The sequence below is a fragment of the Ornithorhynchus anatinus genome, chromosome 7 (assembly GCF_004115215.2).
Source record: "Ornithorhynchus anatinus isolate Pmale09 chromosome 7, mOrnAna1.pri.v4, whole genome shotgun sequence".
Taxonomy (NCBI): domain Eukaryota; kingdom Metazoa; phylum Chordata; class Mammalia; order Monotremata; family Ornithorhynchidae; genus Ornithorhynchus; species Ornithorhynchus anatinus.
This window is the reverse complement of record NC_041734.1, coordinates 73,059,359-73,323,526: the sequence shown is the minus strand read 5'-3', so window position 1 is coordinate 73,323,526 and position 264,168 is coordinate 73,059,359. Positions and strand designations below refer to the sequence as shown.

At 43.6% G+C, this 264,168-nt stretch overlaps 1 protein-coding gene and 2 non-coding genes across 7 annotated transcripts; 1 reads left to right on the top strand and 2 right to left on the bottom strand.

Moving 5' to 3' along the window:
• The first annotated feature begins 43,279 nt into the window (after window positions 1-43,279).
• On the top strand, window positions 43,280-244,440 carry ADAM23 (ADAM metallopeptidase domain 23). Of its 5 annotated transcripts, XM_029069169.2 has the most exons (26): window positions 43,282-43,812; window positions 45,692-45,915; window positions 90,389-90,465; window positions 145,464-145,527; window positions 163,040-163,122; window positions 163,806-163,869; window positions 166,475-166,547; window positions 173,408-173,487; window positions 175,593-175,658; window positions 179,803-179,874; window positions 183,251-183,414; window positions 188,743-188,827; window positions 189,782-189,872; window positions 192,128-192,176; window positions 197,600-197,699; window positions 201,113-201,184; window positions 201,692-201,778; window positions 204,470-204,550; window positions 210,069-210,119; window positions 212,005-212,068; window positions 214,497-214,602; window positions 216,724-216,843; window positions 218,879-219,047; window positions 219,399-219,510; window positions 233,440-233,530; window positions 243,273-244,440. In XM_029069169.2, the coding sequence occupies exons 1-26, from the start codon at window positions 43,617-43,619 to the stop codon at window positions 243,319-243,321; spliced, it is 2,490 nt and encodes an 829-aa protein (XP_028925002.1). In that variant the 5' UTR covers window positions 43,282-43,616; the 3' UTR covers window positions 243,322-244,440. The 5 variants fall into 5 exon arrangements, with proteins under 5 accessions (XP_028925000.1, XP_028925003.1, XP_028925002.1 ...); XM_029069167.2 differs by lacking the exons at window positions 233,440-233,530; window positions 243,273-244,440 and adding an exon at window positions 241,917-243,266 and having other exon boundaries at window positions 43,280-43,812; XM_029069170.2 differs by lacking the exons at window positions 233,440-233,530; window positions 243,273-244,440 and adding an exon at window positions 229,119-231,549 and having other exon boundaries at window positions 43,281-43,812.
• On the bottom strand, window positions 117,303-117,435 carry LOC114813448. Its single transcript, XR_003761168.1, has one exon. It is a non-coding gene; the product is annotated as a small nucleolar RNA SNORA7 (small nucleolar RNA).
• Window positions 238,110-238,247, bottom strand: LOC114813639. Its single transcript, XR_003761356.1, has one exon. It is a non-coding gene; the product is annotated as a small nucleolar RNA SNORA7 (small nucleolar RNA).
• Window positions 244,441-264,168: the final 19,728 nt, after the last annotated feature.

Here is a 264,168-nt window from a genome sequence, read left to right as displayed (position 1 = left end):
AGATAATCAGGTCCACATGAGGCTCACAGTCTAGGAGGGGAAACTGAATCGTCATTTTTCAGATGAGGAAACTGAGGCACCGAGAAGTGAAGTGACTTGCCCAAGGTCACCTGCAAGTGAACGGCAGAGCTGTGATTAAAACCCGGGTCATCTGACTCCCAGGCCCGTACCCTTTCCACTAGGCCACACTGCTATGAATACTTTCTTCACCAGAGTGACGGAGTAAGCGTAACTGTGGTATTTGTTAAGTGCTTACTATGTGCCAAGCACTGCTCTAAGCACTGGGGTAGATAAAGAGTAATCAGGCTGCACAGTCCCTGAACCATAAAGGACTCACAGACTTAATTCCGCATTTTTCAGGTGAGGTAACTGAGGCACAGAAAAGTGAAGTGACTTGCCGAAGGTCACGCAGCAGACAAGTGATGAAGCTGGAATTAGAACCCCGTTCCTTCTGGCTCCCAGGCCCGTGGTCTATCCAAGTAGCGTTTCCAAGTGCGACTGTTTTCTCAAGAATGAGTCGGAGCCATCCCAGCACGGTCTCTGGCCCTCACTGACAGCCGCCACTTAACCCCCCAAAGGAGGCCGGTTCCTAAGCCGTTTATTCGTAGCAGCGGGAAGACTGCACGTGGGGGTGGTTTCGTGTGCTTGGGAAAATGTTCCGCTTAATAACAGGAGCGTGCTCCAGACCGACTGCTCTCGTTAAAAATGAATGGTGCCCGCTCCGCTTTTAGTACCGCCAGATTACTCGGTTGCATTATTTAACACTTTATATCATGCAGTTGGAGAGTTTTTATGGAAAAGAGGACGAGCACTGGTTCGTGGGCTATTTTTAAGATGTGCCGGGGGGAAGGGTCCTTGCTCACAGGCTGCAGAGCCCTACCGAGCCTCAGTCCAGGATCTCTGACGTAACGGGAGGAAAGAGGTCTCCAGCCAACGCACCTGTTCCCCTCCCACCAAAGCTTCGCGCCTTGTCCCTAACAGAAATCTTGTGGGATGGGCAGCGGTGAGTTTTGGAATCATTCTCTCTCCAGGGACAATTGGAAACTTATTCCCTTTATTCATCCCCCTCCTAGCCCCACAGCACCTATGGTGTAGTGGCGAGACCACGGGCCTGGGAGTCAGAAGGTCACGGGTTCTAATCCTCACTCTTCCACTTGTCTGCCGCGTGACCTTGGGCAAGTCACTTCACTTCTCTGGGCCTCTTTTATCTCATCTGTAAAATGGGGATTGAGACTGTGAGGCCCCAACTGGGACGGGGACTATGTCCAACCTGATTTGCTTGTAGCCACCCCAGCGCTTAATACAGTGCCCCATACAGAGTAAGCATTTAACAAATACCATAATAATTTCTATTGTTACATATCTGTAATTTTGTTTATTGTTATTCTATTTATATCAGAATGTGTCTATTATATTACTGTAAGTTCGTTGTGGGCAGGGAATGTGTCTGTTTATTGTTATATTGTACTCTCCCAAGTGCTTAGTAGAGTGCCGTGCACACAGTAAGCACTGAATAAATACTACTGACTGACTGCAAACTTCTGTAGAATGAAAGAATCATAAGATAATAATAATGACAGTGATAAATACGGTATTGATTAAGCGCTTACTATGCACCAAGATAAGCCCTGGGGTAGATACAAGATAATCAGGTCCCCATGGGGCTCACAGTCTTAAGTAGGAGGGAGAAGAGTTATTGAATTCCCATTTTGCAGATGAGGGAACTGAAGCCCAGAGATGTCAAGTGACTTACCCAGGGTTACACAGCAGGTATGTGGAGTTGGGAATTAGAACCCAACTCCTCTGACTCCAAGCCCTGTGTTCCTTCCACTGGGCCACTCTGCTTCTCTAAGATAAGAAGCAGCTGATTGGAAGGGAAAAGTTCACTATTGGATGTTCAGTAGGCTGGCATTGCTCATCTTTGGACAGGGCTGACTCTCCTTCCCTTCAAATTTTGCTGATGTTAATGAAAAATGGAATCATTTTATGTAGCTCCCACCCCTTTCATCGTCATCCCAAATCAATCAGTCAGTGGATTTATTGAGCCCTTACTTACTGTGTGCAGAGTACTGTACTAAGCGCTTGGCAGTGTACAACAGAGTCGGAAGACACGTTCCCTGCCCACCAGGTGCTTACAGTCCAAAGGAGGAGTTTACCTGAATGACTTTCCTCTTGGGCTTAGTAGTTTGTTTCTAGTCATAGTTTTGATGGCATTTCTTGAAGTAATGTGCATCTCCTTTGTAGGGGTGGCCAGCCCTGATCCTCAAAATGAGCAGACCAGAAGTTGTTTGCGAAGTCAGTGATAATGATGGTATTTGTTAAGTGTTTATTATGTCCCCAGGGCTGTACTTTAAGCACTTGGGTACAAAATTCAAGATAATCTGGTTGGACAAAGTCCCTGTTCCACATGGGGCTCACAGCCCAAGGAGAAGGAAGGACAGATGTTGAATTCCCATTCTGTATATGAGGAAACTGAGGCCCAGAGAAGTTAAGCGACTTGCCCAAAGTCACCCAGCAGGTTAAATGGTGGAGCCGAGTTCAGAAGTCAGGTTATTTGTCTTCCAGGTCGGGGCTCTTTCCACCAGGCAAACTTTATGCTGGCCTGTTGAGACAGGTGCTAATGTCATATAGATATCATTTTTGCAGAATCCCATTTTATCTTCTAGACTAAGCTCATTTTGGGCAGGTAATGTGCCTGTTGTATTCTCCCAAGTGCTTAGTACAGTGCTCCTCACACAGAAAGTGCTCAATAAATAGGACTGAACGAACGAATGCATGAATTTGGATGGATTTGCCCAATCCCAGAGTGTCTCCCCTGCCCCCATCCTCCCCCAGTGTACCCTAGAATGGGTTGCGATGCCCCCGCCCTGGGCCATGCGAACACAGCTGCCGTTGCTGAGCCATGGGACTTGTGGGTGCAGAAGTCAAGGCCCAAGGAGGCTGGACATTTAAAATCAAAAGGCTGCACATAGAAGCATCCCATACCTTAACCTTACTGGACAGAGGGTAGACCGTCTGAAACCAACTGGCCCCTCTACTTCCAGATTTTGAGGGATTGTTTTCACTCAGCAGAGTTCACCCCCATGGGAACAGCCATGGAACCAGGATTCTTAACCTCAATTTGGGGGAAATGAAGCAATTTAAGCCTGGCTTGGTGGATAGAACACAGGCCTGGGAGACAGAAAAACCTGGGTTGTAATCCCAACTCTGCCTCTTGTCCGCTGTGTGACCTTGGGCAAGTCACTTCACTTCTCTGGGCCTCATTACCTCATCTGTATAATGGGGATTAAGAGTGTGAGCCTCTTGCGGGACATGGACTGTGTCCAACCTGATTAGTTTGTATCTTCCCCTGTGCTACTACAGTGCCTGGCACATAGTAAGTGCTAAATAATAATTAGGTATTTGTTAAGCACTTACTATGTGCCAGGCACTGTACTAAGCTCTGGAGGTACCGTACTAAACAAATACCATAAATAAATCCATCGATCTGGTCTCCTGGCCCAAGCCTTCGCCTACTGGTCCCAAGGCTCCACCACTGGTCCAGGGGGCGGCAGGCCGAGAGGCAGTTGGTGATTTGTGGCAGGAGCCCATCGTGGACGGCAAGCAAGGAGGTGGCCTAGACAGTGATGCTCCATGATTGCAGCTCTTGGGGATTCTGACAGGACTCCTGCCCCTCTACACAGGGGGTAAATAGGGCTCTTTGCTATTTCTGTGTTGGGGGGGTGACGGCGCATGGAACCCAGCCCTGACAGAAAAGAATAATCCATCATTCTCATCCCAACTCCATCGCTTGTCTGCTGTGTGACCCCGGGGAAGTCACTTCCCTGAGCCTCAGTTACCTCATCTGTAAAATGGAGATTAAGAGCGTGAACCCTATGTGGGGCAGGGATTGTGTCCAAACCGATAACCTTGTATCTACCCCAGTGCTTAGTGCAGGGACTGAAACATAGTAAGCGGTTAAAAAATACCAGAAAAAAAATTGAGGAGGGAAATCCATCCGCCAGGACTCAACTCAGGCAGTTCCACTCAAGTCGTCTGCCGTAGGTCAATGCTAGTGCTCTGAACTCTTGGCGGAGGCTCCACTCCAAGGAGGCTTTGGGTTGTTTCGGGGTATCCGGGGAAGAAAAGCGTCACTGTTATCAACAAAATCCCGGAAAAGAAGTTTAACCTCAACACCCATGCAAACATCGAGGTGAGGGGAGAATATCTACTGGGTGAGGTGGAGTCTTCAGCGCTGGGGTGTGGCAACCGGGCTAACGCAAAACCCAGTAGAACCCTGACACAGGGACAACTCTGTATTGATAGGGCACAGCTGCTGCTGTGTATGTGTGCTCACACGTGTGCATGTTTGTGTACATATGTGTGTGCTGGAAACGCTTCATTTAATCCAAAAGATATCAAAAGTACTAAAAGCATTTGATACAAGGTCCCCACCTCAGGGATATAGGAAGGGAGTCTTATCGAGTCAAATTAAACCAGAATGATCAGAAGAAGAAAAACCACTGAAAGAGCCAGAACAGGCTGGGACATTGATTTTCCCTACTTTAGTCATAGTCTCACGTCCGTAGACAAGACTGTGGAACTTTATTTTCCCACCGTTTGCCTCCTCAAAGGGAGTCTCAAATTAGAATAGTTTGATCAAGACTGAATCTACTGAACACTTTGCTTTTCTCAATTTCTCGGGGAAAAATCATCTCGGATGTTCTTGAGGAGTGGGGAGACGGAAGGTTCGTTCCTTTCACTACTTCTAGACTGTTGCGGGCCGGGAGTGTGTCTACCCAATCTGTTATAGTGTACTCTTCCAAGCATTTAGTACAGTGCTCCACACACACTCACTAAATACAGTTAACTGATTGTTTGACTACCGCAACGTACTAGTTTCACGATGAATTGGGAGAGCTCTGGGACAGCAGTGCTGGAAGATAGAATGGGAGTAACCTCTGTTATTTTAAAAACAAAATCACCTTCATTTTGTATTCATTCAGTCATATTTAATGAGCGCTCAATCACGAACCTGTAACATTGATTTGGGTCAACAAGGAAATTAGATTTATTACCCAGAGGTCAAATTCTAGCTGTAGTCACAGACGTACATTGACTCAGGAAGACTGCACTCTCATAAATATTTGAGTTATTCCGCCCAAAGTGAGTACTCCAGACTTCTGAGTCCGTACACCTTTTAGAGAGGTACACTACACTTTCTTCTTTTATTGGCTTCCTAAATATCCAGAATAAAAAGCGATCATAATAATGATGATAATAATAGTATCTGTAAATCATTTACTATGTGCCAAGCTCTGTTCTAAGCACTGGGGTAGAATAGGAAACAAGGCAGAGGCAGTCCTTGTCCCACATGGGGCACCCAGTCGAAATCTGAGGAAGAACTGGTAAGGTTTTAAGTGGGTAGAGAAGGTGTCTACCAATTCTGTGGTATTCTACTCTCCCAAGCCCTTAGTACAGAGCTCAGCGCACAGTAAGCGCTCAATAAATCCCATTGATGATGATGATGATGATTTATTCATTCAATCATATTTACAGAATGCTTACAGTGTGCAAAGCACTGTACTATGTGCTTGGGAGAGTACAATTTAACAACATACACATCGTGATGAAGTTTCAGTATTGACTTTCCATTTTACAGAGGAAGAAACTGAAGTCCAGGCAAGTTAAGTGATTTACCCATGGTCACACAACAGGCAAGTAGCCGAGCTGGCATAAGAACTCAGATTCTCAGAAATAATAATAATAATGATAGTAACAATAACTGTAGTATTTGTTAAGTGCTTAAGATGTGACAGGCATTTTTCTAAGCTCTGGGGTAGATACAAGATAAGCGGGTTGGACAGAGTCCGTGTCCCAAGTGGGGCTCACAGTCTTAATCCCTACTGTACAGATGAGATAACTGAGGCACAGAAAAATTAAGTGACATGCCCAAGGTCAGACTTCCAGGCCTGGACTCATTTCATTAGGTTACACCTTGCTACCTCAGAGAAGGCTGAATGGAACTGCACATCCTATCAAATAGAGCACATACCTAGGAGTCAGAAGGAACTGGGTTCTAATGCCGGCTCCTCCCCTTGTCTGCTGTGTGATCTTGGGCAAGTCACTTAACTTTTCCGTATCTCATATACCTCACCTGTAAAATGGAGATTAAGACTGTTAGCCCCATGGGATCAAGGACTGTGTCCAACCTGATTGTCTTGTATCTCCCTGAGTGTTTAGAACAGTGCTTGACAGACAGTAAATGCCTAACAAGTCTCATCATTATCCTTATTAACACGTGATAAGGGACAGATCATCTGTTACAGAACCAAGATGTCCTCAGTTCCAAAGCAGGGGCAGCTCAGGAGTAATAATAATAATAATAATGTTGGCATTTGTTAAGCGCTTACTATGTGCAGAGCACTCATCTAAGCACTGGGGTAGATACAGGGTAATCGGGTTGTCCCACATGAGGCTCACAGTTAATCCCCATTTTACAGATGAGGTAACTGAGGCACAGAAAAGTTAAGTGACTTGCCCACAGTCACACAGCTGAGAAGTGGCGGAGCTGGGATTCGAACCCATGACCTCTGACTCCCAAGTCCAAGATCTTTCCACTGAACTACGCTGCTTCTCCACAACGTAGAGTAGTAGAGAGAATGACACCCTAGGTAATTGTTTATGATGGTTCCGGTCATTTTTACTTTCAGCCTTACATCAAGAGCTGCCCTTGAAAGTTCACGGCCCACTTGGTGCTGGATGCATTTAAATATATTTTCTGGCTCCGGAAGGATGCTGATCGATATGCAAAGACCCAAAGTTGTTAATAATGTATTGAGCTGCATACACAAATGGAATGTAATCACCGCACGATGTTTTCAATGAAAAGGCTTTTTGATCATCATGGGTGGAAGTTGAATTTGTAAGTAGAAACTGCAGAGGGCCCAGGAACATAGGAACAGAAGACTCTTGAAGTCATTTTTTAAAATCAGGAAAATTGTGCCAGGGTGATAAACTGTGACCACACCTTCCCTCCAGCCGAAGATTCAAGAACTTCAGATTGCAAAATGAGCAGAGTGCACTCAGGGGAGGGAGAAGATGAAAGCTTTCTAAAAATTTTACTTATTCCTTTTTAGGATAACAAATGACTGTGAAGTGACTGTTTTTCTATTCATTTATTTCGGCAATTTTGGGCTCTGCGATGTGGCAGAAAGGCGTAGTGGGTTGAAAAATTAACTCATCACTCCTGGGGCCTCTTGGCTTGGCTGTGTACCTGAGACTGGATCGATAACCCTGTATGACACATACTAACCTCTCTACTGACCAATGGGAGTTGCCCATTTGGGGCCGGATTGATATAATATCTAATTTGGCAGGGGGATGGGAAGGATGCTCCTCCCTCAAGGTCGCACCTGGAGAGTTTCCAGTCCTCTACCATTCTTGACTGTAGGAGGGAGAGTCAAGCAGAGGCCTACACATTCCTTTCCTAGCTTGGGCAGTGGCTAGTGAGTGGAAGGCAATAGGCTACTAGATGAAACTCACCCATGCTGGGCGGCAGCGGCATGGAAGAGAGTCGAGGGTGGAGACTCGTGTTTACTGCGTAAACCACTTCTGTATTTTTACCAAGAAAACTCTATGGATCCACTACCAGAACAATTTCAGATGGAGTTGGGACGTTCTGGGAGAGATGCATCCAGGGCGTCGCTATGGTCGGAGATGACTCGACAGCGTAAGACAAGACAGAGGGGCGGGATGCTGAGGACCCTAGTTGAGGAGAACTTTTGCATCTGGTTACCTTACCGCTTGGTGTTCAAATCTGCAAATAAGGTTGAGGAGCAGTGTTGAGGAATGATGCCAAAGAGCCTTAGATTATCCCATGTCTATAATTAATCAATCAAATTTATTGAGTGCCTACCGTGTGCCAGCCACTGGTCTGTGTGTGCTTGAGACAGTACGACACAATGATAAAACAGACACATTCCCTGCCCATACGATGTTAAAGAAGTTAAGGTATTGACCCGAAGTCCCACAGCAGCCAAGTCTACAGAAGGCAGATCTACTGTCTGATGGAGGCGTCTCTTGCTAAGTAGTATAAATCGGGTCAGTCTAAGCTGAGGTTGCTTCCTGACTGGTCTTTTCCTTTTGGCTTCTCTTCCAAGTCTTGTAGTACATTTAAGTAATCTTTGGCCTCCAAGAAAACGTCGTCCCTTAACGTTGCCATTCGGCTGAAAGAGTTCATCTTTGTTTCCCACAGTCACTTACTCCGAGTTTCCTCATCTCTGAACACAAGCACACACACACAAATGCACAAGCGTACTCACACACGTGAGGACCCACATTCTATCACTGTCATCATCAGCAGCAGCAGCAGCAGCAGCAGCAGCAGGATGGCATAGTGGACAGAATGCAGATCTGGGAGGCAGAAGGTCACGGATTCTAATTCCATCTCCGCTGCTCATCTGCTATGTGACCTTGGGCAAGTTGCTTCACTTCTCTGGGCCTCAATTCCCTGTAAAATAGGGATTAAGACTGCGAGTCCCATGTGGGGACAGAGACTGTCTAACCCGATTTGCTTGTATCCACCCAGCGCTTAGTACAGTGCCTGGCATAATAGTAAGTGCTTAACAAATACCATAATTATTATTATTATCATCACCATCACCACTGAAGTATCCCCTACTGTGTGCAGAGCACTTTATTAGGCACTTGGAAGACATAACCCTCTAGACCGCAAGCTTGTTGTGGACAGGGAAAGTGTCGATCTGCTTTGTTATACTGTACTCTTCCCAGAGCTTAGGACAGTAAGGACTCAAAAAATATCGTTGATTGATTCAGAAGATGCATTAAATGATCCTCATCCTCAAGGGGCTTATAGAGAAGCAGCGTGGCTTAGTGGAAAGAACCAGGCTTGAATATCAGAGGTCATGGGTTCTAATCCCAGCACTGCCACTTATCAGCTGTATGACTCTGGGCAATTCACTTAACTTCTCTGTGCCTCAGTTACCTCATCTGTAAAATGGAGATTAAGAATGTAAGCCCCAAGTGGGGCAACCTGATTACTTTGTCTCTACCCCAGCACTTAGAACAGTGCTTGGCACATAGTAAATGCTTAACAAATGCCATCATGATTATTATAGTCTAATGGTACAGAAAAGGAGTATTCTTAGAGGTCAACCTGATATCAAATCACCCAATTGACCTGTAGCTCAATCTGCATTTCACTATGCCATTTTCCAAGGGGATGAGGACCCCAGTCAAACTGTGATTTAACTTCTGTTATAATAATAATAATTATTAATAATAATAATAATGCTATCTGTTAGATGCTTACTATGTGCCAGGCACTGTACTAAGGCTGGGGTTAGATGTAAGCAAATCAGGTTGGACTCAGTTCCTGTCCCATGTAGGGTTCACAGTTTTAATCTCTATTTTACAGATGATGTACCTGAGGCATAGAGAAGTGAAGTGACTTGCCCAAGGCCACACAGCAGACAAGTGGTAGAGCTGGGTTTCGAACCCTTGACCTTCTGCTTCCCAGGCCCGTGCTCTATCCACTACTCCATGGTGCCGTTACCCTTCAGATAAGCAAGTTTAGCCCTAGTCAATCTTTCCCAATCCACTCTTTTCATAATTGGAGGGAAGGAAGGGAGGGAGGAAGGAAGGAAGAAAGGAAGGAAGGATAGACAGAGGAAGGAAGGAAGGATGGACGGACAGAAAGGGAAGGAAGGCCAACAAAAGGAAAGTCTTCTTCCTCTCCTGCCCCAGTAATGTAACAACAGTGCGGAAAGCATAAGGTACTGGGATTCATCAATAGGAGTTTAGCATTTGGAACCATTAAGTAATCATCCCAGTGTATTCAGCACTGATTAGACCCATTATAGAATTCCCAATTCAGTTTTGGATTCCGTGACAAAAGGGACTAAAGACTCTCCAGGGGGCAGGGGGAGGAGTTTAATAGCAAAGGGCTAATGGAACTTGGATTTTCTATCTTGGAGCAGAAAAGATTAGAGCATCTTAATTATTATCTTTGAGAATGGGAAAGGTTTCTGTTCTGAGAATACAGAAGATGGCATTCAACTCTCAATATTTAATGAAAGCAGAACAAAAGGCTTTGGGTAGAGTATGTATGGAAGATATTGATTAATGATTGGGGAATATTTCCTAGCACTGAATGTTGTTAGCCACTGAGACCGATTAACAAGGTGGTGGTGAATTAACAGTGAAATCTCCCTGTAAACTGTAAGCTCCTTGTGGGCAAGGATGGCCTCGACCAGTTCTAATGCATTGTACTTCCCAAGTCCTTAGTACAGCGCTCTGCACACAGTAAGAGCTCAATAAATACCATCAATTGATTCAGTGATTCTCTGTATGTCTCTAGACTCTAGATTGTAAACTCTTCAGGAAGGAAATGTATCTGTTGTACTGTACTCTCCTAAATGATTAGTAAAGTGCTCTGCACACAGTAGGCTCTCAATAAATGCCATTGACTGACTGACTGACTGTAAAAACTGGAGGTAGTCTCATTCTTTTAGGATCCTCACAACAGCATTTCCTGACACCTACGGTGTGCTGAGTACTGCATTAAGCACTGAACACTTAATCAGAAGTAGATGACATGGCCTCTATCCTCAAGGAGCTTGCATTTAAATTCAAGGATTTGCATTTCAGTACTTAAGTGTGGTGGAGTCCAAGGGCAAAATATAGACGAGGTGGAGAGGAAAGTTCTCAATCCCACAGTAAGATACATGCGTAGAGATTTCACTGATCTAGGGGCTCTGTGCAGGGTTGGAATGGCTGCCTGGTTATATGGTAATCACCAACATATATATTAGTGGCCTGAAGAAGTTTTTTTTTTTGTCTTTGAAAAGTTAACCAGTATCTGGGCTAAATGACTGAGTACATAAATCACATAATTGGTGATTTCTTCTTAAGATGATGGTTAGAAGCTTCCATAACTTAAATAATGCCTCCTGAATAATTCTTTAAAGATTTCTTCAGTTCAATATTTCCATTTTAAATTAGGATTCCAGGGGCCCGTCTTTCTGACTTCTTATGAGTTTTGATTTGTTATGGTATCTGCATCACAGAAATATAAACTAACTGCTAAATATAGTTGGCATGTTCTTCGCCCCATCATCAGTGGGGGAAATGTAAAACTAGGCTGAAATAAAAGTGGGGGCTAAATGAAAAGTTTCTGCAGGGTACTTTCATCTTGTAGTAACTGTAGTGCCACAGGCAACTTTGCTTAACAATTTCCCAGGTCACGGTCCCAGAACAATAGAGAATGAAGAGATTCAGGTGTGAGTTAATCCAAGCCCACCTACCTTATTATTATTAATAATTGTTATTATCATCATCATAATAATGGAGGTATTTGTTAAGCACTTACTGGATGCCAAGCACTGTACTAAGAGCTGGGGTAAATACAAGTTAATCAGGTTGGACATAGTCTCTGCCCACATGGGGCTCACAGTCTATGGAAGAGGGAGTAGGATTTCACCCCCTTTTTATAATTGAGGAAACTGAGATAAAGTTAAATGCCTAGTCCAAGGTCTCAAAGAAAGCACTTTTTTATGGCATTTGTTAAAGGCTACTACATGCCAGGCACTGTTCGAAGAACTGGGGTGGATATAAAGTAATCAGGTTGGACACAGTCCATGGCCCACATGGGGCTCACAGTCTTCATCCCCATTTTGCAGATGAGGTAACTGCAGCACAGAGAAGCTGTGACTCGCCCAAGGTCACGTGCAAGACAAATGGCAGAGCCAGGATTAGAGTCCAGATCCTTCTGACGCCCAGGCCCGTGCTCTATCTATTGGTCCATACTGCTTCATCAGTCTCTGACAACCAGGGGGAATATGGCCAAGGAAACTTTTGTCCCTCTTGCTCCCAAGCCCTGGAGCGCCTCTGGGATCCAACAGAGAGAAGCAATTGGGTGGCAGTTCTGATGACTGGGACCCAAACAAGAAGGATGATTGATTGTTACCGCAGAGAGCTACGAATCTACTGAGCTCCCCTACCCATTGAATGGAGTTTATGAATACAATATTTACCTAATGGTATCACCGTCCTCCAGACTCCAAGCTTCTTGTAACCAGGGAACTTGACTGTCAACTCTGCTACATTGAACTCCCCCAAGTGCTTCGTACAGTGTTCTGCACACAGTAAATGCTCAGGTTCTCCTTCCTATTTAGACTGCGAGCCCCTCGCTGGACAAGGACTGTACCCAATCTAATTAACTTGTATCTACTCCGGCACTCAGAACATGGTCTGTCACACGTCTATCAACTCTATCGTACTGTACTTTCCCGAGTGCTTAGTACAATGCTCCGCACTCGATAAGCACTCAGTATATACCACTGATTGATCGATTATTACTACAACATTGGACTTGGATTCAGCTCAGGGATTTAAACTATGCGTCGACTTCCTAACAAATTCCTGGGTTATTAGAAGTTGTCTATTTTTCTTTTAAATTGTCTTTGGTGAACTTTCCGATTCTCGGGAAGGCCAAAGTCGATTCCGGCGCACTTTTTCAAAAACTGTTATTATAGTGTGTGTGACTCTTTGATTCCAGAATCTGTGCATGTCTTCGGTTCAGAAAACAACTGAGCTTATCTTCAGGCTCCTGTACTGCTCTAAGCAGGGTTACCTCTCTAGAGAGGAGCATGGACAGCGTTGCGGAGTTGTTGATAGGTTTCCTTCATTTTTCGTTACGGGCAGGGAACATGTCTGCAAATTCTGTTGTACAGTACTTTCTCAAGCTCTCAATAAATACCACTGATGGATTGATTGATTTCCTCTGGCTTCTGATGATTAATAGCTCACTGGATCCAGAGTAGTCTTCAAAGGTGTACTGATGGCACAGCCTCTCCAAGAGGCCATCCCTGATTAAGCCCTCATTTCCTCTTCTCCCACTCCCTTCTGTGTGACCCTTGCTCTTGGAAATGCACCCTTTATTCACTCCTCCCTCCGCCCCACTAAACTTACATACATATCCATAATTTAAAAAATGTATTTATATTAATATCTGTCTCCCCCTCTAGACGCTAAGCTCAATACCCTTGACTGATTGATTATTACTACAACACTGGAATCAGATTCAGCTCAGGGATTTAAACAATGCATCAACTTCCTAACAGCTTCCTAGGTTCTTAAAAGTTGTCTGCTATCCAGTAGAATACCTGCTGCAGATGATAAGCGCTCAGTAAATAAGAATAAATAATAAATAAGAAGCAGAGTGGCTCAGTAGAAAGAGCACGGGCTTTGGAGTCAGAGGTCATGGGTTTGAATCCCGGCTCTGCCACTTGTCAGCTGTGTGACTGTGGGCAAGTCACTTCACTTCCCTGTGTCTCAGTTACCTCATCTGTAAAATGAGGATTAAGAATGTGAGCCCCACGTGGGACAACCTGATTCCTCTTTGTCTACCCCAGCGCTTTGAACAGTGCTCTGCACATAGTAAGCACTTAACAAATACCAACATTAATATTATTATTAATAAATGTTGATGATGATGGCGGAAAATAGGCCAAAATACAAATTCTTCTCCCTTTTTTTTAAATGATATTTGCTAAGTACTTACTATGTGCCAAGCACTGTTCTAAGCACTGGGATAAATACAAGGTTAGCGGGTTGTCCCACATGGGGCTCACAGACTTAATCCCCATTTTACAGATGAGGTAACTGAGGCACAGAGAAATTAAGTGACTTGCCCAAAGCTGACAAGTGGTAGAGCCGGGATTAGAATCCATGAATACTTCTCTTGAGTGTACAGCATGCATTCTAAGGTCCAGGGTATCTCTTAATGACATCTATTTAGTAGTTCAACTCTTTTTATGGTATTTATTAAACTGCTTACTATTTGCCAAACACTGTTCTAAACACTGAGATACGTTCAAGTAAGATTGGACACAGTCCCTGTCCCTCATGGGGCTTACAGTCTAAGTAGAAAGGGGTACGGGTATTTAATCCCCATTTTATTGTTGAGGAAACTGAGGCACAGAAAAGTAGAGTGACTTGCCCAAGATGACACAGCAGACAAGTCATAGAGCTGGGATTAGAACTCAGGTCCTGACTCCCAGAACCATGCTCTTTCCACTAGGTCACACTGCTTCTCTTGAAGTTGATTGTGTAGTGATAAGTTAGGGTAACAAATGGGAGCTAACTTTGCAACAGATAAAAAAATGATTCTCTTATAGAAAGAGGAAGTTTAGAAAAATAAATGAGAAGAGTAATGACTGCTTACTGTAGGGTTCATCCCAAAGAAATAGGTTTCTCCAGGTTTTTTTTTCTTTTCCCAGGAAGACTGATCCTATCATCTTTATCTCAACAAATCTCCCAAGGACTTCAAGGAGAATTCAACCTCGAAAATGATTCATTCATTCAATAGTATTTATTGAACGCTGACTATGTGCAGAGCACTGTACTAAGCGCTTGGAATGTACAATTCGGCAACAGATAGAGACAATCCCTGATGGGCTTACAGTCTAAATGATGACAGAATTCAGCCAATAAAGGTCTTTTCGGGAATGTTATTCCTCCTTCTTCATCATGTAGTCACTACATTTTGGAGAGAATTAATTATCAATCCATCAGTAGTATTTATTGAATGCTTACTGTGTGCAGAGGACTGGGCTTAGTACTTGGTAGAGGATAATAGAGAATTATGTGATCTGTACATACAGGAGCCCCTCTCAGGCTCAGTGGAAAGAGCCCGGGCTTTGGAGTCAGAGGTCATGGGTTTGAATCCCAGCTCGGCCACTTGTCAGCTGTGTGACCTTGGGCAAGTCACTTAACTTCTCGGTGCCTCGGTTCCCTCATCTGTAAAATGGGGATTAAGACTGTGAGCCCCACGTGGGACAACCTGATTGCCCTGTGTCTACCCCAGCGCTTAGAACAGTGCTTGGCACATAGTAAGCGCTTAACAAATACCAACATTATTATTATTATTACCTGGAGAGTTTCCATTCCTCTACCAGTCTCGACTTTGGGAGAGAGAGCAGGAGCAGTGGTTAGCAAATGGAGGCGAAAAGAAGTTAAATGACTTGCCCAAGATTCCACAGCAGGCAAGTGGCAGAGCTGGAATTAGAACCCAGGTCCTCTGATTCTCAGACTCACATTTTTTCCAGTGGGCCATGATGCTACTTTTTAAATACATTCAGGTGTCAAAATTTCATATTTTTCATGATATAATACTGTGTCTATAAGAATTCGCCATCTCTTTGATCTCCTTATTTTTTTATGGTATTTGTTAAGCAGTTACTATGTGCCAGGCACTGTACTAAGTACAAGTTAGTCAGGTGGGCCACAGTCCTTATCCCACACAGTGCTCAGAGTTGTAATCCCCACCTTACAGATGAGGTAACTGAGACACAGAGAAGTGACTCATCCAAGGTCACAGAGCAGACAAGTGGCAGAGCCAGGATTAGAACCTATGTCCCTTTGACTGTCAGGCCCTTGCTCTATCGACTAAGCCACGCTGCTTCTCTAAATGTAGTTGAAACTATGTTCTCTAAACTGTTGTAACCATTTTTTCTTATAAAATTGTGATCAGTAATTCATGATCAATTTTGGTAAAAATTGATTGACCTACATGAAAGTAAATACATGACATTTTTACGTGCGAAAACAAGGGATAAGGTAGTAATGATATTGGCTGAGCATCTATGGATGGGAATCAATCAGTCAGTAGTATTTACTGAGCATCTACTCTACCCAGGGCACTATATGAACCCCTTGGGAGAGTAAATAGAATTAGTAGACAATACCTAACCAGCCCTAAGCACTGTGCTGAAATAAATCAATGGCATTCACTGAATACTTACTGTGTGTAGGGCACTGTACTGAAATAAATCAATGGCATTCACTGAATACTTACTGTGTGTAGGGCACTGTACTAAGACTTATAGTAATAATAATTGTGGTTGTTAAACACTTACTATATGCCCAAAACTGTACCAAGTGCTGGGTTAGATACAAGATAATTGGGTCAGACACAGTCCCTGTCCCCCAGAGGGCTGTCAGTTTGAATCCCCATTTTACAGATGAGGTAACTGAGGCACAGAGGAGTAAAGTGACTTGTCCAAGGTCACATAGCACACAAAGTGGCCCAAGTCAGGATTAGAACTCAGGTCCTCTGACTCCCTTGCCCATGCTCTTTCCACCAGGCCAAGCTGCTTCTCTAAGAGTGAACAGTGTTTCACACTGAGTGCTTGGCAAAATAGAGCAGAAGTCCAGGACACATTCTCAACCCAAAGGAACTTCCACTGTAGTGGAGAGTGTTTATTTAATGGTAGTATTTGTTAAGCGCTTACTATGTGCCGAGCACTGTTCTAAGCGCTGGAGTAGACATGGGGGATTCGGGTCGTCCCACGTGGGGCTCACAGTCTTAATCCCCATTTTACAGATGAGGGAACTGAGGCACAGAGAAGTGAAGTGACTCGCCCATAGTCACACAGCTGACAGGTGGCAGAGCCGGGATTCGAACCCATGACCTCTGACTCCAAAGCCCGGGCTCTTTCCACTGAGCCACACTTATTCTATTTGAATCTGTCATAATAATGATGATAATAATTATAATGGTACTTAAGCGCTTACTATGGGCCAAACACAGTTCCAAGCACTGGGGTAGATACAAGTTAATCAAGTTGGCTACAGTCCCTGTCCCACATGGGGTTCACACTCTTAATTCCCATTTTACATATGAGGTAGCTGAGGCCCAGAGAAGTGAAGTGACTTGCCTAAGGTCACAGAGCAGATAGATGGTGGAGTCGGAATTAGAACCCAGGTCCCTCTGACTCCCAGGCCCGTGCTCTCAGCTATCATTTCTTCTGGTGCCCATTTCAGAGACGTTCTGGGGTGTCTGTGATTTCCAGCATGATAAATATCAGTGGAAGGGTCCATACCTGCTTTGAGAGCAGGAGACTCCTTGGGGAGGAAATAGGAGGTAGGGAGAGCGGGTGGCTGGCAGCAGAGGCCACATTTCAGTAAATCATATCAAACATCACAGTTGGGATGTTGGGTGTTGAAAACATTCTGAGTGTCTTTTGGGGCAGTGCCAACGAGAGGGTACTTACATGTTTTGTGGAGTCGAATTTCCCTTGTCCCCTGTGCAGAGAAAAGATGTTTTGGGTCTGTTTGGCAGTCAGATTCTCAGGGCCAGTCCGCTGAATGGAAGGGCTGTATATTTATGCCTTCACTGAATGATATCGTCTCCCCGGAAATATTGGCTTTTCATTTCTACCTTCATTTTTACTCCCGTTCCCAGCCCTTTGTTCTATGACTTTACTGTGAGTCTCATCAGTTTTATTGTTTCCTAAGGAAGATTCTATTGTTCCCCTAAGGAGAGTGAGGATAACTTCTACAGCAGAAACAGTTACCACATTCCTGGATTTTTCCTCTTCTGGAAGGCCAACGAAAAAGGAAACAATCCTCTGAGCTAAGGACCTTTCATTTTTTTTAATGGTATTTGTTAAGCGCTTACTATGTGTCAGGCACTGTACTAGGCACTGGAGTAGACACAAAATGATCGGGTTGGACACAGTCCCTGTCCCACATAGGGCTTACAGACTTAATCCCCACTGTACCGAGGAAGGAACTGGAGCACAGAGGAGTGAAGTGGTTTGCCCAAAGTCACACAGCAGACAAGTGGAGGAGCTGGGATTAGAACTCATGTCCTCTGACTCCCAGGCCCATGCTCTTTCCACTAGGCCAAGCTATGACACCTTATATCCCATGACTGCAATGACTTGTTCATGTGAACATCTTTTGGCTCCTAAGGTCAGATGATGAGCCACCGAGCAGCAGAGTTATCAATCGGTCAGTCAGTCAATCGTATTATTGAGCACCCACCGTATGCAGAGCAGCACTGTACTAAGCACTTGAGAGAGAACACTATAGCAATATAACGGACACATTCCTTTCCCATGACAAGCTTACAGTCCAGAGGGGGAGACAGACATTAATATAAATAAATACATTACAGATATGTACGTATGTGCTGTAGAGCTGGATGTGGGGAGTGAATGAAGGGAGCAAGTCAGGGCGATATAGAAGGGAGAGGAAGAAGAGGAAAGGAAGGCTTAGTCAGGGAAGGCCTCTCGGAGTTATCCCTTGGTTCAGAGGTGATGCTGCTGGCTGAGGTGGCATCAACTGGTGTGGGACACGAAGACTCCACTGCACACTCGGTACCCTGCCCATAAAAGAGTCATTGTCATTTAACTCTTTTTTTATGGCATTTGTTAAGTGCTTAGTGTGTGTAGAGCATTGTTCAAAGTGCGGGGTAGATACAACTTGATCAGGTTGGACACAGTTCCTGTCCCACATGGGGCTCTTAGTCGGCGAGCCGTCTAAGTAGGAACGAGTAGAGTTTAATCCCTATTTTCAGTGGAGGAATCTGAGGGACAGAGAAGTTGATGATTTGCCCAAGGTCATACAATTGGCAGAGCCAGGATTAGAACCCAGGTCATCTAAATTCCAGGCCCGGGCTCTTTCCACTAGGTCACGCTGCTTCCCTTGCGATCTTTCTCTTGTTTGATTGGCCAGGAGTTGGCACTGGCGATACTCATACTCCCTGGGTCAAGTTAGTATGCTGAATTCTTCCATAATGGATTTGTCTTACTCATTCTGAATTATTTTTGCCTTAATTCACTCTGGCTCACTAGTAAGTTATCTTCAGTCACTGATATTTAATAATGCCATTTTAATTTTTTTAGATTGAGCATCATCGTCATCATCATCAATGGTATTTTATTGAGCACTCACTCAGTGCAAAGCACTGTAGTAAGCCCTTGAGAGAACAATATTACAGAGTTGGTAGGCATATTCCTTGACTGATGCTCTAGAATCCTCTATTCACTGGCTAATCAGTTTTCATATGTCATGTACTACGTGGAGAAGCTAATACTTGCATAAACTCTACTTTAAACTAATACCCTAAGCTCACAGGAGATTGATCTAGACTCGGGACTCGTGTAGACTTTAATATTTCAGAAATGCAGTCCTGACCTTTCCACCCTATGAGAAAATGAATAAAATTATAATTGCCATCTAAACTGAAGAATGGGCAGGAATTCAAGTATCTAGGATTTACCCCACCAGACCGTAAACTCCTTAGGGGCCGGGATCCATGTCAACCGACTCTCCTAGATGGTACTAGGGAAATGGCAGATCTTGTGGAAAGAGCAGGGCCTGGGAGTCAGAGGACCTGGGTTCTTCTCCTGTCTCTGCCATATGTCTGCTGTGTGACCTTGGGCAAGTCACTTCACTTTTCTGAGCCTCAGTTTCCTCATCTGTAAAATAGGGATTAAATCCTACTCCCTCCTATTTAGACTGTGAGCCCCACGTGGAACAGGGCCTGGATCCAACCTGATTATCGTCTATCCACCCTAGGGCTTAGTAGAGTGGTTGGCATACAGTAAGCACTTAACATCTACCATTAAAAAAGGCCAAAAAAATCACCAAAACAGTTCAGGCAGAGAGTAAGCACTCATTAAGTATCGTTGGTTGACTGATAGAATTGTAAGGGAATTAAGAAATAATAATGATAACAAAAGAGCCTGGGCTTCGGAGTCAGAGGTCATGAGTTCGACACCCGGCTCTGCCACTTGTCAGCTGTGTGACTGTGGGCAAGTCACTTAACTTTTCTGTGCCTCAGTTACCTCTTCTGTAAAATGGGGATTAACTGTGAGCCTCACGTGGGACAACCTGATTACCCTGTTTCTGCCCCAGCGCTTAGAACAGTGCTCTGCACATAGTAAGCGCTTAACAAATACCAACATTATTATTATTAGTCCTTACAGCGCTTAGAGCCCTGTCCCACGTGGGGTAATCTCAATCCCCATTTTACAGATGAAGTAACTGAGGCCCAGAGAAGTGATGTGTCCTGCCCGAGGTCACACAACAGACAAGTGGCGGAGCCTGGATTAGAACCCAAGACCTTCTGACTCCTGCGCCCGTGCTCTGTCCACTACTCCGAGCTGCTTCACAGTAGCAGCAGCAACAACAATAATCTTAATTGTAGTAGCATTTATTGAGAACCCGCTTGGTGTGGTGCACTGTACTAGGCACTTGAGAAATACAGAATAAAGAAGGGATATGCTAAGTGCTACTGTTCTAAGTGCTGGAGTAGATATAGAGATATTCACATTGGGCACAGTCCCCGTCCCACACAGGACTCACAGTCTTAATCCCCATTTTTCAGGGAAGGGAAACTGCGTCACAGAGGAAGAGAAGTGACTTACCCAAGGTCACACAGCAGACAAGTGACGGACCCGGGATTAAAACCAGATCTTTTTGACTCCCGAGCCTGTGCTCTATCCGCGAGGCCATGTGGCTGGATAGAATTCCTTGTGGTGTCAGAAGAAATGTGGTGTTGATCAGAGCATGTATACTCCAGTGCCAGTTTACAAAATCCCATATATTAGGAGAAATGAGTGTATCTTTATATTTCCTACCTTGGAGTTGTTGAGCCATCTTAGTGGTCAAATAATCTGGGCTTCGGAGTCAGAGGTCATGAGTTCGACTCCCGGTTCTGCCACTTGTCAGCTGTGTGACTGTGGGCAAGTCACTTCACTTCTCTGGGCCTCAGTTACCTCATCTGTAAAATGGGGATTAACTGTGAGCCTAACGTGGGACAACCTGATGACCCTGTATCTACCCCAGCGCTTAGAACAGTGCTCTGCACGTAGTAAGCGCTTAACAAATACCAACATTATTATTATTCCAGTGACTGCTGTACTGACTGGGGAGTAGGGAAGCCTCAATTCCAGAAGAAGTAGTAGTAGTAGTAACAGTGATGGTATTTGTTAAGCGCTTACTAGGTGCCAAGCACTGTTCTAAGCACTGGGGCAGATACCAGGTAATCAGGTTGTCCCACGTGGGGCTCACAATCTTAATCCCCATTTTACAGATGAGGGATCTGAGGCCCAGAGAAGAGAAGTGACTTGCCTAAAGTCACACAGCTGACAAGTGGCGGAGCTGGGATTAGAACCCGTGAAATCTGACTCCAAAACCCGGGCTCTTTCCACTAGGCCACGCTGCTTCTCTAGTAGTAATAATAATAGTATTTGTTAAGTGCTTACTATGTGTCCGGCACTGCACTAAGGGCTGGGGTTGAAACGAGCAAATTGGGTTGGACACAGACTCTGTCCCATGTGGGGCTCACAGTCTCAAACCCCATTTCACAGATGAGGTAACTGAGGCCCAGAGAAGTGACGTGACTTGTCCGAGGTCACACAGCAGACAAGTGGTAGAGGAGGGATTGGAACCCACGACCTTCTGATTCTTAGGCCTGTGCTTCATCCACTTCACCATGCTGCTTTGCAGCAACAACAACGACAACAATAGCAACAACGACAACAACAATCATAGTTACAGTGGCATTTATTGAGAACCCACTTGGTATGGTACCACTGTACTAGGTGCTTGAGAAGTACAAAATAAAGAAGTGATATATTCTCTGCCCACAAGGCGCTTTCTCCCTAATGTAAGAAATACGCATAAATATATTTACAACTAGAGAGGTAAAAAAAAAAAAAAGATTGAGCACGCGTATACATACATGAGTGGTAAGGAGAGTGTAACTAGGTTCCACAAAGGCCGGAGTTAGCTAAAGGGATGTCACAGCTCAGAGGGCAGGGAAATGACTGGGGGAAAGCTGGTTGAAGAAAGAGTTTTAGGTAGGATTTGAACGTGGGGAGCACTGTGACCTTTTGGATGGGCGGATGAGGGAGAGGCTATAATTGTATTTACTGAGTGCTGGATTAACTCTCTGTAGAAGACACTAATGCTAGGAAAAGTCCAGGGAAAACATGGAAGAGGCAGACCAACAGCTAGATGGCTAGAGACTATAACAATAAGAGAAAAACCATTAGAAAGTTTGCGGATTATGGCAGAGGACAGGACGTTCTGGAGAAAGTATATCCATGGAGTTGCTATGAATCCGCTCAACTGTATATATCTTCATCACCCTATTTATTTTGTTTAATGAGATGTACATCACCCTGATTCTATTTATTTGCTATTGTTTTAATGAGATGTTCTTCCCCTTGACTCTATTTATTGCCATTGTTCTTGTCTGTCTCCCCCGATTAGACTGTAAGCCCGTCTAAGGGCAGGGACTGTCTGTTACCGATTTGTCCATTCCAAGCGCTTAGTACAGTGCTCTGCACATAGTAAGCGCTCAATAAATACTATTGAATGAATGAATGAATGAATCGGAAATGACTCGACAGCACTTAATAATAATATTAATAGTATCGTATGCAGAGCACTGTACTAAGCTCTTGGGAGAGTATAGAAGAACAGAGTAGGTAATCACCTTCCTTGCCCACGAGGCGGTCTAGATGGGAGGACAGATATTGACATAGATAAATAAAATAAGAATACGTTCGTGTGTTCATTTAAGGGCATGGTATAAATTCACTTTTTTATGCCCAATTGACATCAGCTGGTAAAAGATCCAACTAGCCTAAGCTGCTCTCAATCGGTGGCATCTTTTTAATATACTCTCAAAATCCCCTAATCTTATATAAAAAGCAATGCTGGTTATTTGAATTTTCTATTTTCTGGAATAACCTGCTTAAAACTCTTTCAGGATAATTTCCAAAATTCTGCAGCTCCGAATGCCTCATTACCTGGTTGCTGCTGCTTGAATTCCCTTAGCAATGCCACAATAGCTGATGGAAGGTTGTTTTGAAATTGCATCCCACAGTGACATATGCAAAAAAAACTTGGAATATGAAGTGCCTTAAGGAAGCTTAGCTTATTAGCCATAGTACTGTACTGGGATTTATATTTTCGTCTAGGTTTGGGGGTGTATAAGATGACAGATAGGTTGCTACAATTACTGAATTTAATGACATTTTCTTTTCAGGGTATTGAGTATTAATATCTGTTTTGTAAGACTTTGTCAAGTGTCTTGAGCTTCTTTGGAAGAAAGGGAATTTTTAAACAATAGAAATATCACCTGGCAAAATTAACTGCAGTTAAGAACCTAATTTAATCTAATCGTTTTGTTTTCAGTTGCAGCTTTCTGAAACATTTGCTGACGTCTTTTGATCTCTCGAGGTTTATAAAGAATTCAGTGCTTAGAACAGTGCTTGACACATAGTGAGTGTTCAATAAATATCATGATAAAAATAATAATAATAGGGAGATCAATCAGTGGTATTTATTTACTTGGGAGAGTACCATACAACAGCATTTGAAAATGAGGAAGATGATGGTTTTTAGATGCCAGGCACTGGATTAAGCAGTGGGGTAAATATAAACTAATCAAATCCGTCAAGTCTTTGTCCCATATGAGATTTACAAGCTAAGAGGTTGAAAACAAGTCTTTTTATCTGGTTTTACAGATCAGAAAACCAAGGCCCAGAGAGATTAAATGACTTGTTCAAGGTCACACAGAGGGCCAGAATTAACACCTGGTTTTTCTGCCTCCAGTTCTAGTGCCTCATGAATTATCATTATTATTATTATTCTTTTCTGTTAATCACTTACTATGTGTCAAGTACCGCTTTAAGCACTGGGACAGATACAAGTTAATCAGGCTGGACATAGTCCCTGTCCCACTTGGAGCTCATAGTCTAAGTAGAAGGGAAAAAAGACATTTAATCCCCAATTTCTGGATGAGGAAACTGAAGTACAAAGAAGTTAAGTGACTTGCCCAAAATCACACCACAAGTTACTGGCAGAGCTGGGATTAGAATCCAGGTTCTCTAACTCTTCGGTTTATGCTTTTTCCACTAGGGCATGCTGCTTCTCAATGAAAGAAATGCAAATAAGAGTGCCTCTTAATTGTTTTTCTTCTCTTTTGTTTGTTGCCCTGAAGTGGTCAGTAAATACGGGTACAGTCAGTTCTCTTTAAGGACATAGGGGTTTCATCCCCAGTGAACCCTGATTTAAGGAAAACACAGGATAGGGTACATGTCCCTTAACTGACACCATGTACATATGTACAAACATTTTTTCTGACACTGTTCTACCAGGACAGAAACACACTGTCTGAAGATGGTCACCTAACAGCACTCTACCTAAAACATAATGAAGCACACATTATGAAAGAACTGACTGAATTTGCTTGATCGTTATGTGGCATTATTTATTATTAATGTGAGAAGGTTCTAGTCTTTGTCAAATTTAGATTATTGTTATGGTGTCATGTCTCCGTCCATTCCTTCTCAGTGTCTTTCTCCGACTCCTTCTCTGCTTCCCACCCGCCTAACTGCGGGAGTCCCTCGAGACTCAGTTCTGGGTCCCCTTGTCTTCTCCATCTACACCCACTCCCGTGGAGAACTGATTCACGTCCACAGCTTCAATTACCATCTCTACACAGATGATTCCCGAATATCTCCCTTCCCTCCCCCCGACTTTCCCATTATATAGACACCGTCATCCTTCCTGTCTCACAAGCCCGTAACTTTGGCATTATCCTCAACTCATCTCTCTCTTTCAAGCCACGTATGGAATCCGTCACCTAATCCTCTCTGCTCTACCTTCACAACATTGTTAAAATCCTCCTTTTCCTCTTCATCCAAACTGCTACTAAGCTGATCCAAGCACCTTTCCAACCACACCTTGACTACTGCATCAGCCTCCTCCCTGACCTGACCTCCCTGCCTCCTGTCTCTCCCCATTTCTGTCCTTACTTCACTCTGCTGCCAGGATCATTTTATTTAGATTGTGAGCCCTGTGCGGGGCAGGCTCTGCGTCTGACATGATTATCTTGTATCTTCCCCAGTGCTTAAAACAATGCTTGACACATAGTAAGTGCTTAATAAATGCCACAATTATAATTACAATCATTATTACCTAAAAACTGCTCAGTCTATCTGTCCCCACTCTTCAAGAACCTCTAGTGGTTGCCCATCCACCTCTGCATTAAATAGACACTCCTTACCATCAGCTTTAAGGACTCAATCAGCTCTTTCCCTTCTATATTACCTTGCTTCAATTCAACCTGCACACTTCCCTCTTCGGTCACCAAACTACGCACTCTGACTTCATCTTGTCTTCTTTCATTCATTCAATCATACTTACTGAGCACTTACTGTTTGCAGAACACTACTAAGTGCTTGGAAAGTCCAATTCAACAAATGTACCGTTCAATCTTTCTCACTGCCAGTCGCTTGCCTATGTCCTTCTTGGGCACATGAGAAGCAGCATGATGTATTGGATAGAATACGGACGTGGGAGTCAGAAGATCATGAGTTCTAATCCCAACTCTGCCTCTTGTCTGCTGTGTGACCTTGGGTAAGTTACTTCACTTCTCTGGGGCTCATTTCCCTCATCTGTAAAATGGGGATTAAAGCAGTGAGCCCCATTTGGGGCAGGGACTGAGTATAACCCAATTTGCTTATAACCACCCCAGCACTTAGTACAGTGCCTGGAACAGAGTAAAAGCTCAACACATACCGTTATTATTATTATTACTGGGCCTGGAACTTCCCCAGTTTCATATCCAGTCAACCACCACTTTCCCCATACTGAGAGCCCTACTGAAATAATATCTACTCCTAGAGGCCTTCCCTGACCAAAGTCTCACTTTTCCTATGCACCCTTCCTTCTGCATCATCTATACACCTTAAGCACTCTGGTAGTCACCTCCCACCCCTTACCTTAGCACATATAAAGCTGTAATTTATTTTAATGTCTGTCTCCCGCTCTTGCCTGTAACCCCCTAGTGGGCAGGGATCATGTTTTCCAACTCTCTTGTAATACACTCTTCCCAAGGCTTAGTTCAATATATTGTTCTCTCCCAGGTGCTTACTACAGTGCTCTGCACACAGTAAATGCTCAATACATACGATTGAATGAATGAATGAGTACTCTGCACACAGTAAATATTCAGTAAATAATCATAATGTTGGTATTTGTTAAGCGCTTACTATGTGCAGAGCACTGTTCTAATCGCTGGGGTAGAGACAGGGTAATCAGGTTGTCCCACGTGAGGCTCACAGTTAATCCCCATTTTACAGATGAGGTAACTGAGGCACAGAGAAGTGAAGTGACTAAAGTGATTGAAAAAGACATTATTTTCAGGGAATAACACTACCTCTGTAGTTGACAGTCATCTGCTTTGAAAGGTTTTGTGTCTGGAATAAAGGTTTTCTACTGCGTTCCTCTGCCCCATCTTTATTCTTGAGGTTGGAAACAGAAGGCGGCTGGGGAGAATAGGTGTGGATTTGACCTCTTGTGCTGAGAACGGGCAGTCCAAGGCTTCTGTTGCCTGTGGTTTTTCTGATCCTAGAGGGTTCTGAACAACATGAGGTGCCATTCAGCCACACTCTCTGCACTTAATAATAATGGTATTTGTTAAGCGCTTACTATGTGTCAAACCCCGTTCTAAGTGCAGAACACTGTTCTAAGCACTGGACTGTAAGCTCCTTGAGGTCAGGGAACATGTCTACTAACTCTATTGTAGTAATAACAATAACTGTGGTATTTGTTCAGTGCTTACTGTGTGCCTGGTGCTGTACTAAATGCTGGGGTAGATACATTGAGAAGCAACATGGCCCAAATGGACAGAGAATGGGCCTGGGAGTCAGAAGGACCTGAGTTCTAATTCCGACGGCACCACTTGTCTGCTCTGTGCCCTTGGGCAAGTCACTTTGCTTCTTTGCACCTCAGTTACCTCATCTGTAAAATGGGGATTAAGATTGGGAGCCCCTTGTGGGACAGACAGGGACTGTGTCCAACCTGGTTAGCCTGTATCTACCCCCGCGCTCAGAACAGTGCTTGTCACATAGTAAGCACATAACAAATGCCATTTTTGTTATTATTATTTCTACTCTATTCTCCCGAACACAGCAGATGTCAAATAAAGACTCTCATTTGATCGACTGGGGGAAATGTGATCCAGAGCGTTGTCGATTCTTAAGGAGCTTATCAGTGTTTAATGATGGTTCAATCAATCGAACACGTGGACTTTATTTAAATTGATTTGATTTGGAGTTTGAATAACTGCTTCATTTGAAAAATGGACTAGAATTCTCAGTGGAGCACACTGTTTGACCAGAGATCTCCGGTTGATTCATCTTGACCAGCTTTAAACCATCCTACGCCGCCTGTCTCTTGCCATAGGAAGGGCTTTAAGGCTAAGACGTCATTTGTGCTGTAGTTATGTTAACCTCAAATTCCTAAAAGTTAAGTCTTGCCTCTCCAGTGACTTTCATTATCATTCATGAGGAGTTTCGTTTTCATGACGTGGTTGTTTAAGCTCTTGGGCTGGTACCAGGAAAGCAGAAATGTCCAAGTTTAGGAGGTTTTGCCCTCTCTCCTGGATTAACTATAAAGACGGTATTTGTTAAGCATGATGTGCCAGGCACTGTACTAAGCTCTGGGGTGGATACAAACAAATCGGGTTGGATAGAGTCCCTGTCAAGTCTCGATCTCCAATTTCCAGATGAGGTAATTCTTGGCTCAGAGAAGTGAAGTGATTTGCCCAAGGTCACACAGCAGGCAAGTGGTGGAGTCGGGATTAGAACCCATGAACTTCTGACTCCCAGGCCCGTGATCTATCCACTATGCCGTGCTGCTTCAACAACTATAAGCTCCCCTGGAGACTGTAAACTCATTGTGGGCAGGGTATTTTGTTAATGAATTGTACATCGCCTTGATTCTATTTAGTTGCCATTGTTTTTACGAGATGTTCTTCCCCTTGACTCTATTTATTGCCATCGTTCTCGTCTGTCCGTCTCCCCCGATTAGACCGTGAGCCCGTCAAACAGCAGGGACTGTCTCTATCTGTTGCCGACTTGTTCATTCCAAGTGCTTAGTACAGTGCTCTGCACACAGTAAGTGCTCAATAAATACTATTGAATGAATGAATGAAAGGGTACGGGTCTACCAACTCTGTACTCTCCCAAGCACTTAATACAGTGCTCTGCACACATTAAGGGCTCAATAAATACGATCGATTAATTGACTGATTGATCTTCAGCCACATCACTCTTTCATTTAGTCATAAATTTAATGAAAATGCATCTAATGCTTCTGCCCAGATTCCGACTCTGGAAAAGACAGGCTCATCTTAAACATCACCGTCTCTTTCCCAACAGTCCAGACTACTTCTGAGCTGCTGCAATTACAAATCGGGAGATTCTCAAACAATCTCTCTTACTAATGGAGCAAAGCTCATCGTCGGTGGCATTATACAGTATTCATTCATTCAATCATATTTGCTGAGTGCTTACTGTGTGCAGATCACTGTACTAAGCACTTGGGAGAGTACAGTAGCGTGGCTCAGTGGAAAGAGCACGGGCTTTGGAGTCAGAGGTCATGGGTTCGAATTCCGACTCTGCCACTTGTCAGCTGTGTGACTGTGGGCAAGTCACTTCACTTATCACTTACCTCATCTGTAAAATGGGGATTAAGACTGTGAGCCCCACGTGGGACAACCTGATTCCCCTGTGTCTACCCCAGCGCTTAGAACAGTGCTCTGCACATAGTAAGCGCTTAACAAATGCCAACATTATTATTATTATTATAAACAAACATATTCCCTGCCCACAATGAGCTTACAGTCTTAAGCGCTTACTCTGTGGCAGGTAATATACTAAACGCTGGGGTAGATACAAGCTAATCACGATGAACACAGAGTTGACATTAGAGTTTTGACTGCAGCTGTGGTTTTGTCCCCTTATCTCTCTCCCTCCCATTATGTTTCCTATTCCCTGAGAGTTTCCTGGGGTCTCTTTTTCCTTATGCCTAAGTCACCATGGGAAATAAATTAGATTCTTGGGGAGGTGCATTACCTCTATGAAGGCATGATCCCTCTAGGGGATCAGTGGGAATTTCCCAATGTTCAGCAGAAATCCAGTAATGCGCTCGAGGACCTGGGAGCCAGTGAAAGAGCGATAGAATCTCCATAAGTGGCTAACTTATTACCAGGAGTGACTAAGACACGGGGGACGATCTGACTCATCGATTGTGAGGCAGCCAGGACAAGATAAACCGCATCATTGGTTCAAAAGAAAGCATACGGAACAGTAAAGGCAAAGGACAGATCAGGTAAGAGAGTGAAGGGGTCTGCTTTCGACAGCTCAGGTATTTTATTAAGGGTGCCCGATTCTTTTAGACATAAACAGGGTATCTTCTAAAGCAAAGCAGGGTTAAGAACTTTTAGAACTTTTGTTAAGGGATGTTCAGAGGATGGCAGCAGGCAAGGCAAGTGAGGCAAAGAAAGCAGAAGGGGAGGGAGGAAGATAGGTCCGTAGTTGCTCTGCCCTCTCTTTTTCCAGTGGTACTTGTTAAGCTCTCCGCTCCTCCGCCACCCACCTCCTCACCGTCCCCCATTCTCGCCTATCCCGCCGTCGACCCCCGGGCCACGTCCTCCCGCGGTCCTGGAATGGCCTCCCTCCTCACCTCCACCAAACGAATTCTCTTCCTCGCTTCAAAACCCTACTTAGAGCTCATCTCCTCCAAGAGGCCTTCCCAGACTGAGCTCCCCCTTTTCCCTCTGCTCCCTCTGCTCCCCTTCTACCCCGCCTTCACCTCCCCTCAGCTAAGCCCTCTTTTCCCCCCTTTCCCTCTGCTCCTCTGCCTCTCCCTTCCCCTCCCCTCAGCACTGTGCTCATCCACTCAATTGTATATATTTTCATTACCCTATTTATTTTGTTAATGAGTTGTACATCACCTTGATTCTATTTATTGCTAGTGTTTAATGAGATGTTCATCCCCTTGATTCTATTTATTGCTATTGCTTTTGTCTGTCCGTCTCCCCCGATTAGACTGTAAGCCCGTCAGTGGGCAGGGACTCTCTCTATCTGTTGCCGATTTGCACATTCCAAGTGCTTAGTACAGTGCTCTGCACATAGTAAGCGCTCAATAAATACTATTGAATGAATGAATGAACTATGTGCCAGGGACCATCCTAAGCAGTGGGATAGATGCAAGAAAATCAAGTTGGACATAGTCCATGTCCGACATAGGACTCACAGTCTTAATCCTCATTTTAGAGATGAGGTAACAGAGGCACAGAGAAGCTAAGTGACTTGCCCCAGCTCACACAGCAGCAAGTGGCAGAGGCAGAATTAGAATACAGGTCCTTCTGACTCCCAGGTCCGTGCTCTAGCCATTAGACAGCACTGCTTCTCACCCTGACCCGGGCTAGCAAACTTTCCCTAGGTCCGGTTTCTGGAGTCCATACTTCAGACCCGGAAACTCCCAGCCAGGTTTACTTCAGAATCTCAGCATCCTGGGATTTTTTAATTTTATTTTATTTTTGGTAGGAATCAAAAGCATGGGGACTGAGTGAGTGTAGGGTCTTATATTCAAATGGCTTCTATTTTTTGGACTCCTTCTCAGATGGGAGTTTGCCTATGCACATGGCTAATCGCGACAGTCCATTCAGAGCCACTTTCAGTTAGGAGGGTCTATTTTCGAGCCACTTCAGGAGTGCAAAGAGGATAGAACATTCATTCATGATCTGAGAAGCAGCGTGGCTCAGTGGGAAGAGCACGGGCTTGGGAGTCAGATGTCATGGGTCCTTTTCCCTCTGCTCCCTCTACCCCCCACCTTCACCTCTCCGCAGCTAAGCCCTCTTCTCCCCCCTTCCCTCTGCTCCTCCCCCTCTCCCGTCCCATCCCCTCAGCACTGTACTCGTCCGCTCGACTGTATATATCTTCATCACCCTATTTGTTTTGTTTAATGAGATGTACATCACCCTGATTCTATTTATTTGCCATTGTTTTAATGAGGTGTTCTTCCCCTTGACTCTATTTATTGCCACTGTTCTTGTCTGCCTGTCTCCCCCGATTAGATTGAGTGCCTGTCAAAGGGCAGGGACTCTATCTGTTGCCGATTTGTACATTCCGAGTGCTTAGTACAGTGCTCTGCACATAGTAAGCGCTCAATAAATACTATTGAATGAATAATCCTGGCTCCACCCCTTGTCAGCTGTGTGACTTTGGGCAAGTCACTTAACTTCACTGAGCCTCAGTTACCTCATCTGTAAAATGGGGATGAGGATTGTGAGCTTCACTTGGAACAACCTGATCACCTTGTATCCCCCCTGCACTTAGAACAGTGCTTTGCTCGTAGCAAGTGCTTAACAAATGCCATCATTATTATTATGGGGCAGAGAGTCCTGGCTGGATTCTGGGGAGGCAGGAGCATTTTGACAGGACCGACAAGTCCTTTTGAACTTCTGTCTTTCATTCTCGTTGTGAACAGGGAACATGTCTACCAACTCTGTTGTAGTATACTCTCCCAAGTGCTTAGTTCAGTAGTCTGCACACGCTAAGCACTCAATAAATACCATTGATTTATTGATTGATTCAAAAACTGGATAATTTTGTCCCCTGGTGCATCACTTCCCTTCTGACACTTGGGGAGACTCTGGAAACACTTCACATGGGTAATTTGTCTAGGCTCAGAGAATAGTTTGGGTATCTTTATTCATTGTACTTTCCAAGCGCTTAGTACAATGCTCTGCACACAGTAAGCGCTCATTAAATACAAGTGAATTAGTGAATGAATTATAGGACCAGGCCAAGTTAGACTAAGGTTACGTTCTCAGAGGAAAAGGGAAGTGTCCAGAAAGAGACAGTTTAGCTTTTAAGAGATTTGGGAAATGATTTATGGAAGGGATAAGACACCAGTCTCCATATCAACCAATCAATGGTATTTTTTGAAAACTCACTGTGTGCAGAGTGCTGTACTAAACACCTGAGAGAGTACGATATGACAGGTTTGTATAAACATTCCCTGCCTACAAGGAGCTCACAGTCTCCTGACATCTCATGGAGAAACTACGGATGTAGGCGACTCGAAGGAGCCAGAGGCAACTGTAAAGCAGGGATACTAGTTGAAGTCCCTTTGGCAAGTCAGTCCTGAAATGCCAAAGTCATCAGATGTTTGAAGTGGCAGAAAACGTGCCAGGAACGCAGTTGGGATTCCATCTCGAGGAGAAAATGTCAACCAGACTTTTTTTCTCTGCCAACCCAGATTAGAGAAAAGATCTTGTCTTAGGCCATATGTTGAGGGCCGTGTCCCTTTTCTCTTTTCGCTTCCGAGCAAACCACATCTGCCACTGCTTGGTTGACGAATGTTAGTAAGACTTTTTAAAGATGAAAAGTGCTATGTCGACTGCCGAACAGAGGGCTCGCTTGTTTCTAGAGAAAGCAGCATTTAGAAAATTGGAATGCAGTAATGGGGGGCTGTGAGCATTTGTAACAGGAAAAGAAATGTCAGAGGGCAGTGAGTATTCTCACAACTGACTGGAAAACTCAAAACGGAACATGAAAATCCAACTGGATGGAGTGTTTTGTAATGACACAATGGAGATGGAGAAGACAGCATCACTATCATTGATGTTGTCTCCAAAACTTTCTCTTTGACACACTAATTAGATTCCCAAATTAACCTACCGGATCTCAAGCCACAAACTGCTGCCCTCTGGGCTCAAAAAGAAGAAAGAAAAGGAAATCGGAACAAGAAGGAATTTGCACCCCAGGAAGATAGAATACCACAATTCATGGATCTCCTTTAACTTTGTTCTTTGATCCTCTTTTTCCAGCTATTTTAAATATGGAAGATGAATGCTAGATGAGTTAAGGAAAAGACTCCTTTTTGGAAAGGAATGTCAGGCAGGTGACGATCTGATCAAAAGCCAGAAAAAAGCATGGGAATACTTCAAATGTTGCACAGAGAAGAGCACTTAGAAGTTTTCTATGGGGTTTTCATAATGCCAAATTCATCTCTCTGTAAATGAGCCAGTTTTCATTCATTATCTTGTATTCGGGGCTGTTCCTTCTAGAACGGCTTCAGGAACGCAAGGAAGATAGACTTTTCATTCATAATCCGTGCAGCAAAGAAGCTTTATGGGATCCTGGGTTTTTCCTGCCAGCCATTCTGACTCTGCTTTTCATTTACGAATCCACCTTAGCAAATTGTTTCTTGCCATGTTCCTTCCAGTTTTCATCATGGGGTCCTGTTTCCTTCAGCTCCTTGATTGAGGACAAGGAACACATCTCCCAACTCGGTTGTTTTATACTCTCCTAAATGCTTACTGCAGTGCTCTGCACTCTGTAAGCAGTCACTATATATCTTGATCGATTGTCATTCGCTTCACTGTTACTCCTCCCTAAAGCTTTGACATAATGGAAGACATAAACATCCATTTGAAGATGACACTGCTGGGAATAAGGTGGTATCCAGGGGTACACCTTCACAACATCGCTAGAATCTGCCCTTTCCTCTCCATCCAAACTACTACCAGGTTAATAAAATCACTCATCCTATTCCTCCTTGCTGACCTCCCAGCTGCCGGTCTCTCCTGAATCCAAACCATACTTCACTCCGCAGCCAGGATCATTTTGCTACAAAAACATTCGGGACAAGTCACCATGCTCCTCAAAAAACTCCAGTGGTTGCCCATCCACCTCTGCAATAAACAAAAACTCCTCATAATTCAACAAAACCTCCACCACCTTGTCCCCTCCTACCTCACTTCGCTTCTCTCCTTCTACAACCCAGCCCGCACACTTTGCTCCTCTGCTGTTAACCTTCTCACTGGGCCTTGATCTCGTCTATCTCGCCCCGTGCCGCCTCTAGCCTGGAACACCTTCCCTCCTCAAATCCCACAGATAATTACTTTCCCCCCTTCAAAGCCTTACTGAGGGCACATCTCCTCCAAGAGGCCTTTCCTCTTCTCCCACTCCCTTCTGCGTCGCCCTGACTTGCTCCCTTTGTTCTTCCACACTCCCAGCCCCATAGCACTCATATACCTAGCTGTAATTTATTTGTTTGTATTGATGTCTGTCTTGCCCCTTTTAGACTATAAACTCGTTGTGGGCAGGGAATGTGTCTGTATATTGTTGTAATGTACTCTTCCAAGCATTTAGTACAGTGCTCTTCACATAATAAGTGCTCAATAAATACGATTGACTGAATGAATGCCGAATGACCAGATCATTATTGGCATGCCCGAGACACTCCATTAGCCTGATTCTCTCCAGTTTCCCAGTGATTTTATTAGCAAGCTTGTAAAACTGGCAAAGATGATTTTGGGCCAATCAATCATTCAGTGGCATTTATTGAGCACTTACTGTGTAAATAAATTGTGGTATTTGTTAAGTGCTTACTAGGTGCAAAGCACTCTTCTAAGTCCTGGGGGATAGAAGGTGAGCAGGTTGTCCCACGTGGGGCTCACAGTTTTTTAATCCCCATTTGACAGATGTGGTAACTGAGGCACAGAGAAGTTAAGTGACTTGCCCAAGGTCACACAGCTGACTAGCGGCAGAGCCGGGATTATTCATTCATTCATTCATTAGTATTTATTGAGCGCTTACTATGTGCAGAGCACTGTACTAAGCGCTTGGGATGAACAAGTCGGCAACAGATAGAGACAGTCCCTGCCATTTGACGGGCTTACGGTCTAATCGGGGGAGACGGACAGACAAGAACAATGGCACTAAACAGCGTCAAGGGGAAGAACATCTCGTAAAAACAATGGCAACTAAATAGAATCGAGGCGATGTACAATTCATTAACAAAATAAATAGGGTAACGAAAATATATACAGTTGAGCGGACGGGTACAGTGCTGTGGGGATGGGAAGGGAGAGGTGGAGGAGCAGAGGGAAAAGGGGAAAATGAGGCTTTAGCTGCGGAGAGGTAAAGGGGGGGATGGCAGAGGGAGTAGAGGGGGAAGAGGAGCTCAGTCTGGGAAGGCCTCTTGGAGGAGGTGATTTTTAAGTAAGGTTTTGAAGAGGGAAAGAGAATCAGTTTGGCGGAGGTGAGGAGGGAGGGCGTTCCAGGACCGCGGGAGGACGTGACCCGGGGGTCGACGGCGGGATAGGCGAGACCGAGGGACGGCGAGGAGGTGGGCGGCGGAGGAGCGGAGCGTGCGGGGTGGGCGGTAGAAAGAGAGAAGGGAGGAGAGGTAGGAAGGGGCAAGGTGATGGAGAGCCTTGAAGCCTAGAGTGAGGAGTTTTTGTTTGGAGCGGAGGTCGATAGGCAACCACTGGAGTTGTTTAAGAAGGGGAGTGACATGCCCAGATCGTTTCTGCGGGAAGATGAGCCGGGCAGCGGAGTGAAGAATAGACCGGAGCGGGGCGAGAGAGGAGGAAGGGAGGTCAGAGAGAAGGCCGACACAGTAGTCTAGCCGGGATATAACGAGAGCCCGCAATAGTAAGGTAGCCGTTTGGGTGGAGAGGAAAGGGCGGATCTTGGCGATATGGTAGAGGTGAAACCGGCAGGTCTCGGTAACGGATAGGATGTGTGGGGTGAACGAGAGGGACGAGTCAAGGATGACACCGAGATTGCGGGCCTGCGGGACGGGAAGGATGGTCGTGCCATCCACGGTGACGGAGAAGTCTGGGAGCGGACCGGGCTTGGGAGGGAAGAGAACCCGTGACCTCTGACTCCCAAGCCCGCACTCTTTCCACTGAGCCACGCTGCTTCTCTACAGAACCTGATGACCCTGTATCTACCCCAGCGCTTAGAACAGTGCTCTGCACATAGTAAGCGCTTAACAAATACCATCATCATCATTACAGAACCTGGTACAAACCATTTAGGAGAATAAACAACAATAGAGTTGGTAGACATGATTGCTGCTCACAGGGAGTTTATAGTCTAGATGGGAGGCACAGATAGGGGAAATGGGGAGATTTTTATCTAAAACAATGCACCTTGGCCCAGCTTCATAGTGATCAGAAACATCATCGTCATCAATGGTATTTCTTGATTCTATTTATTGCTATTGTTTTTGTCTGTCCGTCTCCCCCGATTAGACTGTAAGTCCATCAAAGGGCAGGGACTGTCTCTATCTGTTACTGATTTGTACATTCCAAGCGTTTAGTACAGTGCTCTGCACATAGTAAGCGCTCAATAAATGCTATTGAATGAATGAATGAATGAATTGAACAATTACTATGTGCAGAGCACTGCATTAAGCTTGGGAGAGTACAATTCAACAGAGTTGGCGGACATGTTCCTTGCCCGCAACGACCTTACAGTCTAGAGGGGCAGACAGGCATCAATATAAGTAATTCATAATATGCAACTGATAGCAATGGAGCAGACGATGTATGGAAAATGATCATAAGCCCTCCAATCCATGCCCAAGTTTTCATTTTTAAGGTTTTAGAAGTCCAGGCAGATTAATAATTAATAATGACTATTACTAAGGAGAGGTGAATAGTAAATTGCTAATTATCACCAACAATTTCAAATTCACTTCTATTGATTCACTAATTAATTCATGAACCGGTATGAAATCAACTCCAGCATGAAATCTCAGTCTTTTCTTGCAGGAGTGGACTTTGATTTTCTCGAGAAGCGGCCACTTTTATGAAAATGGAATTTGCTTGAGAAATTTATAAACATTCCACACTAACTGGAATGATTTTACAGTATGTGGAGATTTTAATATGTCCACTGGAAAAAGTTCTGCTTCTTAAATATTATGTGATTTGTCGTATCTCTTTTAAAACTGGGACAGGTATAAAATGGACTGTTAAATGGGAAAAAAACCCCCAACAATCTCATGGTTTCAAAATATATTAGTTCCTTTGAAAAAGAATATTGCAATCAGTAAACTATCTTCTAATCTCTCCTCCTCATATCCCCCCATGGGCCACTTCAGCACTTCCTTGCCACATAAGCACTTAAGTACTCACAACCCCCTGTAGCATTTGCCTACATATCTTTATAGTCTATTACTTCCTCCTATCTATAATTTATTTTAGCGTCTGCCTCCCAAACTAGATGGTAAACCCCTTAGTGGGCAGGGATCACGTCTCCTAATTCTGTTTGTACTCTCCCTAATCCATCAGTGGCGTTTACTGAATGCTTACCGTGTGCAGACCGCTGTATTAAATGCAGGGGAACGGGCAGGGAATGTGTCTTTGGCTGTAGTGTAATCTCCCTAGTGCTTAGTACAGTGCTTTGAACACAGAACACGCTCAATAAATACAAATGAATGAATGAATACAATAAATCCCTGTTCTTAAGACATCACAGTCTAGTAAATTCCCAATAGGAATTCAATGAAAGCTACTGATTGAGTGATAGTATTAGGTGGCATTCGTTCATTCAATCGTATTTATTGGGCACGTACCGCGTGCAAAGCACCGTGCTAAGCGATTGGGAGAATACAACAACAGACACATTCTCTGCCCATAACAACCTGGTAGTCTTGATGGGGAGACAGATATTAATATATATTTGTAAATAGACAGAGAGCCAGCTATGAGCAGGGTATTGTACCACGTACTTTATTTCTAGGGTGAGGTAAAGTTGGGAGTGAGGAAGAATAACTCACTTATTAGTTAAAAGTGAAATAACAGTAATAGTCTGGCAGAAATAGTACTACAGCTATTCATTTAATACCCACAGAGTTCTCTGCACTGTACTGAACCCTCAGAAAGTACAACAGAACCACAAGACACATTCCCTGACCAGAAAGAGCTTACACTTAAATAAGAGAGACCCACATACAATTTGCAAAAAGTGGAATCAGAATGTAAGTGAATGTACATTTGAATATACATATCTTATATATGCAAGTGCTGAGCATGAGTATAAATACATATGTCAATGCTAGTAGTGGAAAAGGAAAGTCATTTCAGAAATAGTCAGGCTTTTTTTTTTTCCCTGAAGGGAACAACCGGAAGAGAGTTCTGGCCTCTAAGTATTAGGAGAAATAATAATTAGGGTATTTGTTAAGCGCTTACTATGTGCCAAGCACTGTTCTAATGATAACCAGTAGGTGCTCAATGTATGTCAAATTACAGGAGAGCAAATATATAATCAGTCAATCAATCAATGGTATTTATTGAGCGTTCACTGTGTACAGAGCGCTCAATAATAAGCACTTGGGAGAGTACAATTCAACAGAATTGGTAGAAACGGTTCCTGCCCACCACGATCTTACAGTCTGCATAAGCAAGGACAAGATAATTGGGTCAAGGTGGTCATTCAAAGAGCTACCTTTCAGGTGCCCCCCAAAATAAGCTGTTCAGGGTCCCCCATCGCTTTCCGAGGCCAATTTAAATTTTTATGGTATCCATTAAGCTCTCATTATGTGGCAAATGCTGTTTTAAGCACTAAGGTGGATACGAGCTAATCAGGTTGGACCCAGTCCCTGTCCCACATGGGGTTCACAGTCTTCATCCCCGTTTTACAGCTGAGGGAACTGAGGCTGAGAGAAGTGAAGTGACTTGCCTAAGGTCACACAGCAGACAAGTGGCTGAGCCGTGATTAGAACCCAGTCCTTCCGACTCCCAGGCCGGCACTCTATCCACTAGGCTGTGCTGCTTTCGTGCATATGAGCTGCAGCCCAGAGGGTCCACTGCTCCTAACCCCTTTTCCTAAGGAATCCCTCCTATTCCTGCCTGCCTGCCTGCCTCCCAAGGGACGTCACTTTGGGGGAGTCCAACAACCCTGGGCTGGACTGTCACGCAGTCCCGGCTTCAGTGCCAGCGGCCTGGATCACAGCTCTGTCCACTCTGGAGCCTCCCATGGGTGGGCATGGAAAGGGTCTGTTTATCATTACATAATAATAATAATAATAATAATGGTACTCGTTAAGCACTTACTATGTGCCAAGAAATGTTCTAAATGCTGGAGTAGATACAAGTTAATTAGGTTGGATAATGTCCCTTCTCCATATGAAACTCACATTCTTAATCCCCATTTTACAGATGAGGGAACAGAGGCCAACACACGTGAAGGGAGTTGCCCAAGGTCACAGAGCAGACGTGTGGCAGATCCGGGATTAGAACTCAGGACCTACTCACTCCCAGGCCCAGGGTCTATCCACTAAGCTACACTGCTTTACTCTTCGCTTCTTCATTGCTTGCAATACTAATAATGATGGTGATGACGGTGTTTGTTAAGCGTTTACTCTGTGCCAACCACTGTTCTACGCACAGGGGTAGATAAGAGATAATCAGGTAGGACACAGTCCCTGACCCACATGGGGCTCACAGTCTTAATCCCCATTTTACAGATGAGGGAACTGAGACCCGGAGAGAAGTGAAGTGACTTGTCCAAGGTCACACAGCAGATAAGTGGCGGAGCCGGGATTAGAACCCACATCCTCTGACTCCCAAACCCGTGCTCTCGCCACTAGGCCACGCTGCTTCTTAGCTCGTACTCTCCCAAGTGCTTAGTGCAATGGTCTGCACACAGTAAGCACTCAATAAATACTACTGAATGAATGAGTGAAAGTCGGGTCCTTGGGGAATCCCAGTTTACTGGCAAAAGAGGCTCTGGTCTCTGGGCTGCAGGAGAGAGTCCTTCCTGGAACTCAGGGCTCTCTTTCCAGCCGCGTCTTTACACGAGCTCAGAACTAGAGTCGATTAGGCCTGCGGGGGCTTGAGGAGGGAGGAGGTGGAGCCAGGCAGCGGAGGCCGGTTTGCTGCAGTGTGTGTCCGGCCTGATACACTTCTCCCGGAGCTGACTCTCTCTGAGCAGAGGCACCGGCTCGGTCTCTGGGCTGCCGGGAGCGCGGTGAGCGTGGGGATTGTCGATCATCAGTGGTCCGGGGATTCTGGGAGCCGGAATAGGACTGGACTAAGGTCACCACATTCGTTAGTGATAATGATTATGGCATTTATATAATAATAATAATGGTGTTTGTTAAGCGCTTCCTATGTGTCAAGCATTGTTCTAAGCCCCAGGGTAGATACAAGCTAATCAGGTTGGACACGGTCCCTGTCCCACAGAGCGTTCACAGTCTCAATCCCCATTTTACAGATGAGGGGACTGAGGCCCAGAGAAGTGAAGCAACTTGTCCAAGGTCACCCAGCAGACAAGTGGCGGAGCCAGGATTAGAATCCAGGTCTTTCTGACTTCCAGGCCCATGCTCTATCCACAGAGCCACGCTGCTTCACTTGCTAAGTGCATACTATGTTGTAAACATTGTGCTGAGTACCAGGGGGAATAGAAGATAATGTGAGACGCCGTTCCTGCTTCACATGGGGCTCACAATCTGGCCCAAGTGAGACGGAGACAGAGCCTCCGGGGGGAAGGGCTGACAAGCAGAGGAAGGAGCAGACTGTTGTTGGACCCCACTCTCACCCAGGTCCTTCACCATGACTCGAGGGGCTATGGGAGCAGCCCGGACCCCAGACTCAATCAATCACATTTATTGAGCACATACTGTGCACAGAACACTGGACTAAATATTTGGGAGAGCACGTTATATCAGATTTGGTAGATACGTTCCCTGCCCGCAAAGAGCTTCTAGTCTAGAGGGGGGAGACAGACATGAATATAAATGAATAAAATGATGTACAGGTACCTAAGTGCTGTGGGACTGAGGGAGGGATGAAGAAAGAGAGCAAATCCAAGGGCAAGGGAGACATGGAAGGGAGTGGGAGAGGAGGGAAGGAGGGCTTAGTCAGGGAAGGGCTCTTGGAGGAGATGTGCCTTCAGTAAGGCTTTGATGGTGGGGAGAGTAATTGTCGGGCAGATAGGAAGAGGGAGGGTGTTCCTCTCCAGAGGCAGGATGTGGGAGAGAGGTCAGTGGCGAGATAGACAAGTTCGAGGCACAGTGAAAAGGTTAGCACCAGAGGAGCGAAGCGCGCGGGCTGGTGATGTAGTAGGAGAGCAACGAGGTGAGGTCGGAGGGGACAAGGTGATAGAGTGCTTTAAATAATAATAATAATGATGATGGTATTTGTTAAGCGCTTACTACGTGCCAAGCACTATTCTAAGCGCAGGGGTAGATACAAAGTAATGAGGTTGCCCACGTGGGGCTCTCAGTCTTAATCCCCATTTCATAGATGAGGTAACTGAGGCACAGAGAAGTTAAGTAACTGGCCCAAAGTCACACAACTGATAAGCGGCGGAGCCGGCACTAGAACCCACGACCTCTGATTCCCAAGCCCATGCTCTTTCCACTGAGCTACGCTGCTTCTCCTGGTGAGGAGTTTCTGTTGGATGCAGAGGTGGATGGGCAGCCACTGGAGGTTCGTCAGGAATGGGGAGACATGTCCTGAACGTTTTTGTAGAAAAATGATGAAGGCCGCCGAGAGGAGAATTCCTCTGAAAGGAGGAGCAGTGTGGCCTAGTGGAAAGAGCACAGGCCTGGGAGTCAGAAGGACATGAGTTCCAATCCCCACTCTGTCACCTGGCTGCTGAGTGACCTAGTGCAAGTCACTTCATTTCTTTGGGCCTCAGTTACTTCATCTGCCAAATGGGGATGAAGACTGAGAGTCCCACGTGGGACAACCTGATGACCTGCAGAGTGGCTCAGTGGAAAGAGCCCAGGCTTGGGAGCCAGACGTCATGGGTTCTAATGCCGCCTCTGCCACTTGTCAGCTGGGTGACCTTGGACAAGTCACTTCGCTTCTCTGTGCCTCAGTTACCTCACCTGTCAAATGGGGATGAAGACTGTGAGCCCTACGTGGGACAACGTGATTACCTGTATCTACCCCAGTGCTTAGAACGGTGCTTGGCACATAGTAAGCACTTAACAAATACCAACATTATTATTATTATTGTATCCCCCAAGCACTTAGAACAGTGACTGGCACATAGAAAGTACTTAACAAATACCTCCATCATCATTATTATTATTATTATCATCATCATCAGGCTCCCCTCTGGGACTCCCCTTTCGGGCCTTCCCACCTCCCATATTGATTCTATTCATCTTGATAATAATAATAATAATAATGTTGGTATTTGTTTAGCGCTTATGTGCAGAGCACTGTTCTAAGCGCTGGGGTAGATACAGGGTGATCGGGTTGTCCCGTGTGAGGTTCGGAATCTTAATCCCCATTTTACAGATGAGGTAACTGAGGCACAGAGAAATTAAGTGACTTGCCCACAGTCACACAGCTGACAAGTGGATGTTGTCTGGCTTTTGCTTTCTCCTGTCTTGCTCTGCTGCCTGTCTCCCCCCGGTTTAGACTGTGAGCCCGTCAGTGGGCAGGGATGGTCCCTCTCCGTTGCCGAACTGTACGTCCCAAGGGTTTAGTCCAGTGCTCTGCGCATAGTCAGCGCTCAATAAATACGACTCCGCTCCTCCGCCGCCCACCTCCTCACCGTCCCTCGGTCTCGCCCATCCCGCCGTCGACCCCCGGGCCGCGTCCTCCCCCTGTCCCGGAACGCCCTCCCTCCTCACCTCCGCCAAACTTATTCTCTTCCCCTCTTCAAAACCCTACTTAGAGCTCACCTCCTCCAAGAGGCCTTCCCAGACTGAGCTCCCCCTATTCCCTCTGCTCCCTCTGCACCCCCCCTTCACCTCCCCTCAGCTAAGCCCCCTTTTTTCCCCCCTTCCCCTCCCCTTAGCACTGTGCTCGTCCGCTCAATTGTATATATTTTCATTACCCTATTTATTTTGTTAATGAGTTGTACTTCACCTTGATTCTATTATTTTGTTAATGAGATATATGTCACCTTGATTCTATTCAATTGCTATTGTTTTAATGAGATGTTCTTCCCCTTGATTCTATTTATTGCCATTGTTCTTTTCTGTCCGTCTCCCCCGATTAGACTGTAAGCCCGTCAAAGGGCAGGGACTGTCTCTCTCTGTTGCCGATTTGTCCATTCCAAGCGCTTAGTACAGTGCTCGCCCATGGTAAGCGCTCAATAAATACTATTGAATGAATGAATGTTACCGCATTGTCCATTCCAAGCGCTTAGTACAGTGCTCTGCCCATAGTAAGCGCTCAGTAAAAACTATTGAATGAATGTTACCGATTTGTCCATTCCAAGCGCTTAGTACAGTGCTCTGCCCATAGTAAGCGCTCAATAAAAACTATTGAATGAATGAACGTTATCGATTTGTCCAGTCCAAGCGCTTAGTACAGTGCTCTGCACGTAGTAAGCGCTCAATAAATACTACTGAATGAATGACTGAAGGAATGACTGGAGGAATGAAGGAATGAATGAGTGTCCGGAAGGTCCGAGTCGAAGCTCTTCTGATTCGGGGAGAGGGATGCTGCATCACTCTGCTGCTTGGGGGAGGCAAGAGAGCAGGCGCGGCGGCGGCGGCAGCCTCGGCAGCTTCAGCATCCTCAGCCTCCTCGGCCTCCTCAGCCTCCTCGGCCTCCTCAGCATCCTCAGGAGCCTCGGCAGCCTCGGCATCCTCAGCATCCTCGGCCTCCTCGGCATCCTCGGCAGCCTCAGCATCCTCAGCGTCCTCAGCTCCCGGGCGGCGGTACCCAGGACGGGCGCGTGGGGGCGCTGGCGAGCTCCCCCATGGTCGGCGACAGGTGAAGGGGGCGTGGCCAACGCGAAGCCCCGCCCACTCGCAGCCCCGCCCACCTCCGCCCCCCCGCCCCTCGACTCCGCCCGGGGAGGCCTCCGCGCATGCGCTCTGGCCCCAGCAGGACCGGCGGCGGCCGGGGCGGCGGCAGAGCTCGTGCACAGCGCGGTGCAGCGGGAGCTCGGTGCAGGAGGAGCTCGGTGCAGGAGGAGCTCGGTGCAGGAGGAGCTCGGTGCAGCAGCTCGGTGCAGGAGCTCGGTGCAGCAGCTCGGTGCAGGGTAGGCGGACCCCCCGGAGGTGGCCAAAGGCAGCTGGCGAGAGCGCGGCACCCGGCCGGAGCTCGCCCGCCCTTCACCTCCCTGCAGGCACCTGACCCCCGGGGGGGGGACCATGATGGAGGAGCCGCTGTAGCCCCTCTGCAGCCTCCCCAGCCCTGCCCAGCCCCAGCCGGGGAGCTATGAGCCATGAAGCCCCCTGGCAGCAGCTCCCTGCGGCAGCCCTCTCCGGGCTGCAGCTCCTCCTCCGCTGGGAGCATCACCGCCACCTCCTCCAGGCCGCCTCTGCATCCCCTCGGCTGCCTCCCTTTCTTCCTCCTCCTCCTCGTCCTGTCGATCGCCTGCTCCTGCTGCCCCCAGCCCCAGGGGGCTGCTGCAGCCCGAGGTGGGTAGTCTCCCGGGAGCTCGTTGTGGGCAGGGGATGTGTCTGATGTTGGGTTGCACTCTCCCAAGCGCTTAGTGCAGTGCTTGGCACACCGTGAGCGCCCAGTCAATACGATTATTATTAATAATAATGATAATAATAACGCCTTCCCTTGACGGGCCACCGCGGCATCGCCCTGCGGAGGAAACCGACAGGCTGGCGGGAGGGTGCTTTCAGGTCATCTCCCTGTTGTCCATCCCTCCATCCATCCCTCCATCCCTTCCTCCCTCCCTCCCTCCATCCCTTCCTCCCTCCCTCCCAACCATTCATCCGTCCAATCACCCCTCCATCCATCCCCCTCCTCTCCCTTCCCTGTTCTCCCACTCATTCTAGCAAACTCATTCTCAAAATTCCCCCAAACCAATTCACTTTTTCCTCTGTTCTTAAACCAGTGCGCTTGCCTTCGTTGTTGGGTTTTTGTGGTTTTTTTTTTCTTAAGCCCATCTAAGTAGCCTGGGCAGCCTTTGAAAGATACTTGAATGGTTCTAGGTGTCTTTTTTGAAATCAGTTTGCAACTTGGCAGAGGAGAAGCTGTGATAGATTGAACATGGGAGTGATGGAGCAAATTGGATTTTGGGATTTGGGGCACATTAATCAATGGGGAAATGTGCAGCAATGGTGATGGAAGATACTTTCCATTCAATCAATCAGTCGTATTCATTGAGCGCTAACTATGAGCAGAGCACTGGGCCAAGCACTTAGGACACTACAGTGCAACAGAATTAGCAGGCACATTCCCTGCCCAGAATGAGCTTACGGCCCGGGGCGGGGGGAACAGACGTTAATATGAATAAGTAATTTATAATATATAATTTAAAGATATGTACATAGTGCTGTGGGGTTGGGGGTGGGGCAAATATCAAATGTCTAAAGGTCACAGATTGAAGTGCGTAGATGAGGCAGAAGGGGGAGGGAGCTGGGGAAAAGAGGGGTTAATCAGGGAAGGCCTCTTGGAGGAGATGTGACCTTAGTAATGCTTTGAATTTCTAAATTCCCAACAGATTGTGTATAGAGGCCTGGAGGAGCTGTGGGGGATGATTTGGAGTTTCAGCATATTAATTTTGGCCCCATTCAAGAAGCAGCCCTATCAGTTACTTCTGCATTAGGAGAGGAATCAGGGTTTAGCAGGAAAAAAAAAGGGGAGGGGGAGGGAAAGTTTCCAGCATGTGCATCTCCTCAAAGAAGGACTTTATTCTGTTTTCAGAGTGTAAAGAATGGGAAATTGTCCATTACGTAAGGGAATCTATTAAAATTCAGTGCACATGAACTCAGCACTCAAGCTGACCTAGGCATGAGTAGAAATCTGGACTCTAGGTAGGACTGAGCAGAGTATGCGCATCTGAGAGGTGGAGATTTAAATGTAATGTCAGTCTCCCCCTCTAGACTGTAAGCTCCTTGTGGGTAGGGATCGAGTCTGCCAACTCTAATATATTGTACTTCCCCTAGGACTTAATACAGTGCTCAGCACGGGGCACACTAAAATCCTATTCATTCAATTGAGTGCTTACTGTGTGCAAAGCACTGTACTAAGCGCTTATTGAATGACTGATAGTAAAGATGGAATCACCCAGTGATTTTTCTTCCCTCTTCCATCCCCCCTTCTTCTGATGTCCTTAATTTTTCCCCCTCGTAGGTGGAAAAGATTTCAGACATAAGAATGCACCTAGGAAAGTGTTTGCGAAACCAAAAAATCTATTTCTGGACTAATTTGGGGTTGCTGCTTCTCTCGCTCCCCCCAACCCCAACCCCATGTTCTCTGATTAAGAACAAGTGTTTATTTTATAATAAAAAAGGAATTTAATGCCCTTTATTTAAGAGTTGCCATATCTTTCTCTTTCAGCCCTGCAGTGGAATGAAACTGCAGGACAGATCCCAGAAGCTTTGGCAGAGGAAGAGACAACATTGCAACAGAATAGCAGCAGAAGCAGTAACAACAGTTACAGTAGTATAACGCAAGAAGAAATCACATTGCCTTCTAGACTGATATATTATGTCAACAAGGACTCAGAAAGCCCTTACCATGTCCTGGATACTAAGGCCAGACATCAGCAAAAGCACAACAAGGTAGGGAGGACGTTCATTGGGTGAAAAAGGGAGTAACTGCTTGGAAGAGTTTCCTTCCGAATGCCCAAATCGGATTTCACCCAATGCAGGGGACTTGTGCAGGGAAGTCGGCTGAGCAGTGCTAGGGGAGAGAGTCTTAAACTGGGCTGTGTTGCCACTAGTTCTTTTCCATAAAAACGGGAATTGGAATGTGCTCTGGTCTTTCTAGATTTAATACCTGAAAGTGATACTGGCCCATGAAGAAAAGAAAGCATTTCTTTGGCACTATGTGGGGTCACTACCTATTTGTAAAGTCAAATTGTTTATATAAACAAAACTCAGTCTGCTGCAACTCATCTGCTCCTGCTTCAGAACTCTGCCTACAGGGGAATTTGATAAATAATGATGGTAATAATGATAATGATGCTCTGTATCATTAAGATTGTATGAAGATTGCCTGGTTGTGTTTTTCCCTCGCGTCTTCCTTTAGTGATTGCTTAAAAAGTTGAGGAAAAAGAAAAAGTTTTTTTTTGATGTTTGTGTTCCGCTTTCGCTGATCAATAGGAAAGCAAGTGTGGAAGTTTCATTTTGAAATTCAGTAGCTTATGGACAGTGGACCCATTCATTTACATGTTTCAGAAGGCTGGTTTTAGATAGCATAACCTTGGCAAACTTGAGATCTGTATTGGTTTCTAGGTAATTAATGTGATGGCAAAATTATTTGGTTTTAAAAAAACCAGTGATTTAGAAATGCTTCTTGAATTGTTCTGAGAATTACAAAAGTGCTTAATTAAGCAGTCAGTGAGAAATCCCATTGCTGTCAAAGTACTGATATTATATATATTTATATATATGTGTATATATTTATATATATAGTGCCTGGCACATCGTAAGTCCTTCAAAAATACCTTCATTATTAATTAGTATTATAATATCAATATATAAAGAGGATCTGTAGTCTAATCCCAGCTGTGCTACTTGCTACTACTGTGGGCCAATAGTCAATTATCTTTACTTCTCTGTGCCTGTTTCCTCCTCTTGAAAATAGGGATTAATCAAACACTCGGGAGAATTTGTTGAGTGCTTACTGGATGCAGAGCACTATACTAAGCACTTGGGAGAGTTCAATACAGTAGAATTGGACACAATTCTCAGCTTTAAGGAGCATATAGTCTATTAGAGGAGATAGACATTTAAATAAAGAGTATGCATAAAAGTGCTGTGGGGTTGGGGTGGGGTATCAACGTGCTTTAAGGGTACAGACCCAAGTGCGTAGGCAATGCAGAAATGAGAGAGAGAAGGAGAAACTAGGGTTCAGGAGGTCTCTTGGAGGAGATGTGATTTTAATAAGGCTTTGAAAATGGGCAGGCCAGATATGAAGGCTAGAGGGAGGACATGAGCAAGGGGCTGTCAGCGAGACAGAGGAGATAGAGGTATAGTGAGTGGGCTGGCTTTAGCGGAGGGAAATGTGAGTTTGGTATTGAAGTGAGGGATTATCTGGGTTATGTAGGAAGGGGAGAGCTGATGGAGTGCCTTGAAGCCAATGGTAAGGAGCTGTTGTCCGACACGGAGATGGTCGGGCAACCACTGTAGGTTTCCGAAGGGAGGGGAGGTGTGAATGGAACAGCTTTTTAGAAAAAATGATCTGGCCAACAGAATCAAGTGTGGACTGGAGTGGGGAGAGACTGGAGGCAGGGAGGTCAGCGAGGAGGCTGATGCAGTAGTTAAGGTGGGTTAGAAGCTATTTGGACCGGCTTGGTCACTTGGATGGAAAGGAAGGGGTGGATTCTAGAGATGTTATGAAGAAAGAACCAATAGGATTTGGTGAGAGACTGAGTATGCTTCCTCCTACTTCAATCATGAGCCCCGTATGGGAAGGGAATGTATCCAACCTGATCATCTGGTAACTACCTCAGTGCTTAGAATAGTGCTAGGCACAGAGTAAGGGCATAACAAGCACCGTGATAATAGTATGTTAATATTGCTACCCAGCAGACAAGTGGCGGAGCTGGGCTTAGGACCCAGATCCTTCTGAGAGAAGCAGTGTGGCTCAGTGGAAAGAGCACGGGCTTGGGAGTCACAGGACATGGGTTTGAAACCCCACTGCCACTTGTCAGCTGTGTGACTGTGGGCAAGTCACTTAGCGTGGCTCAGTGGAAAGAGCATGGGCTTTGGAGTCAGGGCTCATGAGTTCGAATCCCAGCTCTGCCACCTGTCGGCTGTGTGACTGTGGGCAAGTCACTTAACTTCTCTGTGCCTCAGTTGCCTCATCTGTAAAATGGGGATTAAGACTGTGAGCCCCACGTGGGACAACCTGATTCCCCTATGTCTACCCCAGCGCTTAGAACAGTGCTCGGCACATAGTAAGCGCTTAACAAATACCAACATTATTATTATTATTATTATTATTATTATTAACTTCTCTGTGCCTCACTTACCTCATCTGTAAAATGGGGATTAAGACTGTGAGCCTCACGTGGGACAACCTGATTACCCTGTATCTACCCCAGCGTTTAGAACAGTGCTCTGCATATAGTAAGCACTTAACAAATATAAACATTACTATTATTATTATGCTCTATCTGCTAGGTATCTGTAGGAGTTCTTGTGAATATGTCTCCAGAGCAGTCTTGAGGTCTTGGATGAATATCTGTCTTGTAGTCTTTTGGTGATATCAGTTGAATATTTATTATGAACTCATTGAGTTCAGAGCACTGTTCTAAGCACCAGAGAATACATTGTAACAGACTTGGTAGACACAGTGCCTGTCCATAACAAGTTCACAGTCTCCTAGCTTGTTGAGTTGAAAGAGTTTCCTGGTGGATTGGAAGCACAGTCCGACACTGGCTTTTAAGTCCCACTTTGTATCCTTAATGAGCTTTAGAAAAATCAATGTGGCATGTTGCCTTAATTTATTATTTAAGAAGAATTTGACACTCATTTAGTTATGAGCTGCATGCGTTGTTCATTCTCCAGTTTGGCGTATCCACACTTTCCACCACGAGATGTTTTGAAGTTTAACTGTAATTTGTGTCATTGGAGTTTTCCTCCCTAATTTCAGCCCTCTTGCTGCCTCAGGGGAGCGAGAAAGGCTGGGAGGGACCTTTTGGGATCAAGGGACCATTGTCTTCAGAGGTGGACTCTATGGATAGACCACGGGCTGGGAGTCAGAAGGTTATGGGTTCTAATTCCGACCCCACCGCCTTGGGCAAGTCATTTCATTTCTCTGAGTGTCAGTTACCTCATCTATAAAATGGGGAGTGAGACTGTGAACCCCCATATGGGACAGGGACTGTGTCCAACCTGATTAGCTTGTATCCACCCCAGTGCTTAGTACGGTGCCATGCACATAGTAAGCGCTTAACAAATACCATCATCATCATTGAACTATTGAGGTAATTTAGAATCATTGGCCAACCCTCTAAAGCTCCTTAGGGTATCTTCATGACTTTAGGTTTGGAGCATTTTCTGCTAAGACATGTCACCCACCTCCCAATAGTAGCAACGGAAACTATTTCAATAAGGGGTTAGCCATGTGTTAATGGAGGAGGCTCCATGCTTTTGCTTAGTTTCGTTAAACCAGTAGAGCTCCTTGGGTTTAAAATCTCCCCAGGGAGTCTTTGAAAAACCAATTTTCCAAGTATTCTATCACAAAGCATTTTCCTTCTAGATTTCCATCAGGAATCATCCATTCTCTCCCTCTCTCCCTTCACCCTTCCCCCATCAATCCACCCCTGCCCAATGTGCTCTGGGCTGGTTCTTAAGAAAGTTCCATTTATTCTCTCAGTTGATCTTTTAAACTGGGAAAGTGAGATGGCACTGTTTTAGGATGGCCCTTTAATCTAAGTGGAGGAAAAACAATGTATGTCACCAGGACCTCCCCACAGAAGTCTTAAGAAAGGGGAAGTGGAGAATTTCATCTGCGGTGTTTTCATAAAAAAAATCAGTTCCTTTTTTGCTGTATCACCTGCACTGTCAGTATCTTTTTCTGATTTAATATCCCTGAAATTCTCCTAACAAATGCCCCCAAAATGCTGAATCACTGTGTTCATGTATATATAGAGAGAGAGGGAGAGAGGAGAGAAAGTTCGTGTGCTTAATGTATAGGTAAGGAAAAGGCTTATAAAAATAGATTGTACTGGAAAGTCTTACCTGCATGTTTGAATATTTCCTAAAAACTGAATACTGTTCATTCATTCATTCGGTTGTATTTATTGAGCACTCACTTTGTTCAAAGCATGGTACTAAGTGCTTGGGAGCCTACAATATTCACTTAGGATTATATGGAAAATTATGAAGAATAAAATGCTTCTGAACTATTTTCTCTGAAAGATAAATGGGAAATGACCAAATTAAAGCAGTACTTGCAACATTACTTTTAATGTTGTTACATTTTAAACATGCTTATAATTTTTGGCTTTAGGTTCTCTAAAATATTGACTGTTTATAGCAAATTTTATTTTTTAAGTTTCCTTAACAGTTGTCTAGGGTCATTGCAGTAACACCAAGTACTGTATTGCCTATGATGACAGAATTGAATTTTGTTACATTATTAAACTGTTTGAACCAGCTCCCTTGAATAAGAATAATGATGGTATTTGTTAAATGCTTACTATGTGCCAAGCACTGTTCTAAGCGCTGGGGTAGATACAAGATAATCAGGTTGTCCCATGAGGGGCTCACAGACTTAATCCCCATTTTACAGAAGAGGGAACTGAGGCATAGTGAAGTGACTTGCCCACAGTCACACAGCTGATGAGTGGCAAAGCTGGGATTAGATATTTTAAAAGAACTAATTATATGTTATTATTACAAAGTATTTGACTAGACATGCATGCAGTACGTTTGCATAGCAGCTTATGGTTTTTCATTGGTTTTCCTTCCAGTAACTGCTTTGAAATAGGGGTAGGTGCACTTTTACAGATGAGAAAACTGAGGCTTGAGGTTAAGTCATCTGTTCAAAGTTAAGCAGTGGCCCTGATCTGCATGGGATCAAAAATATCTGTGAAAGGAATGATCTAGATTGCAAGCTCCTTGTGGATAGGAAAGGTATCTACCAACTCCGTTAAATTGTGGTATTTGTTAAATGCTGACTATATGTCAGGCGCTGTACTAAGCTCTAGTGGGGAATACACACAAATTGGGCTGGACACAGTCCCCGCCCTACATAAGGCTCACAGGTTTAATCCCCATTTTACAGATGAGGTAACTGAGGGACCGAAAATTGACGTGATTTGCCGGAGATCACACAGCAGACACGTGACGAAGCCAGGATTAGAACCCATGACCTTCTGACTCCTGGACCCATGCTCTATCCACTAGACCATGGAACTCTCCCAAGTGCTTAGTATAGTGCTCTGCACACAGTATGTGTTTGATAAATGATTGATTTGACAAAAACAGATAAACCGAAATGTGTGCATGACCCAATTCTTTTTAGGCTAGTTTAGAAAAGGACTAGGCAAAGTCCTGGCAAAAGATCTTAGTTAGTAAATTCTCCTTTTGTTAGCTGGGGAATGAGGCAGAGTCCCCCCAAAATAAAGTTTCACAAAACTCTTTCAACATGATGGTAGGTATTTTTTCTCCTCACAATCCCAGACATTGGGTCAGTGGCAGAGGCAATAATGGAACCAGAGAGCTCAAGAGTCAGGCCTGAGGCTTAGACCATTGAACGGCTCTGACCTCCATATTAATAGAGTCAGAAAGAAGCCTTGTGTTTTGTACATTTTAGAATAGACTACCATCTCTATGAGGCTGATTTCCATTTTACCTCTTCAGACGTGACCTCTCTCCTTGTCTGCGATCTCGTATTTTCAGTTGATTTCCTCCTGCCTTCAGAACATCTCTACCTGGATGTCCCACCCACATCTGAATCTAAACATGTCTAAAACCTAACTTATCCTCCCACCCCTGCCCAACTCATCACTATAGATAGCACTACCATCCTCCCTGTATTACAAGCCTCTAACCCTGGCGATGTCCTCGACTCATCTCTCTCATTCAACCCACATTTTTAATCTTTCAGCAAATCGTATCAATTCTACCTTCACAACAGTGCTAAAATCTACCCCTTCATCTCCATCCAAACCGCTAGTCTGCATATCCAAATATTTATTATATCCCACCTTGGTGACTGCATCAGCCTCCCTGCTGACCTCCCTGCCTCCTGTCTCTCCCTATTCCAGTCCCTTCTTCACTCTGCTGTCCTGATCATTTTTCTAAAAGATCGTTAAGTTTTGCATCTTCCCCCTCCTCAAGAACCTCCAGTCGTTGCCCATCCACCTCTGCCTCAAAAAGAAACTCCTTACCATCAGATTTAAAGCACTCATTCAGCTTGAGTCCTCCTACCTTACCTCACTGATTTCCTACTGTAACCTGACCCTCACACTTTGCTCCTCTAGTTCCAGCTTGTTCACTGTGTCTTGCCACTGACCCATTTTCCATGTCCTCACTGTGACCTGGAACTTCCTCCTGCTCCATATTCATTCATTCAATAGTATTTATTGAGCGCTTACTATGTGCAGAGTGCTGTACTAAGCACTTGGAATGTACAAATCGGCAACAGAGACACTCCCTGGCCATTGACCGGCTTACAGTCTATTTGGGGGAGACAGACAAAAACAATAGCAATAAATACAATCAAGGAGATGTACATCTCATTAAAATAATAGCAATAAATAGAATCAAAGTGATGTACATCTCATTAACAAAATAAACAGGGTAATAAAAAATATATACAATTGAGCGGATGAGCACAGTGCTGAGGGGAGGGGAAGGGACGGGGGAGGAGCGGAGGGAAGGGGGGGAAGGGGGCTTAGCTGAGGGGAGGTGAAGGGGGGGTAGAGGGGCAGCAGAGGGAGCAGAGGGAAAAGGGGATCTGGGAAGGCCTCATGGAGGAGGTGAGCTCTAAGTAGGGCTTTGAAGAGGGGAAGAAAATTAGTTTGGCGGAGGTGAGGAGGGAGGGTGTTCCGGGACAGCGGGAGGACGTGGCCCAGGGATCGACAGCGAGATAGGCGAGAACGGGGGACGGGGAGGAGGTGGGCGGCAGAGGAGTGGAGCGTGCGGGGTGGGCGGTGGAAAGAGAGAAGGGAGGAGAGGTAGGAGGGGGCGAGGTGATGGAGAGCCTTGAAGCCTAGAGTGAGAAGTTTTTGTTTCGTGTGGAGGTCGATAGGCAACCACTGGGGGTTTTTAAGAAGGGGAGTGACATGCCCAGAGCGTGCAGATCACCACTCTCCTCACCTTTAAAACCTTATTAAAATCACATCTCCTCCAAGAAGTCTTCCCCAGTTAAGCTTTCTTTTCCCCTACTCCCTCTCCCCCTTTTTTCCCATGGTATTTGTTAAGCACTTACTGTTTGCCAGGCACTGTTCTGAGCCCTGGGATAGATACAAGCTTATCAGGTTGGACACAGTCCCTGGCCCACATGGGGCTCGCAGTCTTAGCATCCATTTTACAGATGAGGTAACTGAGGAACAGAGAAGTTAAGTGACTTGCCCAAGTTCGCACAGCAGATGAGGGGGCGGAGCTGGAATTAGAATCCAGATCCTTTTGCCTCCCAGGCCCATGCACTGTCCACTAGGTCACGCTGCTTCTTAGATCTGTACCCTTTAAGCACTTTAAGCAAGGAAGCAGCGTGGCTCACTGGAAAGAGCATGGGCTTTGGAGTCAGAGGTCATGGGTTCGAACCCCGGCTCTACCACTTGTCAGCTGTGTGACTTTGGGCAAGTCACTTAACTTCTCGGTGCCTCAGTAACCTCATCCGTAAAATGGGGATTAAGACTGTGAGCCCCACGTGGGACAACCTGATTCCCCTGTGTCTACCCCAGCGCTTAGAACAGTGCTCGGCACATAGTAAGCGCTTAACAAATACCAATTTATTATTATTATTATTATTATTGACATTAACTGCATCCTTAGCCCTACTGCACTTTTGTACATCTTGGTAATTATTTATATTATTGTCTGCTCCCCCTCTAGACATTAAGTTTGCTGTGGGTAGGGAGCATATCTACCAACTCTTTTGTATGATACTCTTCCAAGTACTTAGTACAACGCTCTGCACACGAAAATGTGTGCTCCGAAAATGCCATTCATTGACTGAGTCCTTCCATTCCTTTAAGATAAAGTCAGTTGTAGAGGTTTATGCGAGGAGTATATGAGAAACAATATATTTGATCAGCGTGATGGAAATAGGATGTATATTTTCAAGTCAGCTGGGATATGGCACTTCCTGACCGAAGGTCATTCTTTAAAATTTGGTCCAGTCTTGGTGTGGTCTGGATGTACTGAGTTACTTTGGTGAAAATATGTTGGTGCCTTTGTAAGGTTCTTGAGAGGCACATGACTATAACCAAATTCCACCGTAATCATCGTCCAAGTGATGTAGTCACCACTGACAACCTGCATTGGGAATCTGCTTATTGAGGGTGTCGGGCAACCCACTGGGCTAGCCTCCTAGGAGGAAAGCTGCTGGGAACCTATATCACCAATAATAATAACTCTGGTGTGACGTGCTTACAGTGTACCAAGGGGATACAATAAAGGGACTTGTTAAGCACTTACTGTGTGCCAAGCACTGTTCATTCATTCATTCAAAAGTATTTATTGAGCGCTTACTATATGCAGAGCACTGTACTAAGCACTTGGAGTGTACAAATCTGTAACAGATAGAGACAGTCCCTGCCCTTTGAAGGGCTTACAGTCTAATCGGGGGAGACAGGCAGACAAGAACAATAGCAATAAATAGAATCAAGGGGAAGAACATCTCAGTACAAAAATAGCAAATAAATAGAATCAAGGTGTTGTACATCTCATTAACATGCTGGGGTAGATTTGAGCTAATCTGGTTGGACACAGTCCCCATCCCACATTGGCTGCACTCTGTTAATCCCCATTTCACAGATGTGGTAACTGAGGCCTAGAGAAATGAAGTGATTTGCCCAAGGTCACATGGCAGGTATAAGGCAGAGCCAGGATTAGAATTCAGGTCCTTCTGGCACCCAGGCCCATGCTCTATCCACTAGGCCATGCTGCTTCTCTAATTAGGTTGGACGCATGGGGTTTACAGTCTTAAGTAGGAGGGAGAACAGGCATTTAATATCTGTTTTACAGATGAGGAAATTTAGGTCCAGAGATCATAATAGACTTGACTAAGGTAGCACAGCAGGCAAGCGGCGGAGCTGGGTTTAGAACCCAGGAAGTCTGACTCACAGGACTGTACCCTTTTCACTAGGCCACACTGATTCCCCTTCTAGACTGTGAGCCCGTTGTTGGGTAGGGATTGTCTCTATGTGTTGCTGAATTGTTCTTTCCAAGCACTTAGTACAATGCTGTGCACACAGTAAGCGCTCAGTAAATACGATTGAATGAATAAATGAATGAATGATTCTCCCGGAGGGCCGGACAAGGGTTAGGTCAGAAGGAACACCCGCTCTCCGCTTATGGAAAAGTTTACACAGCTTACTTAACTCCACAGGCAGCGGGCAAATGCCCAAATTCCCGCTGGGTGAATCTGACCCTGGCTATACCTCTCTGGTTGGGAGTGCCAGCAGGGAATGGAGAAAGACAAGAAGACCTTTTACTTTAGGTGGAATTTGAGGCACATTAGTGGGGTAATGTGGTGAAGCTCACATACTTATGATGCCTGGGTTTTAAAGATACAGCGACTTTTTCCATTTGTGTTACCAGACTGCTACATTTCCTGAGCCCCAATCATTGGATTTAAAATTAGTACTTTACATAATCACATCAGTTTTATATAACGATCATCCAAGATTACATTTAGTGTGGCCCTGCTATAAAGTGCCTCACAACTGCAGGGAAGCAGTGTGATTTAGCGGGTAGAATATGGGTATGGGAGTCAGAGGACCTGAGTTCTAATCCCAGCTCCATCATTTGCCTGTTGTGTGATCTTGGACAAGTCATTTCACTTCTCTGGGCCTCAGTTTCTTCAGCTGTGAAATGGGGACCATATACCTACTGTCTCTCTCCCCCTTAGACTGTGAGCTCCGTGTGGAACCGGGATGTGTCCAATCTGGTTATCTTGCACTTATGCTAGCGCTTAGTACGGTTGTTGATACATACTAAGTGCTTACAACGTACTAGAAAAACAAACAAGCAAAAAAGAAAAAAACCCTTTGAGGTACAGGGCCCAGGTTTGCCAGAGTCCCTGGCAAATCCTGGGGATGCCTGAGGTTCAAAGCCACCTGCTCTATGAGGGTAAGACTGTAAGCTCGTGGTGGGCAGTGAATTGTGTTGTCAACTCTGTTATATTGAACTCTCTCAAATGCTTAGGGCAGTGTTCCACACACAGTAAGCACTCAGTAAATATGACTGATTTATGGATTGGTTCCCAGACCCCAGGCAGCCAGGCTTTAAAGAAGAAAGGCAAAAGGGATGCATTTCTAATATATGTATATGTACCACCCTTTTTGAGAAGGAGAGTGGCTTAGTGAATAGAGTATGGGCCTGAGAGTCAGAAGGACCTGGGTTCAAATCCCAGCTCTGCCACTTGCCTGCTCTGTGACCTTGGGCAAGTCACTTAACTTCTGTGGGTGTGAGTCCCACCTGGGGCAGAGACTGTGTCTAACCCAATTAACTCATATCTATCTCAGCACTTAGAATAGTGCTTGGTGCAAAGTAAGTGCTTAATAAGTTCTATTAAAATTATCATTATTATTGAGCTGGTCTTCATATTAGAAATATGCCTAAAGACATATATAAATACTTATGTATTATATATGAATTTATTTATACATATATATGTATTCATATATGTCTTTATGTTCCCGTCCAGGTCTTCCACAATGCGGGTTTTTACTGTGCATTTACCCTTTTGGGATATTTGAAAATATTCTTCCAATGATGCATATCTATGTAGAATGAATGAATGCATTGCACCATTGGAAGAAACACACGTGTATGTGCGGGTGGCTGTGGTCAGGGTACGTCTCTCCTAGCACGAGGCTTCCTGAAAGCAGGATTCATCGGGAACACAACCGACTGAGTTGTGGCAGTGCAGAGTGTATGTAACGCTTTTGCTCTCAATATTCTATAACACTGCACTCCAAAGTAAGTGTCCCTAAATACTTTGACTTGCTAGTGGGCTTATTTTCTACAGCCCTTATTGACATCTTCCAATCCATCCCTTGGCTTCCCAATCTTCCCCAAACCGTTTCTCGAGAAGAGCGACCCCTTTAGCTATGCACGTTAGGCGGATCTTCCTGCTGCCAATATACCCCGACGGTCTGCTGCAGTATTGCATTGTTGGGAATTGTGCTTCGCTAAATGTTTGTTCTGTATCTCCTGTTCGCAAGTGTCCTAGTTCATTGGACCAGAGTTACTTGGGTACCTGGCTATGTCTTAGTTCATCAGACCCAAGTTGCTTGGGTGTCTGGCTGGCACCCATTTCCCGCCCACATTCTGCAGTAGATGATTGTGTTTGTGCCTGGCAGTTGACTGCCTTTCAGGAGTTCATTGTTGGTAGCCTTGTACTGTCATTTGATGTCGTGTATCATACCGGGCACAACATGAAATGGTTTGAAAAGCCCAGTGTTTCTTATGTGAAGGGTCCAGGGCTCACAATCGGTCGATGGCATTTTTTAAAAATTGTACTTGTTAAGTGCTTACTATGTGTCAAGCTCTCTACTGAGCGCTGGGGTAGAGAAGCACCGTGGCTTAGTGGAAACAGCATGGGTTTGGGAGTCAGAGGTCGTGGGTTCTAATCCCAGCTCCGCCACTTATCGTCTGTGTGACTTTGGGCAAGTCACTTAACTTCTCTTTGCCTCAGTTACCTCATTTGTAAAATGGGGATTAAGACCGTGAACCCACATGGGATAACCTGTTTACCTTGCACCTACCCTAGTGCTTAGAACAGTGCTTGGCACATAGTAAGCACTTAACAAATGCCATAATTATTATTATACAAGATAATCAAGTTGAACACAGTCCCTGTCCCACATGGGATTCCCAGCAGGAGGATTGAATTTTGCAGCTGAGGTAACTGAGGCACAGAGAAGTTAAGTGACTTGCCCAAGACCACCCAGCAGGTAAGTGGCAAAGTCAGGATTAGAACTCATGTCCTCTGGCTCCCAGGACAGAGCTCTTTCCACTAGGCTACACTGCTTTTTTGTTAGATGCTTACTGCGTACAGGGCATGCACAAAGGGCTTGGGAAAGTACAGTACAATAGAGTTGGTAGTCACAATCCCTGCTTGCAGTCTAATGGGAGAGACAGACATTAAAAGAAATTACAGCTGGAGTGAGCAACAGAGTATCAGAAGTTGTGCATATATGCTGTGGGTTTGAGGTGAGTTACAAAGGGCTTAAAGGGTGCAGACCCAAGTGTGTAGATGACACAGAAGGGGGGTGGTGTGGATATTGTAGGGAAATGAGAAATTAGGGAAAGCTTCTTGGAGAGGATGTGATTTTAGTGGGGCTCCAAATATGGGGAGAGTGGTGGTCTGATGGCTATAGAGGAAGAGGGAGTTCCAGCCCAGAGGGAGGCCTCGGGGAAAGGGTTGATGGCAAGAGAGCCGTATTGTAGCCTTTTACAGTTTCATATGTCGTGTGGCTGCCATACTGTATCCTAAAAGACATACCACCCTTCTTGAGAAGGAGCGTGGCTTAGTGGGTAGAGTACGAGCCTGGGAGTCAGAGGGCATGGATTCTAATTCCGGCTCCGCTATTTGTCTGCTGTGTGACCTTGGCCAAGTGACTTAACTTATCTAGGCCTCAGTTACCTCATCTGCAAAATGGGGATTAAGAGCGTGAGCCCCATGTGGGACAGGGACTGTGTCCAAACCGATTGTATTGACCCCAGCACTGAGGACAGTGCTTGGCATATAGTAAGTGCTTAACAAGTACCGTTATTATTACTGAGTTGGTCTTCATATTCTTTGTCTTTTTGTGCATCATCCATAAGGATACTTTCTAAAGACAAGATTTAAGAGGCAATATTCAGCTCTGCCTTCCAACTATTCCTTGGTGCAAATGGTATATAACCTTATTCTTCTTCAAGCTGATTGTCAATATATATTACTGTGGTCGCTCAGTAAAATTGGCTTATTACCTGGGTATATCATATGTAATTAGCCCATTTTATGTTGACAAGAATAATAGCGTTACTCTGCTTGTCACAAACTCTTTTATCTAAGGATCTCAAAGCATCTTGCTTTTGAATATTATCTTCCTTTTATATATTTCTGAGGAGTGAGAGGGATACAGTGTAGGGAACGAGTTCCAGGAAAGGTAAAATGTTTGACTGAAGAGTGGATACAAAGCCTCCCAGGCTCTTTTCTAATTGCTAGACACATTACTGGTAACTTTTAGATCAAATTGTGTGAAACCTGTCCTTTTTTAAAAAAAATTTTAGGAGCAGTTATAAAAAATATAACGGTTTCTAAATTAATCCTCTCTGAGGACTCTTATAGCATTGCTGAACAGAACAAGAAGTCACGAAGAATGACAGAATTCTTAGGCTGGAAAGGCCCAGAGAGATCAACCAACATCCCCCTCCTTGTCATTAAATAGAACTGTGCCGATACCGGTCTAGAGGAGCGTGGTTTTTTCTTTTCTTAAATAACTTTCGAGCAGGGTATTACTACCTCATTTGGTAAAAGTGTTCTGGCGTCTAATAGCCTTCATAGACAAGAATTTCTCTAATGTATAACAAATCCCTTCTGCTACCGTTTAAGCTCATTTCCTCTTGTTCCTTTCACAGTGGGAATCGAGAATGGCCACTTTTTACCACCCAGACAATATTATAATCCTATACTCGGAGACAGATTGAAGAACCCCTTCAAGCCCTCCTTTCTGCAGGCTAAATAACCCATTAGCGCCTGTAGTCCATTTTGTCTGAATGATTCTACTAATGTCTATCCACCCCCTGAGGGTAGTTAGGGAAAACCACTTTAAGTGATAAATTAGAAAAACTTAGTCTGGTTTCAGTATTTTCTCAGGCAGCTATCTCTTGCCCAAGGTTTCAGGAGGTCTGGCTACCTCCAACTTTAGGAATGGGAAATTCAATCATTCCTTCATAATAATAATAATAATGGTATTTATTAAGCACTTACTATGTTCTAGGCACTTAACTAAACGCTGGGGTAGATATAAGTAACTCGGTATGAACACAGTCCTTGTCCCATGTGGGGCTCAGACTCAATCCCTATTTTACAGATGAGGTAAATGAGGCACGGGGAAGAGAAATGACTTGTCCAAGGTCACACAGCAAACAAGTGGTGGAGCTGGGATTAGAACCCATGACCTTCTGACTCCCAGGCCCATGCTCTATCCACTACACTATGCTGCTTTACTGGTTCATTCCAAGAGCATTCATTTGGTGGTATTTATTCAGGACTCTTTATGTGCAGAACCTTGGGGCATACCGCGGGGAATCACAAAAGCAAAACCAAGGAGTTTATCGAAAGGTTCAAGATTAAAACAAATGGTCAAGGATGTTAAGGCTGGTGCACTGAATGTTAAATGCACCCTATCCCCTCCACCCCCATAAGGAAGTTGGGCAAGGACCAAAGGCAGTTGTTTGACAGGATCTATTCTACTTCACAGGGAGATAATCAGAACAATTAATCAGTGATTGAGTGTTTTAAAGCCGATGATAAAGAGTTTCTGTTTGATGTGGAAATGGATGGACAACCATTGGCGGTCCTTGAGGAGAGGGGAAACATGTTCCCAGCGTTTTTGTTGAAAAATGATCGGGGCATTAGAGTGAAATAAGGACTCAAGTGGGGAGACACAGGATGCAGGGAGCTTACTCTCCCAAGTAAAAATGATGATGGTGTTTGTTAAGCACTTACTTTGTGCCAAGCACTGCTCTAAGTGCTCAGGTGGATACAAGGTAATCAGGTTGCCCCACGTGGGGCTCACACACTTAATCCCCATTTTACAGATAAGTAACTGAGGCACAGAGAAGTTAAGACTTGCCCAAGGTCACACAGCTGATAAGTGGAGACACGGGGATTAGAACCCATGACCTCCGACTCCCAAGCCCATGTTCTTTCCACTAAGCCCTACTGCTTCTTAGTGTGCTGAGTACAGTGCTCTGCACTTAAGCGCTCAGTAAATACTGATAAATACTAAATTGATGATGATGCTGATCATGAGGGAGGTCAGTGAGGAGGTTAATGCAGTAGTCAAGCTGGGGTAGGATAAATGCTTAAATTAACATGGTAGTAGTTCAGATGTAGGGGAAGGAGTGGATTTTTAGCAATGTTGTGAAGGCTGAACAGGATTTGGCGACATTGAATGTAGCGTTCTAATGAGAGAATTGAATACCAAAGTATGGGCTTGTGAGACAGGGAGGATGGTGGTGCTGTCTACAGTGATGGGAAAGTCAAGATCCCATCTGGGTTTGGGTGGGAAGTTGAGTTCTGTTTTGGACGTGTTAAGTTAGAGGTGTCGGCGAGACATCCAAAGAGATATGTCCTGAAGGCAGGAGGAAATATGAAACTGCAGAGAAGGAGAAAGATAGGGACTGGAGATATAGATTTGAAAATGATCAGCTTTGAGATGGAAGTTGAAATCATGGGAGCAAATGAGTTCTCCAAGGGAGTAAGTGTAGTTGGAGAATAGAAGAGGACCCAGAACTGAACCTCGAGGGACCCTCACAGTTAGGGGGGTGAGCGGTAGAAGAGGAGCCTGTGAAAGAAGCTGAGAATGAGCAGCCAAAGGAAGAGAACCAGGAGAGGACAGTGTCAGTGAAGTTAAGTTTGGATAATGTTTCCCTGGGTAGGGGATGGTCGACAGTGTCGAAGGCAACTGAGAGGTTGAGTCAGTCAGGCAACTATATTTATTGAGCCCTTACTGTGTGCAGAGCATTGTATTAAGGCCTTGGGAGAGAACAATATAACAGACACATTCCCTGCCCACAATGACCTTATAGTCTAGAGAAGAGGATTAGGATGGAGTAGAGGCTGTTGCGTTTGGCAAGAAAAAGATCGATCAGACACATCTCTCTTCCACATAGGGCTCCCAGTCTAAGGGGAAGAGAGAACAAGTATTATCCCCGTTTTTACAGGTGAACCTTTCTTGACACTCGCTGCTGGGCCTGGGAGTCAGAAGGACCTGGGTTCTCATCCCGGTTCCGCCACTTGTCTGCCGTGTGACCTTGGGCAAATTGCTTCTAGTCTCTGTGCCCCAGTGACCTCATCTGTAAACTGGAGATTAAGACTATGAGCCCAATATGGGACAGGGACTGTGTCCAATCGGATTAATTTATATCTACCCCAGTGCTTAGTATAGTGCCTGGCACATAATAAGCACTTAACAAATACCATAATAATAATAATAACATCGGTACATGGTGGATCTACTTTCGACTTTGAATACTGTGTATTCTGCAGTAAGGCCAGGGCTCACAGCTAGGTAGAAGGTTGGGCACTTGGTTGGCTCTGGGCCCCTTCAGTTTGGGTTGCCACACTTTGCCGGTCTCCCCCCTGAAGAACACCCTTGGTATACCCTAAATCAAGTCTTTTTGGGTTGTTTGTAATTAGGACTAATGGAGCTAGAAGGTAGATTTCATTCTTGAACTCTGAGTCAGGTGGAGCTTTCTGGCTATTTACAGCGCAAATGCTTTTAGCCCCAGGTTGGGTGTGTTTTACTGTCTGCCCATTTAAAAAGGCAGCAGCCACGAACATCAGATGCATTGACTCGGTCCTGGACACAATTTTCTTGAACCTTGCTTGGTTGCTATTGCTGGGATTTTTTTGGTTGTATTTAAGCCCAGATTTCTAACTGGATAGAGCACAGGCATGGGAGTCAGAAGCTTCTAATCCTGGCTCCACCGGTTTGCACTTTGTTTGCACTGTGACCTTGGGCAAGTCACTTCACTTCTCTAGGCCTCAGGTACCTCATCTGTAAAATGAGGATTATGACCCTGAGCCCCATGTGGGATATGGACTATGTCCAACCTGATTAGTATTATGTATCTACCCTGGCATTTAGTATAATGCCTTGCACATAGTAAGTGCCTAACAAATAGCACTTAAAAAAAGTAGGAAACAGCATTGGGTAAGGAATAGGACTATTTTTGCTTGTTTACCAATCCAGAAATCTCATGGGCTCTTTTTCTTTCTCTTTGGTCTTCTGCTATTTTCACCCCTCAAAATTACCTTTCCTCCCTCTTGACTGTTAGCTTGTTGTGGGCAGGGAATTTGTCTGTTTATTGTTATGTCGTATGCTCTCTGGCACAAAGTACAGTGCTCTGCACACAGTAGGTGCTCAAATTCCGACTGATTCCGTATTCACTGGCATAACTGGGATTTCTTAATTATCTATCAGACCAACCAGTGATTTTAGGAACTTTTGTTCTCTGTGACCCGAACTGAAATTGAATTCTTAAGCCCCTGGAATAATGTCTAACAAGCGGGATGTGGATTTTTAGAGTCTTGCCTGATTCAAACCTGATTTCTATGCCCTCAAATCATTTCTTAAAATTAGAATTAAACTACTCTCCAGTTGCCTCAAATTTAAATGAATAACATTGTAATTTCTTGTAACATAATTCTAAAACCATCTTTAAATCCATTGCAATTCTGCCATGGTTTGTCTTTTTTTTTTTTTAAAGTAGTATTTGTTTGAGGCTTACTCTGTGCCAAGCAATATTCTTAGCTCTGGGGTTGATTTAAACTAATCAGGTCGGATACAGTTCCTGTTCCAAGTGGGGCTCACAGTCTAAGTGGGAGGGAGAACAGGTGTTGAGTCCCCATTTTACAATTGAGGAAACTGAGGTACAGAGCTATGAAGTGCCTTGTCCTAGGTCACACAGCAGGTGAGTGGTGGAACTGGGAATAGAACCCAGGTCATCTGGCCCCCAGGCCTTTGCTTTATCCACTAGGCTGTGTTGCTTCCGTAAGTCGATTTTAGTGATTTAGTTGATACCTTACGTCAATTTAGCACAAATATGCAATGATTTTCAGTGTCTCATCCATCATCGATTGATTCCACATCTATTTTGTTCATTCTTAAAGGGGCCCTTGATACTTTTTTCTGGGGATTTCCCTACTCCCCACTCTGAAAAAGTGTGATGAGTTTTGCGTATGTCTTGAGTGAGCATCACTGTATTTCTCTCTCCAGTAGAGAGTCCTCTCCTCAGATCTCTTATGAACTACCCCAAATTAAGCAAAATTGCCTCAATTCTGCTATGTCTAAATTGAGTTGGGCTTTGAGGCTGCCAGGGGTCAGTCCATCGAGAGATGAAAGACCACTGCCTGTGACCAATCAATCACTGGTATTTATTTTTATTTTTTAAATACTATTTGATATTTGATAAGTGCTTTCTAAATACCAGGCACTGTTCTAAATGCTGAGGTAGATACAAGCTAAGCATGTCCCACATGGGGCTCACAATCTTAATCCCCATTTTACAGCTGAGGTAATGGAGGCATGGAGAAGGTAAGTGACTTGTCCAAGGTCACCTGTTAGACAGGTGTGGAGTCAGAATTAGAACCCAGTTGCTTCTGACTCCCAGGCCCATGCTCTATCCACTGGGCCATGCTACTTTATTAAGCTCTTACTGTGTGCAGAGCATTGTATTAAGTGCTTGGGAGAGTACAGTACAACAGAGTTGGTAGACACATTCCTGGCCAACAATGAGGTTATGGTCTAGAGGGAGTATGCTCATTTAGTCATCTGAATAATTTGTAAATGGCGAAAAGGAATACTATTACTAAAGAAACCCCTACCATGCAAATTTTGTTGAATGTAAATCATAAAAATAGACTCCCCGGCAATTTTCAAAATTTTAAACCAGTTTTTGTTATTATTATGGTACTTGTTAAGTACTTACTATGTACCAAGCACTGAGGTAGATACAGGTCAATCAGGTTGGATATAATCCCTGTCCCCCATGGGTCTCACACTCTTAATCCCCATTTTACAGATGAGGTAACTGAGGTCCAGAGAAGTGGGTCCAGAGAAGTGAGAAGACCTGCCCAAGGTCACACACAACTCCTTCTGGCTCCCAGGCCCATGCTCTGTCCACGAAGCCACCCTGCTTCCCTAGTTTTTACCCCAATTACAAAAACAAAAACAAAAAAAACCACAACAAATCATTTCCACCTGAACTGTATCTCTACATGTCTGAAACGGCCGTGCTGTCCCTTGAGTAACCTAGGTAAATAAGTCCGCTTTCCCTCTGGTTTTCCCCACATGTGCAATTACGGTAAAGCTCTTGGGATCCCCAGAGGTAATCAGCGAGGCACCTGTTAGTCGGGTTTGGTTGTGGAGACTGTTGGGGAGGGAGATCAGTTTAGCTGCTGGGGCAGGTGTAGTTCTGGTGGGTGAGGTGTCACTCTGAATAAACTCTGCACCATCATTACACATCATGAGAGATCTCATTCAAGCATCCATACTTTCCCCAAGAGATCTTCTCATCCATCCCGGATAGGCTTTGCTGAAAATGAATCATGACACTTGCTTCCAGACATACCCAAATCCAGTTTAAAATAATCAGGCCTTGCAATGGACAGGATGCAAATATCTTAAATGTCACTTCTTCAGGACATATAATAAAATATGCAAAGACATCTTAAATGATGACTAAGAGAAGCATATGGGACATGAGCTGTGTCCAACTTGATTAGCTTGTATCCACCCCAGTGCTTAGTAAAATACTTGGCCCATAGTAAGCACTTAACAAATTCCATTAAAAAAAAGGAGTTCAGATCCATGACTTTCAATTTTTTAAAAATTGAAATACAGCTCTTTCACTCTTTAGGTCTATCCCTAAATTTCTCCAAGTTTATCACAACATTTTTCAGACCCAGTGTTTGTAGGAGAGTAGCTAGAGGGCATTGGTGATTTATATTAATGTCTGCCTCTGCTTGTAGATTGTAAGCTCATTGTGGGCAGGGAATGTGTTTGTTATATTGTTATATCGTACCCTTTCAAGTGCTTAATACAGTGCTTAATGCACAAAATAAGCACTCAGTAAATATGATTCTCATATACTGACTGTTGAAGAACTGTGTTCTGCATTTGATGTAATGCATTTGATGCTTTCAAGGGATGATGTCTGGTATTTGTTTCTTATTTGCCTGAGACTATGCAGTTGCTCACCAATCAACAACAAAACATTTCTCTTTAGTTTTCACTGTGGAAGTTTGATTTAGGCAAAATATTTTTCTCTGTAAAGAAAAGAAACTCTAAGTAGTTCTTAATTTGGAATAGTAGGAATTATTTTCCTTAATTTAAATACACTGTGGAAATATGGTTTCTGCTTCACTGCCTTTTTTATTTTGGCAGTAAACCAGTGCTTCTCTCTTTCTTTCCTTCTGCACTTCAAATAGGAAATTTTGGTTTTGCCATTTCCAAATAATGAGATGATTTGTCAAAATATAAAAGGAATGAATGAGTTGGACATGTTTAAAAAGTTATCACTGGATCAACCACCAGGCTGGCAGTTATACCTAGACCTTCCCACCCTCATTAATAGCGTGGGAGTGATATCTTTGGGCTGAAGCAAGAGAGAGCATCTCCACAGCTTGTTTGTTCACAGATGCAATGCGTGTGGGCAGTAAATAAGGGGAAAGGAAGGTATTAGTTTGAGGATCACAGTTGTGAGCTTTTGGAAGAGCACTTTTGTGATTGGAGCTCTTTGCTCGTCAGGGTGGATCCAAACTCTGGACTCCAGTTGATCAGATGATGATGTTTATTAAGGGAGTACTGTGTGCAGAGTTCTGTACTAAGTGCTTGCGACAATTTCAAATCTGAGGTAAGGTCTGACTTCCCATCACCATTAGGGACAAAAAAGGAAAAGGAAATTTTTTTTGGAAAATTTTGGCATCATTGGCCCTTCTTGCCATAGTTGACTTTCTTGGTTCAATAGCCGAATGGCCAAATGACCCAGTTCCTGTCTTCCAGAGTTCGAATTAGGGACCTCCCTCCCTCCCTTCCTTCATGTCTGGGAAAAGTGCGTGTGTTTGTGTGTACATGTGTGCACATGAGGTAGTCATAATACTACTACTACTACTAATAATAATAATTGTGGGATTGTCATGCTCTTAGAATATTCCAAGCACTGTACTGAGGGCCGGATTAGACACAAAATAATCAGGTCTGACATAATCCCTGTCTCACGTGGGGCTCCCAATGTAAGTAGGAGGAAGAACAGATATTGCATCTGCATTTAACATAGGCACAGAGAGGATAAGTGGCTTTGGGGAAAGGAAGCCTAAAAAGCAGAATCTGAGGAAGCGGGATGTTCTTCGAACACTCCCCAGACAATACTGTGGGCTCAGGAGGACATTTCACCAATCCATCGGAGGGAGAAGGACAGTACCAGATGCCATTTGACTAAGATGCCAGTTGGTGAGATCATTATATTCTAAGGCAAGGTCAGAGGAGGAATCGGGGGGCAGAGAATCCAGCAATTGTTGAAGCTTCCATGAAGGTTGAGAAGGATCCTTGATATGATGTTTGAGATCGTTGTTACTGATTGGCATTACAGCAGTGTCATCTCATAGCACAATAACGTTCAGGATTTTTGTCCCTAGGATTCAGATTAGACTATGAGCATCCCTTGTGATTAACTCATATTTACCCCAGTACTTAGATTAGCGCTCGACGCATAGTAAGCGCCTAGCAAATGCAATGATAACAGTCAGATAATGGAGCGTGGACAAACGGGGGTGGAGGTAGGAATCGGATAAAACGGGGAGAAATGTAGTAACCCTCTGGAGGCCAGCCAACCCACTTGAACTGTTGCTGGGTGGTGATGCAGCAAGTGACAATTTGGGGCAAGTTGTTCATTCAGTGTTATTTATTGAGTGCTTACTGTGTGCGGAGCACCGTACTAAGTTCTGGGGAAAGTACAATATGTCATTTAAATGACACAACCCCTGCCCATCATGAGCTTAAAGTCTAGAGACCTTACAGTCTAGTGTTAACAAATAGAAAAGAATAGAGGATAGCTTTGGTAGTAAAAGGGGCATTCCAAATTTCAGCAGAAGCGATGGAAGCAGTTCAGACGAATGCTGGCGAGAAGAGGAGACTGCAGTGGATCTAAACCTGCTGATTCATTTATATTTACCTGCATATGTGTGTGTGTGTGTGTGTATATATTTGGCAAATACCCATTTCCCAGATTGTTTGGCAGGCATGTGCACTCAATTGATTGTGTCAAATTAAATGAGCACATTTTAAACCATTAAGGCACCCTCTTTAGGAATGCCAGCTTTCAAGGCTAAGTAGACAGCCTCAGTATTTATCTTTTCACTATTTTGGAAAAGCGTACAAGAGTTCCTTCAAAGGAATCTCAGCTGTTTATATCTGGATTTGCATCCATTATTTACCCCTCCCACACTACTTATGTGCATATCTGTTATTCATTTATTAATGTCTCTCTCTCCCTCCAAAATGTAAGCTCGTTGTGGGCGGGGAATGTTTCGACCAATTCTTTGATATTGTACTATCCCAAGCACTGAATCCAGTGGTCTGCACACAGTAAGTAAATACGATTGATGGATATATAAGGAGTAAGGTTTGCAGTCTCCTACTTGGTATGTGAATGTTTCTAGAGAAGCAGCATGGTGTAGAGAAGCAGTATTGCCCAGTGGGTAGAGCACCAGGGCCTTGGAGTGAGAAGGTTATGGGTTCTTACTCCAGCTCTGCCACTTGTCTGCTTGTCAGCTTGCCTTAGGTAAGTCACTTAACTTTTCTGTGCCTGTTACCTCATCTGTAAAATAGGGTTAGAGACTGTGAGCCCCACGTGGGACAGGGACTGTGTCCAATTCGATCTGCTTGTACCACCGCCCTCCCCCCCGCCCCAAGTGCTTAGAACAATGCTTGGCACATATTAAGTGGTTAACAAATACCATTATTATTCTGTTCTCCATTTACACTCACTCCCTTGGTGAACTCATTCGCTCTCATGGCTTTGACTACCATCTCTCCGCAGATGACATGCAGATCTACATCTCTGTCCCTGTCCTCTCCCCCTCCCTTCAGGCTCGCATCTCCTCCCGCCTCCGGGATGTCTCCACCTGGATGTCGGCCCGCCACCTAAAACTCGACATGAGCAAGACTGAGCTCCTCATCCTCCCTCCCAAGCCCGGTCCTCTCCCAGACTTCCCTATCACCGTGGATGGCATGACCATCCTTCCCATCTCTCGGGCCCACGATCTCGGTGTCATCTTTGACTCGTCTCTCTCGTTCACCCCATACATCCTATCTGTTACTGAGACCTGCCAGTTTCACCTTTACAATATTGCCAAGATCCGCCCTATCCTCTCCACCCAAACGGCTACCTTACTGCTACGGGCTCTCATTATATCCCGGCTAGACTACTGTGTCAGCCTTCTCTCTGACCTCCCTTCCTCCTCTCTCACCCCGCTCCGGTCTATTCTTCACTCCGCTGCCCGGCTCATCTTCCCGCAGAAATGATCTGGGCATGTCGCTCCCCTTCTTAAACACCTCCAGTGGTTGCCTATCGACCTCCGCTCCAAACAGAAACTCCCCACTCTAGGCTTCAAGGCTCTCCATCACCTTGCCCCCTCCTACCTCTCCTCCCTTCTCTCTTTCTACCGTCCACCCCGCACGCTCCGCTCCTCCGCCGCCCACCTCCTCACCGTCCCTCGGTCTCGCCTATCCCACCGTCAACCCTTGGGCCACGTCCTCCCGCGGTCCTGGAACGCCCTCCCTCCTCACCTCCGCCAAACTGATTCTCTTCCCCTCTTCAAAACCCTACTTAAAACTCACCTCCTCCGAGAGGCCTTCCCAGACTGAGCTCCCCTTCTCCCTCTACTCCCTTTACCGCCCCCCCTCACCTCTCCGCAGCTTAACCCTCTTTTCCCCCCTTCTCCCTCCGCTCCTCCCCCTCTACCTTCCCATTCCCTCAGCACTGTACTCGTCTGCTCCACTGTATATATTTTCATTACCCTATTTATTTTGTTAATGAAATGTATATCGCCTCGATTCTATTTAGTTGCCATTGTTTTTACGAGATGTTCTCCCCCTTGACTCTATTTATCGCCATTGTTCTTGTCCGTCCGTCTCCCCCGATTAGACCGTAAGCCCGTCAAACGGCAGGGACTGTATCTGTTGCCGACTTGTTCATTCCAAGCACTTAGTACAGTGCTCTGCACATAGTAAGCGCTCAATAAATGCTATTGAATGAATTATTATATTTTCTAGGAACAATCTTTCCAGTCATTCATTCACCTCACCTTTTTAAACCTGCTTTATCCTGCTGTTGTGTCTGGGGGAATGTCTCAGACTCTGAGCTCTTTAAGAAGATCTTGAATGAAGCTTCCACATCTACGAGGCATTCTGTGACAGCTGTCTACCAGAATTATTCATTCAGTTGTATTTATTGAGTACTTACTGTGTGCAGAGCACTGTTCTAAGGCTTTGGGAAAGTATAGTACAACAATAAACAACCACATTCCCTGCCCACAACGAGCTTACAGTCTAGAGATAATTATGGTATTTAAGTGCCTTCTATGTCCCAGGCACTCTACTAAGCTCTGGGGTGGGTTCATTCATTCAATCGTATTTATTGAGTGCTGTGTGCAGAGCACTGTACTAAGGTGGATCCAAGCAAACAGAGATGGACACAGTCCTGTTCAGTGTGGGGCTCAAAGTCTCGATCTCCATTTTACAGATGAGGGAATTTAGGCCCAGAGAAGTGAAATCACTAGCCCAAGGTCACACAGCAGACAAGTGGTGGATCCAGATTTAGAACCCATGACCTTCAGACTCCCATGTCCATGCCCCTAGGGACCAGGTACAATAAGCTTGTCATTCTGCTTGTCATTTTTCATTACCAAAGTAATGTTAGACCCAGAGTTTAATGAGCAGGGAAAGAAGGAAGAAGCAGGCAAGATTCCAATAGATACAGCTCCTGAATTTTACAAATTTTAATAAATACATAAACTTCAATTAAATACAGAGCACCAGTGTTGCCAAGTGGAAAGAGCATGGATCTGGCAGTCAGAAGATTTGGGATCTAATCCCGGGCTCTGTCACTTGGCTTCTGTGTGACTTTAGACAAGTCACTTACTTTCTCTGGGCCTCAGTTTCTCTTCTTGACCCCCTCCAATCTGGCTGCCATCCTCTTCACTGCACAGAAAGCACCCTCTCAAAGGTCACCAGTCATTTCCTTCTTTCCAAATCCAGTGGCCTCTACTCCATCCTAATCCTCCTTCACTTCTCAGCTGCCTTTGACATTGTCGACCATCACCTTCTCCTGGAAACCTCTTTCAATCTTGGCTTCACTGACACAGTCCTCTCCTTGTTCTCCTCCTATCTCTCTGGCTGCTCATTCTCTCTCGTTCACGGGCTCTTCCTTTGCCTGCCTCCCATCCCCTAACTCTAACTGTGGGTGTCCCTCAGGGTTCAGTTTTGGGTCCCCTTCTGGTCCCCATCTACACCCACTCCCTTGGAGAACTCATTTGTTCCCATGGCTTCAACTACCACCTCTGTGCAGATGATACCCACATCTGTTTCTTCAGCTCTGATCACTCTCCCTCTCTGCAGTTTCACATTTCCTCCTGCCTTCAGGACATCACTACTTGGATGTCCTCCCATCATCTCAAACTTAATATGGCTAAAACTGAACTTATCTTCCCACCCAAACCCTGTCCTCCTGCTCACTTTCCCATCACTGTAGACACTCCCACCATCCTTCTTATCTCACAAGCCTGTAACCTTGGCATCTCTCATTCAGCCTACATATTCAAGCCATAACTAAACCCTGTCAGTTCTACCTTCGCAACATCGCTAAAATCTACCCCTTCTCACTGCTGAATGCAAGCACTTATTTTAGCCCGCCTTGATTTTTGTATCAGCCTCCTTGCTGATCTTCCAGCCTCCTGTCTTTGCTCACTCCAGTCCATATTCCATTCTGCTACCCGAATCATTTTCTTTCTGAAAAGTTCAGACTATGTTTCCCCACTCCTCAAGAAACGCTAGTGGCTGCCCGTCCACCTCCGCATCAAACAAAAACTCACCATTGGCTTTAAAGCAGTCAGTCACCTTTCATTCATTCAATAGTATTTATTGAGCGCTTACTATGTGCAGAGCACTGTACTACACGCTTGGAATGTACAAATCGGTTACACATGGAGACAGTCCCTGCCCTTTGACGCACCTTGCCCCTGCCTACCTCACCTCACCACTCTCCTACTACAACCCAGCCCTCGCACTTCATTCCTCCAATGCTCTCCTCCTCACTGTACCTCGATCTCATCTCTCTCACCACCGATCTCTTGCCCACGGCCTGCCTCTGCCTTCTCCTTCCTCATATCAGACAGATAATTGCTCTCCCCAACTTCAGTTCCTTATTGAAGGCACCTCTCTTCCAAGAAGTCTTCCCTGGCTAAGCCCTCCTCTCCTCTTCACCCACTCCCTTCTGCATTGCCCTGACTTACTCCCTTCATTCATCCTCCCTTCCACCCCTACAACACATCTGTATAGATCTGAAATTTATTTATGTATGTATGTATATTAATAACTGTGTCCCCCTCTAGACTGTGGGCTCGTGGGCAGAGAATGTGTCTATTTGTGTTGTATTGTACTCTGCCGAGTGCTTGGTACAGTGCTTGGCCCACAGTATGTGCTCAATAAATACGATTGAATGAGTGAATGAAAAGTTTCCTCATCCGTAAAATGGGGATTAAGTTATCCACACTCCAACTTAAACTGTGAGCCTCATGCGGGACAGGGACCGTGTCTGATCTGACAATTTTTATCTACCCCAGGCTTTAGTACAGTGCCCTTAATGAATGCTGCAATTATTATGCCCAGATAAAGTTCTCAACACACATAAGGAGAGTACGATGCAGTAGAGTTAGTAGATATGCCCCTTGCCCACAAGAGAAGCTGGGTAACCTAGTGGAAGGAGCATAGACCTGGGAGTCAGAGGTTTTGGGTTCTAATTCCAGTTCTGTCACTAGTCTGCTATGTGACCTTGGATAAGTAATTTAACAACTCTGTGCCTCAGTTACCTCATCTGTAAAATGGGGATTCAGTCCTTCTCCCTCCTACTTAGACTGTGAGCCCTGTAAGGGACAGGAACTGTATCCAACAAGACTGATTTGTATCTACTCCACTGCTGAGAACAGTGCTTGGCACATAGTAAGCATTTAACAAGTACCATAAAACAACATAAATCACAAGGCTGTTCCTTCTGATTCAATGTGTTCTCACTCATGTGATTATAAGGCTTTATAGTGTTAGTGATTTCACCACTCTTGCCCCAATTTGATATAGGGGTCATTATTGGGATGTAAATGTCTCAAGCTATCTTATTCCAGCTGCACATCTCCACTTCTTTTGCAAAGTAGTGGCTTATTGTTTAGTTCGAAGCATTCAGCCTTCTATCATCAATTCTTCCGTGCAGGTTCTTGACGTTGAAGTATCAGGTCTGAGACTGTCATTCTCAAAGGGAGAAAATGAAAAATCGAGTTTCAGCTTGCTAGAGTGGTGGGTTTTACCAATACTATTAACAGTATTGTTAGGGAAGCAGCATGGCATAGTGGATAGATCACGGACCTGGGAGTCAGAGGTCATGGGTTCTATTAACGGCTCTCACATGTCTGCTGTGTGACCTTGGGCAAGTCAATTTTCTGTGCCTCAGTTACCTCATCTGTAAAAAATGGGGATTAAGAGTGGGAGCCCAGTGTGGGACAGGGACTGTGTCCGACCCCAGTGCTTAGAACAGTGCTTGGCACTCAGTAAGTGCTTAAAAAGTATCATTATTATTATTATTATTTACTAATCCTTACTTTTTTGGTGTTTGGGCAACTAATTATTCTCCCCTACATGTGCCCCACATATGCTGAAAGGCCTATTAATACTTTGACTCCCAATTCCTAAGAAATCAATCAGTCGTATGTATTGAGCACTTATGGCGTGCAGGCCACTCTACTAAGCACTCGGCAGAGTGCTTGCTGGGGGCAGGGAATGGGTCTCTTTATTGTTATATTGTACTCTCCCAAGCATTTAGTACAGTGTTGTGCACACAGTAAGCACTCAGTAAATACGATTGACTGGCTGACTGACTAACAGAAATAGTAGACACTTTCCCTGATAGAAGATAATCAGGTTGGATATAGTCCATGTCCCACAAGGGGTCACAACTTTTATCCCCATTAAACAGATGAGGGAACTGAGGCACAGAGACATTATGTGACTTGCCCTGGCTCAAAAGGGCGACAAGTAGCGGAGCAGTGATTAGAACCCTGGGACTCCTACTCCCAGGCTCAAGCTCTTTCCACTAGAACTCGCTGATTCTCCTGAGAAATGCACATATAGGTCAAATTTGCAGTGATAGAATATGAATTTTCGAAGGACCAGGAAGAAACTGGAATTCCCATACTCTTACCCAAATATAGTAGTCAAAGTGGAGACCTCAAACTTGAATTGTCTGGTCTGTACAGGTTTTTCCCTGGATCTTGAAGCAGCATGGCCTAGTGGATAGAGCATGGGCCTGAGTATCAGAAGGACCTGGCTCTGCCACTTGTCTACTGTGGAACCTTGGACAAGTAACTTCCCTTCACTGTGCCTCACTTACCTCATTTGTAAAATGGGGATTAAGTCTGTGAGTCCTCTCTGGGACAGGGAATGTGGCCAACCTGATTATCTTGTATATACCCCAATGCCTAGAATAGTGCCTGGCACATAGTAAGTGCTTAGCAAATATCCCTATTATTATTAGCGGTAATAATAGCATTATGTGCCAGGAATTTCTGTGGGCAGCCCCCAAAAAGAGAGAAAATATTTAGGCAAGTGGTAGTCTTGATAATGAACTCTTAAGAATGCTTTTCATATTCCAAACAGATGCACAATTATCTTTGAAAGCCACAGTAATTTGAAAATAGTAAGGGTCAGAACAAGCAAACGATAACTAGATAAAAGATAACCAAGGTGATGCTTGCATTGTAATCGTTTTAGAATAGAAATGGCAGTGAAGTTTATTCGGGAGCACAAGTTTACTCATCAATCTATTGGTATTTAATGAGAGCTTACCATGTCCAGAGCACTGTACTGAGATTTTGGAAGAATACACTATAATAAAGTAGTCACAGTGCCTTCCCTCAAGGATCTAACAATCCAGCCGATGGCAGAAAGGCCTAGTGGGAAGGTTCTGGGACTGAATGTCTGGAGACTCAGGTTTTAGTCCTAGCTCAATAGTAATAATAACAATCCAGCCGATGGCAGAAAGGCCTAGTGGGAAGGTTCTGGGACTGAATGTCTGGAGACTCAGGTTTTAGTCCTAGCTCAATAGTAATAATGTTGGTATTTGTTAAGCGCTTACTATGTGCAAAAGTCTGTTCTAAGCGCTGGGGGGATACAAGGTGATCAGGTTGTCCCTTATGGGGCTCACAGTCTTCATTCCCATTTTACATATGAGGTAACTGACACCCAGAGAAGTTAAGTGACTTGCCCAAAGTCACACAGCTGACAAGTGGCGGAGCTGGGATTAGAACCCATGACCTCTGACTCCCAAGCCCGTGCTCTTTCCACTGAGCCACGCTCTTTGCTGTTTACTCAGTCATTGGTATGTATTGAGCGCTTACTGTGTGCAGACACTGTAGTAAGCACTTGATCCACCAATTACCTGCTGAGAGTCCTCGAGAATGTCATTTAATTTCTTTGTGCTTCAGTTTCGTCATCTGCATACAGTAAGTGCTCAATAAATACCATTGATTGATTAAAATGGGAATAAAATCCCTGTCCTCCCTCCCCCTTAGACTTTTAGCCCCTGCATGGGACAGGGACAGGGACTGCATCTGATCTGATCATCAGCCCTTGGCATTTACTATCTTTGCTATTGTGGTGAATTAATTAGCTTCCCTTGTTATTGTTGCCTTATGGGGTCAGTCATGTCTGACTCTTAACGCCATGGACATATCTCTCCCAGAAAGCCCCACCTCCATCTGCACCGTTCTGGTAGTGGATCCATAGAGTTTTCTTGATAAAAATAAGGAAGTGGTTTATCATTGCCTCCTTTCATGCAGTAAACATGAGTCTCCGCCCTCAACTCCCATGCTGCTGCTGCCCAGCACAGGGGAGTTTTGACTTGTAGCCTATTGCCTTCCACTCGCTAGCCCCTGCCCAGGGTAGGAATGGAATGGATATGCCTCTGCTTGATGTTCCCTCCCGTAGTCAAGACTGGTGGAGTACTGGAAACTCTCCAGGTGCGACCCTGAGAGGTGAGCTTCCCTTAGTGCAGTGATATTTTCTTTTATTTAATGAGATTTGTTAAGTGTTTACTGTGTGCCAAGCACTGTAATAAGCACTGGGGTAGATATAAGCTAATCAGGTTGGACACAGTCCCTGACCTACATTGAGCTCACAGTCTTAATCCCTCTTTTACAGTTGAGGAAATGGAGGCACAGAGAAGTGAGGTGACTCACCCAAGATCACACAGGAAACGTCAGAGGGCAGGGACTGTCTCTATCTGTTACCGATTTGTACATTCCAAGCGCTTAGTACAGTGCTCTGCATATAGTAAGCGCTCAATAAATACTATTGAATGAGTGAAATGGTGGGGCCGGAATTAGAATACTGGTCCTTCTGACCTCCGAGCTCACACTCTATCCATTAGGCCTTACTGCTTGTCATTACTAATTTATAATCCTTAAAAGATGCAGGGACTTTGGGTTAGAGTGGATGGGATTCCTTTATATTCAATCAACCAGTTAGATTTATTGAGCATTTACTATATGCAGGGCACTAAGTGCTTGGGAGAGTACAATATAACAGAGTTGGTAGACATGTTCCCTGCCCATGAGAATTTTAGAGTCTAGAAGGGACTCTATCTTTTCTTTCTTTGGGTAGTTGGAGACCAGAGACTCCTCTTGTGTGTGGCACAGGAGTAAAACATCTTACAATATGAGTAGATGAGAAACTAGGATTTAGGTCTTAAATAGAGTACAGCCCTGAAAGTCAGAAGGACCTGGGTTCTAATCCCAACTCCACTCCTTGCTAATTAGGTGATTGTGGGCAGGTCACTTAATTTCCCTCTGCCTCAGTTACCTCATCTGTAAAATGGGATGAAGACTGTGAGTCCCATGTGGAACATGGACTGTGTCCAGCCTGATTATCTTGTATCTACCCCAGCACTTAGTACATTACTCGGTACATGGTAAACACAATTTTAAAAAAAAACCACACACAAAATTAGCTGCTTAGTTCACTGTTAAATGATACTACTCTCATATATCATTCTTATTAATCTTCATTAAGGGATACCTTCTCTTTTCATACTGCCAGTACTTTGTAGTATCAGTAAACAGTCAAGAGGCTGGTGACAGTTTCTTCATTTTTACCTGAGCAGAAAAATCTTAAAGGCTGTGTGATTGTTTAGATTACCCTGGATGTATCCACCAGGATCTAATAATCTTGAAAGGACATTATACCACAACTGGGAATTCTACAGAAGCTGCTAAGAGTTTACTGAAATTTGGTCCTTTCAAAAAAATTGACAGTATGTCTTACATGGTCTTGTTCAAGAAAAGAGACTTGTGGACATCCTAAATAGTGATAAATGATGGAGGAACAGAGTCATTTTTTCTTTTATAGAATTTGTTGAATGTTTTTTTTCCCCAGCACTATACTAAGAACTGGGGAAAATAACGAGATAACTGGATTGGACACAGTCCCATTCCCATGGAGCTCTGGCAGGGAGTAGGATTTAATCCCCACTTTGCAGATGAGAGAACTGAGATCCAGAGAAGTGAAGTGATTTGCTCAAGGTCACACACAGCTGACAAGTGGTGGGTGGATCAGGAATTAGAATCCTTGCCAAAATTTAAAGTACCGTATAGTACCAGATACATGTGTTTACTGTCCAAAAAGATAGATTCTAAAGAAGTCACCCCATCTTTTCCACTATTTGCTCTAAAAATAAGTCACTTTGAGGAAGAGAGGATGATATTCTGTGACTTCACCCTGCCAGATTCCTTTCCCCCTCTATTCACTATTTACTTTTAATGTGAAGCAGTGTGGTCTAGTGGTTAGAGAAGGGTCTGGGGTCAGAAGGATCTGGGTTCTAATGCTACTTCCACCACTTGTCTGCTGAGTGACCTCGGCAAGTCACTTCACGAGGCCTCATATACCTTATCTGTAAAATGGGGATAAAGATTGTGAGCCCACATGGGACAGGGTTTGAGTCCAACCTGATGAGCTTCTGTCTACCCCAGTGCATACTACAGTGCCAGGAACATATTAAGTGTTTCGCAAATAGTACCATTAAAAAGGGATATCACTGATTCTGGCCAGAAAGTCAAATTTGTTCTCCATTTAAGATGTATATATTCATGAAATCAAGAAATAGGACCATTGTGGGGTCTGGAAGAGCCCTGGGGTAAATGGGGTAAAATGAATCTTGTCTGAGGCATTAGTAGTAATGCTCCAAATGTAATTTTACTACTTGTGAAAGTGATAGGAGATTCCATGGTAACAGTTGTCATAGTTGTAGTCTGACTCATCATTCAAAAAAAGTTGTGAGAACTGAATAATAGAACAGTAGGTGATGCTTGTGGGACTGTGTTCATTTTTTAAAAGCCATGGCTGTGAGGGTTTATTTGTGAATTAATTATCATTTTTTAGTTCAGCGTTGCCAATTTAATAGCCCACACTGCATTAATAATCCATAAAGTATCCAGTGAAAACAACCCAAAAGGCTTTGTGAGAGGAAGCACAGGTAGCCAAAGTTGTTCCAGTTGTTCAGGATTGTCTAGAGAATGGGATAGTGGAATGAGCATGGGACTGAGTATTTAAGGACCTAGGTTCTAATCCTGGTTCTGCCATTTGCCGGTTTTGTGACCTTGGACTAGTCACTTTACTTCTCTGTGGCTCAGCTTCCCCATCTATGAAGTAGGAATTAAATACTTGTTTTCCTTCTTACATGGACTATGTACTCAGTGTGGGACAGGGACTGCATCCAACCAGATTGATTTGTATGTACTCCAGCACTTAGAACAGTTCTTAACAATTAGTAACCACTTAAATATTATTATTATTATTACTATCCAGATATGTAGTAGAAAATACTACACCTTTGTAGATAATGATAAAGGTAACAGGTTTTTTTAGTAGTATGTGATTTGGCTGTTATTTTTGGGGGAACATCTTATGCAGTGGGGATAAGGAAAATGGCTACCAACTCTATTACAGTATACTCCTGCAAGTGCTTGGTACAGCGCTCTGCACACAAAACACTCAATATTCATTCATTCAGTCATATTTATTGAGTGCTTACTGTGTGCAGAGCACTGTCCTAAGAGCTTGGGAGTGTATAATATAACAGTAAACAGACACATTCCCTGCCCACAACAAGCTTACAATCTACAGGGGGAGACAGACAGTAATATAAATAAATTACACATATGTACATAAGTGCTTTGGGGCTGGGAACGGGGATGAGTACAGGGAGCAAGTCAGGGTGATGCAGAAGGTAGAGGGAGAAGAGGAAAGGAGGGCTTAGTCAAGGAAGGCCTCTTGGAGGAGATGTGCCTTCAGTAAGGCTTTGAAGCAGGAGAGAATTGTCTGTTGGATTTGAGAAAGAAGGGCATTCCAGGCCAGAGGCAGGATGTGGGCAAGAGGTGGGTGGTGATATAGACAAGATTGAGGTACAGTGAGGAGGTTAGCATTAGAGGAGCAAAGTGTGTGGGCCGGGTTGTAGTAGGTAAGTTGAGAGGTGAGGTAGGAGGGGACAAGGTGTTTGAGTGCTTTGAAGCCAATGGTGAGGAGTTTTTGTTGATGTGGAGGTGGATGGGCAACCATTGAAGTTTTTTGAGTGGGGAAATACGGCCTGAATGTTTTTGCAGAATAGTGATCTGGCCAGCAGAGTGAAGTATGGACTGGACTGGTGAGAGACAGGAGCCAGGGAGCTCAGCAAGGAGGCTGATACAGTAATTAAGGCGGGAAAGGTTAAGGGATTGGAGTAATGTGGGAGCAGTTTGGATGGAGAGGAAGGGGTGTATTTTAGCGATGTCGTGAAGGTAGAACTGACAGGATTTAGTGATGGCTTGAATATGTGGGTTGAATGAGAGACAGGAGACAAAGCTAATGCCAAGATAACGGGCTCGTGAGACAGGAAGGATGGCTGTGCCGTCTTCAGTGATGGGAAGGTGAGAGGGAAGGCAGGGTTGGGTGGGAAGATAAGTTCTGCTTTAGCCATATTAAGCGTGAGGTGATGGGAGGACATCCAAATAGAGATGTCTTGAAGTTAGGAGGAAATTTGAGAATGCAGGGAGGGAGAGAGATCAGGGCTGGAGATGTAGATTTGGGGATCATCTGCATAAAGGTGGTAGTTGAAGCCATGGCAACGAATGAGTTTTCCAAGGGAGTGGATGTAGATGGAGAATAGAAGGGGAGCCAGAACTGAACCTTGATGGGCCCCCACAGTTAGGGGGTGGGAGGTAGAGGAGCAACCTGTGAAAGAGACTGAGAATGAGCGGCCAGAGAGATTGGAAAGAGAACCGGGAACAGATAATGTCAGTGAAGTCGAGGTTGGATAATGTTTCCAGGGAAAGGGGCTGGTCGACAGTGTCAAAGACAGCTGAGAGGTGAAGGAGGTTTAGGATGGAGTAGAGGTCATTGGATTTGGCAAGGAGATCACTGGTGACCTTTGAGAGGGTGGGTTCTGTAGAGCGAAGGGGCAGAAGCCTGATTGGAGGGCGTCAAGGAGAGAATTGGAGCAGAGGAACTTGAGCCAGTGGGTGTAGACAACTCGCTCAAGTGGTTCGGAGAGGAATGGTAGGATGGAGATGAGGCGATAACTGGAGGGAACTGCAGGGTCAAGAGAGGGTAAATACAACCGGTTGATTGATTGGTTATATTAACCGACTATATAGTTTGTGAATGATCACTTCTCCCTGCTTCTACACTTCCTTTTAGCCTGCTTAGGGTCACCTCACTGCTTAGTAGTACAGGCATAGTCCAGGTTATGACCATGTAACAATACACGCACCCTGAGGAAATTTACTGCACTGTTTGCAGCTTTTCTTAGGACTCTTACACCTTGCTCTAATGTGCATCTGGTGAGTCCATCCCCAAATCCTCTCCGGTTCCCAAACTCAGCCCTACCTAGTTCCCCAATCTTCCCTCCAGCCCCTTTCTCCAGTTTCTTTTCTTTGTGTGGACTTGGATCAGAACAGTAGTCTCTGTTCACCCTGCCCTGGCTATAGTTTTGGAAACTGAAGCAGAGGTGGACCATGGTGCGAATGGGGAGAGGCTGCAGGTCCCCCCGACCCTTCCCCGCCAAGTGCACCATTCTAACCCAGTCTGTGCAAATTCCCAGGGGTTTTAGCTGGGAAGGAGAGGTGGAACTAGGAAGGGAGTGACATCTGACAACTGTGCTCCAAATAATAATAATAATTGTAGTGTTTAAGGGCTTACTATGCGTCAAGCCCTGTACTGTGTTCTGGGATAGCTCTGTGATAATCAGGTCTGATACAGTCCCTGTCTGACATAGGGCTCACAGTCGAAGAGGAAGGGAGGGCAGGTATTTAATCTGCATTTTACAGATGTGAGGAAACCGAGGCATGGGGAAATGAAGTGACTTGCTCAAGGTCACACAGCAGGCAAGCGGCTGAGTTGGAATTAAAATCCAAGTCTCCTCACTCCTAGTCCTGCATTTTTTCCCCTAAGCCACAATGCTTCTCAGTAACAACTGTAGCTATAATTGAAGTTCACACGCAGAAACCAAAACCCACTGGAGTGTGGTGTGGGGGCAAAGGCAGGTGAGGATGCACTGGAGATATGGAGGAGGGGAGGAGTTTGCGATGTGGGGAGGAAGGGGCGAGGGGATGAGGGAAGTTTAGTAAAATCAGCTTTAACCATTCTCTTAAAATACTCATAATACTTTTACATCTTCTAGCACATAGTACCTTATGTAAACCGTTTGACCATTTTTTTTTAATGGCATTTATTAAGCACTTACTATGGGCCAGGCACTGTTCTGAGGACTGGGGTAGATACAAGCTAATCAGGTTAGACACAGTCTGGTTTTAATGTACTTCTTAACTCTGGTTTTAATGCACTTCTTAACTCAGCCCAGGGTTCATATTCAAATACATTTAGAATGCTTTTTCTTTGTCTTAATTGGAAGGCACGATTCTGAAAGACCTTTGTTGAGAAAAACAAATAATATTGACTTGGGTCACTGTAAAGTGGCTAATTTAGTTTTTCCTTCACTTGTGCTATTTTTCATCCAGAGCCAAGTTGGTGTGTGCAGCAAATTATCTCAATTGGAAAAACTGATCCATATGACAAGTGCAATTATTAAATTTCTCAGTACAGTGATTCATATTTTTAAGGCTCTGAAAGACATCATTTTATGATTAAGTTAAAAAAACAGACAGTTGGTAATTAGCAATAAAATCATATGATTAGTTGCAAAGCTGTGCAATAGATCTTAAAATAGTTCATTTCTTGGACCAGTATTTTGTGGAGGTAATATATGGTTCTGACATACATTGCAAATAATTGCTATAAGCAATTTTATGAACATTCATTAAGCACTTGCTATTTGCAAAGCACTGTGCTAAGCATTGGGATAAATACAAGAAGCAGCGTGGCTCAGTGGAAAGAGCCCGAGCTTGGGAGTCAGAGGTCAGGGGTTCGAATCCCGGCTCTGCCACTTGTCAGCTGTGTGATTGTGGGCAAGTCACCTAACTTCTCTTTGCCTCAGTTCCCTCATCTGTAAAATGGGGATTAACTGTGAGCCTCACGTGGGACAACCTGATTACCCTGTATCTCTCCCAGTGCTTAGAACAGTGCTCTAGACATTGTAAGCACTTAATAAATACCAACATTATTACAAGAAGCTCAAATTAGGACCTGGACCTGAGTCATCTTTAAGGTGGGGGAAGATAACACATCAATCAATCAGTGATATCTATTGAGCGCTGAGTGTGTGCAGCACACTCTACTAAGCGCTTGGGAGAGGACGATATAACAGAGCTGATAGACACACTCCCTGCCCACAGGGACCTTACGTATAATCGAAGAATAACAACGAAGACAAGGATAAGATAAAATAAAACTCTCAACATTAATAAATGTCAACTAAACTATTTCTGGAGGGTGCAGGCTACCAGAGCTCCCCAAGGTGGTAATGGGGAGGTGGGCTTGGCTATAATTTGGTCATTTGTCTGGTTTCTATCTGGCCTTTCCCCCATCTGGTACAAATGCAGCATCTCACAATATATAACCACCCCCTATTCTGGTAGGCCAGAAGTAGAGCGATAATAGTAATGATGAAAATTGTATTTAGGCCTACTATGAGACAAGCACTGTACTAAGCACTAGGACTGTGTCCCTGTCCCACATGGGGCTCACAGTCTAAGTTGGAGGGAGAACAGGTATTTAATCCCTGTTTTGGAAATTGAGGCCCAGAGGAAGTGAAATGACTCACCCAAGGTTACACAGCAGGCAAGTGGTAGAGCTGGGGTTAGAGCCCAGGTCCTGTGACTCTCAGGCCCGGGCTCTTTCCACTGGGTCACTCCACCTCCCTGCTGGGAAGATGGCCTGCTGAGACGACACCATTGACGGTGAGGATTGTGGACCATTGTCACATGGTCACAGGATTCCCAACAGGGATCCTGAAGATAGCTGGCAGGCAAAACCACAACGGGGCTCCTCTGGTGGTTACCCTGGCAGTGGCCCCCTGGGCTGAGGTGCTGCGGCACAGCTGGAAAGATGCTGTAGCTGGGGCCACTTGGATTGTCAGTGGTTTTTGCACGTAATAATTATAATTGTGGTATTTGTTAAGCACTTACTATGTACCAGGCACTGTATTAAGCACTGGGGTAGATACAAGGTAATTGGGTTGCACACAGTTTCTGTCCCATATGGGACTCACGCTGTTACTCACCAGTTTAAAGATGAGATAACTGAGGCCCAGAAAAGTGAAATGACTTGCCCAAAGTCTTCCAGCAGACCAGTGGAGGAGCTGGGATTAGAATACAGGTGCTTGTGGCTCACGGGCCCGTGCTCTATCCATTAGGCCACGCTGCTTTTCTCTTTTGTCATTCCTCCTTGGCCTCTGCCAGCAAATGCTGTGCTACCCATTTTTGTGGGGACCTGGAAGGAGAACGCAGCACCTCTGAATCAATGGGACCAGTGGGTGGGCCCTCCTGGGACAAACCTGAGCTTTTGGAGATTTCCGTAAAAGTGTTTCCATAACATATGATGCCATTATGTTGTGATATATTTAGTCATAGTGTACATTCCGAAATTTCTGCCCATCAGACCCAGGTTGGCAAGGGTATGACCGATATCTGTGTGCGCCGTCAGTGTCCCCTTTAACTTGTCTGGCACATTGCTATGCCCACAGTAAGCTCTCGATGCATACTATTGATTTATCCCTTGATGTGCAGTGGGAGTGGGGTGGCTAGTCGGGGCAGGGGATGGCTGGCCACCGCACCTCTGTAGAATACAGGGGTTCCCATTTGGGTCTTTGTGACCATCAGATTCTGATTCGTGTCCTCCGGGCCCACCTGCAGTGAAGATCGTTTCAGGACCATTATATCATCGATGACTTGGGTGCAGATTTTGTTAATAATTTGAGCAGTATCAGACCCTTTAAGCAGTGTGGACCAATGGATAGAGCAAAGGCCTAGAAGTTAGATCTGGGTTCTAAGCTTGGCACCACCACTTATCTGCTGCATGATCTTGGGTAACTCACTTTGCTTCTCTGTGCTCAGTTCCCTCATCTGTAAAATGGGAATTAAGACTGTGAACCCCATATGGGCCAGTGACTGGGTTCAACTTGATTAGTTTGTATCTATCCCCACACTTAGTACAGGACCTGGCACATAGTAAATGCTTAACAAATGCTATAAAAAAAGCGAAGGACATTTGTGGACTTCTTCCCCACTGTATTGCAAACTCCTCAAGGGCAGAAACTCTGTCTTAGTCTTCCTGTGTAATTTTGCCCAGATGAGTATGCACTGGTCACATTCACCGATAAGTGATTCTGGAGCTGAAGAGGCCAATGTGAGACCCACAGTTCTGATCACCTTGTGCAAAGAAAAAGGTGGTTCCTTGTGTTTTCTTTAATGTTTTGCAGTAGCAGCACTGTTTTCTCTTTCACCTCCTCATCTCTTGTTCCTAATGAAGTTTTTGCTCGAAATGAGCTACTCTTTTATAAATAGCAGTCCGCCAGACTGCTGAGAGTCGACCCTTAAGAAATACTGACAAAAACTAGAGCCAGATTATGTACTCAGGTACTTGATATTTGCCCACCCTCAGCCCCACAGCACTTATGAACCTATATATGTTATTTATTTATATTACTATCTACCCCCCTCACCCCCCGACTGTAAGCTCATTGTGGGCGTTCTTTCATTCGTTTTTATTGAGCGCTTACTATGTGCAGAGCTCTGTACTAAGCCCTTGGGAGAGTACAATATAGTGTTTAACAGACACATTCCCTGCCCTTAATGAGCTTCAAGTCTAGAGGGGGAGACAGATATTAAGAGAAGCAGATAAATTATAGGTATGTATATAAATGCTGTAGGGCTGGGAGGGGGGATGAATAAAGGGAGCAAGTCAAGGCGATGCAGAAGGGAGTAGGAGAAGAGGAAAGGAGGACTTAGTCAGGGAAGGTCTCTTGGAAGAGATAAGTACCAACTCTGTTATATAGTACTCTCCCAAGTGCTTAGTATAGTTCTCTGCACACAGTAAGCTTTCAATATATGCCACTGATTGATTGATTTGACTGTCCCAAGTGGCAGTAATGGCCTTGTGTGTGGCTCGGAGGAGAAATGTAATCATCAATCTAGGGCCCTGTTTTCATTATTGTTGTTAATATTAGGATTATTATTCTGGCCGTATTAGGTGTTTACTTTGTGCCAAGTACTGGGCTAGGTGCTGATATAAGTTTAACGTAAGCAGATTGGACCCAGTCCCTAATCCACACAGGGCTCATATACCAAAAAATAGGGAGAGTAGATATTTTATGCCCATATTAAAGATGAGAAAACTGGAGCACAGAGAAGGTGTGACTTGCCCACAAATCACCCAGCAGGCCAGTGGAACCTGAACTCTGTTCTCTTGACTCCCAGTCTCATGTTAGTTCTACGAGGCCGTGCTGCCCTGTTGCCTCCGGAGAGATGTCGGGGAAGGTGGGGAGGAGGCGGCAGCGTGACCTGGCATTTACATTCTTTGTTGTCAGGGTGGAGTTCCTGGGTTCACCTCAGAAGCCGGCGTCCCCAACCGCTGGGTTTTACTCTGAAGCTAGTTACCCTTTAAATAGTTATTCAATCAGTCATATTTACTGAGCGCTTACTGTGTGCAGAGCATTGTACTGAGTGTTTGGAAGGTACAATGCAGGAATAAAGAGAGACCATCCTGCCCACATTGGGCTCATAGTCTAGAGGGAAGCAGCGTGGTCTAGTGGATAGATCGCAGGCCTGGGAGTCAGAAGGCCCTGGGTTCTAATCCTGACCATGATAGTTGGCTGCCGTATGACCTTGGGTAAGTCACTTCACTTCTCTGGGCCTCAGTTTAAGATGGGGATTACGATCGTAAGCCCTGTGTGGGATAGGGACTCTGTTCAGTCTAATTGTCGTGTACCTATCCCAGCTTTTGTACAGTGCCTGGCACAGAGTAAGTGCTTGACAAGTACAACAATTATTATTGCACATCAGGACCTCAAACCAAATTGCAAATGATGTTGCTTAGTGTCACGGCTAAGAAGCCACAGGGATCTTTAGCCTGTCAGGCAGCAGTCAGGTGGCTCCTTGAGCAGAGACAGATGTTACAAGGAGCAAATAAAGAAAGAACCTAAGTTTTCCAGGTAAATAAGATGTGCTAAAGTGTCTGGGTTCACCTGAGCATCAGATCAACATATGCCAAGCTTGCAGGGATGATAATTATTTGGGAAATGTTGCACTCATGCTCATCTTCCATTGTTTAGATTCATAATATGTGATTTTTTTAAAGGTATTTGGTAAGTGCTTGCTATGTGCCAGGAATGGTTCTAAGCACTGAGGCGATATAGGGTAATCAGTTTGGACCCAGTCCGCAACCCACATGGGTCTCACAGTCTTCAGCCCCAGAGAGAAGCAGTGAGGCTTAGTGGCAAAAGCCTGGGCTTGCGAGTTAGAGGTCGTGAGTTTTAATTCCGGCTCCGCCACTTGTCAGCTCTGTGACTTTGGGTAAGTCACTTAACTTCTCTGTGCCTCAGTTACGTCATCTGTAAAATGGGGATTAAGACAGTGAGCCCCATGTGGGACAGCCTGATTACCTTGTATCTCCCCCAGTGCTTAGAACAGTGCTTGACACATAGTAAGCACCTAACAAATTCCATCATTATTATTATTTTACAGATGAGGTAACAGAAAAGTAAAGTGACTTGCCCAAGATCACACAGTAGACAAGTGGAAGAGCCGGGATTAGAACCCAACTGCTATTATGTTAATTCAGTCACTTATCCTATCCCACCTGGATTACTGCATCAGCCTCCTGGCTGACCTCCCACCTCCTGTCTCTTATTCATTCAATCCTATTGATTGAGTGCTTACTGTGTTCAGAGCACTGTACTAAGTACTTAGAAAGTACAGTACAGCCATAAAGAGAGAAAATCCCTGCCCACCCATTCCAGTCCATACTTCACTCTGCTGCCCGGATCATTTTTCTACAAAAACGTTCAGGATGTCACCCCACTCCTTAAAAAATTTCAGTGATTGCCCAATCCACCTCTTCATCAGACAGAAACTCCTCACAATTGGCTTTATAGTAGTCCAAAACCTTGCCCCCTCCTACCTCACCTCACTTCTCTCCTACTGCAACCCAGCCCCCACACATCACTCCTCTAATGCTAACCTTCTAACTGTGCTTTGGTCTCACCTGTGTTGCCGCCGACCCCTAGCCCTTGTCCTGCTTCTGGCCTGGAATGCCCTCCTTCCTCAAATCTGACAGACACTTACTCTCCCCTCCGTCAAAGCCTTATTGAAGTTACATCTCCTCCAAGAGGCCTTCCCAGTCCAAGCCCCACTTTTCCTCATCTCCCACTCCCTTCTGGGTCACCCTGACCTACTCCCTTTGCTCTTCCCCCCTTCCCCTCCCTATAGCACTTATGTACATATCTGTGATTTTATTTATTTGTGCTGATGTCTATCTTCCCCACTCTAGACTCTAAGCTTGTTGTGGGCAGGAAATAATAATAATGATGATATTGGTTAAGCGCTTACTATGTGCCAGGCACTTTCTAAGCACTGGGGTGGCTGAGAGCAAATAGGATTGGACATAGTTGCTGTCCTCCATGGGGCTCACAATCTTAATCCCCATTCTACAGAAGAGGGAATTGAGACACAGAGAAGTGAAGTGACTTGCCCAAGGTCACACAGCGGACAAGTGGCAGAGCCGGGACTAGAACCCATGATCTTCTGACCCCCCGGATGGTGTTCCATCCAGTAGACCATGATTCATTCATTCAGTTGTATTTATTGAGCACTTACTATGTGCAGAGCACATATGTGATGTTGATTCTTGTACTGTACTCTCTCAAGTGCTTAGTACTGTGCTCTGCACACAGTAAGCACTCAATAAATATGGCTGAAAGAATGAATTAACCCAGGGCCCTCTGACTCTCAGCCCCATGCTCTATGCACTAGGCTACACTGTACTCACATTGTTTGGATCAATTTTGAGATTTGGAGGTGCACTTTACATTATTTCCAGTGGGAAACTGTATTCTGTTAGTGTTTTTTAGCTTCACACTCATGGAACCAATTAAGAGCACTTACTGGAATGTTCAGTACCCTGAAGCTTCAAACTTTGAGTATGAATAAGCCTCAGTTACCTCACCTGTAAAATGGGGATTGGGACTGTTGTCCAACCTGATTAACTTGTAAGCTCCTTAGTACTTAATACAGTGCCTGGCACATAATGAGTGCTTAACAAATGCCATAAGGAAAAAAAAATGAAGTACCACAGTGGAGCCTATGCCTTTGAAGGTTCATATCTGCTCCACTCTGCAAATCCCTTGCTTCCCTTGCTTCTCTCTCTGACAGTGTTACCTGGGGGTGGAATGTTCCTGACTCAAAGTGGAGCTGGATGTAGGAGTTACATTGTCTTTGTCCCATTTGTGAAGTGATAACAAAGAAAAAATTCATCTTCGAAAATACCTTGCTGACTAATCTTCTTTGACATGCTGCTATTTAACAGATTTTCTTCTGGAGAAATTTTGTCTCTCACCACGAAGCCAGAGTGATTCATATTTACTTAGAATCAAACTCCTCATTACATCTTATAAATGATTGCTTAGCCTTGAGGTTTCTCTTTCCAAATAATATTTTGACCAGGCCAGAATGTTGACCTAGGATGGAAACCCTCACTTTAGACTTGCTCCGTGGGTAATACAGTAGTAATAATAATGCTTGGGAACTCTAAAAGCATACGTGAACAGGGAGAGACTACTTAATGCGCATCCACAAATCCACTGGGGTGAATTCTGTCCAAATCCTATTTGAAGTTGTATGGTTCTTCTGGCCCATTCCACCATCAGTGTCTCAAGGAGAAGCACTGTTGCCCAGTGGATAGAGCACGGACCTGGGTACTAGTCCTGGGTACACTACTTCTCTTCTGTGTGACTACTAGTCCTATGTACACTACTTCTCTTCTGTGTGACCGTGGGCAAGTCACTTAACTTCTCTGGACCTCAGTGACTTCATCTGTAAAATGAGGATTAAGACTGTGAGCCCCATGTGGGACATGGATTGGGTCCAACCTAATTAGCTTGTGTCTACCCCAGCACTTAGTACAGTGCCTAGCATAGAGTAAATACTTAAAAAATGCCATAAAAATTGCATTTGACTAAATATTATTAATAATAATGGTGATATTTAAGAACTTACTATGTGCTAAGCGGTGTATTAAGTGGTGGGAGAGATAGAAGGTAATCAGATCGGACACAATCTCTGACCCACATAGTGCTCACAGTCTAAGTAGGAGGGAAAATAGGTATTGCATCCCCATTTTACTGGTGGGGAAACTGAGGCACAGAGAAGTTAAGTGACAGAGTGACTTGCCTGAGGTCACACAGCAGATGTGGCGAAGCTGGGATTAAAACCCAGTCATTCTGACTCCCAGGCCCATGCTGTGTCCACTAGGCCACTGTGGTTCTTAAAGTTCTTTATTTTTGATATTATTTTTCATTTAGGTGGGCAGAAAACATTTGGTTAGGATTGTAGACAAAATAGATCAATCAGGCCTCAGTGAGCCCAATCCTTTGGTGAAATTCATCATAGTCACTTTTAGAAGTCAAGGAAAATATGTTATGTTAGACACTTCTGGTTCTCATGCTTTCCTTTCATGACACTGTTCCAGTTCTGTGCTTCAGAGTTATGTCAACTTTCCATGGAAGCCGCACAACACTACTTAATGTACTTTTAAGGAGACCATCTATCATTCAGGGAAACTATCCAAATTCAGTACTATCTTTACTGAAGAATTTACTCTGGCTTATAAGAATAAGGAAAACAGCGGCTAAGGTTATTTCTCTCTTTTTGATTCTGTAGGCTGTGCATTTGGCCCAGGCAAGCTTCCAGATCGAGGCCTTCGGTTCTCAATTCATTCTTGACCTCACACTGAATAAGTAAGTATTGAGCCATACATCGTCTTATTAAGAAGTAAATATAATGAAACTATGTTCAGCTGATATTTTCTCTGTCTCTGCCTCTCTCTCTCTCTCTGTTTCTCAAAAATGCAAGGTCCTAGCTTGCACTTTCTGGTCTCCACAAGTGATTTACTGAACATGGGCCAGGAGGCACGAGAAGGGAGAATAATGCCCGTAGGCTTCAAAGACCAGGGGAGAGACAGGAGAAGGGAGTTGAAGTGTCTAAGGAAGCAGGGGGAAGGACACTGAGAACAAATAGGGAAGAAGGTGAGATTATTTGAATTGAGTGTAACAAGAACAAGGGGAAGAAGAGAAATGTGGAAGGGAATAGGTAGAAGGAGATGGCAGATAGAGATAAAGGGCAGGAATGAGACTAGAAGAGATGGAGAAGATCAAGCAGAGCACCTGGGGAAATGCACAGAAAAGAGAGATAAGAAGAGGGGAGAGATGAGGTAGAGTGCTGGGGGAGAGAGAGAAAGAAAAAGAAAGACCTTTCTTTAATGGTATTTAGGCACTTACTGTGTGCCAGGCATTATACTAAGCACTCAGAGGGAAGCAAGCTCATCACGTTGGACACAGTATATGTCTCACATGGGCTTCACAGTGTTACTCCCCATTTTGCAGATGAGGTAACTGAGGCACAGAGAAGGTAAGTGACAAATTTAAGTAACTTGCCTGAAGTCACATGGCAGACAAGTGGCGGAGCTGGGATTAGAACCCAGATCCTTCTGACTCCCAGGCCCGTGCTCCATCCACCAGGCCATGCTGTTTCTCAAAGTTAGAAAGAGAAGAAGAGGACAAGGAGGCTAACACAAACAAAGAGCAGGTATTTTGGCTAATTCATTCATAGAAACACTGGGTGGTAAACAGTTCATTCACAGCTTATTCTTCTCAGTGGTTAGCATTGTCACTGAATGGTATTTTAATGAATTTTGGTGTTTTGATGTATCTGCTTCAGATGTAGAGGGGATGAAGGTGGAAACAACAGTAATAATTGAGGTATTTGTTAAGCACTTACTATGCGCCATGCACTGTGCTAAGTGCTGGGATAGGTAGAAGATAATCAGATCCCTCATGGGGCTCTCCGTCTAAGTAGGAGGGACAGCAGGAACTACATCCCCCTTTTGCAGCTGAGGGAACTGAGGAACGGACAAGTGAAATGACTTCTCCAAAGTCACACAACAACAGATAAGAGGAGGAGCTGGGATTAGAACCCAGGTCCTCCAACTCCCAGACCCTTGTTCTTTCCACTAGCCCACACTGTTACTCTTGAACAGTAGAAGAAAATGTTGACTGCTTAGCTTCAGTGGGCTGTGGTGTCCTGATGCAATGAGGTATAGTCCCCATCAAAGAGGAAAGACAAATCTAAAGTGATCAGAGAGGGATATTATAATAACACAAAATAACACAGTGAGGGCCCTTATTTTGAGTAAATCAAGAATCCATCAGTGGCATTTATTGAACACTTTCCATGTGCAAAGCAATGAGCTAAGTGCTTGGGAGCGTAGAGTACAAAAAAGTTAGTAGAGGAGAGTAGAACCCAGCTGTGGGGCTGGGTTGAAGTGAGTATCAAAGTTCTTAAGCTTGATGTGGGTGTGGGGAAAGAGCTAAGTGCTTAAGGGCTAGACCCAAGTTCAGAGGTGACATAGAAAGGAGGGTTAATAGGTGGGGAAATGAAGGCTTAGTCAGGGAAGGCCTCTTAGGGGAGAGGTGATTTTAGTAAGGCTTTGAAGATTAGACTGTAAACCCATCAAAGGGCAGGGACTGTCTCTATCTGTTACCGATTTGTACATTTCAAGCACTTAGTACAGTGCTCTGCACATAGTAAGTGCTCAATAAATACTGTTGAATGAATGGGGAAAGAGTTAGTCTGTCAGATATGAAGGGGGTGGGAAGTCGTGGTTGATGGCGAGAAAGATGAGATCGAGGTATAGTGAGTAGGTTGTTGTTAGAGGAGTGAAATGTATGAGCTGGGTTGTAGTTGGAGATCAGCGGTATGAAATAGTAGGAGAGAGCCGATTGAGTGCCTTAAAGCTGATGGTGAGAAGTTTCTGTTTGATTCTGAAGTGGTTGGGTAGCCATTGGAGGTTTTTGAGGAGTGGGGAGATGTGCACGGAAATTATTATTATGGTTGTTATTAATAATTAAAATAGTGGGTTTATTTCCTTACTTCCCTCGTCTTGACCAAAGATCCCAATGATTGGTATGTCTCCTTGGGCCAGGTACCTGGGGACAGAGAAGTTAATTATTTTCAACGATGAATTTCTCAATGTTTATAAATGTGTATAATTGTATTTGCTTCATGTTTCATAGTGAACTTATGTATTTCGTACTTTGTATATAACAAATTACACATATTTGTATGTACTTTAAAGGTTGATTAATGAAATATTCAGAGTTAAATTGAGCTAAAGTATAAAAAATAATTCCATAGTACTTCTTTGCTGGAAATTCAAAGGGAATAAATATTTGTCTAATGTAAATTAATTCAAAAACTCAATTTCATTATGAATGTATAATAAACTTAACAAATTACTTAACTCAGATATAATTAAACCTGGATTTGGCCTTTTCAATCCAGTTATACTGTTCATTTATTATGCAGTGCACATTTACTTGAGTCTGAAGAGAAAGTTTACACAGTCTTTCCAATAACGCAGTATAGGGCTCTAGAAATTCTGAACAATGGGCAGTTCTGGAATTTACATATTTGTTTATGTCTAATTTTAATTCAGTTTAACTTTCTGTTGCTAATGCTCTTCGCTGATGTTAGAGAAAAAGAAATAGCAATCTAAAGAGCGAGGAGACCTCCTGCTTCCCAAATTCTATCAGCACTGCAGAAAAAATGGAGGACTCAGCTTCTGCGATTCTTACCCAAGTGTTTTTGCAGATTTCACTCAGCATGAATCAGCAGAACTCAGTATTTTTCTATTTTCGAAGTGTCCTGTTCTTTCTTTTTTGAGTTCTGAGCTGTGCCAGTGGAGGTCCTCTCTTCTCTGCTTTGTCAGCAGAATGTATCCTAAAGAGAGAAATTGCATGCTGGCAAACCTGGAGCCTCATAGAATAGCAAGCTGTAGTGTATTTCAGTTGATGAAATCCCTGCAGTCAATCAGCGATGGTATTTATTGGGAATGTACAGGATAACATAATTGGTAGATATGTTCCCTACCCACAGCGAGCTTGCAGTCCTGCTTTCTTATATTGCGGTTTGGCTTTGAGAACAGTATTCTGGAATGGAAGAGGAGGGAATGATATTTGCTAACTTAAGTCACACTCAGAATGTCATAACTGTGACCTTTGAAATACAGGGCAGTGTTTTAAGGGGGATCATGGGAGAGATAGAGGGCCAGAGGCAGTGGGACATATTACATATTCATACATTTGTATAAATGTATATAAAAGCTATATTATGCATTATTTATTTTAATGTCTGCCTCCCCCTATAGATTGTAAGCTCTCTATGGGCAAGGAACGTGTTCACTAATTCTGTTGTACTCTCCGAAGCACATAGTACTCTGCACATAGTAAGCGCTCAAAAAATGCCATTGGTACCACAAATATTGACTGACAGAGAGGAAGGGGGAAAGCAGGGATCAAGTCCATGGGAGTTGAGGAGGCAAAAGAGAGGGACTGTGAAGTCAGGGGAGAGTAATAATAATAATAATTATGGTACTTATTAAGTGTTTACTATGTGCTAAGCACTGTTAAAAGCGTTGGGGTTGATACAAGTCAGGTTGGACACCGTCCCTAGCCCACATGGCACTCACACTCTTAATTCCCATTTTACAGATTAGCGAACTGAGGCCCAGAGAAATGAAGTGACTTTCCCAAGGTCACACAACAGAGAAGTGGTGGAGGTGGGATTAAAACCCAGGTCCTTCAGACTCCCAGGCCCATGCTGTATTAATTCATTCATTCAATAGTATTTATTGAGCGCTTACTATGTGCAAAGCACTGTACTAAGTGCTTGGAATGTACAAATCGGCAACAGATAGAGACAGTCCCTGCCCATTGACGGGCTTACAGTGTAATGGGGGAGACAGACAAAAACAATAGCAATAAATAGAATCAAGGGGATCTAAGCTATGCTAAGTCTCCATCTATGTGGTGATTTTATTGCCCCAAAGCACCTTACATTAATGAGATATTTAACTAACACCAGGGGATGCATACACCAGGAGAAACATACACCAGGAGTAACACCAGGAGATACATATACCTATGATGGGGGGCCATAGGTTATACGGGGAATATACTGGGGGCTGAAAGAGGAGAGAAAGCCAAGAATGGACGGGTTCTTGCTGGTAGGACTGAAGGTGCAGACTAAGTAGGAGGTGACGGGTTACTGGGCTCATGGAAGTCATGAGATATGAGGGGACAGAACAGGGACCAGAAAGAAAGGCAGTGAAAGGAACAAGGTGGGTTTCATCACTCATACCTAAGTATAAATAATAATTTTGTATTTGTCAGGCACTTACTTTGTGCCAGGCACTGTTCTAAGCTGTGGGTTGGATACAAGCAAATTGGGTTGGACATAGTGCCTGTCCCATTTGGAGCTCACAGCCTCAAATCCCCATTTTACAGATGAGGAAACTGAGGCCCAGTGAAGTGACTTGCCCATGGTCAAAGCGACTACGATTGGGACATCTCATAACCTAAGCCATCTAATCAAATGAGATTCCTGAGTAAACCAGCCAAAAGCCAAAGTGAGGGAAGTCTGTCTGCCATGTGCTCTGACCATTCCACCACGCTGACTTTTCAGTCAGACTGATTTTGATTTCTGGAATCCTCAAGGATTTCAGTTTTTATGGGATTTGACCCAGAGTTGTTTGGATTTTGATTATTTGCCGTAGTAACCATAGCCAGATTGTCATTATTATTACTACAATTATTATTATGTTAAGCCCTTATTTTGTGTCAAGCACTTTTCCAAGTACTGGGAGAGATACAAGTTAATCAGGTTGGACACAGTCCCTATCCCACATGGGGTTCACAGTCTATGTAGGCGGGAGAACCAGTATTGAATCCCCATTTTACAGTTGAGGAAACTGAGGTACAGAAAAGTTGCACAAGGTCACACAACAGCCAAGTGTAAAAACCATTATTAGAACCTAAGTTCTCTGACTTCCAGGCCTGTGCTGTCTCCCTTAGCTATGCTGTTTCTTTCGGGAAGCAGCGTGGCTCAGTGGAAAGAGCCCGGGCTTGGGAGTCAGAGGTCATGGGTTTGACTCCTGGCTCTGCTACTTGTCAGCTGTGTGACTGTGGGCAAGTCACTGAACTTCTCTGTGCCTCACTTACCTCTCATCTGTAAAATGGGGATTAACTGTGAGCCTCACGTGGGACAACCTGATCACCCTGTATCTACCCCAGCGCTTAGAACAGTGCTCTGCACATAGTAAGTGCTTAACAAATACCAACATTATTATTAGATAGATTTCTAGATCTGAATGTTGATTGTGTCTGCTCAACGTGAGAAGTCTCACAGAATGAAAGCGGATTGTTCACTCTGTGAAAGTTGATTGAACTATGTCAAAGATGGAGTCTTGGAAATGCATTTACATTTTAAGGTAATGTTCGAATTAGATGTCTGCCCATGTATGTATGTTTGCTCTCATGGAAATATGTCTGCTTAATCTACTTATATTTTATGCTTGTCTCCCTCATGGAGTTTAAAGTCCTTGAGGGAAAGGGATATGTCACCCAATTCTGATATAGTGTAGTCTCCCAAGGACTTATTACAGTGCTCTGCATGCAGTAAGTGCTCAATAAATACTGTTGATTGACTGGAATGTGTCACAGGTTATTCTAAAGCACTCAATCAGCTTGTCCCCTCCTACCTTACCAAAGTGACCAGTTACCACAGCCCAGCCCAGCCCGCACACTTCACTTCTCCAGTGCCAGCTTGCTCACTATGCTTTGATCTAATGATGATGATAATAATTATGGTTTTTGTTAAGTGCTTACTATGTGCAAAGTGAAAGGTTTTCCCCCACAGAAATACTGCCTAACTATCCTCCTTACCTCCCTTCCTGATCTGTACTATCCCCAGAGAACTAGGGTCCTTGCTACAACTTTTCTAGTTTTTTTTTTCTAATGGTATTTGTTAGGGATTTAGTACAGTGCCGGGACGTGAAGCGCACAGTCTTAATTGCCATTTTACAGATGAGGGAACTAGGCACAGAGAAGTGAAGTGACTTGCCCAAGGTCACATCCCCAATCGACCAGCCGGTGGTATTTATTGACCACCTGCTGAGTTTGAAGAAGTTGGTTAGGACAACAGAAGAACATACATATTCCCTGCCCTCAAAGGCGATTAAGCTCTTATCCCTGGTCCCTCGTCCTGATACCATGAAAGGATCAGCCAATCGATCAGTCCTATTTATTGTTTATTGTGTTCCAAGCTCTGTACTAAGCACTAGGGAAGGTACAATACAATAGAGTTCGTAGTCGTGGTCTCTACCCACAAGGAGCTTACAGCCTAGAGAGGGAATTCGCCCACTCATCTGATTTTGATTTGTGAAAAGTTGCATTAAAGGTCTGGCTCCCCCGTTTTTTGCTATGGTATCTGCTAAATGCTAATGTAAAGTAAAGATATAGCTGCAGTAATTTCCTTGACAAAAATAGCACATGAAAATGTTTTTAAAAGAAGAAAACCGCATAATTGATATAGCTTCAAAAAGTACAAACTTCAAGCTGAGTGGGGCACTTAATCCAGACTTCTAGTATTTCAGAAGAACGGAGAATCTGTAAGCCTGAAGAAGGGGAGATATATGAAAGCAAGCAGCCTGCCAATGTCAGGAATAATAATAATAATAACGGTAATTGGGCTATCTGTCTAGCATTCATTATGAGCCAAGCACTGTACGCAGCGCTGGGGTAGATACAAGTTAATCAGATACCGCATGGGGCTCAGAGTCCAAGAAGGAAGAAGAACAGATATTGAATCCCCATTTTGCAGCTGAGGGACCTGAGGCACAGAGAAGTTAAATGACTTACCTAAGTTTATACAGCAGGTAAGTGGTGGAGCTGAGATTAGAACCCAGGTCCTCAGGCTCCCAGACCTGTGTTCTTTTCCACGAGGCCACTCTGGTTCTCTGGGATCCCAAGCAGGAACAAACCCAGCCCTGCAGGATACCTGGAAGTTTTTGTGCAAATCCGAACTTGAGGAGAAAGGTGCTTGATAAAAATCCGATTGTCTCCCATGGAGTTCCTTCAATCAGTCAGTCAATGGTAATTTCCTAGTCATAAATTGTAAGCCTGAAATCCCAAAGAGACCTAAGCCAAGCTCCACTAACCACACAAATTCAATTATTATCACCTAGTTTCCAGAATGACATCATGAGTTATTGGTGCATAATTCCATTAAGTGGTGATTTATTAACAATAAAACAATGTTTTAATCCTTTTTTATTATTGAAATAGAACATAATAGTCCCCAGTGGGTTGAAATTAATCCTATTTGTAAAGCAGGACCGTCCTAATTCACTTATCGCTTGCTCGCTCAAGTTGGATTGGTTCCCGATCAGGCAATTGTCTGGGAAACTAAAGTACACTGTTTGCCCTTTGGGTTCCACGATAAATCGGAGCATTTTGTTCTGTGTCAGGTTAATCAGGTGAAATCCTTCAAGACAATCCCCAGATGGAGCGGTAGATAGCAGTGCCTGATAGGCTACAGCAGAGTTTAAATTATAAAATTGCCTGACAATAATAATGGTGATGGTATTTGTTAAGCACTTATTTGTTTGTTATTTGTTAAGCCAAGCACTGTTCTAAGCACTGGGGTGGATAGAAGCTGATTAGTTTGAACACAGACCTTGTCCCACATGGGGCTCACAGTCTTAGTCCCCATTTTACACATGACATCACTGAGGCACAGAGAAGTTAAGTTACGTGCCCTAGGTCTCCCAACAGACAAGTGGTGGGGCCGGAATTAGAACCCATGACCTTCTGACTCCCAGGCCCATGCTCTATCCACTACGCCATGCTGCTTCTTTGAGGTAGGGAGTCTGTCCCATGATGTGTGTGAGCATTGTAGGTAAGGCCTAAGCGGGTCGCACAGACTGAAGCGGCTTTTTGTGCGTCTGCTCCTCTGGAGGGATTGGGCCCACCTAAGGCACATCCCTTCATACTCCCGGCCCCGGGGCTGCCTGGCTAGTGGATAGAGCACGGGCCTGGCAGTCAGAAGGTCGTGGGTTCTAATCCCGGCTCTGCCACTTGTCTGCTCTGTGGTCTTGGGCGAGTCAGTTCACTTCTCTAGTCCTTAGTTACCTCATCTGTAAAATGGGGATTGAGTCTGTGAGCCCCATTTGGGGCAGGGTCTGCATCCAACCCGATTTGCTTGTATCCACCGCAGTGCTTAGTACAGTGCCTGGCATACAGTAAGTATAACAACAAATACCATTATTATTATTATTATTCTTAATATTGCCCCTTCATGGGACAGAAAGACGGCTCTGGCAGGGGCTGGGGGGGATGGAATATCTAGCCTGCCAGGGGACGTGTGTCGAAGGCAGGTGCCAGCAAGCATCGCATTGTATCATGACAGACAGATGTCAACCATGGGGACACGGCGCCAAGTTGGGTGGTAAGTAGTTGGTAGATCTGATAGGATGCCCAGACACATTCGTTGCCCAAACAAACACCACCTGTGCCAGTCTCATCCCTGCCTTTTTTACCTAGTCTTTCCCTGCCTATCCCAAGTGCAGGAGTTTGGTTGTGTAAAGCTAGGCAGGACTGTGGCCTGCATATTCCTTTGGGCTCCCTGGCTTGGGCCCCGGAACTCAGTTCTGCCGGTTGGTTTGTGTTTCCGCTTTAGGACCACCTGTTAGAATAGAATCCCTCGTCCTAGTCATTTATGAAGATGTTAAACAAAACTAGTCCTGGTCCTGTTGTCTCGGGGACCCCATTAGTTACTTTTTGCAGCGTGGTCTAGTGGAAAGAGCATGGGCCTGGGAGTCAAAAGGACCTGGATTCTCATCCTGGCTCTACCATTTGCCTGCTTTGTGACCTCGGGTGAGTCAGTTCACTTTTCTGGGCCTCAGTTTCCTCTTCTGTAAAATGGGGTTCCAGTACCAATTCTCCCTCCGCCTTCGACTGTGAACCTCATGTGGGACAGGGACCGTTTCAGACCTGATTATCTTATATCTACCCTCATGCTTGGTACAGTGCTAAGCTCATAGTAACACACTTAAAATGACAATTCTTCCGTTTTCCTTCTTCCTTTCTCCTTTTTCTTCTTTCTTTTTTCTTTTTCTTTCTCCTTCTTTCTTCTTTCTTTTCTTCTTTTTTCTTCTCCCTGAAAAGTGGCCATTATCCCTGTCCTATATATCTCTCCCTGATAGATTGTTCCCTTCATTCCCATGGTCACTTTGTGTGTTCTTTGAAAGCTTTTACTGTTGAACCTTGTCCAAAATTTTTCGAAAATCTCAAGGAATGATATAGGCTCCAGTCAAGAATGACGGATGAGCCTTGGTCCTGAGACTTCAGAAGGCAGAATTCGCGTGGAAAAAATGATGATGGTGCTAGTGTGGGCACATTAACACCTCTCTCTGCCAGTCATACTTCCCACTAGGGCACAGAGTGCAATAAGGGAGTATGTGGCAGGGATGCAGCTCATTGAGAAGCTCCTTTAGCGCTAACCATCTCACTGTCTCGATCTCACCTATCTCGACGCTGACCCCTAGCCCAAGTCCCACCACTGGCTTGGAATGCCTCCCTCCTCAAATTTGACAGTTACTCTCCCCTCCCCACCTTCAAAGCACAACTCCTCCAGGAAGCCTTCCCAGACTAAGCCCCACCTTTTCTCATCTCCCACTCCTTTTTGCATCGGCCTGACATGTTCCCTCTGCTCTTGCCTCCTCCCAGCCCCACAGCACTTACGTACATGTCTGTCATTTTATTTGTTGGTATTCTTGTCTGTATCCCTAGCTCTAGACTTTGAGCTCATTGTGAGCAAAACATGTGTCTGCTTATTGTTGTAGTATACTCTCCCAAATGCTTAGTACAGTGCTGTGCGTACAGTAAGTGCTCAATAAATACGATCGAATGGATGAATGAGTGAATGAATGAAAAGATGAAGCAAAGATATTTGACACGGAGGACCCGTTTACTAGCAACATGACTAATAAATGGTCTTGCCATCTATTTCATCAGTGATAGCAACTAGACTGTAAAATACGACTAGACTGTAAGCCCGTCAATGGCTAGGGATTGTCTCTATCAGTTGTCGAATTGTACATTCCAAGCGCTTAGTACAGTGCTCTGCGCATAGTAAGCGCTCAGTAAATGAACTCAGTGGAAAGAGCCCGGGCTTGGGAGTCAGAGGTCGTGGGTTCTAATCCCGGTTCTGCCACTTGTCAGCTGTGTGACTGTGGGCAAGTCACTTAACTTCTCTGTGCCTCAGTTCCCTCATCTGTAAAATGGGGATGAAGACTGTGAGCCCCACGTGGGACAACCTGATTCCCCTGTGTCTACCCCAGCGCTTAGAACAGTGCTCGGCACATAGTAAGCGCTTAACAAATACAAAATACCAACATTATTAAATACTATTGAATGAATGAATGAATGAATAAGGCGTAATTTCCCTAAAATCTGCCTTGCATCTCTACTATCCCAACCTTCTCCTGCCCCGACCCTGCTTTGACTGTGCCATCTTCCTAGCAGTATATCAAGAGATCTCTCCCCCTCCTGCTTAAAATCTAACCCCTTTCCCTGCATCTCCTGCCCCATCCCTTCACACCTTATTGAAACACTCGCCCCCTCCTACCTTCCTTCCCTGACCCCTAGCCTCAACTGATCACTTTCCAGTAGCTCCCTTCCCACTGTCTTCAGACATGCCCTTGTGTCTGCTGTCCTGAACAAAACCCTCCCATGACCCCACTGTGCCCTCCACTTATCACTCCACCTCCCTCCTACCATTCCTTTCCAAACTCTTCGAGCTAGTTTTCAACACCTATTGCCTCCACTTCTCCTCCTCCAGTTCTCTCTTGGACCCTGGGCAATCCAGTGGGCTGTACTCCATCCTATTCCTCTTGATCCCTCAGCACCCTTCGGCACTGTGGACCTCCCTCTTCACGTGGCTTCACCGACACTACCGTCCCCTCCTTGTTCTCCTCCTATATTCCTCAGGCTCTTTTTCAGGCTCCTTACTGTGGGAGTCGCTCAAGGCTCAGTTCAGAGTCCCATTCTGTTCTCCATCTACACCCAGTCCCTTGGAGAACTCATTCGCTCCCATGACTTCAACTGTCATCTCTGCAGTTGACTCTCAAATCTACCTCTCCAGCCCTGACCCCTATCTGTCTTTGCACTCTTGCATTTCCTCCTGCCTTTGGGACGTCTGTAATTGGGTGTCCCACCTACACCTCAAACATACATGTCTAAAATAGAACTCGTAAAGATGAGTCCATAAATTTCTCATCTCTCTCTCGCTCAACCCACATATTCAGTCTGTCACCAGATCCTGTGGGTTCTACCTGTGCACCATCTTTAGACTTCAACCCCAACTCTCCACCTTGCAGATCCAAACACTTAACATATCCTGACTGGACTGTTGCACCAGCTTTCTTGCTGACCTCCGTGTCTCCTGCCTTTTCCCCTTCCTTCCCCACTTCCCCACCCAGGCCATACTTTTCTGTGCTTCCTGGATCACTGTTCTTAAAAATAGTTTCACACACTTCTCCCCATTCCTCCAAAATCTCCAGGGGCTGCCCATTCATCTCCACATTCATCCATTCATTCAGTCGTATTTATTGAGCTTACAGTGTGCAGAACACTATACTAAGTGCTTGGGGGAGTACAATACAAAAGTAAACAGACATATTCCCTGCCCGCAACGAGCTTACAGCCTAGAGGAGTGAGCTCAAACAGAAATTCCTTACTTTCTATCTGAAGGCACGCAATCAGCTCTCCCCTCCTAGCTTATATCGCCCTCTCCCTCCCACTACAACCCAGTACGTGCATTTCGCTCCTCTAATGCCAACGTATTTACTGTGCCTCAAACTCTTCTCTTTCGCCACTGACCCGTTACTCGTGTCCCTCCGACCTGGAATTTCCTTCCCCCTCATATCTGACAGACCACCACATTCCCCATCTTCAGAGCCCAGTGAAAATCACATCTCCTCCTGGAACCTTCACTGACTGTTTTATCATCTTCACATCCTATTCGACCAACTCTCTGCATTGCCTGTGCCCTTGGATCTGAACCTGTTCAAGGACTTGGATCGCCTTCTCCCCCACCCCCCACAACGTACACACACATATCCTTACACTCTGCTGCCTCCCTATCTGTAATTTCTTTTAAAGTCTGTCTCCGTTCTAGATTGTAAGCCCCTTGAGGGCAGGGGTCATATCTACCAACTCTGTATATTGTTCTCTTCCAAGTGCTTTAGTCCTGTGCTCATATGGTAAACTCTTGAATGCAGCTGATAGATTGCTAATGCTAGAGCCTAGCGCTATGAGCTGGCAGGCGGTTATCGTGATAGACGCTGTGATTTGCACCTCCAAGATTAGCCGATTTTTTAGAGTTCCTGCTGGACCTGTCCACCTCACAGAATGCCCTAGATGGTGCTTTGGTCAGAAGCCATCACAATCGGATGGCACAGCTCCAGCAGGCTGAAATGACATTAGAACCCAGGCCTCCTGATTCCCAGAGTTGGGATCTTCCCATTCTACCAACAGCAGGGCTCAGAAACTAATAATAATAATAATAATAATAATGTTGGTATTTGTTAAGTGCTTACTATGTGCCGAGCACTGTTCTAAGCGCTGGGGTAGATACAGGGTCATCAGGTTGCCCCACGTGAGGCTCACAGTTAATCCCCATTTTACAGATGAGGGAACTGAGGCACAGAGAAGTTAAGTGACTTGCCCACAGTGACACAGCTGACAAGTGGCAGAGCTGGGAGTCGAACCCATGACCTCTGACTCCGAAGCCCAGGCTCTTTCCACTGAGCCACGCTGCTTCTCAATAATGTTGGTATTTGTTAAGCAAGCGCTTACTATGTGCAGAGCACTGTTCTAAGCGCTGGGGTAGATACGGGGTAATCAGGTTGTCCCACGTGAGGCTCACAATCTTAATCCCCATTTTACAGATGAGGTAACTGAGGCACAGAGAAGTGAAGTGACTTGCCCACAGTCCCACAGCTGACAAGTGGCAGAGCTGGGATTTGAACCCATGACCTCTGGCTCCCAAGCCCGTGCTCTTTCCACTGAGCCACGCTGCTTATAACTCCCAGTTCCCCTCTATCCATATTCTTAGTGATCTCTTCAAAGCACTTTAGAATATTAAGAAGACATGATTTCACCTTAAAGAATTTATGCTGTCTTTCCCCTGCAAAAGGCCATGTTTTTTTAAAGTGTCCCTTGATCCTAAACTTAATTATCGAGACCACAGATTTGCCAGGTGTATGAATGAAATTTCCCAGTCTATACCTCCCAGAATTATCTCTGGAACCTTTTTATAGATGTGTTAAATTGGCAATCCGCCAGCCCTCTGGGACAGTGGCTGTTTGTAGTGATAAATTACATGCTCTCCACAGGAGAGTCACAACATCCTTGGGAACTCTCTGGTGGAAAGCATATGGTCCTGATGATTTGTTTATCAATATAAGTCTAAAACATCCTGTATGAACACTACTGGTGGGTTTTTTTTAAATTGCATTTATCTGGCACTTAATGTTAAACACAAAGGTAGGTACAAAGTCATCAGATCGGACACAGTCCCTGTCCCACGTGGGCCTCATAATAATCATGGTATCTGTTAAATGCTCACTACCTGTCAAACAATGTAGAAACTGCTGTAGTAGACATATGAGAACCAGGTCAGACACACTGATCCAAGTGGGCCTCACATTTTCCAGAAGAGGAAACTGAAAAAAAAAAATAGTGGTATTTGTTAAGCGCTTACTATGTGCAAAGCACTGTTCTAAGCACTGGGGGAATACAAGCTGATCAGGACATCCCATGTAGGGCTCACAGTTTTAATCCCCATTTTGCAGATTAGGTAACTGAGGCACAGAGAAGGTAAGTGACTTGCCCAAAGTCACACAGAGGAGTCTGAATTAGAGCCCATGACCTCTGACTCCCAAACCTGGACTCTTTCCATTGACCCACGCTGCATCTCTAGAAGCCTAGAGAGGTCAAGTGACTTGCCAAAGATCACACAGCGGACCAGGGGCAGATCTGGGAATGGTATCCTGATTCCCAATCACATGATCTTTTCATCAGGTCATGCTCCTGTCAGCCTCAAACAACTCTTTGGGGGTAGGAATCTCTCAAACGGCTCATATCTTCTTCGGTAAAGAGCCGGTAGAGACTTAATTGAGTCACTTGACTCTCTCCGTTTTGTCCCTGAAGGGGCCCTTTTCCCCTGTTTCATCTCCAAAGTGCCTCTGAATGCTGTGCTTTGGCATAAGAATCTCTGATCTCCCAGAATGCATTGGCCCAATTTTCTTCTCAGTTGCTGTGGACATGGTAAAGTCAGATTATTTAAATTTTCCAGATATGCACAAGGTCTCTGGTTTCCTGAGAGCAAACAGGACCAAATTTCGAGGTATTAGGTGAACGCCCCATCCCTCGTGTCAGCTCCCCAAAAGACGGTTGTTCCCATGGATATTCATGAGTCGCTCGAGAGTGTCTGTGGCCCAGGCAGGTTAGGTGAATTCCTCAGAGGCCCAAAGGGAGTCTGGTTGGTTCTACATGGCCTAATGCAGCTTTAAAATAAAGTGTGGGCTTGCGTTTGCTTGACGGCCTATTGGATAGAGCGTGGGCCTGGGAGTCAGAAGGACTGGGGTTTAATCCCAGCTCTGCCACTTGTCTGCTGTGTGACCTTGGGAAAGTCACTTCACTTCTCTGTGCCACTCTTTCCTCATCTGTAAAATGGGGATTAAGACTGTGAGCCCTCTGTGGGACAGGAACGGTGTCCAGCCTGATTACTTTGCATCTACCCCAGTACTTAGTCCAGTGCCTGGTACGAAGCCTTCCCAGACTAAGCCCCACCTTTCCTCATCTCCCACTCCTTTTTGCGTCACCCTGACTTATTCCTTCTGCTCTTGCCTCCTCCCAGCCCCACAGCACTTATGTACGTGTCTGTCATTTTATTTGTTTGTATTCTTGTCTGTATCCCTAGCTCTAGACTTTGAGCTCATTGTGAGCAAAACGTGTGTCTGCTTATTGTTGTAGTATACTCTCCCAAATGCTTAGTACAGTGCTGTGCGTACAGTAAGTGCTCAATAAATATGATCGAATGGATGAATGAGTGAATGAATGAAAAGTTGAAGCAAAGATATTTGACACGGAGGACCCGTTTACTAGCAACATGACTAATAAATGGTCTTGCCATCTATTTCATCAGTGATAGCGACTAGACTGTAAAATACGACTAGACTGTAAGCCCGTCAGTGGCTGGGGATTGTCTCTATCTGTTGCCGAACTGTACATTCCAAGCGCTTAGTACAGTGCTCTGCGCGTAGTAAGCGCTCAATAAATGCTATTGAATGAATACTAAGCGCTTAACAAACTCTGCAGTTATTATATTAAGACTGTGAGCTCTCTGTGGGACGGGGTAGTGTCCAACCTGATTACCTTGCATCTACCTCAGCACTTAGTATAGTGCTGGCGCATAGTAAATAACTGCTTAAAACATGGTCTAGGGGATAGACCATGGGCCTGGGAATCAGAAAGTCATGGGTTCTAATGCAGGTTCTACCACTTGTCTGCTGGGTAACCTTGGGTAAGTCACTTAACTTCTCTGTGCCTCAGTTATCTCATCCGTAAAATGGGAATTGAGACTGCAAACCCCACCTGGGACAGGGACTGTGTCCAATCCGATTTGCTTGTATCCACCCCAGCACTTGGTACAGCACATAGTAAGCACTTAAACAAATGCCATAATTATTATTATTAACAAATACCACAATCATTATTTTTGAGTTACCCAACACTAATCCTGAGCAGTCTCTAAGAATGCAGGCGCCAACATTTATTCCTGGTTTCCAAACTTTTTCCAACTCCCTATCCCTGTCCCCTAGAGTCAGAAAAGACATCAAGAATATTCTGGGTCCAGGCAGGATGGCCGGAGCGCCGGGGGAGTCTGGAGTGCTGTTATTGTCACCCTCGGTTAATTATTTAATCCACGAGGCCCTTGGGAATGCAGGTCCCTAGGGCCCTGTCTCAAGGAAACAAAAATGCCCTGATTACATCATTTTACCATCCTAATTTTGTATCTTACCAGAGTGAATCGTAATAAAAATCAATCCTTCAACACCTACTGTGTCCAGAGTCCTGTCCTAAGCTCTTGGGAGAATACAGAGAAGCCACATGGCAAAGTGGTTAGAGCACGTGCCTGGGAGTCAGAAGGTCATGGATTCTAATCCTGACTCTGTCATATTTCTGCTGTGGGACCTTGGGCAAGTCAGTTAACTTCTCTGGGCTTCAGTTACCTCATCTGTAAAATGGGGATCGAGACTGGGAATCCCTGTGGGACAGGGACTGGGTCCAACCTGATTTGCTTGTGTCCATCCTAGCGCTTAGTACAGTGCCTGGCACATAGTAAGTGCTTAACAAATACCATAATTATTATTGTAATTCTTATTACAAAATAGTTGGGAGATGTGATCCCTGCCAAGGACTTTACTATCCAGTAGGGAGTAATTATAAGTACTCCTTGGGTCAGCTGGCGATTGGGTACTGATAGAAAAGTGTGGATTCCAAGTCAGTCTTTCCACCTACTATTCGTTTGGTCTGTGTGACTTATAAATCAACATGACTTACGATTGGCATATAAGCCAGAGAGATAGGTTTGTGTATTGGTGAGTGGCGAAGCCAGAGAGATAGGTTTGTGTATTGGTGAATGGCGGAGTATAATATCTGTGAACTGTTTCATGTGCTAATACATCCAGTTCTGATTAAATTATATCGTTCTAATATTATTTATCCATAAACTTTATTTCTTACTAATTTCTCCTTCATTGGAAGGAGCGTGGCCTTGAGAAAAGTTTACTGAGAGTCACGAGACCTGGGTTCTAATCTCAGGTCCATCACGTGCCTGTTGTGTAACCTTGGGCAAGTCACTTAACTTTCTGTGCCTCAGTTCCCTCATCTGTGATTCTCATTTGGGATAGCTCTGTGTCTGTTCTAATTGTACTATTTCTGCTCCAGTACTTAGCGTAACAATAATATAATAATAATGACATCTTGATATACTATCTGAACATGGGACTGAGTATATTTTTCTATTTAGTATAGTTCAGGGCTAATACAGTGGTAGTGAACGAAATGACTCATGGCTTCTCCGAGGGATGTTCACATTGTCTCTTGATAACATTTTTATCTCAGCTACAAAGAACATGGCCTAGTGGATAGAGCATGGGCCTGGGAGTCAGAAGGACCTGGGTTCTAATCCTAGCTCTATCATTTGTCTGCTGCATGACCTTGACAAGCCATTTCATTTCTGTGTGCCTCAGTTACTTCATCTGAAAATGGGGATGAGTGTGAGCCCCTTGTGGGACAGGGACTGTGTCCACCCCAGTATCTACCCCACCCCACTTGTATCTACCCCAGTAGTTAGAATAGTGCCTGGCACGCAGTAAGAGGTTAACAAACAAGCAAACAAAAAAAATGGGTGGTCTTTGGCCTTATCTGGTTACTGGATGGGTAAATGGGGCTTAGAACTTCCTGACATAGAGATGCAAATGGAACTTATCCCAGTTTCGGGATGATGACATTTTCTAGGTATTTGTCTAAGTTGATTTTATAGGGCTAGCCCCTAAATCTTTCACATTAAAAATTTTTCTTTAATAACTGTTAAAGCCCACACTTACAGAAACCCAACATTCCCTCTTCTCCCACTCCCTTTTGCCTCTCCCTGACTTGCTCTTTTTCTTCTTCCCCCCTCCCTGCCCCACAGCACTTGTGTACATATCCAGAATGTATTAATTTCTATTAATGTTTGTTTCTCCTTCTAAACTGTAAGCTCTTTTTGGGTATATTTATTGTTACATTGTACTCCCCCAAACACTTAGTACAATGTTCTGCTCACAGTAAGTGCTCAATCAATATGATTGACTGACTGATTGATTGAGACACAACTGAGCAATCCAAGAACATAAGACACAGGGCAGCCTTTGAATAAGGGAGTAGCATTTTGGCCATTGGTTATTTTCAGTGTTGTTTTTTTCAGAAATCCTCAAAGTTAAGAAGATAATTGGATTTGATGAAGAGTCAAGGGGTGGAGAGAAGGGTGTGAGGGTTTGATCGCTTCTTATATCAATATATGCTGCCATGACGACCTCATCAGCCTCCTCAGTGACCACCCAGCATCCTGGCTGTCCCCACTCTAGGCTTTCCTGATCATTTTTTTAAAAACCTCTTCGCTCCACATCTCCCAACTCCTCATGAACCTCCAGTGGTTGCCCATCCATCTCTGCACCAAACAGAAACTCCTTACCATTGGCTTCAAAGCACTCAATCAGTTCACCCCTCTCCTCTCTTATCTTGCCGATTTCATACTGCTACTCAGCCTGCACACCTGTACTATACCTCGATCTCATCTATCTTGCCACCAACCCCTTATCCACATCCTCCCTCTGACCTGGAATTCTGCCCCCTTCATACACCGCAGAAAACCTCACTCTCCACCTTTAAAGCCTTATTAAAATCATGTCTCCTCCAAGAGACTTTTCCCGATTAAGCCTCTTTTCCCCTACTCCTCTCCCTTCTGCCTCACCTATGCACCTATACACTTGGATCTGAACCCTTTAATTTACCTCACCCTCTAGAATGTAAAGTCCTTGTAAGGAAATTTCTCTCCCTAATCTGTAATATTGTGTCTGATCTGATTGTAACATCCATTCAGTCGTATGTATCGAGCACCTATTGTGTGCAGATCACTCTACTAAGCGCTTGGGAGAGTACAGTACAACAATAAACAGACACATTCCCTGCCCAGCACTTACCTACCTCAGCCCTTAGCCCAATGCTTGACACATAGTAAGTGCTTAAGAAATACCACAGTCATGATAATTGTTATCACTATTGTCAGATTAAGGAGAAGAATAATGGTGCTGCGGGAAAAGCATAGATACAGTATTAACATCCAGTTATTGTTTTGACTCCTGTGACTCCTACACAATGCACTTTCCCCCACTTCACTCATTTTAGTACTTTTCTGAATGTAACCTGCATTATTGCGTGTGTGTGTAGAAATGAACATATCTTTGATATATTTTGCCCAAGAAAAGTGCAGTAGTGCACATTTATTGGCTCCTTCACCCAACTGGTCAAGAAGGGAAAGGGATGTCTTATTGCCAACATGCGCTGGAGTTTTTTGCAGCAGTGGTGATGGTATGCATTGAGCCATCCACACTCTCTCATCTGAGCTCTCTCTTCCCCTCTGCAAAACCCTACTGAGAGTTCACCTTCTCCAAGAGGCCTTCCCAGACTGAGCTTCCCCTTTTCCCTCTGCTCCTTCCCCTCTCCCTTCCCCTCCCCTCCGCAGTGTGCTCATTTGTATATATTTTTATCACCCTATTTATTTTGTTAATGGGGTGTACATCCCCTTGATTCTATTTATCGTGATTAAGTTGTCTTGTTTTTGTCTGTCTCCACCAATTAGACTGTAAGCCCGTCAGTGGGCAGCGATTGTCTCTGTTGCCGAATTGTACATTCCAACTGCTTAGTATGGTGCTCTGCACATAGTAAGTGCTCAATAAATGCTATTGAATGAATGAATGAATGATAAGAGAATGGGTAAAGCCTAGGGTCACAAAACAGAGTATCTTTGGACAGATCAAGGGACTGGGAGCCAGAAGACCTGTATTCTTATCTCAGCTCCGCCACTTGCCTGCTGTGTGACTTTGGTCAAGTCACTTAACTTTTCTATGTCCCAGTTTCCTCAGTTGCAGAATGGGGATTCACAACTTTTTCTCCTTCCTACTTGACTGTGAGCACCCTGTGGGACAGGGACCATATCTGGTCTGATGCTTGACGCATAATAAACATTTAACAAATACCATGAAAAGAATAGAAGTCAACACTGTGCTGTAAACCATCGTTAAGTATAATTCTCAGATTGGCTCCGTAAGGGTTGGAGGATATTGTTTCCACTTTCTTGTGAATCCTGGCTCTGCCTCTTGTGTGCTGTGTAACTTTGGGCAAGTCACTTAACTTCTCTGTGCATCAATTATTTCATCTGTAAAATGGAGATTAAGACTCTGAGTCCTATGTGAGACAGGGACTGTGTCCAGTCAATCATATTTATTCATTCAGTTGTATTGGTTGAGTGCTTACTGTGTGGACAGCACTGTACTAAGTACTTGGGAGTCTACAATATAACGATTAACAGACACAATCCCTGCCCACAATGAGCTTGCCGTCTAGAGGGGAGACAGACATTACTGAGAGTTTACTCTGTGAAGAGCACTGTACTTAGTGGTTGGGAGAGTACAACACGACAGAATTAGCAGACACTTTCCCTGCCCAAAATGAGTTTACAGTCTGGATAATTTTTGCCCATCTCAGTGCTTAGTACAGTGCCTGGTATTCATTCATGCAACCATATTTATTAAGCACTTACTGTGTATAGAGCACTGTACTAAGTTCTTGGGAAAGTACAGTACAGCAATAAAGCGTGACAATCCCTGTTCACAATGAGCTCACAATCTAGAGCGGGGGAGACAGACATCAATACAAATATACATCAATATAAATACATGAAATTAGAGATAAATACCTAAGTGCTGTGGGGTAGGGAGGGGGGGAAGAACAAAGGGAGCAAGTCGGGGCGACGCAGAAGGGAGTGGGAAATGAGGGAACAGTGGGGTTTAGTCTGGGAAGGCCTCTTGGAGGAGATGTGCCTAGATTTAAATGTTAATGTTAAATGTCTAGATATGAGAAGCAGCGCGGCTCAGTGGAAAGAGCCCAGGCTTGGGAGTCAGAGGTCATAGGTTCGAATCCCGGCTCTGCCACTTGTCAGCTGTGTGACTGTGGGCAAGTCACTTAACTTCTCTGTGCCTCAGTTACCTCATCTGTAAAATGGGGATTAAGACTGTGAGCCTCATGTGGGACAGCCTGTATCTACCCCAGCGCTTAGAACCGTGCTCTGCACATAGCGCTTAACAAATACCATTATTATTATTATTATTATTATTATTATTATTATGTGCCTTCAGTAAGACTAAAGATGGGGGAGAGTAATTATCTGTTGGATTTGAGGAGGGAGGGTGTTCCAGGCCAGTGGCAGGACGTGGGCCAGGGATCGGCGGTGAGACAGGCAATCACAGTAAGAAGGTTAGCACCAGACGAGCGAAATGTGTGGGCTGGGTTGTAGGAGAGAAGCGAGGTGAGGTGGGAGGGGGCAAGGTGGTGGAGTGGTTTAAATCCAAAGGTGAGGAGTTTTTGTTTCTGATACAGAGGTGGATAGGCAACCACTGGAGATTTTTGAGGAGGGGGTTGACTCGTATTGAACGTTTCTGTAGAAAGATGATCTGGGCAGCGGAGTGAAGTATGGACCGGATTGGGGAGAAGTAGGAGGTTGGGAGGTCAGCAAGGAGGCAGGTGCAGTTTTCTAGGTGGGATAGGATGAGTAATGGCTTTGACGTGGTAGCATTTTGGATGGAGTGGAGAGGATGGATCTTAGCAATGTTGTGAAGGTGGGTCCAGCAGGATTTGGTGATGGATTGAATATGTGGGTTGAATGAGCGAGAGGAGTCAAGAATAATGCCAAACTTACGGGTTTTGAGACAGGAAGGATGGTGGTATCTACAATGATGGGAAAGTCTGGGAGAAGAGAGGGTTTGGGTGGGAAGAAAAGAGCTTTTTTGCACATGTTAAATTTGAGGTGATGGGAGGACATCCAAGTAGAGGTGTCTTGAAGGCAGGAGGAGATGCGAGCCTGGGGAGAGGTAGAGAAATCAGGGTAGGAGATATAGATGTACATAGTAAGTGCTTAGCAAATACCATAAAAAAGAAAAGAAAGGGAAAAATAGAGGACAAGGAGACAGATTCAGAAGAAAAGATCCTGAGAAAGCGAAACAGTTGGCATCTGCAATGTTATACTGAAATTGGACCCCTTGGGGATGGATTCTTGCTGTGAGCTCTGACAGCAATCCCAGCAAAAAAACTGAGTCATACAAAAGTCATCAATTTTCTACCTTGTTTTTCGGGGGGAAATCATTTGTAAATGAGGGATTTTTTCCTTTACAGTCAAGTTGAAAGCAAGTAATCGGGACTTAAAAATCCGATTAATCAATCGATGGTATTTCTTGGGTTTCCTGTGTGCAGAGTACTGTACTAAGAGAACTGAGAAGCAGCATGGCTTAGTGGATAGAGCACGGGCCTGGGGAGTTTGAAGGACCTGGGTTCTAATTCTGACTCCTCCACATGTTTGCTGTGTGACCCTGGACAAGTCATGTAATTTCCCTGGGCCTCAGTTACCTCAGTTACCTCAGTTACCTCAGAATGTGAGCCCCATGTGGGACAGAGACTGCTCATTCATTAATTCAGTCACATTTATTTAGCGCGTACCATGTGCAGAGGACCGTACTGTTTGGGAGAGAACAATGTAACAATAAACACAGTATAACAACTTGAATAACATATCTACCCTAGTGCTTAGAACAGTGCTTGGCACATAGTAAGCACTTAACAAGTACCATACTCATTATTATTATTACTACTAAGTGCTTGAGAGAGTACAATACAACAGAGTTGGTAGACACAATCTCTGACCTCAAGGAACTTAATACAGTGTATTGCATACAGGTAGTATTTAATACAGCTGCTGCTCCTACTATTACCAAAAATAAAATCAGCATTTATTTTATTCCTTAATAATACTAATAATAATGTTGGTATTTGTTAAGCGCTTACTATGTGCCAAGCACTGTTCTAAGCGCTGGGGTAGACATAGGGGGATCAGGTTGTCCCACGTGGGGCTCACAGTCTTAATCCCCATTTTACAGATGAGGGAACTGAGGCACAGAGAAGTTAAGTGACTTGCCCACAGTCACACAGCCGACAAGTGGCAGAGCTGGGATTCGAACTCATGAGCCCTGACTCCAAAGCCCGTGCTCTTTCCACTGAGCCACGCTGCTTCTTTAAAATGCTCGTGAGGATAAACTGCTAAATGATAAGACTGTCCCTTTGGAAAAAGAAAAATTGCCCACAAGTTCAAGGTATTATTCATTCAATAGTATTTATTGAGCGCTTACTATATGCAGAGCACTGTACTAAGCACTTGGAATGTATAAATTGGTAACAGAGACAGTCCCTGTCCTTTGATGGGCTTACAGTCTAATCGGGGGAGACAGACAGACAAAAACAATAGCAATATTATTATGGCACTATTCAGGTTTAAGTCATGTTTATTATACCTATAGTTGATTGTTCTCTTACCATACAGGGGTTATGTTCCCAAAGAACCTCACATACATGCAAACTCACATTATTTTTGCTTACGACACTCACCTGAACAAGCGTTTCTTCCCACATCGCTTCAGATGCTATCCAGAGAGATGTGTGCTGCTGGAAGAATGTTCCCTATCAATGAATCAATCATTAATATTTATTGAGCTTTTACTCAGTGAGCTGCGCTGCATTAAGTCCTTGGAAGAGAACAATATGACAGAATTGGTTGATGTGTTCCCTGCTCACAAAGAGCTTATAGTCTAGAGGGGAGCCTGCAGTCTATCAGTGAATCAATCAGTGGTATTTATTGAGCACTTACTATGCAGAGAACACTGAATTCAGTAATATTCTAGCTGAAGTCCATTGTGAAATCACTCTTTATAGGAGAACTGAATGAACTATAAACATATAAAATATCAAATGGATTACATTTTAGTGGTCAGTCAATCAATGCTTATTGTGTACTGAATACTGTATTAAGCATTTGGGAGAGTACAATATAATCCTTGACTGAACCTTGTTCCAACTCACATGCCACCTCTTTCGCAAGGCCTTCCCTGATTAATTCCTTCCCTCTCCCAGCCACATCCATTCCAGACACACCAGTGCTGAAATATCATAGCTCGTCTCTAGACTGTAAGATCACTGTGGGCAAGGAGTGTGTCTTGTTTACTGTTATATTGGACAGTGCTTAGTACAATGCTTTCCATACAGTCAGCGCTCAATAAATACGATTATTTAGTGGAAAACCAGCGTGGCTCAGTGGATAACCAGCATGGCGTAGTGGATCCCGGCTCCGCCATTTGTCAGCTGTGTGACTTTGAGCAAGTCACTTACCTTCTCTGTGCCTCAGTTACCTCATTTGTAAAATGGGGATTAAAACTGTGAGCCCCATGTGGGACAACCTGATTACCTGATTACCCCCAGTGCTTAGACCAGTGATTGGCACAAAGTAAGCACTTAACAAATTCCATTATTATTATTATTATTATTATTATTATTATTATTAAACTGCACAGGTCTGGGAGTCAGAAAGTCGTGGGTTCTAATCCTGATTCTGCCACTTGTCTGCTGTGTGTCCTTGGGCAAGTCACTTCACTTCCTTAGGCCTCAGTTACCTCATCTGTAAAATGGGAATTGTGACTGTGAGCCCCACATGGGACGAGGGACTGTGTCCAACCGGATTTGTTTGTATCCACTTCAGAGCTTAATACAGTGCCTGGCACATAGTAAGAGCTTAGCAAATTCCACAACTATTATTATTATAACGAAATGAATAAATGAATGAAAGCATGAATATATGTACTATAGCTTGTGTTTGTTATTCCTGGCTGGTTTCATGACTATTAAATCTCTTCCATCTTGTACTTGTTTCCATTCACTATTGCTGAGAGATGGATTGCAGTTTATATCGCTGTATAATTGCCCTGCACAATGCTTTGCCTAGAGTAGTTGCTCAGTAAATCGCGATGGCGGAAAACAGTTTGATCTTCCTCACCTCATGGTCTTTTTCCTCCTTTAATCTTCTCCTCCATGTTCATTCTTGCATTCACTTGTGAAGCTTTCAGGCTACCATTCTTGGATGAGGTCACTTGGGATCAGAGCTTGTCTTCTGCTATTTCAAGGCCGCACATCAAAAGCTTTTAGTCTGATTGATTTTAAAAGGCTGGAAGTTTTGGTGCTCTGGAGTTGGTTTATTGTTATTGTATTTCTGTTAAGCTATCATCCATATGTTTCTGCCCACAGCTAGCCAGCCAAGATACTCAACCTGTGTTGTTAGCCTAAGGTGACCCTTCTGGTGTATAAGAGAAATAAAATTAATATCCTACACAACCATCATGTATAACATACAGCGGTATAAGGCAAAGGGAGTTTTCACATTTGTCAACTGAAAAAATTGGGGGATTGTGTATTTTCCTAAGTGAAATAATTCTCTTGAGCTTGAATTGTTGGTGAGTTTCAGAGGGAGCATTTGCATTTCTTCTAAATTTACATTGTATATCAATGTAGGGCTATGACATTAATTTAATGACATGAATTAATGAAATAAATACTTTAAAATGAAGAAATTTAATTGTGAACAGTTTAAAATGTTGGTGCTTCACATTGAGGCTTTTCTTTTTGGCTTTAGGTAGGAGGTTTCTGGACTGAGCATTCTTTTTTATGGGATTTGTTAAGAGCTTACTATGTACCTAGCACTCTATTAAGTGCTGGGGTAGATACAAGCTAATGAGGCTGGACACAGTCCATGTCTCACTGAGGCTCACAGTCTAAATCTCCATTTTACAGATGAGATAACTGAGGCACAGAGAAGTTAGGTGATTTGCCCAAAGTCACACAGCTGACAAGTGGTGGAGGTGAGATTAGAACCTAAAATTAGATTAGATTAGATGAGATTAGAACCTAATGTACGTTCCAAGCGCTTGTACATTCCAAGCACTTAGTACAGTGCTCTGCACATAGTAAGCGCTCAATAAATACTGTTGAATGAATGAATGAATGAACCTAAGTCCTTCTGACCTCCATGCCCATGCTCTTTCCAACTAGGCTGTGCCTCTTCTCAATTTTATCAGATACTCTTATTTCAAAGTGCTTGTTTAACCAATTCCTTTCTGTATGATCAGTGATATCTGTTTAGAAGTTAATCTCTGGGCTCCAAATGTCCTTTAAAACTGCCAAGAGTGCTTTTTATGGTAATTTTTCAAGCGCTTATTACGTGTCAAGTCTGTATCAAGCCCTATTATAAGCAGTGGGATAGACACAAGTGTTTTAGGTTCAGCACAGTCCCTTTCCCATATTGGGCTCACAGTCCAAGTAGGAGGGAGAACAGGTATTAGATCCCCATTTTACAGTTGAGAAAACGGGCACAGAGAAGATAAGTAACTTACCTGAGGTCACACAGCAGACAAGCAATGGAGTAGGGATTAGGATCCAGGTCCTGTGACTCCCAGGCCCATACTTTTTCCACTGGGCCATGCTGCTTGCCTTCCCTTTTTTAAACAAATAGCAGAATGAACAGCTATGGGTGTTATTTTTATGATAACTCTCACCTCAATTCCTTTGAGTGAGGACTTTCTTGGTTTCACTTTACAAACAATGGTTCAGACAGTGAGGTGTGACCATTATCATTGAAGTTCTCTGCTAGAGTACTCTGGTGAGGCAACTGAGTTTTGAGAAGCAAGTAATGCTTCTTGTTGATGTCTTATGCTGTCAAGTCGTGTCCGACCCATAGCGACGCCACAGACACATCTCTCCCAGAACATCCCACTTCCATCTGCAGTCGTTCTGGTAGGGAATACACGGAGTTTTTTTGGTAAAAATACGGAAGCGCTTTACCATCGCCTCCTTCCCCGCAGTAAACGAATCTCTGCCCTCGACTCTCTCCATGTGCTGCTGCTCAGCTCAGGTGAGTGTTGACTTGTAGCAGATTGTCTTCCATTCGCTAGCCACTGCCCAAGCTAGGAATGGAGTGGCCCCTGCTTGACTTTCCCTCCTGTAGTCGTGGCTGGTAGAGGACTGGAAACTCTCCAGATGCGTCCCTGAGAGGGGAAGTAATGCTTAGGATGCTTTCTAGGTCTCTTTCTTTCATGGTGCACTGTACAGTGCTAACAAATACTATGTGTCTGTCTCCCCTGAGAGAGTGTGAGTTCCAGGAGGAGAGGAAATATATCCTTTCTTTGTTTTCCAAGTGCTTAGAACAGTGCACTGCACCCAGTAGGCCCTCAATAAGTGTTGCTGCAACTAATAATCAATGATAATAATAATGATAATGGTATTTAAGTGCTTATTATGTGCCAACTATTGTTCTAAGTGCTGGGGTAGGTATAAGGTTGGACACAGACCCCGTCCCACATGGGGCTCACGGTCTAGGTAGGTGGGAATAGGATTTAATCCCTGTTTTACAGATGAGGGACCTGAGACACAGAGAAGTTAAGTGATTTACCCAAGGTCATACAGCTGACACCTGGCAAAGCCGGGATTAGAACCCAGATCCTCCGACTTGAGGCTTGTGCTCTTTCAACTAGGCAACGCTGCTTCTCTGCTGCTGCTGCTACTGCTAGGAATACAGCATAACAGAGTTGATAGACATGTTCCTCCTAGACTGCAAGCTCGTTGTGGGCAGGGAATGTGTTTATTTTTATATTTTGCTCTCCCAAGCACTTGTACAGTGCTCTGCACACAGTGAGCACTCAATACAGATAGAGAGAATAGAGAGAGAGAGAATAGAGAGGGATTCTCTCTATTTGTTGCCCGAATTGTACTTTCCAAGTGCTTAGTACAGTGTTCTGCTCACAGTAAGTACTCGGTAAATATGATTGATTAAATGAATGACCGCCCACAACAAGCACATGTTTACACAGCATTAGGTGGGCTTGTTTGGCCACAGACCAAGTTGGTTTATGGAAGATTTGGAGGGCAGTAAGGGATTGGGGAAAGGGAAAAAAAAATGATTCGCTCCTCTAAAATCAATCTATTCACTGTACCTTAATCTCGTGAATCTTACCCTGACCCCTCGCCCGTGTCCAGCCTCTGGCCTGGAACGCTCTCCCTCTTTATATCCAGCAGACAATGACTCTCTCCACGTTCAGAGCCTTATTGAAAGCCTCTCCTCCAAGAGGCCTTCCCCGTCTAACCCCCCATTTCTTTTTCTCTCACTCCCTTATGCATCATCCTGATGGCGCCTTTCATTCACCCCTCCCTCAGCCCCATGGCCCTTGTGCACATATTTGTAATTTTTTTTTGTTTTGTCATTAGTATTTGTACAAATATTTGTATTTGTCTGTCTCCCCCTCTAGACTTAGAGCCCCTGTGGGCAGAGAATGTGTCTACCACTTCTGTTGTACTGTATTCATTGATTCAGTCATTCAGTCGAACACATTTATTGAGCACTTACTGTATGCAGGGCTTTGTGCTAAGCCCTTGGGAGGGTACTGTATAACAATAAATAGACATATTCCCTGCCCAAAACGAACTTAGAGGGGGTGGCAGACATAAATATAAATAAATAAATTACAGATATGTACATTAGTGCTGTAGGGCTGGGAGGGAGGATGACTAAAGGTATTCTCCAAAGCACTTAGTACATTGTTCTGCACAGTATGATTTATTGATTGATTGAATGGTCTCTTTGTGACCTCAGGGAACATCAGGAATATGAAAGCAAGAATTTAGCAAAATTCCTTTCGGGTATGACCACTTGCCCCCCTCAGGATTGCACGTGGAGGGTTTCCAGTATTCTATCAGTCTCAGCTACGGGAGGGAGAGTCAAGCAGACACATGCCCATTCCATTACTAGCTTGAGCAGTGGTTAGCTACTGGAAGGTAAGTTGCTACAAGTCAAAACTCACCTGTGCTGGCCAGCAGTGGCATGGGAAAAAATCTAGGGTGGAGACTCAAGTTGACTATGCAGAAGATGGCAGTGGCACACTGTTTCTGTATTTTTGCCATTACCCTGTGGATACACTACTAGAATGATTGCAGATAGTGGTGGGGTGTTCTAGGAGAGATGTGTCCATGGAGTCGCTATGGACAGCATCAGACAAAATGGCCACTTGGGTTCAGGAAACCTGGAGCCTTTCAGATCATCTGCTTTAGTTTCTTAACTTATGATCTTAGTTTCTTTAGTTTAGGGAGAAAATGGGCTCGTCTGGCTTTATCTGGATTACTTTGAACATTTTTAACAGTAGGTCTTTGCAGGACCTTCCCTAGGAAGACCTTTCCCCCCTGGGTTGAGCATAAAGAGATATCAAGGGGTCTCAACCTTTTTAGAGAATCTAGTGACTGTGAATATTTGTTAGATTATAGATGTATAGAAGCCCAGTAGGTAGAATTGTTTCAACCACTTCCTTTGAGGTTATTTTTGAATTTTTTAATGGTATGTGTTAAGCATTTACTATGTGCCAGGCACTGTATGGACCAACCGCTGGAGTGGATACAAGCTGTCAGGTTGGACATAATCCCTGTCCCATATGAGGCTCACAGTCGTAATCCCCATTTTACAGATGAGGTCACTGAGGTACAGAGAACTAAGCGACCTCCCCTCGTACACATAGCAGACAAGTGGTGGAGCCACAATTAGAACCCAGGCCCTTCTGATTCCCAGGCCTGGCCCATGCTCTATCTACTAGACCACGTTACTTCTCTGTTAATTGCCGAAACTCGGTTTGTTAATTTCAACCCATCGAGCAGGAGCTCTTGAGGCTGGCTTCTTGCCATAAGGGAAGCATTGATGCTCTGTGGGAGATAATCTGGTATTGTAAACCCTTAAGTGACAGGGCTTTCTTTCTCTCCGACCCACCCTCTGAGGAAGCAGCTGGCTTTAAGGACAATCCATTTTGTCCTCTCTCCTCTTTCATACGGATCTGTTTACCGAACCGTACAAAACCGTTTACCAAAATGGAATCGGAATCGGAAAAAAGGACCATCGATTGTTCCAGATAACCATCTGGGTCATTAAGAGGAGGGTGAGCTGTTCAATCCATTTTGACCCCTTTGCCAAGAGGCGGGATGGGCTGGGAAATAGCCTCTTGGCAAGAGTAGCCATATCAGCGTCAGCCCGATAGAGTGCCAAGACCTGTGGTAGCCAAAGACCTGCTAGGGATTGGCCATGATTTATATTTAGTCGTTTCACTTTAGACAATTTGTTCTATGGCTCACAAATCCTACAGTCTAACTGACTGTCACCTTGATAGCTTGATACTGCCGATAAATTGAGTCATGCTAGCTCCTAGTAATGTAGTTGTTCTCCCAGGGGACAGATCTTATAAAGAAATGTAACTGCTAGATATACTTGGCTTGCAGTACCCGAGTGTATCTCTTCCTGGTCCGCACGAATTAGTCAGTAAAGTCTGTTGTGGTTTATGATGATTGTTGTTTTGGATGCTTTTATTACTACAAAAATGACCATATTTTGGGGAATCGGGGAATTTCTTGCCGGGGATGGAAGAGTATGCTCCAGCTGGAATTAGAAGAGACAGGTCTGTGAAGTATTGGCAGAGCTTAGAATGTCATCAGAGTTGAAACACAGGGAGGAGTCAAAGATCACACTAAAAATGTGAACTTTTGCAGGTACGGAGGGTTGTGGTCTTCTTGCCAGAGATGAGAGGATTTAGGAGGAAAGATGGGAAGTTTGGTGTTGACTGTATTAAGTTTAAGGGACTGTTGAGTCATCCAGATGTAGTGTCCTAGCAATTCTATAATCAGACGATCGATCATTCACTGGTTCATTCATTCAGTAGTATTTATTGAGCTCTTTATGATGTGCAGAACACTGTACTAAGTGCTTGGGGAGTGTACAATGCAGCAGAACTAGCAGACACATTCCCTGCCTACAACAAACTTACTTCTAAGGTCACGCTCCAGAAATGTTCACTTATGGCAGTAAATCAGCCAAAATTAAGAGCGTGTCATTTGGTGGAAACTCCTCATCCGGCACACATCCCAATGAGAATACATTGCCATTCTATGTCCAGGCCATATAGAATTGTCTGGGGGTCTGGGCCATCTGCATCCACTCATCATTTGTCCATCACCTCACTCTAGGTCTGCCGATGAAGCTACAATCAATCTTATTTATTGAGCGCTTACTGTATACAGTGCACCATACTAAGTGCTTGGGAGACTATATATTCTCTGCCCACAATGAGCTTACAGTCTAAAGCTTCCATTACCACCTTAGCAATTTATTTGGCATGGCTTTTGGAATCTTGGTCAACTACTGGACAAAAGTGTGGAAGACTCAGAGCCCATTAGCCAAGACAAAGGATATTGGCACTACAGAATATTGATCTGAGATCTTAGGTCTTAGATTTTAGGTCTCTAGAAATGAACCAAAAAAAAACCTAACCCAAAACAAATGTGGGGAGTCAAGACAAATCAGCAGATTTATTACAAGAATTTGAGAGCTTTTTGGCTAGAGTTCATAAAACAAGTCATTGTGAAGGCTTGCCTTCCTGTGAGAATCCAAAATTCTAAATATTGGAGATGTCTTCTTTCGAATCTAGAATATGAATTAGAAACATTTTTTTAATTAGGCAAAAGGAAGATTTTGTTTCTTCCTCACAGGAAAAGGAGTTTCAAAAACTAATCATTAGTTTAAATGATTGGCAATGCAGAAGGGAAGAAGGAAACAAACACTCGTTATGTCATTATTTCACTCATCCTGTCTCCATTTGGATTGTGTTCTGGTGTAGGTGCTAATTGCAAGTGAACGCAGTAATGCCGTCTGTTTTCATATGTTCTGGTTTTAGTCTATCTAAAGATACGTAAAGGACTTTAAAATGATTTATATAGGATAGAGGAGTCTTTTTATAACTGCAATTGAGAGAGAGGCTTTCCGATAAACTTGAACCACCCACTGATCCATTCCAAGAGATAGCAATGCCACTCTCCAAAAAAATTGGACAGATTTTTTTTTTTGACAGCTTCTTGGAGAAATCAGTACTTCTGGTTGTGATATTATGTTAAAAAATACATTTGATGGAGCAGAGCAAACACGATCCCACTGATTTAACACTGCCAGTTGAAGGGCTTACCAGAATCCACTCCCTTGAAAATTACTTTAAGGAGTAATAATAATAATGATGGTATTTGTTAAGCGCTTACTATGTGCCAAGCATTGTTCTAAGCGCCGGGGGAGATACAAAGTAATCAGGTTGTCCCACGTGGGGCTCACAGTCTTAATCCCCATTTTACAGTTGAGATAAACTGAGGCACACAGAAGTGAAGTGACTTGCCCAAACTCACACAGATGACAAGTGGCAGAGCCGGGATTAGATCCCACGACCTCTGACCCCCAAGCTCGTGTTCTTTCCACTAAGCCAATAATAGTCTTGTTATGATGGAAAGAGCACCAGCCTGGAAGCCCAGCGTTCCTGGTTCTAGTCCCAGCTACACCACTTGACTGTTATGTGACCTTGGGCAAGTCACTTCACTTATGTGTGCTTTAGTTTCCTACTACTCCTACTACTCCTCCTACTACTCCTACTTCCTTCTCCTACTGGAGAAGCAGCGTGGCTCAGTGGAAAGAGCACGGGCTTTGGAGTCAGGGCTCATGAGTTCGAATCCCAGCTCTGCTTCCTACTTCCTACTTCCTTCTCCTACTGGAGAAGCAGCGTGGCTCAGTGGAAAGAGCACGGGCTTTGGAGTCAGGGCTCATGAGTTCGAATCCCAGCTCTGCCACTTGTCGGCTGTGTGACTGTGGGCAAGTCACTTAACTTCTCCGTGCCTCAGTTCCCTCATCTGTAAAATGGGGATTAAGACTGTGAGCCCCTCGTGGGACAACCTGATTCCCCTATGTCTACCCCAGCGCTTAGAACAGTGCTCGGCACATAGTAAGCGCTTAACAAATACCAACATTATTATTATTATTACTATGTAAAATTGAGGTAAAATACCTGAACTACCTCCCCCCTTAGACATGGAGCACAGATTGTGTCCTTTGTGATTATTCTTGTAAATACCTTGGTGCTCAGCTTAGTGCTTGGCACATAGCAGATACTTGGTAAATATCATGATTTTTAAAACATGCCTATATAGTGTAGTCCAGCTTGCTTTCCTTCCTAGGGCTATCCGATGCTTTTCAGTCCGTATAAAAAATAATAATAATAATGATAGTAATAAAACTCACCATGAATTTTAGATCCTCACCCCTCCTTCCTCACCTCATTGCCCTCTTACTACAATTTAGCTCTCACACTTCACTCCTCTGGTGTCGCTAACCTTCTCACTGTGCCTTCTCTCGCCTATCTCACTGCCGACCGCTCACCTACATCCTGCCACTGGCCTGGAACGCCCTGCCTCCTCAAATTCCTCAAATTCCACAGACAATTACTCCCCATCCCTTCAGAGCCTTATTGGAGACATATCTCCTCCAGGAGGCCTTCCCTGATTAAGCCCACCTTTCTCATGGCTTAGTGGAAAGAGCACGGGCTTGGGAGTCAGAAGTCATGGGTTTGAATCCCAGCTCCACCCCTTGTCAGCTGTGTGACTTTGGGCAAATCACTTGACTTCTCTGTGCCTCAGTTACCTCATCTGTAAAATGGGGATTAAGACTGTGAGCCCCACATGGGACCACCTGATTACCTTGTATTTCCCCCCCCCCCAGCGCTTAGAACAGTGCTTGGCATATAGTAAGCGCTTAACAAATGCTATCATTATTATTATCTTCTGCTACTCCCTTTTGCGTCACCCTGACTTGCTCCCTTTGTTCTTCCCCCAACCCCCAGCCCTACAGCACTTATGTCATATCTGTAATGTACTTATTTATTAAAGCTCACCTCCTCCAAGACGTCTTCCCAGACTGAGCTCCCCTTTTCCCTCTGCTCCCTCTACCCCCCTTCACCTCTCCGCAGCTAAACCCTCTTCTCCCCCCTTTCACTCTGCTCCTCCCCCCTCCCGTCCCAGCCCCTCAGCACTGTACTCGTCCGCTCAACTTTATATATCTTCATTACCCTATTTATTTTGTTAATGAGATGTACATCACCCTGATTCTATTTATTTGCTATTGTTTTAATGAGATGTTCTTCCCCTCGATTCTATTTATTGCGATTGTTCTTGTCTGTCTCCTCCAATTAGACTGTAAGCCCATCAAAGGGAAGGGACTGTCTCTATCTGTTACTGATTTGTACATTCCAAGAGCTTAGTACAGTGCTGTGCACATAGTAAGTGCTCAATAAATACTATTGAATGAATGAATGAATATTTATATTAATGTCTGTCTCCCCCACTCTAGACTATAAACTCATTGTGGTCAGGGAATGTGTCTGTTTATTGTTATATTGTACTCTCCCAAGTGCACATAGTAAGCACTCAATAAATATGATTGAATGAATGAATAATGATAATTTGGTAACTTTTGAGCACTTACTATGTACGTGCTATGTAAATAATAGTACTATGTACTATTGTCCTAAATCCTAGGGTTAGATACAAGATAATCAGGTCATACCCAATCCCTTTCCCACATGGGGCTCACAGTTTAAGAGGGAGGGAGAACACGTATTTAATCTCCATTTTATGGAGGAGGAAAATGAGGCATGAGAAATCACGTGACTTGTTCAAGGTCGCCCAGCGGGTGAGTGGCAGGGTCAGGATTAGATCTCAAGTCCTCTGACTCCCAGGCCTTGGTTCTTTCTACTAGACCATATTTCCACCTGTAGAGCAATGATATTTTTCTACCCGAAACTCTCAGCTCCTCGTGAAAACATTTTTAAGCCTTAACTTGTGTAGCCATTTACCAACCAACACTTCCCTCCTCCCCCTCCACCCCCACCCCCCAAAAAAACCCTGGACGTAGGAATTTCTATTTTAGCTTTGCTGAATCGCAACATGGCTGGAGAAGTTGTGTCCTTATTTTCCCTCTTCTTTTTACTGCCTCTCATTCGCTTCTGGTTTCCTCCTATTTCGTTCTGCCTGCCTTCTGATTTGAGCCAAGCGGCATTCGATGCATTCAGTCGGACAGCATCAGTGGGGAAAGGAAGCTAGTGATTTAATGACATTTAATGACATTAACTATGCAATTAATTTACTCCATGTAATCAGCCAAGCTGGGTAATATAGAATGTAAGCTGAATTTTTTTTTGGTCTATGATGATTATGATTATTCTGGAATTTTAAGTGTTTACTATGTGTCAAGCACTGATCTAAGCACTGAGGTAGATACAAGTTAATCAGATCAGACACAGTCCCTGCCCTACAATAGGGCTCATAGTCTAAGTGGGGGGAATGATCAGTTTAGTTAACCTCCAGTAAATCAACCCATCATTGCTGTATTTCCACTCCACTGGAATGGAGTTTGACTTTTCTGCACTTTTTGCAACTGTATCTACCAGCTTCAGTCCATCAATAGTATTTCCTGAGTGTCTATCATGTGTGGATCACTGTACTAAACTCTTAGGGAGAAATGGAAGCAGAAGATATGAAAGACATGAGCCCTGCCCTCTAGGAGTTTATGTCTAATGATGGCGTCAAACAGACACAAATCAATTTTCTGACAATACTAAAGAGAAACTCTTTGATCATCTGCGTGGCTCTGCGGTGAGTATGTTGTTTAAAGGGGTGGCAAGAATTTTCTATTTCAGATCATTTAAAGTTATTTTATCAGGACTTCCCATGTTGTTTTAAACTGTTTTAAGGTTAATCTAAAAATAGTTGCTTTGAAAGGTCTAAAATAGAGCATCTTTCTATTTTTCTGCCGGTTCTGGGATTTTGCTTTCTAAATCTTGAAAGTGTTCTCTTTTTTATCCAAATGCCTAGAGGCGCTTGAACAGAGACTATGTTAAAATTAGAAGACACATTTAAGGAAAGTTGCCCAGTTGGCATAAAGTCATGTATAAAAATGATTTTGAAGGCTTCATTTATATAGCCAGGTTTGCTGCACTGCTTCCCCCAGGCATTGATTGATTTTACCAAATGTCAAAATATTCAAGATATGTACAGTTAACCAGTCGTAAATGTTTACCTAGGCAAATGTGATACACCGTTCTGACTAGTCTTTTTGAATCCGGAAGCCCAGTATCCCTTCATAGATAAAGAAAGTCTTGATTCAGTATTGACTGTAAGCTCACTGTGGGCAGGGAATGTGTCTCTTTATTTTTGTATTGTACTCTCCCAAGCGCTTAAAACAGTGCTCTGCACACAGTAAGCACTCATTAAATAAGATTGAATGAATGATATTGACAACCATACGCGTAATTGTACTCAATTCACTACTTTATCCGCATTTTAAATATAGTAATGGAAGTCAACCCTTTTTCATGCCTTTTAAACATGTGACCTCAGGGAAATCAAGTATTTGCTATTGGTGATTATTATTATTCATGGTATTTGTTCAGCGCTTATTATGAGTGTGGCACTGATCTAAGCGCTGGGGTAAATAAAAGTTGATAAGAGTGGATACGGTTTCTGCTCAACCTGGGGGTCGCAGTCAAAGTAGAAGGGAGGATAGGTTCTGAATCCCCATTTTCCAGTTAAGGAAATGGAGGCAGAGAGAAGTTAGATGACTTGTCCCAGATCACATTTTTGTTTCCCTTAGGTGGGATGGGACCAGGGCCAAAGGGGATGAGGTTAAAGAGTGGGGTACAGGAAGAGGAGGAGGAGATAGAGGAGAGATGAAGTAAGGGAAAAGCAGAGACGGGGAGAAAAAGAGGAAAGGACAGGAGGGAAAGGAAAGCTGGAAAGCAGGAAGAAGACAAAGAAGAGTGAAGTGGGGGAAAAGAGGAGAAGGTTACTTGAAATTACCATAAACACCGATGTATACTGTTCACCGTGGCTGTTTATGAAGCAGTTTTCTAAATTTATTTGGTAGTGTGTGAAATGCAGTAATAATCTCCATATATACTTCATTGAATTTGTGTGACTTATACAATCATGCTTCCCACTGGGGAAGGATGTTATCTAGGTTAACAAGTTTTTTTATGCACCTGATCCAACGACTTGAAATTTTGATAAATGTAATGCATTTGTGCCTACTTTGCATAAAGTGATTCTGATTGGATATTCTCTGGATTCTGAGTAATTCTTCACTTACCCTCCTTTTATTTGCATGGACAATTGAGCATTGGTTTGATTTCCTCTGGGGAACAACAGCTGGTCCCTCAATCCACTTTTTAAAAATATTCATCAGCTGCAGTGGAGTAAAAACAGAACCGTAAGTGTCTCGAAGTCTGGGGCTGAAGAGAAGCCCAAGGATGAATCGCTCTTCCAAAAATGAATAAGCAGTTCTGATCTTAAAAAGAGAATCTGATAGAAACAAATCTGAGATTTTTGAGGGAAGGGATTTTTTTTCCATCTTTTTTTGTGGGGTAGAGGGGGTTTTAGAATCTTCAGAAAGAGTTTGTCCTTGTTCGCCTTTCTAAATGACTTCCCCAAATCTCCGTTAGACATCAATGCAATGAGGCAGGGAACATGTTTAAAGCATAGTGCTCTGCACAGGGTAGAATTCCTTAACTCCCATTCTCTCCTGGACCCCCTCCAATCTGGCTTCCGTCCCCTCCACTCTACCGAGACTGCTCTCTCTAAGGTCACCCATGACCTCCTTCTTGCCAAATCCAATGGCTCCTACTCCATTCTGATCCTCCTTGACCTCTCTGCTGCCTTTGACACTGTCGACCATCCCCTCCTCCTCCATACCTTATCTCACTTTGGCTTCAAGGACTCCGTCCTCTCCTGGTTCTCCTCGTATCTCTCTGGCCGGTCATTCTCGGTCTCCTTCGCTGGCGCCTCCTCCCCCTCCCATCCTTTAACTGTTGGAGTTCCTCAAGGGTCAGTTCTCGGCCCTCTTCTGTTCTCCATTTACACTCACTCGCTCGGTGAACTCATTCGCTCTCACGGCTTCGACTACCATCTCTACGCAGATGACATGCAGATCTACATCTCTGCCCCTGTCCTCTCCCCCTCCCTTCAGGCTCGCATCTCCTCCCGCCTCCGGGACGTCTCCACCTGGATGTCGGCCCGCCACCTAAAACTCGACATGAGCGAGACTGAGCTCCTCGTCTTCCCTCCCGAACCCGGTCCTCTCCCAGACTTCCCTATCACCGTGGATGGCACGACCATCCTTCCCGTCTCTCGGGCCCGCGATCTCGGTGTCATCCTCGACTCGTCTCTCTCGTTCACCCCACACATCCTATCCGTTACCGAGACCTGCCGGTTTCACCTCTACAATATCGCCAAGATCCGCCCTTTCCTCTCCACCCAAATGGCTACCTTACTGCTAAGGGCTCTCGTTATATCCCGGCTAGACTACCGTGTCAGCCTTCTCTCTGACCTCCCTTCCTCCTCTCTCGCCCCGCTCCAGTCTATTCTTCACTCCGCTGCCCGGCTCATCTTCCTGCAGAAACGATCTGGGCATGTCAGTCCCCTTCTTAAACACCTCCAGTGGTTGCCTATCGACCTCCGCTCCAAACAAAAACTCCTCACTCTAGGCTTCGAGGCTCTCCGTCACCTTGCCCCCTCCTACCTCTCCTCCCTTCTCTCTTTCTACCACCCACCCCGCACGCTCCGCTCCACCGCCGCCCACCTCCTCACCGTCCCTCGGTCTCTCCTATCCCGCCGTCCACCCCCGGGCCGCGTCCTCCCGCGGTCCTGGAACGCCCTCCCTCCTCACCTCTGCCAAACTGATTCTCTTCCCCTCTTCAAAACCCTACTTAAAACTCACCTCCTCCGAGAGGCCTTCCCAGACTGAGCTCCCCTTCTCCCTCTACTCCCTCTACCTCCCCCCCTTCACCTCTCCGCAGCTTAACCCTCTTTTCCCCCCATTTCCCTCTGCTCCTCCCCCTCTCCCTTCCCGTCCCCTCAGCACTGTACTCGTCCGCTCAACTGTATATATTTTCGTTACCCTATTTATTTTGTTAATGAAATGTACATCGCCTCGATTCTATTTAGTCGCCATTGTTTTTACGAGATGTTCTTCCCCTCGACTCTATTTATCGCCATCGTTCTCGTCCGTCCGTCTCCCCCGATCAGACCGTAAGCCCGTCAAACGGCAGGGACTGTCTCTATCTGATGCCGACTTGTTCATTCCAAGCGCTTAGTACAGTGCTCTGCACATAGTAAGCGCTCAATAAATACTATTGAATGAATGAATGAATGAAAGTGCTCATTAAATACCACTGAGCGATTGATTGATGGTCTATTACTCTAACTCAGATCCAGAAGCTGCCCTCTCCTATGTCTCTCTTGGGCTTTGCAGTGTTCTGTCAATCACTTAGTGGTATTTACTGAGTGCTTATTGTGTACAGATCATTGTACTAAGTGTTTGGAAGAGTACAAGACAACAAAGTTGGTAGATACTTTCCCTGCCCACAGACAGTTTGTAGTCTAGAGGCACATTAAGCCAACTATCACGACAAGGAACAACGATTTTATTTTTTTGGTACTTGTTAAGTGCTTACAATGTTCCAGACACTGTTCTACACACTGGTGTAGATACAAGGCAATTAGATCAGACACAGTCCCTGTCCCACATGGGGCTCACGGTCTTAATCCCCATTTTCCATCTAGGGCTCACTGTCTTAATCCCCATTTTACAGACGGGGTAACTGAGGCCCAGAGAAGCTAAGGGACTTGCCCAGAGTCACACAGCAGACAAGTGGCAGAGCGGGAATTAGAACCCAGGTGCCCTGACTCCCAGGTCCCCGTTCTTTCCACTAGACCACGGTGCTTGCCAATATGTTGTCAATATGGCTGGGGCTGTGTAGCTCAACTGCACTGGCCTTGGCAACCACACATCAATCAATTGTATTTATCGAGTGCTTACTGTGTACAGAGCAGTGCAATAAACACTTGGGACAGTACAATATAACAGAGTTGGTAGAGTCCTTTCCTGCCCACATGGAACTTACAGTCTAGAGGGGGAGGCAGGCATTAATATAAATAACTAAATTACAGATATGTACATAGGTGCTATGGAGTGAACAAAGGGTGCAAATCCACGTGCACGGGTGACACGGAGGCCTCTTGGAGGAGATGTGCTTTTAATAAGGCTCTGAAGGCGGGGAGAGTGACAGATGGTTGGATATGAGGGAGGGAATTCCAGACCAGAGGTAGCGTGTAGCTAAGGGGTCAGCCATTGAAGTAGATGAGATCACGGTACAGTGAGAAGTTGGCAGTAGAGGAGCAAAGGGGTGTGGGCTGCGTTGTAATAGAGTAACGCAGTGAGGTAGAAGAGGGCAAAGGTGATTGCTTTCAAGCTGAGGGAAAGGAGTTTGTGTCGGATGTGGAGATTGGTGGGCTACCACTGGAGGTTCTTGAGGAGTGGGGAAACATGGACCTAATGGTTTTGTAGAAAAATGCTCTGGGCAGTAGCGTTAAGTATGGACTGAAGTGAGGAGAGACGGGAGACAGGGAGGCCAGCAAGGAGGCTGATGCAGTAATCAAGGTGAGATAGGGTATTTGCATTAACTTGCTATCAGTTTAGATGAAGAGGAAAGATTTTAGTCATGTTGTACAGATTGAAATTATAAGATGCGGTGACAGATGAAATATGTGGGATGAATGAAAGAGAGGATTCGAGGATAATACCAAGGTTACAGGCTCGGGATTCAGGGAGGATGGTGGTGCTGTCTATAGTCTACACACATGCCTCCTAGGTGAGCTTCACTTTCAGTGGTGTCTTCTTCAAACAAGAACTTTTAAGGCAAGGTGGCTCTGAGATTGTACAAGGCTTAGAATACTGGGTCTAAATTAACATCAGAGAATAAGGTGGAAGTTGGATGACATGATCTCATCTCTGAAATAGATTTACTCCTTCAGTGTCTCTATTTTTTCTTTCTTTATAATTTGCCGTTAGATCCCACTTATGTGTTGAAGTAACTAGAAACAGTAGTATGCATTTCAAAATGACTGCTATTGGTAATCTGTGCTGGCAAAGAGTGCAGGTTCTATAAGCAGTCAATAAATATGAAACCAAAGTTTTGTTTACAACCAAATTTAGGTTGTAAAGGGTTGCAACCCTTTGTTGTTTGTACTTAGTTCTGAGTCTTCTGGGAGGACATTTAAGGAGGCCTGTTTTTGAGTGACTTAATTTGGGGCACTTCATCAAAAGTGCAGGAAAGTTCCTAGTCTGATTAAATTTAGGCAACGACTAATATAGGCAAAAAAGAGAACGGTTTATCCCATGCAGAGGTAACAAGAGTAGGGCCTGGTGATCAATCATTTGATCAACGGCATCCAGTAAGTGCTTAATAAATACAATTGAATGAATTTATTGAGCTCTTACTCCGTGCAGAGCACTGTGCTAAACCCTTGGGGGAATACCATGAAACAGAATTAACAGTCAGGTTCCTTACCCATGAAGAGTTTACAGTCTAGAAGGGGAGACAAGTCGTTGATATGAATCAAGAACTTAGTACAGTGCTTTGCACACAGTAAGTGCTCAGTAAAAACAATTGAATGAATGTATAAGTAATTTAGAATATGTAATTAAAAGATACTTACGTAAGGGCCGTGGGATTGGGAGTGGAAATGTCTTGTCTGAAATCTCCGACGTGGGGGCTCAGCCCGTTAAGTCAACCCTACAATGCAAGGATTCCTTCACAGGCGAATCCCACGTTAAAGGACACTACTAATATTATTTATAATAATAATGATTCCATACATATGGAATCTAATAATAAAATAAAATAATTATTTTTAGGCACTGTGCCAAGCACTGTTCTAAGCACTGGGGTAGATACAAGGTAATCAGGTTGTCCCACATGAGGCTTACAGTCTTAATCCCCAAATAACAGATGAGTGAACTGAGATACAGAGAAGTTGAATGACTTGCCCAAAGTAAAACAGCTGACGAGTGGTGGAGATGGGATTAGAACCCATGACCTCTGGCTCCCAAACCCGGGCTCTTTCCATTAAGCCACACTGATAATGATGGTATTTGTTAAGCGTTTACTATGTGCCAGGCACTGTTCTAAGTATTGGGGTAGATACAAGTTAATCAGGTTGGATACAGTCCATGTCCCACATGGTGCTCACAGTCTTAACCCCCATTTTACAGATGAGGTAACTGAGGGACAGGGATGTTAAATGACTTGCCCAAGGTCATACAGCAGACAAGAAGGGGAGCCAGGACTAGAACCCAGGACCTTCTGACTCTCAGGCCCATGTTCTGTCCCTTGACCACGCTGCTTCTCTAACATTTTCAATTCTCTATCATCAATTTACTAGCATTTACAATCCTCATGGCTTGGCCAGTTCCCTGGGCATGTGGAAATCCATTTCTTTTGGCACTGCTTCTAGGCTGGAAGTTCCATTAGAGGTGGAAGAAGTATGGGCCTTGAAGTCAGTGCTCAAGAACTACCATGTAAACAAGTAGAAATGGTGTTTATTAAGTACTTACTCTGCGCAAATGAGTATAGAAAGTCAGTTGTATTTGTTGAGTGCTTACTGTGTGCAGAGCACTGTACTGAGCACTTGGAAAAATACAGTATGACAATGAAACAGACACATTCCCTAGCCACAATGAGCTTACAGTCTAGAAAGCTCTGAGAGAGCATACAAACGTGGGACTTAGACGTGGTCGGGGAATGTGTCTACCAACTCTGCTGCATTGCACTCTGCCAAGTGTTAATACAGTGCTCTGTGCACAGTAGGTGCTCAGTAAGTACCATTGATTGTTTGCTGTGCATTCTGTCTGGACACATGGAATCAGGAGAACATTCTGTTCGATCCAGAATTCTATTTTTGGTGAAAACACACTTGTAAAAAGACTAACTGTATTATTCAGTATTTCAGAAAGCTCAAGACAGGTATTTCCTGACCCTTTTGAGCTGGTAGCTCTAGTTGGGGTAATTAATCAATGATTACTGTGTGCAGAGATCTGCACTAACTCTATGGGAGAGAACACCAGTAGCCAAAGGCAAAGTCCCTGCCCTCACCAAGATGCAAGCTTCAAAAGTTGAATATCAAAGAGTTTTCCCTTTGTGAAAGAACACCCAGTTCTAGGAGATTAAAGAAAAGCCATGCATGTGTGCACAGCCTGTCCATTTTCACAAGGAGAAGCACAGTATCCGAATAATCTTGTTGAATGAGTATCCCCTAATTACCAAACAATGTTTTAACCAAAATAAATAGTGAAACACAGATAATCTGGAGTTATCTGATTATCCTCTTCCTATCCCATATTTAGTATAGTGTTTGGTATGTTATATGTGTCTATTAAATGCTGCAATTATGGCAAAGTTTTGTATGTACAAAAGACACATGCTGTAAAATCCTAGAATGATTGAGGGTAGAAGTTTTATTCTACAAGGATTTCTCTGCTTATAAAACTATACTTGGGTTATATTGTCCATGGTGAGAGGAAAAGAGTCAAACTTAAGGGAAGTCAGTTCTGCCCAGTGCCGAGCACTGTACAGAATGTTGGTTTTTTTAATGGTATTTGTTGAGCACTCAGTATATGCCAGGCACAGTGCTAAGTGCTGGGGTAGATACAAGCTAATCAAGTGGGACACAGTACCTGTCCCACAGTCTTAATTTCCATTTTACAAATGAGGTAACTAAGGAACAGAGAAGTGGAGTACCTTGCCCAAGGTCACAAAGCAGGCAACTGACAGACTCTGGATTGAATCCAAGTCCTTCTGCCTCTCAGGCCCATGGTCTATCCACTAAACCACATTGCTTCTCTGCAGAGTTCAGTGGTTGGCAAAGTACAACGCAAGTGAAAGATGTGGTCCCTGCCTTGGAAGAGTTTACAATCTACGGCTTGTGAGAAATTTTGTTTCTGAATAATTGTGAAAGAGATCTATGCTGCATTGCTGTGAATAGTGAATTCTGCGAATGCCACACGGCAAATAGCAAAATCCCTTCATAGCGGCCTGGTACAAAAAGTGCGAGCAAACCTAATCCTTCTCTAATTGGGACTTTCAAAGAAATACATACCATTCACGCCAATGTAATGCTGAATTTAAAGCCAAAAAGCTATTGTGGCTAATACTGAAAATGGCAGTTTTTTTTTTTTTTTTAAAGTGCTTACTGTATGCCGTGCACTTTGCTAAGCACTGGGGTAAGTGCAATCATAATAGTAATTGTGTTGTTTGTTAAGTGCTTACCCACGATCATACCGGAAAGATTGGTGGAGCCGGGATTAGAACTCATGACCCATCTCTTTCCACTAGCCCATGCTGCAATTTAGTGTGGCCTAAGCATATCAAACACAGTCTCTGTCTCCTTGTAAGTAGGAGGGAGAACAGGTACTGAATCCCCATTTTGCATGTGAGGAAACCGAGGCTCAGAAAAGTGAAGTGACTTGCTAAGGTTATGCATCAGGCAAGTGGCAGAGCTGGGATTAGAATTCAAATCCTTTACTTTTTAAAAAATTTTCTCAATAGTATTTGTTAAGCACTTACTATGTGCCAGGCACTGAAGATTCAAACTAATCAGGTTGCACACAATTCATGTTCCACATGAGGCTCATGGTCTTAATCCCCAATTTGTAGACGAGGTAACTGAATCACAGAGAAGTGAAACGACTTGTCTGAGGTCACACAGCAAACAGGTGGCAGAGCTGGGATAATTCATTCAATTGTATTTTTTGAGCACTTACTGTGTGCAAAGCACTGTACTGAGTGTTGAACTTAGAACCCAGGTCCTTGTGACTCTGAGGCCCGTGCTCTTTCCACTAGGCCATGCTACTTCCCCTTTTTTTTCCCCTTCCCTACTTCCTTTCTAATCTTTTTAGAAGCCGCAATTGTAGTTTTTCTTCAGAGTATTTCAGAGCCTAAGAAATGTAATTTCTGGTTCAGACCAGTGACAGTAATTCTGTGTATTTCTATTGATGTTAGTGATGCCTGTTTACTTGTTTTGATGTTTGTCTCCCCCCTTCTAGACTGTGAGCCCATTGTGGGTAGGGATTTACTCTATTTGTTGCAGAATTGTACTTTCCAAATGCTTAGTACATACAGTGCTCTGCACACGGTAAAGGCTCAATAAACACCATTGAATGAATGAATGAATGAACTAATTAATGCAAGAAGAAACAGTGGGCTGATGGTACTTCTTGAGGTCCATCCAGTAGGTTAGGTGTGGGCCATGAAAATCACTTACCTTTTCTAACCCATTATGGCTCCCTCTTCCATGAATTGATTCACACCCCTTTTACCCCTACTGAGATGCTTGCCTGCAAAATCCCATATGCTTACCACCTACTGTGGGAAGAACTGTGTCCTTTCGTTTTGAATCTATTGAAAAATGATCAGCCTTGCATTTTAGCAAAGAAGAAAAATTGCCCCTGAAGGAGCCTGACCTTTGAGTAAATTTTGCAATGAGGGTGATGATCTTCTGCTTCTTTCTTTTGTCAGAAACATTATCAGTCGATCGACAGTATTTAGTAAGCGCACACCATGTTCAGAGCATCATCATCGGTGGTATTTATTGAGCGCTTACTGTGTGCAGAGCACTGTACTAAGCCCCTGGAAGAGTACAACAGAGTACTAAGAGCTTGGAAGAACAGTGAGCGGTCTCCAGAACACTGTACTCTCTGCCTGGGAGAATTCAACAAGAGAGAGTTGGAAGATAGGTTCCGTGCCCATAAAGAGCTCACAGGATATAGGGGGAGACGGGCATTAAAATGAATGGATTTGGCTCTGAACATAAGTGCTGTGGGGCTGAGGGTGGCCTGCATTGAGAAGCAGCGTGGCTCAGTGAAAAAGAGCACGGGCTTGGGAGTCAGAGGTCATGAGTTCGAATCCCAGCTCTGCCACTTGTCCGCTGTGTGACTGTGGGCAAGTCACTTCACTTCTCTGTGCCTCAGTTACCTCATCTGGAAAATGGGGATGAAGACTGTGAGCCCCACTCTGTGTCTCCCCCAGCGCTTAGAACAGTGCTCTGCACATAGTAAGCGCTTAACAAATACCAACATTATTATATCAGGTGCTTAAAGGTACAGATCCAAGCGGATAGGCAACACTTAGGATAATCTGTGGAGAAGTGAGGATGAGTGAGGTAAGCTTCTGGAATGGCAGGAAACTCAAAATGGGCTCCAACACCTCGGCTCCCAACAAGGTTGAAACCAAACTTTTGATGTGGATCGACCAGATTTTCCATAAGCCAAAGAGGGAGATGGGACGGAGCTTCCCATTAGGGAAAGTACCACAACATGGATATGCCACCAGTGGCAGTAAAATGGAGAAAATTTAGCTGTGTATGGAATCTACAAAACTCATCAGTGTTAGACACAACAAATCCAGGGGTCTTTAGAGCCCCTTCAACTCCCCCTCCTAGATCAGAGACAATTACCAAATGAAAATTTGCTTTTTGTAGGAAAAATTCAGTGTCGTTAGGTAAAACCCAAGACAAAAGATGCACATATGTATATAGTGAGGTGCTCTAGGAAAATATTTGCATTGCACTGTTGTGTTGACACAATGATAACATAATGTTTTTAATTCTATAAACCAGAACTAATAGTTTTCATTTTCAGAAAATGCCTAGAACAATGACATACCAGGGGGATTGCCAAAGCAAAAGTGACTTTAGAATAAATTTCAAGCACTTGGCATTTTCCACATAGCTCTCCACATTTAAGAATCATTTTCAGGAAGCTAATTTTGCAACATTCATTTTACCCTCCAAATGATTTTCTTCAGCTATTCAGTAGCAGATTTTAGAAAATTGTATAACCTCAGAGTGGTGGGACTGAAATTTTCTTTGGTGATTTGTAAAATTAGAAGCACTGGTACATGAAGTTGAGTTTTTTTTCTGATGTCCACAGTTCATTCTTTAGAGAGAGAGCCTGTTCATCCAAAAAATCAGTCCCAGTAGTAATAATAATAATGGTATTTAAGTGCTTACTACGTGCCAAGCACTATGCTAAGCAGTGGGAAAGATAAAAGGTAATCAGGTTGTCCCAGTGGGGCTCACAGTCTTTATCCCCATTTTACAGATATGAGGTAACTAAGTAATGAGGTATTATAAGATAATGAGGTAATGCCAAGTGAAGTGACTTGCCCAGGGTCATACAGCAGACAGTGGGCAGTGCCTGAATTAGAACCCAGGACCTTCTGACTCCCAAGCCCATGCTCTTTCCACTAAGCCCAGGGAGGAACAATGTAAAAGGAATTGTTTTTGAAGTATTCTATGATCAGTGTCATTTTCTTTGAAATGGTAGTGACCAATTCAGCACTCACCAACCGATGTTTTTGTAACATTCCCCATCAAAGTACTTTCATTGGCGCAGCATCGAGTAGAGAATGAAAACTTATTAAATAGGTCTGTGTCAAATTTAAAGAAATAAAAAAGAAGTTTTCCTGAAAAAAAAATCCATTTTCTTGTCATGTTGCCCTTCCAGAGTGTACCTTAATGAAACCCCTCTCAAAAAACTTAAGGTCTTCCAAGAAATACAATTAGTTTCACAGTGTTCGTTACTACTCTTTCCTATCTCTGAAGTTCACTTGAAAGCAGCCTCGCTGGATGAAATTTTATTCCAAATCACTAAATGTCTCAAGAGTGAAAATACTTTCCGACTCAATTTTTAAAACGATTTGCTGAAATGCTGCCATTTGACTAGGGACGAATTTAAGTCGGGGTTCAGAAGGTGGGCTTTGGTTAAATGTTTTGTGAATGACTGGATATTTGGCTCAAATAAAAGAATCACACCAAGAAACAGTTTCCAAATCCTTTTAGTTTTTCTGCTCTAAGGGTATAAGAGTTAGCAAATAAGCACCTCCTAAGTATTTTTTCCAGTTCAAAAGCTAGACAGTTGACAGCAGATTGAATTTCATTATGCTGTATAAGGGAGCACAACCGACATCAATTGTATCACTTCTCAAAAAGGCCTTTCAGTTTTTTAAAAAATACCCTACCTTTCAGCACCATCAAAATTAGTATTTGTGTTGTTCCCATAGAATCTAGCCATTTTCCTCTTGAGTGCCTGGACTTCTCTAGCATCAGTCAAATATTTCACAGTAGTGTCCAAAGTTTCACCTGGCTGTAACTAAAAGGCTCTCAGTTTAACAAAAACACCTTTGCGGGGTTGCAAAAAAGCAAACTAAATCAGAAAATAGCTTTTCATTACTCTTCTTGGAAGAATGTATCAGTTAGGGTCACTCAGTGAATCCCGCCAAGGCTCACTCTTTAATTTGCTTTTTGAAAATGGTGCATAGCCATTTGTAATGATTGCTTTACAATTTGTCCTAGTGCACCTAAATTTTGGCACAAAGCATATCTGCATAATTTGGGTGCAGTGTTGTGGGAACTAACTCTGGTTTTCCCTGACAGTATGGCAACCTCGCAAACTTCAGCGTTCATAATTCCCATGTCTTTTGCCCCAGTCGTAGAACTTTTAAAATAAGGAAGCAGCGTCGCCTAGTGGAAAGAGCACGGGCAGGGAGTCAGAGGACTTGGGTTCGAATCCCAGCTCCGCCACTTGTCTGCTGTGTGACCCTGGGCGAGTCATTTAAATTCTCTGTGCCGCAGTTTCATCATCTGTAAAATGGGGATTAAATCCTTCTCCCTCTGACATAGACTGTGAGCTGCAGGTGAGAAAGAGAATGTGTCCTATCTTATCATCTTTTATCTAGCCCAGCACTTAGTAAGTGCTTGGCACATAGTAAATGCTTAACAAGTACCATTAAAAAAAAAGGATGACTGCTCCTCCAAAACATATGAAGAGTACATCAGTCAGTTGGTATTTATTGAGCACTTACTGCGTGCAGAGCATTGTACTAAGTTCTCGGGAGAATATAGGAAAATAATAGTAATGCTATTTGTTAAGCACTTACTATGTGCCAAGCACTGTTCCAAGCCCTGGAATAAAGTTGGTTGACCCGGTTGTACAAAGAGCTTTACAGCCTCAGGGTAGGCTTTACCCTACCCGTATTATTGTTCTGTTACCGATTTGTACATTCCAAGCGCTTGGTACAGTGCTCTGCGCATAGTGAGCGCTCAATAAATACTATAAATACTATTGAATGAATAAGGGTAGAGCATAGGTTTCACTCCATAAAGTCACTGACCCCAGGATGGGCATTTCAGGAGTTCACTCTGTAGTGGTGATAGTCATCGGGCAATAAACCAAGCAGTGACTTGTATTGAGAGCTTTGTGCAGGACACTCTACTAAGCACTTAGGGGAGTACAGTAAACTAAGTAGTAGTAGTATTTGTTGAGGGCCTGCTGGGATTAAAGTCATTTAACTTATCGGTGCCTCATTTTCCTCATCTGTAGACTGGGGATTAAATACCTATTCTTCCTCCCTTTTTTGTAGGAAAAATTCAATGTCGTTAGGTAAAACCCAAGACAAAAGATGCACATATGTATATAGTGAGGTGCTCTAGGAAAATATTTGCATTGCACTGTTGTGTTGACACAATGATAACATAATGTTTTTAATTCTATAAACCAGAACTAATAGTTTTCATTTTCAGAAAATGCCTAGAACAGTGACATACCAGGGGGATTGCCAAAGCAAAAGTGACTTTAGAATAAATTTCAAGCACTTGACATTTTCTGTGAGCATTGGGTGGGATCGGGACTGGGACTGATCTGATTTTATAGTGTCCAGCCCAGTCCATCAGTCAATCAATCGTATTTATTGAGCACTTACTGTGTGCCGAGTACACAGCATTTAGGAGAGTATAATGCAACAATGTAATAGTCACACTTCCTGCTCACAACGAGCTTATGGTCTAGAGGGGGAATGTTTAGCACCCTGATGCTTAGCACAGTGTTAAGTAAGGGCATAACAAATAGAGAAGCAGCGTGGCTCAGTGAAAAGAGCCCGGGCTTGGGTGTCAGAGGTTATGGGTTCGAATCCCGGCTCTGCCACTTGTCAGCCGTGTGACTGTGGGCAAGTCACTTAACTTCTCTGTGCCCCAGTTCCCTCATCTGTAAAATGGGGATTAACTGTGAGCCTCACGAGGGACAACCTGATTACCCTATCTACCCCAGCACTTAGAACAGTGCTCTGCACATAGTAAGCGCTTAACAAATACCAACATTATTATAACAGATACCACAATCATTCTTACTGTGACTGTTCTTATTCTTATAGTGGGAAAGAAGTACAGAATTGTGCTATAGACCTGATTCCTGGTCCCCAAGGAGCACATAGTCTATGAATAAGGTGTAGAAGTCGGGGTCGACAACAGATACGTGAGGAAAAATGAAACAGAAATAGTAAAGACGAAGAGGAAGATAAATAGGACTGAAGTGGCAGGGTTTCAGGCTCCTCCCGGCTCGGCCCAGCAGCCCCGGAAGTCTTGGCCGCAGCCAGGGTGGTGGTCTTCCCGACCTTCCCAAGGTTGAGAAGCCCTCCTGCTGACGGTCGTTTCAGTCCTTCTCGGACTGGAGCAGGGGCTCGTGGGAATCCTGGTAAGAGGGGCGGACGGGGCAGCGTCTCTCCCATGTGGAGAACCCTGGAATCCAGGTGAAAGGGGAGCAGAGGAGCCTTCTCCTGAATCCTTCCCAGCCTGGAGCAGGAGGCTAAGAAAATATGGCCAATAAAACATATACCGGCTAGATGAGATAGCCTACCCGAGGACCATTTTTGCCTGATGACGGTCAACTCCCATGTACCTTATTCAAGGAAGCACTGTGGCCTAGTGGATAAAGCACGAGCCTGGGAGTTCAGAAGGATCTGGGCTCTAATCCTGGGTCCTGAAGTTATCTGTCATGTGACCTTGGGTAAGTCACTTTACTTGTCTGTGCCTCAGTTACCTCATCTGCAAAGTGGGGATTAACACCGTGAGCCCCATGTGGGACAGAGACACCATCCAACCTGATTAACTTGTATCTACCTCAGTGCTTAGTACAGTACCTGGCACCTAATAAGTGCTTAACAAATACTACAATTATTATTGTTAGTATTATTATTGATACAACTTGCTGAACATCTGCCTGTCCACTTGTTCGTTACTCAATGAGAGCTTGATGGAAAGGGATGAGAACTTATGGGTGGTGCAGACCTCTAGCTCATGAATCAGTTCCTCTCTGCAGCTCCTCAGTTCTGCGAAGCTTTTTGGATTTATTCAATTGGTTATTTACTTATTTATGTTAAAGTCTGACTCCCCCTCCAGATGGTAACCTCACTGTGGACAGGGAATATGTCTACTCACTCTCTTATATTGTATTCTCCCAAGTGATTCATGATGGCATGTAAGTGCTTACTCTGTGCCAAACACTGTTCTAAGCGCTGGGGGAGATCTAAGGTAATCAGGTCGTCCCACATGGGACTCACAGTCTGAATCCCCATTTTACAGATGAGGTAACTGAGGCACAGAGGAAGTGAAATGACTTGCCCAAAGTCACACAGCTGACAAGTGATGGAGCCGGGATTAGAACCCACGACCTCTGACTGCCAAGCCCGTGCTCTTTCCACTGAGCCACTCTAAGTGCTTAGTACAGTGTTCCGCACACAGCGCTCAGTAAATATGATGGATTGATGTATTGACTGGACGAGAGTATGATGGATTGATTTACTAACTGGACGAGAGATTTCATCATGGAAAGGATTGTTATCACACCAGTTAGTCCCATTGGCTTCCCTATCAAGTAGCATCGTCATCTCCCCCCCGTGTCGCCCTGACTTTCACCCTTTGCTCTTCCCCACCTCCCCAGCCCACCACACTTAGGTATATATCTGTCTCTTTATTTTTACTGATGTCTCTTTATTTGTATTGATGTCCATCTCTCCCCTCTAGACTGTGAGCTCGTTGTGGGCAGGCATTGTCCCTCTTTATTGTAGTTTCCCCAGCGCTTAGTACAGTGCTCTGCACACAGTAAGAGTTTAATAAATACGACTGAATTGAAGTGAATCGTCTTTGTCTCTCAAAGGAAAACACTATATGTAGGAAAGGGAAGCCAGCTATCAAAGGCTTCTAAAATATCACGGTGAACTTTTCATGATTTATTCAAATGGAGAAAACTAACCCTAATTTAAAGAAGGCCATTTCTGTATGTAGATTCTAGAAACGTGAGGCTCTGCCTAATTGGATGTATCCATTGCAGTGAGAGTCTTTGGTGCACGTTCATTACTCGCTTCAGTTGACTATTGCATTTCATCTTAAATAGGAGTCCCTGTGTTTGTTCTCTGAGTCCCTGAAATAAAAGGGCAACGGTCTTGAATTAGATTTCTAATTGGTTTAGCTTGGTGGAGGCAGACGGAGATTTCAATTAAAGTCCTTGGGCACGTGGGGTTTCCTGAATGACAGATTACGTTTTATTTGTTGGCCATTTCCGACGGTGCTATTGTTATGGGCTGTTGAACAGTTCTTTAAGTCTGTAGTTGAAATAGAATCTTTTAATGTTTTCGTACCTTATGCCTTTTCTTCATGACTAGCCAGCTGATCGCAGGGAAAATTAGATAAACAATTTTATTTTATTTAGCGAATGTGTTCATTTTGGCATCGGGGCCGTAACTTGCAAGTCCTTTACGTGCTCTTCTTTTCAGTTTGTTGAGGGATGTATTTGGAGAAGGAAGAATCCCAATCTGGTTTTTGTCAATTTCCGAACAATGCAAAATTGTCCTTACTTAAAGTAGGGTAAGCCTGGGAGCAAGGGGATTTGCATGATGCACCTCGAGAATATCTTCCGCAGATCCTCTTGGGGGAAGTTTAGGATGCAGTGCAGAAAGTCTCCATACTAATACCAGGAAGGTTGTGTTCAGTTCAGGGCTGGCCCTTTAAGGCCCCTCTTCCCTCCTCGTCTCCTCCTCAAAGGTTTTCCCAGTTTTTGAAGAGAACCCTTTTCAGAAGGAGCTTTGTTAGGTATCAGGAGGGGCTGAAGCTGCTCCGTCTCCAATGACTTCATCCCCTCTGCTTTACAACATGCCCATGTATCCCCCAACCCCTCCCCCAAAACCCTCCCCTGGCTCTACTGCATTCTCACCCATCTGTCTCCTACCATTTGTTTCCAAACTCGTCCAACACTGCATACACTTTATCTCCTTCAATTCTCTCCTTGACCCTCTGCAGTCTGGCTTATTCCCCCTTCACTCCACAGAAACTGTTCTCTCTAAGGTCACCAGTGGCCTCCTCCTTGCCATTTCTAACAGACTTCTCTCTAGGAATAATAATAATAATGATAGTGGTGTTTATGTATTTATAATGGTATTTGTTAAATGCTTACTATGTGCCAACCCCTGTAATAATAATAATAATAATAATGTTGGTATTAAGCGCTTACTATGTGCAGAGCACTGTTCTAAGCGCTGGGGGAAATAGAGGGTAATCAGGTCATCCCACGTGAGGCTCACAATTAATCCCCATTTTACAGATGAGGTCATTGAGGCACAGAGAAGTGAAGTGACTTGCCCACCGTCACACAGCTGACAAGCGGCAGAGTTGGGATTCGAACCCATGCCCTCCGACTCCCAAGCCCGGGCTCTTTCCACTGAGCCACGCTGCTTCTCTAAGAGCTGGGGTGGATACAAGCAAATCGAGTTGGATATGGTCCCTGTCCCAAGTGGGGCTCACCGTCTCATTTTACAGATGAGGGAACTGAGACACAGAGAAGTGAAGTGATTTGCTCAAGATCACACAGACCTGTGGCGGAATCACCATGACCTTCTGACTCCCAAGACTGTGTTCTGTCCACTACGCCATGCTGCTTAAATGCTCTACTTTGTGCCAGGCACTCTGCTAAGCGCTGGGGTGGTCACAAGCAAATTGGTGGGCCTGCAGTAGCAATGAGAAACCTGATTTAGGAAAGCACTTGAATGAAATGCGCTGCACCCGAAAGAGCCTGGGCTTCGGAGTCAGAGATCATGGGTTCGACTCCCGGCTCTGCCACTTGTCAGCCGTGTGACGGTGGGCAAGTCACTTAACTTCTCTGTGCCTCAGTTGCCTCATCTGTGAAATGGGGATTAACTGTGAGCCTCACGTGGGACGACCCGATTACCTTGTATCTCCCCCAGTGCTTGGAACAGTGCTCTGCACATAGAAAGCGCTTAACAAATACATATTATTATTACTTAATAGATACTTTTACCACTGCTAGATTTCAGTGACTACCTCCTCCATTTATTCATTTTCCAGTTTGTGGGCAATTCATGCCCCTCTTTCATGTGAATTCCATCTGACGCTTGCCAAGCTCATTGACCACGTTTTCTGAGAACAAAAACAATGCTTTAAAAAAAAATCTTGTCAATTATGCTCTTGTTTCCATCTTTCCATCCTGTTTCCATTTTGTCATAATACCTGCTCCGCAGCACTTATGTCCATGTCTGTAATTTATTTATTAGTATTGTTAACTGTGGTATTCGTTAAGTGCTTACTATGTGCCAAGCAAATCAGGTGGACACAGAGAAGCAGCGTGGCTTAGTGGAAGGAGCCTGAGCTTGGGAGTCAGAGGGCGTGGGTTCTAATCCTGGCTCTGCCACTTAGCAGCTGTGTGACTTTGGGCAAGTCACTTAACTTCTCTTTGCCTCAGGTACCTTATCTGTAAAATGGGGGTTGAGACTGTGAGCCCCATGTGGGACAATTTGATTACTTGTATCTACCCCAGTGCTTAGAACAGTGCTTGGCACATAGTAATCGCTTAGCAAATACAATCATCATCATCATCATCATTACAGTTCCTGTTCCACACTGGGCTCACAGTCTCAACCCCTGTTTTACAGATGAGGGAGCTGCGGCCCAGAGAAGTGAAGTAACTTGCCCAAGGTCACACAGCAAGCCAGGTGGTGGAACTGGAATTAGAACCCCTGCCCTTCTGACTCCCCTGCCTGTGCTCTATCCACTGTGCCGTAATTTCTCTCCCATTCTAGACTTTAAGTTCATTGTGGGCAAAGACTGTTTACCGACTGTTCATTGTACTTTCCCAAGTGCTTACTTTAGTGCTCTGTACACAGCAAGGGATCAGTAAATGTGATTGATTGGTTGACTCTTTCCCCTTGCAAAGAAGCACCACTATCAGAGGGTGGACCAGGAAACAATAGGAGCTAGAACCCAAATCTGCCTCTTCTACACCTTGATAGCTGCTCTGGCCAGTTCTGGTAAATGGTATAATACAGGTGTTTTGGAAGTGGATTTCATATATCCAAGTCATCCTAGTTCCTGACTACCCCAGAGAATTAAAAAATGAATAAATGTGCTAGTGTCTCAGAGTTGCAGATAGCGTTCTCACTAGTTTTGTGTTCTTTTCTTTGCAGTGGCTTGCTTTCGTCTGATTATGTTGAGATTCACTATGAAGATGGAAAACCACACTACGCTAAGGTATGGCTATCACCAGCCTGGATTTGGGTAGGGGTGGAGAGGAGGCTAGTGGAAAAGATGGAGAGGACATTTGGGATAAAGATTCTATAGACAAAGTGTGGTATTAAACGCATTTATCCCCTTGCTTTAGATTGTGTCATGGATAAAAGGTCCTTTCTGTTCCGTATGATATGGGCTAACCAATATGTTTCGTCACATACAGGAGGGAATTGTCCGCCAAAGTGATTTAGGAACATTAACCTGGAGAAGCAACATGGCTCCGTGGTAAAAACATGGGCTTGGGAGTCAGAGGTCATGGGTTTTAATCCCGCCTCTGCCACTTATCAGCTGTGGGACCTAGGGCAAGTCACGTAACTTCTCTGTGCCTCAGTTACTTCATCTGTAAAATGGGGATTAAGACTATGAGCCCCACGTAGGACAACCTGATTACCTTGTACCCCCACCCCCCAGCACTTAGAACAGTGCTTGGCACATAGTGAGCGCTTAACAAGTGCCATTATTATTAGTATTGACCAACTGGTAACAATTGGTCGGTTACCTTTTAGACTTGATATTGAAAAGATCAACTAATGCTCCCAGAGAAAGGATTGCAGACTGTTCAGGTCTTCGAATTTGAATTTATATAGCAGGTACTCCTAGGAGCGGGGAAAGGAATATTGTCTCATACTTTGGTATTTGAGTCATTTTAATGCTTTACAGTCCACTTTCAGTGTCGGTCATATTTATCCTTCTAAAAGCCTACCCTGATTAAGCAGCATGGCATAATAGATAGAAGTTGGGCCTGGGAGTCAGAAAGTCTTGGGTTCTAATTCTGGCTCTGCCACTTGTCGGCTGTGTGACCTTGGGCAAATCACTGCTCTGTGCCTCAGGTACCTTATCTTTCAAGTGGAATTGAGACTGTGAGCCCCATGTGGGACAGGGACTGTATCCAACCCCACTTACTTGCATCCGACCCAGCGCTTAGTACAGTGCCTAACACCTAATAAGCTCTTAACAAATACAATTATTATTATTATTATTATTCTAGCTCCCTCTCCCTTTCGTGTCATCTCTGCACTCAGGTCTGTATTCTTTGGGCATTTGATATTTGCCCCACCCTCAGCCCTATAGCACTTACATATTATTATTATACAATTATTAATTATTTATATTAATGATTGTCTCCCCCTCTAGACTGTAAGCTCGCTGTGGGCAGAGAACTTGTCTACCAATGGTTTTATTGTAGTTTCCCAAATGTTTAGTACAGTGTTCTGCACACAGTAAGCCCTCAATAAATACCATCAATGATAATGGTGTTTTTCTGAGTACTTACTGTGTTCAGAGCATTGTTCTAAGCACTTGGGAAACTGCAATGTAATAGAGTTGGTAGATGGGTCCCTGCCTACAAGGATCTTACACTCCAGAGGGGGAAACGGTCATTAAAATAAATTACGGACAGGAACGTAAGTGTACATGAGCTGTAGGGATGGAGAGGGAGTGAATATCAAGAACTTCAAGGGTACAAATCCAACTGCAAGGGTGACGCAGAAGGGAGAGGGAGTAGGGGAATATGAGAGCTTAGGGAAGGCTTCTTGGAGGAGATATGATTTTAATCCATCGATAGTATTTAATGAGTGCTTACTATGTGCAGAACACTATACTAAGGGCTTGAAATAGTACAGTACAACAGAGTTGGTAGAAACGTTCCCTGCCCACAAGGAGCTTGAAGTCTAGAGGGGGAGACAGACATTAATCTAAAAAAAATATATATAACATAATTTATAGATATGTGTATAAGTGCTGGGGGGCTCAGGGTGGGGCAAATATCAAATACGTAAAGGTCGCAGAACCAAGTGCAAAGATGACACAGAAGGTTGTGGGCCGGGGCGGGGCGGGAGCCGAGGAACCGAGAGCTTAATTGGGGAATCCCTCTTGAAGGAAATATGACCTTAGTAACGTTTTGCAGATAGGCAGAGTGGTGAACTGTCATATATGAAGGGGGAGAGAGTTCCAGACCAGAGGCAGGATATGGGCGAAGGGTCAGGGGTGAGACAGATAAGATCGAGGTACAGTGAGTAAGTTGGAATCAGAGGAGCAAAGCCAGGGGGCTGGGTCGTAGTAGAAATGCTAAATCAAGCAAGATAAAGGTTCCGTTTGGCATTGGTACAAACCAAAACAACTGTCCGCTACTGCGGTTCCTGAATCATGAGTTTTTGAGTAAAGAAGATCGAATAAGAACTCTATAGACTCAGCAAATGGACTGCTTTGGCATGCTGCAGTAACTTGATTCAAACTCCTAAAGCAATTTATTTGGAACAGTAATCGGTTGGCTTTTTGAGGTCACATGGGATCATAAAAGGGAGAAGATGTAATTACCGACAATTTGTGATGCACATGAGATGTAGTTTCATTAGAGTTACCTGCTTTTTTAACTAATGGTAACAATCAGTTCAATAGTTGTGCTTATTTTAACTCACATTTTTTAATCAACCCAGTGAAATCAATTTAAGGTCAAAATTTATAAATCCAGATTGGCTAAGTGCTGTTCTTTAGAGCAGAATTATTACAAACAGAGGAAAACCACCACTGTGCTTTGATTTAGAGCAACTTTGATCCATGTAGCTGACTTTAATTATCCTTTATCCAATGGAAGAAAGTTCATTTTTTTCCAGTTGCTGTCAGTGTACTTTGACTGATGGTTTTTTTTTCATCCTGAAAGAATACTTCATTCTGACTGTGGAAATTGCCCTATCATAATGATCAAGTGATACTTCTTTTTACTTAAAATATGTCTTCCCTCAGAATCTCAAAACATTTAAATGTACTCCTATAAATGAAAAAGGATATTTTTTGAAAGGCCTTTGAATACCTTTGTTCGTAAGAGAAGCTGCTAGAGGAAAATGCATGGGCCTGGGAGTCAGGAAACCTGAAAGGACCAGTATAACTGTAGGATTGTGAAGAATTTTTGACAGGTATAAAAGCATTCTAGCTTAGATGAGCTCAAAATAGGCATCTTGTCAATTTTATTATAATAAAAAATTAAATGAAATACTTTTCTCCATAAGCTATTGTTCTGTAACAAATCCAAAATGGTACTTCTGGCAACAAAAGGGAAAAATCAAAAGTAATTTTAATCATACACAACACGTAAAAATGGCTATCTTACATATAAAAATTTTTACCTTTTAGAATTAAAGGTGAAAATTTTCACCTTTTATTTTTCCAAAGTTCTCTTCAGGAAAAATTCGTCATCAAACCTACTCTTAATGGCAGGTGTATACTTATTATAATATAAATTGTATCATGCCTGTGAAAGTCAATGTATTTCTGCTGATAATTATTGATCTCTTGCTTAACTTGGGCTGTCAAAATTCTGACATAGTTAAAAAGTTGCCGCCTTCTTTAATAAAACCTGCTCCCAGTAAACGACTCATTTGAAGCACCGTACTTTTAAAGGACTTCTGTACAAGAAATCCTGAAACTACAAAATTCCCCTGGTTAATTATTTTGGGTGTGTTATGAAGGTTTTTTTAGGTTATATTTTAGTGTCTAATCAACGAGAGGTATTTAAGCACTGAGTGCAAAGTACTGTACTGAGCACTTGGGAGAGCATAACAGACTCAAGCCCCAATTCTTGTCCTCGAGGAGCTTGCATTATAACAGGGAGAACAAACAGACAAGGGTGATTTATCAAGCGAGAGAACAGGAGGAAGAATCAGGTCATGGTGCAGTTATGTCAGGAGACTGGGAAACTAAGGCCCCGAGAGATGAAATAACCTGCATGCAACTGCACAACAGATTTTAGTAGAGAAAGAAATGGGGCCCTTGGGACTGAGATCTTATTTTTCTGAGTCAGTGGGTATCATACTTCGGCACTGTACGGAGAGATGGTTAAATATTTAATTACGGAATTTCTTAAATGCTTAGTATGTACCGAGTTCCAGGGTAGGTATCGGCGATCAAATCGGACACGGTTCCTGGCCCTCGTGGGGCTCACAATCGTACTTATCCCCATTTCACAGATGAAGAAGCCGAAGCTCTGATATGTCTAGGTCACACAGTGGACCAATGGCAGTGAGGTGTACATCCCCTTGATTCTGTTTATCTTGATGATGATGTCTTGTTTTTGTTTTGTTCTGTTTTGCTTTGCTGTCTGTCTCCCCCGATTAGACTGTGAGCCCGTCACTGGGCAGGGATTGTCTCTATCTTTTGCCGAATTGTACTTTCCAAGTTCTTAGTACAGTGCTCTGCACAAAGTAAGCGCTCACTAAATACTATTGAATGAATGAATGAATGACAATAGTGGGATTAGAACCTAGATCTTCTGACTTGCAGTCCCCACCTCTTTCTGTTAGACCAAATTGCCTCTCAAGTAGAGACCTGCCACCCTTGGAGTATGGATAGCACTACTTAATTCAGTCAGTGGTATTTATTGAGTGCTCACTGTGTGCAGAGCACTGTACAAATCACTTAGGAGAGTACAGTATAATAGAGTGGATAGACACGTTCCCTGCCCATAACGAGCATATGGTCTTATAAGACAGCGTTTCTTCAGAGTCCACAAGACATGACTGCATGTTCTTTGGCCACGCTGCGTTTCAGTGGATTGTATTTACTGAGCATTTACTGTGTGTAAAGCACGGTACTAAGCACTTGGGAGAGTACAGTAAACCAATAAACAGACACATTCCCTGCCCACGAGTTTATGATCTAGAGGACGAGCTTACGGTGTTTCTTCTCAGAGTCAGAGACCCCTTTTCCTCTTGGTCACTTTCTTAAGTTCTGTGTTCCTTGGGGAGAGGCCTACTTAGACTCGGGAAAGCTCAGAAACTGGTTTCTGGCCCCTTTTCATTCAGCATTGACGCCTTATGTCTCCCTGCTGCCATCACTAGGCCCAAGAGACTTCAGGATGAGAAGAAAGTGGCTAAGGCCAGAATGAGTTGGGCTAGATTCTGGGTTTCCGGTCCCTGTAAGGAGGTACTTCGTGTGTTACTTTGAGAGTGGGACTACAGATCAGTGCTCCACAGTATTCCCAAAATGGCCTTTGCTTTGGAAAGGAGACACAGGGTCAGACTGAAGTTCTGTGATCATCACAGCCTGGATGATCATCACAGGCTGGGCATGTGTTGCCAGTTGTGTTTAGAATAACTAAGTTGGCTAAACCCCTCAAAAGTCCACCTCCAACGGAATGCCGGTAAGCAAGAATTAAATGCGGAGTGGGAAAACAGTGGAGTTGAATATGCTGGCTCTGCTGGGGAGGAGGTCTTCCTTATTTAAGGCCTCTTTTCCCCTGACCCCTTTCACTTCTCCATCTTCTATGCACTTGGATCTGTGACCTTTTGACATTTGTTGTTCATCCCACCCTCAACTCCGCAGCACTTCTGTACGTATCTTTACGTTATACATTATAAATTATTTATCTATATTAATGTCTGCCTCCCCCTCTAGACTTAAAGCTCATTGTGGTCAAGGGATGTGTCTCTGTTGTATTCTTCCTAGTGCTTAGTATAGTGCTCTGCACAGTGATCACTCAATAGATACCATCGATTGACTCGATGTATATACTGCAGCTTAACTCATCATATCATGTGACCAGAGTTCATTTGTGGGTTAATGATTTTTCTGGGTATTTAACCTTAAATTGGCTGATTAAAATGTATTTGTGCCTAATTAGATTTGGACCAGCAATGCTTCTGAGGATAGAGAGCAAAAAAATGAAGCAAGAGGTTAAAAATGATGTCATGTAAAATGAAAAAAGCAGATGACACTAACTCTCAGCAAAGTTATTTTGAGGTCAAATAGTACATTTTAGATGAGGCATTAAAAATGCATGTGGCATTGGTGCAATTGCACTTTATCTGAACTACCAGCTCCATTCCATTTCCATTGATTTTTAACTGGAGCAGATGGTAAGGATCGGGTGTGTGTGTTGGTGAGAGGTCTCAAGTTTCTGAATTCTAAAACACTTTCACTTTCTCCCTCTGCAAGGTTCAGATTGGCATACCCCAGTTTGAAATATATTATGCCTACTTCTACCTTTTTTAGAACTACTTTTTAGCCAGCCCTCTAATTTAAAAAAAAAAAACAATATACCCTTCCCAGTTGTAGGATTGAATACTTCGAGTTGTCAGTAGAAAAATAGTCATCGATGTATAACCTGAAAAATTTTATCAGGGAGCCAAGGGAGTTATAATGGTAGACCCCGAGCAGGGAACATGTCTACCAACTCTGTTTTATTATACTCTCCCAAGTGCTTAGTACAGCACCCTGCTTTCGGTAAATGCTCAGTAGATACGATTGATTTACTGATTGATTGTAGCTGCTTCGCCAAGAGTGCAGTTGCAAGCGGACTTTGATGACTTTTATTTTCCACTTAGGTCTTGGTTAGTTGGTTGAATCGCCAAGTGTGTGAGCATAGTTACAGTGTGATGGGAGATAGTAGTGAAAATGGACTACTGAGGAGCAGTTGGCCTGGTGGAAAGATCACAGGCTTGGGAATCAGAGAACTTGGGCTCTAATCCCAGCTTCACCACTAGACTGCCGTGTGACCTTGACCTTGGGCAAGTCATTTAACTTCTCTGTGCCTCAGTTCCCTCTGCCAAATGGGGATTCAGTATCTGGTCTCTCTTCTACTTAATCTGTGCCCCCCCACCCATGTGAGACCTGATTATCTTGTATCTTTCCCATTGTTAGTATAGCCCCTGGTACAGAGGAAGTGCTTAACAAAAGCCACAATTATTATTATTGTTATTATTGTTGTTTTAGTACAGTAGAGCAGGGGCAGGAAGTGGAGGGGAATTTAGAATAAAGTTCATGGCTGCATTTGTTCAGCCAGCACAGAACATTTTGGTACAAAAACCCAACTCTGAACTGAGACCATGAGGAGGAAATCCAAAATTAAGTATCAAACCAAACACGAATGGGGATTGTGTCAAGCAGAAGAGCTAAATATCAATCACTCCTATTTATTGAGCACTTACTATGTGCAGAGCACTGTTCTAAGTGCTTGGGAGAGTACAATATGACAATATGACTGACACATTCCCTGCTAAATATATTTGGATCCACAAAACACTGGATTTCCCCTCCAGCCTTGGCTTCTCATCCCCTGGCACCATAGTAAAGTCAACCAATCAGTTGTCTTTATTGAGCACTTACTGTGTGCAGAGCCTTGTAATAATAATAGTAGTAATAATGGCATTTGATAGGCACTTAGTATGTGCCAGCACTGGGGTGGATACAAGCAAATTGGGTTGGATGCAGTCCCTGTCCCACAGAGGGCCCACAGTCTTAATCCCCATTTTACAGATGAGGTCACTGAGGTACAGAGAAATCAAGTGACTTGCCCAAGGCCACACAGCGGACAAGTGGTGGAGCCAGGATTAGAACCCATGACTTTCTGACTCCCAGGCCCGTGTTCTATCCATTACGCAGTGCTGCTTCCCCAAACTAAGCACTTGGGAGAGTACAGTACCACGGGATAACAGACACATTCCCTGCTCACAATGAGCTACAGTCTAGAGTGGGAGTCAGACATTATATAAATAAGTACATTACAGATAGGGACATAAATGCTGTGGGGGTGAGAGGGGGGATGAATAAAGGGAGCAGCAGTAAACAGACATTCCCTGGGAGCTTATAGTCTAGAGGGGGAGATAGGCATTAATTTAAATAAATCACTAAAGAATGTGTAGTACAGATTTAAGCTCAAAGTAAGTGCTCAATAAATACCATTGATTGTAGATCCCAGGCTCCTAGCAAAAATAGCCTGTCTGCATGACTTATCTCTCATTTTATATCCCTTCCATTCCTGCATAAAGTTGTGTCAAAAAACATTACAGCAGTCTCATTAGGACAGACCTCAAAGCCCTACTTAAAATCCTGTGCTATTTTGACCACTTTTAGTGAGGATAGAGTCCATTACAAAACAAGAAGCTTTTCACTCGGTCAAAAAAAAAAGTCCAAACTTGTAAAGTTGCCTGTTCTCCTTTTCTCCCCTCCTCATCCTCCTCACCTTCAGCCATCTTAGATCATTCATTTCTGAGAGGGTGGTCATTTGACTGACTTGAACTCACCGAGAGAGACAGGGAGATTCCAAGATAATATCCACAGTGGATCTTTTGGTCTTGTTGAAGAGGGAAAGGTAACATATTTGAACCAGTGTTGACAGTTTTTTAACGTTCCTAATATTGATATCTGCTGGCATCTGAGCATATGCCTGATCTCTGCTAATATGTCTTAATCAATGGTACTTAGTGACCGCTTACTGTGTGCACAGCACTGTACTGAGTGATTGGGAGAGTACGGTTCAGGGGAGTTGATAGACCTGATCCTTGTCCAAAAGGAGCTTAAAGCCCAGTCTTAATAGGAAGCATCTTAATTCAGTGATGTCTTCTTTTCAAGTTGAAGGTCATGTCTTTGTGTGTTCGTGGGTTAGATGGATGTTCTTCACAGGCTTTAACCTTGAAGGCCAGCAGTCTATGCAGAAGATTGTTCAAATGCTCTTATCATCTTTAAGTGATTCCTTTCTTGACTTTTTTTTATTTTGTGGTGTTTGTTAAGCACTTACTCTGTGGTAGGCAGTGTACTAAGCACTGTCGTAGATCCAAGTTAATCAGGTTGGACACAGTCCATTTCCCAGATGGGGCTCCCAGTCTAAATCCCCATTTTATGGCTAAGGTAACTGACACCCAGTGAAGTTATGTGACTTGTCCAAAATCACACAACAGATGAGTGGTGGAGCAGGGATTATTCATTCAATTCATTCAATAGTATTTACTGAGCGCTTACTATGTGCAGAACACTGTACTAAGCGCTTGGAATGAATCCGGCAGCAGATAGAGACAATCCCTGGCCAATGACGGGCTCACAGTCTAAACGTGGACTAAAGTGGATTAATAATAATAATAATAATAATGTTGGTATTTGTTAAGCGCTTTCTATGTGCAGAGCACTGTTCTAAGCACTGGGGTAGACACAGGGGAATCAGGTTGTCCCACGTGGGGCTCACAGTCTTAATCCCCATTTTACAGATGAGGTAACTGAGGCACAGAGCAGTTAAGTGACTTGCCCACGGTCACACAGCTGACAAGTGGCAGAGCCGGGATTCTCTAATCTCTGGATTAGAACCCAGGTCCTCTGACACCCAGATCCATGCTCTGTCCACGAGGCCACACTGCTTCCCTGACTGATTAAAAGTCTGAGAAGCAGCGTGGCTCAGTGGAAAGAGCCCGGGCTTGGGAGTCAGAGGTCATGGGTTCGAATCCCGGCTCCGCCATTTGTCAGCTGTGTGACTGTGGGCAAGTCACTTAACCTCTCTGTGCCTCAGTTACCTCATCTGTAAAATGGGGATGAAGACTGTGAGCCTCGTGTGGGACAATCTGATTACCCTGTGTCTACCCCAGCGCTTAGAACAGTGATCTGCACATAGTAAGCACTTAAATACCAACATTATTATTATTATTATTATTATTAATAAAAGTAGAGCCATGGACACTTTTCATTGGTTTTGTGGATATAAGTATGGGTCCATATGCACTCTTTCAGAATGAATTAAGGTCTTTGGTTTAGTTTCTTTCGATGTGTTTAGCATTAGATCACTTTTTCCTTGCATGTCAGATTCCTCGTTTAAAATGACTCAAGGTTTATTCCCTTAGGTATCAATTTTGTCAGAGTCATCAAGAGCTGCAAGGTAGTGATGATTCATAGGTTGCTTGGAGTTCCTAAGTCTTTGCTTTCAGTAATCATCACTGTTCTAGAAAGTTCTAGGCTAGAACGGTAATAATATTGGTATGTATTGATCAATCAATAATGGTGTCTATGGAGTATTTATTGTATACTGCTTGTATGAGAGCTGTACGGTAGGGATGGAAGATCCATCCCCTGCCTTAAAAGAGCTCACGGTCTAGAAGGGGGGGACAGACATTAAAATAAATTCCCGAAGATGTAAATGGAGAGTGTAAGCGTGTCTGCTCAATTGCTATGGAGCTGGCAATGGGGTGAATATAAGGTTCTTAAGGTATACAGACCCAAGTGCCCCCTACAGAGAGCTCACCTCCTCCAAGAGGCCTTCCCAGACTGAGCTTCCCCTTTTCCTTGTGCTCCCTCTGCCCCCCCTCTACTCCCCTTCACCTCCCCTCAGCTAAGCCCCCTTTTCCCCCACTTTCCCTCTGCTCCCCCCCCCCCCATTCCCCTCCCCTCAGCACTGTGCTCGACCGCTCATTTGTATATATTTTTATTACCCTATTTATTTTGTTAATGAGATGTACATCCCCTTGATTCTATTTATTGCTATTAGTTTTGTCCATCTGTCTCCCCCGATTAGACTGTAAACCCATCGATGGGCAGGGACTGTCTCTTATCTGTTGCGTATTTGTACGTTCCAAGTGCTTAGTAAAGTGCTCTGCACCTAGTAAGCGCTCAATAAATACTATTGAATGAATGAATGAAAGTGCATAGGCAACATAGTACACTTGGTTCTGTGACCTTATCACCCCCCACTCTCAACCCCACGGCACTTACGTGCATATTTATAAATTACGAATTACAAAGCAGCATGGCATAGTGGATAGAGCACGGGCTTGGGAGTCAGAAGGTCATGAGTTCTAATCTCCGCTCTGCCACTTGTCTGCTGTGTGACCTTGGGCAAGTCACTTCACTAGTCCTTAGTTTCCTCATTTGTAAAATGGGGATTGAGACGGTGAGTCCCACATGGGACAGGGACTGTGTCCAACCCGAGTTGTTTGTATCTACCCCAGCACTTACTACAGTGCCTGGCACATAGTGCACACTTAACAAATTCCATAATAGTAATAATAAAAAAATTATTTCTATTAGTATCTGTCTCTCACCTCTAGACTCATGAACGTGTTGACCAACTCTGTTGTATTGAAATTTCCCCAGGGTTTGATACATTGCTGTGCACACAATAAGCACTAAATAAATACCATTGATGATGATCATGACCCTAGAGGGGAGAGAGAATGGGAGAAATGAGGGCATAGTCAGGGTCTTTCATTATTTTTAATGGTATTTAAGCGCTTACTGTGTGCCAGTCACTGTACTAAGCACTGGAGTAGATACAGGCTCATTAGGTTGGACACAGTCTGTGTCCCATGTAGGGCTCACAGTCTAAATTCCTGTTGTACATATGAGGTAACTGAAGCACAGAAAAGTTAAGTGACTTGCCCAAGGTCACAGAGATGACATTTGGAAGAACCAGGATTAGAACCCAGGTCCTCTGAATCCCAGGCCTACGCTCTTTCTACTAAGCCATGCTGTTCCTCACTAGACTGTGCTGCTCCTCACTACTATTAGCCCTATTCATTCATTCAGACGTATTTGTTGAGCACTTATTGTGTGCAAAGCGCTGTACTAAGCGCTTGGGACAGTACGGTATAACATCAAACAGACACATTCCTGCCCACAACAAGCTCACAGTCTAGAAGGAGCGCACAGTCTAGAGCTCACAGTGATAGCCCTTCCTATGTGCCAAACGTTATGCTACACATTGTACTTTCCAAGCGCTTAGTACAGTGCTCTGCACACAGTAAGCACTCAATAAGTAGGATTGGATGAATGAATGAATGTTCATTCATTCACTCATTCAGTGCAATTGTAGATGCAGTACAACTAGATAGGCCCGGTCTTAGACCACATGGGGCTTATGGTCTAAGAGGGAGGGATAACCGCTGTGTAATACCCACTTTACAGATGAGGAAACTGAGACCCAGAAGTGACTTGCTCATTAATCAGTAGTACTAATTGAGCACCAGCTGTCTTCAGAGCAGCATACTAAGCTTGTAAGCCCGTCAGAAGGCAGGGCCTGTCTCTATCTGTTGCCGATTTGTACATTCCAAGCGCTTAGTACAGTGCTCTGCACATAGCGTTCAGTAAATACTTTTGAATGAATAAGCTGCTTGGAAGTGAAGCTGTGCCCAGTGCTTTCAAGGAGTTTACACTTTCGCTGTCCCCCGTATCTGTGTGAGGAGCTAGCCTGCCTTATCATTAAACTGTAAGCTCCTCGTAGGCAGGGAGAGTGTCTAACAACTCTGTTGAATTTTATTTTATTATTATTATTCTCTCAATTGTATTCTCCCAAGATCTTAGTCCAGGTCTCTGCACACAATAAGTGCCCAGTAAGTACGATTGATTGATTCCCAGATTGACCGTTAATTATGGTAAGTTTTTAACAGACCAGTTCTAGTGTTTTCGTCTAGCAGTGCAATCTCAGTCACTGTTAGAAGACCAGATTCCAATGTAACCCCCATTCTCTGGTTGCATTTATTGGAGTAAATACTTAACCCAAACCCTAATTTTTTCTTTTTAATAATTATGGTAGTTGTTAAGCACTTACTATGTTCCAAACAGTGTTCTAAGCACTGGCACTGTTCTAAGCACTGAATAATGATGGTATTTCTTAAGCGCTTACTGTGTGCCAAGCAGTTTTATAATAATAATGATAATGTTGGTATTTGTTAAGCGCTTACTGTGTGCAGAGCACTGTTCTAAGCGCTGGGGGAGATACAGGGTCATCAGGTTGTCCCACGTGAGACTCACAGTTAATCCCCATTTTACAGATGAGGTCACTGAGGCACAGAGAAGTTAAGTGACTTGCCCACAGTCAGTCACACAAGCGACAAGTGGCAGAGCCGGAATTCGAACCCATGACCTCTGACTCCCAAGCCCGGGCTCTTTCCCCTGGGCCACACTGCTAGCATTATTAAGCACTTAATAACGATGGTATTTGTTAAACACTTACTATGTGCCAAGCACTGTTCTAAACACTGGGGTAAGTACAAGGTAATCAGGTTGTCCCACATGGGGCTCGCAGTCTCAATCCCAATTTTACAGAGGGGATAACTGAGGCACAGAGAAGTTAAGTGACTTGCCCAAAGTCACCCAACTGATAAAGTGGCGGAGCCGGGATTAGAACCCACAACCTCTGACTCCCAAGCTCGTGCTCTTGTCACTAACCTACGCTGCTTCTCGCTGGAGAAGCAGCGTGGCTCAGTGGAAAGAGCATGGGCTTTGGAGTCAGGGCTCATGAGTTCGAATCCCAGCTCTGCCACTTGTCGGCTGTGTGACCGTGGGTAAGTCACTTAACTTCTCTGTGCCTCAGTTCCCTCATCTGTAAAATGGGGATTAAGACTGTGAGCCCCACGTGGGACAACCTGATTCCCCTATGTCTACCCCAGCGCTTAGAACAGTGCTCGGCACATAGTAAGCGCTTAACAAATACCAACATTTTTTTTTTTTTTTGCTTCTCAGATTCATTCAGTAGTATATATTGAGCGCTTACTATATGCAGAGCACTGTACTAAGCCCTTGGAATGTACAAATGGGCAACAGATAGAGACAGTCCCTGCCCATTGACGAGCTTAGAGGGGGCCACTCAGGTTACTCTGCCTGTGGTTACGGGTTAGGGTAAAGCCGTTAATAATTGCCATAGAGTATTATTACTGTTATTACTGTAATGGTCATTAAGTGCTTGCTATATGCCAAAGACTGTTCTAAGTTCTGGGATAGATGCACGTTAATCAAGCTGGACACAGTCCCTGTCCCACATGAGGCTCACTCTCTTAATCCCCATTTTACAGTTGAGGTAACTGAGCCCCAGAGAAGGTGTCACTTGCCCAAGGTCACGCAGCAGACATTCGGCAGAGCAGGAATTAGAACCCAGGTCTTTCTGACTCCCAGGCCTGTGCTCTATCCACTAGGTAACACTGTTTCTCAGATCTGCTTACAGGTGACTTCATTTTTCAGACCCTAATATTTAAGCTACCTGAATGGTTTAGATGATAATAACGTTGGTATCTGTTAAGCACTTGCTATATGCAGAGCACTGTTCTAAGTGCTGGGGTAGATACAGGGTAATCAGGTTGTCCCATGTGAGGCTCACAGTTAATCCCCATTTAGCAGATGAGGTAACTGAGGCACAGAGAAGTGAAGTGACTCGCCCACAGTCACACAGCTGACAAGTGGCAGAGCCGGGATTCGAACTCATGACCTCTGACTCCCAAGCCCGGGCTCTTTCCACTGAGCCACGCTGCTTCTCTTAGCAGCTTCGTTTCTCTTGGTGAAAGAACATCTTCACCAAGATGCTCCTTGGCGATATGTCTATTGTATTACCAGAGACATTTTGGTTCAATTTCAGTCCAACCCTTGACTCCATGCATAGGAGTAGAAATGAAAAACATCCTTTGGCTTAACAAGACCCTCACCAGTAACAGCATGACAGCAATTTGCTGCTCCCAAATAGAATTAGGCAGAGGAAATTCAGATCTAACCAAAATACATTTATTTTAAGATGCAGTGAAGGAACTCTTAAAACAACAACATCCCGAAAATTGCTTAATAACCATACTAATTCATTTTATTTGAGTGGCCGAGTAAATGAGGCACCTAAAACTTAATTACAAAAAGCTAATTACAGGAAAACAAATATAGAATAAAACTCAATTACAGAAAACTCACTCCCACAACTTTAGGTCCAAATTTGTAAAATGTGAAGCTTAAGCTTCACTTGGTAAATGTGCGTGATTGCAATGTGATGGTCTGCGACCGCTATCTATCAGTGTGCAAATTGACCTTGTAATGTGCACCCTGGGTTGGACTTACAAATAGATGTTTAAGTACGCAGTCATTAGACCCAGGGTAGTGAAGTTTAAGCGGTGTGGGCGATTTAAGGTGCTCGACATAGACATCCAACATGGAAAATCTGGTCCTTAAATGACCAAGGGGTCCAGTTCCTTGACCTTGGGCAAGTTACTTAACTTCTCTGGGCCTCAGTTACCTCATCTGTAAAATGGGGATTAAAAATGTGAGCCCCACTTCGAACAGCTTGATTACCCTCTATCTACTCCAGTGCTTAGAACAGTGCTTGGCACATAGTAAGCACTTAACAAATGCCAGAGTAATAATAATAATAATTATTATTAATAAAGGAAGAGAGAATCTTTGTCTTCTCTCTGTCCCTAGGCTGCTATGAGTCACCCTTAGAAGTTAATGTTGGTATTTTTGTTAAGTGCTTACTATGTGCAGAGCACTGTTCTAAGCGCTGGGGTAGACACCGGGGAATCAGGTTGTCCCACATGAGGCTCACAGTCTTAATCCCCATTTTCCAGATGAGGTAACTGAGGCACAGAGAAGTGAAGTGACTTGCCCACAGTCACACAGCTGACAAGCGGCAGAGCCGGGATTCGAACCCATGACCTCTGACTCCCAAGCCCGGACTCTTTCCACTGAGCCACGCTGCTTCTCTGAGGAAAACACAACATCCCATCTAACTCCGTCTTAATCCACGCTGAAGGAAGGCTAATGTCTACTTCCCATGGAGAATCACTCCCTAGGCAGTAACAGCCCTGGAAGCGTGATACCATTGTGGAAATTATCCCTGTTGACGACTCTCTGGTGAAAAGCCAGTATGCCAAGCCAGGATCATAGATATATACATATATATATATGTACAAATATATATTTGGTAGGCTCTTGGCATCATTTGCTTGAATTAGCCTCTGACCAGGGCCTGCAGTCATGTGCCTTAATGCTGTGAGACACAGTGCGACATGCACTCTCCATCATCCCCTTCGTTGCGAGCTTAAGACGAGGATCAAAAATGCAGACTCACAAGGAGAAGATAGTGGTCATCTTCCAAAAGAGTGCAGAGAGCAGATGGAATTCGTAACACAGGAAATTGTGCAGGCCAAAACAACGCCGAGTCCAAAAAGAGTTTGGATGAATCGATGATGATGACGGTATTTGAGTGCTTACGATGCGCCAAGTACCGTTCTAATTAATTAGGGTTAGGGTCCGTGGCACATAGTTTGCGCTTAACCAACATCACAGTTATTCTAAGCGCTGGTAGATACAAAGGAATCAGGTCGGAAACAGTCCCTGTCCCTCAAGGGGCTCACCATCTGAATCCCCATTTTACAGATGAGATAACTGAGGCGTAGAGCAATTAAGTGATTTGCCCGCGATCACACACAGAAAAGGGGCGGAGCGGGATTAGACCCAGGTCCTCCTGACTCCCAGGCCCATGTTGTCTCCGCTGGGGCAAGCTGCCCACGATGGGTTTCTAGAGGGAAACTTTAGAATATACAGAGAAAACCTGGGGCCGGTTCTGCCGTAGCCAATACGGTTCACTATGCATTTTGGCTAGAACATGGCTAGTGGAATTAGGGAATTAGGGAAGGTTTCTCAGGTGACACACATCCCTTTGGACCCAGCTTGACACCGTGTTGTGCGCGTATGCAGCGTGGCTTAGTGGAAAGAGCACGGGCTTGGGAGTCAGAGGTCATGGGTTCGAACCCGGCTCTGCCACTTGTCAGCTGTGTGACAGTGGGCAAGTCACTTAATAATAATGTTTGTATTTGTTAAGCGCTTACTATGTGCAGAGCACTGTTCTAAGCGCTGGGGTAGACACAGGGGAATCAGGTTGTCCCACGTGGGGCTCACAGTCTTAATCCCTGTTTTACAGATGAGGGAACTGAGGCACAGAGCTGTTAAGTGACCTGCCCACAGTCACACAGCTGACAAGTGGCAGAGCTGGGATTCGAACTCATGACCTTCTCTGTGCCTCAGTTCCCTCATTTGTAAAATGGGGATTAAGGCTGCGAGCCTCATGTGGGACAACCTGATTACCCTGTATCTACCCCAGCGCTTAGAACAGTGCTCTGCACATAGTAAGCGCTTAACAAATACCAACATTATTATATGCGTGCATAGTGTAGTGGATGCAACACAGGTCAGGGAGTCAGAGGTTCATGGGCTCCAATCCTGGCTCTTTCACCTGTTCGCGGTATGACCTTGAGCAAGTCACTTGCTCATATGTGGCAGTTTGTCACTCGCCGCGCACTGTGTCCCAGTGGTTACATGACTGGCAGGGGCAAGAGGATGCAAAAGGCCATCTTGTTGTCCACTGGCACTACAGGTATCTCATGACCAAGGCTCTTCTGTCACTCCTGGAGGGGAGCTCCATCCCCATCACCCTGACTTTTGATCGGTCAATCAATAAGTGGTATTTATTGAGCACTTACTGTCTGCAGAGCACTTGTACTTAAGCACTTCACTAGAACGGAGTTGGAGAATACACTAGAACAGAGTTGGTAGACCTGATCCTTACCCTCTAGGATAATAATAATAATTGTGGTATTTGTTAAGCACTTACTGTGTGCCAGGCACTGGACTAAGCGCTGGGGTGGGTACAAGCAAATAGGGTTGGACACAGTCCCTGTCATACGTAGGGCTCGCAGTCTCAATCCCCCTTTTACAGATGAAGTCGCTGAGGCCCAGATAAGTGAAGTGGCTTGCCCAAGGTCACACAGCAGACAAGTGGCAGAGCCAGGATTAGAACCCATGACTTTCTGACTCCCAGGCTCAAGCTCTATCCACTACGCCATGATAGTGGAGGATCTTACAATCTAGGGACTTATAAACTCCTCCCCCCAATTTTTTTTTTACCTAATACAGAATGACAATTTGTAAATAAGGCATAATAAATACTACGTGGTTATGTTTCTTCCATCTTTAGGGGGGCGAGCATTGCTATTATCATGGACACATCAGAGGGATCAAGGATTCAAAAGCTGCCCTATCAACCTGCAATGGACTTCAGTAAGTAGCAGTAATAATACAGAAATGTTGGTTAATTTCAGTTTCCCTTTGCTTTTGTTTTGTTTTGAGTTGGTCCACGATACTCTATTTCATCCTTTTACTTGTGGATGTCTAACTTTAGGGTAAGGAGAAGACATCTTTTATATCTTAATGAAGCCCTATGCATGTTCAAATTAAATATGATTTGGACTAGAGCTTGTCCAGAATTGGGAAGATATGCCCAGTTGTCGCTCAGATATTTAGTCTGGAGACCAGTGATTTTAAATTTTTCACCCATGTGTACAAAGGGCTCCCGTTTCCTCACGCCACTTTTCATTAATTTTCCCCACCCCACTCCCCACCCCACTTTTTCATTAATATTATTGGTTTACTTCAAGGAAATGGGTCTAAGGATACATTATTACTTGAGGACAAGCTTCAGAGCACTGTGTCCATCCTCTCTGACCAACTTTCTACTTTATTATTATTTTTAAAACAAACAAGTCCAGGCACTCTGAGAGTGAAGGACCTTTTGTGTCTAATTATGACCATGCAGTAACAACGACATCAGCCCTCTATTCCAGAAAGCGAATGGATTTTCCAAGAATCACCATCCGCAATTGAATGGATTCTGTTGAAGTCTTGCTATTTCTTATTGCTATCGTTGTTCTTAAACTTTTCTGTATTTGTCTCTTGTGTCACAGCGGCATGTTTGAAGATAGCACATTTGTTTATATGCTACAGCCCCTGGAGTTGAACCACAGTACAGTAAGTTTCTTCACCAGCGCTCGTCTCCTGTCTCTTAAACCAACTCTTCCACCCGAATCTTCTGACTGGACTGTGGGAGAGGGATATTCGCGGCGTAAACCCCAATCTTGAATGTGATGGGTGGGTCATTATGCCAGGTGTATCTCTGCTGGCTATCCATTAGTCTCTATTTGTCCTGCTTTTGGTGAATTAGTAATAGGAATAGGAATAGTAATAATAATTGTTGTTCAGCGCTTACTTTGTTTCAGGCCCTGTACTAAGCGCTGGAGTAGGTACAAGGTAGTCAGTTTGGATAAGATAGATAAGTAAAAGGTAGATAATTTGAGAAGCAGCACGATGTAGTGGACAGAGCACGGGCCCGGGAATCAGAAGGTCAGGGGTCCTAATGTGGTATTTGTTAAGCACTTACTGTGTGCCAGACACTGAACTAAGCGCTGGGGCGGATGCAAGCCAATCGGATTGGACCCAGTACCTGTCCCACCTGAGGCTCACCGTCTCATTCCCCATTATACCAGTGAGGCAACTGAGGCACAGAGGAAGTGAAGTGACTTATCCAAGATCTCACAGCAGACAAGTGGCGGAGCTGGGATTAGAACCCGTGATCTTCTTACTCCCAGCCCCGTGCTCTTTCCACTATGTCTGGCTGCCCACCTGGTGGAGTAGAGCTTCATGCCCCCTCCTCTCTGCCTTCCCTATTCCCAAATTCCCCAACTGGAGAGGGTTGGGAAAGCCAGAAGCATGTCCTAACCTGGTTCAGATTTAACTTGGGTTGATTTGGGGACACGCTGAACCAGCCTTGAAGGAACCGGAGCCAAGGGCTGGCTCGGATTCCGGCAGGACCCTAGATTTTATCCGAGGATTTAAGACCTTTGTACATGCCACTCTGTGGAACCCTATGCAGTCAGGATGCCATTTGAAGTGGGCCCCATGCAAAATCTCTGTGTCCGGGAGCTTAAAAGGGGGTGACTGCCCCCTCTCCCCTACTGATTTCGCCTAAAGAAGAATCATTGGCCTCTCAAGGTTTTTCAAAGGGTGAAGCCGGCAAGCTATTCTCTAACCAGACGCTCAAGTCTATTTAGGATCAAAGACGTTCAGAAGCGGTGGAAAAAGCCCTATTTCTTTGAATGAAGTGGAGTGAAATGCAGAGGACACTGAGATCCATAAGACAGCTCGGTAAAATGAGAGATAATATGATTTTCCTGCCAGTTTGGAGCAATCTAGAAACCGTGGCTAGCAAACTCAGAACAGCTATGTTCTGAATTTTGGGATTGACTATCTAGACCAGACTCATGCCACCCTCTGCTACGTTTTACTGTCGACCCTGATTTCCAGGACATATCAGAGTTGGCCTGAGAGCAAATCCATGATAACAGAGAAGCAGTGTTGCCTAGTGGATAGAACATGGGCCTGGGAGTTAGAAGGACCTGGGTTCTAATTCCAGTTTTGCCATTTACCTGCTGTGTGACCTTGGGCAAATCACTTCTCCCAGTTCCCTCATCTGTAAAATGGGGATTAAGACTGTGAACCCTATGTGGGACATGGACCGTGTCCAAACGGATAAACTTGTATCTACCCCAACCCTTAATACAATGCCTGGCCCATAGGGAGCATTTAACAAATAAAATATGAGGAAAAAGAATCAAGTGAAGGAGAGGCTATCTAAACAATCTGAACTAAATGTAATTGAGTTTTCTGTATCCATTATCAGAGTTGGCTTACTTTAATTGTTTCAATAACTCCTTGGGCCACTCGTTGGGAGATTTAGCTCTAAGCATAACAGGAATCTCTGAAATTTATTCCTACGATAGTATTAATTGCATGCCAGTTGGTAGAGACATTAAGAACTCGCCATGTGCAAAACACTCTGCTAAGGGCTAGGAAAAGAATATGTGGATGACATACAGACATGATATCTGGTACCTAATACTGTGTGCAGAGCACTGTACCAAGTATCTGAGTATACAAGAAAATTAAAAACTAAGAGTTCCTCTCCTCGAGGAGCTGATAGTCTAAAAGTGAAAGTATAAGGTCTCGATCCCAGGAGTCTAGATATTACTTAAAGCTTTTTAGGGCTTTTAATTGACTCTCTTTTCTCTTTTCCCTGTTATCACAGCTACTGGAGAGTCACCCCTCTGTCATACTTGTAATGTTCCACTTTCCCTGGCCCCCACAGATAAAAAGAAGAAACAACAAAACCTTTAAATTTTCAACTTTTGGGCCTCAAATTGAAATCCTTTGTCTTTGGTATTAATAAAATGTTATAAAACCATTTCTCACGGAAAGTGTGTCTCATCACTTCAGAAAAGGTGTCTTACTGCACCTCTACAAACAGGGTGGGCCATTTTTGGTATACAATTAAGATTTATGAAATGTCAAGAAGTCTAACTTTTGAGAGGAAAATGCACTTATAAATCTGAAGAAATATTGGGTGGTAATTGAGACTGAAGAAAAGAAAAAACTCTCAACAACAGTTATTCTTTTCCCTGTGTATGTAGAATGGGCACTGTGACCCTTCTCCTTTGTGGGGAAATAAGGTCTATTTCTATTCCACACAGTCTTGTTTACATCTTGGTTTTTAATTATAAAACATTGATTTCTGTTTCAGAAAGGTACAAGTCGACCCCATGTAATCCAGAGAATGCTAGGAACTCAAACTTCTAAGCAATTGAAAAAGCCAGGTAAGTTTGAACAAATTTGTTCCCATTTTTCAGCAGGATGAAATATGCTTTGTTCTGTGGATGAAATGACCTTTCAGAGCAAATGTAAAATTTCACAGTTTGGGAAAATGGATATTTTAGGCCAAATTCATTTTTTTACTAAAATCTTCAGTTCTGTAGTGATAAAAGGGGAACAGGAAACCTTTTCTTTAGAATAAACAGATTTTAGGTTGTATGATTTTCATTCTACTTGTTGGAGTGGCCCAAGCCCTTTTTTTCCAGAAATGAATTATATCTTGAAGTTGCAGAAACATTACCTTGACCTTAACAAAGCTTCTAGGAATTTTGAAGAAAGTACTACATGACTGGTAGTGAAAAATATTTGCAGGCCAGTGATTATCTGGCCACAGCAAGAAATGAGCTCTCCAGTTTTCTAGATATGCAGCCAATCCAGCTAATTTAGAATTTGAAATGCGTTTTTATCCTCAGTTGCTTGCCCGATAAGGCAGTAAATGTTTGCACTAGTTCATGAATGGGCTCTTCCCTATACTTATGTCTGTACGTGTAGCATTGAAGCAGCGTGGCTCAGTGGAAAGAGCCTGGGCTTCGGAGTCAGAGGTCATGGGTTCGACTCCGGCTCTGCCACTTGTCAGCTGTGTGACTGTGGGCAAGTCACTTAACTTCTCTGTGCCTCAGTAACCTCATCTGTAAAATGGGGCTTAACTGTGAGCCTCACGTGGGACAACCTGATGACCCTGTATCTACCCCAGCGCTTAGAACAGTGCTCTGCACATAGTAAGCGCTTAACAAATACCAGCATTATTATTGAAGCAGGGACTGGTGATCGACTACTGATCTTTGTCGCCACATTCACACACCGGGATCACGGTTACAGTTAGCTCGAAACAGTGAAGCAGAGTGATCCAGTGGCAAGAGCATGGGAATCAGAGTCAGGAGGCCCAGGTTCAAATCCGAGCTCTGACTCTATTTGCTGGATGTCCTTGGGAAAATCACCCATCTCCTCCTCCCCTTTCCCCCTCTCCTGCTCTTCCTACTGTTCAGTTGGGAGCCCATCTGGAACAAATACTAGGTTTGATATTATCCTGTATATACCCTAGAGCTTACCACACTGCTTGACGCTTAGCACCTACCCTAGTCACTAGTAATAATCATCACCGTGGTATTTTCTAAGTGCCGACTGTGTGCCGGGCACACACAGCATGTGCTTTCTATCTGCCACATAGCAGGCAAGTGGCGGAGTTGGATTAGAACCCAGATCCTCCCGACTCCTTCTCTCAGCATCGCACCAGGAGAGTTTCCAGTATCCTACCAGTTTTGACTCTGGGTGGGAGAGTCAAGCAGAGGCCTGTCCATTCCATTCCTAACTTGGGCAGTAGCTAGCGAGTGGAAGGCAATCTGCTATAAGTCAAAACTCACCCATGCTGGGCAGCAGCGGCATGAGAGAGAGTTGAGGGTGGAGGCTCAGGTTGACTGCGCGGAAGAAGGAAATGGTAATCCACTTCCGTATTTTTCCAAAGAACTCTGTGGGTGCACTACCAGAACGTTAGCAGATGGAGACAGGGTGTTCTGGGTGAGATGTGGCCATGGAGTTTCTACGGGTCAGAGATGACTCGACAGCATAACACAGGACCTCCCGACTCCCAGGCCCGTGCACTAGGCCGTGCAGCGTCTACTAGTGTCGTCTTCACATATGAAGGAAAACGACATATATTCTGCATTCCGAGAAGCAGCATGGCCCGGTGGAAAGAGCAGAAAAGGGATTTCAGTAAGTCTCAAAAGAGATGCCTTTGTCAGTGGGGGGAAAAAAGGAGGGGAAGATGGAAACAGATGGTGCTGCTGGCAGCCATTGCCAGGAAGTAACTCTGCTACAAGCAGGGTTGTGCAGAGAATCCGGAAGAAGGCGGAGGGAGGTTATTTTCTCCACCATTTCCGAGGATGTCTATAGTTCAGATTGGAGGATGGGCTGCAGTAAGAGCTATCGTTTTCCTGTTGATCATCATCGATGGTATTTATTATGTGCTTATTATGCAAGAGCGCTGTACTAAGCGCTTGGGAGTGTATAATCCAATAGAATTAGACACATACTCTGCCCATAAGGAGCTTACAGTCTAGAGGAGGAGACAGACATTAAATGATTAATTTATAATATGTAATTTAAAGATTGATATAGCCTCTTTCATCAAAAACCCTCCTGATGCAACATAAACATTCTAGCGACATGGGGTGAGGGCATGCAATCAACCACCGCAACCAGAAGTACAAAATTTTGGTCATAATGCTACTCGGAAAAATCCGTCTCTTATTGCATTCTGCATTTATTGTATTTTCTTTTGATTGGGGAGGCATGGTAGTATCAATCTACTAATCAGGTGGGATTTATCAAACACTTACTGTGTACAGAGCACTGTAAGAGTACTAAGCACTCGGAAGAGTACCTGGAAGGAAGGCAGCATTGCCCAGTGGATAGAGCATGGGGCCTGGGAGTCAGAAGGTCATGGGTTCTAATCCCAACTCCGCCACCTGTCTGCTGTGTGACCTTGAGCAAGTCACTTTACTTCTCTGTGCCTCATCTGTAAAATGAGGATTAAGCCTGAGAGGCTGTGAGGGTCATGGACTGTGTCCAACCCAGTTATCTTGTATCTTCCCCAGCGCTTAGAACAGTGCCTGTCACATAGTGATTGCTTAACAAGTACCATGATAAACATTATTAGATGAGGCAGACAAGGTCCCCGCCCTCAATTAACTTACAGTCTACTGGGGGTACTACAGGAAGGGGGAGCTCTGCAGGAAGGGGGAGCTCTGTAGTATCCTCATATCCTTGATATGAACATAAGGGGTGAGCGGGTGGGGTGTATCTAAGTGCTTAGTGGGTATTGAGTTGCAGTGTCGTAGAAAGCTCATCCCTCTAAAAAGATCACTCTGGGCAGGGAATGTCACAGTTTATTGTTGTATTACACTTTCCCAAGTGCTTAGCACAGAGCTCTGCACATAGAAAGTGCTCAATAAATACAAATGAATTAATGAATTGAATGAATGAGAAAATGGAGTGGGGAGATGAACATGTTGTAGTGGATAGAGCACGGGCCTGGGAGTCAGAAGGTCATGGGTCCTGTTCCCGGCTCTGCCACTGGTTTGCTCTGTGAACTTGGGCCAGTCACTTCACCTCTCTATGCCTCAGTTACCTCATTTGTAAAATGGGGATTAATACTGTGAGCTCGAGGTGGGACAGGGACTGTGTTCAACCCAATTTGTTTGCACTCCTCCCCAGTGCTTAGTACAGTGCCTGGCACGTAGTAAGTGCTTAACAAATACCACAGTTATTAATTATTTTTATGAGAGGTTTGTTTGGGAAGGCTTCCTGGAGAAGATTGATTTTAGGACGTTGAAGATGAGTGTGGTGGTCTGGTGGATATGAAGGGGGAAGGAGTTCCAGGCAAGAGGGAGGATGTGCTGTGAGGCTTAGTGGAAAGAGCCCAGGCTTGGGAGTCAGAGGTCTTGCGTTCTAATCCCTGATCTGCCACTTGTCAGCTGTGTGACTTTGGGCAGGTCACTTAACTTTTCTGTGCCTCAGTTACCTCATCTGTAAAATGGAGATGAAGACAAATGGGGATGAAGACTGTGAGTCCCGCGTGGGACAACCTGATTACCTTGTATCTACCACTTAACAAATACCATAATAATAATAATTATTATTACGGGAGCATTGAGTTGGCAGTGAGAGAGTTGATGTCAAAGAACAGTGGAGTAGGTTGATGTTTGAGAAGTGAAGTGTGTGATCTGGGTTGTAGTGGGAGAGGATTGAGGTTAGGTAGGAGGAAGAGAACTGACTGAGTTCCTTAAAGCTGAAGATAAAGAGTTCCTGTTTGTCGCAGAGATGGATGGGCAACTATTGGAGATTTTCACAGGAGCGATGTGGGCCAGTGGTTAAAGCACGGGCCTGGGAGTCGCACTTGCGTTCAAATCCCAACTCTGCCACTGGTCTGCTGTGTGATCTTGGGCAAAATCACTTAATTTCTCTGGGCCTCAGTTACCTCATCAGTACCCTTGTCAGCTGTGTGACTGTGGGCAAGTCACTTCACTTCTCTGTGCCTCAGTTCCCTCATCTGTAAAATGGGGATGAAGACTGTGAGCCTCACGTGGGACAGCCTCATTCCCCTGTAGGCTGTATTCCCCAGCGCTTAGAACAGTGCTCTGCACGTAGTAAGCGCTTAACAAATACCAACATTATTATTATTACTATTAAAATGGAGATTAATACTGTGAGTCCCATGTCACATATAGGATTGTGACCATCCTAATTAGCTTGTATGTACCCTCATTTCTTAGTACAGTGACTGGCACATAGTTAATGGTTAACAAATAGCTCAAAAAAAGAGCCGGAAGATTTAATCGAATATTTAAATGCTTATATAATGGAGAGCACTGAATTAAGTGCTCTCTCCCCATTCAGAACCTTACTGAAGGCATATCTCCTCCAAGAGATTTTCCCTGATTAAGCCCTGCTTTTCTCTTCTCCCTCTCCCGTCAGCTTCACTCTGACCTGCTCCCTTTATTAATCGCCCCACCGCCCCACAACACTTATGTACATATCTGTAATTTATTTTAATTAATGTCCCCTCTAGACTGTAAGCTCATTGAGATCAGGGAATGTATCTTTTTATTGTGATATTGTAATAGTAATAATTGCGGTATTTCTTAAGCACTTACTAAGTACCAGGCATTGTTCTAAGCTCTGGGGTAGTTACAAGATAATCGTGTTGGATACAGTTCCAGTCTTACATAGGACTCACACTCTCCCCATTTTACAGTTGAGGGAACTGGAGCCATGGTTTTTGGGAGTGCATTCACTGAAAAATGGCACTATCTATCTTTAAAATACTAGGATCTGTATCCAATTGAGAATGAGGTACTGGGTTGGGAAGTTATTCAACCCTCCTCGTCGTAATCAAGCATTTATTGAGCACCTACTCTACGTGACTAATCAAAAGTCCCTAGACACAGTTCCTTCAAAATCAAAATATTGAAACTGCAGGACAGAGAAGTGAAGTGATTTGCCCAAGGTCACACAGCAGACAAGTGGCACAGCAGACAAGTGGATTAGAACTCAGATCCTTCTGACTCCCAGGCCCATGCTTTATCCACTAGGCCACACTGCTGCTCTCTCCCAAGTGTTTAGTACAGTGCCCTGCACACAGTAAAGCACTCAATAAATATGATTGAATGAATGAAGTTCAGGGGCAAAAACAGAGTGGATAGATCCAATCCCCAGCCCTCCAGGAGCTCAGAGTCATTCATTCAATTGTATTCATTAAGCATTTACTGGGTGCAGAGCACTGTACTAAGCGCTTGGGAAGTATAATACAACAATCGGCAGTGACAATCCCTGGAGTCTAAGAATCACAGGAGAGGATTGGTGACACATTTGGAGACATGAAAGAATAATTTTAAAAAATCCAGAAAACAACATGAAAAGACAAGGATGAGAATAGGTGGTAAGTATGCTATGTAAACTCCTTATCAAGTTAGGTAAACTCAGCATGCTTTTCCAACGTGGCCAACTCTATCCTGTTCTCTTGTGGGATGTCATTGTCGTACTGTTGGATCGCAGATCAAGTCATGTGTTAAATTAGCTTGGCACCTGTGCAGAAATTGTTTCAGTGGCCCAGGGACCCAGTAACGGGTTATGGGGGTGTTGAGGCCTTAGGCAGGGATCGCCGAGAACCTTGGGAGCTGCTGTGGAGCTCCTGGGGCTGGGAGACTTTTGGGGTGAGTTGGGGAAAGGCATGGCAACGGGGAAGGTGAAGAAAAGCAGGGTGGCCTAGCGAAAAGAGCCTCAGTTTCCTCATCTGTAAAATGGTGATTAAATAACTCCCACGAGTGGGAGAGGGAGGGACTGTGTCTCATCTGCTAACGTCCATCTTAACCTAGTGGTTAAGAACAGTGCTTGGCACAGAAGAGGCACTTAACAAAGGCTGTAATTATTCCTCTGTTATTATTGGTGAGAAACCATAATAAGGCATCGACAGTAACAGGCGTCATCTTTACATCGACATCAAAGATAACGGTTGGTAACGGCTATCGCTGCAGGTCTTCTATTAATGTGGGCTGTGGGGGATGCAGGGCTGATTTGCTGTGTCTGAGGGACATGATGTGACCCTGGTGTGCCATGAAGCTGTTGTTTCTTCCTGAGTTTAAACTCCACCATACGCCACTGCCTTCATCACCTCATCGTCTACACTCAGTCCAATTGTGGTGTTTGTTAAGTGCAGCGTACTGGACGCTGTGGTAGATGAAAAATAATCACTTCAGACACCGTCCCCTTCCCCACATGAGTCTCCCCGTCTAAATGGATGGGGGAGAGAACAGTTACTGAACCTCCATTTTACAGATGAGGAAACTGAGGCACAGAGAAGTTGTGATTTTCCCAAGGTCTCATGACCGGCAAGTGGCAGAGCCGGAATTAGAACCCAGGTCCCCCAAATCCTAGGTTGTGTTCTTTCCACCAGGCCATGCTGCCAAAAAGCGTGTTTACACTACATGTCGCCGTTACAGTGTGGCAGCAGAATTAGGAAATGTTTTTCGACAAGGATACGGTGCGATGCGGCTTTGCAGGAAACATTTGTGTATACGTCTGAGTCATTGGACAATGTCAATACTATAACATGCGTTTTCCCTAACATAAGGACACGACAGACTAACTCGGATCTACACCAGTGATTAGAACTGTGGTTCACACATAGTAAATGCTCAGTTAAGCAATACCATAAAAAAGACCCATGCATTATATGAAACGTGAGCCATTAGGTCAGTTAAGCATTTATTTTCACTTATTCATTTTTATTTTTATTTTTTATGTACAGGAGCAGACATTAGTGAGCGATGGCCTTTTCTGTCCGAGTTAAAATGGCTGAGGAAGAGGAGAAGAAGGAGGGCCGTGAATGTAAGTGTAAACTATTTAGCATTCAAATTCTATTTTTAGAGCCATTAGTAGTCTACTGATGTTTTAAAATGTCAATATTCTGCATGAAACGTTGTAGAAACAACTCAAAGATTGAGGTCCTTTGGTAAATTTTCGTTGGTGCCCGTATTATGTAAGTAGATTTTTATGCTTTCCTCTCACCACTGGGAAGGTGATAAAATCCTTGTACAATCTGGATGCTACATAATTTAAAAGGTACCTAACTTCAGGTACATTTTCTAACTGTTTCACATAAAGAAGTGGGAAGGCATTTGTTCTGTCAACCCCATTAATAGCTTCAATTTACTTTGACTGTGACTTGTATGTAAAATATTTGTAAAGAAATGATTTTACCTTAAAGTTGTTGAACAATTTCATGTGCTTTTGTTTTTCATTGAAAACTGATTGAATTGAATGTCACGTATCTCAAGCACATTGAACAATATCCATAGGTGTCCCAAACTAGTATATTCCCATGATGCAGTAAAATATTTGTTATCTACCCTTTTGGAAGAATGGGAGGTGCCAGGTCATCAAACATTTTGGTTAATTCAGAAATGGGGATGCTTGGCAGGGGCTTTGGAGAGCTCCCTAATTTGGAATGAATTGCGGACAGAGGAAGAATTAAAAAGAGAGGATACCATGAGCAGAAGAAGCTGACTGATATGTAATTTATTTATTTATTTATGTTAATATCAATCTCCCCGCCTCTACCTGTAAGTCCTTCGTAGGCAGGGAATGTGTCTGTCTGTTGCTATGTGTATCTGTTTATTGTTGTATTGTTTGTTGTTTTTTTACTGGGGAACATGTCAGATGTGCCAGGTACTAGAACCTTCTGGTTGGCTAAGTGCCAAAGATCCCAGTTTTCACTGTCCTTTAAAAATGGAAATGCTATAATAATAAGCCTTTGTTCATTCAGGGTGAAACAAGTGTTCATTTCATCTGGGAATTTTACTTGACATTTTCAGATCACTTAATTATAATTACAATGGAAATAGAAAATTCTAGAAAGGTTGAAGTGAATTAAATTCATATGAAAAGTATCAGATAGTCAACCTTGGAAACTTAATTCTCTTATGGAGTCAGCCAAGATCATCAGAAAAGCTCCTCATTCTCTTATGGGTAGGCTTCGGAAGAACAGTGAGTAGGAGAGAGATTTCGGGATTATTGCTTTCCTCAAGTCCGTCTTTAACTTTCTTAAGGGTGTTGGTTTATGACCATTTATTTTACGTAGGTTACAGGCCACGAACTGACATCCGTTCCTACAAATTTTCAAATCAGTGACCAAGTGGTATAAAACCGTGATGTCATTATTGATTATCTGAGACACAGGATATGAAAAATTCAGATTATCATGATACAGTGGTAAACTGGGTAGACCAAACATTTAGAGGATTATAAAGTATTGACAGAATGTTTTCATGTTTTCTGGCATGTGATAGAATGTATCAAGTATCATTACTTCTTTGAAAAATCATATTGTGGATGTTAGTTTCCCTAATAAGGAGTCCATGCTAAGAAGGTCTAAGTCACATGAGATGAGTTTTGATATTCTGATTTTGAAGGAATTGTGTCTAGGGATTTTTGATTAGTAACATATAGTAGGTGCTCAATAAATGCTTGATTACAACGAGGAGGGTTGAATAACTTTCCCAACCCAGTACCTCATTCTTAATTGGGTACAGATCCTAGTATTTTAAAGATAGATAGTGCCATTTTTCAGTGAATGCACTCCCCAAAACCATGTTTTGTCATGGGCGTATTTATTGAGGGATATATTAATCCTCATTAAATATAGGTCATAACAGAAGTCGTAGTATATCCCGAAGCATAGAGATGGTTGATTTGCCTCTTTTGACATGAAAGCCAAATTCTGAATTCTTTTTTTTTTTTTTTTTTTTTGCTTAGGCAGTCTCTTCTGGAGATTATTTGATTGTTTGACTTTTTTACTTTGCTGGATTGCTGGAGGATGAGGCGAACTCTCCTTCCCAGATTCAAAGTGGGTTCAACCCTAAAGCCAGACCAGAGACATGGCATGTTATTTTTCAGTCAGGTCATTGTTCTGATGCTGATTTTCCTTTCTTTAGCCATCTCGTGGAATCTTTGAAGAGATGAAATACCTGGAGCTTATGATTGTCAATGATCACAAAATGGTAAGGTCACAGATTCCTTGGGAGTCACACTGAAACCTAATTTGGGAAATGGGGAATGGCAGTTTGGCTTTGGTCTTTGTAACTGTTGAAAGCACAGAATGCCCAGAACGCATTATGTTGGATATCGAAGTTAAGAAGTTTTTTACTCTTAGGTTTTAATTAGTCCTTCTCCCTTTTTTTTATCCTTTTATTTCATTACCATTTTAGCTTGTTAATTCATTTCCCCTTCTAAACTGTAAGCTCCTTGTGGACAGGGAACACATCTACCAACTCGGTTATTGTACTCTCCAGTGCTTAGTACAGTGCTCTGCCCATAGCAAGCACTCAATAGATACGATTGATTGATTCACTATAATTATTTATAGCATTCCCCAGTAGTTTATTTTGTTCTTCATTGTGATATTTTTGGTAGCTACAGTTGCAGCAAGCATCTGCATTCTCAGTAGAAATTGAGAATTTCTAGCTTTTAATCAATCAGTGGTATTTATTGAGCACTTCCTCTGTGCAAAGGGCTATACTAAGCATTTGGGAAAACACAATATAGGGTAGACGATCCCTGCCCAAAGTGAGAAGCAGCATGACCCAAGAAGCAGCAGGCCTAGTGGAAAGAGCTCCGGCCTGGAAGTCAGAGGACCTAGGTTCTAATTCTGGCTCTGCTAATTGCTTGGTGTGTGACCTTAGGGATGTCACTTAATTGCTCTGTGCCTCACTTTCCTCAATTGTAAAATGGGAATTCAATTCTTGGATCTCCTTCCTACATAGACTGTGGGGCCCATGTGGGATGGGGACTATGTCCTACCTGATTAATTTGTATCTACCCCAGCGCTTAGTACAGTGTCTAGCACATAGTGCACTTAACAAACACCATTAAAAAGGAAAAAAAAATGGCCAGTTACAATTAACAGGTAAACTGGACTGAATAAGTAACCCCCTCATCTAATCTTGAGACATAAAGAAGATTTTTTTGGAGTTTTTTCTGATCCATGGGACAAAAGCTATTATGCAGTCACTACAACATAATACATTTTTCTTCTTTCCCCTCTTAATCATATGGGTCTGAGAAATTTTCACCCAAAAGGCAGGAGGTCTGAAAAAGTTCACAGTTGTACTTTCTGAGATTTTTCTCTCAGGCACTCACACTTGGGAATGCTCGATCACCATCAGCTGCCTAATAATTGTAAAGATAATAATAATAGTGGTATTTATTGAGCTCTTATATTGTAAGCACTGGAATATATTCAGGGTTTATGACCTTGTGTAAATTATTTAACTTATCTGTGCCTCAGTTACACTATCTGTAAAAATGGGGATTAAGCCTGTCAGCCCCATGTGGAACAGGGACTATGTTCAATCTGATTAGTTTGTATCTATCCCAGCATTTAGAGCAGTGCCTGGCACATAGTAAGTGCTTAACAAATGACAATTAAAAAAACCCGAAAAACAAAAAGTGACTTACCCTGGGTCATAGCAGACCATTGGCAGGGCTGGATCTTGAACTCGAGTCTTCTGATTGTTTCTTGCTCTTTCCACTAGGCCATATATGAACTAAAGGAAAATACCCTTTCCTAGTCATTCTGGGAATTTTACTAAAAATGTTTGTTGTACATTAGTGCACTCTGAAGAGCTCATCTTTCTTAACACTCTAAAATAAGTTTAAAATAATTTTAATCTTGTGTGTGATTTAGATTCACACCACATTTCCTGAAAATTGTGTGGTTTTTTTCCCAGCAATTTCCTTGAAATTATTTTAAGTCAGGCATTACTTTATTGTTAGGGCTTTGAGGTCTATGTGCATTGTTTCTAAAGCTATAATTACTGTGCCAGTTATGAGGGAATAGAAATAGCATCATCTTTCCTTAAATTTGTGAGGAGAAAAAAATCACTTTTTAGTTAGTTGAAATCCTTTTTAGAGATTCATGCAGTCCTACTAAATATAAAATGAAAATTGATACTTTTGCTGAACTCTAATTGAAATGACTCAAAATGGCAATAAGTACTCCAAATTATCTAATGGACAATAATGAAATTGTGGGTCAATTTTGAAATGACCATATTTTCTTGAGATCAAAGTGGGGGTGACTCCAGAGAGGGGAAATGCCACCCACCCCCACCCTTCTGGAAGGCAGACAGAACCAGGGGGAAGAAGAGAGAAGGAAGAGTGGAGCAGAGGAGAAAGGGACAGAGAGCACCATTACCACCTTCTGTTCTTGAGGAATTCTGTTTAACTAGAAATGGAGGGGGGAAAAAAGGAGATGAAGTCTCGAGTCAAAACGAATATGCACTATTCATGACTTATTTTTGAAAACCCAGGAAATGCACTTGAAAATTATAGGCCTAGTCTACAAGAGAAACAGAAATTCAGATTTCAGACCAAGTTAAACTTTAAGTGACCAGATTTCTGTCTCACAGCAATGGGAGACACCCCAATCTCTGAGGAAGCAGTGTGGCCTTGTGGAAATTTCTGGAACTTCCTCCCTCTCCATAAATTCTGGACCACCATTCTCTTCATTTTCAAAGCATTATTAAGCTCACATCTGCAAGAGGCCTTTTCCATTTAAACCTCTTTTCCCCGGCTCTTCCCTCCCTTCTGCGTTGTCTTTGCGCTTCAATCTGTGACCTTTGGATACTTAATATTCTCCCCACCTCCAACCCCTCGGCATTTACCTTTAAATTGTATAATATAAACTAACAATTTTCTTGATTAGTGAATGCTTGATATTATTAGATTATCTAAAGTATAAAGTATAATAAATAATAAAGTAAGAAGAATAGTTATAATAATCATGGTACTTAAGCACTTCCTATGTTTCTAAGCACTGGAGTAGGTACAAGTGGATCAGCCCATATGGGACTCACACTCTTAACCCCCATTTTACATATGAGGTCACCGAGGCACAGAGAAGTGAAGTGACTTACCCGAGGTCACACAGCAGACATGTGGCGGAGCTGGGATTAGAACCCCGGTCCTTTTGACTCCCAGGCCCGTGCTCTAATTCTCTAGGCCATCTTGAAGGAATGATGAATCGGTGAATCGATGAATGAATGATAATGTTAGTATAGCCGCTCTGTGGAAATGCCCAGATTTTGTGAATGGTGAGAGTGGAGCAAATAAACATTAAGATGCAAGCTAGAACCCAATCAATCCTGAATAAATGATATTTTGTTTTCTTCAAGGAGTAGAAAAAAGTAAGTTTTGGCCACCAGCAGAGGGCAGATTTCTCCTACAGATTTTTACTCTGTAGGGATTGAGGCATTTTATACAGCTAGTGTTAAAAGCAATATTAATTACCCGTGATTTTAGCCTCTCAGATGCAACACAATTTCATTTATACCTTTCCTTTAGACTGCCTCAATTTTTGTGCCAAATGCAGAACAAATCATTTCAATATTCAGTGAGTCCAATTGGGTGGCCTTAACCGACATAGCAGTCCCCTCATTAAGATTTGTTTCTGAGATGGCTAATTAATCGAAGTCATACTTTTTCTCTATCTTCTCCCCAAGCTGTAGGACTGTTTTTTTCAAAAAAAGCAAAAGTACCCCCTTTGGAGGTCAGAAGGGGTAAAACATGGAAGTGATACTTGTAGATAGTGAAAGAGTGGGACAGAAAAAAGCTAAAAACCTAAAAAAGAAAATCGCCCTGACTTCCCTGGAAGCCCCCTTTTCTTCCTCAGGCACATGGAATAATTTGGGCAAGGAATGGGCAGGTTACAGAAAACAAATAAACAAGCAATCTTTATAGACTGTAAACTCGTGGCATAGTGGATAGCACACGAGCCTGGGAGTCAGTAGGTCATGGGTTCCACTCAGTTCCACCACTCATCTGCTGTGTGACCGTGGGTGAGTTACTTCACTTTTCTGGGCCTCAGTTCCCTCATCTGTAAAATAAGGATTGAGACTGTGAGCCCCACATGGGACAGGGACTGTGTCTGACTCAATTTGCTTGCATCAACCCCACTGCTTAGGACAGTGCCTGGCACATAATAAGTGCTTAACAAATACCATCATTATTTTTACTGTTAGGCAAAGGATTATGGTGAATAAAAAGAGGGTAACTGGCCATTGTCGATTATTTTTTTGACTCCTATCTTGTTTTTTATTCCATAGCCGGTGATTTTTTTGACTCGTATCTTGTTTTTTATTCCAGTATAAGAAGCATCGGTCCTCTCATGCGCATACTAACAACTTTGCAAAATCCGTGGTCAATCTTGTAGATTCAGTAAGTATTCCCCTGACTCCTGAGTGTGCGCCAGTGAAAGTAAATGAATTCATAAGACACTGTTTGCCACATTTAAATTTGGTTGAGAATGAGATGGAAAAAAAACAATTTCTCAGTTAGCATAGACTGGGAATGATATAAGAATTCTTCTTCGGGAAAAGGTCAAAACATCTCTGAGGGTTCAAAGGGCTCAGCTACCATGAAATTCAGGATCTTGATGGTAGGTAAGACTATTTTCTTGCCCACTTGGCAGATTCTGAATTGTGAAAATTTTAAGATGAATCTTTGTTTGGTCAAGCTATGACATCTGTGGATCTGACAGCATTGCTCGCTGCTAAGCGTAAGATTTGTTTTAGATAGGATATATGCAGGCCACTTATACTTTGCAGTAATGGCATAGAAAAGGGATGTATTACTGATTTTTTCCAAAAGAGCAAAAACACCCCCTTTGGAGGTCCGAAGGGGTAAAACATGGAAGTGATACTTGTAGATAGTGAAAGAGTGGGACAAGAAAAAGCTGAAAACCTAAAATAGAAAATCACCCTTATTGAAGGGAAGCAATACTGAAAAAACCCAGAAGTAAAACCAATAACGTCGGAACATTTTAATTCATTCATTATCGTATTTATTGAGCGCTTGCTGTTGAAAAGATATGTACACGTGTGGTGGGTTTGGGGGGTGGGGTGAGTAGGATTTAATCCCCATTTTGCAGATGAAGAAACTGAGGCACAGAGAATTGAAGTGACTTGCCCGAAGCCACACAGCAGATCAGTGGAGGAGCCGAGATTAGAACCTAGGTCCTGTGACTCCCAGGCTGGTGCTCGTTCCCCTAGACCAGGCTGCTTCTCTAATCTATACCATTATGGTATCAGATGTAGAATTTAGAGGTGGTATATGATGAGGAGTTGTGAAGGGTTTGGGCCAGAAGGAGTAGCAGCAGGTGAACAGAGTTAGTGGTTAGAGTTGTCTGCTGTGTGACCTTGGGCAAGTCACTTCACTGCTCTGTGCCTCAGTTTCCTCAGCTGTAAAATGGGAATTAAGACTGTGAGCCCCATGTGGGACAGGGACTGTGTCCAACCTGATTACCTAGTATCTAACCCAGCACTTAAAACAGTGCTTGGCACATAGTAAGCGCTTAATAAATGTTATAGTTATAATTATTAGTGGGCAGAGGGAAAAGTTAGGCTGAGGAAGAGTTGGGGGTGTGGCCAAGTGAGATTGAGAGGGGGGAGGGAAATGTTCTAGAGTTGGCAAGGATCAGTCCATCAATTGTATTTACTGAGCACTTGCTGAGGATATGATGGAAAACTATCTAGACGGTCTTTTGTCTTGCTGAAGTGGTCTCTGGACCGAAAAAGGTTAAGACTCATCCTAAATGTTAGAATGATCTAGTAACTTTACTCAGTCCCTTTTGGAAAACCTGCTAAAACTGGGAGATATTTCTCTACCTCAACCTTTAACCAGTGGCCACAAATGCTGAATAATCCCAAGCATTGCCCTAAAGCACCTTGACTTGAGTCCAGTAATAGGCTCAAGAGTCTCTGCCTTTCTCTGGTGCAGCTGGGAACCACCTCATTATCTTGCATCTACCTCAACACTTAATATAGTGCTTGGCACGTAGTAAGCCCTTAAATACCACAATTGTCATTATTATCATCATTATTATTACTATCCAGGTTGGAAATAGTCACCCTAGACCCCTCTATTCCTTTAACATCCAAAGTTGACTTCTTTCATTCTTTTGAAGCCATCCATAAATCTCCTGATACATTTCTTTCGTGGCTCCCCGTGTGTTTTTGATGGTGTGTGCATAAGTATAAATAGGCCAGTAGGTGAAATTCACATTGCCATTCTCACAATCATTTCAAACTTGAAATATGAAGAATTTGTCATCTCTGTAACTATTACATTTTCCAACTGCAAAATGCTTCTTACTAGCATTGCATAAATACAGTTGACTTATTGATTGATGTTTGAAACTAAATGAGGGATTCATTGGCATAGTTAAGGTGGAAATATTCCTCATCTAAATGATCATAAACATCTAGTCGAGTCACCTAACTTTGTTCAGGGCTAGGGAGAGGGAGACAGGAGCAAATCAGTTCACTGTGTCTGTCTATTCTATGTGTATTCATTCATTCATTCATTCAGTCATATTTATTTAATACTTACTGTGTGCAGAGCACTGTACTAAGCACTTGGAAAGTACAATTCAGCAACAAATAGAGACAATCCCTGCCCACAAAGGGCTCACAGTCTAGAAGGGGGTGAGACAGACTTCCAACAAGTAAACAGGCATCAACAGCATCAATATAAAATAATAGTATTATAGGTATATGCACGTCATTAATAAAATCAATAGAATTATAATAATGTATATATATACACACAAGTGCTCTGGGGTGGGGAGGGCGGTAGAGCAGAGGGAGCGAGTAGAGCTGATGGGGAGGGGAAGGGGAGCAGAAGAAAGGGGGTGTCTAAGTAGGGAGCTTGGGATGGGGGGGTATGTGTGTTTGTGTGTGTGCATCTCCTTTGGAATGTTTCTGGGTCCCTGTGTGAATAATTCAGTTTGATGTCTTTGAGCGTCTGAATAATGTATGTGTCTATGCCTGCCTATTTCAGTAAGGAAATAGGGGTATACCGTATGATGGTGATTACACACGAGCAGTGATTGGGTGGTGGGTTCCGAGATTGTGTGGAGTGAGGGTGGAGTTGGCCGATATGGCTACACATCTGTGGGTATGTGATGTTGTGCAAGGGGATATGTTTGTCTTTGTTCCCGAACTGAGAAAAAATTAGTCCCGGACATGTGAATCAGTAAGCGACTGTCAAGGCAAGAAGTAGTGACATTTCTTCTGGTCTTGTTAGACTTTGGACTTAGAATTATCTCTTGCATCATATGATAGTAGATAAGATTTTGACACTAGAGAATGCTATTTAAAAATGTAATTACCTTTATATCGTGATGCATGAAAAAGAACTATTGTCATTCCTGTCGATGGCAGCGTGGTTTGTTCTTTTCTCTCTTAAAATTGACTTCCAAGTACACGCCGGCTCTTTAATAATTTGTCATGGCATGAACTTGCTCAAAGGGTATATTACAACATATATCTTGACCACTTGTTTCAAAATGCTTTTGGGAGGGTGACTAGGTGATATGAGATTGAACTCAATAGAGCTAAACTATTTCTTCTTGTTTAGAGTACAGAGTTGGGAAAGTAGAAGAGATAAACGAATTAACAGGCGTATGATCTTATTATTTTCCCATGTTTCCCTCCTGCTTTATCCCTCCTGTCCTTCCGCTGACTCTGATCGGCTGACTGTGCATGTTTCACCCAGTGTTCTACTCCTGTGCCTGTCCTGTCTTTGCTTCTAGATTTACAAGGAGCACCTGAACACCCGAGTGGTTCTGGTCGCTGTGGAAACTTGGACCGAGAAAGATTATATTGAGATCCGCCATGACCCCGTGCAGATGCTCCATGAATTCTCGAAGTACCGTCAGCGCATCAAGCAGCATGCCGATGCTGTGCATTTGCTCTCGTATGTCTCACTTGGTGCATTTGGGCCTAGTTTTGGTCTCTTTCTGCAACCCCAGAGCTACCCATCTGTCCCAAAGTCACCTGTGTTTTGGCTTATCTTATTTGTAATAATAATGAAATAAGAATAATTATAATAATCATGGTACTTAAGCACTTCCTATGTTTCTAAGCACTGGAGTAGATACAAGTTGATCAGCCCATATGGGGCTCACACTCTTAACCCCCATTTTACATATGACGTCACCGAGGCACAGAGAAGCGAAGTCACCCGAGGTCACACAGCAGACATGTGGCGGAGCTGGGATTAGAACCCCGGTCCTTCTGACTCCCGGGCCCGTGCTCTAATTCTCTAGGCCTTGCTGCTTCTCAGAGTATTGTGAGAAGAGTTTCTCTTAAGAGTATTAAAAGAAATATTTTAAGGGCAAAGTAAAGCAAAGCATTAGATGAAAACCGAGACTCAGTTGCTGAAGATCTAGCAGCACAGTGTACCGCTGTCAAGGAGCGAAAGCCTTGTAAGGAAGGAGAGACAAGAGGCAAAAGGGAAAACAGCATCAGACACTGCAAGCGCTAATCATGACAACACAGGGATTGCTTTTTTTTTGTGGGCACAGGGTGGTTGTGATTGTGGGTCCTGCTCTCGTCTTTTCAGCCAAACACACTGACACGTGAATTTAACCGTAGGTGAGGTCTTCTTCTAAAACAAAGGGCAACTGTGTTGTAGTTGTATTTGGTAAGTGCCTTCTATATGCAAAGTACTGGGACAGAGTACACGGATGGGGTATGAAGCATGGCCCTTGCCTCTCAAAGGGCTCACCCTCTAAGACTAAGGAAAGGATAGGGATTGAGGACTGACACGCGGAAACAATCAGAAGCCAGAAGCATTCATAAGCAGTTAAAAATAAATACCATAGGAACTACAGAAAATTATGGTTAAATGTGAGCAGTTTTGTAAAACTTCCTAGATTCCATACGTTCTCCTATAGCAACCCATTATGGACCCCTCATCCACGAATCTGCTCCAATTCTTGCCGAACCTCTTCATTGGCCTGGTGGACCGTAGTTCGTGAGCCTTGATAACAGATGTTTAAACTTACATCTGTAACTATGTCCCAGCCATGGCTGCGTTTACTAGAACCATATGGATAGTGTTATTTCAGCTTTGATTTATTACTCTCTAAGGCTGTTCATTTACAGACATTGATTTTGCAATGCAATCATTCAACTCAGCGGTAAGCCTTATTGAGGGCTTGCAGTGGGTGAAGTAGCATGCTAAGAATATGGAAGACCGTACAGAGGTTACTTTATACGCTATCCTGGGCCCACTGATTACTCTCTGTCTTAAAAGAGAGAGACGGTCTCCCAGGGAGAAACAGGCAAAGCAACAACTGTAAAAGATAATATTTCCTTCCCCATTCCCTCACCTCCCCTGGACCAAACTCTGACAGCCTTCTAAATGTCGTGAAGACAGGCTCGTCGCTGTGGTGTCAGACAAGAGCGTGGGTTACTAAGGAAACTTCAAAAAATAAAATAAAGGGCACTGCCCCTGCCCTCAAGGACCTTATTAATGAGAGAGAAGAAGCGTGGCTCAGTGGAAAGAGCAAGGGCTTTGGAGTCAGAGGTCATGGGTTTGAATCCCGGCTCCACCACTTGTCAGCTGTGTGACTGTGGGCAAGTCACTTAACTTCTCTGTGCCTCAGTTACCTCATCTGTAAAATGGGGATTAAGACTGTGAGCCCCATGTGGGGCAACCTGATTCCCTTGTGTCTACCCCAGCGCTTAGAACAGTGCTCTGCACCTAGTAAGCGCTTAACAAATACCAACATTATTATTATTATTAATGGGGGAGTCAGGCAGGCCCACATTATATAGAGAAACAGCCTTGCTTAGTGGAAAGAGCCCGGGCTTGGGAATCAGAGGTCATGGGTTCTCATCCCAGCTCCGCCACTTGTCAGTTGTGCGACTTTGGGCAAGGCACTGAACTTCTCTGTGCATCAGTTATCTCATCTGTAAAATGGGGATTAAGACTGTGAGCCCCACGTGGGACAACCTGATTGCTTTGGATCTACCCCCATGCTTAGAACAGTGCTTGGCACATAGTAAGCGCTTAAAAAATACCACCATCATTATCATTATTGCATAGTACAGCGGAAGCAGGAGAACAAACATAGATACCAGTGGTAACTGCAGAAGCCTGAAAACAATGAATATGTAAATGACTACATAAATAAGAGCTATGGGTGGCTGTTGGGGTGAAATTAATGATGGTGGGATTTGTCAAGCGCTTACTATGTGCCAAGCACTGTTCTAAGTACTAGGGTAGATGCAAGGTAATCAGTTTGTTCCACATGGGGCTCACAGTCTTCATCCCCATTTTAGAGATGAGGGAACTGAAACATAGAGAAGCTCAGTGACTTTCCCACACAGCTGATAAGTGGCAGAGCAAGGATTAGAACCCATGACCTCTGACTCCCAAGCCCGTGCTCTTTCTACTAAGCCATGCTGCTTCTCAGTTGCCTAGGGCGCTGGTGATTTAGCTGTAGAAATACCTCCAGGTGGACGTGAGTTTTAAGAGACTTTTTTTAACAGGGAGTGATGTACCTTTTAAGATTTGAAGGGGGAAAAGGATTTCCAGTCAGGAGATAGGACATGATCAGTCAATCAATCAGTAGTATTTATTGAGTGCTTACCGTGTGCAGAACACTGTACTAAGTGCTTGGGAGAGAACAGTATAACAGAGTGGGTAGATATGTTCCCTGCCCACAGTGAGCTTGCAGTCTAGAAGAATAATGGATCAGGGACAGGAGAGTCAGAAACAAAGTACAATAAACAAGGTTAGCTTAGATGCTGCATATTTCATCTTTCCATTCATTCATTCAGTAGTTTTTATTGAGCGCTGACTATGTGCAGAGCACTGGACTAAGCGCTTGGAATGTACAATTCGGCAACAGATGGAAACAATCCCTGCCCATTGACGTGCTTACAGTCTAATCGGGGGAGACAGACAAAAACAATAGCAATAAATAGAATCAAGGGGATGTACACCTCATTAACAAAATGAATGGGGTAATAAAAATATATACAAATGAGCAAATGAGCACAGTGCTGGGGGGAGGGGAAGGGAAACGGGGAGGAGCAGAGGGAAAGGGAGGAAAGGGGGCTTAGCTGAGAGGAGGTGAAGGGGGCCAGAGAGGCAGCAGAGGGAAAAGGGGGTAGCTCAGTCTGGGAAGGCCTCTTGGAGGAGGTGAGCTCTCAGTAGGGCTTTGAAGAGGGGAAGAGAGTCAGTTTGGCGGAGGTGAGGAGGGAGGGCATTCCAGGACCGCGGGAGGACGTGGCCCGGGGGTTGACAGCGGGATAGGCGAGAACGAGGGACCGTGAGGAGGTGAGTGGCAGAGGATGTGGGGTGGGCAGTAGAAAGAAGGGAGGATGATCAAATCAGTTGCTTAATATTACTAGTAGAAGTGTCGGAAAGCACTGGAATAAAGACACACTAGGGGATCTTGCTAAGAATGTGCAGGAGGAAGGAAGTACTTCCTAGTGATCGTAACATCAGGCCTGCAAGTCATAAGTCCTGATTGCTCCAAACTTCTCCAACACTGATGGTTCCTTAATTTTGGCTTATATAATTAGGCTTAAAGTCAGAAATGTCGTGCTCGGTATATTGCCATCCCAACCTCTTAGTACAGTGCTCTGCACACAGTACAGATGCAATCAATACATATAATACATGTACATATATGTATATGTACATATAATCGATATTGTCCAGGTGCCCCTATTTCTATACCTGGCTGCAAGTATTCGAAACCCTTTTTCACAAGCCTCTAAAAGCACATGTAATAATAAGAAGAAGAAGAATTGCATTTGTTATGCATTTACTGTGTGCCACACACTGTTCTAAGCACTGGGGTAGATACAAGGTAATCAGGTTATCCATGTGGGGCTCGCAGCCTTAATCTCCATTTTACAGATGAGGTAACAGGCACAGAGAAGATAAGTGGCTTGCCCAAGGCCACACAACAGACAAGTGGCAGAGGTGGGATTAGAACCCGTGTCCTCTGACTCCCAAGCCAGCGCTCTTTCCACTAAGCCTAGCTGCTTCTCTAAGCAATATGCATAGAGATATGCAATCACCATTAAATTCCTTGTAGGCAGGTTAAGTGTCTACCAACTTTAGTATATTGTACCCTCCCAAGCGCTAAGTACAGTGCTCTGCATACAGGAAGCGCTCAATAAATACGGTTGATAAATTGGACAATGTTGTCGCTATGAGATTATCATGAAAGCACCGTTGGAGAATAAAAGCTCTAGAAAAATTTAAGGTAAAATTTTAAAGGACAGGCTAGTGTAATTGCCCCAATTTTAGAGATGGAGAGTATGGCGTAATCAGTGAATCAGTGTTATTTATCGAGTACTTACTGGGAAAGAGCACTGTACCATTCGGGAAAATTCTATATGATAGAATTGGTAGGCACACTCCCTGCCTACGGTGAGCTTAACCCATGACTGCAAAGCAGAGGTGAGACTTTTCAGTCTGTTGCTCAGCCACAAACTCAAACATTTCCCTGGATTCTGTCACCAGTTTAGGCGTAGCCCACTGACTTCCTGAAATGGACGTCCTTGCCTTTGACCGATGTAGTGAGGAAAGCAAACACTTAGTTCTGTGACAGGCTATTCAGCCCAAGTCTTGGTGTGAAATGCATAAAACTGCCATTTGAATTATGTGTTTTCATTTAAGATAATCAATCACTATTCTGTATTTGCCCTTGTCATTCCTACTAATTACATAATTGCACCCTTGAAATATATTTGACAGCGTAAACCATTTAAGTGCTGAGTAGTGATGCTCGCTTTCAAAGACACATTATTGACTTCCTTGTCTAGAACAAGAGGGAAAATATTTGAGATTAAAATACCCTAGATAGTCGACTAATTGCAGGATTACACGATTCAGCGTAAGCTGTGAGTTGATAGAGGTTCTTTCTATTCAGGATGGGGTTATAATAATACCATATATCTGTAGTGCATTTTTACTTTTTTCAAAGAGCTTCCTCAATGATTAGCTCATTTTGTCCTCACAACATCCCTGTGAGGTTGAGCGGGGTGGATTTTATTATTCCCACTGTAAGGAAATGGCCCAAAGGGGTGAAGTGACTCGCCTAAGGTCTCCTCTCCTTTAGCGATGAGTAGGTTTTCTTTGAAAACGTGTTTTTGGATGAAAGGCAGTAAAATCAAGCGTTTTTTCATAGGGGACTAAGTAAAGGAAATTTAGACTTTCTTGTTGATTTTACTGACTGACTTTTATTAATGGTAGCTTTTTTACTTTCTTCAGGAGCGTCACATTCCACTATAAAAGAAGCAGTTTGAGTTACTTTGGAGGTGTCTGTTCTCGGACCAGGGGAGTTGGAGTCAATGAGGTAACTTTTCCATCAACTGTTTTAAATATTCAATTGAATCCAGTACTGATGGCCTGGCTTTTCATGTCCCACTTCATGTACACACATGTCACACACTGCTTTCTTATTTGGGGGTGATGACAGTATAAAAAACACAAAATCACTGCCTGTATCTACAGCAAGTCCCAAGGCACATTTAGGTTTAGAAGAGAGTCGGTTTCCATGTTGTATTTAATTTCCTCTATACTTAACTAAAACCTAGATATGTAAACTTGCCTGGATTTTCCTTTGGGACTGAAGAATAGAAGCTTCTATTTTAATTGTTTTCCCAATCCGTGTAGGACTGGTATTCGGTCATGTGCCTTTTCTCAGAGACAGGGGTCTGTTGATCAGACCAATTCAAATTCAGTGTATTTTGTAATATCCACATAAAGCATGTGTTTTATTTCAATATGTTTTTATACCCGTCTACTTACCTGCAGGACACTTTCAACCCAGTGATTCTGTATTTCAAATACACCTGCTTATTTAGTAAAAACCCATCATGAATAGGTCTAAATGAGAGTTTTAAAGTTGTCATTTCACTCTAAAGAAATCATAGGGCCCGGATAGCTGTCTTGTGATGAAATTTGACAGGAGCGTAATATCCTTGTGGTCCACTGGGAATTGATCCAATCTCAGTTTGAGCAGAGTAAGAAACCAGTCTGAATACAGTTTAGCCAATCTATTTGGCGTTTCCACATGATAAAATGAAGTGCAGAGATCACCTCACTTGATGTGAGGAGTTGTCAGCTACTTTGTCCCCAACGATGCGGTGGAGATTTTAAGTGCATATATAGATCGTGGGGTATCTGGTACCGTAATATCCAGATGAGACTGGGAAATGAAATGAGGTGGTAATGTAAGTAACGATAATTAGCTCTGTGCACTCTCTCAATTGTTTTCCCCATACACCTTCTTAATCTCTAAAAACAGTATGGTCTTCCAATGGCAGTGGCACAAGAATTATCCCAGAGTCTGGCTCAGAACCTTGGGATTCAGTGGGAGCCATCAAGTCGAAAGCCAAGTATGTACATTGACTCTCTCCTTTTCTTTTAAATGCTGTTCTTTGAGAACAATAGCTGCGTAAAATACGATGGTGATCTCTCTTTAACTTTAGGGTCATTTAGGGTCGTCGAATTGCAGGGAATTTTTTTTAAGGTTTTTGGTAAGTGCTGAATGTGTGACAGAAGTATTGTATTGTACTCTCCCCGGTGCTTAGTACAGTGCTCTGAACACAGTAAGCACTCAATCAGTATGATTGATTGATTGCCAGGCCCTGGAGTAAAGCGCTGGGGTAGATACAAGGCAGTCAGGTTGGACACAGTCCATGTCCTACATGGGCCTCACATCTTTAATCCCCATTTTACAGATGAGGTAATTGAGGCAGGCAAAGATAATTATTTTATAAAGTAGGCAAAGTCAAGTAAGTCAATCGCAAGGAGTTCATAACATGCTTATTTCTAAATGATCGCTCTCCAGATAAAACCTACAGAGTTATTCCTAACCTATGAGAAGGTTTTCTACATACTGAAGTTTTAAAATTAACACCTCTTTCATGCCTTATAGAGCAGACATTAAAAATATCTACATTTTCTTCTCCCAATATAGTTGCCAAGTAGAAATACTTTAAACATAACTGTTCTTTGAGCTGCATTCAAGAGAAAGGGTACATGAGCTTTTTATTTTCAAGGACCACTTGACTCACCTAATGGTTCTGTTACACATTAAGCAGTGCGGTCACTGAAACCGTCAAAAGGAAAAATATAAAATCCACTGTGTATCTGAACCCTTAGTACATTTTGCTTTGTCCTTCTATACCGGTGTTTATTGTTATATTGTGTTCTCCCAAGCGCTTGAGAAGCAGCGTGGCTCAGTGGAAAGAGCACGGGCTTGGGAGTCAGAGGTCATGAGTTCGAATGCCGGCTCTGCCACTTGTCAGCTGTGTGACTGTGGGCAAGTCACTTCACTTCTCTGTGCCTCAGTTACCTCATCTGTAAAATGGGGATTAACTGTGAGCCTCACGTGGGACAACCTGATCACCCTGTATCTACCCCAGCGCTTAGAACAGTGCTTGGCACATAGTAAGCGCTTAACAAATACCAACATTATTATGCTCAGTACACAGTAAGCACTCAATAAATACAAATGAATTAATCAATAGTCTCTTGTGCACATTTTCGTGTATTCTAAGAGGAATCAACAATTAGGATTCAACTTAAATAGATTCCTTACAATATGTCGTTTAATTAGTTGTGGTATATATTAAGTGCTTAAGATGTGCCAGACACTGTTATAAGGCTGTGGTTAGTACAAACCTAACAGCTCAAACCCAGTCCCTGTCCCACAAAGCTCCTTCAGAAGCATAGTTGAATTGCAGAAGAATTGCTTGCAAAATGGAGGGAATTAGAATGTGTTTCAGCATCCTTTTTTGGTCTAATCTAGAACTATTCCCATTCCAGTTGATTGGCAAAATTTAAATTTTATTCTTTGGGGCCTGAGTCATGCATTGGGAAATGATAGTTTTATATCATATCCCAGCCAATAGGGAGGACGTTTAACCTCGTGAAAGACGTACAGTCCCGGGAGTCTCGGGACTTGGGTTCTAATGTCAGCTCTGCCACTTGCCGGCTGTGTGATGTTGAGCAAGTAACCTAACTTCTCTGTGCCTCACTTCCCTCATCCGCAGAACGAGGCTTCAATTCCTGTTCTCTTCCCTTCTTCAACTGTCAGCCCCACGGGGGACAGGGACTGTTTCTGACCTCGTTATCTTGTGTCTACCCCAGCACTTAGTTCAGTGTTTGGCCCACAGTAAGCACTTAACAAATGCTATTATCGTCATTATTAGTAGTACTAATAATGTTATTACTCTAAATATAGTTTGTGATAGTTGGATCAATGTAGATTGTCCTTTAGGGTGGTAGATAGGGAAAAATTGACTGGATATGACAAAACCAGGAACTGAGTTCACTTTTTTATGGTTTTTGCTAAATGCTTACTATTTGCCAGACATAGTATGAAGTCCTGGGGTAGGTACAAGTTAATCAGGTTGAACACAGTCCATGTCCCACATAGAGCTCACAGTCTTAATCCCCATTTTACAGGTGAATAACTATGGCACAGAGAGGTTAAGTAATTCAGCCAAGGTCACACAGCAGAGAAGTTGCAAAGCATCATGTCCTTCATAAATGAACTACTGAGTTTAATATAGAAAAGATGACATGTTTCTCCTTTCCCTTCTTCTCTTCTTCTCTTCCTCCCTTTTGATTCTCACCTGACCAGAATGTGACTGCACAGAATCCTGGGGTGGATGCATCATGGAAGAAACAGGGTAATGCTTTATGAATCCGTTCCTCGGTATTTTGGAGGGGGAATCAAGCACCACCTGATTTTTTGGTTTGTTTCATTGCCATTTGCTTCATATGGAAAAACTTTTTTTTCCTCATATTGCTAAGAACTTACTGCAGCAACAGCACAGAAAGTACAAAAAGGATGGCACGAAGTATGGTTTGAATCTCTGCCTAAGTAGAAACCAAAATCGGACAGGCAGGATAGATTGTTAGGATTACATAATATGTTTGCAGCCATTGATTTGTGGAAAAGAAAATATATGGGCAAAAGTAAGGCAATTTCCAGCAGGATTTTTTTTTTTCAATTTCACTCCAATTTCAACCCCCTGATTTATTTGGTCAGCTATAGCTTTTTACATTAAGTAGAACTTCTGGAGCTGCCTTTCTAGTGAGAACATAAAAACACAAAACCGTGCATAATCTCCCCTTGGTCAGCTCTTCTGGAAAAAGTTTTAGACTAGCAATTTAGACCAAATGATGACTTATCTGATAAACTCAAGTCACTAAAATATGTGATCATTTCTACTTTTATTTTAAAATTGGAGTTGTGGTGGATATAAGTAGGCTAGAGTCCACTCTTTATATTAGCCGTTAGAAGGATAATTCCAACAGTCTTTAGATTCAATATAATAATTATTTTTTAGTAGATTTCAGCTGGGTCTGCAAATATCAACATGGGAAGCAGTGTTGCTTAGTGGTTAAAGCACGGGCCTGGAAGTTAGAAAGAAGGACTAGGCTCTAATCCTGCTCCACCATTTGTCTGCTGTGTGACCTCGGGCAGGTTGCTTTACTTTTTTGTCCCTCAGTTACCTCATCTGTAAAATGGGGATTAAGACTGTGAGCCCCATGCGGGACAGGGGCTGTGTCCAATCTGATTAAATTGTATCTGCCTCAGCGCTTAGAACAGTGCTTGGCACATAATAAGCGCTTAACAAGTACCATAATAATTATTAGTACAATAATTTTTATTAATTAGTATTTATTGACTCCCAATCTTTTGTTCTTTCAATTAGGTCATTCATCGTCAGGTACAGCTTCTTATTTGTTTGGGGGTCTGCTTAACCACTGCCTGAAGTATTGGTAACTCTGTAAGCTCCCTGAAGGCAGGGATCCTATCTACCAACTCTTCTACAGTGTAATAATAATAATAATAATAATAATGGTACTTGTTAAGCGCTTACTATGTGCAGAGCACTGTTCTGCCCAAGCGTAGAGTGCTCTGCATGTATTATCGATTGATTGCTCCCTTCTTCCGCCTGCCAGCTTGTCTGCGTGGATCCTGCAAACCGATTTCCCTGAAACTCCCACGGGATAGAAGCGAGTTGTGGGGTGAAGCCGAGAGCGAGAAAAGCCATAAATGCTCCCTGGGCTAACAAGCTTCCGGAAACAGGCTTTGAGCAAGACCGGTGATACGTGCCTCAGAAATATCAGACAATATCTCATAAGGAATTATCTACTGAGTTAACTTGATGGTGAAAGTTAGATTTGCCCCTTACAGTTTCAAGCTGAAAAAGCCCCTTTTCCACTGGAACTGCTTTAAAGAACCCTTTGCCACAGGCAGACGCAGCCTTTGAATAGGTAGTTGTGATTTAGAAGGTGTCATTGGAAATCAATGTTGCCATCAATCCGTGTTCAAAAGACTCTTAATAGGTCTATGTACAATAATAAAATAGCCCTGCAAATGCTTTTACAGGCAATATGCTTCATTTTAAGAATGCATACATCCAATATTTTAGGTATTATTCTCTCTTGATTAACCTGTTTAAAGCTAATTAGGTCCCCATTCGTTGCATCTTTCCTCTAAATACACAGTCAGAGTAACTGTTTATTCCAAATAAATCACTGTTTTTTGTCTTGCCTACTTGTTATTAGAATGAACCTATTAAATTAACCATAGCCCACCAATCTCAACTCCCTTGAATTCTTATTATGAATTTTTAGGTTCTTAGGGGCATGCCAACCGTCAAAAATGGTAGTTCTTAATAATTGCGGTACCAAATAATTTGACAATAGTTATATCATTACAGTGTGTGTCCAGTGAGAACTACATCTTGTACTTCAAATAGTGGGAGTTTGACTCTGAATTTTTCAGCTTTCAGACTTCCTTTTTGTAGTTTTTTATTTTAAACTGATCCACGGGCACACATTCTTTTATCTCATGGAGATTTTCCCCATATTGAGTAGCTCTATGTGAACAGCACTGTATTATAATGTTGGCATTTGTTTGTTAAGCACTTACTATGTGCAGAGCACTGTTCTAAGCGCTGGGGTAGATACAGGGTCATCAGGTTGTCCCACGAGAGGCTCACAGTCTTAATCCCCATTTTACAGATGAGGTAACTGAGGCATAGAGAAGTGAAGTGACTTGCCCACAGTCACACAGCGGACAAGTGAAGAAGAAGAAGGATGTTGGTATTTGTTAAGCGCTTACTATGTGCCGAGCACTGTTCTAAGCGCTGGGGTAGATACAGGGGAATCAGGTTGCCCAGCATGAGGCTCACAGTCTTCATCCCCATTTTCCAGATGAGGTAACTGAGGCCCAGAGAAGTGAAGTGACTTGCCCACAGTCACACAGCTGACAGGTGGCAGAGCCGGGATTCGAACCCATCACCTCTGGCTCCCCAGCCCGGGCTCTTTCCACTGAACCACGCTGCTTCTCTAGCAGAGTGGGATTTGAACCCATGACCCCTGACTCCCTAGCCCGTGCTCTTTCCACTGATCCACGTATTATGCAATTGGGAGGGTGCAATAAAGGTGGAAGACATGATCCCTGCCCGAAGTTCACTGGATTACATCCATTTTGAATAAATCTATAAATGCTCTGGAAATTCAGTGAATCAGTATTTTCATCAGCCTAAAATAGTCACCAATTTAATCAGCTCATATATCTTGAAACAACCACCTCCACTGTAAGCTAGACCCATTGAACTTCTAATAGATACGATTCCATAATAGAATCATGGACCTGGAAAGAACTTTATGAATTGTTCTAGCCAATCATTTGGCTAAAACAGTGGTTCAGGCAGAACTACATGAAAACAATTCAAGCCAGAAGGTAATTTCTTCTACATTTAAGGATACAAAACCCTCACGACTCTTAGAGTTATGGCCAAAGTCTTGAAATTACATTTGCCAGTGACTATTGAACAATCTGCTAGACACCGCACACTCCTGGGTCCCTCTCCCTCTCTCCTATTTCCTCTTCCGCGTCACCCTCCCTCCCCCATTTCCTCTTCCTTCTCTCTCTTTCTCCTTCCTCCTAATTCATTCCTTTTTCCTGCTCCCCTTCCTCTCCTTCTCCTCATTCCTCTCCCACTCCCTTTCTTTACTGTTCTCATATTTTAATCTAAAATCAGAGCACTTCATTCATTCAATTGTATTTATTGAGCACTTACTGTGTGCAGAGCACTGTACTAAGCACTGGTAAAGTACAATTCAACAACAGGTGGAGACAATCCCTACCCAACAACTGGCTCGCAGTCTAGAAGGGGGAAACAGACAACAAAACAAGTAGACAGGCATCAATAGCATCACTATAAATAAATAGAATTATGGATATATACACATCATTAATAAAATAAAATGATAGAATAAAATAATCTTGGATTCAAAGTTAATTCCATCTAGATCATCCTATTTCTCCTGAAGTCACCGTGCTCTTACCTAAAGACTATTGAAATTCACAGTAATAATAATAATTGCAGTACGTGTTAAATGCTTACTATGTGCCAGGCACGTACTAAGTGCCGGAGTGGATATGAGTAAAACGGTGGGACATAGTCCCTATTCCGTGTGGGGCTCACAGTCCTACAGATGAGGTAACTGAGGCCCAGAGGAAATCAAATGACTTGCTCAAGGTCATGTAGTAGACGAGTGGTGGAGCAGGGATTAGAATCCAGTTCCCTCTGACTCCCAGGCCAGTGCTCTATCCACTAGGCCACGCTGCTTCCCTATTCTTCACTAGAATTGTAAGCTCCTTTAGGGAAGGGATTGTATCTACTGACTCGTAGACTCCTAAGCACTTAGTCCAGTGCTCTGCACACAATAAACACTCAATAAATACCACTGATTGATTGCTTGATTCATGCTGCTCATCCCCAAAGCCAGGACCCACTTGCACGGATTTGTTTCCTTCCTCTGACTAAAGCCCGTACTCCAGAACAGCCCAAACGTTCAGCCTGTCCCACTTCTGATTTCCAAGCGAAGGTGTAAGGCTGGGGAAGGAACTCTCTCTTCCAATGACACCTCACCAAGCACAAATAGCTGTTTAGTTAGAAATTTGGCTGATTTTTTGGAAGCTGTGTATTTTGACAGTGTTCCTAGTTAAGGTTATTACTACAAGGAATCTTCCAATAATAATATTCATAATAATTATGGTGTTTGCTAAGTGCTTACTATGTACCAGGCACTGTGCTAAGCGCTGGGGTGGTAGTTAGTGGAAAGAGCCTGGGCTTGGGAATCAGAGGTCATGGGTGCTAATCCCGACCACCGCATGTCAGCTGTATGACCATAGGCAATCACTTAACTTCTCCGTGTCTCAGTTACCTCATCTGTACAATGGGGATGTATCTACCCCAGCGCTTAGAACAGTGCTCGGCACATAGTAAGCGCCTAACAGATACCGACATTATTATTATTATTATACAAACAAATCAGGGTGGACCCAATCCCTGCCCCATGTGGGGCTCACAGTCTTCATCCCCATTTTACAAATGAGGTAACTGAGGCCCAGAGCAATGAAGTGACTTGCCCAAAGTCACAAAGTGGTGGGGCTGGGATTAGAACCCGTGACCTGACTCCCAGGGTCGTGCCCTATCCACTATATACCATGCTCCTTATCTCATATATTAGCTCATATTCCATCGTAGATTCTGAATGTACCAGGCCTTGATTTTTCTTTCAAAATTTAGATTGCTTCAACTCCCTTTGCCTGGTAGTTTGGAATCAAGTTGTTTCCAATACTCACAGTGGATCGTTTACACTGATACCCGAGATAGAATAATAATAACAATAATAATAATAATGATGATGATGGCATTTGTTAAGCGCTTACTATGTGCCAAGCACCGTTCTAAGCACAGGGGGGATACAAGGTAATCAGGTTGTCCCATGTGGGGCTCAGAGTCTTAATCCCCATTTTACAGATGAGTTAACTGAGGCCCAGAGAAGTGAAGTGACTTGCCCAAAGTCACACAGTTGACAGGGGTGGAGTCGGGATTAGAACCCACGGCCTCTGATTCCCAAGCCCAGGCTTTTTCCACTGAGCCACGTTACTTCTCTTAAAATTATGCTCAGAGATTATAAATTATAGAAATTATACTCAGAGTCGTACGTGCTTTTACGTGTCTTCTCCGATAGCTGACTTTGGTGACTTATTTAGTCAACTGAATCTTTGTCCCTCTAGGGTATCCCATTCCAGAAAATTCTCAAAATGCAGTATTGCTGAGTATAAAGAGTTTTTACTGAGAGGAGGAGGTGCCTGTCTATTTAATAGGCCAACAAAGGTAAGTGAATTTAGTTGAACTTGTCATTGTCTTCATCCTGTGGATTCAACCAACCCAGAAGTTGGAAACGAGTCTGGAAAGGCAGTCAGTGAACCAAGGAGACTGTCATTCAGCAGCCGGAAGCTTCAGTGTCAGATATTCTAGGGCTAACATCTTTCTAGTGAAGCACAATAGGCTTAACTCAGAGCCCCAGCTTTCTGAATCTCCAGTTCCTTGGTTCAGTGCTTGTATAAAAAATGGTAGTTGCATTTATTGAGTGCCCACTTGGGAGAGTCCAATACAACAAAATTGGTCGAGAAGCTCCCTGCCCTCACGCCAGTCGAGGAGAGTGGGAGGATAGAGTAGATGGGTAAAATGGGCCCAGGTGATGGAGAGTCTCAAAGTCAAAATAAGGAATTTTTGTTTGACGCAACGGATATCATATGAAGAGATGTGGCGAAGCACTGGAAGATTTTGAGGAGAGGAGAACTGTGGGCTAAGCGATGCTTCAGGAAAATGATTCTTGCAGCAGGTTGTTGTGTAATAATAATAATAATAACAGTAATTATGGTATTGGCTAAGCGCTTACAGTGTACCAAGCACTTTCTAAGCACTGGGGTAGATACAAGATCATTGGATCCCACATGGAGCTCACAATGTAAATAGGAGGGAGAACACATAGTGAATCCCCATTTTACAGATGAGGGAAGTGAGGCCCAGAGAAGTTAAGTGACTTGCCCAAGGCCACCCAGCAGACAAGTGGCGGAGACAGAACTCAGGACCTCCGACTCCCAGGCCTCAGTTCTTTCCACTAGACTGCACTGCTTCACAGTATAGACTGGATCGGGAGAGGATCGAGGCGGGGAGACCAGCGATGAGGCTAATGTATGATACTTCAAGTTACCATGGAATTTCTAGTTGTAGTGATGTTGGACCTTTCGTCTCCTGTGTTTACTGTCTGATGGGTGCTTTGGGTTCTTGTCTGAAGAAAAAGATGCTTTCTTTGACCAGCCCATTGGACAAAGCCACCTCTCTTTGAGGTCTTCGTTGTAGCTCCTTGCCAATCTGTTGGCATATTTGGATTTACATCATCGGTCTTCCCAACCTTCTTGGTCCCATGATCTGGTCAGTGGTAGGGCTAAGACGTGGCTGTGGAGGTTCTTCTTTACAGGTCTGTGTCCTTTGCTCTGCCTCTAAAGTTAAGCCAGCAGTTTTCCATTGAAATTGTAAAGGGCTGTACCGTCAGCAGCAGACAAGCATTAAACACATACCCATAAATCAGAATTTTCAAAGCTACTTCTAAAGCATTAAAAAAATTTCTCTGTAAGAAAGTCAAATATAGGTTATGACTGTACAAAATAATTAATACTCTTTTGCAAATGCAAAGAGCAATGGAATCATGTTAGCATTAAAAAGACTTCTGTGGAGAGCTGACAAAATAATTTATCACCCTACCAGTAATTAAGTGATTTCACTGCTCCTAGGGGATGCCGGTTTGATCCCTGTCGTCAGCATAAAATCACCAAGAGTATAAAAAAATTTGTCAGAGGAATTTTTAAATGACCTTGAATCGTTTAAGCTAGGCTTCTACCCTGCTGTCTCTTTAGACCTTCATGGACATCTCTGTAGACGAGACACCTGATAAATATCATGTGAAATGGGAAAACACCAAAGGATGGAATAACAAATGAACAATGATATTTTCCACGGCGATGAATCAGTAGCATTTACTGAGCTCGTTTTGTGTGCAGAGCACTGTACAAATTGCCGAGAGAGTAAAATAGAATTAGTAGGCATGGTCCTTTCCTTTAAGGAGCTTGCAGTCTAGTAGAGGAGACAGGGAGTAAACTGAATTACAGGTAGGAAGAAGCAGTAGAATTTAAAGATATTTTTAAGTACTGCAGGACTGGGTGTGTGCATGTGAATGCCCAATTACTTGGGTGAAGTGGAACCAATCAAACAATGGTATTTATTGAGCCGTCACTGTGTGCAGAGCCTTCATTCATCCATTCAATCATATTTATTGAGTGCTTACTGGTGCAGAGCGTTGTTCTAAGGGCTTGGGAAAGTACAATGCAATAGAGTTGGCAGACGCAATCCCTGCCCATAAAGAGCTTCAGTCTATAGGGGTTGCTGAAGTGGCAGGGAGTGAGGAGAGAGGGTAGGGGGATGAGAGATAAATCAGGAAAGGCCTCCGGAAAAGATGTGCCCTCATCTGTAAAATGGGGATTAAGACCGTGCGCCCCTTGTGGGACAGAAAGTGTATCCTACCTTATTAACTTGTATCTACTCGAGCACTTAGAACAGTGCTCTACCCATAGTAAGCGCTTAACAAATATCATCATTATCATCGTGTGATCTCAGAAGAGATTTGAAGATAAGGAAAGCAGTGAGCTGCCAGATGTAAAAGTGGAGGGCATTCCGGGGAGAAGGAAGGGTGCGAGCTGAAGTCAGTGGGGAGAAACCAGGACGAGGCCCAGGTTGGCATGAGAGGAGTGAGCCGGAGGGGAGTGGGAGAAGAGTGAAGATGAGCCGAAGGGAGAGAGCTGAATGAGTGTCTTAGAGGCGGGGTCAAAAGACCGATGAACATGTCACTGTTGGAAGTTTGGAAAGAATGGGGAGCCAAATGCAGATGTTGTCCTGGAATTGAGTTGGGAGAGACTCGAGGAAGTTTGTCAGCTAAATGGGCAGTTTGCCAACCTTGTGGCTTAATGAAGAAAAAGTTGCTTTTCAGAGAGATTTCAGGAGTTTATTTGTATGTATTGATCATTCATCTCACATTCATTGATGATTTGAATGGACTGATGTACATGAAAGCAAGTCAGCAGAGAGCCTACCTCCTGGTTCCTATTAGCAGTAGATTTCAGGTCCTCTAGTAAATATAAATGAATCCCCCCTCTAGATTGTGTGCTCCTTGTGGGCAGGGAATGTGCTTACCAACTCTTTTGTATGTACTTTCCCAAGCCCTCACAGTAAGTGCTCAATAAAATACCACTGATTGATTGATCGATCCATTTACACTATCGCTTAGAGAGCTAATCTCTATGTAAAATAGCTAGAATCCCAGAGAGGAACCCTAAGCTCAAGAATTCATGGTGCAAGTCATTGTCCATGTTGCCAAAATGTTGACAACAGCTCAAAACCCCTATGGTAATGGATAGGAACAGCGTATAAGGGGTATATTCATTCATTCAGTAGTATTTACTGAGCACTTACTCTGTGCAGAGCACTGTACTAAGCACTTGGAATATACAGTTCGGCAACAGATAGAGACAATCCCTGCCCATTGACGGGCTTACAGTCTGATGACGGGATATATGAAGTAACTGACGGAGAAATGGGCCTGACTACTGATGTTACCCATGGACCCAGAGCTCTGTGTGTAAGCATTTTCTTTATGTTTTAAGCGTTTTTGTCTTTTCTTTGTCTCTTAGTTATTTGAAACTACTGAATGTGGCAATGGCTATGTGGAAGCAGGAGAAGAATGTGATTGTGGTTTCCATGTGGTAAGCTCCTGAGACCTTTGGAAATTTCCTAATCCTCCAAACACTTGGCCAGTAAATATAGAATAGACAGAAGGTTAGCCCTGTTAAGTTTCCCAGATCTTCTCCCCTTTTTTTTTGGTCAGCCCTTTCTTCAGAGCTGTTCACTTCCTTCAAGCACAGCTTAAATATTTAGTTCACTCATAACCTTCAGTTGTTTCATAGAATAAGTGTGAAAACCTTACTTGGTTCTTCCAATTCATTTTCTTTTCCAAGAATACTCCGATTAGGTGTTCACCCTTCTCATGCATTATCAGGGATGGGACACTGAAGTCGTGCAATGAGCAGTATTTCTCGAGCACCTCCTGTGCACCCAATACTGTGCTTTGAGCTTAAGAGAATAGAGTCGATCAGTAGACGTGATCCTTGCCGTCAGGGGCCTTCCCATCTATCTTACATTTTTACAGTGTGTAAAGATGAATGACCTCGAGTGGAAGGTTCTTGGTCACTGAAATATGATGTTTTCTCTAGGAATGCAGTGGAGATTGCTGCAAGAAATGCTCACTTTCCAACGGAGCTCACTGCAGCGATGGGCCCTGCTGTAACACATCCTGTCTCGTGAGTTACTTGAACAGTGGTCCATTTTTTTAACCTAACTTCTTCAGATGAGTGGCGTAACCCAAGGCCGATTGACCTGTCAGGGAGAAATGATTGAGGTGAACGCAGTCCAGATCTTTCTGGTTTTTAACCCACTTATTTAACTGCCTTGAACTTATTTTTCCAAAACGGCAGACTTGAAAAACCTCTGGTGCAGTCCCTGGTCACGAAACAGCAGGAGAGACCTCAACAGTAGCAGAAACCATTGTGTCCTCACCCATTTAGTAAATAATAATGATGGCATTTGTTAAGCGCTTGCTACGTGCCAAGCAGTGTTCTAAGCGGTGGGGTAGATACATGGTAATCAGGTTGTCCCATGTGGGGCTCACAGTCTCAATCCCCAGTTTACAGATGAGGTAACTGAGGTACAGAGAAGTGAAGTGACTTGCCCAAGGTCACACAGCAGACAAGTGGTGGAGGTGGGATTAGAACCCATGACCTCTGAATCTCCAGCCTGTGCTTTTTCCACTGAGCCACGCTGCTCAACCAATCAATGCTATTTATTAACAATTATAGTACTTGTTAAGTCCCTACTATGTGCCAGGCACTGTACTAAGTGCTGGGGTGGATACAGGCTATTCATTGAGTCTTTTCTGTGTGCAGAGCCCTGTACTAAGCGCCTGGGAGAGTACAGTACAATCCACCGTTGAGTATGATGCTCAGTGTAGCTTTCTAAAGGTCTGAAGGAGTCTTTTATACTTCCTTACGTAAACTAGGGATAATAGTAATAATAATTGTGGCATTTGATAAGTGCTTACTAAGTGTCAGGCACTGTACTAAGTGCTGGGCTGGTTACAAGATAATCATATTGGACACAGTCCCTGTCCCACATAGGGCTCTCAGTCTTAATCCTCATTTTACAGATGAGGGAACTGAGGCACAGAGAAGCTAAGCGACTTGCCCAGGGCCACTTAGCCGACACGTGGAAGAGCCGAGATTAGAACCCAGGTCCGTTTGACTGCCAGTCCCCTGCGTTATCCACTAGGCCACGGGATAAGGCAACACAAGTAATAAAAATGAAAGATATATTTGTCCTACCAACAAATAATGATAATAGTAACAATAATGATAAAATCTTTGATCTTTGTTAAGTATTGATTATGTGCCAATCATTGCATCCAGTGTTGAGTTAGAGACAAGATAATCAGTTGGACTTAGTGTATATCCCACACAGAGCTTACCCTCCAATTGGAAGGGAGAAGGTATTCATTCCCCAATTTAAAGCTGAGAAACAAAAGTCAGAGAAGTTAAATGACTTGTCCAAGGTCACAAAACAGGCAAGTTGCAGAACTAGGATTAGAACTCAGGTCTTCTAACTTCCAGACCCATTCTTTTTGCACTGTGCAACACAGCTTCTTAACTGGACAGACCAGAACCAGACAAATGGTAAGAGCATCAGAGCAGGACATCTGTGAGAACAGTTGTTTTAGGAAACAGCGCAGTGTTCCTAGTTATGACTCTCAGCAGGATCCCAGATTACTCTTTAAAATGATTCAGTTGTTTGGACTGTAAGCCCGTCGATTAGACTGTAAGCCCGTCAAACGGCAGGGACTGTCTCTATCTGTTGCCGACTTGTTCATCCCAAGCGCTTAGTACAGTGCTCTGCACATAGTAAGCGCTCAATAAATACTATTGAATCATGAAGTTTTTCTGAAACAATTCCCATGAGATTGACCAGTAGCCTCTGAAATCCCAATCATTTCAGTCCTTGATAATAGAGTCAGTTGGAATTCAAGTCAGCGGTGAGTGGAAATTGTGTCCATAGAGCTACTCTTTGATGACCCGAGTGAACTGGTTTTGTTGGTGGTGATGGCTGAAGGGTCATGACTATGTGAGAGCCATTTCCCACCTGAAATCATGAGTTTCCAAAATGTATTAAATAATTAGTAAAAAGGGCTGAATATTTAGGAGTGTTTATGGGTGATGGAGTCTCCCATCAAAAATGAAGCAGCAGGGCCTAGCGTAAAGAACACGAGCCTGGGAGTTAGAGGACCTGGGTTCTAATCTCAGCTTTGCCACTTGTCTGCTGTGTTACCTGGGCAAGTCACATAACTTCTCTGTGTTTCAGTTTCCTTATCTGGAAAATGGGGATTAAATCCTACTCCCTCCAACAAAGACTGTGAGCCCAAATGGAGCAGAAACTGTTCCAACCCGATTCACTTGTATCTACCCCATCACGTATAACAGTGCTTGACACATAATAGGCATTTACCAAGTACCATAAAAAAAACCAAAAAGCGATGGATGACCCTGGTCCTTATATTTCTGGTGGGTTATGAGAAGCAGCGTGGCTCAGTGGGAAGAGCCCAGGCTTAGGAGTCAGAGGTCATGGGTTCGTATCCCGGCTCTGCCACTTGTCAGCTGTGTGACTGTGGGCAAGTCACTTCACTTCTCTGTGCCTCAGTTACCTCATCTGTAAAATGGGCATTAACTGTGAGCCTCACGTGGGACAACCTGATTACCCTGTATCTACCCCAGCGCTTAGAATGGTGCTGTGCACATAGTAAGCGCTTAACAACTACCAACATTATTATTATTATGTGTAAAGCGGTCAACGAGGGAGCCACAAGGCTGACTTCAGGCAAACGTGAGAAGAATAATGTGGGTCGTTTGATTTGGTAAACATCCTTAACCAGTGGATTTTGGTTTCAGTTTCTGCCACGAGGCTATGACTGCCGCTACACAGTCAACGAATGTGATATTACGGAATACTGCACGGGAGACTCCGGCCAGGTACTACAAACTGGAATTGTTTCTGCATAAAACAGTAAAGCATGGATCATCTTGCTTTTTTTGGTCCCTCTGGCTTGCTTTAATACTGCAATGTGTAATTGTTTAATTGAGCAAAATTATTGATTCAGCTAGTCATCAGAATCCAAAACGATCCAGAATTGGATTTACTGATGATTTTGATTTTCCTAAATTTCTGAAGAACGTACGCCCAGACCGATACCCAAGTCATCAGTAGCAGTGGCTCCAATACACATAATGGGATAATAGAAGGAAAATTATGGGAAGCCAAGGAAAACACCACCTTATTGTTCCTGCAGGCTTGGAATCATTGTCAGTGTCAGAGTGCTGTGTTAGACAGGCCACTGGGACCACTGAACTTACCGTGTTTGGGATGTCATATGTTCCGAAGGCTGTGGTCGGACCGTACAATCGTGCGGACTCTGGGAAGCAGATTAAAATTAGCCATTTTGCTGTCCACGTCAAGCCACAACATTGGCACAGAGCAATGCACCACAGTTCAAAGATGTGTTCATTCATTCAATTGTGTTTATTGAGGGCTCCTGTGTGTAACGCACTGTACTAAGCTCTTGGGAGAGTTCAGTATAACAACCAACGGACATATTCCCTGGCCACGACAAGCTCACAGCCTGGCTTGTCGCCCGTTGAATTGCTTCTACCCAGAACTTCTAGAACCGGGCCCAGCTCTTAGCTCCACTTTACCTCACGGGACGAGAGCCAGACAAGGCATCTTTCACTCCGACTTGACTATTCATACCATCAGGGAATGACCTTATGATCCTGGTGAAATCCTCAGGACAATCAAATTGGGTTAGTATACTCAATTCAGGCAGAACCTGTGTTTCCACTCTACATTTTGGCTGAAATATGACAGCAGTACTTGGGAACGTTCTTTCAACTTTACACTGTGGACCTGTCTGGATTTGGCCTGATGGAGTGTTGGGAAAGACAGACGTGTGCATAATGTGCCGACTTGTTCATTCCAAGTACAGTTCTCCGCACATAGTAAGCGCTCAATAAATACTATTGAATGAATGAATGAATGAATAATGCACAAACTGCCAGGCCTTGCAAGAATGCAACCTCTCCGATATAGGAGGAACTGTGTGTTTGCCGGATCACGGGTCTGCCAGTGATGTCGAAGACTTTTGTAAAGTCTGGGTGTTCTCTCCCATCAGATTGTAAGCTCCCTGTGAGCCCGCTCTGGGCAGGGATTGTCTCTATTGCCGAATTGTACTTTCCAAGTGCTTAGTTTACAGTGCTCTGCACACAGTAAGCGCTCAGTAAATCCGATTGAATGAATGAATGGAAGCCGGTTTACCAACTTTTTTATTAAGCATAATAATAACAGTAATGACAGTAATAACATTGGTATTTGTTAAGCGCTTCCTATGTGCCAACCACTGTTGTAAGCGCTGGGGTGGATACAAGGGAATTAGGTGGTCCCACATGGGGCTCACAGTCTTCATCCCTTTTTCACAGATGAGGTAACTGAGGCACAGAGAAGTTAAGTCACTTGCCCAAGGTCACACAGCTGACAAGTGGCAGAGCCGGGATTAGAACCCACGACCTAATAATGGCATTTGTTAAACGCTATGTATCAAGCGTCGTTCCTAGCATTGGAGTAGCAGCGTGGCTCAGAGGAAGGAGCACGGGCTTGGGAGTCAGAGGTCATGGGTTCAAATCCCGGCTCAGCCGCTTGTCAGCTGTGTGACTTTAACTTATCTGTGTCTCAGTGACCTCATCTGTAAAATGGGGATTAAGACCGTGCGCCCCACGTGGGACAACCTGATCACTTTCTATCCTCCCCAGCACTTAGAACAGTGCTTTGCACATAGTAGGCGCCTAACAAATGCCTTCATTATTATTATTATTACACGAGCTAATCAGGTTGGACACAGTCCATGTCTCATATGGGGCTCACAGTCTTAATCCCCATTTTGAAGACCTGAGAAACAGAGAAGTTAAGTGACTTGCCCAAGGTCACACAGCAGACAAGTTGTGCTCCCAGGAATTAGAACCCAGGTGCTTCTCACTACCTGGTCCATGCTCTATCCACTAGGCCACGCCACTTCCCTTCTCTTTCGTACTGCACTTTTCCAACTGTTTAATGCAGTGCTTTGCCCAGGGTAGATGCTCAATAAATATTATTGATTGATTAAAATCCACTGTGAATGGACTCTGCTCCGTCAATCAGTGGTATTCATTGAATGCTTACCCTGTTCAAAGCACTCTACTAAGCGCTTGGGAAAGTGCAGTAGGATGAGCAGGCACCATTCCTGCCTTCAAGGAGCTTACAGTCTAATTGTGGGGAGACAGGTACTAAAATAAATGACAGGTAGGGGGAAGCCGCAAAGTTTAAAGATATGTCCCTAGGTGCTGTGGGACGGAGGGAGTGGTAGAAATACCTTAGCGTTTTGGGGGTACAGACTCAAGTGCGTAGGTGATGCAGGAATTAGAGGGTAGTGTGTGGACCTTTGGCCTTTTCCCTCCACTATTTTGGTTATGTGGGTTGGGAATTTCATTTCATTTGTTTCATTTTAGGATAGAACAGAAAGTGAAAAGCCTGGAATGGTTTTACATACTCATTTTTTCACCAGAGTTGTACTTTACGTAATGCGGCCTTTTCCAACTCCTTTGCATTTGCACTCTGAGGGGAGATGCCCTTAACTCCAGCAGAAGCAGAGCGATCCAGGATCATTTTAGATCATCAAATGGATCCTGCCAGATGAGCCCTGTATGATCTCAGCTGTTTGGACCTAGGCACAAAAATCTCCGGAGTTACACTCTGAGAAGCTTAGACCCTGAATGTTCACCAGCAGACTGAAGATAATAACTTTATCTTGAGAGGCTTGCTAATATTGTAGGGTCCTTTAAGGCTTAGAACTCTAGATATATTTCACCCGAGGAAAGGTAGGGCAAGTTAGATGATGCCTGCAGAATAGAATTACTTCACCTTGTGGACTGGTATAATCTACTCTATCGACAAAGCCAAGATGTTGCTCGGGTTTCAGAAGCTCTTGCGTCTGTGACCTATCAATATCCATCTTGCCGCTTTCCTCGAGGAAGTGCCCAAGAAAGAGCTGATGCAGGGGGCCTGCAGGGAGTATCTGTTAAGAATTTGAGGAAGCATTACAGTCGCTAAAACCAACATCATCCTTGTCCCCAAGGCATGCATCGTTGGTGTCGTTTTCAACTTCCTCCTTGCTGACTTTTAACTTTCACAGTTAGGCTATCGCTAGATCTTGCTGGGTTTCTTTCCACAAGACGTCTCAGATCGTCCTTTTCCTCTCCAACATGGAGCCACCCCTCCCTAATTCAAGTTCTCATCGCCCCTCAATTAGATTGCTGATTCAGTCTCCATATTGGAGTCACTCTCTCTCTCTAATCAGTGGCATTTATGGAGTGCTTACTGTGTGCTCAGTGCTTTCCCACCTGAATCCTATAGTTAACATCCCTCCCCCTAAAAGTCCCCATTCCACAGCCCTCTCCGTCATTCATTCATTCAATAGTATTTATTGAGCGCTTACTATGTGCAGAGCACTATACTAAGCGCTTGGAATGTACAAGTTGGCAACAGAGAGAGTCCCTGCCCTTTGACGGGCTTACAGTCTAATCGATCAAGCCTCTCCTAAAATCCCACCATCTTCAGGAATCATTATCCATTAATCTTCACAACTCCAGATCATTTCAACTTCACAGTGACCCACGTGAAGCAATTGTGTATACATCCATATTTGAGTACTGCTCTTTAGCCATTTATTTGTCCCTTTTTTCACCTTTTTACATTATTACCCCCATTTGGTTCTTCTTCTGCTCACAGTATTTTATATAATCTGTGGTCATTTGACTCCCTCACTAGATTGTAAACTTCTTGAAGTTAGGTAACATGAAATTTACTCCTATTGTCCCAATTGTTTAGTATAGTGACCTGCATGCAGTAGGCACTCAATAAATAATAACAATAATGGTATTTTTTTAATAGCATTAAAAAATGCTTGAGAAGCAGCGTGGCTCAGTGGAAAGAGCACGGGCTTTGGAGTCAGGGCTCATGAGTTCGAATCCCAGCTCTGCCACTTGTCAGCTGTGTGACTGTGGGCAAGTCACTTAACTTCTCTGTGCCTCAGTTCCCTCATCTGTAAAATGGGGATTAAGACTGTGAGCCCCACGTGGGACAACCTGATTCCCCTATGTCTACCCCAGCGCTTAGAACAGTGCTCGGCACATAGTAAGCGCTTAACAAATACCAACATTATTATTATTATTATTTAAGCGTCTAATATAGCAGAGTTGGTAAATATGTTCCCTGACCATAACAAGCTTTCAGTCTAGAGGTATTTAGGGAAGATATATATGTATGTATATATAAAAAATGAACCTCCTGCCCTCCTCTAACCCTCCAGAGTGTTGCATTCTTGCAAAACATCATTTAAAGAAAATGTGAGCTGTAACACCCGTTGTGATGTTGCATGCATGCGCCCAAGCAGTTTATCCCGATCACAAGACATGCTAAGCCCAAACAGGCAGGTGTTGTGATATTTGTTAAGCATTTACTGCCCAAGGAGTCAGAAGGTCATGGATTCTAATCCCGGTTCTGCCACTTTGCTGTGTGACCTTGGGCGAGTCACTTAACTTCTGTGTACCTCGGTAACCTCATCTATAAAAGGGATCGAGACTATGAGCCGCACGTGGGACATGGACTGTGTCCAACCCAATTTTCTTGTATCGACCCCAACTTTTAGCATAGCACCTGGCACATAGGAAGCACTTAATAAATACCATTATTATTTTTATTTTTGTTATAATAATAAGGTAATGATAATAATGTTGGTATTTGTTAAGCGCTTACTGTGTGCCGAGCACTGTTCTAAGCACTGGGGTAGACACAGGGGAATCAGGATGTCCCACGTGGGGCTCACAGTCTTAATCCCCATTTTACAGATGAGGTAACTGAGGCACAGAGAAGTTAAGTGACTTGCCCACGGTCACACAGCTGACAAGTGGCAGAGCTGGGATTCGAACTCATGACCTCTGACTCCAAAGCCCATGCTCTTTCCACTGAGCCACGCTGCTTTATAATCAAGTTGGACACAGTCCCAGTCTCATAAAGGACTCACAGCCTAAGTAAGAGGAAGAAGGAGGAACAGCTGTTTAAGCCATTTGGTAGATGAGGAAACTGAGGCACAGAAAAGTTTTGACTTCCCTAAGTTCAAACAGCAGGCAGGTGGCAAAGCTGTGATTAAAAGCCAGGTCCAGTCTCTTTCTTCTAGACCACTTTGCTCTTACATTGTCACAAGAACGTTCCCAAATTCCTTACCCACATCCTTGGCCAATGACTAATGACAGCACACATTAGGCAGAAGCAGATGTACGCTGTTAAACATTTGACCATTGGCATTACGTACGATTGGGATTATGGCTTGTGCATTTTGCTTATTAAAAATATGTACCTTAGATAATGATACAATTTTCTGAGGGGTTTGGTTGGTTTATTTTTCAGTGTCCGCCCAATCTTCATAAACAAGATGGATATGCCTGTGATTCCAATCAGGTATGTTCATTTTCGTAGACAGGAGCTTGTCTTCTCAATAAGCATGTATTGTGATAATCGGCTTTTTCTAGAACGAGTTGTCCTATCCACCCCACTGTGGAGAAAAGAGATGGTTAATTTGGCAAATTCTCCCCCTCCCTCCAAGGGGACAGGAGGGGAGGGATTGACACGCCAGGACATTGTAAACCTGGTGTGAGCAGGGATTGTCTGTCTTTATTCCTGAATTGTACTTTCCAAGCGCTTAATACGGTGCTCTGCACAAGGTAAGCACTCAACAAATATGACTGAATAAATGAAGGAATTGTGTAAAACCAGAGATGAGCAGCTATTAGGGACAAATGGGTGGAATTGGGGAGGTAGCTCAAATTTGAAGACATCTGCCAGCCTTAGTTTAGATCCTGGAGTCTAATGCGTAAACCGTGGTATTCAGTTGAAACCTAAAGGTGAATTTAAGAACTGTGGGATGGAGAGAGGAGTAGAAAGGGAGAAAAGCATTACCAGATACTAGCTATTCTGAGACTTAGGAAAAAGGCCATTGTGATAGTTGCATTCACTTCTACCGTAAAAAGTGGCCGAGCCAGGATTAGAACCCAGACCTCCTGACTCCCAGCCTTCTGCTCTTTGCCGCTCGACCACACTGCTTCCTCTTGTCCCCAGTGTCTCCCTTTGTTCATTCAATCATATTTATTAAGCACTTACTATGTGCAAAGGACTGTATTAAGCGCTTGGGAGAGCGCAATATAACAGCAAACAGACACATTCCTGCCCACAACAAGCTTACAGTCTAGAGGGAGCTCACAGTCTGAGCACCCCAGTTGATGTTGTTCTTAATGCTTATGTTATAAAATAGGGGAATGAATACAGTGGACACATACAGGGTTAGCCATGATATATGCCCTTCAAGTTCTCTGCCTGCCATGTCAGCAATCAATCAATCAATCAATCAGTGGTATTTATCGAGCACTTACGGCATAGAAGGCTCTGTCCTAAGCTTATGGAAGAACACAGTACAACCCAGTTGGTAGACATGGTCACTACCCTCAAGAAGCTTACATTCTAGAGGGGGAGGCAGAGATAAAACTAAAAAACAGGGGAAGCGGTAGAGTATAAGGATTTATCCATAAGTGCTCTGGAGAGTAGGGATGGAGTGACTATTAGAGTTTAAAAGTACACATACAAGTGCATAGGTGATGCAGCAGGGAGGGCAAATCTTGGGGAATTGAGAGATTGGTCAGGTTAGGTTTCTTTGAAGAGATGGGATTTTAGAAGGGTTTGGAAGATGGGGAGAATGATGGTCTGTCAAATATAATAATAATAATTATGGTATTTGTTAAGCACTTCATATGTGCCAAGCACTGTTCCTAGCACTGGTAGAAACAAAATAATCAGGTTGTCCCACGTGGGGCTTACAGTCTTAATCCCCATTTTACAGATGAGGTAACTGAAGCACAGAGAAGTGACTTGCCCAAGGTCACACAGCAGGCCAGTGACAGATCTGGGATTAGAACCCAGGTCCTTCTATCTCTGTCACAGTCTCAATCCCCATTTTACATCTATCTATCCACTACGCCGTCCTGTTTTCTCACAATTTTGGTTTCCAGGGCAGTCATTCTCCATGTCCTGCTGACCTTAAATATGCCCCAAAGATCTAACATGATTATTTTATTTCATGTGATTTCTCTTCGTACCTGCTTGTAGGTTCAGATGGATGTTGGGGAGAGTCACGTTTCAGGGTTTAATACTCATATCTGCCAATGAAAATTCTCACCCCACTTTTCATCCAGAAATGTTTTACTGAGTCACGAGAAAGAGACGGAAAGAAAACCATTGTAGGGGAATAAACTCGCCCTGCAGTTGTTTGACCGATTTTTCTTATCTTCCTTAGGGCCGTTGTTATAACGGAGAATGCAAGACAAGAGACAATCAGTGTAAATACATCTGGGGGTCGAGTAAGTTCCATTTTCCTTCCTCTGAGGACGGAGCCTGAGTCTCCGTGGGGCCTGTTGCTTCTTCCCACTCAGATCTTCAGGGTGCAAAAAATATAACTAGGGGACGTAAGCAGCGATTCCTCCAAGCGGATTAGGTAATATTTTGGAATACAAACCTCACCGCACTGGAGAACTTGCTGCAGGAAACCCGATGCCAACATACCCACCTGATTGAGAGACACCTTTTCAGGCTTTTCTGAGCTCGGGTCCTTGTCCCGCTCCTCCCCGCGGCCACCTGGGGTAAGGGGTGAAGATAGAAGTGCTGAGAGTTCCCGGAGGCTAGGTAGGCTGGCAGGGATTGGTTGGGGTGGGTAAAGGGAGAAAAACAAAAGTTTTGCTTTGTTCCTCCTGGCGGCAGCTGTCATTCTTGAGGTACTCAAACAAACAAGGAGGCTGTCTAAACACCAAAACTTCCAGGGTCAAAGTCCTGCCTGCTAATCTCCCCTTAGGACTTTTGAGTCCTCATAAGCCAAAAGGTAACAGAAAGGCTTAGCAAATATCCTTAAGAACATAGGGCTTATATCATTTTTTTCTAAGCTGACAGTAGTTGCCCGACGCAGTTTCAGATCATATGTCCCTCTCCTCTGAATTTGCTGCTGGGCCGTCCAATCTGAAGCCAAATGAAGACGTTGGAGGGATTGAGGGGAGTTGGTTTGAATCCTTACAGTGGATCTCATAGAATGATGGGAACCACCTCTCCAATGCTGATTCTGTGGCATGTTGCAACCACAGATAGGTTGAATACATCAAAATGAATGATTTTGACATTTTGTTTACAGTGAGCCTCAAATTTCTCCTGTTTTGAAGGGTTCCTTCAGGTACAAGGGGATACGGAGGCAAAGGCATCGAGCGGCTCGGCATTACGCGATGACTTTGCAAAATATGGGAGAACCCAGTTTTACCGTCTTTGCCCGAGGTTCCGGATTCAGTCGTTTTTAAGAGTTCGCTTGATCTGCCTTGTAGGTACCAAATGTAAAGGGACCCTACTGCTGTTTAAAAGTGATCATTTCTCACTGGATACAGTACAGACAGCTCGGACACAGTCCTGGTCCCGCGCGGGGCTCACGGGCTAAGTAGAAGGGAGGCTTTGGCTTAGTGGAATAGAGCGCTAGGCCACAGCATAGGAGAAGCAGCATGGAAAGAGCACGGGCCTGGGAGGCAGAGGACCTGGGTTCTAATCCCAGCCCCACCACTTGCCGGGAGGAACTGATGCCTGATGAGGGACACCTTCACTCTGAAAGAAAACTTTTTTGCCAGGAAGCGCCAAGAGGTGGCAGCAGCATTCCAAAGATGTGAAGATGCTCGGCCTGTCACAGGCTGCTGCTTTTCCAGGGTTGACACTTGCCAGATCTTCTCATTTGCAACTCTCTCCTCTAACTTAAGTTGCTTTTTCAGTGTCATGTAGTGTCAAGAGTTAGTGCTTCAGTCCATTCATTCATTTGAATGAAGATATTTATTCAGTGCTTACTATGCACCTCCCCCCCGGGGATAGGTACCAGATTATCAGATTGGACATAGTCCCCCTCCCACACGGGGCTCACAATCTACCTCCTCCCCATTTTCCAGAGGGGAAATTGAGGCCAGGAACAATTTAGCGGCTTGGTCTAGGTTACAGAGCGGTCCGGTAGCGGACCTGGGATTCATACTCGGGTCTCCTTATTCTCAGTCATCTCCGAGCCTCTTTCCACTAATGGTGGTATTTGTTAAGCACTTACTTTGTGCCAGACACTGTACTAAACACTGGGGCAGGTACAAAATAATTGGATTGGACACAGTCCCATCCCACATAGGGATCACAGTCTTAATCCCCATTTATAGATGAAGTAACTTAGGCTCAGAGAAGTTAAGTGGCGGTGCCCAAGGTTACACAGCAGTTAAATGGCAGAGACTGGATTAAAACCCAGGTCCTCTGACTCTCAGGCCCGTTCTCTTTCCACTAAGCCACCCTGCCTCCCAGGAAACAGCCCCCACCCAGGAGTTCCAGCTCTACGAGATCAAGCGTAGGGTGCTTCATTGGCTCTGGTCCCAGAAGGTCTTGGAAAGAGTTCTCAAGGTTTTTTTAAATGGTATTTGCTAAGCACATGCTATATGCCAGGCACTGTACTCAGCGCTGGATTATATACACAAGCTCATCAGGTTGGACACGGTCCCTGCCCCACACAGGGCTCACAGTCTCAATCCCCATTTTACAGATGAGGTAACTGAGGTCCAGAGAGTTAAGTGACTTGCCCAAGGTCACAGAGCAGGTAAGTGTCGAAGTTGGGATTAGAACCCAGGTCCTACTGATTCCCAGGTCCGTTCTCTATCGAACAGGCCATGCTGCTTCTCGTCATGTGTTTTGCCTGTGAGTGGAATTAATGTCTCTCCCTCCATATTCCTTCCCCTAAAGAGGCTGCAGGGTCTGACAAATTCTGTTATGAGAAGCTCAATACAGAAGGCACCGAGAAGGGAAACTGTGGGAAAGATGGAGATCGATGGGTTCAGTGCAGCAAACAGTAAGTGATTGGAGCCGTCTGCTAAGTGGGGGTCTGCCCATCTATTCTGATTTGGAATATAGAGTGTGGCTTGGGTGACTTTAATGATCAACTTTTAAAAGTATATAAAGAAATATAAATGAAAGATAATAAATGAAATGATATATAAATGAAATCAAGAATCAAAGTTCTCAGTTGTTCATTAGAATATAAGCAACATAGTGATAGTGGGGAATGAGAAGTTCTAGGCATCTGTTATGTGATTTGCTTGAAAGTGTTAATATGCCAAATTTTACAACTTCCGTTACCTACGTATGCAGATGTGCATGGCATATATACGGCAGAAGCTGTCTAGTGGAACGTCTGTGATCAAGTGAATTGGGGACTAGTTTATATAATCAATATAAAAACCTCAAATAAAGAGCAAAATTTAATAACTTTTCCCTGAAGTCATCAAGCAAAGTGGGATTTGGCTTTTCAGACTTTAGCTTACTTAAACTAATAATAATAATAATAATGTTGGTATTTGTTAAGCACTTACCATGTGCAGAGCACCATTCTAAGTGCTGGGGAAGATACAGGGTCATCAGGTTGTCCCACGTGAGGCTCACAGTTAATCCCCATTTTACAGATGAGGTCACTGAGGCACAGAGAAGTGAAGTGACTTGCCCACAGTCACACAGCTGACAGGTGGCAGAGCCGGGAGTCGAACCCATGACCCTGACTCCAAAACCCAGGCTCTTTCCACTGAGCCACGCTGCTTCCCAACTAACCTTGGTCCTCTTGGTTCAGATGGTATTATCACAGTTTAATATGTCAGGGCCAGCTCAAGGCATTTTGGCCAATACAGGGATCTAGTTCTAGGACTATTCAGAATTAAGTTGCATCTAACACTGGACTCTGAATTCACCATAGCTACTGTGCTATGTATTGACATTTGAAGATGTATATATGTATATATATATATATATATATATATATATATATATCGCCATAAGAGGTCTTGGTAGAAGTTATCTCGCTCTTCTCTGTAACCCAGGCTCAGATAGACTAACAAGGACACACCACCATGGCATTGGTTTCATGGTCAGCACTTATCATCACAGGGCACACACCCTTACAGCCATTTTCAGGAGCCAAGAGAAGTGTCTCAAGTCTAGGAGAATTGATACTTGATTGGATTCCTCATGTCTGCACAGTGGCCATCTGCAAGATGTTTCTAGCCTGAATTTCAGGCATTAGTTGACACACAGTGATGCTTTCTTGGTAGAGCCCAGGTTAACCACACATCCTGGCTAAAAATGAACCCAGGGCCTAGATGTGGCTGGAACTTTGGCATTCTTATATGGCACAAGTGTTAACCAGCAGGTCAGTCCCTGGAAGGACGGGGAAGAATGTTTTGAGTTTTTATGGGCTACTCTGAAGGCTTTGACTCCCCAGTGAGTCAGAAAGTTAAGTGCTTTCGTAATGAATTTAGACCGTTTGACAATCTAAAGAATACAGGCACCAAGTACCATTTTTCCCTCAGTAGCAGAGTTTTTTTCTTTTCCTTGAAAATTATCAATCACTTGTATTTATTAAGCACTTACCTCTGTGCAGGGCACTGTACTAAACTCTTGGGAGAGTACTATATAACAGAGTTGGTAGAAATATTCTCTGTCCACAAGGGGCTTAAATTTTCTTGGTTCTTACCTCAAGTGCCCATTTCACTTGGTGTTTGTAGTGATCACCTTAATGTTTCTTGTGTTGAGTTATTTCTGGTTTTGGTGGTTGTTGGTTGGGAGTGAAATATAGGGGAGACTATGTTAGTCAGTGGTATTTATTAAGCACTTACTCTGTACAGAGCAGTGTTCTAGGTGCGTAGGAGAGTATAGTACAGTGGTATTGGTAGACAGGTTAGAAATGGTCACATCCTCCCAGAATGCTGTTTTCTCTTTTCATTGCCCTCCTTTGACCAATTGTGTAACAACTTTTTTCGCAGTGAATAAAGCACTCCTTTCACTAAGCGGCTAAATATCTTAAACTGAGGATATTAATAAAAAAACTGTTCATTAGCAGGAAGGATACCAATTGAAGCGGTGAGCACATGAGGTTTTGAATTTGCTTGTTTTTTTCAGCTTGATTATTTTCCCCCTTTTGCAGTGATGTGTTTTGCGGCTTTTTGCTCTGCACCAATCTCACTCGAGTACCACGGATCGGTCATCTTCAGGGAGAGATAACCCCAACTTCCTTTTACCATCAGGGGCGAGTAGTCGACTGCAGGTAATCCTCCCAGTATTGATAAAAACCTAGCGAAGACTGGAAAAATGAAAGAAAATAGGAGATTGGAAAAACAAAATATAGATATGGAATGGAACCATGTGTAATACAAATTTTAATATCCACACCTCCTCCTTTCTTGTCAGCTCCGAGGCATCTTTTCTGTGGTTTCTTTTTACCCACAATCTTTCCAAGGAAAATGGTTTTCACTTGAGGCGTTTGATAGGCAAGCAGATTCAGAATCCCAAAGTCATCCTACCTCCCCATTTCCTCCCAACTGCCCACTCCTCCCCATGGAAAACTAAACATCCAAAGGAAATTAAGGGAGTTAAACCCAGAAACAGATAGGAAGAAACACACAAACTTATACAGGGATACACAAGTCACACACACATAGGCTGAAAAAGAGAAAAAAAGACCTACATAAACCACAGAGCAGAAAACCTAACCCCCTAATTTCCACTGAGCTGGTGATGCATGTAACATTGTTTTTTAACAAGAAACAAAACTGTGATTTTATGAGATTTTACTGTATCTTATTAATAGCATTCCTTTTAAAACTCTCAAGTATTTTCCGTTTAAAGAGTGAAGATTTCCAGAATACTACCCCAGTATCATTACTTAAAGACAAGCACAAGTAAACTCCCACTACTCACTAGTCAAGGGGTTCATACATCTTATTACCTGACTCAAATTCAGCCAAATGGAATCTTTCACCAGTTAGTCTAGGAGTTTGCAAATTGGAACCATTTTATGAATTTATTGTTACTTCGGATATGATGAAAGTTTATTAACTATAAAATATAGAGATCCGTGAAATTATCTGCAATAGCTCTCCGTAAGACCATTTGGTTTACATTAATCAGTCAATCAATGGTATTTATTGAACATTTACTCTTTGCTGAGGACTGTACTAAGAGTTTAGGAGTTTACAACACAACAGAGTTGATAGATACATTCCCTGTGCACCAAGAGCTTGCAGTATAGATGGGGAAGCAGAAATTAAATATAAATAAATGAATTACAAATAAGTTCACAAGAGCTATGGGGCTAAAAGTGAGGTGAATATCAAGTACTTATATGAAAGTGATTTTGGGACTATTTGTATCTCTTCCTAGATTAAACATCACACTATTAATAATAATAACAGTAATGAAGAATGCTTTAATGTTTGTAGGGGAAGTCATGTTTGCCCTGGGTCTTGTCTTGTTCTTTTAGAACCAAGTTTTGAAAGCAGTTATTACCCTTTGCCCCCTATTAGAGATCTGTTGTCTATCCTTTCAATCATACATGAATACCCACTTTTGAGGAAAAATAACCAGGCTTTCTCTAAACTCTGGACACCATCAACTATTAACTTTAGCAGTGCTTTGCACAGGAATCAAATAGTTCTACTGGCGGACAGTAATGAAGGTATGTATTGAATGCATAGTAGTAATAATAATTATGGTATTTGATGAGCGCGTACTATGTGCCAAGCAGTGTTCTAAACACTGGGGTAGATACAAGGTAATCAGGTTGCCCCACATGGGGCTCACAGTCTTAATCCCCATTTTACAGATGAGGTAACTGAGGCACAGAGAAGTCAAGTGACATGCCCAAAGTCACACAGCTGTTAAGTGGTGGGGCTGGGATTAGAACCCATGACCTCTGACTCCCAAGCCCATGCTCTTTCCACTAAGCCACGCTGGTACTGAACACTGAGGAAAGTTCGAAAGATGCCCAAGAAATATTCCTTCGAGGAGCTTCCATTGTCATCATTCACTTTTGTCACCTTGTAAAGGTTTTCATTTGTGGAACCAGTAGGAAGGATTGGATGCATTTTTGGGTTTGCAACGCTGTCCTTATCATGTCCGTTAAAGAAGAAAGAGTGGAAGATTTTGAGATACTTTAATAAAACTCACCATCTACTGAGGTTCTTTTTAGCCCTATTGTTTTAAAAGTATCTATAGAGCATTTGAGCTTAAAGGGAAAAATGTCTTCCCAGATTCCCAAGTCCAGTGCCGTTTGCATTGTTGAATTCTTTTTTTTCCTCCAGTGGAGCTCATGTGGTTTTGGATGATGACACAGATGTTGGATATGTCGAAGATGGAACTCCATGTGGTCCATACATGATGTGTCTAGATAGAAAGTGCCTCCAGATTCAATCCCTGAACATCAGCAGTTGCCCTCTTGGTTCTAACGGCAAAGTCTGCTCAGGTCACGGGGTATGTACTTCCCTACATGTCTAAAATCTCTTTTTGTGGGAGTGCTCACATTTGAAATTTCAAATGTTACTTTGGGCTAAGCTCAGGCAAGAGGGGATTGGATGCAACAGTTATGTGTGTGTTCAAATGAAAAGAAAGTGAGCTTGGTTTTACTGAGTTGCATAAGAGAGAGGACACATAATAGACACATTCCCTGTCCACCGTGAGCTCAGAGTCATATAATGACTGTGGCCCACATTCCCTCCCACAGTGAGCTTACAATCCAAAAGCGAGGTAGCAAACCACAAATGAAAGCCTCACTTGTTTGTTGCTAAAAACATGTCTCTCCTTTTGCCCTCTTTCTTTCCTAAGGTGTGTAGTAACGAAGCCACCTGCATCTGTAGCTTTACTTGGGCTGGGACAGATTGCAGCATCTATGACCCTATCAAGAAGGATGATTCCAAGAAGGATGAAGGACCCAAGGGTTTGTGTGACTTTAGTTCCAATTTTTTACCCAGTTGTAGGAACTTCTTTTCGTGTGGCAGCAATAAAACAATTTGGTAGGCTAAGGGGAAATCTATAATATTCTATATCCTATAGTCAAACACGTATAGTTATTTATTTATAGTATTTGTTAAGCACTTACTATGTGCCAAGCCCTATTCTAAAAGCTGGGGTAGATACAGGTTAGTCAGGTCAGACTCAGCCCCTCTCCAACATGAGGCTCATAGTCTAAGTAGGAGGGAGAACTGGTTTCGAATTCCCCATTTTACAGATGAGGAAACAGAGTCACAGAGAAGTTAAGTGACTTTGCAAGGTCACACAGCAGGCAGTTGGCAGAGCCAGGATTCGAATTAAGAACCTCTGACTCCCAGGCCCATGCCCTTTCCACTAGATTATGCTGCTTCCTATTATAACTGTAGCTTTCAGGATAGGGTTGATGTATGGGTTTGGGAATTGGAGAGTTAACAGTGTCTATGTGTATCCTCTGATCTTTCATTATTCCACTTCTAGATTTAGAAAGGAATCAATCTAATGATTTCCATTCTTCCCAGTTTCCATTTTATTATTTTTTTCCCTTTCATGGTGCCATCTTTTTCACAGTCAAATGTTTTCTATTGGATCACCTTTAAAGGTTTTCCAATTCAGGGAGAATATTTTTCCCATCTCTTTCCAATGGCTACTTTTGTTCTTTCTCCTCTTTGGAAGATGAGTCTCAGAAAAGGAAAATTGAGCCTTCTGAAATCAAAAGTACCCAAAGTTATTCTCTCTCTCAAGAAATCTCAGTCCTTCCTTCCTTTAAATCTACTCAAAGGGCTGGAAGTCTAAACTCTTCCTGTGTACCAGTTTTAAAAGGAAAGTTAGAATTATAGTTCATTTATTTTTCCAATTTTATTTTTCCCCTGTGGGTATGTTTAATAATAATAATAATAATAATAATGCTTGTTAAGCACTTACTCTGTGCCTGGCACTGTACTAAGAGCTGGGGTGGATACAAGCAAATCAGTTTGGACACAGTCCCTTTCCCTTGTGGGACTCTGTCTCATTCCCCATTTGACAGATGAGGTATCTGAGGCCCAGAGAAGTAAAGTGACTTGCCCAAGATCGCACAGCAGACACAAGTGGCAAGCTGGGATTCGAACCCATGACCTTCTGACTCCCAAGCCCAAACTCTATCCACTAGGCCATGCTGTTTTTGTGGGATAATGATGCCTTAGAACCTGTGGTGCTGGTCCATAACACTCCACGGCTGGCCGTGCATCAGCATCATTAGGTCCACATCTGTCTACTCATCCACTGTGCCACTGTGGTATCGCTTGGCTCCCATTCTTTTTGTGTTATTGAACTTTCCTGATCACGTGCCCAGATAGCTAACAACAGTATATTTTTCCTGGATTAAAAGTTTATAGGCTTATCTGCTGATACCCGGTTTGGAAGCCTGAACTTGAAGCCTGAACATGGCATTTCTACTACTGCAGTAGGAAGACATTAGGGATGAGCATGTTAGGTATTGTATTGTGCATTCTTTATTCAGAAAAGTATGATTTTAAGAACCTTGTTTAAAACCGAGACACTTATCGAAGTAGAATTTATCTACTTGGTATGGTGCACTGTACTAGGCATTTATTAAACAAGCTCAAAATTAGCTAAATAACATTTTTGTTTATGGGACCCAAGTTGGATAGGAAAAAGGATTTAATGTTAATCAAGTGTATTATGTTACCTTAGTCCAACTTGAATGGAAGCAATGATCACTTGTATTGTTACCCTTCGATTATTATAAATACTGGAAAATATACCTATGGCTAAACACACACTGAAAAATGTAACTAACCTGTTCTTCATTTCACCTTTTTTTGTTTGATAGGATACAAGAAGAACTGGAAAATCTTAGTTTTGTTATTCAAAGTATCGAACTAAAAGGAAGAGATTATTTTATTCTGGATTTTTCCCTGTATTATAACTGTACTAAAAATTATATTTTTTTAAGTTGCCGGTTAGTTTACTAAATCTAAAAATGGAATAATAATTTTATTCTTTCTTAGTGAATATCAAGTTTATCTTTCAATTATTAATACTTATTTGCATAACTCTACAAGCAGAAATCAGATCTGAATTAAGCATTTGTATTTTATTTGGGGAAATATATTTCCCTTTCATGCTCAAACACAAAGATAACCTTCATTATGCAAAGTCTGAAAAAAAAGTAAAAACCACTAAGGAAGTGAGGAACTATTCCTGTCAGCAAATATCCATTATGGAGTCTGACCTACAGTCCTTTTGCAGACAAAACCACATTCATTCTAATTGATTCGAATAGGAGTATCTTTAGGTCATGGCCCTTATATTGAAACTTGTAGATTTGTTTTTATGCTTCACATTTGCTTGATAATGCCCGGGGTGAGGAAAACAAAACAAGCTCAAGCCAAGAGAACCGTGAAAGGAAATAGCCAAAACTGATTTTTTTTTAAAAATACCCAAAAACTTAGAAACGCACTCAAAAACAAACAAATGAATTATATTACAAATAATAAAAATCCTCCTCACAGTATAAATTCCAACCCATTGACCATCTTTCACTTAAGCCTTTTGGGTAAAAATAATATTTGATCAATGACCTTCTTAATTTCCTTTTGTGTGCGAGTATGTCAGTCAGTCAATGGAATTGATTGTTTACTGTGTGCAGAGCACTGTACTAAGCACTTGGGAGAGTACAATATAGCAGAGTTAGAATGTTATCATAATAAGCTATCTGTAGTTAATTATTTTAATCTGGTACGGTATTCTTCCATTTAAACGTTTTCCTTTTTATATCATATTAGGGAAGTATATAGGCTCTCCAATTGGAAGAGCAGTAATTTAGAAAAACAATCCCTGTTTGAAAATGTTTGAAGCTATTAACTTTTCATAACAGAGGGAAGAGATTCTGTGTTTCTCTTTGTGTGTTTGTGTGTGTATGCGTATTGTGGGGAGAGGTTTATTCCTTGGGGAAATGAATGCTGGAAGGTTTTTATTTTTCCCTGAAAAGTGCATTCATTTGATAGGAACATTCCCATGGATATAGATATGAAGATGTTATGGCAATACTCAAGAAATTGCCAAATTCTTAGTGCCAGTGACCACTAGTATCATGGTTTGGAAGCGCTTTGCGCACCCAGAGGCTGCCAAGAATTTGGGGTGCTAGAAAGATTGGTTTCCACCTGCAGACACCCCCTGTTCAGGGCTCACTTTGGGATAGGGATGGTCCAGAGAGTCTGGGGTCTTCCTTCAGATCCCTGCCCCTGCAGGGAAGAGTTTCCTCAAGCCAGGAATTGCACCTAGCTCAACCTAGATGCCCCAGGAGCAAGTGAAATCCAGAGGGGATTCCCCAGGGCTGCTCTGAAGCTCTTCAGTGCCCCACGATAATCAGAGATGCCGGGGGGCGGTAGCTGGCATCTGGGCTGTTTGTTGGGAGCTGCACCAGCAGACCGAGTCACAAGTTGGTATTCTGGCATTTGCAAACTGCTCTTCTGTTCTTTTTCTTCCTCTATTGGAAATCAGTCAATCAATCAATGGTATTTATTGAGTGCTTACTGTGTGCAGAGAACTGAACTAAACACTTAAAAAAATCCACTACGCACGTTCTTCCTTTCAAATTTAAAAGAAAGCTGGACTCTACTCCAGAATTTGGATTTTGAGCCAGTTTCTTCTCTGGCAGAGAAAGAGTGTTTTTTTTCTCTTGGATTTTTTTTTCCCAAATTCTGATTTCTATGACCCTATCCAAGAGACTGTGGGAGATACCAGCAGTCATAGTTTGTGTCAGATAATACCTTGATTTCATAGAGCGCTTTTATTCCCAAGCAACTCTCGCATGTTTTGTTTTGTCCTCACAACATTCCTCGTATTATTACTCCCATTTTCAGATATGGAAACTGAGGCAGAGAGAGGTTAAGCCACTTGTCCAAGGTCACACAACAACCAGTGGCAGAGCTAGTATTAGAAGGTAATTGTCCAGCTTCAAAACTCATGGTGTGTAGACTTTACCATACTGGTCTGTTCGGGGGACTTCCCTTTCTCCACCGAACACATCCTAGTTATTTTCTTGTCTGTTTCTCTCCAAACCCATTCTGGTGTGGTTGTTCTGGCAGCGGGTTTTAATGTCCTCCGTCAACTGTTTGTTCTGTGCAGTGCACTGTGCTAAACCCTGGAGAGAGTACAACAGAGTTAATAAGCATGTTCTGTGCGCTCAAGGAGCTTGCACTATAAAGAGGGAGACAGATATAAAATAAATTATGGGAATGTACACAAGTGCTGTGGGCTAATTTGAGGTGAATGTGAATGTCAGATGCTTAAAGGGTTCAGATCCAAATGCATAGGCAACACAAAAGGGAGAGGGACTAGGTAAATGAGGGCTTAGACAGGGAAAGCCTTTTGGAGAATATGTGAGTTTAATAAGCATTTATAGGTGGAGAGAGTGGGGATCCATCATAAATGAAAGGAGAGGGAGTTCCAGGCAAGAGAGAGGACACGGGCAAGGGGTCAGTGGTGAGGTAGATGAGCGTGAGGAACTCTGAATAGATTGGTGTTAGAGGAGCAAAGTTGTGGTGGGAAATCAATGAGGTAAGAAAGGGGAGAGCTGATTGAGTGCTCTAAATCTGATAGAGACTTCTGTTTGATGAGGAGGTGAGTGGTCAAATACTGGAGCATCCTGAGGAGTGTGAAAACATGGAAGGGACATTTGTTTTTGAAAAAATGATCTGGGAAGCAGAGTGCAGTATGGACTGGAGTAGGAAGAGGCAGGATGCAAGGAGATCAGTGAAGAGGTTGATGTGCAAGTCTGCTTTGACAGTTTTCATTGGAACTCTAGTACATCACCCTTAAATACCACAGCCATTAAAAGTGTAGTGAAGACTCTAGTTCTATGCTTTGTAATAATAATAATTGTGGTATTTGTAAGAACCTGCTATGTGCCAGAACAGAATTCCCATTCAGGGTACCTTTCCCTTTCCTCTTATACTTTTCCCTCCTTCCCCGGGACCCTTTCCCTTGCCCGGCCCCCTTATCCCCTTCCCCGATCCTTCCCTTGGGATATTCAGGTGGCAGAATAGATATGCTGCCAAACCATAAAATCATTGCTACTATTCAGAGGTAGGGACCTCTTTCCTTGGAGACCGTAACCCGTGGACCCTAACAGGGAAAACCCTTTTCCCACATTCTGTCCCTCCAGGATTGCTTCCCAACTCTCAACTCCAAACGGTCAAAGAAGGACTTCTTTCTCCAGCGAACTAGCCCTTCTCTTCTTCCCTATTGTCCCCTGTGATTGGTTGAGTTCCAGGTGGAGTCTTCAGTCCCTGAACAGTTAAGCGCTCAATAAAAAGCACTGATGGATTGATTAATTCAACTAACTCTCCTTCCCTTAGGCCTCTCTTTGCTTGTCTCTGCCACCATTGTACTCTCATTGGCCAGAAAGAGCAGCTGGGATCCCAATTTTTTAAGATTTCAGATAAAAACTCCAACTGGTCAGAGACTAATCCATTATATCCTATTTTTTACATATATATATATATATATATATATATACACAAGCAATCAGTCAATGGAATTTATTGGCCACTTACTATGTGCAGAGCACTGTACTAAGTACTTGGGAGAGTACAATACAACAGAATTAGCTGGCACATTCCCTGCCCATAAAGAGCTTACAGTCTAAAGATGAATTTACAGTCTAGAGAATACATAGATAATCTTAAATAATCCATTATTTAAGGAGGACAATCACCCTACCAGTCCAAAAAATGTAGTTGTTCTGAAGTTATTTCCAAACCCACCCTTGAAAAGTCTAAAAAGTAAAAAAAGAAAATATCAAACCAGCTCTCAACATTTTTCACTATAGTACTAAAGGGGGCTGGCAGAAGAGAGACATCCTTTGAAAAGTGATTTCAATCCAACTTTTTCCATTTCCTTATGTCATGCTTTGTGTGTCAAGGACTCTTAGCTCAGTTAACATAGAGCTCATTCTACCTCTTGCTCAAAGGAGATAGCTTACTCTTTCAGTTTAACATCTTGAAGTATGTGATCCATTCAGAGTCAGTAGGGATAATGTTTTGTTTCTCTTTAACTCCCCAACCTGGCATGCTCTTCCTTTACCCCTCTTCACCCCCCACCCCCAATACTATTCTGTTCTCTTGCCTCTGCTCTGAGAAGTTCCAAATTAAAAAAAAAAAAAAACCTTTCCCCCAGGGTTTAGATTTCTTTTTTGGTTTTAAATGACATTTTAAATATAGCAAAAGGTTCCATATATCAGCCACAATAGTTGCTCTGGGCTAAGATCTGGCACACTAGTTTCCGCATTCCATTTGTAATCTGAAGATTGAAGAATATATGATGCATTATAATTCATGCAAAGTGAAAGAGGCATCAGACCCACTTGTCATTTTGTCTCTGCTTTTTGCCTTTTCCTTCAGGGAAAAAAAGACCATTATACTAGAATTTTTCCAGATGGCTTTGTACTTTTTGACTGAATGTCACTGCTTAACTTTAATAAGTAGTTTCTGCCTATCAGGATCAAAGTTGAGATTTGATTAGTATTGCACATCAGCAAGAATCACAGCAGAGGTTTACAAAGTGATATTTAAAGACATGAGGTTCAAGACTGCCAGGGCCAAGAGGATTATCTGGTTAACTGAAGTCTGACATTAGATGTTTTGACAAGGCAGCTGCCTGAGAACTTATTCAGGGAAATGACTGGAAGCAGGGCTTAGTCTAAGATAACCACCAAATAAATTTATCCTCGCCTCCCTTTAACCTGAGATAGAGCTTATTAAGCCACAGACCCACTTCTTCGCATGTAAATCTTTTCTTGCTGGGTCTCAGGGGTGTAGGCTGAGAGTAATTCAGACTCCACACACCACAACAAGGCCTAAATTAATAATCTGCCTAGCTTCTCCTACCTGCATTATCCTTCTGCCCCCAGGGTGATGGAACTTCCCAACTAATGACAGATAGAATGCCCCAGTAACTTTTGGGAAGTTTTTACCTACGTAAAACCACTTTCTCTGCACCATGAGATTGGTACTTCTTTCTCCTTTCCCTACTTACCTCCTGCCATCCATTTTTAAACTATTTTTTTCCAGCTCCTTTTTTCCTATTTAGCCCCATTTTACAGCTGAAGAAACAGAGATCCAGAGAGATTAAGTGACTTAATCATGTCAGGTCTCCTGATCAATTCCACGTTCTTTCCACGGGGCTATGTGCTGCACAGGTAGAACGTTGCTTCTCTCCTGCCCTCACAATGTTCAGCCCAGTCAGCAGGAGTGAGCAATCTTTTACCCTGTCCTGAAGGAAAATGCACTGTCCCAATTTAGAAATGCATTTTTCCCACACTTTCATGTGTTTTTAAGGGGAGGGGTCCCTCTAAGCTCAATTTTTTTTTTCTCTCTTGGTCTTTTTTTTGGCTTAGAAAAGAAAATCTCTTTCCCACACACATATACTCACATGCGCACACACACAAAATACTAGACCAAATCAGGAAAATTTGGTCGTTAGAATTTCCTATTTGAATTTCCTCAGTTTCCTCTTTGTCACTAGGTCAAAAATTGTCCACTGATTGGAGAGCTCTCTCATTGTTAAGAGAATTAGAGCTGTTTCTGATTTTTCTGAGACAGACTACCGGATGGAATGCTTTCCCGGATGTAAGGGTCTTTGATGAGTACTCGAGTGGAAGTTTGAAGCTTCTCCCCATTAATCACATTTCTGTCATTGTTTTTCCTCTGTACGTCTGTCTTTACCCTGAGTGGAGTTTCCTTAGAGCCATTCATAGTCTACCTAGCAAAAGAAAGGTGAACATGCAAGAATTACCTGGAAAATTTGATCAGTGCAGACTGCTAATCAGGATAATCGAGTTGTGAAATGTTGCTCTCTTTCACCTAAATAGCTGAATGATCACCTTGGCTCTCTCCTTCCTGGGGAGGCACAGTTTTCTTACTGTGAAGGAATAGAACCCATCGGACAAATGAGCTGAGAACAAAGAGGGCTTTGGAACAGGGTTTCCGTAGGGAGAAAGCCTTGGGGGAAAGACCTCTGCAGTCCGAAGGACAGCGTAGTTAGAAGCAGTCAGAGGTTTCTCTCCAAAGCCAACCCCAGCTATTCTGCCCTCAGCAGATCTGCTGAATTCATTCAGTCATATGTATTGAGCTCTTACTGTGTGCAGAGCACTGTATTAAGCACTTGGGAAAGTAAAATACAGCATGGAAATCCTTGGACAGATCCCACCGACCCCTAACCCTGTCATTTTCCCCATCCATCTCTACCTCAGCCATGTGTCCAGACTGCCAGTAGAGTGTAAGTTCTTCCCAAAAGTCAATCAAAGGGTTCTGGAGCAGATCAAAGTCCTAAAGAAGACCTTTAAATCCAGGAATAAAAATCCATAAATAAAATAAGATAAATATAATAAAATCCATAAGCAGAACAGAGTGGCTTGAGCCAAACCCAAAATAGCAAGCCAAAAGGTACCGATACCAGTCCTCTTTGTGTTTGAGTGGACAGGGAGCAAGGTGTTTACGCTGAAAGAAACACATTGATTTAGGATTTTTCTCGTCATAAAATTATCTTTCTTAATAATCATGGTTTTTGCCTGAATAGATAAGACCACTTAGCTTGGTTCTCTTAGTGCCTAAATTCTCTCTTAGTCTAGAGCTCTAAAGTATTAAATTTGCAGACCTTCCATCAGAACTGCATTTAATAAATCCTGGACTAGAAGTCCCAGACCTATTCACAAGATTTGCCTCAGATGCCAGGAGACTCTAGATTGACCTAATATACTATAGGAAGAGAAAGAAAATTCCAAGTTGAATCAAAATCAATCATATTTATCGATGTTTCCTGTGTGCAGAACACTATACTAAGCACTTGGGAGAGTACAGAATCAACAGAGTTGGTAGTCGCGTTCCCTGCCCAAGTTTATTTAAGAGGTGAACCCAGCCGACCAACAATATACAGAATCAGAACAGAAATCCTGGCATCTGACCGAGATTGAAATATGTCTTCAATAATTCCCACTTCTTAATGTGGTGGAAATATTTAAAGTGTGTGTCTAGTTGTTGCGTACAACTCCTGGAGAGATTAAACTTACTTGGTTTTTCTGCTTTGAATTTTACCATTTTTTTTTAAAAAAACGTTTTCCATTGGTGTATAGAGCCACATTTTGATCCAGAGTTTGATTAACATTGTGAGAGTTAAATGATACTTTGTTTAAGGCAATTCCTTTAGAAAACTGCCTTGTGATACACACATTCTTTAACGTTCATTGGTAGAGAAACAAAATTGACATGGTCCATTTAGATGACTTTGTTTTTAAAATACTGTACTACAGATACTAAACATATTTATAAAATAGCTTTTATGGAGCTTTGAAGTAAATTCAAAGTTGTACTGAAATATATTTATTTTGGACCATGATTACATTTTCAAATGGTTCTTTCAAAGTAAAGGTGGAACTGTCGCATCAAACTGAACTTAACAAAACATTACCCTGAAGGAGGTATATTTTATAAAAAATTGTGCATAATGTAATCATTTCCTTTACAAAAAAATCTCCCTTTTCCCTCCACACAGTGAGCCTGGCCACTAACAGACTAATAGGTGCAGTGGCAGGGACCATTCTGGCTCTGGGGGTGATTTTTGGAGGCACAGGGTGGGGAATAGAGTAAGCATCTTTCTTAGTTTCAGAGTTTTGTTTTGTTTTCTGTTTGGTGCCAGTGTGTGAGGTAACTGTTTGCACCCTAACCCTCTGTGTACTGTCTCATTGGCTTTGTGTTGTGTGGTGGCTGTATTTGTGGTGTAAATTGGATGTGTCGGTGTCATGTGATTTGCTCATACAGTCTTGAACCCTCTCTTGTCTGAGGTGATGTGGGGCATAAAACAATACCTTTGTGAATATTTACAGTACCTTGAGTAAAATAACCTCATGTCAATATTTCATTCCTCCTAAGTTATAAAAAAGAATGAGAACTTTTATTTTTCAAGTTTCTGAATACCAACTGGTAATGTATTCCCCGTAGAGCAACCTATACCACCAATGCCTTCATCTCCCATATTGGATTTCCTTGTAATCAGTGGGGCATTCCCTTGACCTAAGGAATCATCAGATCCAGTTAGTTCCAACAGAGAATACTGCATCAGCATTAGCCTTCAGGATTTCCATCTTTGGAAGGAAGTCTAAATGTATGATGGCTGGAATTTCCACAGATTTGGGGATATAGGGTGAGGAATGGTATGCCATAACTGACCCATCAATCAGAGATATGGGAAACCTGTGTAACTGTCATCCTCTCCTCATATAGTAAATTTGAAAAAGTATGTATCCTCAGAGTCTCCTTTGTTATGTGGCACGTCAGCAGGTGAAATGGTTATTTTAATCCAGGACTTCACAGCTGAAAGTCAAGTAGAGAGTTGGCTGTGAAGACATTGAATATAAATAAGTCTTGTCCAGAAAAGAATTCTGCTTTGGGGGGTGCTGATGTCTGGATTGACTGCCTTACCCAAATTTGCTGGACCATTGTCAACTCTCCATATGACCTTATCAGATGAGTTTGGATGATGAAAATGTCCAATCTAAATATTGTCTCGCTCCACCCTCCAAAAATTTCCCTTTTGAGGGTACTGGTGTCTTGCCCAAATTTGATGGACCATTCCCAACTCTCCAAATGACCTTACGTAGGCTTGAGAAAGTCGGAAAGAGGACATAGAGAGAGCGCACTAATTCATAGGTCAAGGTAAAACTTTAAATGTTATCATGCTCAATGCGGGTACTCTCTTGTGTAAAGATACTCACTGAATTGCATGTCTTTTCTGAGCATTGGTATCCACAGAGCTTAGCAGTTATCATTTCTTCTGCAAGAGGCCTAAAAATTAAAGGACAAACCTTAAGTAATAGCTGGTTTAGCTGCCACTGAACCTGCACAGATTAGCAGCCTCTTGGTGAGATCAGATCATTTTCCTTTATTAATGTTCTGCCCCCAAATCACCTGAGAATATATTTGTGTAATTTTGTTCGGGTCATTAGATTTGAGCATAAAAATTGAGAGAATTAATTGAAAAGTGAGTCTGACAAGTTAATAGATCAGTAGGAGGCATTTTAGTCATGGGAAAAAAGATGATATTGGATGTAGAATTTGTATGAAAATGTGGCATTCAGTTTCTATGGAAAATGCTGTCTCTACAGATTCCCACCATACTAGCTACAACCTCAACCAAATTTGCTAAGGTATATCCATTTTGGGGAAAGTTTGCCAGACAGCTTTTTAATAATGCATGAATTTATTGATCATGGAGGTAAATTTCAGCAATTTTGCATTTAATGTTGTAGATAGATAAGAGCAAAAGGTTTTAAATAGTAAAGCAACAACCCTTGTTATCTGCATTTGGGGGTCATCCCTCATTTTTGGTGATTCTTATTAAATCAGGTAAGTCCGGAAGAGTATCTTATTTCCAGCAGAAGAAAATTTAGTCATTTTTATTGGTGACTGGTTTTGTGCCATTTCTGTCTCTTGTTTTTCAAATTTACATTATTGCCAATGTTGTTAAAATTTTGTTTTTGTATACGGAGACAGGCTTTTAACAAAAAATGAATAATAAGGTTGTTTAATATAATTTTACCAAGAATGAAATATACATTCTTACTAAGGATTATAGAAAAAGTTTTCTTTCATTTCTACCCTTTGATAAACTATTTATATATGCTACTTCTTAGATAACATACTAGCATGAGCTAGCAAAGCTCAAATCTTATATAGTATTAGATTGCTGTATGTGCAGAATGATGTGTTGTAGCTTTTATAGCGCTACTTTGCACAGCAAACCTTTTGAAATGTAATGCAGTGCGTTTGCCCAAGAGGCCACTGAGATCAGTTTGCCCCTTTACTGGTGAGTTTGGGAGTTCATATATCTTTGCTCTGTTGATGATGGCTCCAGAATCCTCAGTGTTGCCCCCTTTCACTCTCCTAAGTTTTCATATTCATTCAATAGTATTTATTGAGCGCTTACTATGTGCAGAGCACTGTACTAAGCGCTTGGAATGTACAAATCGGTAACAGATAGAGACAGTCCATGCCCTTTGACGGGCCTCCAGTCTAATCGGGGGAGACGGACAGACAAGAACAATAGCAATAAGTAGAATCGCAGTAAACATCGCATTAAAACAATAGCAATTCTCTTGGCATATTCATAATATTCGCGGGCCCAATTTTAAGTTGGCATTTAAAACAGCAGCACATGATGGACCACTGTATCCATTTGTGTGCCTGGCTGGACTCAAAAAAAACCCAATCAATTGATAGTATTTATTGAGCACCTACTGCATGCCAAGCACTATAGTAAGCATTTGGAAGTGCAGTAGAGTTAGTAGACATGATTCTGGCCCTCAAGGAGTTGACAGTCTAGCAGGAGAGGTAGAGGCAGAAAGAGCTTTCTCCTCCATACGTGGATTCAGGTGGAAACCCAAAGGACTTTCGAGGCTAGGGACACCAGGAATAGGGATATTCAGTTTAGAATCAATGGATGTATAATTCAGTGGGGAAACTTTTTTCTGAATTTGGGAGGATACTGTGAGTTTGTATTTGAATTACAAAGCATGTGGTATGCTAAATTATTGAATTGGCTTTATCTTTGCCCTGGACACCGAGAATTTAGTTTTCTGGCAGAAAACATTCAAGAGAGTGTCTTTTGGGGTGAAAAAAGAAGAGTGTTATTGTAAAATGTATCAAAATGTGGTCAAAGAAGCAGGATGGAGAAATTCCACTGTATACATTTTTTTCTTTCCCTCGCTTTTATTTCTTCCCCTTTTCCCACTGGCATCGTCCAGGCTCTCAGACACTCTCTGAGTCTATCTTGACAAATATAAAAGAGACTATTAATGAAACATGAAGAGCTTTGTTCTGCCATTTGCAAAAAAAAATTACTCTGTAGAGTTTTATTCTACCCTCACTTCTTCCCTTTTCTGGTTCACTTTGTTGTTCAATTCCTTGGTGACATGGAAGAGATGTTGGAATATTAGAAATGTTTTAGGGAGTGAAGAGCCTTTAATTCAGGTTCAGATTCTTAGAATTGTTGACACCCCTTTTCCAGCCTGCCTCATTTCTGTGCATCCTTTGGTTAATACATTTGGGGTTTAGGAAACTCTAGGAACTCCAAGATAGGTCGCTAATCCTTTTCTGGGTCCCAGTCATGGTTTCCAGAAGGAGAGAAATTGTAATGACTATAATTCTTTTGCTCTTTGGTATTGCACTCAGTTCTCCTACAGTGTGGGGGTCATATTACCCAAGAGCCTCTCCTTCACAGAACATGCACTGAAACACTCATGCCACGTCCAGTTCCACACACGTGCATTCAGCCATTTCATCAGACACCACTTTGCCTCCTATGCAGATGGGCACCTGTCATCAGAAGAACATTTTCTATTTCCTCCATAGCATTCTCTCCCAAATACGTAATGGAAGCATGCTCTGGGGGAGAGTTCACCACAGTCCCAAGCCTACTGGTTGGTAACTTGAGAGAAAGGAAAAATTAGGGATGTGGGTGAATTTTTCAGGAGAATCATTAGGTTCTCTTAAATCATTATGTTCATCTTAAATGAATATTAAGATGTACAGTACTTGATTGAAACTATCCCAAAAGAACAGGCCAAAGGAATTTAGCCAAGAAATGTAGTGAGGTGATGTTACCTTTCAAGACTGGTAAAACTAGACTGGCATTAAGGAGGAAGAAGGGATAGACCTTCTTGTTTCTCTCTATTCTTCCAAACAAAAGACCATGCCCGTTTGAAAATGTTTAGAGATCTTTTGGGGTGTATTTGCTTCCTTAAATCACTTTGCTGCCTTTCCCTTGTGAATGAAGTGATTGGTTCTTACATCTTTCTTCCCATAATCCTTTATCGCAGGTCCTAGCGCCACCAATCTTATAATAGGTTCCATCGCTGGTGCCATCCTGGTAGCAGCTATTGTCCTTGGGGGGACAGGATGGGGCTTTAAGTAAGCAATAGCGCATGTCTTCTCTTCAGTGGCTATGGCATTTCTATTTTCTGCTTACATTGCCAAGTTTTGAGTTCCTGCTACATGATCTCAAAATGATTCAACTAGATCGTTTGCTTTCTGAAGTGGGAAATGGTTCGTGACGCTGAGGTGCAAAGTGGGAACAGGTGAGGAGTCAGTCGGTTAGTCATATTTAATAAGGATATAGTATTTGTTAAGCACTTATTATGTGTGAAGCACTGTTCTAAGCGCTGAGGGGAATACAAGGTGATTGGGTTGTCCCACTTGGGGCTCACAGTCTTACTCCCCATTTTACAGATGAGGTAACTGAGGCACAGAGAAGTTAAGTGACTTGCCCAAAGTCCCACAGCTGACAAGTGGTGGAGCCGGAATGAGAACCCATGACCTCTGACTCCCAAGCTTGTGCTCTTCCCACTGAGCAACGCTGTTACTGTGTGCAGAGCATTGTACTAAACATTTGGGAGAGTACAGTGTAACAGACACATTCCGTACCCACAACAAGCTTACAGTCTAGAGGAGGAGACAGACATTAAGAATGATCACTCAACATCTGTAGGTTTAAGAAATATACAAACTTAGAGAAATCTTTAACTGAAAGAGTCAAATTAGTGTTGCAACAAGAGGCACGTACCCAGCAGAAAGTTTGAAAGGCATTCAGTGGGAAAATGAGTACACAGCAGGATTGGTGGCCAGCCGTATTTGCAAACTGGCCACTTTGTGTGCATTCGAGATAGCAGAAAGTAAATGTTTTTCATCACATTTCATATGGATATCAGTCTTTATCTGTTCAAGGCAGATGGATAATTTGAAAATCTAAATTCTAATGTAATATTTTACAGTCACTACCAACCCGTTCTCAAAACGAGTCCTCAATCGTTCCGTTACTTCAAGCCGAAGTAGAAGACTTCACTGACTCAGTGGTGTAAACGTTGCTTCCATCTACGTGGTCTAGTGGATAGAACGCAGTCCTGAGAGTCAGAAGGACCTGGGTTCTAGCCCCGGCTCCACCACTTGGCTGCTGCGTGACCTTGGGCAAGTCACTTAACTTCTCGCGGCCTCAGTTACCTCATCTGTAAAATAGGGATTAAGACCGTGAGCCCCAAGGGAGACGGGGACTTTATCCAACCCGATTAGCTTGTATCCACCCCGTGCATAGTACATTGCCTGGTACATAGTCAGCGCTTAACAAATACCACAATTATTACATGACCATCAATATAATGTGACAATGGAGTCTCCCTTCGAAACAGAGGACCCCCAAGCCCTGAGCCATCAGGTCCAAGAACTTGTGTGAAGGGAATGATTCCAGTGTTGGTATTTGTCCAGACCAACTATCTCAACCCCGCCTGCCAGTTCTGTTCCAAATAAAACATGAGACTGACTAGGAAGGAAAGGAACAAAAACATTTTTTTTAATATTTTACTCTTGCCTCACTCAGAGCCAAATGGAAAACAATTCTAATTGTTATTCTGCGGACTAGCTTAATCTCCCATCCAGCCACTGTAACCCCAAACCAGTTAGTCATTAGAGATCGCGTGACGATTTTGTGGGATTCTGTAAACCTGCATGCCAAATGCTTCCCCCACCTTGATAACCCTTTACAAACTTGTACCTCATTATTGATACAGAAATTCTGCAAAATGCTAGTTTGAGACTGTTTTTGTAGCCCTAGAATTCCTCACTACATTTGAATTCCTTAAAAACCTGTCTCCCCATCATTATAATGTCAGTTTTCCAAGCCTTTTAATGTTGGGAAGACTTGGCTCTTACAACACTACATTTCTGCAAGTCATATCTGTTTTCTGATGAAACTTCTGTATTTATTTGGCACTTTACTTCAGCAGAAGGCCTTTGTAAGTGACACTAGACCCACTCGCTCATCATCCAACCAACTAGGGTTATGTTACACTTGGCAGCTTATGTGTCATTCACCTGCACAATCTACAAACATGCAATCATTCAGGGGCGGGCTTACCAATTCAGCACCTGGATGACTTCACTATTTCAAAATCCTGGAGCCATGAACAGTAATCTGTAGCAGAACCTCAAAAATAGTGGCCTGGCCTAGCTCACAGCTTGAAGTGCATGTTTCTTTGGGGGACAACGGAAAAGGCTTTTTTACTTGCTTCGCACAGTTGATTAGGCCCTGCACATTTCGTTTCCAGACTAATTCCTGACGTTCCAATTTGCTTGTAAAGCCTAGCCGAGATTTGTAAATCGTCCGCAAAGTGAACAAAGCAGACAGGGAAACAGAATTTTAGAAATAGATGAGATTGTAGAGACTGATTGGGATTTACAGAATGCTATTAAACTGTGCTGCCGTGCTATGTCCGATTTGGTGTTATAGGGCAAATCTGAAAAGCCTTTCTTCGGCAACAGTTCAGGGAGTATAACTTGGCTGTCAGTTGATGCTGTCTTTTCACCATATTAATCACCATGGTAGTGATAAAGTGGGAAAGCATGCAACACTGAGGGAAGCTATTGAGTTGAAGAACAAAATCAAGGAATAATCCTATAATCACGGGCTCATTATGTGTAGAGGATATGAGAATTCCATTGATATCCATTAGGCCTTTGAATGTGGCAGGTGGATTTTAGATTTAACTTGCTTTAAAAGTTGATAGAAGAGGGATTCTTCAAGGACAGGATTTGAGATCATTTTTCAAGAACAAAAAGCTTTGATATTTTAGACTCTGTGGTGATTCCTGAATGCATAGATGAAGTTGTTGGGGTTTTAGTTGATGGGGAGGTGGAAAGGGACAGTACTGAGTTTGGCTTTTTTGGGTCCATCTAATTGTTTCTAAATTGGTGACATTAGGTTGTTCTCATTTGAAAGATATTTGGAATAAATGTACAAATGCTAATGAAAGTTGAGTTTTAAAATGATGTATAGAGAGTTCACCAATGAAAAGGTAACAGAGATGAATATGAGTAAAAGAAAGATGTAGACCCCATTAATATCATCCCAGAAATTCCTGCTGAAATTGGGGATTATACGGCCCAGGGACATGAACTGAAGAATCTTAGAGCAATACACTTGACGATAAATATATTGTTGGATCTAGATACTACAGAGGATGACTGCTTCCTTCCGAAAGCAGATTTTCTTTGGAAGCATCTTTTAAGTTTAATGTGAAAGAATAGGGTAACATTTCACTAAAATCAGATCCTTTGAATAGAAAATGACCAAGCCGAGGTCTCCGATTAGACCTTGTCATTCCCTAAAAGTATTAATATGTATATATGCACACACATTAAATTTTTAGGAATGACAAGGTATACAGATATATAAAAACTTCCCCCTCCCCACTGCCCCAATAATGGTTAAGGATAAAGAAAGTCCTGAGAAATGATAGCAACATTTTATCAAGGGCATTGAGGCGGTGAGACAGTAGCCCAAATTGTTCTTTTTCCCAATTCACAGAATTGACTAGCAAGTTTAAGATGGAGATGTTTAGAGCTCATGTATCCGATTGTGATATTTCTGAAAAGACAAAAGTACTTTGCTTTGGAAGGTTGTTGCTTTGGGGTGTCATATATTCATATGTGTGGTGGCTGAATCAAGGGGTCAGGAGGCATCGTTGTACTGTAGTTGAATCCAGACTCCAAGATCAATCAATCGATCAATTGATTGAGCTCCTACTATAGTAAGTGCTTGACAGAGGACAATAATAATAAAATAATAATAATAGAAATAAAGACCATGCCCTGCCCTCAAGAAGCTTAAAGAACTTTGAAGATAAACTGTAAGTTCGCTGTGGGCAGGAAACAGGTCTGCCCACTCTGCTATATTGTACTCTCCCAAGTTCTTAATACAGTGCTCTGCTCACAGTAAGTGCTCAGTAAATACCATTGATTGATTGAAAACAGGTGATGTTCTTCGATAGATGGCGAAAACAGATTTGGCCTTTGAAATAACGATTGAGTTTTTAAGGCCAGTTCAAGTCTCTCTTTCAGAAATAACATGACTTTATGAGTGTGATGCCCTTGTCCTCCACCATCATCATCATCAGTGGTATTTATTGAGTGCTTACTGTGTGCAGCACTGTACTAAGCGCTTGGAAGAGTTCAGTACAACAGAGTTAGCAATCACATTCCCTGCCCACAACAAGTTTACAGTTCTTATTCTTCAACGGAGTCAAGCTCATGTCTACTGCTGCCATAGAATTAGCACATCACCAACCTAAACTCGACTCCTTGTTATATTGCTCTTTTCCAAGTGCCTAGTACGATGTTCTGCCCACAGTAAGCACTCAATACATATGGGTGGTTGCTTCCCACAGTTCTGCGTGCCCTCCTCCTCCTTCCCCCACCCCCCCAACACAGACACACGCACACCATGCAGATATCTTATCTTGTCTTATGCCGTTGAGTCGTTTTCAACCCACAGCAACACCACAGACACATCTCTCCATCTGCAGTGGTTCTCGTAGGGTATCCGTGGAGTTTTCTTGGTAAAAATACAGAAGTGGTTTAGCATTGCTGCCTTCCGCGAAGTAAACTCGAGTCTCCACTCTCGACTCCCTCCCACGCCGCTGCCCAGCGTGGATGACTTTTGACTTGTAGCAGATTGCCTTCCATTCGCTAGCCACTGGCCAAGCTAGGAATGGAATGGGTAGGCCTCTGCTTGACTCTCCCTCCCATAGCTGAGACTGGCAGAGTACTGAAAACTCTCCAGGAGTGACCCTGAGAGGGCTATGCAGACATCAGGCAGCTCAAATATAGCCCCAAGGAAGCACGTATATAAATCCTGGACAGTGCTGAAGAGAGAGACAGGCTGGCCAGATCCTCCCTCCCTCGGTCCAGCTAGTAGAGCTGGAATTACTTTTGCTTCCAGGTCACTGGGCAATTATTCTGCCCCCACTGGGTAAGGAGGAGGGGTTTCCTAACAGTTTCTCCTCCCCATTGCCTACAGGAGAAAGGTCAGGCTCAATCAGTAATATTAGCCCTGGTGACATTTTCTAGAAAAGTTTAGCAACCAAATCATTTTAGATTGAAGATACCAAAGTGAAGAAGGGAACTCAGTTCGAAGAAAATGCAGTATCAGGTGAACTCTGGCCAAAGAAGCAGATGGAACAATCGTTGCTTTGCAGGGGTTGCAGTGTTCTGAAGAACGCCAGGATTCCCCGAGAGTGATTGCCGTCACATTTAATATGAGTTGGCATCATCATGTCCAGGTTCCTGCCCGCCACATTCCCAGGGGCTGAACTTCTGTGGAATGAAATATAACGCAGAAGAGTTCAGCAATGACAGAGTATCTGAAAGGCACAAGCCCAGAATTCCAGGGTAGCCTTTGCTTTTGCGGCTTCTCCCCACGTCTCACTGTTCCAGTTTCATTGGAACTCCCTCTCTCCTCCCAGAAATTATTCGGGGGCAAACCTTTCCTTTACTTCTTGCTACCACCATTGATTTACAAAACTGGGACTCTCCTCTATCTTATTCTGCTCAGAAAAAGAAAAAAAATGGACAAGTAGAAAGCATGAGGAATGGGGAGTGGTAGAAGAAAGAGAGAACAAAGCATTCATCATCTTCCTAACTGCAGAGTGGCGTTCAAGGCAAGGCAGGTTGTAGTAAATGGCCCATTTAGGATCATTCAGTATCAGAATGAGCACACATTTCAGTGTTTCCTTCTGGACGTGGAGTATTGACCAAAGCTGGGAAATTCTAGAAGCTGACTCTTCCAGCCCGAACATCAGAGTGTTTTCTCTAGGTTCCCTTGTAACTCTTGCCATCTACAATCACATACTTAGGGCCTCTCCATAATAATAATAATAATAACGATGGTATTTGTTGAGTGCTTACTGTGTGCCAGGCACTGTTCTAAGCGCTGGGGTGGATATAAGCAAATTAGGTTGGACATAGTCGCTGTCCTATGTGGGGCTCACAATCTCAAATCCCCATTTTACAGATGAGGAAACTGAGGCCCAGAGAAGTGAAGTGACTTGTCCAACATCACACAGCAGACAAGTGGCAGAGCCGGGATTAGGACCCATGACCTTCTGATTTCCAGGCCCATACTCTATCAACTACACCAGCCTACTCCTCTTCACTTTCAAGGTTGATTCCTCCTGAACTGGCTAAGATAGCCCAAAGGTTAAAGATGAGAAGAAGCAAAGAAGGAGGGCCTAGTGGATAGAGCCTGGGCCAGGAAGTCGGAAGGAACTGGGTTCTAATCCTGGCTCCACTATTTGTCTGCTCTGTGGCCTTAAGCGAATCACTTCACTTGTCTGTGCCTCAGTTACCTCAGCTATAAAATGGGGATGAAGACTATGAGCCCCACGTGGGACATGAACTGTATCCAACCTGATTCTACTGTATCTACAAGTGGTGGAGCCTCTATTAGGGCCCCAAGTCGGACATGGACTGTGTCCAACCTGATTATATTGTAGCTACAAGTGGTGGAGCTTCTATTAGAACCCAGGTCCTTCTGCCTCCCAAGCCCGTGCTCTATCCACTAGGCCACGTTGCTTCTCAATAGAGGTGGAAGACACAATCCCTGCCCTCAGGATTTACGATCTAGTGAGGGAGGCCGTCCTCTTATTCTCTGCTCATGAGCAGTCCCAAAGCAGAGAGAGTCAATTAATGGAATATCCTGAGTGTCCACTATGTGCAAAACACTGTATTAAGGCTTGGAGAATTTCAGAAACAAAGTTTCTGGACATTCAATCAATCAATGGTATTTATTGCGTGCTAACTGTGTGCAGAGCACTGCACTAAGTGCTTGGGAGAGCACAGTACAACAGAGTTGATGGAGGCATTCCCTGCCCTCAGTGAGATTCAAGAATCTAAACGACCAAGTTTGTGCTGGGTTGCTAAGGTGGCAACGCAGCCTCTGTGATTTTGGGAGACAGAATTTATCTGGAGAATTTCAGAATCCCCAGAGGGCCCATTTTACCGCTCTGGCAAAGAATTCCTTGTCATAGCAAGACCTCTTGGCTCTCTTCTCTGCCCTTCAGACACCTACTTAGAAATGTACCTTTGCCTTGGAGAATGCTCTAGTTCTCAGTTGGACCATAAAGAGCTTTCTGTCCCATTTTAAGCATTTGCTTCCCAAGATGCACAGTTCCTTGCCAGCCAAGTGTGGCTATTTTCCAAAAAATATGCACCAAATTTCAAAACTGAAACTATAAAGCAAATGAAATCATTCCTCATTTTATAGTATCAAAAGTTCATTTTGGTTTTGGGGTTTTTTTTTTAATGGCACTGGCTAAGGGTTTCCTGCACTGTACTAAGTGTTGAAGTAGATGCAAAATATTCAGGTTGGACAGAGTTTCTGACTCACATGGGACTTACAGTCTAAGTCAGAGGGAAGAGGATTTAATCCTCATTTGACAGATGAGGTAACTGAGGCACAGAGAAGTAAAGTGACTTGCCTGAGGTGACACAGCAGGCAGGAGGCAAAATCAGCATTAAAACCCAGGTTCTCTGGCTCCCAAGCCCCTGCTCCTTCCACTAGGCCACATTGCTTCCAGTCATAGAGCAGCAGGAGTACTGGAAGGACTGAAGTAGAAAAAAATGGATAAGGACGATCTTGACTACCATCCCTTGGAGGGTTTTATTTAATTTAATTTTTTATTTTCTTCCTGAGCAGCTAGAAGCTTTTCTGGGACTAGGGATTATAGGAGGAAGGCTATCTAAATGAAAGACATGAAGTACAGTGCTGAAGATTAACAAACTGAAGGACAGAGGTGGGGAGAGTTAGTTGTCTTTTTTCCTGATCAATGATATTGCCGTATCACACTGCAAATAATGTGCAGATAGTATCTAACGGGAACAGGGTGTGACAGAAAAAAAAAGATATTGTGGAACTGAGACGTAATTATAGAAAGATTCTAACAGGCTCCTGAACGATGATAATTCTATCTTTGTGTTAAAATGTACCTAACAGTTTCAAAGGGAAAAAAAAAACCAATTAGGAGGCAGTCAGGGTTGGTGCAATTGGAGGGGAATTCCACCTTTGGACTTTTTATCAATAAACAGGAGTGCCCCCAGTGTCTTGGATCAGCTCTTTATTCACTCAAGCATTCAGTGGTATTAATTGAGTGGTCTCTGTGTGCAGAGCACTGTACAAAGTGCTGGGGAGAGGACAATACAGTAAAGTTGGTAGATACAGTCCCTTCTCACAAGGAGCATTTAACTGGAATTTGATGGATCTGAGGAAATGTGTTTAGGTTCATCTATAGTCATTTACAAATGATGATGAAACTTGCTTTCCGGTCAATTGTCCATTATTTTTTTTACACAGTAATGAAAAACGGTAGAGGTAATAAAGTCCAAAGAGAAGCTCGAGTGTAGGTCGAAACTTTTTCAATAATTACTATCATCTTCCTTCTACTCGATGAACGGTTCTATCCATGGATCACAGATGTAGAACTAGAAAAGGCCTTGCGGATTTTGAGATTGCTTCAGTCTGCCTGCCTGCCTGCTCTGCAACTTCCTGAGATCATCCAAATGAGTAAAATAATGCCACTTCTGTACCTTTTGGTCAAACTCCTTTGGGGGCAAATGAACAATCTCCAAGGCAGTCAGGTGCTGGGGAAGGCATATCCCATGGGAGTTTTGTTTGGGAATCTCCTCTGTAGTTCCTGGACCACGGAAGGTGTTTTCGGTTATATTGACTCAGGAGGTGTGGTTCAGTGGTAATGAGCTGGGGAGACCTGCATAGAGAAAAGTAGAAGACTTGGTGTTTGAGGTATTAGGGAATCTTCTGAATTGACCGTTCTGTGTTTTTTGCATGTCACTTTGGTGGTGGTGCACTTCCCCAGTGTTCAGACAAATTGCATGAGCCCCTTGCTTGGTGCCCTACATAAGCTAGATCACGGGGAGGTTGCGTATAACTTTCGTTATTGCCTGGAAGTTGTCTTGCTGTTATATTAATGTAGGGAATCCTAACCAGGAGACTGGGCAAAGGGACGAGAGCTTTTTTAACAGCTAATATTTTTAAAAAGCAAAACTGCTGCAATGGCTCATCTAACCTTCCCCTTTGTCCACTCTCCTTTGAGGGCAGTCTCCTTCTGCACTCTCTTCCTATCTTCCTAGAGATCGAGAACATCTGGATCCAGAGTACAGTAAGAGCTCACAGCAGAGGCACCAAATTGATCGGTCGGGCAGTCAGTCATATTTATTGAGGGCTTACTGTGTGCAGAGCACTGTAGTAAGCGTTTGGGAGAGTACAAGATAACGGTAAACAGACTTATTCCCTGCCCACGGTGTGGCACGTGATTGGCTGGCATCGTGGTGGCCTGTTACAGTTGACTGCTCGAGGGAATAGTTTCACCTTGTACCATCCAGCGGGGAGGATGCTAGGAGAGATGAAAGGTTCCAGACCTGAAAACGAAGACCATGTTGGTTTCACTGTGGGTGAATAGGCCAAAGATATCATGGAAAGTCTGTGCCCTGCCCCAACTTAAAGTTCCTCAGCTGGCCAGTCGGGAGACTGTTTACTTTTGAATTGAGGGGCAGATTGAGCCCCAGATACTACCCCTAATTTAGTGGGAGATACTCCAAAAAGCCACCTATTACAAGTTGATATTGCACGGGATAATGAACATTATCCGGATTCACTCGGTATTCAATATCTGCTTCAGTTCATATCTCACCTAAAGACTCTGCCCTGGTGTTAGTTCATTACTTTACTCTGGAATTGGTTTTGTCATTTTATTTTGTGGAGTGTTTAATATTCTCATTTCTGCTTCCATCTCCTTTTGACGCACTCTGGAAGAAATGTCAAAAAAAGAAGGTACGATCCCAATCAGCAAGGCCCCATATGAAGGAATTGCCTTGGATGAACTTCTCCTTGCACCACTGGATTCTGGGTATGACATCTTTTATGACAACTGTGCAGGAACCGTGAAATCAATCAACAAGAACATTGAGTGGTAACAACTGCAATTAAATTTGGAGGGCTGGGAAAGGGGCAAAGGAAAACTGCTCTTGTTGAAGATCAGTTCAAATACTCCCCTTCCCCATTTGTCTAGAAAGGATAAAAAACAAACAGACAATTCAAGTGGGTGTATGCGATAACTGTTTCAGAATAAGTTTTTTGTTTTGCTTTTTTTAAGTAAAGGAAGAACGGGCAGGCAATCAAGTGCAATAAAAGGAGCATTTCCAAATAATACAATAGCAACCTGCAGGCACTCAGTATCTTCTAAATGAGTTTGCATGACTTTTATTTTCATATTAACGACAAACTCCAGTGGCATGAAGAGCTAATTTTCGAAAGGGTATAAACTGCATGGCGTATATACAACCAACAAGCTCGCAATCCAATCTCCAGCCAAACTTGCAAATGAACACATCCGACGACGATGACACAGAAATTAGAAGCTGATCTGGGACTCTCCTTCATCCGAGAACTGCGTCCACCAGGAAACTCGGCTCTGTCTCTGAACTCGATAACTCCTTAGTCTCGTCCAATCACCATTCCCATTTTTGGACCAAAACAGTCTTTGGACGTGGGAGCTGTGATTTGAACGATGATGCTAATGTATAGTTCTTTAACAGCAAATGTAAATATGAAAATAAGAGATTTTGACACATCATTTTCACTTATCGATATTGAAAGATTTCCTTGTAAAGGTTGATTCTCTCTGTAAATTTGTTTCGGTTTGTTTTCGCTCCCCGTATTTTTTTTTTTTGGTAGCGTGTTGTATAGCAGGTCTTGGTCTTGCTCAAAACGAGCAGCTGTAGCATGCAGATCTAGAGAGTTGAGCACAAAGCAGGTGTGATCTGAAGTTTGTATGCTTGAAACCAAAAAAAAAAAATTAAAATGTAAGTGTAAATGCATATGTACGTAATGACTTACAAGTCTCTCTAGAATTTTTTGATGTCATACAAAATTGATGTATATAATGTAAGAAAGTATACACCCTCTCAAATTAATCACAAAAGTGCCAAGCTCATGATTTTGTTCCCTGTTTAACTCTTTTCTTTCCCTGTTTCTCTCATGTGAAAGGTTAAGTTTAAGTAAAGCCTTAAATAATACTCACAGTGCGCTGAAAGCTTGGGTAAGACAAAGGCATTCCCTTCTATCGCCACTGCTACATCTGTCTTCTTCTTTCATTCGATCAATCCATCAGTTATATTGCACTCTTACTGTGTGCAGAGCACTGTACTAAGTGCTTGGGACGGTACAAGATGACAACCAACGTAACAGACATATTCCCTGCCCACAACGAGCTTACAGTCTGGGGGGGGGGGACAGACGTAAATATAAATAAGTAAATTACAGCTAAATACGTGAGTGCTGTGGGGCTGGGAGGGAGGAATGAATAAAGTCAGGGTGACACAGATCTGTTGGATATAAAGAGGAAGGGTGTTCCAGGCCAGAGAATGTCAACTATCTCTCAGCTATCTGCCCAGCTAACTGTATATGTGAGGGTTTATCCGTACATGCATAGAGAGAGAGAGAGAGTGTGTGTGTGTTTGTGTGTGTGTGTGGCCTGTAACCTTCTTTCCTCCAGGTTGTGTTGTAAGTTGCCCTGAGTTTCCCTCTTTACCACAAACACCCTTCCATTGCTCGGTCAGCTTAGCTTCAGCTTTTCATGATCCTTTTATGTCTCCACTAAGCTGTGTTCAGTTTTCTCTTAGCGAATGGAAGCACTTATGTGATCATTTCTAAGTTCACTCAAATGCACCAAAGAAAAGGTTCAGGCGATATTCCTCAACGACACCTGTCTTTATGAAAGGTTCCAAAGAGTCCAACGTGTTTCTGTGTCCGCAACTTTGAGGAAGGTCTGTGGGTAGAGCATTCAACAACCTCCTGAAACCGAATCGGTCTCTGAGCTTAGCTAGAACCCCTTGCCTTGAAAGAAAGCAAATTGCAGTCATGGCAGGTCTCTTCCCGGCTTCCTTCAGTTCAGGGAAAGCAATTTTAGCTCCGCCAATCTGTAGCCAAACTTTTCGATGCTTTTTTTATTATTATCATTATTATTATTGTTATTTTCATGTTGATCTTTCCAGAGTGTATTAGTCCTATCGGAGAACAGTCTTGTAGGGGTAGCTACGGGACTATAACAGTCATCTTAATAACATTATCGCTTTTTGAGTAACAGATGCTACACGATTAAGCAGTCTCTCTAAAGAAATAAATAGTTCCTACCGCAATTCAGGGCTAGCCAAGGAGTTGATTCGTGACTCCTTACAAGATGAACTTTTATTCATACACCCAGGGGCAATGGGCTCTTTCAGGGTAGGGGGAGACTCGAGTTCTCCCATCAACTTCCTGTTGCCAAGTTGCTTAGTGATTCTCCGTGACCGAGTACGTGTAATACTCCGTATCGGGTAGTTAGCTGCAACGTGTACGGCACGTACACGTGCTCCTGTTCCAGAGGTCACTGGATGGACATGCCACTGTCGCCACAAAAAAGTTAGGCCTCTAATATTACTACCTTTGAGCATTTCTCAAATGACATTGTAAATGTGCGATGTTATGTTTTAAATCAGACCACAGTGGTCCCCAATTATGTACATATGACAGGGGTTAGTGTAACTTTTCGTTACTCCGGTGGATTCATAGGCCACTGAACCTATGCGCCACTCTTCAGTCGGTTGTGCGTGTGTATAAAATACACACGCTCTGTGCTCTGTCTATAGTGGATATGAAAGGTAATACAATCACATAAATCCCCAAAGTGGATTCTAATAAATAACTTTTTCTGTGGTAGTAGGATTACATAGCTTAAACCTTTTCGCAGCGTAGTTCCACTCCGTACAAGTCATTCGTCGACTTAATTCTGTAGTGTCTTATTACTTTTAGATCATAGCATCTCAGTCTTTAACGTAACGACAGAGTGAACCTTAAGTAATGGAAGTTGGCCATTTCACTGCTCTACTTTGGCTGCATTGATTAAGGATTCATCTCGGTGAGAAAACGTACAGTCTGTTGGCTCATAGTGGCATGTTGCATGATCCCACTGAATTCAACTTACCTTATTAGACAAACGAACAGAAACCATAGGCTGCATGTTAAATAACAAAAATCACATAGAACTGGAGTTTTACCAAGTTTTCTTTACTATGCAAAGATGGGTATTGCACAAACCTAAAAATCGAAGACTGATGAACTTTTCAAATTAAGACTTGAATTTATTTTTGTTTAAAACATCCAGACATGTTTTTTATTCATTCCTGCTTCCACAAGTAATCTTCCTTTAAATAATGATTTGATATTATTTTATGTGCACAGCTTGATGTTTTGGATTCATTTTGGTTTGAAGTTGAGAATTCATTCCTATCCTGTTGGCTGCTGATGAATGGTGATTCAATAGTCTTTGTTTTGCATCTTTTAGTAAAATGAATATTAAAACTTTCATTAACATTGACTGTTGTAGCTTTATATTTTAATTGTCTTCCTTGCTGCGCTGTCTGTATTCTCTCATGTCTTTTATTGAGTGACGTGGTTCAGAATGTCACTCGTGTTTCAGGAAGAGCCTCTCAATGGAAATCAAATAGGAATTTTCAGCATTAAATCAAGAAGTGTTAAATAGAATCGATGCTTCGATTCCAGATAAGCACCTCTCTGATTTAGCACTCAGAGGCCAAACACAGAAATATTTCCTTGGTCCAAAAATCAATTTGGAGATCGACCCAATAGCATTCTGATCCTCTGGTCCGGTCAAACCCTGGAGAACACAGATCCTTTTATTTTTTGAATGCGATGGTATTTGTTAAGCGCTTACAGTGTGCCAGGCAGTGTTCTAAGTGCTGGGGAAGCTAATTAGGGAAGCAGCATGGCTCAGTGGAAAGAGCCTGGGCTTAGGAGTCAGAGGTCATGAGTTCGACTCCCGGCTCTGCCACTTGTCAGCTGTGTGACTGTGAGCAAGTCACTTCACTTCTCTGTGCCTCAGTTACCTCATCTGTAAAATGGGGATTAACTGTGAGCCTCACGTGGGACAACCTGATGACCCCAGCGCTTAGAACAGTGCTCTGCACATATAGTAAGCGCTTAACAAATACCAACATTATTAATTAGCTAATCTAATCAGATCTAACCAAGCTAATCGGGTTGTACAAATTCCCTGTCCCACATGGGGATCACAGACTTAATCTCCATTTTACAGATTAGGTAACTGAGGCCCAGAGAAGTGAAGTGATATGCCCAAGGTTACACAACAGACGAGTGACAGGGCTGGGATCAGAGCCCAGCTCCTCCTAACTGCCAGGCCCATGATCTATCCAACCAGGCCAGGCTGTTTTCATTCATTCATTCAATCAATCGTATTTATTGAGCGCTCACTGTGTGCAGAGCACTGTACTAAGCACTTGGGATAGTACAATACAGCAATTGAACCAGCCACCAGTTCTATAATCAACTCCTCCGCACAGCTCTTTGGTCTGAATTTTTCAGGACCTTGCCTTGTCTGCCGTTCTTGATGGTAGAATCCATCATCATCTATTCACAAGCCCTGATGGAACTAAATTTGATCTAGACATAGAGAAATCTCAGAAAGGTAAAAAAAAAAAACAGTGATCAGTGATGCCTGTTTACTTGTATTGATGTCTGCCTCCCCACCTCAAGACTGTGAGCCCGTTGAGGGCAGGGATTGTCTCTCTTTATTGCTTTATTGTACTTTACAAGCACTTTGTACAGTGCTCTGCACACAGTAAGTGCTCAGTAAATACGATTGAATTGAGTGAAATATAAAATCCTATAGCATTGGATTTCTCCCTGTTACATCAAGGAACATCTAAGCCAACTGGAAGAGAGTCTTGGGTGCCTGTGGCGGGGGAGAGTCAGGATTGTGGATGGTCTCTCTTGGGTCGCCGGGGGAGAGTCGGGGGGCTGGGATGGTCCAAGATGGGTCCATGTCGGTGGGAGAGTAAGGGAGATTAAGGGTCCGTCGACTGTGGGCAAGTCACCTAACTTCTCTGTGCCTCGGTTCCCTCATCCGTAAAATGGGGATTAACTGTGAGCCTCACGTGGGACCACCTGATTACCCTGTATCTTCCCCAGCACGTAGAACAGTGCTCGGCACATAATAAGCGCTTAACAAATGCCAACATTATTATTATATTACAAATCCACAAGGCTTGATTCCAAATCAGAGTTCCATGTGATTGCTACCATGTGATTAATGTGACTAAAAAACAAGCTCTTGCTTTCTGTCTCTCAGGCTAGGTGGGGGAATCTCAGAAAAAGCAATTATAATATGATGGAAAGCTGGAGTTGGGCACAGTAATGGATTGATCCTGTTAGGAAGAGAAACAAAACAGAATCTTCCCCCAGATGACCACGTGGAGCTCAAGGGCCCTCCAAATCAGTCTAGAGCTTATAATAGGTCCCGGCCATTAGGAGGTAAATGAGAGCGAATGGGCACACACAGCTTCAGGTGCTGTGGAATTGAAGTTCCGGGGAGGATCACAGGCTGGTTAATCATCACACCATAAATGTCATCACACTGGCACCTTTCAGCGCACTGCCATCTCCACATTCTCACTTTGACTCCAGGCCTGACCTGTAAAGAGGGAAGGGGTTATCCCCAGGGTACAGAAGAAGAAACTGAGGCATAGAGTGCAGGGACACCCACCAGCTCAGGAGCCAAGCCAACTTGATAATCCAAGTCTCCTCAGTCCCGTGACTATGCTCATCCCCTAACCCGGGCTGACTCCCTGGAAGACTGGGAAACAGGTAAAGCAGTTCTGTGGTTTACACTCATGAGTCGCTGCCAATCACCATACCAACCATCTTATAAGCTTATTAAGGGGCTTCTATTTTGGCATCCAAAATAGATGCCAAATCTATTTGCTGTTCTTTGACACTGCTAGCTAAAACCAATAATCCAACCGATTTAGGATTCTGTCTCCAATTTAGGGAATGGGATACGTGCAGATCGGCATGCTGGCTGCCCTCCATCCAAACGTTTAAGGTTGACCCATCCATATATGTCCCCTAAGGGCCTTATCCATCCCTCTAGTAAATCACTGTGGGCCACTAGCCATGAGAAGCAAGGTTGCCTAGTGGATAGAGCATGGGCCTGGAGGTCAAAAGGACCTGTGTCCCACTCCCAACTCTCCCACTTGTCTGTTATGTGACCTTGGATAAGACATTTCACCTCTCTGGACCTCAGTTACTTCATCTGTAAAATGGGGATTAAGAACTGTGAGCCCCAAGTGGGATGTGATTCACTTGCATCTACCTCAGCACTTAGTATAGTGCCTGGCACATAGAAAGCTCTCAACAAATACCAATCAAAAAAAAAAAAGCCATCATTAAGTAATTCCAAACTCTTGAACTTTTTTATATTTTTAGCCTGCACAACTTCTTGAGCTACCACATTTCATGAGGTTACTATCCCCTTGGTAAAGAAGTGTTCCCTTTTATTATTTTATTCTTACCACTCACAAGCTTCAATGGGTTCCCCTCCACGTCCATCATCCTGATTAAGTGAGATGCGGTGAACAATTTCATTCATTCATTCATTCAATAGTATTTATTGAGCGCTTACTATGTGCAGAGCACTGTACTAAGCGCTTGGGATGAACAAGTCGGCAACAGAGACAGTCCCTGCCGTTTGACGGGCTTACAGTCTAATCGGGGGAGACGGACAGACAAGAACAATGGCAATAAACTGCGTCAAGGGGAAGAACATCTCGTAAAAACGATGGCAACTAAATAGAATCAAGGCGATGTACAATTCATTAACAAAATAAATAGGGTAACGAAAATATATACAGTTGAGCGGACGAGTACAATGCTGTGGGGATGGGAAGGGAGAGGTGGAGGAGCAGAGGGAAAAGGGGAAAATGAGGCTTTAGCTGCGGAGAGGTAAAGGGGGGATGGCAGAGGGAGTAGAGGGGGAAGAGGAGCTCAGTCTGGGAAGGCCTCTTGGAGGAGGTGATTTTTAAGTAAGGTTTTGAAGAGGGAAAGAGAATCAGTTTGGCGGAGGTGAGGAGGGAGGGCGTTCCAGGACCGCGGGAGGACGTGACCCAGGGGTCGACGGCGGGATAGGCGAGACCGAGGGACGGCGAGGAGGTGGGCGGCGGAGGAGCGGAGCATGCGGGGTGGGCGGTAGAAAGAGAGAAGGGAGGAGAGGTAGGAAGGGGCAAGGTGATGGAGAGCCTCGAAGCCTAGAGTGAGGAGTTTTTGTTTGGAGCGGAGGTCGATAGGCAACCACTGGAGTTGTTTAAGAAGGGGAGTGACACGCCCAGATCGTTTCTGCGGGAAGATGAGCCGGGCAGCGGAGTGAAGAATAGACCGGAGCGGGGCGAGAGAGGAGGAAGGGAGGTCAGAGAGAAGGCCGACACAGTAGTCTAGCCGGGATATAACGAGAGCCCGTAATAGTAAGGTAGCCGTTTGGGTGGAGAGGAAAGGGCGGATCTTGGCGATATCGTAGAGGTGAAACCGGCAGGTCTTGGTAACGGATAGGATGTGTGGGGTGAACGAGAGGGACGAGTCAAGGATGACACCGAGATTGCGGGCCTGCGGGACGGGAAGGATGGTCGTGCCATCCACGGTGACGGAGAAGTCTGGGAGCGGACCGGGCTTGGGAGGGAAGATGAGGAGCTCAGTCTTGCTCATGTTGAGTTTTAGGTGGCGGGCCGACATCCAGGTGGAGACGTCCCGGAGGCAGGAGGAGATGCGAGCCCGAAGGGAGGGGGAGAGGACAGGGGCGGAGATGTAGATCTGCGTGTCATCTGCGTAGAGATGGTAGTCAAAGCCGTGAGAGCGGATGAGTTCACCGAGGGAGTGAGTGTAAATGGAGAACAAGAGGGCCAAGAACTGACCCTTGAGGAACTCCAACAGTTAAAGGATGGGAGGGGGAGGAGGCTCCAGCGTAGGAGACCGAGAATGATCGGCCAGAGAGGTAAGAGGAGAACCGGGAGAGGACAGAGTCCGTGAAGCCGAGGTGAGATAAGGTATGGAGGAGGAGGGGACGGTCGACAGTGTCAAAGGCAGCAGAGAGGTCAAGGAGGATCAGAATGGAGTAGGAGCCATTGGATTTGGCAAGAAGGAGGTCACGGGTGACCTTAGAGAGAGCAGTCTCGGTAGAGTGGAGGGGACGGAAGCCAGATTGGAGGGGGTCTAGGAGAGAATTTCATGATAACTCCTGCTGGTTTTGTAAACTTCAATCCTGTCCCCACTCAGCTCATGTCTCTCTGGACTGAAGAGACCCTATCCCTTTCAATCTAACCTAATTCGGAAGCTTCTCTGCGCCCTTGATGATCTTAGTTCTTCTTTCTCTGTACCTCTGCGTCTGTCTAGACTGAAGAAGCAGCATGACCTAGTGGAAAGAACAGATGCCTGAGAGTCAGAGGACCAGGGTTCTAATTCTGCCCCCGGGTCTTGCCTGCTATGTTACCTCAGGTAAATCACTTAACTACTCTATGACTCAGTTATTTCATCTGTCAAATGGGGATTAAGACTTGGAGCCCTTTGTGGAACAGGGACTCTGTTTTCTGATTTTCTCTGATTTTGTATTTACCCCAGCGCTTAGTTTAGTTGAACATAATAAGCACTAACAAATACCCTAAAAAATAAAAAAATAAAAGAGTCCTAATCTTTTTCAATCGATCCTGACTCTGAAGCTCCTCCATTCCTCCTATAATCTTGGTTCCTCTTCTCTGTACCTCTCCAACTCTCTCGTGTCCTTCCTAAAAAGCAGTAACATAGCTGAATTTCAGTAATTAGGATATAGGTGTACCTTGTGTCTATTTGGTGGGCAAACTACTTATTTTCTTTATTTTTTTCCTCTCCCTTTCCATTTGTAACCAGCAGGTATTTGGTCTTTTTGGTTTAGAATGATGATTTAAAAGGACAATCAACAATGGCTTCGGGATCTGTTTCCTAAGTCATGATTCATAAAGCCCATGGAGTTCGAATTTGACACTTACAGCCCTCTAGACCTTAAGCTTGGTGTGGGCAGGAAATGCGTCTCTTTATTCTTATATTGTACTCTCCCAAGTGCTTAGTACAGAGTTCTGCACATAGCAAGCACTCAATAAATACGATTGACTGATTATCTGACTAAATGATGTTGGCTTTGCTGTCTTACCTCGCACTTGAGAGGCAGCGTGTTCCAGCGGAAAGATCATAGGATTGGGAGTCAGTAGACCTGAGTTCCAATCCTGACTTCACCACTTGCCTGCCTTGTGATGATGGGCAAGTAGTTTAACATCTCTGTGCCTCTTCTTCCTGCCCTTTAAGCTGTGAGTCCTCCGTGGGACAGAGACTGTGTTCCATCTATTACCTTGTATTTGCTTTAGTGCTCAGCACAGTGCTGGGTACCTAAGCAAGTGTTTATCAAATACCACAAAATTAGTGATAATAATTATTATTATCTTGATAAATTCTCTGAAAGAGCTGGAAGCATGGGGTTGCAGAATCAGCCTGTGATGGGAACACTTAGATGCAAAGGGAGAGGAATCCAAATTTTAATTAATTATGATAGTTATTAAATAACTACAGTGAGCCTCTAGACTGAAAGCTCCTTGTGGGCGGGGAATTGTGTCTATCATTGTATCCTCTCCTCCGTACTTAGTACAGTGCTCTGCACACAGTATGTGCTCAATAATTACAGCTGACTGATTAGAGGGCTAAATAAGTGCTCAATAAATATGATTAAATATGATTAATTGATAGCTTGGCTAAGCATTGAGGAAAATACAAAACATCCACTCAGTACAAAGATTGCAGCAGTAACTATACATTCAGTAGAAATTTAAAATACGTAAAAAAATTCAGAAATAAAATCAAATCTCTTTCATTGCCTTCCAAGACTAGAGAGATCAGAGAGAAGAGACGGAGGATATACTTCTAGGACTCTTCACGAAGAAAGCCAGGGAATAGAAAGGGTAAAGACCCTAAATGAATTGTTGACGTTCCATTTAGAAAAAAATAAGTACCGTTCATTCATTCATTCATTCAATTCATTCAATAGTATTTATTGAGCGCTTACTATGTGCAGAGCACTGTACTAAGCGCTTGGGATGAACAAGTCGGCAACAGATAGAGACAGTCCCTGCCGTTTGACGGGCTCACGGTCTAATCGGGGGAGACGGACGGACAAGAACAATGGCAATAAATAGAGTCAAGGGGAAGAACATCTCGTAAAAACAATGGCAACTAAGTAGAATCGAGGCGATATACAATTCATTAACAAAATAAATAGGGTAACGAAAATATATACCGTTGAGTGGACGAGTACAATGCTGTGGGGATGGGAAGGGAGAGGTGGAGGAGCAGAGGGAAAAGGGGAAAAAGAGGGTTTAGCTGCGGAGAGGTAAAGGGGGGATGGCAGAGGGAGTAGAGGGGGAAGAGGAGCTCAGTCTGGGAAGGCCTCTCGGAGGAGGTGAGTTTTAAGTAGGGTTTTGAAGAGGGAAGGAGAATCAGTTTGGCGGAGGTGAGGAGGGAGGGCGTTCCGGGACCGCGGGAGGACGTGGCCCGGGGGTCGACAGCGGGATGGGCGAGACCGAGGGACGGCGAGGAGGTGGGCGGCGGAGGAGCGGAGCGTGCGGGGTGGGCGGTAGAAAGAGAGAAGGGAGGAGAGGTAGGAAGGGGCAAGGTGATGGAGAGCCTTGAAGCCTAGAGTGAGGAGTTTTTGTTTGGAGCTGTACCGTCACACTGCAAGCTTCTTGACGGGAGGAAACGTATGTTTTCATTCTGGGGTCCTCTCCCAAGGAAATAGTATCATGCCTTACAAGAAAGAGAAGAGAATATACTGCAATCCATTGGAAAACCTTGGGTGGAGGCAAAGGTGATGATAATAATAATATTGGTGGTATTTGTTAAGTGTTGTCTATGTGTCAAACATTATAGTAATGCAGGAATAGGGACAAGATCATCAGGTTGGATGCAGTCCTTGCCCCCCATGGGGTTCAAGCAGGTTGCTGAGTGACTTTGGGCAAGTCACTAAACTATTCTGAGCCTCAGTTTCCTCAGCTGAAAAATGGAAATTCAATCCCTGTTCTCCCTCCTACTTAAACTGTGAGCACCATGGGGGACAGGGACTGTGCCCAACCTGATTAACTTGTATCTACCCCAGTGCTTGGAATAGTGCTGGACACACAGTAAATGCTTAACAAATTACCAGTTTTATTGTCTATCCATCAATCTATCAGTGTTATTTGTTGAATGCTTACTGTGTGCAGAACACTGAACTAAACAGTTGGGAGAGTTGGTAATGATAATAGCAGAGTTGATAATGATAATGATAATTGTGGTATGTGTTAAGTGCTTACTATGTGCCAGGCGTTGTTCTAAGGGCTGGGGTAGGTATAAGCTAATGAGGTTGGATGAAGTCCATATTCCACATGGGCTCACAGTCTTAAACCTCATTTTACAGATGAGGTAACTGAGGCACAGGGAAATTAAGTGACTCGCCCAAGGTTCCACAGCAGACAAATGGCAGAGCTGGGATTAGAACCCAGGTCCTTCTGACTCCTAGGCCCGTGCTTTATCCACTAGGCCACACTGCTCCCTCCCCACCAAGAGCTTATAATGTAGAGGGAGAGACAGACATCAAAAAAGAAATTACGCACATAAATTGAGGATGGTATTTGTTAAGCGCTTACTATGTGCAAAGCACTGTTCTAAGCGCTGGGAGGGATACAAGATGATCAGGTTGTCCCATGTGGGGCTCACAGTCTTAATTCCCATTTTACAGATGAGGTAACCGAGGCATAGAGAAGTTAAGTGACTTGCCCAAAGTCACACAGCTGACAAGCGGCGGAGCCGGGATTAGAACCCATGACCTCTGACTCCGAAGCTCGTGCTCTTTCCACCGAGCCACGCTGCTTCTCATAAATTCTGTGGGACTGAGGGTGGGGTACATATCAAGTGCTTAAAAGGTACAGATCCAAATGCATGGGTGGTTTAGAAGGGAGAGGGAGTAGAGTAAGTAAGGGTTTGGTGGGGGAAGGCCTCTAAGAGTAGGTGTGATTTGAGGTTAGTTTTGAAGGTTGGGAGAGTGGTGGTCTGCTGTAGAGGGGGCTCCAGCCCAAAGGAAGGATATGATGGCCTAGTGGCAAGAACACAGGCTTGAGAGTCAGAGGATGTGGGTTTTAATCCCGACTCTTCCACTTATCTGCAGTGTGACCTTCGGCAAATCACTTCACTTCTCTGGGCTTCAGTTACCTCATCTGTAAAATGAGAATAAGAGTGTGAGCCCCTTGTGAGATAGGGTTTGTGTCCAATCTGATTACCTTGTATCTACCCCAGTGCTTAGAACAGTGCACTTAACAAATACCATAATCACTATGTTTATTATTACTGCGTGAACAAGAGGTCAGCGGTGAGATACGTGAGATCATGATACAGAGAGGAGGTTGGCGTTAGAGGAGTGGAGCGAAGTGTTTAGGCTGGATTAGAGTAGGAAATCAGTGAGGTAAGATAGGAGGGGGTGAGCTGATCAAGGGCTTCAAAGTCAATGGTAAGGGGTTTCCAGTTGATGTAGAGTTGGATGGATAGCCACTGGAAGTTCTTGAGGAGTGGGGAGACGTGGACCAGATTTTTTTTAGAAATATGATCTGGGTAGCAGGGTGAAGTAAGGACTATATTGGGGAGAGACAGGAGAGAAGGAGGACAGCAGAGAAGCTGATACATTAGTCAAGAAGGGATGCGGTGCATGCTTGGGAGCAGTTTGGAAAGAGAGAAAAGCCATGCTGCGTCTCAAAGGGATGAGGGAGGTGGAATAGGGCCAAAAAGAAGTTTTGCACCAGTTGGGGACGGAGGTGCAGGGGGAGGGGGAAGGCAGGGACGTGGAGGTAGAGATATCAGAATTGATGCGACTGGAGAAATAAGATAACCCAATCTGAAAATACGATTCTTCTTCAAGCTGTACAAAAAATTCCAATTCTGATGCGGCTTCCTGTGCCTTCTCTTTATCTCCCGCTAAGAATACATTATTCAAGTTGTGAAAGAAATCAGATATAAGTTCGCTCCTATCCTCTCCTCAGAGGAATCATTTACTTCGGGCAGGTAAGGAAACAAAGGCATCAACGTAATCTGCTCGTGACTCTCCGACTCTGGCCCGCTCGTGGCTCGGAGTTCCTGAGAAATCATTATCAGCCGGTTACTGAAGACGATTCTCAAGCCAACTCCTGGTTCTTTTACTGAATTGTTAAGAGCCCCGAATCCCTGTTATCTTAGAGGAGACAGTCTCAAATAAGGAAATATTCTGCAGAAAAGACTCTTCTAAGGGTAGGTGCCGATGAAGCTCATTTGCACTGCTCTCCAAGAGAAATGATAGGCTTCTCTCTAACTTGAGTCAGTACCTCAGACCAAAGGGAAGGCATTAAGAGGAAGTCATGTGAAATCAAATGTACTAATTACACCACCCAGAAGCCAGGTTGTACTTAATAGACTATCAGCCAGTCAGCACCATGCAAGAGGTGCAAAATAACTTAGACTTGAACTGTTGAGTGAACGAAAAAAATCACCAGAGTATTAAAGGACTCGGTTACAAATAACCCGAATAAAAGATTTGTGATGGGCAGGAGGAGAGGGGGAAGGAGGGAGGGATTTAAGGGCTGAAGAGGTGAGTGTTGTGACTGATCGGAGGCCTAAAAAAATGAGACCTGGGAGGAGACAGTGAAAATGCTAGGCTGTTCAACCTAAGAAAGGTCAAACTAAATGAAAAGGCAAGCTATGATGAAGTCAAAGAGTATTGTAGGGGAAGCAGAGAGAGACAATGGACACCTGTTTACCAAGATCCTGAGGGAAAGATGGGAAGGGACAGAATGACTTCTTGAAATATTGGAATGTGAAACAGTGTTGCCTAATGGATAAAGCATGGGCTTGGGAGTCCGAGAACCTGAGTTCTAATCCCGGCTCTGCCATCTGTCTGCTGTGGGATGTTAGGTAAGTCATTTCACTTTTCTGTGCCTCAGTTTCCTCAACTGCAAAATGGGGATTTGATATAATAATAAAAATGTTGGTATTTGTTAAGCGCTTACTATGTGCCGAGCACTGTTCTGAGCGCTTGGGTAGATACAAGGTAATGAGGTTGTCCCACATGGGGCTCACAGTCATAATCCCCATTTTACAGATGAGGTCGCTGAGGTCCAGGGAAGTGAAGTGACTTGCCTAAGGTCACACAGCTGATAAGTGGCAGAAGCGGAACTCGAACCCATGACCTCTGACTCCCAAGCTCTTTCCACTAAGCCATGCTGCTTCTCTATCTGTTCTTCCTCTTACTTAGACTTTGAGCTCCAGGTGGGACAGGGACAGTATCTGGCCTGATACTGGACAGGGACATGCTGCCCTGAGAAGCAGCGTGACTCAGTGGAAAGAGCACGGGCTAGGGAGTCAGAGGTCATGGGTTCAAATCCCAGCTCAGCCGCTTGTCAGCTGTGTGACTTTGGGCAAGTCACTTCACTTTTCTGTGCCTCAGTTCCCTCATCTGGAAAATGGGGATTAAGACTATGAGCCCCTACGTGGGGCAGCCTGATTACCTTGTATCCTCTCCAGCGCGTAGAACAGTGCTTTGCATGTGGTAAGATCTTAACAAATGTGATTATTATTATTAACTTGTAGCTAGCCCAGTGTTTAGAACCGAATTTGACACACAGTAAGCACTTAGCAAATTCCATATGCATCTGTCCTATCAGTTAACACTGAAATGCTTTGTTTAGGGAGGTTGGAGACTCTTGAGTCCATCCAGGAATTTTCACTTTCCTTAATGGTTCTCACAGCCAACTAGTTCAACACTAAAATACCTGTCCAGAGACATCCCACACGCCCCGCTTGCCAATTTTTCCCAACAATACCATTTTTTTCTCTTCCTGAAAGAAAAATGACTCTTTTCACCTTGAGGCTGCATTTAGGGGCAATGAATCAGCATGGCATAGTGGATAGAACATGGGCCTGGGAGTCAGAAGGTCATGGGTTCTAATCCCATCACAGCCACTTGACTCCTGTGTGTCCTTGGGCAAGTCACTTCACTTCCTCTGTGCCTCAGTTACCTCTTCTGTAAAATGAGGATTAAGACTATGAGCTCCACAAGGGGCGGGGACTGTGTCCAACCTGATTTGCTTGTAATCCACCCCAGTGCTTAGTACAGTGCCTGGCACATAGTAAGCTCTTAACGAATGCCATAATCATTATTATTATCATCAGGGGAGAAATGAAGAGCCCCCAGAGTGATCCCAACAGCCCCAAGGCCAGCACAGTTGGAGTGCCAGGGCAGTGTGTGGGAAGAAAGAAGACTTGAGAAGGCAGGGGCCCAACTGATATTAGTAATAATCGTGGTATTTGTTAAGCGCTTACAGTGTACCAGGTAATATACTAAGTGCTGGGGTGGATACAAACAAATCGGGTTGGATGCAGACCCTGTCCCACGGAGGGCTGACAGTCTCCATCACCATTTTACAGATGAGGTAACTGAGGCACAGAGAAGTGAAGTAACTTGCCTCAGGTCACACAGCAGACAAATGGCAGATCCTGGATTAGAACCCAAGACCTACTATGTGCAGAGAGTAGGGGGGAGCGGAGGGGGAGCAGAGGAAAGGGGGAGCTCAGTCTGGGAAGGCCTCCTGGAAGAGGTGAGCTCTCAGTAGGGCTTTGAAGAGGGGAAGAGAGCTAGTTGGGCAGATGTGAGGAGGGAGGGCATTCCAGGCCAGAGGTAGGACGTGGGCCAGGGGTCGACGGCGGGACCGGCAAGAATGAGGCACGGTGAGGAGGTTAGCGGCAGAGGAGAGGAGCGGTGTGCACGGGCTGGGATGTAGAAAGAGAGAAGTATAAGTCCAGCAAGAGTCTTTTCTGAAGAAATGAGGAAAGTTTTCTGTCCTAAGCAGAGAGTTATATAATTCTAGATAATAGGAATTCTGGAGGTCCTTGTATCAGCACCGCCCAAGGACTTTTCGCAAACTTTTGTGCTGATTGAGGACTCAACTGTGACAAGCACCTAACGACAAAGATCTGAGAGTAAAGAGGAATTGTAATCTTTCTTCCGTTAATAGGGAGGCTGTAAGTTAGAGTGGCACAGATTCCATGGCAGGGGAAGAGGATAGAGATTTCATCTTGGCATTGATGAGCTGTTCTTGCACTAAGTCGAGGATCAATACTCACTAAGAATCATTAATCAGTTGTGCAGAGCTTATACAAAACAAATCAAGAGCTCGCCAAGAGATCTTATTATTCACAATTGTCGGGCTGCAACGCCGTACGAGTGGAAGCTTAGGGCTTGGACGGTGGAGTCTAAAGAAATCTAGAAATCGTTTTCATAGGCTCAAAAATTAATTTCAGCACAATAAAGGAGTAGCACTTAGGATAAGAGAGAATTGTGTCAAGCATTTCATTTTAAGTAATGTGAGCCAAATTCAGACAATGAAAGGAACAGACCAAGTTACAAAATCCTGAGTACACTTAACTAAATTGTTCCCTTTTTATTTCACTTGAATTCTCAGAGGTTTGCGTAACCTCTTGTTTCCTTATGAGTCATTATCCTAGGCCACTGCAGATATACTTTGGAAGTTAATGAGCTATAGGCAAAAATAAAGAAAATAAACTTTTGTAAAGTGGAAAAATTCTGAGAATGCTATGCTGTGACATCAGTGCCTTGGTCTCACGAAATATATTTTGGTGAATCAAAGGTATTTATTGAGCACTTAACGTTTGCAGAAAAGTATACTAATATTTTGGAGAGTACAATGGTGTAATAATGATAGTAGTGGTATTTATCAAGATCTTACTATGTGCCAAGCACTGTTCAGAGGGCTGGGGTAGATACAAAATACTCTGGTCAAACAAGTCAATGGGCTCCCAGTGTAAGTAAGAGAGAGAACAGGTAGGGAATACTTGTTTTAGAAATGAGAACACTGAGGCCCAGAGAAGCTAAATGACTTGACCAAAGTCACTCAGCTGGCAAATGGTGACATCAGATTAGAACCCAAGGCCTTTGACTAACAGACCTGTGTTTTTTCCACTAGGACATGCTGCATAAATAGACATGAGATGTCTGAAGATCATTACATTACCTTTGAGCAAATGAAATGGGCTCTTGGAAGCTCCTCTTCTGGCCTCTGTGGAAAATAATGTCCTCCCCCTCTTCCAAAACATCTTCCCTGAAGTCTTTCCGGACCTGTGTCATCTGGTCCCCATTACACCCACAAATCTCACTATCTCCTCTAGACTCTAAGCTTCCTCTAAACTGTAAGCTCCTTATGGGCAGGGAATGTGTCTGCTAATTCTGATGTATTGTACTCTCCCAAGCACTTAGTACAGTGTTCTGCACATAGTAAGGGCTCAATTTATTCATTCATTCAATCATATTTATTGAGCACTTAGTGCGTGCAGAGCACTGTACTAAGCGCTTATAAATACCATTGATTGATTGATCTTTCATCTTGCATCCTTTCCTCCTCCAAGGCATGTCCTGCTGGTATTAGGATAGGCCTTTCTTGTCTTAGCATCTCATTCATTCATTCATTCATTCATTCATACAATAGAACAATAAACACACATTCCCTGCCCAGAGGCTAAGCACTGCTGACCTGAATGGTAAAGGATGAGAAAAGTGGCATAGGTGTACTTTCAAGGATAACGTGTATAAATGTGCAAGAGATTTTTTTTCTCAAGACATTCACATTCAAAGATGCGATCTCACAATGATCAGCATCATCGTCTAACAGAAGTATGGCTCCTTGTAAATCACTACACAACTGTCTCCAGATGCGTTATACTTTGCTATTTTTCTGGCACGTATTTACTTAAGTACCTTCTAGGACTCAGAAACTGGGTTCTAATTCCGGCTCCACCTTCTGTCTGCTGCACGGCCTTGGCCAGGTCATTTGGACAAGAACTTATTATTATCACGCTATTGTCAGTCAGTCGGTCAATCCTATTTATTGAGCATTTACTGTGTGCAGAGCACTGTACTAAATGCTTGGGAGAGTAGAATATAACAGGTCACTTCTCTGTGCCTCAGTTCCCTCACGTCTAAAATGGAGATTGAGATAGTGAACCCCATGTGGAACAGGGACGGTGTTCAACCCAATTTCCTTGTATCCACCCCAGTGTTGGGTACAGTTCTTGGCACATAGTAAGTGCTTAATAAATACCACTATTCTTATTATTATTTCCTGGCTCCTCCATTAGATTATACATGCCTTGAGGCAGAGACCGTGGCATCTATTTCCAATGTACTTCTCCATCTTACAGGGTTCTGCTCTCTGTGGGTGTAAAGCAAGAACTGTAGCTTAGGGCAAGGGAGACTGGTGTCATTCTCATTTGTATTTCCTCATCTATTATCATTACTGTTAAAATGCCTGGGTGACAGAGTGAGAGACTGAGTGAAAGGCACTCTACAGATACTATTACCACACTGTTATAAATAAAATCTATTATGTGTTTACAATATGCAAAGCCCTCTACCAAATGTTGGGGATCATTACAAGAAAATCAACTAAAACATAGTCCCTGTCCCATAAGGGGCTCACAATCCAAGATGGAGAGGACAGATGCTCGGAAGAAAATATAGTGTCCACCAAACAATAAATCCATCCTTCGTAGCTCCGTGGAGAAAAACACTAGAGTTATAATGGATGGAGGCAAGACTGACTCTTTGTTCACTAGTGAAGATAGCGTCTCGTTCATCCTTTTGATTGTAATGCCCTAATAGTTGACACGCGTTTATCTATCAATTGTATTTATTGAGTGCTTACTGTGTGAAAAGAACAGTACTAAGTGCTTGGGAGAGTACAATATAACAGAGTTGGTAGACTTGTTCTCTTGAGACTGCAAGCTCTTTGAGGGCAGGGATCATGCCTACCGACTTTACTGTGTTGTACTCTCCCAAAAGCTTAGCAAAGTGAGCTGCACATAGTAAGTGTTCAATAAATACCATTAATTGTTTGATTGATAGGCTCTTTGTGGGTGAGGAATGGGAGCCTGTTAAAGAAGTGTAATGATTAATGACCAACCATGAATAATTTGTCTGAAATATTTCAGGGGTGAGGAGGCGGAACAAGGAAGATCATCTTTAGGCCCTGACTTTCCAAATGGTTGTCGAGCTGGCTGAATTGAGTCAATGCCCCATTTAATCATGAGTTATCTCTGAATTTCACAGCATCATCTATCCTGAAGCTTCCACCACTATCTAAGGGAGGTAGCACCTTTCCCACTTTAAGAATGAAAAGAGAAAGCATGGTAAAAGGATGTGGAGAATCGCTTTCAGCAGATCAGTGATAGAATCCAAACTTGAAGCCGGTTGTTCTGAAACCCTATTCAGTGCTCTTGACTTAGCTACTCTAGTTGAACTGTGCTGCCATCAAATGAGAAAATATTTGTCTCGGAAATAGAATGTGGGCCACTCCACTCTCTCTGTTCTTGAAATGTTTTGAAAGCCATCCGTTCATTCCTTCATTCATTCAAGAGCTCATATTTATTGAGCGCTTGTCGAGCAGAGAAGCAACGTGGCTCAGTGGGAAGAGCCCGGGCTTGGGAGTCCGAGGTCATGGGTTCGAATCCCGGCTCTGCCGCTTGTCAGCTGTGTGACTGTGGGCAAGTCACTTAATTTCTCTGTGCCTCAGTTACCTCATCTGTAAAATGGGGATTAACTGTGAGCCTCACGTGGGACAACCTGATTGCCCTGTAGAACAGTGCTCTGCACATAGTAAACGCTTAACAGATACCCACATCATTATTATCATTATTATTATTGTCTGCAGAGCACTTTACTAAGTGCTTGGGAGAGTACAACATAACAATAAATGGACACTTTCCCTGACCACAATGAGCTTACAGTCTAGAGGAGAAGACAGACATTAATATAACTGAATAAATTACAGACATGGACATAATAATAATAATGTTGGTATTTGTTAAGAGCTTGCTTTGTGCCAAGTACCATTCTAAGTGCTGGGGTAGATACAAGGTAATCAGGTTGTCCCACGTGGGGCTCACAGTCGTCATGCCCATTTTACAGATGAGGTAACTGAGGCACAGAGAAATTAAATGACTTGCCCAAGGTCACACAGCTGACAAGCGGCAGAGCCGGAATTAGAACCCATGACCTCTGACTCCCAAGTCCGTGCTCTTGCTGCTGAGCCACACTGCTTCTCGAGTGCTGTGGAGCTTGCTGCGAAGGAGGGGAAGGGGGAGGATGAATGAAGGGAGCAATCAGGGTGACATAGAAGGGAGAGGGAGAAGAGAAAAGGAGGGCTTAGTCAGGGAGGGCCTCTTGGAAGACACGTGCCTTCAATAAGGTTTTGAAGCGGGAGAGAGTAATTGTCTTTCAGTTTTGAGGAAGGAAGGTGTTCCGGGCCAGAGGTAGGATGTGGATGGAAGGTCGCTGGTGAGATAGATGAGAATGAGATACATTGAGAAGGTTAGCATTAGAGGAGTGAAGTGTGTGGGCTGGGTTATAGTAGGAGAGTAATGAAGTGAGTGAGGTAGGAGGGAGTAAGGTGATTGAGTGCTTTAAAGCCAATGGTGAGGAGTTTTTGTTTGATGCCGAGACGGTTGGGCCAACACTGGAGGTTCTTGAGGAGTGGGGGACCATGTCCTGAACTTTATTGTAGAAAAATGATCCGGGCAGTAAAGTATGGACTGGAGTAGAAGTCGGAAGCAGACCATCACTACTACTATCTCAGCTTTGAAATGTATGAATGAACCTCTCCGGGAACCGAATGCTTTTCACCAGCCGTTCACTTTGAGGTTGCTGTCCAGTGGTAACTGAATA

What these genes read in the sequence shown, in the direction of transcription:
- ADAM23 (XM_029069167.2), top strand. Translation starts at nt 43,617, where the DNA reads ATGAAGCCCCCTGGCAGCAGCTCCCTGCGGCAGCCCTCTCCGGGCTGC. An exon ending in TCAACCTGCAATGGACTTCA is followed by an intron (nt 163,123 to 163,805) that starts GTAAGTAGCAGT and finishes CTTGTGTCACAG; the next exon opens with CGGCATGTTTGAAGATAGCA. An exon ending in GCACGGGAGACTCCGGCCAG is followed by an intron (nt 204,551 to 210,068) that starts GTACTACAAACT and finishes TTTATTTTTCAG; the next exon opens with TGTCCGCCCAATCTTCATAA.